Raw genomic sequence first — 227,875 nt, 5'->3', positions numbered from 1 at the left:
GTCAATTCAATACCCAATGAAAAAATCTATCTCAATGATAAAACTTGCAAAGATAAAAACCTGAACCTCTTAATATCCTATGATGCAGGGGCTTTCGACTGGGGGGAAACAGACAGCCAGTCAAAGCATCATATTGATATAAATGTTGAGATATAACAACAACCAACAACATAGCCTATGGCTATTGTTACCTTGGCTTGATGTAGGGCCCCATCCAGTTTGTGGGTATCCCGTTGTGTTATCAAAGGACAATCATATCACTGTTGTCTGTATCGGTGGAGAATGCAATAAAGTTACCTTGTGTGGCCATGGGACACTGAATTAAATCTCCGGTGCGCAAAGTGAGTTTCGCTTGTCAGAATTGAGGCGCGTTGATAACTTAATTTATCCGTCTTCAGCTAGTCAATCTTGGCTATCAATTTGAGCGGCCATGTCATATACAGTATAAACATTTCCCGTCGTGCAACAATCTCTCAAAGTGAGGCGAAGTGAGTGACTGTTCAGTGTTGTCGGAACGAACAGGACTCCCTCTCCCCGATGGATGCAAAGAAAGGAGAAAGTAAGAATGAAGAATCAGAAGGAGAGAGAGGGGGAGAGAGAGAGAGCTGTGTGTGAGAGAGCTGTGTGTGAGAATGTGTGTGTGCAACGTTTAATAAATAGGTCAATTGGAATTTATATAATGATTAATTTGTGCTTCAAAATACAATAACCACAGTGCATAACTGCATTGGCTCTTTTGCTTTTATCAGTAAAACAAGTTCTCCTTTTGGTTATTTATAATAGGCGAATTGTAAAATCTGGCTCTTATAATAAACGATTTGATAAGGAAATCAAACTACCGCTACTTTAGCAATGCCAATGCAACCAGACTTGCGTTGGTTGTTAAATGTCAATGTTATTCATGGCACACATTTGACAAAGTGGCCATCTAAAACAAATATTGTTTTGGCGACTTGTTTAATTCATTCGTTTGTATAAACACTTTTGGATACATTTCACTAAGAAGAATATCATGATATGTTGACATTTTTGCATGAAATATTTGTCCAATAATTCTATTTTAATATAATGACAGCGCTAATACGTAGCGAAATGATGTTTGGCTACTTTCTAAATTTGGCTAGATAAATAGCCTACTCCAATATAATAGGCACGTTTCACAAAGTTTTTTAAGTCAGCCCATAGCCTATGAGCAATTCAAGAATTTTAATGCATTTGTTATTCATCGACATTTTTTACATGAATTGTAGTTTATTAAAACGGAAATGAATGCTATTTGGTTGTCAACCCGTTGAATCAGCTGTTAAAATACGAGACGCTCCTGGAAAAGGTAAATCACGACAAATTGGTGTGTTACACCCCACTGGTTGAAACAGCGTTGTTTCAATGTCATTTCAATAAAATTACATTGAACCAACGTGGAATAGACGTTAAATTGGTGTCTGTGCCCAGTGGGACTGTTCTGCAATTTCGACCCAATCACGGACGTTTTCGTTGATAGGCCTACTACTAAACTTTTACAAAAGTTACTGTTATCACCTTCTCTAACTGATAGTCTATAGGTGGATCCATATGCATTGATAAAAATGTATTGAAAGAATAAAAATACAAAATTGGTTAGTCAAGACATGCCATTGTTTTCTAATGACTTCAAATTATGGTTATTACTAGTAGAGGTTCTTTATTTTCTTAAAAAATTATGGATTACTAGACTATTATAGCGCATATGGAGTTGAACCTTGAAATATGAGTTACGTTTGAAGATATGCCTGGTAAAATTGTGGAACAATTCAGTTACTCTTACGCCACCCTGTGGTACAATTAGACATCTCAACTCAAATTTAATAGGGTGTCTGAAATTAGGGCACCGCGTTTTGGTTAATCATGTCACATGACCTGGATTTTAACCTTTATTTAAAGCTTTTTCATCAGCCTGTCCGCTTTTCCTTTTATGTCAGATGGTCCAGCAACATCCTCAGGCAATTGCTTGCATTTTTGACCTAATTGTAATTTGGCTTAAAATAGGCCTAAAATGATGGTTCAAATCCAGGTCATGTGACATGATTAGCCAAAACACAGGGCCCTATGACCACTGCCCAGTAGCAAGCAAACTTTTGGCCGATGTATCAAAATGAGAATATGTAGTATGGACAGCATTTTCCTTGGGCTGTAGGATGGTAGGCCTATAGGCATGGCCTCAATGGGTCAAATTCAAACAGTCCCATTACAAGTCAGAATGTTGAATAAACTTCATTCGAACTTACTCTACCTGGGCTGTAATCATTAGTTCAAACAGTACACAAGAGTTTCTATTGAACACATTCAGGTAGGTCCCTCAATTTCACTCCGCTTAAGAAAATGTTTTTCCACTGAATCTATGTAAAAAATATGACCCTGTTGTCCACTGATTGTCCTTATGTCATTGGACATTTTCGAAGAAAAAAAACATATCCACAGGAAAGTATTATTAAACCGACTTCAAATCGCAAGTCTGTGTGTGGCTCTCATAATTTGTTTCTTCATCACCTGAGGCACGCGCACAAGACGTAACTACATGATGCATGCATACTAACCGAAGTCTTGAAGGTGTTTACATGATTTTGTGCATGTGCCAGGTGATGACAATCTCAACAGCAGTAGCAGAGTTTTGAAATCGGCTTTAATAGTACTTACCTGTGGATGAAGACTGTATAAACTAGTATCAACATGAAGACTGTATAAACTAGTATCAACATGAAGACTGTATAAACTAGTATCAACATGAAGACTGTATAAACTAGTATCAACATGAAGACTGTATAAACTAGTATCAACATGAAGACTGTATAAACTAGTATCAACATGAAGACTGTATAAACTAGTATCAACATGAAGACTGTATAAACTAGTATCAACATGAAGACTGTATAAACTAGTATCTACATGAAGACTGTATAAACTAGTATCAACATGAAGACTGTATAAACTAGTATCTACATAAACTAGTATCAACATGAAGACTGTATAAACTAGTATCTATATAAACTAGTATCAACATGAAGACTGTATAAACTAGTATCTACATGAAGACTGTATAAACTAGTATCAACATGAAGACTGTATAAACTAGTATCAACATGAAGACTGTATAAACTAGTATCAACATGAAGACTGTATAAACTAGTATCTACATGAAGACTGTATAAACTAGTATCAACATGAAGACTGTATAAACTAGTATCTACATAAACTAGTATCAACATGAAGACTGTATAAACTAGTATCATATCAACATGAAGACTGTATAAACTAGTATCTACATGAAGACTGTATAAACTAGTATCCTGAGCGTATAAACTAGTATCAACATGAAGACTGTATAAACTAGTATCAACATGAAGACTGTATAAACTAGTATCAACATGAAGACTGTATAAACTAGTATCAACATGAAGACTGTATAAACTAGTATCTACATAAACTAGTATCAACATGAAGACTGTATAAACTAGTATCTATATAAACTAGTATCTACATGAAGACTGTATAAACTAGTATCAACATGAAGACTGTATAAACTAGTATCAACATGAAGACTGTATAAACTAGTATCAACATGAAGACTGTATAAACTAGTATCAACATGAAGACTGTATAAACTAGTATCAACATGAAGACTGTATAAACTAGTATCAACATGAAGACTGTATAAACTAGTATCAACATGAAGACTGTATAAACTAGTATCTACATGAAGACTGTATAAACTAGTATCAACATGAAGACTGTATAAACTAGTATCAACATGAAGACTGTATAAACTAGTATCAACATGAAGACTGTATAAACTAGTATCTATATAAACTAGTATCAACATGAAGACTGTATAAACTAGTATCAACATGAAGACTGTATAAACTAGTATCAACATGAAGACTGTATAAACTAGTATCAACATGAAGACTGTATAAACTAGTATCAACATGAAGACTGTATAAACTAGTATCAACATGAAGACTGTATAAACTAGTATCAACATGAAGACTGTATAAACTAGTATCAACATGAAGACTGTATAAACTAGTATCAACATGAAGACTGTATAAACTAGTATCAACATGAAGACTGTATAAACTAGTATCAACATGAAGACTGTATAAACTAGTATCAACATGAAGACTGTATAAACTAGTATCAACATGAAGACTGTATAAACTAGTATCAACATGAAGACTGTATAAACTAGTATCAACATGATGACTGTATAAACTAGTATCAACATGAAGACTGTATAAACTAGTATCAACATGAAGACTGTATAAACTAGTATCTACATAAACTAGTATCAACATGAAGACTGTATAAACTAGTATCTACATAAACTAGTATCAACATGAAGACTGTATAAACTAGTATCAACATGAAGACTGTATAAACTAGTATCAACATGAAGACTGTATAAACTAGTATCAACATGAAGACTGTATAAACTAGTATCAACATGAAGACTGTATAAACTAGTATCTATATAAACTAGTATCAACATGAAGACTGTATAAACTAGTATCTACATGAAGACTGTATAAACTAGTATCAACATGAAGACTGTATAAACTAGTATCAACATGAAGACTGTATAAACTAGTATCAACATGAAGACTGTATAAACTAGTATCAACATGAAGACTGTATAAACTAGTATCAACATGAAGACTGTATAAACTAGTATCAACATGAAGACTGTATAAACTAGTATCAACATGAAGACTGTATAAACTAGTATCAACATGAAGACTGTATAAACTAGTATCAACATGAAGACTGTATAAACTAGTATCAACATGAAGACTGTATAAACTAGTATCAACATGAAGACTGTATAAACTAGTATCTACATGAAGACTGTATAAACTAGTATCAACATGAAGACTGTATAAACTAGTATCAACATGAAGACTGTATAAACTAGTATCTACATAAACTGTATAAACTAGTATACTAGACTGTATAAACTAGTATCAACATGAAGACTGTATAAACTAGTATCAACATGAAGACTGTATAAACTAGTATCAACATGAAGACTGTATAAACTAGTATCAACATGAAGACTGTATAAACTAGTATCAACATGAAGACTGTATAAACTAGTATCTATATAAACTAGTATCAACATGAAGACTGTATAAACTAGTATCAACATGAAGACTGTATAAACTAGTATCAACATGAAGACTGTATAAACTAGTATCAACATGAAGACTGTATAAACTAGTATCAACATGAAGACTGTATAAACTAGTATCAACATGAAGACTGTATAAACTAGTATCAACATGAAGACTGTATAAACTAGTATCAACATGAAGACTGTATAAACTAGTATCTACATGAAGACTGTATAAACTAGTATCAACATGAAGACTGTATAAACTAGTATCAACATGAAGACTGTATAAACTAGTATCAACATGAAGACTGTATAAACTAGTATCTATATAAACTAGTATCAACATGAAGACTGTATAAACTAGTATCTACTGTATAAACTAGTATCAACATGAAGACTGTATAAACTAGTATCAACATGAAGACTGTATAAACTAGTATCAACATGAAGACTGTATAAACTAGTATCAACATGAAGACTGTATAAACTAGTATCAACATGAAGACTGTATAAACTAGTATCAACATGAAGACTGTATAAACTAGTATCAACATGAAGACTGTATAAACTAGTATCAACATGAAGACTGTATAAACTAGTATCAACATGAAGACTGTATAAACTAGTATCTATATAAACTAGTATCAACATGAAGACTGTATAAACTAGTATCTACATGAAGACTGTATAAACTAGTATCAACATGAAGACTGTATAAACTAGTATCAACATGAAGACTGTATAAACTAGTATCAACATGAAGACTGTATAAACTAGTATCAACATGAAGACTGTATAAACTAGTATCAACATGAAGACTGTATAAACTAGTATCAACATGAAGACTGTATAAACTAGTATCTACATAAACTAGTATCAACATGAAGACTGTATAAACTAGTATCAACATGAAGACTGTATAAACTAGTATCTACATGAAGACTGTATGAACTAGTATCAACATGAAGACTGTATAAACTAGTATCAACATGAAGACCGTATAAACTAGTATCAACATGAAGACTGTATAAACTAGTATCAACATGAAGACTGTATAAACTAGTATCAACATGAAGACTGTATAAACTAGTATCAACATGAAGACTGTATAAACTAGTATCAACATGAAGACTGTATAAACTAGTATCAACATGAAGACTGTATAAACTAGTATCAACATGAAGACTGTATAAACTAGTATCAACATGAAGACTGTATAAACTAGTATCAACATGAAGACTGTATAAACTAGTATCAACATGAAGACTGTATAAACTAGTATCAACATGAAGACTGTATAAACTAGTATCAACATGAAGACTGTATAAAGTATGAATGAGATTACCTCAAATCAAACAAGGTTATTGAAGGAAATGGCAAACCATCATAAACAAAGGATAAATAATTGAGTTTTACAACTTAAGTACAGCTGGGAAAGCATATGGAATGAACAAACACAGGAACATATATTGATAAACAAAAGGAAATCTTCAACACCAAATGCATAAGTATAAACGAAAGAACGGACTTAAATCAATAACTTCAAGGTCATAGGTCTATACTACACATTTAAACACATTCTTCAAAAATTACAAATTAATTCGTAAAAGCTTGCAGTCAATTAGGTAACCACCTTGATTAGGAGCAGGTGAGGCTACTTAAGGCTGTTGGAGAAGGAAGTCCCACCCCTGCAGGAAACTGGTAGGGGTGACTGGTGATTGGTGGAAATCAGTATGTGAAGGGGAAATGCAGTTTTTTCCTGTGTTTTGTATCATATTGTACAACAGCTGATTAAACTAACACTGTAAAAAACAGAAACATTTAATCAGTGTTATTTCCTGATAGTTGCTGGATGAAAATACAATCTACACAGGACCTTCTAATCAGCAGGTTTCGCATTGGTGGAGTTTAGTGTGCCTGGTGACATCACCAGGCGGTATAAGTTAATACAGATCAATGAGGGAGTTCTATTAACCTGAGCTGCAGTGCACCGGTCAACATCATCCAGAAAATACATCTATTTTCCATAAAATATGTTTGAATTTTCAAACTAGTTTTATTGGGAAGGCAAATAAAGCATTTTATAAGAGCAATCACTTTTGCATGTGAAAACAGACTCCTACTCATTACTCCACATGCTTAATCTAGCCTAGGCTACATCACTTTAGTTTTGAGTCGACTTCGCCGTGGGCGTAGAATGGGGCACCTGTCTCACGCCCGGGAGGCAGCCTGGTTCCAAAACGAATGCAATCACTTTTAACCTGGTGCAATCTCCTCACACCGGGGTAACCAAGGCCAGATAATCGATTCCCCTCACTTACAAAGAGAGTTCCAAACTTCTCTGCCAATAACAGCTCGTTTTGAGATGACATATCCCTCCCACTCAGACCACTCCCAGAGAGTCCTAGCAAAGAAACGGCTGCATACGGCCTTTAAGAGCTAGAGCGTCAAAGAATAATAAAAAACATGGGTTAGTGCAGTAGTGTTCATGCTGAAGCAAGCACATTAATTAACAGAACAAAAGTAATTATCACAACAGAGAAACACATTTCACATGTTACTAAAGAAACATTTCACTCAATGGGTCGTTCCATGCACAACTAGAGTGCCTTTTATGTCCCTCAGACATATGTGTACACTTTGATAAAGCATTCAACTTAACAGTTGGATCACATACATTTGAAGTCGGAGGTTTACATACACCTTAGCCAAATTCATTTAAACTCAGTTTTTCACAATCCCTGACATTTAATCCTAGTAAAAATTCCCTGTCTTAGGTCAGTTAGGATCACCACTTTATTTTAAGAATGTGAAATGTCAGAATAATAGTAGAGAGAATGATTTATTTCAGCTTTTATTTCTTCCATCACATTCTCAGTGGGTCAGAAGTTTACTACACTCAATTAGTATTTGGTAGCATTGCCTTTAAATTATTTAACTTGGGTCAAATGTTTCGGGTAGCCTTCCACAAGCTTCCCACAATAAATTGGGTGAAATTTGGCCCATTCCTCCTGACAGAGCTGGTGTAACTGAGTCAGGTCAGTAGGCCTCCTTGTCGCACACACCTTTTCAGTTCTGCCCACAAATTCTCAATAGGATTGGGGTCAGGGTTTTGTGATGGTCACTCCGATACCTTGACTTTGTTGTCCTTAAGCCATTTTGCCACAACTTTGGAAGTATGCTTGGGGTCATTGTCCATTTGGAAGACCCATTTGCGACCAAGCTTTAACTTCCTGACTGATGTCTTGAGATGTTGCTTCAATATAGCCACATAATTTTCCGTCCTCATGATGCCATCTATTTGTGCACCAGTCCCTCCTGCAGCAAAGCACCCCCACAACATGATGCTGCCACCCCCGTGCTTCACGTTGGGATGGTGTTATTCGGCTTGCAAGCCTCCCCCTTTTTCCTCCAAACATAACGATGATCATTATGGCCAAACAGTTCTATTTGTGTTCATCAGACCAGAGGACATTTCTCCAAAAAGTACAATCTTTGTCCCCTATGTGCAGTTGCAAACCGTAGTCTGGCTTTTATTTATGGCGGTTTTGGAACAGTGGCTTCTTCCTTGCTGAACAGCCTTTCAGGTTATGTCGATATTGGACTTGTTTTACTGTGGATATAGATACTTTTGTAACTGTTTCCTCCAGCATCTTCACAAGGTCCTTTGCTGTTGTTCTGTGATTGATTTGCACTTTTCACCCCAAAGTACGTTCATCTCTAGGATGGTGTTTATGGTGTTTATACTTGCGTACTATTGTTTGTACAGATGAACGTGGTACCGTCAGGTGTTTGGAAATTGCTCCCAAGGATGAACCAGACTTGTGGAGGTCTACAATTTTTTTTCTGAGGTCTTGGCTGATTTCTTTTTGATTTTCCCATGATGTCAAGCAAAGAGGCACTGAGTTTGAAGGTAGGCCTTGAAATATATCCACAGGTACACCTCCAATTGATTCAGTGATGTCAATTAGCTTATCAGAAGCTTCTAAAGCTATGACATCATTTTCTAGAATTTTCCAAGCTGTTTAAAGAAACAGTCAACTTAGTGTATGTAAACTTCTGACCCACTGGAATTGTGATACAGTGAATTATAATATGTGAAATAATGTGTTTGTAAACAATTGTTGGAAAAATTACTTGTGTCATGCACAAAGTAGATGTCCTAACCAACTTGCCAAAGCTATAGTTTGTTAACAAGAAATTTGTGGAGTGGTTGAAAAACAAGTTTTAATGACTCCAACCTAAGTGTATGTAAACTTCCGACTTCAACTGTACATATAACCTCAATTACCTGCACATTGACTCTGTACCGGTACCCCCCTGTATATAGTCTCGCTATTGTTATTTTACTGCTGCTCTTCAATTACTTGTTACTTTTATTTCTATTATTTATTTTTTTTAACTGCATTGTTGGTTAGGGGCTCGTAGGTAAGCATTTCACTGTAAGGTCTACAGCTGTTGTATTCGGCGCATGCGACTAATACAACTTTATTTGATTCGTTTTTTTTGGATTTAGTAGTGTCGAGGTTAGACAGTATATGAATGGCAGCAGCTGTAGTAGAAACATGCAGAGGTAAAAGGCTACAGTGCTACCGGCATGGCAGATGTTACCTTGGCTTACCACAGCAGCCCTGCGTGCTTTCTACTACATGCGTCCATAACAGGAGCGGATGATGATGACTGAAAGAGTCAAGATGAGGCTGGGAGGGCCGAAGAACAGTACATTTTGCTCTGGAATAAAACAAATAGACCCTTCCACAATTCGAGGTTCAAGAATAGTCCTGCAGTGGCTTTGTTAACAGAACCTTGTCCCAGGTTGATCACTACCAACACTGACACTGAAAACCCAGCTTAGCCTCAAGGCAAGCTGCAGATGCCTGGAAATTATTATGCTCAGGTAGTAGATGCTGTGGCAAATAAACATATCTTTCTAGTGCCATGAGGCCCAGAGTCATCTGAGAGCTCAGGAAGACAGCTGTCACACCACTGAAATGTGCTGTGCACCAACCCCCCAAAACTCACTGTGAGGGGGAACAGAAAATAGTATGACACAGGGAATAAAGCTCTAATAAAGCTATGCAAAATATTACAGATCAATAAATGACTTAACAAGGCATAGGACGGCTGTCAGAAGCGTTCTCTAAGTCTCAACAGTCCAATGGGTAGTGTGAAAGGGCTAAGTGAACTTAACAGGTAGTCTAATGCAGCCTTTGTTCCTGGGGGTAGGAATGAACTTTTCATGATGACACTACAAAGAGCTGTTCATTGCCAGAGAAAATAGAAAAAGAATGACAAGAGTCCAAAAAATGTACGTTTCCCGGGCAACGATGTGCCAGAAAAAAAACAGGCAGACGGATCAAACATGCCTTGCTCCTCTTCGACCATTTTCATGTTGAGAAGGAGTGAGACGGAGAGAGAACATGCGGTTCTGTTGAGTTTTGTGGAAACCATGATGTAGACTGACTGAACAGTAATACTATTAGCAGTATTAGCATCAGTCGGTCCTTGGATCTTAGAGGGATAGTTCAGAGGGTCTGCTCTTTTCCACGGACTCATCAGATCTCATACATTGCTTCTACTCAATATGCAGCGATGTGTCTCAATCTTAAACTCAATGTATCATGTGAGGAAACTCATCAACGGCTGAACTAAAACACAGTAAACAATTAACAAAATTCTTAGCATCCTCAGAGGAATGTTGGAAACCCCAGTGAATGGGAATTCTGAAAAAGGGTAGAGGGCTGCGCTCTCAGGAAGACATTTGAAAATGCTAAAGCTTTTACTGGAATTAACATTCTGGGCCGCCACAACTTTGAGGCCAAAGATGTGTGGAACATGGATGAGACCAGCACCACAACAGTCCAAGTGCCGGACAAAATCATTGCCAACAGAGGGAGGAAGCAGGTCGGACCAACAACATCTGTAGAGAGAGGAACAATGGTTACTATGGCACTATCGGTCAATGCTCAAGGAAACAGCATTCCACCTCACTTCATCTTTGCCCACAATAAGTACCTTGATCACTTCCTACGTGATGGGCCTACAGGTTGCATGGGCACTGCTAGTGGTTCTGGTTGGATGATGGAGAATGACTTCCTGGCCTTCTTGCAACATTTTGTGAAGTACACCAGGGTGTCCCCACAGCTGCTGCTTCTGGATAATCAAGCCTCTCACCTCTCACTCCAGGGCATGGACTACTGCAAAGCCAATGGCGTCGTGCTGCTCTCCTTCCCTCCTCACTGCTCCCACAAGCTGCAGCCCCTGGATAGAAGTGTGTACGGCCCCCTGAGGAGATACATCAACAGTGCCATTGATTGCTGGATAAAGACGTACCCTGGCAAAACGGTCTCCATATATGACATACCAGGAATTGTGGCAACAGCCCTACCATCTGCTGTGACACCAGCCAACGTCATGGCTGGATTTCACTGTACCGGCATATGGCCATTAAACCCTAATGTCTTTACAGAAGCCGAATTCTCACCTGCTTTTGTAACAGGTCGTCCTGCCCCCACCACCACAGATGAGGTAGCTGCAGCCCCAGGGGGCCGTGGTGGATCTCCACAGGCCCAGCCTAGGTTTGAGGTCAACGCAAGTCCTGTGGGGCGGTCTGTCTCTCCTGGGCAGGGGGAGGTCCAAGCCCATTCCACCTCTGGGGATCACCTCCACACTGTCTCAGATCCATCTACACCTGAAGAACTATTCTGTGATTCTGCACTGAGTCAATCCATCCCCACAGATGACGTCAGCCTTGTCTAAACATCAGACTGTTACTATGGTTACGCCATGGATCTCAGTTTGAAAGAAGTCACTGTAAAAAAGACGCAATAGTCTTAAAAGACAGAATGTTGAATACATTGATATTTAAACGTACTTTACCGGTTTTCCGTGCTGTTGGTCCTTTTGGTGGTAGGAAGTGGAGATGGGGTATCCACAGGAAAGTGTTGTTTACCTGACTTATTACGGCGCCGGTAGGTTCTGTTGCTTGTATTATCCATCTCCTGATGCATTCCACGTGATGCACAATTTGTTAATAATAGCCAAATGTAACCGAATGTTGTCGACCAAAACCCGTTCCCTTGCAGTCACGGTGCTTGGGAAATGTCCCGTCTGGGACAACGTTGGGTCTGTTCTTCGGTTGTTTACATATTGTGCATGTCGCGTGCGAATTGCGTCAGCATTGAAAATACAAACCGTCATACAGACCAGCGTACTGAAAGTCGGGTTACTAACACTACACTGAATATTTTTTTATCAGATGACCTCCTATATAAGGACAAAAATCAGCAGACAACGGGTGAAGTACGTTCAAATTAAGTTATTTCAACAGTCTGACTTGTGATGCGACTGTTCGCAAAAAAATGTGCCTACATGTTGGAGACGAGAGAGGAGTCTTCCACTCTCAGATTCGGAGAGGCTAACTTCAGCCCTGTAGCTGTCCGACCTTTTCCCATGACGAAGGAGAAGAACGACCACCATTCTAACCGATACCCCTGTCAAGGTGCCCTGGAGGATGAGAAAACAGGTGATACCAAAAGCCAAGCGCAGCTTGCAGAAACAGTGTGGCAAGAGTGCTCAGAAGAGAGCAACTAATTAGGATGAACAGGAAGTTGTGCGGAAGATTTTGGCTCATCCATGCCAGGGCAGATCTGGGTGCAGTGCTTGTTCAGTCAAGGGTGGGCACACAAGGCCTACACTGAAGGAGAGGAGATCTACATCTGTCACTGATAGACAGAGTAAACAAATTACAGGTTTATGCACTTTTGTTTTGCACTATTTCATTTTAATTTCCTCAAACAATTGACTAGTTTATAACAAGTGTTTGTTCCACACTTGTGTTAACATTTTGTCTTTGTCTGAAGGTGTTACTTTTTGCACTCTTAGTTCAGAACAACTGTTCTATATTTCTAATTGTGTAATTTTATACCTCTTCTATTGCCTGATTTATTTGTTTTACTTTAGGGGGGGAAAAAGTGTAATTTAGAAGATGTTCTTATCCTGAGCGACTTACAGGAGCAGTTAGGGTTAAGGGCATGTCGATAGATGTTTCACCAAGTCGACTCGGATTCGAACCAGCAACCTTTCTGCTCTTAACCGCTAGGCTACCGGGTGCTGTTTTAGACGACATTGTCTTTAGTGGATCTATTTCATTCTCTTCATTTAAGTCTTAAAGCTGCAATATGTAAGTTTTTGGGCAACCCAACAAAATTCACATAGAAATGTTAGTTATAGATCTGTCATTCTCGATGAAAGCAAGTATAAGTGGTAGAGCTTTTCTAAGTGCGCTAGTTCTATGCTTCCCATTCTTAAGTTTTGTTTTTGTGTCTTGTTTTCAGTTTTCTACACCAACTTCAAACTGCTGAAAATACAATATTTTTGGTAATTGAAAATATATACTGAACAATAATATAAACGCAACAGGGATAGGCCCACCCTCTTGGGAGCCAGGCCCACCCACTAGGGAGCAAGGGCCAGCCAATTAGAATGAATTTTTCACCATAAAAGGGCTTTATTACAGACAGAAATACTCCTTAGTTTCATCAGTTGTCCGAGTGGCTGGTCTCAATCGATCCCGCAGGTGAAGAAGCCGGATATGGATGTCCTGGGCTGGTGTGGTTACACGTGGTCTGTGGTTGTGAGGCCGGTTGGGGTTACTGCCAAATTCTCTAAAACTACATTATGGTAGAGAAATGAATGTTCAATTATTTGGCAACAGCACTGGTGGACATTCCTACAGTCAGCATGCCAATTGCACGCTCCCTCAACACTTGAGACATCTGTGGCATTGTGTTGTGTAACAAAACCGCCTGTTTTAGTGGCCTTTTACTGTCCCCAGCACAAGGTGCACTTGTGTAATGATCATGCTGTTTAATCAGCTTCTTGATATGCCATACCTGTCAGGTGCATGTATTATTTTGGCAAAGGAGAAATGCTCACTAACAGGTATCTAAACAAATTCGTGCCCAAAATTTGAAAGATATAAACTTTTTGTGCATATGGAACATTTATGTGATCTTTTATATCAGCTCATGAAACATGGGACAAACACTTTACATGCTGCGTTTATATTTTTGTTCATTATATTTCACAGTGGTTTAGATGGTACAGTGATTCTCTACACTATACTTGCTTGTTTTTTCACAAACTGAAATCAGGCGAACGATTAGAATTTTAGCAACCAGGAAATGGCTAAGCTATTTCTGCATAGTGCATCTTTAACTGATGACCTGGAATAAAATTAAAAACATTTATGCACAGCCCATTGTGTCCTCTAGTTCATATTCCTTTAATCAACAAGTGACTGAATGTTTGAAAAATACATTAGAATTATGCATTAATCAATTGACTTGATTGATTAGCTTTGAGTCCTCACAATAGGCTTTATTTTTTGCATAAAACTGTATACTGAATGTACTTTCAAACTGCTGGAAGAAGTTCTGTAGAACATTTAAAGTAACTGTCCAATGAAAATCTCCCTTTTAAAAGTTCATATTCTTTTAACTCATACCCAAATAATGTTGTTGACTCATCCTATACAAAGCATAAATTAGAGAAAAATCACTTCAAAACCCCACCTCAATCAGTGGAGGCTGTTGAGGGGAGGACGGCTCATAATAATGTCTGGAATGGAGTGATTGGAACGGCAATGATGTATTTGATACCATTCCAGCTATTCTGCTCCATTCATTACCATGAGCCCGTTCTCCTCAATTAACATCCATAATTACCATATTTTGAAAGGAAAACTATTTCAATGATATTGTAAATAATTATACAGTGCCTTTCGAAAGTATTCACATCACTTGACTTTTTCCACATTTTGTTGTGATACAAAGTGGGATTAAAATGGATTTAATTGTCAGTTTTGGTCAACAATCTATACAAAATACTTGTGTCTTTGGCATCATTAAAAGTGAAGACTGTTATTTTATCAAATAAATTCTCTGTAATATTTATTACGTGATTAAACTAGTAAAAAAAAAAATCAATTTACAACTTCTACCTCCCTCCTATACCCAAACACTCTGTTCTCTACAGGTGTACAGGGTAACACAAGGTAGTCACTGACTATATTCAGTTATCAGGGTGAATCATCCCTTTTATTCAGGTGGTCCTTGTGAGATTTTTTGAAAAGTACAATAAATAAAATCTGTGCAAATACCTTTTAACTTCGTGCTATAAGGTTCCATCTGCAATCCAATCACACAATGCTGGGTTGTCAATCAAAAATAACTGTATGTAAGGTGATACAGTGCATTCGGAAAGTATTCAGACCCTTTGACTTTTTCCACATTTTGTTATGTTACAGCCTTATTCTAAAATGTATTAAATCGTTTTTTCCCCCCTCATTAATCTACACACAATACCCCATAATGACAAAGCAAAAACAGGTTTTTAAAACTGTAATATCACATTTACATAAGTATTCAGACCCTTTACTCAGTACTTTGTTGAAGCACCTTTGGCAGCGATTACAGCTTCGAGTCTTCTTGGGTATGACGCTACAAGCTTGGCACACCTGTATTTGGGGAGTTTCTCCCACTCTTCTCTGCAGATCCTCTCAAGCACTGTCAGATTGGATGGGGAGCATCGCTGCACAGCTATTTTCAGGTCTTTCCAGGAATGTTCGATTGGGTTAAAGTTCGGTCTCTGGCTGGGCCACTCAAGGACAATAAGAGACTTGTCCCGAAGCCACTCCTGTGCTGTCCTGTTGGAAGGTGAACCTTCGCCCCAGTCTGAGGTCCGGAGCACTCTGGAGCAGATTTTCATCAAGGATCTCTTGATGTACTTTGCTCCGTTCATCTTCCCTTGATCCTGACTTGTCAACCAGTCCCTGCTGCTGAAAAACATCCTCACTGCATGATGCTGCCACCACCGTGCTTCACCGTAGGGATGGTGCCAGGTTTCCTCCAGACGTGACACTTGGCATTCAGGCCAAAGAGTTCAATATTGGTTTCTTTAGAAAAGAGAATCTTGTTTCTCATGGTCAGAGTCCTTTAGGTGCCTTTTGGCAAACTCCAAGCGGACTGTCGTGCTTTTTTACTGAGAAGTGGCTTCCGTCTGGCCACTCTACCTTAAAGGCCTGATTGGTGGAGTGCTGCAGAGAGGGTTGTCCTTCTGGAAGATTCTCCCATCTCCACAGACGAACTCTGGAGCTCTGTCAGAGAAACAATCGGGTTCTCGGTCACTTCCCTGACCAAGGCCCTTCTCCCCCGATTGCTCAGTTTGGCCGGACGGGCAGCTCTAGGAAGAGTCTTGGTGGTTCCAAATGTCTTCCATTTAAGAATGATGGAGGCTACTGTGTTCTTGGGGACCTTCAATGCTGCAGAAATGTTTTGCTACCATTCCCCAGATCTGTGCCTTGACACAATCCCGTCTCTGCACTCTACGGACAATTCCTTCGACTTCATGGCTTGGTTTTTGCTCTGACATGCACTGTCAACTGTGGGACCTTATATAGACAGGTGTATGCCTTTCAAAAACATGTCAAATAAATGTAATTTACAGGTGGACTCCAATCAAGCTGTAGAAATATCTCAAGGGTGATCAATGGAAACAGGACAGACCTGAGCTCAATTTCCATTTTCATAGCAAAGGGTCTGAATACTTATGTAAATAAGGTATCTGTTTTTTATTTTTTTATAAACCTGATTTTGCTTTGTCATTATGGGTTATTGCATGTAGACTGATGCTGAAAATGTTTCATTTAATCCATTTTAGAATAAGGCTAACGTAACAAAATGTGGAAAAAGTCAAGATGTCTGAATACTTTCCGAATGCACTGTATACGTAACAGTATAGCTTCCGTCCCTTTCCTCGCCCCTACCTGGGCTCGAACCAGGGACCCTCTGCACAGACAGACAACAGCCATCCTCGAAGCATAGTTACCCATCGCTCCACAAAAGCCGTGTCCCTTGCAGAGCAGAACTACTTCAAGGTCTCAGAGCGAGTGACGTCACCGATTGAAACGCTATTAGCGCGCACCCCGCTAACTAGCTAGCCATTTCACATCGGTTACATAAAGCATACATGACATTCTAGACGATTCTGTACTTCCAACTTTATTGCAACAGTTTGGGGAAGGCTCTTTCCTGTTTCTTCATGACAATGCCCCTGTGCACAAAGCGACGTCCATACAGAAATCGAGATCGTTGTCTAAGAACTTGATTGGCCTGCACAGAGCCCTGACCTCAACCCTATCGAACACCTTTGGGATAAATTGGAACACTGACTGCAGCCAGGACTAATCACTCAACAACAGTGCCCGACCTCACTAATGCTCTTGTGGCTGAATGGAAGGTCCCCACAGCAATGTTCCAACATCTAGTGGAAAGTCTTCCCAGAAGAGTGGAGGCTGTTATAGCAGCAAAGGGGGACCAACTCCATATTAATACCCATGATGTTGGAATGAGATGTTCGACGAGCAGGTGTTCATATACTTTTGGACATGTAGTATATCTATCCCATATCAGAACTCTATCCAGCTAGCGGCGCTGTTGTCCGTTTCAGGCTAGCTAACCGCTGACAAACAATAAAGAACAAGACAACAAGGAAGTAGAATTGGAGGAAGGTTTGTTTTTAATTTGCAACAGGCACATTCCTTACATGGATTTTAGACGCAGTTAACGGAATACCTAAGTCTCCGTCCACTGAAAATGGCAAAATTACAGTCTTTGAGTGTGTTTGTTAATACGCGTTTAACAGTGGCTACCGTAGAGATTATGGGGGCAGTAGAGAAAGTGGTAGCGGAGTACCAGGAGGAGATTTCCCGATCTAAAGTGGAGAATGACCGGCTACGGAGATTGCTGCGGATCAAACCGGAGATGAAACGATGTAGAACAGACTCCCTCCAGTTCTCGCTTACCGTCTCTGAGGAGGAGGTTAACCCTGTGCAGCAGCACTGTGACCAGGAGGAATGGAACTCCAGTCTGGGGACGGATAACCCAGAACCCATGCAGATTAAAGAGGAAGATGAGGAAGTCGGGACCACTCAGGTGGCAGGGCAGCTTCAAGGGCTGGAGCCTGACATTGTAGAGTTCATGTTCACTCCTTCCTGTGTGAAAAGTGATTATGAACAGGACGACCTACTTCAGTCCTTGACTCTTTCCCAAACCAAGACTGTGGTGAACAGAGAGAGTGACTCTAAAGAATTGGATCTCAAACCTTTTGGCACAGTGACCCACCTCGACAATCCTTATGACCCTCGAGATAATCAAGACAATGTCTCCAGCCACAGCTCAGCTGCAAGCAGTGATCTAGTAGGATTTGACATAAGCCCACCATTGGATTCCAGCCCACCATTGAGGAAACCCAGCACCACGTCTAAAAAACATGACTGCGGGAAAATATTAAATTGCACGGGGACCCTGAACAGGCATATACAGACCTCCACGGGAGAAAAATCATTTAGCTGTGATAACTGCAGGAAAAGGTTCAGTCGCAAGGATACCCTTAACATGCATATACGGACTCACACAGGAGAGAAACCATTTGTCTGTGGTGACTGCGGGAAAAGCTTCAGACAGAAGGCTACCCTTAACAGGCATATACGGACTCACACAGGAGAAAAACCATTTAGCTGTGGTGCCTGCGGGAAAAGCTTCAACCATAAGGGAAACCTAACTGTTCATTTACTGACTCACACAGGAGAGACACCTTTTACCTGTGGGGACTGCGGGAAAAGCTTCAGACAGAAATATAGCCTTAAAAAGCATATATTGACTCACATAGGAGAGACATTTAACTGTGCTGACTGCGGGATAAGCTTCAGACACAAAGTGAACCTGGATAGTCATATACTTGCCGTCCACAAATAAACAAAACAGAATGAAAACAAAAAGAAGAAAATGTAACAAACATCTTCTGTCAGGGGTTGGTAATAAAAATGCAGGATTTGGACAACACTGTTAGGAAAGCAAATACATTCTAGATCACTCATGTTGTAGGTTTAAGGTATTTACTTTTGTAAAAATGTTCTATGTAAATAAAATGTTATTTGAATTACGATATTATGATCAAACAGTTAAAAAGGGCAATGGAAACAGTTTAGGAAGTAAATCTAAGCAAAGAGATGTAATCAATCAACTAATACCCTACAATACTTGAACATAAAAACGTCTCTGTATTTAGTATTTTGATCGTCGACAAGGTTCATTTGAGCTCTGGTCGGCGCCATTTTGAATTGCCATAGTAACGACTGACGCCAGTGCGTCACTGGCAGGAATCAGCCTGGTGTTGAATTTTCGCGCGGAGAGTGAATCGAAGTACAAGGACATGATGACAACAACAATTTAGTGATTCAGACATGAACTGTATAGCGCCAGGCTGTACGAAAAAAAAAAAATTCTATCGGGTAGGTACATCGGCAGTCCAAGGACCAACAACTTTTGAAGAAGTGTCTCCATGTCCTAAAGAAAGGAAGAAACGTGCCAGCTCAGCAAGCAAGATCTGCAGGCAGTACTTCGCGGAGAAAGACTTTGCGATGAAGGGCACGTTCGATGCGGCAACCGGGAGTTTCAGAATGTAAAGGAGTCCTTAAACCTACGCTGAAGCCCTCTGCTTGCCCCTCCATCTTCAATTTGGAGGGGTATGGTGTACAGTAGGGGTTACCGACCGACCATCATCAACATCGCTGACTTCGGAGTCAAGCCAAACGTCGGAAAGAGGCGACGCGAGTCAATTGAGCCTGGTAACGTTAACCGACCATGAGTCATGATTGTTGTTGACTCGTCTACCGTTAGACCCTGGATAACTTTGTTTTAACTCTGAGTGGCGCAGCGGTCTAAGAATCGTCAGACCCTGGTTCGATTCCAGGCAGTATCACAACCGGCCGTAATTGGGAGTCACATAGGGCGGCGCACATTTGGCCCAGCGTCGTTAGGGTTTGGCCGGGGTAGGCCGTCATTGTAAATAAGAATTTGTTCTTAAGTGACTTGCCTAGTTAAATAAAGGTTAAATTAAAAATTAAAAACTCTACAACCCCAGCAACTAAAACAGTTTCTCCGTGTAGCTCTGTTATTAGGTAGTTACTGTAGCTAGCTTCCACCTCAGAAAGTCAAGTAATACATTTTGTTGACAGATTTGTTTTTGGAATGCTTTGTTAGCTCCACCTTATTTAGCTAGACTGAAGTTGACATAGCTAATGTTTGCTGAAAAATACATTTTCCTGTATTTGCTTTGCTGTGTGTGTTGACAGCATACATGACTGGTAGCTTGTTAACGCCAACTGATATATTTGGGTTCAGTTGTCTTAATCTTAACAAAACATTTGTTTGTTTTCAGGATGATATTGTCATCCCTGAAAAGGTTTTCATCCTGGAGATTGTGCAAGAGGAGGTACATGTAAATCCATGTTATTTCTAAGGCTATTGTTTGTTTATTTCAAGACACAATCTGTCATCACTGATGCCATTTTCAATATATAAAATTGACAATATGCAGTGACTCTTGAATATAACTAAAGCTTAATAGATGCCTTAATATTTTTACACCAACAGGAAAGAACGGTTAGTACAGCATGCCAAACAAACCCCTGGTTGCCAGATTGTTCCTGTGCTGCGGTGGAAAAGAGCTCCACCGGGACCATAACTAAAGCGCTCGAGGCCCAGCTAGATTGCTCTCACCACCATCAGTATACAACCGAGTCCTGCCTCTATTGGCCACAGAGCTGACAGGGAGTGAGATGAGTGAAGACCAGGAGTCGCTGTATGAACCTGAGAGCTCAGACACACAATCATCACAGTGCGAGCCAAGAGATACAATCGAAGAGTGTGTGCAAGATCAGAAATGCATAGTCTTTGATAGCAAGCTGAAGGAGTTGTTCAATGTCTGCCATGAGCCAGGATTCGAGCTGGTGTCATCAGTTCATCCCTGAAAATAAATGGTTTTGCCATCACCATGGAGACAGTGTTGTGGGCCACAGGAGGAAGTGGGAGTCCCAGACCAGAGTGGGAAAGTTGTTTGCAGGTAGTGCCATCAGTGGTCTGTCTTCCTTACTGGTGGCTCCCACTCCACATTTGTGGAAACATGTCACCTCCCAGCCTGGTGCCCATGTCGCTGCGTCAGTTTCCAAACCAACAGCGCATCTACAGTTTCCAAACCAACCACTGCTGGTTGGAGTGTTCAGGTGCTAAAAGAAAAGTGGATCACCGCAGTTCACCTCATCACCAATGAACACCAGTGGGTCACTGGAGGCACACTGAACTGCTGTGAGCACCCCCCCCCACACACCTGAAGAAGGAACACGATGAACACATTGTCAGCAGCTTTTGAGGCAGTGAGGAAAAAGTCCTCAAATCAAATGTTATTGGTCATATACACATTTAACAGATGTTATTGCGGGTGTGGAGAAATGCTTGTGTTCCTAGCTCCAACAGTGCTGTAATATCTAACAATTCACAACAATACACACATCTAAAAGTAAAATAATGGAATTAAGAAATATATAACTACTTGGACAAGCAATGTAGGTGTGGCATTGACTAGAATACAGTAGAATACTAAATTATTTATATATCACAGCTCTGGAAAAAATGAAGAGACCACTGCAAAATGATCCGTTTCTCTGGTTTTACTATTTATAGGTATGTGTTTGGGTAAATTACATTTTTTGTTTCATTCTATAAACTACTGACATTTCTCGCAAATTCCAAATAGAAATATTGTCATTTAGAGCATTTATTTGCAGAAAATGACAACTGGTTAAAATAACAAAAAAGATGCAGTGTTGTCAGACCTCGAATAATGCAAAGAAAATAAGTTCATATTAATTTTTAAACAACACAATACTAATGTTGTAACTTAGGAAGAGTTCAGAAATCAATATTTGGTGGAATAACCCTGATTGTTCAATCACAACTTTCATGCGTCTTGGCATGTTCTCCGCCAGTCTTTCACATTGATGTTGGGTGACTTTATGCCACTCCTGGCGCAAAAATTCAAGCAGCTCGGCTTTGTTTGATGGCTTGTGACCATCCAGAGGTTTCAATGGGGTTTAGGTCTGGAGATTGGACTGGCCATGACAGGCTCTTGATCAGGCTGTGTGGCATGGAGCATTGTCCTGATGGAAAAAACAATCCTCAGAGTTGGAGAACATTGTCAGAGCAGAAGGAAGCAAGTTTTCTTCCAGAACAACCGTGTACGTGGCTTGATTCATGTGTCCTTCACAAAGACAAATCTGCCCGATTCCAGCCTTGCTGAAGCCCCCCCAGAACATCACCGATCCTCCACCAGATTTCACAGTGGGTGGAGACCTGGAGAGGCCTACAAGCCACAGTGTCTCGCACCCACTGAAATTTGGTGGAGGACTGGTGATGATCTGGGGGTGCTTCAGCAAGGCTGGACTCGGGCAGATTTATCTTTGTGAAGGACACATGAATCAAGCCACGTACAAGGTTGTCTATGTACACAGGGCATCAGCCTAAGGTGCAGGGTAGAGTAACCTGGTGGTAGCCGTCTAGTGACAGTGACTAAAGTTCAGGACAGGGTAGAGTAACCTGGTGGTAGCCGTCTAGTGACAGTGACTAAAGTTCAGGACAGGGTAGAGTAACCAGGTGGTAGCCGTCTAGTGACAGTGACTAAAGTTCAGGACAGGGTAGAGTAACCAGGTGGTAGCCGTCTAGTGACAGTGACTAAAGTTCAGGACAGGGTAGAGTAACCTGGTGGTAGCTGTCTAGTGACAGTGACTAAAGTTCAGGACAGGGTAGAGTAACCAGGTGGTAGCCGTCTAGTGACAGTGACTAAAGTTCAGGACAGGGTAGAGTAACCTGGTGGTAGCCGTCTAGTGACAGTGACTAAAGTTCAGGACAGGGTAGAGTAACCAGGTGGTAGCCGTCTAGTGACAGTGACTAAAGTTCAGGACAGGGTAGAGTAACCAGGTGGTAGCTGTCTAGTGACAGTGACTAAAGTCAGGACAGGGTAGAGTAACCTGGTGGTAGCCGTCTAGTGACAGTGACTAAAGTTCAGGGCAGGGTACTGGGTGGAGGCTGGCTAGTGATGGCTATTTAACAGTCTGATGGCCTTGAGATAGAATCTGTTTTTCAGTCTCTCTGTCCCAGCTTTGATGCACCTGTACTAACCTCGCCTTCTGGATGATAGCAGGGTGAACAGGCCGTAGCTCAGCTGGTTGATGTCCTTGATATTTTTGGCCTTCCTGTGACAACGGGTGCTGTAGGTGTCCTGGAGGTTGTTGAAGGATCTCAAGACGGTTTTTAAAAAAGTATCAACAATTTCTGTACATATGCTGCAACATTTTGAGTAAATTAATGAGCACATTTTAACCCCTTTTTTTGCCTTCCTATGTGAATAACTACAACCAATTGATTTAAAAAAATCAGTAATATAATAATTCTAGTAGCCTATTTATTAACCTCTAGTTAAATGAATTAGATATTTTATTTTCTAGGTGATGAAGTGTGACTGGTGAACTCAAGTGTACATGCCCTGTACATTAAAATACATGCCCAAGAGGAACATGTTCGGCCAGCAGGGAATGGTCGCAAAACTCCCAAGTGCCTGCCTTGGACCGCAATTATTCAGTGGACAGACAGCAGGTTACAACAAAGGAGGGAGTGCTCCGTTTAAAGCAAGAGTTCTCCAAGGCTGCCAGGGCGTTAGTGGTGAAACCCATCAAGGAGGAGAAGACACGGTGTTTCTGTTCTGAGCTCCTACACGGTATCATTGACTGCTGTGCCAATGGTAAGTCTACTATATTATGTCAGATGTAGACAGAGAGAAATTACCATCAATTATTTGTGTAACTTATATCTGACTCTAGGACCATCCCAGCGGACTCCTGAGTGCCCAAAGAGAGAGAGTGGCGGTCACTTTGGGGGAGCGGACTGGTGTTCCGAAAATGGAGAAGGAGCAGGCCATTCGACAGCAAATTCAAAGATTTAGAAAAACAATTCCACTTCGAGGGAATCGAAGGGGAATTGTTTTTCCAGATATTTTTATTTTTTTACCAGTTTCAACAGACATGCTACCTTGTCCCGGACTTGCGGTTTCGACTCTGTTTTTCAGTCTCTCGGTCCCAGCTTTGATGCAACTGTACTGACCTCGCCTTCTGGATGGTAGTGGGGTGAACAGGCAGTGGCTGTGTCAAGTATGTGTCGACGGAAGGAGTATTATGTGCCAGCTGAGCCTAAATGCTGCAATTGTGGTGGAGAACATGCACCCGAATTTCTGAAGTGTCCTGTTAGGGTGATGAAGGTAGTAAGAATAAGGGCTGTCCAGAATGTCACCTATCTGAAGTTGTTGAGCAGTGAAAGAAAAGTGAAGTTTTTAAATTTTTTATTTCACCTTTATTTAACCAGGTAGGCAAGTTGAGAACAAGTTCTCATTTACAATTGCGACCTGGCCAAGATACACATACAACACATACAACAACAGAGTTACACATGGAGTAAAATATTGAATAAATGAATAAATATTGAAATTTACATGGTTTTTAGAGTGAAGTACATCGGAAAAAAGCAAAAGAAAACTGCAAGACTGAATAGGAGAAAAAACAAGCAACAAACAAAGAAGATAGGCTTTTGAAAAATAACTATTTTTTAACTATTTTTCATAAAATTGTAGTTATCTTAGCTAGCTGAATTGTTTACCAGTTGCTAAGCAGTTGCTAGGGACTCTTTTGGAAGAAGCTAGCTAGCTAACGAAGAACAACAAAGAATATCTAGTTAACAGAAGAAAAGAAAGAGAAAATCAGGACAGAAGAAAAAGGATATCAAAGTGAAACAGTTCTCTAAAGACACAGGAGACAATAATACAAGAAACAACACTTCTGTAGCTTGTCAACTATGTGTCTGTCTATCCCTGTTCTCTCCCCTCTGCACAGGCCATACAAACGCTTCACACCGTGTGGCCGCTGCCACTCTAACCTGGTGGTCCCAGCGCACACGACCCACGTGGAGTTCCAAGTCTCCGGCAGCCTCTGGAACTGCCGGTCTGCGGCCAACAAGGCTGAGTTCATCTCAGCCTATGCTACCCTCCAGTCCCTAGACTTCCTGGCGCTGACGGAAACATGGATTACCACAGATAACACTGCTACTCCTACTGCTCTCTCCTCGTCTGCCCACGTGTTCTCGCATACCCCTAGAGCATCGAGCCAGTGGACATTCTCTCTTTCTCCCCTGACCCATCTGTCTATCTCCTCATTTGAATTCCATGCTGTCACAGTTACCAGCCCTTTCAAGCTTAACATCCTTATCATTTATCGCCCTCCAGGTTCCCTTGGAGAGTTCATCAATGAGCTTGACGCCTTGATAAGTTCCTTTCCTGAGGATGGCTCACCTCTCACAGTTCTGGGTGACTTTAACCTCCCCACGTCTACCTTTATCTCATTCCTCTCTGCCTCCTTCTTTCCACTCCTCTCCTCTTTTGACCTCACCCTCTCACCTTCCCCCCCTACTCACAAGGCAGGCAATACGCTTGACCTCATCTTTACTAGATGCTGTTCTTCCACTAATCTCATTGCAACTCCCCTCCAAATCTCCGACCACTACCTTGTATCCTTTTCCCTCTCGCTCTCATCCAACACTTCTCACTCTGCCCCTACTCGGATGGTATTGCGCCGTCCCAACCTTCGCTCTCTCTCTCCCGCTACTCTCTCCTCTTCCATCCTATCATCTCTTCCCTCTACTCAAACCTTCTCCAATCTATCTCCTGATTCTGCCTCCTCAACCCTCCTCTCCTCCCTTTCTGCATCCTTTGATTTTCTCTGTCCCCTATCCTCCAGGCCGGCTCGGTCCTCCCCTCCTGCTCCGTGGCTCGACGACTCACTGCGAGCTCACAGAACAGGGCACCGGGCAGCCGAGCGGAAATGGAGGAAAACTCGCCTCCCTGCGGACCTGGCATCCTTTCACTCCCTCCTCTCTACATTCTCCTCTTCTGTCTCTGCTGCTAAAGCCACTTTCTACCACTCTAAATTCCAAGCATCTGCCTCTAACCCTAGGAAGCTCTTTGCTACCTTCTCCTCCCTCCTGAATCCCCCCCCCCCCCCCCCCCCTCCCTCTCTGCGGATGACTTCGTCAACCATTTTGAAAAGAAGGTTGACGATATCCGATCCTCGTTTGCTAAGTCAAACGACACCGCTGGTCCTGCTCACACTGCCCTACCCTGTGCTTTGACCTCTTCCTCCCCTCTCTCTCCAGATGAAATCTCGCGTCTTGTGACGACCGGCCGCCCAACAACCTGCCCACTTGACCCTATCCCCTCCTCTCTTCTCCAGACCATTTCCGGAGACCTTCTCCCCTACCTCACCTCGCTCATCAACTCATCCTTGACCGCTGGCTACGTCCCTTCCGTCTTCAAGAGAGCGAGAGTTGCACCCCTTCTGAAAAAACCTACACTCGATCCCTCCGATGTCAACAACTACAGACCAGTATCCCTTCTTTCTTTTCTCTCCAAAACTCTTGAACGTGCCGTCCTTGGCCAGCTCTCCTGCTATCTCTCTCAGAATGACCTTCTTGATCCTAATCAGTCAGGTTTCAAGACTGGGCATTCAACTGAGACTGCTCTTCTCTGTGTCACGGAGGCTCTCCGCACTGCTAAAGCTAACTCTCTCTCCTCTGCTCTCATCCTTCTAGACCTATCTGCTGCCTTTGATACTGTGAACCATCAGATCCTCCTCTCCACCCTCTCCGAGTTGGGCATCTCCGGCGCGGCCCACGCTTGGATTGCGTCCTACCTGACAGGTCGCTCCTACCAGGTGGCGTGGCGAGAATCTGTCTCCGCACCACGTGCTCTCACCACTGGTGTCCCCCAGGGCTCTGTTCTAGGCCCTCTCCTATTCTCGCTATACACCAAGTCACTTGGCTCTGTCATATCCTCACATGGTCTCTCCTATCATTGCTATGCAGACGACACACAATTAATCTTCTCCTTTCCCCCTTCTGATAACCAGGCGGCGAATCGCATCTCTGCATGTCTGTCAGACATATCAGTGTGGATGACGGATCACCACCTCAAGCTGAACCTCGGCAAGACAGAGCTGCTCTTCCTCCCGGGGAAGGACTGCCCGTTCCATGATCTCGCCATCACGGTTGACAACTCCCTTGTGTCCTCCTCCCAGAGTGCTAAGAACCTTGGCGTGATCCTGGACAACACCCTGTCATTCTCCACTAACATCAAGGCGGTGACCCGATCCTGTAGGTTCATGCTCTACAACATTCGCAGAGTACGACCCTGCCTCACACAGGAAGCGGCGCAGGTCCTAATCCAGGCACTTGTCATCTCCCGTCTGGATTACTGCAACTCGCTGTTGGCTGGGCTCCCTGCCTGTGCCATTAAACCCCTACAACTCATCCAGAACGCCGCAGCCCGTCTGGTGTTCAACCTTCCCAAGTTCTCTCACGTCACCCCGCTCCTCCGCTCTCTCCACTGGCTTCCAGTTGAAGCTCGCATCCGCTATAAGACCATGGTGCTTGCCTACGGAGCTGTGAGGGGAACGGCACCTCCATACCTTCAGGCTCTGATCAGGCCCTACACCCAAACATGGGCACTGCGTTCATCCACCTCTGGCCTGCTGGCCCCCCTACCTCTGAGGAAGCACAGTTCCCGCTCAGCCCAGTCAAAACTGTTCGCTGCTCTGGCACCCCAATGGTGGAACAAGCTCCCTCACGCCGCCAGGACAGCGGAGTCAATCACCACCTTCCGGAGACACCTGAAACCCCACCTCTTTAAGGAATACCTGGGATAGGATAAAGTAATCCTTCTAACCCCCCCCCCCTTAAAAGATTTAGATGCATTATTGTAAAGTGGTTGTTCCACTGGATATCATAAGGTGAATGCACCAATTTGTAAGTCGCTCTGGATAAGAGCGTCTGCTAAATTACTTAAATGTAAATGTAATGTAAATGAGTAAAACAAACATACAGTCAATAATACAGTAGAAAAATAAGTCTATATACAATGTGAGCAAATGAGGTGAGATAAGGGAGGTAAAGGCAAAAAAAGGCCATGGTGGCAAAGTAAATACAATATAGCAAGTAAAACACTGGAATGGTAGATTTGTAGTGGAAGAAAGTGAAAAGTAGAAATAGAAATAATGGGGTGCAAAGGAGCTAAATAAATAAATACAGTAGGGGAAGAGGTAGTTGTTTGGGCTAAATTATAGATGGGCTATGTACAGGTGCAGTGATCTGTGAGCTGCTCTGACAGCTGGTGATTAAAGCTAGTGAGGGAGATAAGTGTTTCCAGTTTCAGAGATTTTTGTAGTTCGTTCCAGTCATTGGCAGCGGAGAACTGGAAGGAGAGACGGCCAAAGGAGGAATTGGCTTTGGGGGTGACCAGAGAGATATCTGCTGGAGCGCGTGCAACGAGTGGGTGCTGCTATGGTGACCAGTGAGCTGAGATAAGGGGGGACTTTACCTAGCAGGGTCTTGTAGATTACCTGGAGCCAGTAGGTTTGGCAACGAGTATGAAGCGAGGGCCAGCCAATGAGATCGTACAGGTCACAGTGGTGGGTAGTATATGGGGCTTTGGTGACAAAACAGATGGCACTGTGATAGACTGCATCCAGTTTGAGTAGGGTATTTTGTAAATGACATCGCCGAAGTTGAGGATCGGTAGGATGGTCAGTTTTACGAGGGTATGTTTGGCAGCATGAGTGAAGGATGCTTTGTTGCGAAATAGGAAGCCAATTGTAGATTTAACTTTAGATTGGAGATGTTTGATGTGAGTCTGGAAGGAGAGCTTACAGTCTAACCAGACACCTAGGTACAGTGGGGGAAAAAAGTATTTAGTCAGCCACCAATTGTGCAAGTTCTCCCACTTAAAAAGATGAGGCCTGTAATTTTCATCATAGGTACACGTCAACTATGACAGACAAAATGAGAAAAATAAATCCAGAAAATCACATTGTAGGATTTTTTATGAATTTATTTGCAAATTATGGTGGAAAACAAGTATTTGGTCACCTACAAACAACCAAGATTTCTGGCTCTCACAGACCTGTAACTTCTTCTTTAAGAGGCTCCTCTGTCCTCCACTCGTTACCTGTATTAATGGCACCTGTTTGAACTTGTTATCAGTATAAAAGACACCTGTCTACCTGGTAGGTTCATTGATAATTTGTGTGAGATTGAGAGCATCAAGTTTAGATTGTAGGATGGCTGGGGTGTTAAGCATGTTCCAGTTTAGGTCACCTAGCAGCACGAGCTCTGAAGATAGATGGGGGGCAATCAGTTCACATATGGTGTCCAGAGCACAGCTGGGGGCAGAGGGTGGTCTATAGCAGGCGGCAACGGTGAGAGACTTGTTTTTAGAGAGATAGATTTTTTTTAAAGTAGAAGTTCAAATTGTTTGGGTACAGACCTGGATAGTAGGACAGAACTCTGCAGGCTATCTCTGCAGTAGATTGCAACACCGCCCCCTTTGGTCGTTCTATCTTGTCTGAAAATGTAGTTAGGGATAAAGATTTCAGAGTTTTTGGTGGCCTTCCTAAGCCAGGATTCAGACACGGCTAGGACATCCGGGTTGGCAGAGTGTGCTAAAGCAGTGAATAAAACAAACTTAGGGAGAAGGCTTCTAATGTTAACATGCATGAAACCAAGGCTATTACGGTTACAGAAGTCATCAAAAGAGAGCGCCTGGGGAATCGGAGTGGAGCTAGGCACTGCAGGGCCTGGATTCACCTCTACATCACCAGAGGAACAGAGGAGGAGCAGGATAAGGGTACGGCTAAAAGCTATAAGAATTGGTCATCTATGACGTCCAGAATAGAGCGTAAAAGGAGCAGGTTTCTGGGGGCGATAAAATAGCTTCAAGGTACAATGTACAGACAAAGGTATGGTAGGATGTGAATACAGTGGAGGTAAACCTAGGCATTGAGTGATGATGAGAGAGATATTGTCTCTAGAAACATCATTGAAACCAGAAGATGTCATAGCATGTGTAGGTGGTAGAACTGAAAGATTGGATAAGGTATAATGAACAGGGCTAGAGGCTCTACAGTGAAATAAGCCAATAAACACTAACCAGAACAGCAATGGATAAGGCATATTGACATTAAGGAGAGGCATGTTTAGCCGAGTGATCATAAGGGTCCAGTGAGATTCAGACAGCTAGCCGGATCATAGGTAGCAAGCTGGCAGAAGATGGTCTGTTTTTAGCCACCTCGTGCGTTTCCGTCTGTAGATTAGTGGGGTTCCGTGTGCTAGGGGGGACCAGTCCAATTGGCAAAATAGTTAGTGGCCCAAGAAAATTGTCCGATAGACCTAATCAGATATCAGCCGATAAGACAGCTAACGATTAGCAGGCCGCAGATGGGCGTTCAGGTTAAGTTGAAGATATAATGGTAGTAGGAGTAGAGACACAAGATGATGAATGTAACTGAAGGAGTGAGTGGAATGGTTGTTCGATTTCTTTTTTTATTATCCCCCTTCCTGCATTTGAATATATTATTTTTGTTTCAAGACCCCGTACAGTAGGTGGCGGCAATATACCAATCGGTGTAGTCTGCCATAAAATTTTAAAGAAGAAGAAAACATCGCAACCGGAAGTTGGAATAGCTAGTTTCCGTTTGGGTTCACAACTGCAACTGTTTGTTGATGGTGGCATAGCTAGCCAGTCTACTGCTATGTCAATATTTTTGATTTAGCTAGCTAAAGCAAACATTTTTTACGACGAAAATGACTTCTGAAGGGAATCGACACGGGACGAAAAGACCTGGTTCTCCGAATGAAGTAGGTGAACTATAGCTAAATGCATTGAACGGGACAGGCCTTGCAGTTCAGCTAACCTTAGTTAGCTAACTGGCTAGCAAGGCCCGTATCTGTTTTGCTTTAGCAAAGAAGTATGCAGTCAATTTGCATCCTAACTAGCTATGCAGCCTGTAACATAATGCGTCCTAGCTCAACAAAGCCATAGAGTAAAACAGTTAACTATTTAGTTAACGTTGGTCAACAAATCATTTAAGTGTTATTTTTAGCTAACTTATTCACCTTAAGATGGCCAGTTTGACACATCATGATGAAGCTTGCCAGCAAGATAGTCAGCCAGTCAATTTAATAAACCAACTCAAGGCTGTTACTACTAGGCGTATGACGTGGCTAGTTAGCGTTATATTAAGATGTGACTTTAGCTAATCCAATTGGGAAGTTGTTTGATCTTCGAGCCGATGTTGTAATAATAGGCCTAGGCTACGTTCTGGTGGGATCCAATTCCTTGTGTACTGTAAGCAATTCTGTGTTGTTGCAGGATGGACCTACTCCATGGGCAGCTGCAGATCTTGGGGACAACGAGAGGAAGCAGAAGTTTTTGAGGTTGATGGGCGCAGGGAAGGTTGGTTTGGTCATATTCTATGTAGACTATTTTTCCCAACCCTCATCAGGGACCACTAGACGTTTCACATATTTATTGTGGCCCTTACTGGAACACCTGATTTCAAATGTAGCTGAGTCAACTAATCACCAAGCCCTTGACTAGTTGAATCAAGTGTGCCAGTCTGGTAATGGACTATTATTACTGTAACTCAGTTATTATTTAGTTATTGCAGTTAACTGTTAATTCAACTTGACTGTTACCTCTATTCCAGTATTAGATTGAGCCACCATTTTATCGTAGACTACAATTTATAATCCATATATTATCGTGAAAGGAGGAACAGAACTGTGGTATTACAGAATGTCTACTGTATTTGGTCCTGCAGAAGGAACACACTGGACGTCTAGTCATTGGAGATCACAAATCAACATCCCATGTCCGCAGCGGTGAGTAACACTCTTTTGAATTATAGAAAAAGGGTTGTCAAGGTACTGCTATTTTGACAACCCTATTCTACACTCCTTTCAAATGCTTTACTCACAGATGTATCTATCTCATCTAATCTAACCTTTTCCCATATCAATACAGTACTATCTGGGACCAGATAGCACTGTATTTGGTATGATTGGTGTTTCACTAGTTTGTCCTCTGCAGGGGCGGAGGACCAGAGGATGAACTCTGAGCTGGAGTTGCAGTACCAGCAGGGGCTGGACGGGAAGCTGTCAGGCAGGAACAGGAGACACGTCGGACTGGGCTTTAGCGAGGTGAGAGATCATGGACGGACAGAAGTTGTTATTATTATTATTATTATTATAGTAATTTTTTTTCACCTTTATTTAACCAGGTAAGCTAGTTGAGAACAAGTTCTCATTTACAACTGCGACCTGGCCAAGATGAAGCAAAGCAGCGAGACAAACAACAACAGAGTTACACATGCAATAAACAAGCGTACAGTCAATAACACAATAGAGAAAAAAAATCTATATACAGTGTTGGCAAATGGCGTGAGGTAGGCAATAGTAGCGAAGTAATTACAATTTAGCAGATTAACGAGTGATAAATGAGCAAGTAGAAATACTGGTGAGCAGAAAAGTAAATAAAAACAATATGGGGATGAGGTAGGTAGATTGGGTGGGCTAAGTTGAACATCGATCCTAGCAAAGATGGCTGACACATTGGCTGATGTTATAGAACAATCTGCTGTTCTATTATCTACGGTGTTGAATGGCTGAAGCAAGTTTGGGTACGCTTTCATTCTATTTAGCTGGGTTGTGTTCATTAGGAACCAAACAGGACCTTCCAGGCATTGGAGATTTTTCTTCTATCTGAATTTGTCTAATAAAAAAGTGTTTATTGTTGCAATGAACACAACCCTGGCCTGTTACATGACGTGATGTAATACTGACGTGATGGTGCTTCTCATTAGACCTGTATGTTTGCATGGCTATGGAGGAATAAATCTGTTATCATGGATTAATGACAGCACAACACATGGAAACGCCACAACGTGTCGCTCTTTACTAAGACTGTTTGTGATTGGCTCAAGTCAAAGGCCTAATTTATACAGCCAAAATGTCATGTACGTACCCGCATGTTGCCCCAGTCTCCAGATCTTCATTTTGTGACTCTTCTGTTCGCTCCACAGCCTGACTCAGCCCCACCACCACCACCCGTAGAGGGCCAAAGCAAGGCAGAGCAACCAGCCAGTCCCAATGCCCCAGACAGCCCCTCAGAACCCCAGGGCTCACCAGACAAACCCCCCTCACCAAGCCCAGAGGACAGCACGAAAGAGGACAAGAAACACACCTTCAAAATGGCCTTTGTGAAGTCATCCTAAGACTGGGAGAAAAAGTCACTTTTTTCTAAAGTCAAACCACAGATTTGTACATAAGTTGTTCTTTTGTGTCTCTGCAGTTCTCCCAAGCTGATACATGGAACTTCGTGGTTTCAGATGTCTTTTATGTTTCAATGCTGAGCAGCAAACCAGTAGTGCACTACTGAAGGAGGTAACAATCATTGAGACAGATTTCCCCCGTTGTTTCCTTAAACTTTGTTAGGAATTCCTAACTGAAAGAGGGACTGTACCGACGTGTTGTAATGGTTCTGAGACGAAGCAAAAGCTTTAATTAAATTGTGTTGAATGGGACTATAGGTCTTTAACAGTCCAGTTGAATGTCTCATCATGAGTTATAAAATGTACTTAAACTACAAATTGAATATCAATAAACTGAAGTACCACACAGTAGGGATGAATATTTCCTCTAATCTACCAAGGTGGCCATTTTAAAGCGTTTAAAAATATGATCACTAAACCAGGGTTCTCCCAGCGCTACATTGCCGGCTTGTCTTGGCCACTATGTGAAACTGATATTTAGTAATACTAGAGTAACTTTGATCAGGAATTGCGAAACAGGCCGTTCATAAATTCCGAGCTTTATCATGTTCCTCAATTAGTTCAATGCGTTTCAGCAGTAGGATATCTCAACTCCGAGTAGGCTGTAGCATCATACAAACTGCAACGACAGTCAAATGACCAAAGATACTAAGCTTGCTAGAAATACCTCCAACGAATGACAAAATATCCTTTTTGGCAATATCGAGTTGATGATTAGCCTATACAGATCAGTGCATGAATAACGGAGAGATGAGAGGATAGTTAAAATAAAAAATCTACTCTCATAGAATTTGTTGATCACATATTCTCCACTGAAGCTCTCAGATGGGCAGCAATACGGGACAGCGCAGAGAAACATTAGTGGTATTTAGACATGCATAATGTAGAAGAGCTTTTAAAGACAGGACTGTCCAGCCAGCAATCCCAGTTAATTTGGGTTTATTCTGATGATAGACAAGGAAGCACAGATGTGCAGGACAACAGTATGTTGATGGCTGTAGATTTGTGATTCGTCTGTTAGCCCCTGCTAACTTATTTCCATGCTAATGCGACCATTACAATTAAATGGGGAGTCAGGATGTTGGGTTTCAGTGGGATTGGGATGATAGGAAAGTAGCCTAGGCTCTATATAAGGCTACTACGTGAGTCAATAGATAAATAATACACTTGATTTAGGCTACATTGCATGCTAGATGTTTCTGATCAGTGATAGATGAGCTTCCACATGTCTGGCCAGAGATCAATTAACCAAATATAAAGATGGAGATTCAGTGAAAAATCACATTATCAGACAAGTCACAGGCTTTTGTTCAGGAGTAGGACAGACTACTCACGCGTGTGAAGATCAAAATCCACTTATATACATGCTAGACACATTTTCTGATCAGCTAATATATGAGAAAACTAGAATAAAGATGATCAATTTACGTAATAGTTACCAAATATCCAAACTGATCCTGTGAAAACAAAAATCTGACATTGATTGATATATCTAGACGAGTCCCCCATGCATGTCTCAAAGCAGCGCAAAGGCTCTGTCCCAATCAAAAAGGTGCTGAAATGATAATGTAGGTGACCACACAGGACTATTGCTTTACATTTGTATAACGGTTGCATATGATTTAGGGATATACAGTATAAGCAAGAATTTGATATATGCCTTCAGTTGCATTAGCCTATATTTTCATCATTCAGTTGATCATAACGAAGGTGAGTTTTTCTCTGCGCTTTTTCTAGGCCCAATGGCTATTTCCTGGTCTCCTCACTGTGCTGCCACCCACCCCCGCCTCGTTCTCAAAACCAATTTAAATCATACTTATTTTTCTAGAAATCTGGCTCTTTTTTTCGGGTTTGGGCTCATTTAATTTCTGTGACGTCGGACCAGGCCTGGGCTCGGGCTTCAAGCTTTACGGGCTTGGGTCGGACCGGGATCTCATTTTCAGTTCTGATGAGAACTCAAACTGCATTCGGGTCTGGTGTGCAGTCGAGCAGTGTCAGTTATGTGCGTTTTGAATTGATGGCCACTGTGTGAAGTAAATATGCTAGGCTAAAAGGATTCCATGCAACAACCTGTATGGATAATGTGCTTTTTTGTTGTTGCCAAATCTGCGGCTGCGCATGTTGTGTATTTTGTGGAAATGCATTTGTGAGACAATGTTGTAAGTTTCTATGTCTTGTCATTACATTTTTGGGGGGGAAATGTTAAAAAGAGTGATCCTTTAATTGTCAATCGCGCTATAAAGCCGATTTTCAGCACTATGGCTGGAATTGAGGCCAAAATAAACATGCTCGTGATTGAATCGTCTTGCATTTACTGTTTCAAGTGAATTGATTTATGACACATTGACCGTATAAGAGTGTTCATGATTAAATATTGAGGGAGAACTGGACATGAGGCAACATGTTTTGTTAAAACCTTTATTTCCATAAAACATAATTATGGTTTATTTCCCTTTTAAAATACACATAATACAATACAGTTGATTGGCAAAAGCGTTACATGGCAGTGCTGAGCTACAAAGAGTGCAAGATTGTCTTTCATTAGTCAAAATAAAATAAATATATGATTCATGTCATAATTACGTTTCCATCTCAACCACCTATAAAACATTGCCGAGAACTTATTTATTTAGAAATATAGACCACAGCTAATGATTCTCTGTTGCAAAAACTAGTAGTGTTAACAATTACACACAACATTAAAGTGCAAAACACAACTCCAATTCAAACTTAACATTAGGTACACGTTGAGTTTCAAATAATTCCTTTTGGTTCTTTAAAAGAAAACATTATTATTGCGTTTTAACTCCAATAAAAAGTATTATAAAACATCACTCCGGCATTAATTGCTGAAAATGTTTAGTATTAGATCCTTTGCCCATCAACTATTTTCATCCACGGATGTCCTGTCGGTGCCTTGGCGTCTGTGTCAATGGTCAGTCAGCACTCAGCTGAGCTTTGGCTAAAAGTGGGGGAAAAACATGCTCATGACATTGAAAATACAGACTGTGATGTCTTCAATCTATAGTTGCACCCTCTTTCCAAAAAGCCTAAGTAAGCAGTGCTTGTTTGTGTGGAAACAATAAGCCACAACCTTTTTACATTCTAATCATGACCCATCACCATATCCTGACCCAAAACCATCACCTGACCCAACAACATCACCACTACCTGACCCATCACCTGACCCAACATCACCATCACCTGACCCAACACCATCACCTGACCCATCACAACACCTGACCCAACACCATCACCTGACCCATCACAACACCTGACCCAACACCATCACCTGACCCCACACCATAACCTGACCCAACACCATCACCTGACCCACTCACCTGACCCAACACATCACCAGACCCAACACCATCACCTGACCCAACACCCCACCTGACCCAACACCATCACCTGACCCAACACCATCACCTGACCCAACACCCCACCTGACCCATCACCATCACCTGACCCAACACCATCACCTGACCCAACACCATCACCTGACCCATCACCTGACCCATCACCTGACCCAACACATCACCAGACCCAACACCATCACCTGACCCAACACCCCACCTGACCCAACACCATCACCTGACCCAACACCATCACCTGACCCATCACCATCACCTGACCCATCACCATCACCTGACCCATCACCTGACCCAACACCATCACCTGACCCAACACCATCACCTGACCCATCACCATCACCTGACCCATCACCACACCTGACCCATCACCACACCCTGACCCAACACCATCACCTGACCCAACACCATCACCTGACCCAACACTATCACCTGACCCAACACCATCACCTGACCCAACACCAACACCATCACCTGACCCAACACCATCACCTGACCCAACACCATCACCATCACCTGACCCAACACCATCACCTGACCCAACACCATCACCTGACCCAACACCATCACCTGACCCAACACCATCACCTGACCCATCACCATCACCTGACCCATCACCATCACCTGACCCAACACCATCACCTGACCCAACACCATCACCTGACACAACACCATCACCATCACCTGACCCAACACCATCACCTGACCCAACACCATCACCTGACCCATCACCATCACCTGACCCATCACTATCACCTGACCCATCACCTGACCCAACACCATTACCTGACCCATCACCATCACCTGACCCATCACCATCACCTGACCCACCACCTGACCCAACACCATCACCTGACCCAACACCATCACCATCACCTGACCCAACACCATCACCTGACCCAACACCATCACCTGACCCATCACCATCACCTGACCCAACACCATCACCTGACCCATCACCATCACCTGACCCATCACCATCACCCACACCATCACCTCACTCATCACCACACCTGACCCAACACATCACCTGACCCAACACATCACCTGACCCAACACATCACCTGACCCAACACATCACCTGACCCAACACATCACCTGACCCAACACCACACCTGACCCAACACCATCACCTGACCCAACACCATCACCTGACCCAACACCATCACCTGACCCAACACCATCACCTGACCCAACATTTGGACACCAAAAGCTACCATGCTTCAGAAAAGAAACCACCAAAGCACTCCAAGTTGTGAGAGCAGAAATGACACCTAAAGACTACAACTATCCCACTGGGCACAGACGTCAGTTCAACGTCTAGTATTGATTTACATTTGGTTGAGTTGTCGTCTAACGTGAATTCAACAAAACATTGCACCATGTCATTGGATTTAGGTTAAAAGTTGGTAGGGGAAAAAAATGAAATCTTAAGTTGTTTCAATGTCATCACATCGATTTTTTTGGGGGGTTGAAATGAGGTGAAAACAAGGCTGATTCAACCTTGTGCCCCAGTGGGATGCCAACACAAACATCACAGAGGCACCTTGAGGCCACGACACCCAAGAGAATATGCAGTGTACCTTCACTAGATCTGTTTATCAGAATCTCGCTGTCTGCACAACCAGGGGCAATGAGAGAGGGTCACATTACTGTGTTGTACAGTGAAGATGCCCCTACACGCTGATCTTGGGTCAGTTTTGGGCCAATTTTCTACACTAATGGTTAAGGTTATGATGAGGGAGAGGGAAAACTGATCCTAGATCTGTAGCTTCACCCCAGAGTGTGCTGCATTTGTCACCCTTTTTCTGTTCTGATTCTCTTCTTCCAGGAGTGTGCACTTGCATACTCCCCATCATAGATTTGATTCAAGCATTGGCTGGAGGAAGTTTCCACCATTGATAAATCCATACTTCTCACTTTGGGAGAAGGGTTGAGAATCAGGATACTAAATGGGTTGGCTTCTCTAAAGGGAGCACAGTGAAAGACTCAATGTCCTACTAGATACTCCATCTATAGCTATATTAAAGGAGTGTTTTATGAAGGAATGAATTAATGGTTATAGAGGGATCAAAGATACTGTAGGCAGTTCAGTGGGAAAAGGGTGTGTTTGTGTGTGTACAGCATGCATAGAGTAGCCTGTGTGTATAGACTGTGTGTACACTGTGTAGTATATACACTCAGTGTATTAGGTACACCAGTCTAGTACTGGGTCGGACAACCCTTTGCCTCCAGAACAGCCTGAATTATTTGGGGTATGTAAACGTTGCTCAATTGGTATCAAGGGACCTAACGTGTGCCAGGAAATCATTCCCCACACCAATACACCACCGCCACCAGCCTGTACCGTTGACACAAGGCAGGATGGGGCCACGGACTCATGCTGCTTATGCCAAATCCTGACTCTGCCATCAGCATGATGCAACAGAAACCGGAATTTGTCGGACCGTGCAATGTTTTACCACTCCTCATTTGTCCAGTGTTGGTGATCGCGCGCCCACTAGAGACGTTTCTTCTTGCTTTTAGCTGATAGCAGTGGAACCCGGTATGGTCGCCTGCTGCAATAGCCCATCCGTGACAAGGATCAATGAGTTGTGCGTTCCAAGATGCCATTCTGCACACCACTGTTGTACTGTGACGTTATTTGCCTCAAAGTCGCTTAGGTCACTCGTTTTGCCCATTCTAACGTTCCATCGAACAGTAACTGAATGCCTTGATGCCTGTCTGCCTGCTTTATAAAGGAAGCCACGGCCACATCTGTATGAGCGAACCATTTTCGTGAACGGGGTGGTGTACATATTAAACTGGCCACTGAGTGTATATGTAGTGTGCATGTTTACGCGTGTTTTTACATGTGTCCATGTGTGTGTATGAGCTGACCTGTGAACTGCTTGCTCTTGATGGAGGCTTCAGAAGCCAAGGCGTGAGACACATTCATAATCCTCTTCTGCTGCTGCATGGCTAGGTCCAGATCAGTAAAGTCCAGTGGGACAGCCACACCAGACGACAGATGTGTGTTCTGAACACTGACACACAGGTGGGAAGGGAATACAAACATGAGGAAAGAGAGAGGCCGAAACCCAAAGGAAATACAGTCTGTGTCCCAAATGGAACCTTTTTCCCTGCCAATTCGGCCCTGGTCAAAAGTAATGCACTGCGTAGGGAATAGGCTCTGGTCAAAAGTAGTGCACTATGTAGGGAATAGGCTCTGGTCAAAAGTAGTGCACTTTGTAGAGAATAGGCTCTGGTCAAAAGTAGTGCACTATGTAGAGAATAGGCTCTGGTCAAAAGAAGTGCACTATGTAGGGAATAGGCTCTGGTCAAGAATAGTGCACTATGTAGGGAATAGGCTCTGGTCAAGAATAGTGCACTATGTTGGGAATAGGCTCTGGTCAAGAATAGTGCACTATGTTGGGAATAGGCTCTGGTCAAGAATAGTGCACTATGTAGGGAATAGGGTGCCATTTGGGACATACACAATGTTTGCGATCACTTTTTTGTGTTATGATGTAAAGTTTTTGTAGTTAGCTTAAGTTTTAAGCTAGGACCCAGTTTTAAATCACAACTGGGATTGAATCAGCCACAACCCAACAGTGGATCCAGAGACCCAGGATTAGGGACATTACGATGCTTGTGATGTTTTCTTCTCCCAATAACAAGTACCCAGATTTCTCACAAACAACAACTACTATTTCTTATCAAGAATCTGCCAGATCACTCAAAATTTGCCTTAGTTTTTTTTTTAAACGACTTTGAATTTATTTTTGTAATAAAAAGTTCTATATAAAATAAATAGATTTTTATGAAACTAAGTCAGGAGTACTTGGATTTGGCCAGGATGTTTATGATGCGTTCTGCTCTGTGTTGACGCTCCTCCATCTGCTCCTGGCTCAGAGGCTCCCCGGGGTCTGACTCCACATAGCGCTCTGAGATAGGCACCTTCTGGGGCTTGGACAGCTACATACACCAATCAAAGTGAAGACATCCAGTCAACCAACAAATCCATATTAAAGTGCAAATCCAACACTTATCAACCTCATTTTCATAATCTCCAGCACAATACCAGTGTATACATACGTGAAAACGGCGCATTTCTACGTTTTTAGAAGAAAAAAAATTGAGTAAAAGAATTCTACCTGATGACATCATCAAAAGTTTAAACATTTTAAGAAACGTGATTTTCAAAACACAGATTCGTGATGAAGTGGGGAGCAAGACAATACACTGCCTCTCAATAGAAACCTTCAAACCTACCATGTGATGTCACAAAGAAGCATTTTTTAGGGCTTTTCTTCTTCTCTTATTAACCACAGATCATAGAAACGTACTTCTTTCAGTTAAGTAGACACTGGTTTGGTGCTGTAGATAATGAATATGAGGTTGAAAAGTGGAAGAATTGCAATTTAAGGCTTAGAACAATATTCAGAAATCATCTGTTTACAGTGCCTTCAGAAAGTATTCATACCCCTTGACTTATTCCACATTTTGTTGTTACAGACTGAATTCAAAATGGATTACATAAATTTTTTTCCTCACCCATGTACACATAATACCCCATAATGACAAAGTGAAAACATATTTTTTGAAATGCTGGCAAATGTATAAAGGAAATCCCTATGTTAGAATCACCTTTGGCTGCGATTACAGCTGTGAGTCTTTCTGGGTAAGTCTCCCTGTACCTGTTGGAAAGCAGACTGAACCAGGATTTCCTCTAGGATATTGCCTGTGCTTAGCTCTATTCCATTTCTTTTTATCCTAAAAAACTCCTTAGTCCTTGCCGATGACAAGCATACCCATAATATGATGCAGCCACCATTATGCTTGGAAATATAAAGAATGGTACACAGTGATCTGTTGTGTTGTATTGTATTTGCCTAGGACATAAAGCTAATTTCTTTGCCACATATTTCTTCTTTTTATCCTGTCATTTAGGTTCGTATTGTAAAGTAACTACAATGTTATTGATCCATCCTCAGCTCTCTCCTGTAACATCCATTAAACTATGTAACTGTTTTAAAGTCACCATTGGCCTCATGGTGAAATCCCTGAGCAGTTTCCTTCCTCTCCAGCAACTGAGTTAGGAAGGATGCCTTTATCTTTGTAGTGACTGGGTGTATTGACACACCATCCAAAGTGTAATTAATAACTTCACCATGCTCAAAGGGATATTCAATGTCAGTTTTTTTCTTCTTCGACCAATAGTTGCCTTTCTTTGTGAGGCATTGGAAAACCTCCCTTGTCTTTGTGGTTGAATTTGTGTTCGAAAATCATTTGCTCGACTGAGGGACCTTACAGATAATAGCATGTGTGAGGTACAGTGATGAGGTAATCATTCAACAATCATGTTAAAGACTATTATTGCACACAGAGTGAGTCCATGCAACTTATTAACTCAAGACATTTCAGCTTTTCATTTTTAATCAATTTGTAAAGATTAATAAAAACATAATTCCACTTTGACATTATGGGGGTATTGAATGTAGGCCAGTGACACAACATCTACATTTGATACAATTTTTATTCAAGCTGTAACACAACAAAATGTGGAAAAAGTCAAGGGGTGTGAAAACTTTCAGAAGGCACTGTAAATGGTCATACTGTTGGGGTCAGATAAATTCATACTTTGCGGTTCAGCATAGTTTTAGGTTCTACAAAAACAAGGTTATGTGATTGTAGTTGAAAGCATCAGTTCACTTTGCATTTTGTATGCTAATTTTGTATGTTAATTGTGTATGTGGTGAATGGTAAGTAGTATGAGCTACAGGCTAGCCTCTAATTCAAAACCATCCACAACTGCATAGTAGTAAAGGGGATGTTAGGGTATTATACAGTTTGTAGTGGCTGTTTAAAGAAGGATGGATTACAGTTTCTCCAGGCCCATAGACTACTTTCAAGGTGAGGTAAAATACTGAACTTCCCCTTTTTAACCACTTATGTGTACAGGCATAATATTCATCAATAGGAGTGTTGATAGGATAAAATTGATTGGCCATTCATGAATGTACCTCACGACTGAGGTCCAGGTCGTAGTCGAGGGGCTCCATGTCAGTCCCCCTCATGGGCGTGGCCATCACCGTGAGCCACTCATCTGATTGGATCCTCTCCCTTTCCTTCAGCTCTCTACGCCCCTCGTCGCTCTGGCCCTCGGCACCCTGTCGCTCCACCACCTGAGCTTTCTGCTCCTGCTGCAAATCAAAGTCCTGCTGCTCTCGCCTCCACTGGGGGGGGGACAAACAACAGTTACTTTATCTGACCACTAGAGAAGGGGTTCTGAAACGGTTTGGGGCCAGGGACCCCTTTTGTGATAGCAAATTCATCAGGGACCCCCCTTCATAACACACAACTCAAGTGAGATAAAAACAAAAAACAATAGCATACAAGGAGTTTTACTATGACTTCCACAGTGCATGGCCAGAAAAATCAAGTTTCGGGGCCCTAGAAAGGAACATTTTAAAGGCCCATTGTATCTGACCACAAAACCAGGGCAAAAAAATTCCATGAATACCATTATTTTTGGGATTTTCACAAACTTTAATCCTTAGAATGGTCCTTTGGAGGAAGGACTGTTGACATATACACTACTGTTCAAAAGTTTGGGGTCACTTAGAAATGTCCTTGTTTTGAAAGAAAACCACTTTTTTAGTCCATTTAAAATGACATCAAATTGATCAGAAATACAGTGTAGACGTTGTTAATGTTGTAAACGACTATTGTAGCTGGAAAAAGCTGATCTTTAATGGAATATCTGCATAGGCGTACAGAGGCCCATTATCAGCAACCATCACTCCTGTGTTCCAATGGCACGTTGTGTAAGCTAATCCAAGTTTATAATTTTAAAAGGCTAATTGATCATTAGAAAACCCTTTTGCAATTATGTTAGCACAGCTGAAAACTGTTGTCCTGATTAAAGAAGCAATAAAACTGGCCTTATTTGGACTTGTTGAGTATCTGGAGAATCAGCATTTGTGGGTTTGATTACAGGCTCAAAATGGTCAGAAACAAAGACCTTCTTTTGAACGGTAGTGTATATCTAAAAGAAAAAATGGCTTTCCTGAAAATAAAAACTATCATTGTATTTTTTTGTTGTCCTGGTTTCATGAGGAAATTAGATGAATTACAGCATCATCAGAACCAACCACCAAACGATACTGATTAACCTGTGATCACAAACCCACACACTCTCCTTTGCTTTTCCAAACCCATAAACACGTGTTTCGAGTAAATATCTGTTTGTAAGACAGTGTGTGTACTGTATGAGTGTATTTGTTTGTGTGTCCAAGCTCTTAAACCCACGCGTGCATAATTCCCACTGCAGTGTGTGTAGGTCTCATCAGCATGTATTCCCATGCTGTGAGGAGAAAGTGCATCACGTGCGTTATTGTGCTCGGTGGACGGAGGAAAATCACATCACAGGGAAAATGCATGCATACATATTCATCAAACCCCCGCCAAATGGAAAAACACAGCCAGAAGAGATTTTTTAGAAGCAACGTTACTTTATTCTCGAGTGCAGATCTCTACATTAGAAAATAACAGGCGTGAAAGAGTTGTGATTCTTCGTTTTACAGAGTCATTTAACATTAGCTGTCCACTATTTCCCTTACTCTGTGCTATTTTCTCATCCTTGCTGATTTAAAACAAATTGGGATGGGTGAAAGAAATATGGTGGAATTTACACCTGCCTTGATGGTAGGCTTTCGGCAACCATTTTGCTTATCCCTCTCCTGTCCTTTCATCTGCAGTGAATAAGATAAAATAGACCAATTAAAAGGTACTCAGACTGGAGTACTGTCACTATGACCTTGATCGTGGAAGTGGACCGTTGTAGCGGTCAACCACGGCCAAGTAGAAACGTCTTTGTTGTGGTCTTAAAAAGGCTGTGCTAATGTTGATGTAGCACCAACTAAATGGGGTGAATAAGCGACTGTTTAGTGTGGCATGGTGTGGTATAAGGTCAGCAGATTCAAATGACCTAAAAGAGAGTCTAAAATGAGAAGTAGTGTAAGCTCTGGCTATTATGGTGAAGAACTACAAAATGAAACTCTTAACCAGCAGAAGCTGATGAAGTAAGTATTGCCAACTGTAAGTAGGAGCTGGGAACACAAAGGCTGATCAGTAATGCAGTTAGGAGTTTGAAGCTATTATTGATGAGCTCACAGCAGTCTGGTTAAGATGATGTGTTAGATAATATATTAGACTTTGTAATGTGATGTCCCTCGTCTTTGACAATCATAGGCTCAATTAATCTGATTCTGTGGTAGCCATAGCATGCCATAAGACAACCAGGGTGGGAAAAGTGAGGTTGATGGGCAATTTTGTGAGAAGACAATTATGATTCATCAGCAAAAAAAGGCACTTTCATTAGATTCATTCGTGTAATGCTAAAGATTGAGGGAGCAGGGATGTTTGGTAATGATTGAGGGAGCAGGGATGTTTGGTAATGATTGAGGGAGCAGGGATGTTTGGTAATGATTGAGGAAGCAGAGATGTTTGGTAATGATTTGTACCACTTCCTCGTTGATTTGTTCAAACATGGTACACATTTCCCCATCACCATTTCAACAAATCTCTATAAAATATAATTTTACAAATGTATAGGCTACTGAAAATATCCTTCAGTAAATTAATAAAAATGTATATGTACAGAAATGTAAATGTACATAGAATGGGCTTTTCTTCTCTTGTGATAGTGAGGGAGGGAAGGCAGAGATGCCCACCTCTTCTCCTTGATATACATTCAGTGTGTCAGTGAGGTACCACATGGGGGCACTAGTGATTGGGTAAACTCAACCCCTACACCTTAATATGGGGAACAGCTCTGTCTTACAGTCCATCTCTGACAGATATCCCCTCCCCTACTCCCCAAAGCAGCCTCCACCACACACAGTCTGACTGCTCTGCAGCCCAGCCCAGCCTAGCTGGCCCCGGCTTAGCACCAGCCCTTAGCGTGATGCAACTTTACTAATGTTACTGCCATTGGTTACACATAGGGGAGAGCGTGGGAGAATGGTGTTAGCGTAAGCCGTTTAGCATGTTAGTGCTTGTGGCGGTGGATCCTATGTGAGGGGTTCGGCAGGGGCGTGACAGTGGGCCCTGCTTCTGCTGCGGGGTTGGGGAGGGGGGGAACGTACTGAGCACAGGTCAGTGGAGGAGAGAGGCCTGGTGGAGGAGGAGGAACGATGGGTGGTGGAGTGACGTTCTCCCTGGCTGAGGTTCCTCTTGCGCTCGCGGACCAGGGCCCTCTGGTGTCTCTTCATACGCTCCAGCTGCTCCTCAGCACTCATGCGGCCCCGGGGGGCCTGGGCCAGAGACTGCGGCTGCTGGTCGGAAGAGTACAGCTGCTCCAAGGCACTCTTAGGTCTCTCCTGGGACAGATCGTGAGAGAGAGAGAGGATGGGAGGAGAGATATGAGATGGGTAGTGCCATAGAAATGTGATATGAAGAGGGGGAAAGGAAAGGAGAGGAGGAAGACAGGTAAGGAGAGGAGGAAGACAGGTAAGGAGAGGAGGAAGACAGGTAAGGAGAGGAGGAAGACAGGAAAAACAAAGGAAAAAACAGACACATCTTCAACACTAATTCAGTATTTAGTTTTAGGACAAGATAGCCGAGTTTCTCAACTCCACAATGTACAAGTACAATGAAGTTGACTGGCGACTAGTGTGGGCAGACTGCATCTTTAACTATATTGAGTCACTGTCAATCGATACTTGTAAAAATGTCCTTGTACTTACACTAAATATAGAAAAGTATGTGGACACCACTTCAAATGAGTGGATTCTGCAATTCTTGCCACACCCGTTGCTGACAGATTTATAAAATTGAGCACACAGCCATGCAATCTCCATAGACAAACATTGGAAGTAGAATGGCCTTACTGAACAGCTCAGTGACTTAATGTGGCACCGTCACAGGATGGCACCTTTCCAACAAGTCAGTTCGTCAAATGTCTGCCCTGCTAGAGCTGCCCCGGTCAACTGTAAGTGCTGTTATTGTGAAGTGGAAACATCTAGGAGCATCAGCGTCTCAGCCGAGAAGTGGAAGGCCACACAAGCTCACAGAACGAGACCGCCGAGTGCTGAAGCACACAGAAATTGTCTGTCCTCGCTTGCACCCACACTCACTACAACACTCACTACAACACTCACTACAACACTCACTACAACACTCACTACAACACTCACACACAACACTCACAACAACACTCACAACAACACTCACAACACTCACTACTTCATTGGCAAAGTAGACAAACTTAAGCAGGAAATGCCAACAACGAACAGTGAGCAATTGTATTCATGCATAAAAAAACTAATAATGAAAGAAAAGCATTGCAAGTTAGAATTTTGTAAAGTTAGTGTGGGAGAGGTGGAAAAATGATTATCAATCAATAATGACAAATCTCCTGGCATTGACAACTTAGATGGAAAGCTACTGAGGATGGTAGCTGACTCTATAGCCACTCCTATCTGTCATATCTTTAATCTGAGCCTAGAGGAAAGTTTGCAACAGCTAATGGAGATCCTAATAAAATACCAAAATACCAAATACCAAACTGCCACTGGAAGCAACGTCAGCATAAGAACGGTTCGCTGGGAGCTTCATGAAATGGGTTTCCATGGCCGAGCAGTCCACGTGCACAAAGTGAGGTCCATACATAAATGGTTTGTCGAGATCGGTGTAGAAGAACTTGACTGGCCTGCACAGAGCCCTGACCTCAACCCCATCGGACACCTTCTACATCTGCATTGCTTTCTGTTTGGGAATTTAGGCTGGGTTTCTGGGTTTTATAAATACATTTGATTGATTGGAACACAGAGCGAGCCAGGCCTAATCGCCCAACATCAGTGCCCGACCTCACTAATGCTCTTGTGGCTGAATGGAAGCAACTGCCAGCAGCAATGTTCCAACATCTAGTGGAAAGCCTCCCTGAAGAGTGGAGGCTGTTATATCAGCAAAGGGGGGACTAACTAGATATTAATGCCCATGATTTTTGAATGAGATGTTCGACGAACAGGTGTCCACATACTTTTGGTCATGTAGTGTATATTTGTCCTGTGTAAATGTGAGCTTTTTTTTGGTGCTGAAATCTGTAGTTTTTGATGCTGAAATCTGTAGTTTTTGATAAAAGAAGCATTTTATGTAACGTCTGTCTAACTGTGCCCTGTAATCCACTGTTTTCCAATGGAGTAGGAAGTTAGGACTTCAAGCGTGCAATACCACTCACTACTTTTATAAATATCCATTCTTAAATGCTTACTGTGTACTTGTGCTTGTCCTGATTGTTAGAGATATCAGTTGGATTTGGAATCCATAGCCGTGCAATAACTGTCTGCTCCTTCCCCATTAATAAACAACGGCTCCCTTGGCAGAGGTCACGTAAAATGCTACATTTATCAAGAACTACAGATTTCAGCACCAAAAGCTTGCATTTAAAAGCTTGCATTTACACAGGATAAATATGGTTACAAGGAAACATTAAAGCAGGGGTGTCAAACTCATTCCATTTTTTCCTTTCAATTTAGACCTACAGAACCAGGTGAGGGGAGTTCGTTACTAATTAGCGACCTTAATTCATCAATCAAGTACAAGAGTGGAGTGAAAACCTGCAGACACTCGGCCCTCCGTGGAATGATTTTGACACGTGCATTAAATAATGGACATTTGGACCACAGAAAGTTGTGCACTATATAGAGAATATGTTGCCATTTGGGATGTAACTCATATCTCGTTCCATCCCCTGTGTGGTGACTGGTAATTCACCCTCCCTATTCCCTACATAGTGCACTACTTTTGACCAGAGCCTATTCCCTACTTTTGACCAGAGCCCTATTCCCTACACAGTGCACTACTTTTGACCAGAGCCTATTCCCTAAATAGTGCACTACTTTTGGAACGCAGCCTATGTGTGGTGACTCACCCTCCCTGCTGAGCCGGCCACTCCTCTCCTTAGGGTCACGTAGGAGGAGATATTACTGGACTGGTTCAGCCGCGACGATGAGCCTGACAGACCTGGGACGGACAGGAAACAGGAAACACTGTCACAGTATGCTTGGGAGGAAACCCATTCTGACACAGCACCACTGCCCAGAAAAGACACAAAGTGCCAAGGAGTGGAATGTAAGCCTTAACCAGGTCTGGATTCCAGGCTAGCTGATGATACCTTTGTTTGGGAGGGTCTGGTAGCCCCCCTCAGACCCTGTGCTGCTCCAGCCCATCCCTGGCAGCTCTGGTTCACTGAGGTATGACCGCAGCTCCACCTGAAACGACCGCAACAGAGGTTAAAGCAACAATCACACTCCAGACATCACACTAGATCAGTGAGGTTTGAGTCAACTTAATACTCAAAACAATACATATTGCTCTTAATTAGGGCTGTGGTGGTCAAGACATTTTGTCAGCTGGTAACTGTCATTCAAATAACTGCTGGTCTCACTGTAATTTACCGTTAATGAACATAAACACATTTAGCATCTCTGGGCTTCCACACATAACCTACAAGCCTGACCTTTGGAACATCTACATTTTAATAAGTCTAATAAATCCATTTAATATAGCCTACACCAGGGGTTCCCAAACCTTTTCCCTCTGGGCCCCGTTTCCAGCATTGGGGAACATCCCGCGGAACATCGCGCGGCCCCCATGTGCGTGGCACACACCCCACATCTATTTCTATGGGCACAAGCAGTGTTCGTGACACAAACTGTTCACGCCCCTCTTGTTGGTGGAGAGAATATGTTGCAGGTTTAAAGTTTGCTCCCCGCAAATCTACACATTTTGCCATGTCTAATGTGTATTCATGTGATATTTGCGTTACAACATTTTCAACAATATCTATGGGCTAATAAACTAAAAAAACGTTAGCTGACATGTGCAAGTTGATGTGGACATTTCTGACCAGTTGTAAATATCTCTCTAAAGTATGTAATGACTGACATGACAAGAGGAACTGATGATGCACTACCCACCTACTGTATTCTACTATTACAACTCTCAAGAGTAAGTTTAAACCCTTAAATAACAAAAAAACTTGCACCCCCACAGTTTGGAAATGGAAACCCCTGGCCTATGATAATTTTTTTAACCAGGTCAAAAGAAATATTGTGATATGAAGAAAATGTAGTCAATTTCAGAAGAACATAATATCATATTATGTCGTCCTTATGTTAGGCCCTGATGTGGCTATGCCAAATGGCTGTGGGCTACACTAGTTCATTTAGCAGACAAGATTTGCTTATAATTCCTGTGGCATTATTTTATATTAATTTATAGTAAGAAGAATCCAATGAACATAGCTGAATGTAGAAAGGATATTTTTTGTGACACAAACCTTAGGCTATATGTTGTGATTTCTAATACATTGTAAGGCTGCATGATGCAACTAACGATGTCCTATGAAAGGCACGCGTTCGGCTCTGTTTCTTGTGCATCCTACACACGTCATCCGTCTCTCATTCACACGTCATCCGTCTCTCATTCACACGTCATCCGTCTCTCATTCCCAGTTTGACAAGCACTTGATAATATTCTCACCCATCAGACTATTCTCAATTGTATCTGGTCTTTTGATTTATAATGGCCCACCCCCCAAAAAATTTAACAGGTTTTTAATATGCCAGGTAGGCTACACCGGTTGTAAAGCGGATTAATGTGCTTACTGTTAAGAATGAATATAGCAGCATGAGAAAACTGGGATCCTCTTTTAAATAGTGGCCAGTCAAAACTCTGTTTTCACAGGCGATTGAGCAATGACTAGATTTATAAGAACATATGTTTCACTAGGCTCTGTAGGCTATGGGCTCTCCAACCCTGTTCCAGGGGTCTTGTTACACTAGGCTCTGTAGGCTATGGGCTCTCCAACCCTGTTCCAGGAGACTGTTTCACTAGGCTCTGTAGGCTATGGGCTCTCCAACCCTGTTCCAGGAGACTGTTTCACTAGACTCTGTAGGCTATGGGCTCTCCAACCCTGTTCCAGGAGACTTGTTACACTAGGCTCTGTAGGCTATGGGCTCTCCAACCCTATTCCAGGGGTCTTGTTACACTAGGCTCTGTAGGCTATGGGCTCTCCAACCCTGTTCCAGGGGTCTTGTTACACTAGGCTCTGTAGGCTATGGGCTCTCCAACCCTGTTCCAGGGGTCTTGTTACACTAGGCTCTGTAGGCTATGGGCTCTCCAACCCTGTTCCAGGGGTCTTGTTACACTAGGCTCTGTAGGCTATGGGCTCTCCAACCCTGTTCCAGGGGTCTTGTTACACTAGGCTCTGTAGGATATGGGCTCTCCAACCCTGTTCCAGGAGACTGTTTCACTAGGCTCTGTAGGCTATGGGCTCTCCAACCCTGTTCCAGGGGTCTTGTTACACTAGGCTCTGTAGGCTATGGGCTCTCCAACCCTGTTCCAGGAGACTGTTTCACTAGGCTCTGTAGGCTATGGGCTCTCCAACCCTGTTCCAGGGGTCTTGTTACACTAGGCTCTGTAGGCTATGGGCTCTCCAACCCTATTCCAGGGGTCTTGGGCCTATAGGCTAGGCTTAGAGTTATTTGGCCACTTTAGTTGTGATACAAACCTTATCAAAACATATAGGCCCATGGGCTAGGCTACTTGATGCTGGCGACTATGATATGAAAGTCACACAAATGCATGCTCTCTATCTTGCCTTACGCCTCGATCACACAGATAGTGTGTTGTGCAAAAGTAGTACGCAGTATCATTTGGATATGTGTGCAACAAAAGTTCAACATTCACCTTCTGCTACCGTTTCTGTCAAGCCGTCTACACATACAGTTTTATGCATACGTTCGATAAATCCAACGTATACACCACACAGAACGCGCTGCAAGGAAAACGCAGGGTTTCATTGGAAACGAATATACTTCTGGTGTACCACAATGCAATGACACTATCTGTGTGATCGAGACAGACTGCACACGCTGGGCATCATTCACAAGTCATAATATTCTCACCCATCAGACTATTATCAATTTAATGTTGTCTTTACATATACTAAATAATATATTTGTGACATTAGTTTGGATTTAGAATAGGACATTATCATGCAGCTGTTGGAACAGGGGCAGGGGAAAAAGTATGGCATCCATATGCACTTGCATAGCGACTGGAGGACGTTTTTCCCGCGGTTCATTTTAATGCCAGCCAGGTAGGCTTCTCCGGTTGCGAAGCAATGTGCTTAATATTAGGAAAGTTGAGAAATAAATATAGTAGGCCCAGCCTATAGAAAGCTAATGGGATCCTCCTCTTTTTAATAGAGGCCATCAAAACTCTGTTTTCTCACGCAATTGCATAGCATATAGAAATGTTGTGCAACATGGACATATAAGAACACTTATTTCATTCCATGCATCAACCAGCTACGAGGAGCTGGCTCTCGGTGGGCAACAGGTGATCCTATTCCGCTCGAATTCAATGCCAGGGCTCTCATGAAGTGTTTGATTTGATTTTTCGAATACATTTTTGGAGAAGGCTAGTTACCATGACTCAACGGTCACGTGGTTTTTAACTGTGGTCATGCCTTGTGACTGCTGGTGTAGCAGTAATATGGTCACCATAACAGACATACTCTAATTTTTACATTTTAGGCATTTAGCAGATGCTCTTATCCAGAGTGACATACAGGAGTAATTATGATTAAGTGCCTTGCTCAAGGGCACATAAACAGATTTTTCACCTAGTCTGCTCAGGGATTCGAACCGGCAAACCTTCGGTTACTGGCCCATCCCTCTTAATCGCTACCTCTCAGTGAGGTAAAGGATGCATTTCATTTCAAAACATTGTCACCTTTTCCTCAACCCTCATTCCCTCTCCTTCAGGAAAGGTGTGTTGACAACTCATTTCCACCATATTGCCTATTCAGTTCTCTCAGATGCATAGAGATTAGTGCATGATAGAAGAGGAAAGAGGACAGCTGTTTGGAATAGAATGGCTGTGTGACAGTATGATAGTCACTTAGCCATGACAATATTATTGTCCCGTGAAACTGGCTTCGATGGTGACAGCTGAAAACAGCAGTGATTTGATACAGTGCCGCAATTGACTGTTCCACTTCAGAAACGGCACCCGCTGAAGAACTGTTTTTACGTGCAGCATACACCTTAGAAGTACAAAAAGTCTAGTCTTAAAAATAAATGACTTAAAAATAAATGACTTAATTAAATACATTTAAATAATGGCTTGTCCTGACCTTACAGTCTCCGTTGACACACCCTCCGACCTCACGGTCTCTCTTCCTCTCGTCTGACTGGCGTTTGAGCCCTCGAACCGACGTGTGTCTTACGACCGCTGCTGCCTCTTTGGGGAGGGGCGGGATGGTGGGGGGCGGGTCTTCATAGTCGTAGAGGTGGGGCAGGGGCGGCCTGGGAGGAGCCTCATCTTCTGCCTGTACCAGAGTCACACCCATACAGGAAGTCAGTCACAATTAGTACTTAGCGAGAATTTCAATTGCATTTTCTTGATTCCTCGCATCCTTTCTCCTCATCTCCTCAAAACCGTTAGATGAGATGGTCAGAGGGGAGGGACCTCTGACTTTCTCATCCAATGGGTTTTGAGAAGGAGGCGCGAGGATGTGAGAAAGCAAGGAAATACAATTGAGATTCTACCTTATTGGAAAGTACCACAAAGTTCATTGGAGGTAGAGGCCTGCGGGCAGGAACCTTGGAGCCTCTGCTCCAATGAGCATTGAGAGGGAGGGGAGAAACTGAAGAATCAAGGAAGGGAGGAATCAAAGATTTGTCAGCTAGTAATGCTTTCAGACACCACCACTGATTAGGAGGGAGTCATTCTACTAACTCAGGTCTATCTAGTTTCATATTCAGATTCACTGTTTTATGTATTTTACTAACTCAGGTCTATCTAGTTTCATATTCAGATTCAGTGTTTTATGTATTTTACTAACTCAGGTCTATCTAGTTTCATATTCAGATTCACTGTTTTATGTATTTTACTAACTCAGGTCTATCTAGTTTCATATTCAGATTCAGTGTTTTATGTATTTTACTAACTCAGGTCTATCTAGTTTCATATTCAGATTCACTGTTTTATGTATTTTACTAACTCAGGTCTATCTAGTTTCATATTCAGATTCACTGTTTTATGTATTTTACTAACTCAGGTCTATCTAGTTTCATATTCAGATTCACTGTTTCATGTATTTTACTAACTCAGGTCTATCTAGTTTCATATTCAGATTCACTGTTTCATGTATTTTACTAACTCAGGTCTATCTAGTTTCATATTCAGATTCACTGTTTCATGTATTTTACTAACTCAGGTCTATCTAGTTTCATATTCAGATTACTGTTTCATGTATTTTACTAACTCAGGTCTATCTAGTTTCATATTCAGATTCACTGTTTTATGTATTTTACTAACTCAGGTCTATCTAGTTTCATATTCAGATTACTGTTTCATGTATTTTACTAACTCAGGTCTATCTAGTTTCATATTCAGATTCACTGTTTCATGTATTTTACTAACTCAGGTCTATCTAGTTTCATATTCAGATTACTGTTTCATATACAGTGCCTTCAGAAAGAATTCACACCCCTTGACCTTCCCACAATTTGTTGTGTTACAGCCTGAATAGAAAATGGGTTAAATTGAGATTTTGTCGTCACTGGCCTACACACAATACCCCATAATGGGGAGTTATGTTTTACAAACTAATAAAAAATGTAAAAGCTGAAATGTCTTGAGTCAATATGTATTCAACCCCTTTGTTATGGCGAGCCTAAATAAGTTAATGAGTAAACATTTGCTTAACAAGTAACATAATAAGTTGCATGGACTAACTGCGTGCAATAATATTGTTTAACATACTTTATTAATGACTAACTTATCTCTGTACGCCACACATACAATTATCTGTAATGTCCCTCAGTCGAGCTGTGAATTTCAAACACAGATTCAACCAATAAGGCAAGGGAGGTTTTCCAATGCCTCGCTAAGGGCACCTAAAAAAAAACAGACATTGTATATTCCTTTGAGGATGGTGAAGTTATTAATTACACTTTGGATCAATACACCCAGTCACTACAAACATACAGGCGTCCTTCTTAACTCAGTTGCTTGAGAGGAAAGAAACCCATGGTGACTTTAAAAATACAGAGTTTAATGGCTGTGATAGGAGGAAACATAACATGATGCAGCCACCACTATGCTTGAAAATATGGAGTGTGGTACTCAGTAATGTGCTGTATCGGATTTACGCCAAACATAATACTTTATACTCAGAACAAAAAGTGAATTGCTTTGCCACATTTTTTGCAGTATTTCTTTAGTGTCTTGTTGCATGTTTTAGAATATTTGTATTCTTTACAGGCTTCCTTATTTCTACTTTATTAATGAGGTTAGTATTGTGGAGTAGCTACAATGCTGTTGATCAACAATACTAACATAATGTACAAGTACACCCCTTGGACAGGACGCTAGTCTATCGCAGGGTCTTACCCCTAATCCATCTCCTTAATGCTGAGTGCCAAGCAGAGACGCATCAGGTCCCATTGTTACAGTCTCGGCCAGGGATTGAACTGAAAACCTTCCAATCTCAGGGCGGATACTCTAACCACAAGGCCACTGAGTTGGTCATTGTACAGAGTTTGGTCCATGTACAGGTTCTAATCCCCCAGTAAACCCAGATTTACAAACTGAACTTCCACTCACCCACTTTGGCACAGGGTTGTGAGGCAGTATGTAGGAGCTGTGAGGAGGGGGCCTAACTTCCCCTAGTGGGGGTGTAGGGCACTGGGAAGGCACTGCAGGGTCCAACACCGAAGGCACTAGTTTCCTCTCTGGAAAAAAGAATGCACAAGCAAATGAATAAGCGTGCATCCGTATCCACATTCATATCCACACACAGGCCAAGATTGAACTTATGACTGACCTCTGTGCTTTTCTGTCTGTCATGGTAAGTGTTAGAATATGAAGGAATCGCTGTTTTTGTAACAGAAGCACATGGTATATGGAGACTAGATTTGGCTATTTGGTATGGAAACCTACTATGGTTGTTTGTCTCCCATGTAGTGTATTGTTGTTAGGAATTCCCCAAGGGGACGAATAAAGTTGTTATATTTGAATTCAATTGAGTAAAATATGGTAAAACATAGTTGGCGGAAGTCTCTGGGCAGTTGATAATTCTCCCACCTGGGTTCTGCACTGAGTCGATGGTGATCTTGTAGTTGGCTTTGCTGGCGCTCAGCCCTGCCATCACGTCCTCCATTCTCCACAGCTCCCGCTTTATCTCCGATTTCTCCCGCTAGAATTTCGAACACACGCTTTAGCTGGTTTCTACTGTGCTATAAAACGCAATAGTATTTTCACAGTAGATACACCCATCTACCGAACACTCTTGAAGACAGTGAATAACAATACCGTGTTCTGTGAATGTCTACCCCTACAGCGCACTGAGCTGTGATGTTGAGGTGCAGTACCCATTCAGACCTGAGAGGTCGTGCTGTAGTTCATGGTGGTCTGTAGCGCAGTCCTCAGCTGTTCCACTGAGCTCTCCAGCCTGCTGTACTCCTCCCAGGCCCGGAACATCTCCTACACAAAACATAAGGCAGCAAGGTAAGAGTTTTCATGAACACATAACGCGGAATGTGTCAGACAGAAAACCATACACTAGGATCTGCATGTACCTAACACACACACACACACACACACACACACACACACACACACACACACACACCACACCACACACACACACCACACACACGCACCCCCCCGGGCCCGATTCACCATGTAGGGCTGATTCGAACCGTACGGTGCTGGCTCGGATAGTTTCTTATCATATTGTCATTTCCAGCACAGTGCCAGTAACTATGGTGGATACGTAAACAGGCCAGTACTTATAGTGTGAATCAGGGTACACACCCACGCACACAAGAGGAGGCTGGTGGGAGGAGCTATAGAAGGACGGCTCATTGTAATGGCTGAAAGGGAATCAAACACAAACACAAGAAACCCCGTTTGACTCTGTTCTATTAACTCCATTCCAGCCATTACAATGAGTCGGACCTCCTATAGCTCCTCCCACCAGCCTCCTCTGAGTGTCCCACACACACACACACACACACACTCACAGGTGTTTGATAATCTTACCGTGGACACTCTGGAGATCTGGGCCCTGATGTGCACCACGTCCTCCTGTAGGAGTCTCTGCTGGTAGGCTATCTTCTCCAGGTGGGCCGGCCGGTCTCTGTACTGCTCCATCTGTTGGCGGGACAGGTCCAGAACCGACTCCAGCTTGTCCTGATGGGTCAGGGGTTAGAGGTCAATATCAGAGACAGCAGGGTCGAGGTAAATTCCATTTCAACTCAGTACGGGAAACTCACACAATGCTGGTATTTCTGTCAAAGTGGAAAAAAAACCATACAAAAGAATATCCTTTAACCTCAAATACTTTCCAAGAGGATATTTTTTAACAACTCATACATTTAATGGACATTGACTTCCTATAATGGCTGATTACAAATTAAAATGGACCCCAATGCTGTGAGACTTACTGTTTGTGAGTATAGAGATGAAGTGTCAGTACCTTATCGTCCTTCAGAGAGCTGATCCGGACCTCCAGTTCCTTCAGGTTCTTGTCCTGCTCACATAACCCACTGAGTTTCACCTGTAGGCCAGGGAGAGACAGGGCCGTTACTGTCCACAGTGGCTCTCAATCTTTCCTACAACCCCCATCACATCACCCAGGTAAAGAGTGTGTCATTATCCTCTGTGTACTCATCTCACCCCCACTCTCACATTTAACCTGCTTGCATATGAATGTGTGTGTGCGTGCGTGCGTGCGTGCGTGCGCGTACATACATCCCTCTCTCCTGTCTCATTAGCTGATAATTATGCAGAGTGAATCCATTACGCAAATACGCCACATCCCACGTGGCCCTTGTGTCAACATTTCTAAGAACCTCTGAGCCCTCTTAATTAATCCCTGATTAAGACTGTGGCCCCAAATCGCACCCTAATCCTTATATAGTGCGCTACCATAGGGCCATGGTCAAAAGTAGTGCACTATATAGGGAATAGAGTACCATATGGGATTCACACTAAGAAACCCAAACGTCACGACAAAGGTTCAACTCATCTTCCTCTCTCAATGTACCAAACGACTGTCATCTCACGAGGGCAGTAAGATCACCAACACAGCGCTCCATCTGAACTACTCGTATTCAATCTTATTAAAGTCCTTGCATAAAGATGTGGCATAATAATTATTTGTAGTTTGAAAATGAGAGAAAATTGCTATATTAGGATGCATGGTTTCTTTCGCAGACCCAAACATATGTTATAGTGTTTAATCTTAATTTGCCATTCTGTTGAATACATCATTTATTTGTTGTTGTGTTTCGGTTCGCAGTAAAGATTGCTGTATTGATGCCATGGAATATTCATTGTGGACAGAAAAATTCTTATAAATGGTTAAAGTGCAACCATGACAAGCTACAAAACCACAACTCTAACTCCTTTTGTGGTAGTTACACTCTGATAGGAGATTTTTTTTTTTTTTTACTTTATTAGGGTAGGGGGCACTATTTTCACCTCCGGATGAAAAGCGTGCCCAAAGTAAACTGCCTGCTACTCAGGCCCAGAAGCTAGGATATGGATGTAATTGGTAGAGTTAGATAGAAAACACTCTAAAGTTTCTAAAACTGTTAACATAATGTCTGTGAGTATAACAGAACTTAAATGGCAGGCGAAAACCTGAAGAAAATCCATCCAGGAAGTGCTATTACTTTGAAATGGCTGTTTTTCCAATGAAAGCCTATCCACCATTTAAAGGTATAGAACCCAGATTCAGTTCCCTATGGCTTCCACTAGTTGTGAACAGTCTTTAGACATTGTTTCAGGCTTTTACTCTGAAAAATTAGGGAGAATGACAACATTGAGTGAGTGGACCCTGGGATGTCCTCAGAGTTGGTTACTGCGCCCGACCGAGTGCACGCCTTTCTTGTTTTCCTTTTATATTAACGAAGCTTTTGTCCGGTTGAAATATTATCAATTATTTAGGCTAAAAACAACCTGAGGATTGATTATAAACATCGTTTGACATGTTTCTACGAACTTTACGGATACTATTTGGAATTTTCAGGTGCTTCTACACCTGCATTGCTTGCCGTTTGGGGTTTTAGGCTGGGTTTCTGTACAGCACTTTGAGATATCAGCTGATGTAAGAAGGGCTATATAAATACATTTGATTTGAAGTTGAGGTAAATATCCCCCAAAAAATAGGACACATCTTAGTCGACTCTTATTAGACTGCTCTCTCTAAGGGTCTATGGTAGTCCCTCCTCATCTAGACTGCTCTCTCTACGGGTCTATGGTAGTCCCTCCTCATCTAGACTGCTCTCTCTAAGGGTCTATGGTAGTCCCTGCTCATCTAGACTGCTCTCTCTAAGGGTCTATGGTAGTCCTTCCTCATCTAGACTGCTCTCTCTAAGGGTCTATGGTAGTCCCTGCTCATCTAGACTGCTCTCTCTACGGGTCTATGGTAGTCCCTCCTCATCTAGACTGCTCTCTCTAAGGGTCCCTTGTAGTCCCCTATCTCATCTAGACTGCTCTCTCTAAGGGTCTATGGTAGTCCCTCCTCATCTACTGTAGACTGCTCTCTCTCTAAGGGTCTATGGTAGTCCCTCCTCATCTCCTGTAGATCGCTCTCTCTAAGGGTCTATGTTAGTCCCTCATCTCATCTAGACTGCTATCTCTAAGGGTCCATTGTAGTCCCTCCTCATCTAGACTGCTCTCTCTAAGGGTCTATGGTAGTCCCTCCTCATCTCATCTACAGTAGACCGCTCTCTCTAAGGGTCTATGGTAGTCCCTCCTCATCTCATCTAGACTGTTCTCTAAGGGTCTATGGTAGTCCCTCATCTCATCTACTGTAGACTGCTCCATCTCTAAGGGTCTATGGTAGTCACTCCTCATCTCATCCAGACTGTTCTCTAAGGGTCTATGGTAGTCCCTTCTCATCTACTGTAGACTGCTCTCTCTAAGGGTCTATGGTAGTCCCTCCTCATCTCATCCAGACTGTTCTCTAAGGGTCTATGGTAGTCCCTTCTCATCTACTGTAGACTGCTCTCTCTAAGGGTCTATGGTAGTCCCTCCTCATCTAGACTGTTCTCTCTAAGGGTCTATGGTAGTCCCTCATCTAATCTACTGTAGACTGCTCTAAGGGTCTATGGTAGTCCCTCCTCATCTCATCTAGACTGTTCTCTCTAAGGGTCTATGGTAGTCCCTCATCTCATCTAGACTGTTCTCTCTCTAAGGGTCTATGGTAGTCCCTTCTCATCTCATCTAGACTGCTCTCTCTAAGGGTCTATGGTAGTCCCTCATCTCATCTAGACTGTTCTCTCTAAGGGTCTATGGTAGTCCCTTCTCATCTCATCTAGACTGCTCTCTCTAAGGGTCTATGGTAGTCCCTCCTCATCTAGACTGTTCTCTCTAAGGGTCTATGGTAGTCCCTCCTCTAGACTGTTCTCTCTAAGGGTCTGGTAGTCCCTCATCTCATCTCTGTAGACTGCTCTAAGGGTCTATGGTAGTCCCTCCTCATCTCATCTAGACTGCTCTCTCTAAGTGTCTATGGTAGTCCCTTCTCATCTACTGTAGACTTCTCTCTCTAAGGGTCTATGGTAGTCAGTGTCTCCTCATCTCAGCTAAAACAAACTATGTCCCTAAAGCTAAAACTCAATGTCCTTTTGCGAGAACAGTGGAAAATGTTATTGAGGGTTGCGAGAGGGAGAGAGAGAGAGAGAGAGAGAGAGAGAGAGAGAGAGAGAGAGAGAGTGTGTGAGTGTAACGTGGAAAACTGCTCATACTTACATCGACGTCACTCTCAGCTATTTTGACAGGTTTCGTCGCTTCTTTCAACGTCTGACTTCCAACCACCTTGGAACCAGAAAACAAATACATTTTCAAATAGTGTTGCTCTGTGTTTATTGGCTGTTGAGGACACTGAACGGTTCCCCTGAAAGCACAACGAGGAGACCGTCAGAGTGAATGTACCATGACTTAGAGTAGGAAAAGAGCCACTGACAGGTGTACAATGTGACACAGAGAGATAAAGAAGCTTTTTCCATGAACACTAATCGTGATGACCATATCATCATAGCTTTTCATGGCCCTGTATAGCAATAAGATGGACAACAAAACAATAATTGAAAAAAAGAATGAGACACAGCTTATTCCTTAGAAAACTCTGAGCACTGGAAATATATGGATTTGTACAACCATTTTATTGAATTCCTAGAGTATATTCTGACCCAACTGGGATGTTGGTAACCATGCTGTGTTTTGCTGTAGTGGGAATACATGAAGGAGACCAACACGATGGTGCAAGCAGCTAGCTTTTCAACCACCGAACCAACCACAGCAACCACAGCACATGCACTGCAGAGCCATCCCAGAACCACCAATCACGTTGCTGAGGAGTCACGGGTCAGGGGTTACAGAGGGGTCAATGCCAAGCCAGTGCCCACACACAGCCATGGACATAGACACACATTGTTAAGCGATGGGATGGTCTCTCTCATAAAAATGTATACACACACGCTCATACACTCAATCACACAATCTTGCGCTCGAGCGCACACACATTTACACATTGCTATACACACAGACGCCACACACAAACACAGATGCGCACGCACACACACACACACACACACACACACACACACACACACACACACACACACACACACACACACACACACACACACACGTGTGTCCACAGTGCTTACGTTCCATAGTGGCCCGAGAGGCCCGGCAGTGCAGTGCAGTAGCACACTGTGAGCCATGAGGATCAACGGCTCTAAACTTTTGATCTGCATCAAATAGGAGATAGAGAGCCACTGTTACAAAATGGCTGCCGTTCGCTATGAGCAAGATATCAATTTGACCATTCAATTGAATACATCAGTTTATATACCAACTGTTACGTCATATTTACAACAGTATGGAGTCAGCATTATGGTCGTCTAGTGGTTGTGAAACCCACCCGTAGCATGTTGGTTGGACTACATCAGTGACTTTCACCTTCTCTGTGATTTAAAGCCAACTGTAGTTCACAGATTGACAGACTCTATTGGTTAAGATGGTTGTATTTGAATGGTGGGTTGTTGTGCAGAAATTGGTGCCCTGGGCAGGGAAGAATATAATGTACTCTCTGGTACAATGGTGCTGTGACCCGGGTCACATAGTAAGGCTTGGTTGGTAATAGAGGTCGACCAATTAATCGGAATGGCCGATTAATTAGGGCCAATTTCAAGTTTTCATAACAAACGGTAATCAGTATTTTTGGCCACCGATTTTCCGATATATATATTTTTTTATACACCTTTATTTAACTAGGCAAGTCAGTTAAGAACACATTCTTATTTTCAATGACGGCCTAGGAACGGCGGTTAACTGCCTTGTTCAGGGGGGATTCGGGGATTATTTTTTGCAACCTCTGGTTACTAGTCTAACGCTCTAACCACCTGCCTTACATTGCACTCCACAAGGAGCCTGCATGGCAGGCTGACTACCTGTTACGCGAGGGCAGCAAGAAGCCAAGGTAAGTTGCTAGCTAGCATTAAACTTATCTTATAAAAAACTATCAATCTTAACATAATCACTAATTAACATGGTTGATGATATTACTAGTTTATCTAACGTGTCCTGCGTTGCATATAATCGATGCGGTGCCTGTTAATTTCTCATCGAATCACAGCCTACTTCGACAAACGGGTGATGATTTAACAAGCGCATTTGTGAAAAAAGCACTGTCCTTGCACCAATGTACCTAACCATAAACATCAATGCCTTTCTTTAAAATCAATACACAAGTATATATTTTGAAACCTGTATATTTAGTTAATATTGCCTGCTAACATGAAATTGTGTCACTGCTCTTGCGTTCATTGCCTGGCTCGTTGCGAACTAATTTGCCAGAATTGTATGTAATTATGACATACCATTGAAGGTTGTGCAATGTAACAGGAATATTTAGACTTAGGGATGCCACCCGTTAGATAAAATACGGACCGGTTCCGTATTTCACCGAAAGAAAAAACGTTTTGTTTTCGAGATGATAGTTTCTGGATTCGACCATATTAATGACCTAAGGCTCGTATTTTGTGTGTTTATATTATAATTAAGTCTATGATTTGATAGAGCAGTCTGACTGAGCGGTGGTAGGCTCGTAAGCATTCATTCAAACAGCACTTTCATGCGTTTTGCCAGCAGCTCTTCGTAATGCATTGATTGCTGGTGTAACTGATGTGAGAGATTTTGCTGGTGTAACTGATGTGAAATGGCTAGCTAGTTAGCAGGTGCGCGCTAATAGCGTTTCAAACGTCACTCGCTCTGAGACTTAGTGTAGTTGTTCCCCTTTCTCTACATGGTAACGCTGCTTCGAGGGTGGCTGTTGTCGATGTGTTCCTGGTTCGAGCCCAGGTAGATGCGAGGAGAGGGACGGAAGCTATACTGTTACACTGGCAATACTAAAGTGCCTATAAGAACATCCAATAGTCAAAGGTATATGAAATACAAATCGTATAGAGAGAAATAGTCCTATAATTCCTATCATAACTACAACCTAAAACTTCTTACCTGGGAATATTGAAGACTCATGTTAAAAGGAACCACCAGCTTTCATATGTTCCCATGTTCTGAGCAAGGCACTTAAACGTTAGCTTTCTTACATGGCACATATTGCACTTTTACTTTCTTCTCCAACACTTTGTTTTTGCATTATTTAAACCAAATTGAACATGTTTCATTATTTATTTGAGGCTAAATTGATTTTATTGATGTATTATATTAAGTTAAAATAAGTGTTCATTCAGTATTGTTGTAATTGTCATTATTACAAATAAAAAAAATGTAATGTTAAAAAAAATTGTCTGATTAATCGGCATCGGCTTTTTTTGGGTCCTCCAATAATCGGTATTGGCGCTGAAAAATCATAATCGGTCGACCTCTAGTTGGTAACACCACATCGTTTTTCATAAAAAAATGTTTTTTACATTTGACATTTTAGTCATTTTAGCAGACGCTCTTATCCAGAGCGACTTACAGTAGTGAATACATACATTTCATACATTTTTTCCCCCGTACTGGTCCCCCGTGGGAATCGAACACACAACCCTGGCGTTGCAAACACCATGCTCTACTAACTGAGCCACACGGGACCACACTGAGCCACACGGGACCACATCCAGCAACTCAACCATTTGTCCTTTGGTTTGATAGAAAGGTTGTATTATCGACACCCAAGACACCAGGGCCGTGTTCATTAGGCTCTAAACTGAAGAAAACTTACTGAAAGAGGGACATTATTGTTTTGTGTTGCAATTATTAAAAAGGAGTAGAAGGAGAAGTAGTATTAGTAGTAGCAGTAACAGTATTAGTAGTAGTAGTAGTAGTAGTAGTAGTAGTAGTAGTAGTAGTAGTAGTGGTAGTAACAACAGTAGTGATAGTAGGGTATTAGCAGTAACAGTCTTAATACAAGCAGCAGTATTATTATTATTATAGCAGTAATAACATTAGTAACAGTAGTAGTAGTAGTAGTAGTAACAGTAATAACAGTAGTAGTAACAGTGTAGTAACAGTAACAGTAGTACTAAAAGTATTAGTAGTAACAGTAGTAAAAGTAGTAACAGTAGTAGTAGTAACAGTACTAGTAGTAGCAACAGTAGTAGTAACAGTAGTAGTAGTAGTAGTAGTAACAGTAGTAGTAGTAGTACTACTAGTATTAAAAGTATTAGTAGTACTAGTAAAATTATTAGTAGTCGTAGCAGCAGCAGTAGTAGTAGTACTATTAGTAGTAGTAGTAACAGTAGTAGTAACAGTATTAGTAGTAGTAGTAAAATTATTAGTAGTAGTAGCAGCAGCAGCACTATTAGTTGTAGTAACACTAGTGATAGTAGCAGTAACAGTCTTAATATTAGCAGCAGTATTATTATTATAGTAGTAATAACATTATTAACAGTACTAGTAGTAACAGTACTAGTAGTAGTAGCAACAGTAGCAGTAACAGTCTTAATATTATTATTATTATTATTATAATAGCAGTAATAACATTAGTAACAGTAGTAGTAGTAGTAGTAGTAATAACAGTAGTAGTAGTAGTAACAGTAATAACAGTAGTAGTAACAGTGTAGTAACAGTAACAGTAGTAGTAGTACTAAAAGTATTAGTAGTAACAGTAGTAAAAGTAGTAACAGTACTAGTAGTAGTAGCAACAGTAGTAGTAGTAGTAGTAGTAGTAGTAACAGTAGTAGTAGTAGTAGTAACAGTAGTACTAGTACTAAAAGTATTAGTAGTACTAGTAAAATTATTATTAGTAGTAGCAGCAGTAGTAGTAGTACTATTAGTAGTAGTACTATTAGTAGTAGTAGTAACAGTAGTAGTAACAGTATTAGTAGTAGTAGTAAAAATAGTAGTAGTAGCAGCAGCAGTAGCACTATTAGTTGTAGTAACAGTAGTGATAGTAGCATAGTAGCAGTAACAGTCTTAATATTAGCAGCAGTATTATTATTATTATAGTAGTAATAACATTAGTAACAGTAGTAGTAGTAGTACCAGTAACAGTACTAGTAGTACTAGTAACAGTACTAGTAGTAGTAACAGTACTAGTAGTAGTAGCAAAAGTACTAGTAGTAGTAGCAAAAGTACTAGTAGTAACAGCAACAGTAGCAGTAGTAACAGTAATAACAGTAGTAGTAGTAACAGTAACAGTAGTAGTAGTACTAAAAGTATTAGTAGTAACAGTAGTAAAAGTAGTAACAGTAGTAGTAGTAGTAACAGTAGTAGTAACAGTAGTAACAGTAGTAGTAACAGTAGTACTAGTACTAAAAGTATTAGTAGTACTAGTAAAATTATTATTAGTAGTAGCAGCAGTAGTAGTAGTACTATTAGTAGTAGTACTATTAGTAGTAGTAGCAGTAACAGTAGTAGTAACAGTATTAGTAGTAAAAATATCAGTAGTAGTAGCAGCAGCAGTAGCACTATTAGTTGTAGTAACTGTAGTGATAGTAGCAAAGTAGCAGTAACAGTCTTAATATTAGCAGCAGTATTATTATTATAGTAGTGATAACATTAGTAACAGTACTAGTACTAGTAGGAGTAGTAGTAACAGTACTAGTAGTAGTAGTAGTAACAGTACTAGTAGTAGTAACAGTACTAGTAGTAGTAGTAGTAACAGTACTAGTAGTAGTAGCAGTATTATTATTATAGTAGTAATAACATTAGTAACAGTATTAGTAGTAGTAGTAACAGTAGTAACAGTAGTAGTAGTAACAGTAGTAGTAGTAGTAGTAACAGTAGTAGTAGCAACAGTAACAGTAGTAAAAGTAGTAGAAGTAACAGTAGTAGTAGTAACAGTAGTAACAGTAGTAGTAGTAACAGTAGTAGTAGTAACAGTAGTAGTAGTAGTAGTAGTAGTAACAGTAGTAGTAGCAACAGTAACAGTAGTAAAAGTAGTAGAAGTAACAGTAGTAGTAGCAACAGTAACAGTAGTAGTAGTAACAGTAGTAACAGTAGTAACAGTAGTAGTAGTAACAGTAGTAGTAGTAACAGTAGTAGTAGTAACAGTAGTAGTAGTAGTAGTAGTAACAGTAGTAGTAGCAACAGTAACAGTAGTAAAAGTAGTAGAAGTAACAGTAGTAGTAGCAACAGTAACAGTAGTAGTAGTAACAGTAGTAACAGTAGTAACAGTAGTAGTAGTAACAGTAGTAGTAGTAACAGTAGTAGTAACAGTAGTAGTAGCAACAGTAACAGTAGTAACAGTAGTAGAAGCAACAGTAACAGTAGTAAAAGTAGTAGAAGTAACAGTAGTAGTAGCAACAGTAACAGTAGTAGTAGTAACAGTAACAGTAGTAGTAGTAGTAGTAGTAGTAACAGTAGTAGTATTAACAGTAGTATTAACAGTACTAGTATTAACAGTACTAGTAGTAGTAGCAAAAGTACTAGTAGTAGTAGCAAAAGTACTAGTAGTAACAGCAACAGTAGCAGTAGTAACAGTAATAACAGTAGTAGTAGTAACAGTAACAGTAGTAGTAGTACTAAAAGTATTAGTAGTAACAGTAGTAAAAGTAGTAACAGTAGTAGTAGTAGTAACAGTAGTAACAGTAGTAGTAACAGTAGTACTAGTACTAAAAGTATTAGTAGTACTAGTAAAATTATTATTAGTAGTAGCAGCAGTAGTAGTAGTACTATTAGTAGTAGTACTATTAGTAGTAGTAGCAGTAACAGTAGTAGTAACAGTATTAGTAGTAGTAGTAAAAATATTATTAGTAGTAGCAGCAGCAGTAGCACTATTAGTTGTAGTAACTGTAGTGATAGTAGCATAGTAGCAGTAACAGTCTTAATATTAGCAGCAGTATTATTATTATAGTAGTAATAACATTAGTAACAGTAGTAGTAGTAGTACTAGTAACAGTACTAGTAGTAGTAGTAGTAGTAACAGTAGTAGTAGTAACAGTACTAGTAGTAACAGTACTAGTAGTACTAGTAGTAACAGTACTAGTAGTAGTAGCAGTATTATTATTATAGTAGTAATAACATTAGTAACAATATTAGTAGTAGTAGTAACAGTAGTAACAGTAGTAGTAGTAACAGTAGTAGTAGTAGTAGTAACAGTAGTAGTAGCAACAGTAACAGTAGTAAAAGTAGTAGAAGTAACAGTAGTAGTAGTAACAGTAGTAACAGTAGTAGTAGTAACAGTAGTAGTAGTAACAGTAGTAGTAGTAGTAGTAACAGTAGTAGTAGCAACAGTAACAGTAGTAAAAGTAGTAGAAGTAACAGTAGTAGTAGCAACAGTAACAGTAGTAGTAGTAACAGTAGTAACAGTAGTAGTAGTAACAGTAGTAACAGTAGTAGTAACAGTATTAGTAGTAAAAATATTAGTAGTAGTAGCAGCAGCAGTAGCACTATTAGTTGTAGTAACTGTAGTGATAGTAGCAAAGTAGCAGTAACAGTCTTAATATTAGCAGCAGTATTATTATTATAGTAGTGATAACATTAGTAACAGTACTAGTACTAGTAGTAGTAGGAGTAGTAGTAACAGTACTAGTAGTAGTAGTAGTAACAGTACTAGTAGTAGTAGCAGTATTATTATTATAGTAGTAATAACATTAGTAACAGTATTAGTAGTAGTAGTAACAGTAGTAACAGTAGTAGTAGTAACAGTAGTAGTAGTAGTAGTAACAGTAGTAGTAGCAACAGTAACAGTAGTAAAAGTAGTAGAAGTAACAGTAGTAACAGTAGTAGTAGTAACAGTAGTAGTAGTAACAGTAGTAGTAGTAACAGTAGTAGTAGTAGTAGTAGTAACAGTAGTAGTAGCAACAGTAACAGTAGTAAAAGTAGTAGAAGTAACAGTAGTAGTAGCAACAGTAACAGTAGTAGTAGTAACAGTAGTAACAGTAGTAGTAGTAACAGTAGTAGTAGTAACAGTAGTAGTAGTAACAGTAGTAGTAGTAGTAACAGTAGTAGTAACAGTAGTAGTAGCAACAGTAACAGTAGTAAAAGTAGTAGAAGCAACAGTAACAGTAGTAAAAGTAGTAGAAGTAACAGTAGTAGTAGCAACAGTAACAGTAGTAGTAGTAACAGTAACAGTAGTAGTAGTAGTAGTAGTAGTAACAGTAGTAGTATTAACAGTAGTATTAACAGTACTAGTATTAACAGTACTAGTAGTAGTAGCAAAAGTACTAGTAGTAGTAGCAAAAGTACTAGTAGTAACAGCAACAGTAGCAGTAGTAACAGTAATAACAGTAGTAGTAGTAACAGTAACAGTAGTAGTAGTACTAAAAGTATTAGTAGTAACAGTAGTAAAAGTAGTAACAGTAGTAGTAGTAGTAACAGTAGTAACAGTAGTAGTAACAGTAGTACTAGTACTAAAAGTATTAGTAGTACTAGTAAAACTATTATTAGTAGTAGCAGCAGTAGTAGTAGTACTATTAGTAGTAGTACTATTAGTAGTAGTAGCAGTAACAGTAGTAGTAACAGTATTAGTAGTAGTAGTAAAAATATTATTAGTAGTAGCAGCAGCAGTAGCACTATTAGTTGTAGTAACTGTAGTGATAGTAGCATAGTAGCAGTAACAGTCTTAATATTAGCAGCAGTATTATTATTATAGTAGTAATAACATTAGTAACAGTAGTAGTAGTAGTACTAGTAACAGTACTAGTAGTAGTAGTAACAGTACTAGTAGTACTAGTAGTAACAGTACTAGTAGTAGTAGCAGTATTATTATTATAGTAGTAATAACATTAGTAACAGTATTAGTAGTAACAGTAGTAACAGTAGTAGTAGTAACAGTAGTAGTAGTAACAGTAGTAGTAACAGTAGTAGTAGCAACAGTAACAGTAGTAAAAGTAGTAGAAGTAACAGTAGTAGTAGCAACAGTAACAGTAGTAGTAGTAACAGTAGTAGTAGTAACAGTAGTAAAAGTAGTAACAGTAGTAACAGTAGTAGTAACAGTAGTACTAGTACTAAAAGTATTAGTAGTACTAGTAAAACTATTATTAGTAGTAGCAGCAGTAGTAGTAGTACTATTAGTAGTAGTACTATTAGTAGTAGTAGCAGTAACAGTAGTAGTAACAGTATTAGTAGTAGTAGTAAAAATATTATTAGTAGTAGCAGCAGCAGTAGCACTATTAGTTGTAGTAACTGTAGTGATAGTAGCATAGTAGCAGTAACAGTCTTAATATTAGCAGCAGTATTATTATTATAGTAGTAATAACATTAGTAACAGTAGTAGTAGTAGTACTAGTAACAGTACTAGTAGTAGTAGTAACAGTACTAGTAGTACTAGTAGTAACAGTACTAGTAGTAGTAGCAGTATTATTATTATAGTAGTAATAACATTAGTAACAGTATTAGTAGTAACAGTAGTAACAGTAGTAGTAGTAACAGTAGTAGTAGTAACAGTAGTAGTAGTAACAGTAGTAGTAGCAACAGTAACAGTAGTAAAAGTAGTAGAAGTAACAGTAGTAACAGCAGTAACAGTAGCAGTAGTAACAGTAGTAGTAGTAACAGTAGTAGTAGTAACAGTAGTAGTAACAGTAGTAGTCAGTAACAGTAGTAGTAGTAACAGTAGTAGTAGTAACAGTAGTAGTAACAGTAGTAGTAGTAGTAACAGTAACAGTAGTAAAAGTAGTAGAAGTAACAGTAGTAGTAGCAACAGTAACAGTAGTAGTAGTAACAGTAACAGTAGTAGTAGTAACAGTAGTAGTAGTAACAGTAACAGTAGTAGTAGTACTAACAGTAGTAGTAGTAACAGTAGTAGTAGTAACAGTAGTAGTAGTAACAGTAGTAGTAACAGTAGTAGTAGCAACAGTAACAGTAGTAAAAGTAGTAGAAGTAACAGTAGTAGTAGCAACAGTAACAGTAGTAGTAGTAACAGTAGTAGTAGTAACAGTAACAGTAGTAGTAGTAGTAGTAACAGTAGTAGTAACAGTAGTAGTAGTAGTAATAGTAGTAGTAGTAACAGTAGTAGTAGTAACAGTAGTAGTAGTAACAGTAGTAGTAGTAGTAGTAGTAACAGTAGTAGTAGTAGTAGTAACAGTAGTAGTATTAACAGTAGTAGTAGTAGTAGTAGTAGTAACAGTAGTAGTATTAACAGTAGTAGTAGGCCTAATAGTAATGCCAGTTATTGTTGGGTTCTTCATAAAATTTGACAAATGGGAAATTACATTATAGACCTTGGTGGAGCGGTCATCTTGGAACGCCATGACTATTCCTTCAGAAACTGTATGCAGAGGTTGTTTTCTGAAATCTGTCTTCACCTACTGATTACTAAAACAACATACTGTGTACTAATCATACTACATACGATTTTCAACATACTATTTAGTATAGATGTGCTAGGTTCGGTGCTAGGACCCATAATTGAAGCTGCATCGGATCTGAGGTCCTAGCACAAGACCAGAGCCCACAATGTTCTGTTTAGTCATCAAATACTTGAATGTTCTGAGAGATATGAGGAAACAAAGGTTTTATAACGAAGATGTAGATTCCCACAACAGTATCTGCTAGGCTGCATTCCATGTGGTTGAAACCGGAGTAGGAACTGGCAAGCCAGAGCAGTTTGTCGAGCTTGTGACGAAGTCACACTCCTTAATTTGTGAAGACTCGGCCACCGACAACAATGTTAACAATGCATCCCATGACATGTTCCTATGCAGTTAAAACTTGATTTACATAATACATCTATAGTTCTTAGGTAATGACTTAGTGGCGGCCAGCATGCAGGCTCTTTCAACATGATGGCAAATTCAGCACTCTGATTGGTGTGTGCCCACACCCATACAAGATGCTTCTTCCCATCAGAGGCATGTGCGCAGAGAAATGAAACACAAAAAAATGGAAAGGGTTAAAAATGTTTATATTCTGAGAGATGAGGAAACAAAGGTTTAATAAAAAGACAGAGCTAGATTACTAAAATATAAAGCAGCTGTATCTTCTGATTGCTGATTTGTAAAACAGAGAAGTAGACTACGACTTCATACGCTCTAAGATTGTCTAATTTAAGTGGTCAACCTTTCAGAGTTGAGAGAAAATGTTGGAAGTCTGAGAGTTTTAATAAATGGCACATTTGTTGAAGATATCCCATTAAAGTGGACAAGGTTTTTCAAGAGGACAAAAAGCTTAAAATAGTTATCAAAATGTTGTAAATAAGCACACTACACGTTTTAAAGTTTGAATGGCGTTTCTAGCTTAATCGGTGTATGAAAAATAGCATTGCAAAGAACAAGAAAAAGTCTGAAATAATTGATACAATATTTAAGATGGGACTTCTTTTTCATATATTTTTTTTCTTTCTGTAGTGTTCCCTAATGAACACGACCCGGTTCATCCACATTTATGCCGTGTCATTCCCAGCTTCAGGGTGTTCGTCATCCACTCCGGGATGACGTTTCCCCTAGGTAAAGATCTAGGATCAGCATCCCCTACCCCAATCCTAAAATTTGCCATTTAATGGAGAAAATGCTAAACTGACCCAAGATTAGGGTCTCGGGGCAACTTCATCCTACACCGTGAGAAAGCAAGGTGAGTGTGTTAGAGAACTTTGGCCAGGTGTTAGGCCTACAGGTAAGGGGGAACACACAGAAGAGGAGAAAGAGAGGGAAGAAGAGGAGAAAGAGAGGGAAGAAGAGGAGAAAGAGGGAAGAAGAGGAGAAAGAGAGGGAAGAAGAGGAGAAAGAGAGGGAAGAAGAGGAGAAAGAGAGGGAAGAAGAGGAGAAAGAGAGGGAAGAAGAGGAGAAAGAGAGGGAAGAAGAGGAGAAAGAGAGGGAAGAAGAGGAGAAAGAGAGGGAAGAAGAGGAGAAAGAGAGGGAAGAAGAGGAGAAAGAGAGGGAAGAAGAGGAGAAAGAGAGGGAAGAAGAGGAGAAAGAGAGGGAAGAAGAGGAGAAAGAGAGGGAAGAAGAGGAGAAAGAGAGGGAAGAAGAGGAGAAAGAGAGGGAAGAAGAGGAGAAAGAGAGGGAAGAAGAGGAGAAAGAGAGGGAAGAAGAGGAGAAAGAGAGGGAAGAAGAGGAGAAAGAGAGGGAAGAAGAGGAGAAAGAGAGGGAAAAGGTTGAGAAAGAGGGAAGAGGAGGAGAAAGAGAGGGAAGAAGAGGAGAAAGAGAGGGAAAAGGTTGAGAAAGAGGGAAGAGGAGGAGAGAGGGAAGAGGAGGAGAAAAAAGGGAACAACAGGAGGAGAGCGACTCTCCATCGCCAGTTCCCACCTTCAAGTCTAGATACTCCAGGTCCTTCTTCAGTTGCATGTAAGTATCGTCAACCTTCAGGGTGGAGTGGAGAGAAAGAAGTGTCAAGCAAAGCTTTATGGCATTCCAGTATAGAAGTGTACAGAATGATGACAGCTATACACTTCCATATTAGAGATCTAACTGTATAGTCCATAATAGTTGCTCTAATGAATCATTGATAATAATACATTGGATTTACACTGAGTGTACAAAACATTAGGAACACTTGCTCTTTCCTTGACAGACTGACCAGGTGAATCGAGGTGAACGATATGATCCCTTATTGATGTCACTTGTTAAATCCACTTCAATCAGTGTAGATGAAGACATGGATAATGTCTTTCCTGTGGCTCAGTTGGTAGAGCATGGTGTGTGCAACGCCAGGGTTGTGGGTTCGATTCCCACGGGGGGCCAGTACAAAAAATATATATATATAATTAAAAATAATTTAAAAAAATGCATGAAATGTATGCATTCACTACTGTAAGTCGCTCTGGATAAGAGCGTCTGCCAAATGACTAAAATGTAAATGTAAATAATGTGTGTGTGCCATTCAGTGGGTGAGTTGGCAAGACAAAAGATTTAAGCGCATTTGAACATGGTACGGTAGTAGGTGTCTAAAGAACCGCAACACTGCTGGGTTTTTCACGCTCAACAGTTTCCCGTGTGTATCAAGAATGGTCCACCACCAAAAGGACATCCAGCCAACGTGACACAACTGTAGGAAGCATTGGAGTCAACAGGGGCAGCATCCCTGTGAAATGCTTGAGACACCTTGTAGAGCCCATGCCCCATCGAACTGAGTCTGTTCTGAGGACAAAACGGGAAGATGTTCCTAATGTTTTGTACACTCAGTGTATATAGCGCTACTCATTAACATCAAATCTACCATAATGGGTTATAGAATGCATAATAATGATTTGTACGTTCTTCTATAATCATTCATAATGGATTATGAATTAAGGGTGAGATGATTGTAAGCTTATTTTCAAGAATAGGCTATTGGATAATCGTCAACTGTGAGGCTTGTTATAAGATGAGTAAAACATTCAATTGCGAAAAAGTCAAACAAAACCCTTATGTCATCCAAAGCACGCACGCGCGCACGCACGCACACAATTCATCCATGAGCTCCTCTATGTTATGCCACCTGAGACTAAGACGTGCAAATAAGAAATGGAAGTATGCTACAAGCAGCAGCTCCAACATCACAAGCCCAAATGCGGCTCCTAGCAACATCTCAGCCACACACTTCAAAAACACAACAGAAATTGCGAAAGACATCAAAGCCCAGGCAGATAAAAATGTTTTAACTGCACCTAAAGCCAACCAGACCGGGATGACAGTATGAAAGCTAACTAGCACAACATGCTAACACACAGTACACAGCTACATGACAGCCTAGCTGGGAGTACAAAAACCACAACATGTTGCCATTGCCTTATAGAAAGACACTATGGGTGGCTAGGGGGTGGCAGCCAGCCAGGCCACACAAACAGCCATGCGCCCAGGTTGAGCTCACATCAGTGGGGTAAAGAAGGCCAGGTGTACTGGGGGCCCCCACCTGGCTGCTGCTGCCGCAGCCCATGGGGCCTAGTAACGACCCCAGAGAAGAAGGGCCGGAGGAGAAGAGGGGGTTGTTGTTGGTGGTGCGGAGGTGAGGGCCAGAGGGGCTGTAGTTGAAGTGCTGCATCTGGGTTACTGTGTGGTGGCGCGCGGAGGCCATCTTTGCCTGATGCCTCCGGAGCTGAATGAGCAGGAGGGTGAGTTCCTCCGGCTGCGTGTGTAATAGTAGTGTGTTCCACGGGGGTCAGAGGGAGGGAATGGGGGAGTTAATATCCCAACGCAGATAGACTGCCCAACAGTTAGCCAAGATACTCAGAGCTGTATAGAATACAGGTAGGTTCAGCTGCTCGGTCCTGTTAGCACCAAACGTTCTATGATAATTACATTTAGGGTTGGCACAATCTCCGAATAATAGTGTAATCGACAATTATCGACAGTAACCGTGAACCCCCCCAAAAAAGAATAGCTTTCATACATTCAGTGTAGGAGGGGTGGGAATTCAACTTCCCTTTCAAGTAGATCTAGTTTACCCAATAGCAGTTTCACATTTTTACATGAAGAGGGTAACGCTGTGTTGCATTCATTAGGTATTTTGTATGCATTATAATAAATTATAAGCTCAAATAATTGTTGGCAAAAATGACAATAACTGTGGTCACTTGCATGGCAATTAATTACTACCCCAAATTCCATAATCGCCACAACCCTAATTACATTCCAACTTTGCAATCTTACTGGAGACCTCACAAAAGTAAAGAAAATTGTAGTGGAGACACCTTACCAGTTTTGCAGGCAGTGTTATGTTTGCTAGCAAAGAGATATAGCTAACTAACTAGCTAAGTTGTTTCACCCCACAGTTAGCCAAGTTAGCTAGCTAAAGTTATTAACAGTAAGTTAGCCACCGCTCCTACACTCTTTTGCTAGCTACAGTAACAATTTTGTGTCAATAACACGTCTTAAAAAATAACAAAGTGTCTCCGGCTGTGTTTAAATTTTTCCGATAAGGACGCAGTCCACTTTCCAAGTGTATTGCCTTGGAACTATTGATACCGACACAGCAGCCATTGAAATATCTGTATCTACATCTGAAATCTGTATGAAGTAGAATGTTGCTGGTTCACGTCCCATAGCTGTCCTAGTAAAGAAGTACTGTAAGTAAGTTAACCCGATGGCAAGGTGTCCACGTTATTCAAGAAACACTCGATCCCTGACTTCATGTTATTATCTAACAACATGTTTGGGTTGTGACTGGGTGTGTGAGGCCGTACCGTCTTCCCGTGAAGGCTGGGCGCGCTGACCGTGTGTGTGATGTAACCGGAAGGAGGGATGGACCGTCTGTCGATGGTGGCAGCCTGGTGAACACACACACACACACACACACACACACCCAGTTAAACAGTCTATTACACCTGCATAATACTGTCAGAAAAATGACAAAACTGTCATTACACAAACTCTTACGTTGAGCAGCTGAGACTTGGCTCTCCGGGGGGACCCAGCCACAGGCACATCCAGCGCGGGCCTCTCTCCCAGGGGCATTACCACCACCCGGTCAGCAGGCGTATGCGGCCTCCGCGGGGGGGACAGGGCCCTGGAGCCCCGTGGGGGTCCCAGTGGAGGGATGTCAGAGGGATCAGGGGGCACTGACACACAGCGGGGCACCTCAGAGCAGGGCCGTGGGGCTGAGGGGGGGACCGTGTAGGGCGGCCGGTGCCCGATGGGGTAGTCCGGGGCAGGTGTGTAAAGGGGGGCGGTGGGGCTGCCGTGGCGGAACTGGTGGCGCTGCTGCCACTCATACAGCTGCCACACGGTGCCAGGCCCACCGATGCCACCCCCGTCCCTGGCACCGGTACCCTGGGAGTTCAGGGGTCCGAGGCGGAAGTGGCTAAGGCGGTCCTGGGCGTATTTGTACTCCCCGTGGCGTGCAGCCGTGGGGGGGCTGTGGCGTGGGGTCTTTGGTAGTGTCTGGTAGGCCTCCAGGCCGATGAACGTGGGCTGAGTCGGAGGGGTGTGGCGGGGCAGGGTGCTCCCTCTAGAGGGTGGACTATAGGAGGGAGAACAGGTCAGAGGTCAGACAAAGGCAAGATGGTGAACTTTGTGTCATCATGTTGCTGATCTACATTTTAGTACTGTAGTGAAAATAAGTGTTATGAAGCTTTGACTGACACATGCTTGCATTACTCCCAGAGCCCCACTAGAGGGAGATGTTGGTTCTGGCAGTATAAACCCCATAACCTTTATGTCCATGACGTACATAAATCAACCAAACCTAAACACTGAACACTTATCTAGTAGTATGATTTTGCGTGCATGCTCGTGGTGTATGTGTGTGTGTGTGTGTGCGTGCGTGTATGTATGAAAGTATTTGCTTGAATGCACCACAACATTTGTGAGTGTGCTGTGTAGGGTAGGCCAGTGATAAACACTCATACGAGTGGTGGTGTGACGTGACCTTTACCCTTTGTGCTCGACCCTCTGCACCTTGACCCAGTGTTCCACCTGCTCCAGGGCACTCCTCCTCTGCACCTGCCTGTGAGTATCCATCACCTGGGGGGGCAGGGTGGCCCTCTGGTACGTCCCCGTCCCCATCCCATTGGGCTCCAGGGTGGGTGTCCCGTTCCTCAAACAGGCCCCGGGGGGTAGGGTTGAGGCAGTGCACGACGGGGCGCACATTGGCGCCCTGGAGGGGGGCGCAGATGTAGTTGAGGAGGCTGAGTACGGCGGAACGGGAGAGAGACTGCTAGGAGGGACGGCATCCATTTCAATTTCCACGTTCCCACCACCAAGGACAATTTCTGAAGCAATGGGATTGGGGGTGTCGTTCCAGAAGTTACAGTGCTGCTCGGTTTCTCGGTGGATGTCAGCCGGTTGGAGGACCACCCCATCGTTATGGAGATCAACTGGGGGAAGGGGGACGGTCTCGGTGTAGTTGTTGACGTGGTTGGTTTGGGGTACTGCCTGGCGCTCCGACACGCTGGGCATTTCCGATATCTCCGATGTTTCCGAAGGTCTAGGAAGAGAACAAGAGAACAAAGTTTTGGTTTGGCTCTCGACTCATAGCAACAACACAATTATTAGACATTGCCATTGTATCAGGACAGTGTAACTAGGGTTGCACAATTCCAGTAACTTTCCCAAAACTCTTGTTTGGAGGAGAATTGTGCAACCCTAGTAAGAACAATGATTCTATCTCCACATGTTTCATACCTCTAACCTCTCACAGGAGTTCTGTTTAGAACCAGACTGATATATCGGTTCACCAATATTGGCCTTTCACTAGAGGTCGACCAATTAATCGGAATGGCCGATTAATTAGGGCCGATTTCAAGTTTTCATAACAATCGGTAATCGGTATTTTTGGACACCGATTTGCCATTTTTTTTTTACACCTTTACTTAACTAGGCAAGTCAGTTAAGAACACAATCTTATTTTCAATGACGGCCTAGGTAAGGTGGGTTAACTGCCATGTGCTGGGGCAAAACGAGAGATTTTTACCATGTAAGCTCAGGGATTAAATCTTACAACCTTACAGTTAACTAGTCCAACGCTCTAACCACCTGCTTTACATTGCACTCCACGAGGAGCCTGCCTGTTACACGAATGCAGTAAGAAGTCAAGGTAAGTTGCTAGCTAGCATTAAACTTATCTTATAAAAAAACAATCAATCAATCATAATCACTAGTTAAACTAGTAATATCATCAACCATGTGTAGTTATCTAGCCTGTCCTGCGTTGCATATAATCGATGCGGTGTGCATTTGCGAAAAAGGACTGTCATTGCTCCAATGTGTACCTAACCATAAACATCAATGTCTTTCTTAAAATCAATACACAAGTATATATTTTTAAACCTGCATATTTAGTTAATATTGCATGCTAACATGAATTTCTTTTAACTAGGGAAAATGTGTCACTTCTCTTGCAACAGAGTCAGGGTATATGCAGCAGTTTGGGCCGCCTGGCTCGTTGTGAACTGTGAAGACTATTTCTTCCTAACAAAGACGGCCAACTTCGCCAAACGGGGGATGATTTAACAAAAGCGCATTTGCGAAAAAAGCACAATCGTTGCACAACTGTACCTAACCATAAACATCAATGCCTTTCTTAAAATCAACACACAGAAGTATATATTTTTAAACCTGCATATTTAGCTAAAAGAAATCCAGGTTAGCAGGCAATATTAACCAGGTGAAATTGTGTCACTTCTCTTGCGTTCATTGCACGCAGAGTCAGGGTATATGCAACAGTTTGGGCCGCCTGGCTCGTTGCGAACTAATTTGCCAGAATTACGTAATTATGACATAACATTGAAGGTTGTGCAATGTAACAGGAATATTTAGACTTAGGGTTGCCACCCGTTAGATAAAATACGGAACGGTTCCGTATTTCACTGAAAGAATAAACGTTTTGTTTTCGAGATGATAGTTTCTGGATTTGACCATATTAATGACCTAAGGCTCGTATTTCTGTGTGTTTATTAAATTATAATTAAGTCTATGATTTGATACTTGATAGAGCAGTCTGAGCGGTGGTAGGCAGCAGCAGGCTCGTAAGCATTCATTCAAACCGCACTTTCGTGCGTTTTGCCAGCAGCTCTTCGCAATGCTTCAAGCATTGCGCTGTTTATGACTTCAATCCTATCAACTCCCAAGATTAGGCTGGGAGTTGATGTGAGAGATTAGGCTGGTGTAACTGATGTGAAATGGCTAGCTAGTTAGCGGGTGCGCGCTAATAGTGTTTCAAACGTCACTCGCTCTGAGACTTAGTGTAGTTGTTCCCCTTTCTCTACATGGTAACGCTGCTTCGAGGGTGGCTGTTGTCGATGTGTTCCTGGTTCGAGCCCAGGTAGATGCGAGGAGAGGGACGGAAGCTATACTGTTACACTGGCAATACTAAAGTGCCTATAAGAACATCCAATAGTCAAAAGTATATGAAATACAAATCGTATAGAGAGAAATAGTCCTATAATTCCTATAATAACTACAACCCAAAACGTCTTACCTGGGAATATTGAAGACTCATGTTAAAAGGAACCACCAGCTTTCATATGTTCTCATGTTCTGTGCAAGGAACTTAAACGTTAGCTTTCTTACATGGCACATATTGCACTTTTACTTTCTTCTCCAACACTTTGTTTTGCATTATTTAAACCAAATTGAACATGTTTCATTATTTATTTGAGGCTAAATTGATTTTATTGATGTATTACATTAAGTTAAAATAAGTGTTAATTCAGTATTGTTGTAATTGTCATTATTACAAATAAAAAAGTGTAAAAAAAACCCGGCCGATTAATCGGTATCGGCTTTTTTTTTGGGTCCTCCAATAATCGGTATCAGCGTTGAAAAATCATAATCCGTCGACCTCTACCTTTTACTGCAGACGATAATTCCACCAATAACCGATATTCAATAAATAAGATGAAAAAAGGCAATCTCATGCTGATCTGAACACTTGCTGCCATTCTCATGATGTGTCATTATAGTCACAATGTATGAAATCAACAACTGAAGCATAGTTATTGGACAATTGCTCTTTTGGATTGCAAATCATGATTACACTTTTTCATTTCCCCGCCGTAAAACAGTATATCGGCAGATATATCGATATTGGTACGTTTTGTCCCCCAAAAAACTAATTCAGTAGTTTACTAGAGAATCATTATTTGATTACTTCATATCTCCAATGACAACCAAGTGCAGTGTTAACATTAGCATAGCATTTAGCCCTGATTGACATGAATGAAGGGCCCATCAAAGTAGGATTTGGGCCCTAGCCTCCCAGCTACAGGGAAAACCAGGCAAATCCCCCCCATCTAGAGCGGGAAAAAAACTGGGCTACTTAGCATTAGCATATTAGTGTGGCCTAGCCTGGGTCTCTCACGCTAGTTAAACTGACAGCCACTTGTGTTAAAGCAAACAGCTCAGCGTGGCTAAAGGACTGGCGGGGAATGAGCAGTCATATTTGCGCTGATAGACACAATCATTTCCCTCCACTGACACATGAATAATAGATATGAGCTTCTCATGAATCAAATACAGCGCTCCGGGATGGCTCATCAAATACAGCGCTCCGGGATGGCTCATCAAATACAGCGCTCCGGGATGGCTCATCAAATACAGCGCTCCGGGATGGCTCATCAAATACACCGCTCCGGGATGGCTCATCAAATACAGCGCTCCGGGATGGCTCATCAAATACAGCGCTCCGGGATGGCTCATCAAATACAGCGCTCCGGGATGGCTCATCAAAAATATTTGTGTGGACACTGGACCGTTTCACTGGACCGTTTCACCACTATAAATCAGGTTAAATACAAAATATAATAAAATACAACGACAGCCTGATGTTAACAATATACACAATGTTCATTACAAATACTATAGTATATATCTACTTCACACGCTTACAAACATACCATCAGTATGTACAGTACTGCAAAATGTAATATAATGTATTTGCATTAATTCTGTGTGAGCCCACATCCAGTTAACATGATACCCTAGACTAGACCGAGATACCCTAGCCTAGACTAGACTAGACCGAGATACCCTAGACTAGACTAGACCGAGATACCCTAGACTAGACTAGACCGAGATACCCTAGACTAGACTAGACCGAGATACCCTAGACTAGACTAGACCGAGATACCCTAGACTAGACTAGACCGAGATACCCTAGACTAGACTAGACCGAGATACCCTAGACTAGACTAGACCGAGATACCCTAGACTAGACTAGACCGAGATACCCTAGACTAGACTAGACCGAGATACCCTAGACTAGACTAGACCGAGATACCCTAGACTAGACTAGACCGAGATACCCTAGACTAGACTAGACCGAGATACCCTAGACTAGACTAGACCGAGATACCCTAGACTAGACTAGACCGAGATACCCTAGACTAGACTAGACCGAGATACCCTAGACTAGACTAGACCGAGATACCCTAGACTAGACTAGACCGAGATACCCTAGCTAGACTAGACCGAGATACCCTAGACTAGACTAGACCGAGATACCCTAGACTAGACTAGACCGAGATACCCTAGACTAGACTAGACCAGACCGAGATACCCTAGACTAGACTAGACCAGACCGAGATACCCTAGACCAGACCGAGATACCCTAGACTAGACCGAGATACCCTAGACTAGACCGAGATACCCTAGACTAGACTAGACCGAGATACCCTAGACTAGACTAGACCGAGATACACTAGACTAGACCGAGATACCCTAGACTAGACTAGACCGAGATACCCTAGACTAGACTAGACCGAGATACCCTAGACTAGACTAGACCGAGATACCCTAGACTAGACTAGACCGAGATACCCTAGACTAGACTAGACCGAGATACCCTAGACTAGACTAGACCGAGATACCCTAGACTAGACTAGACCGAGATACCCTAGACTAGACTAGACCGAGATACCCTAGACTAGACTAGACCGAGATACCCTAGCTAGACTAGACCGAGATACCCTAGCTAGACTAGACCGAGATACACTAGACTAGACCGAGATACCCTAGACTAGACTAGACCGAGATACCCTAGACTAGACTAGACCGAGATACCCTAGACTAGACCAGACCGAGATACCCTAGACTAGACTAGACCAGACCGAGATACCCTAGACCAGACCGAGATACCCTAGACTAGACCGAGATACCCTAGACTAGACCGAGATACCCTAGACTAGACCGAGATACCCTAGACTAGACTAGACCGAGATACCCTAGACTAGACTAGACCGAGATACCCTAGACTAGACTAGACCGAGATACCCTAGACTAGACTAGACCGAGATACCCTAGACTAGACTAGACCGAGATACCCTAGACTAGACTAGACCGAGATACCCTAGACTAGACTAGACCGAGATACCCTAGACTAGACTAGACCAGACCGAGATACCCTAGACTAGACTAGACCGAGATACCCTAGACTAGACTAGACCGAGATACCCTAGACTAGACTAGACCAGACCGAGATACCCTAGACTAGACTAGACCGAGATACCCTAGACTAGACTAGACCGAGATACCCTAGACTAGACGAGATACCTAGACTAGACTAGACCGAGATACCCTAGACTAGACTAGACCGAGATACCCTAGCTAGACTAGACCGAGATACCCTAGACTAGAATTCTTTCCAATGTGTCAAGTAATTATATTTTTGTTTTCTCATGATTTGGTTGGGTCTAATTACTGTCCTGGGGCTCTGTTTGTGGACCAGCTTGCTTAGGGGACTCTTCTCCAGGTGCATCTCTTTGTAGGTGATGGCTTTGTTATGGAAGGTTTGGAAATTGCTTCCTTTTAGGTGGTTGTAGAATTTAACGTCTCTTTTCTGGATTTTGAAAATTAGCAGGTATCGGCCTAATTCTGCTCTGAATGCATTATTTGGTGTTTTACGTTGTACACAGAGGATATTTTTGCAGAATTCAACATGCAAGAGTCTCAATTTGCAGGCTGTCTGTCTGTCTGGCTCTCTCTCTCTCTCTCTCCCAGCAGAGAGACAGAGCTGCAATCTCTTGGGCTCTGTGTGGGTGTTTGTTTGTGTACCAATGCAATCTGTGAGCATGGTGAATGCACTCTCTGCTGCAAAGGCATACACACACATTGACACTCACAATCAATGAGACTGACAGACTGGCAAACAAATGTGTCTCTCTTTCCCCAGACAGACATATTCAGAGACACACGGAGTTCAGAATTGCCACGCACGCACCCGTCACTCACTCACTCACTCACTCACTCACTCACTCACTCACTCACTCACTCACTCACTCACTCACTCACTCACTCACTCACTCACTCACTCACTCACTCACTCACTCACAAAAGTGCAAATTCCCAGGCAGCGTACCTCTTGGCTCCATGGTGAACTTTCCCCTAGGTACATTTTACATTTTAGTCATTTAGCAGACGCTCTTATCCAGAGCGACTTACAGTAGTGAATGCATACATTTCATACATTTTTTTTCCTGTGCTGGCCCCCCGTGGGAATCGAACCCACAACCCTGGCGTTGCAAACACCATGCTCTACCAACTGAGCTACAGGGAACAGATCAGCTTCCCCTCCCCAGATCTTAACCTTAACCATTGGTGGGGAAAATGCTAAACTGACCCAGGATCTAGGCCAGAGCAACTTTACACTACAACTACCTCTTGAGGCTGGCGGTGTGGTTCTGCATCAGCGCCGCCTGGTTCATGGCCTTCACCCAGCCGTTCACGTCTTCTTGTGTGTCGGCGCTGAAGAAGTAGGTCCGCATGCCGCTGTGCTCCGCCTGCGAGCCAATCACAGAGCTCCGGTTGTAAATGTAGGAGCGCATGCCCGTGTGGCTGGCCTATGGGAGAGGAGAGAGGGAGGGTCAGAGTAAGGAAGAGTGATGGACGTGGGATCAGGCCAAAGGGGTAGATAGCAGGGTTGGGGTCAGTTGAGTTTTGCCTACTATTTTTTCAATTCATGAACTGAATTGAGAACTGAAATGACCCCAACCCTGGTAGAGATGGATAAAGAAGTGTTGAACAATTAAAAGAGACAGGGACATTAACCAATGTCTGCCCATGGAGACACAAACACGTTCAAGTCAGCCAATAGAGAGAAAGAGAGACGTCAGCATCAGCCAATACAAACACAGACATATCCGTGTTGGCCAATAAAGAAACTGAGATACTGTAAGGACCAGCCAATAGACACAGAGACAAAAGAGGCCAGACAACTGAGAATGGAGAGAGAGAGAGACATCCAGACTGACCAATGGACACAGAGCAGCATGAGTGACATAACAAAATAATGTCAAGGTCCAATCCAACCCACAACAAAGGACAATGTAAGCCAATCAACAAGAAGTAAGCCTAGACAGAGCCATTGTGACATGGCCATTCCAAAATTCTGCTGAATTGTTTGTACTTCTGTTTATACATACATGTCTTATGCTGGTCTTTATGGCTTGTTCTGATTCTCCACACATTTCAGAAATTGTGCACTTGAAGACATCCCATCATGGATTTAACAATGGTGGAAACCCCCTACAGTCAACGTTTCCACCAATCCAATGTGTTTAAAATCCATGACAGGGAGTGTGTGCAAGTAGGATGGCGAATCAGGACTCCAATCAGTCCAAATCCCTATGGCTGAGTTCCAATTCTCTAAGCCTTCACCCAGAAGTGTGCACTTGTTCACTCCCCCTCATGTATTTACTAGCATTGGATTGGCGCAAGCATGGTTGGAAGGGAGTTTCTACCATATTACTTACACCAGTCTGTTCCTTTTAAATACATGAGGGGAAGTAGACCAGTCTTAGTGAGGGGGGAGTAGACCCGTGTAGTGAGGGGGGATTAGACCAGTCTTAGTGAGGGGGGATGTAGACCAGTCTTAGTGAGGGGGGATGTAGACCAGTCTTAGTGAGGGGGGATGTAGACCAGTCTTAGTGAGGGGGGATGTAGACCAGTCTTAGTGAGGGGGGATGTAGACCAGTCTTAGTGAGGGGGGATGTAGACCAGTCTTAGTGAGGGGGGATGTAGACCAGTCTTAGTGAGGGGGGATGTAGACCAGTCTTAGTGAGGGGGGATGTAGACCAGTCTTAGTGAGGGGGGATGTAGACCAGTCTTAGTGAGGGGGGGATGTAGACCAGTCTTAGTGAGGGGGGATGTAGACCAGTCTTAGTGAGGGGGGATGTAGACCAGTCTTAGTGAGGGGGGATGTAGACCAGTCTTAGTGAGGGGGGGATGTAGACCAGTCTTAGTGAGGGGGGATGTAGACCAGTCTTAGTGAGGAGGGGGATGTAGACCAGTGTTAGTGAGGGGGGATGTAGACCAGTGTTAGTGAGGGGGGATGTAGACCAGTGTTAGTGAGGGGGGATGTAGACCAGTGTTAGTGAGGGGGGATGTAGACCAGTGTTAGTGAGGGGGGATGTAGACCAGTGTTAGTGAGGGGGGATGTAGACCAGTCTTAGTGAGGGGGGGATGTAGACCAGTCTTAGTGAGGGGGGGATGTAGACCAGTCTTAGTGAGGGGGGATGTAGACCAGTCTTAGTGAGGGGGGATGTAGACCAGTCTTAGTGAGGGGGGATGTAGACCAGTCTTAGTGAGGGGGGATGTAGACCAGTATTAGTGAGGGGCGATGTAGACCAGTCTTAGTGAGGGGGGATGTAGACCAGTCTTAGTGAGGGGGGATGTAGACCAGTCTTAGTGAGGGGGGATGTAGACCAGTCTTAGTGAGGGGGGAAGTAGACCAGTCTTAGTGAGGGGGGATGTGGACCAGTCTTAGTGAGGGGGGAAGTAGACCAGTCTTAGTGAGGGGGGAAGTAGACCAGTCTTAGTGAGGGGGAAGTAGACCAGTCTTAGTGAGGGGGAAGTAGACCAGTCTTAGTGAGGGGGAAGTAGACCAGTCTTAGTGAGGGGGAAGTAGACCAGTCTTAGTGAGGGGGAAGTAGACCAGTCTTAGTGAGGGGGAAGTAGACCAGTCTTAGTGAGGGGGAAGTAGACCAGTCTTAGTGAGGGGGGATTAGACCAGTCTTAGTGTGGGGGGAGTAGACACGTCTAGTGTGGGGGGAGTAGACCCGTCTAGTGTGGGGGGGATTAGACCAGTCTTAGTGAGGGGGAAGTAGACCAGTCTGGTGAGGGGGGATGAGACCAGTCTTAGTGAGACTCCCCCCTCACTGGACGGGTCTACTCCTCCCACACTAGACGGGTCTACTCCCCCCACACTAAGACGGGTCTACTCCCCCCACACTAGACCGGTCTACTCCCCCCACACTAGACCGGTCTACTCCCCCCACACTAGACCGGTCTACTCCCCCCACACTAGACCGGTCTACTCCCCCCACACTAGACCGGTCTACTCCCCCCACACTAGACCGGTCTACTCCCCCCACACTAGACCGGTCTACTCCCCCCACACTAGACCGGTCTACTCCCCCCACACTAGACCGGTCTACTCCCCCCACACTAGACCGGTCTACTCCCCCCACACTAGACTGGTCTACTCCCCCCACACTAGACTGGTCTACTCCCCCCACACTAGACTGGTCTACTCCCCCCACACTAGACTGGTCTACTCCCCCCACACTAGATTGGTCTACTCCTACTCCTCCCTCACTGTTCTACCTGATAATTCATTGAACACACCTGGTGTCCCAGGTCTAAGTCAGCTTCTGATTAGAGGGGAACAATGAAACTGTCTTGGAGGTCCAGAGTTGAGTTTGAGGGTCTATACAAGGTCTTAAATGGCACCCTATTCCCAATTACTGCACTTCTTTTGATAAGGGCCCTGGTGTGATTTGGAACTAGACAAAGCAAGGAAAACGATGGCCAGACGGCAGCCCATACAAATGCTTTGTAATGAACAGTAATTGAACACAAATTTCTTTCCCTCTTTGTTTCATTCATTCAAAATGTATGCTGTTTAATTAACTTTGTGGAGAGGAAGTGGGAAGTGTCTCTGTAAAAGGAGGCAGAGGTGGAATGGAATTTGGGTGCCATTTCTTCATTTGAGTGTTAGTATCTTATTAACGTGGATTTTGTCTTACTCGATGTTTGATACAAACAGGGCTTTTCGAGTTGAGGGTGTTGTTAGTGGTGTGACAACACTTACAACAGCATACACACATATATTCACACTCACTCCTGCAGGTTGACAGTGTAATACTAAGGCTCTTGGCCCCAGGCAGTGGTTCTGGAAGGTCAAGCCAGAAGGCTGCCTCTACCACCTTGGGAGGTCTTAAATCTGCTCCCTGGCTTGGCCCGGCCTAGTCTGGGTGCGGCCTATAGTGTACATTTCCCCTCTCCTAACCATTTGTGGGGGAAATGCAAAACTGACCTGAGATCAGCGTCTAGAGGCAACTTGCCCCTACTCCGTACAGTATAGCAGCAGAAGAGCTAACGTAGCTACTGGTCAGGCCACACAGTGTTAACCAGCTGTCTAATCCCCCCTCACTCACCATCCGCATATTGCTAGCTTAAAGTAGCCTCTTCAGTTCTCTGGACAAGCTGCTAGCTGTTACTTAACTAGTTCAATAGCTGGACAAGCTGCTAGCTGTTACTTAACTAGTTCAATAGCTGCCCTGTTGTTCATAGGTGGATGTACAGCACATGCTCGCTCACACCCTCACACACACTGTCTTGTACAGCTAACCTTCTGGGGACACACAATTCAGTCCTATTCAAAATCGTATTTTCCCTAAACCTAACTCATACTCTTACTTTAACCCTAAAACTAACACTAGCTCCTAACCCTAACCCTTAACGTAATTCTAAACCTAACACTAAATCTAACCTTAACCATAAACCCCGTAGAAATAGCATTTGACCTCATGGGGACCAACAAAATGTCCCCAGTTGATCAAATTGTTGTTTGTTTACTATTCTTGTGGGGACTTCTGGTCTCCACAAGAATATTTAAAACACTGACACACAATCTTTCTATACCATCTGCTACCCTGTAACTTTCCAATAACTGCTCTGTCTTTTCAGACCAATATAAGAATGTGCAGACACGGAACTACACAGAGCCTGGTCTCCAATAACAGCCCTAACCACAGCCTCTTCACTGTAACAAGAATGCTGAGTGGGACATTCAGTGCACCGTGTGACCGTCACACCTCCACTGCTCACCCTGGGCAAGTCTCTCTCCCTCTCTCCCTCCTCCTCCTCCTCAAAAATAGCCTGTAGTCCCAGACAGGAAGGCTAACAATAGCAGCAGTCCTCTTCTTCCTCTCCCCAGCCTCTCAGACAAGCTGGCCTTTTTTTGTCCCTTCTATTTAAATCCATTATATTCCAGATCAGCCTGGGGGCACGTCCCAAATGGGACCCTATTCCCTACATAGTGCACTACTTTTGACCAGAGCCCTATCAAAAGTAGTGGACTATGTAGGGACTAAGGTGCCATTGGTACGTAGCCCTGGTCTCTAAACTGAGAACAAAAATGCAAACTCTCACATAGAAATACATTTACCTCCAATAAACACTTAGAATGAATACATGACTCGTTCAAATATGTTCCGGAATCCACCATGTTGAATAGTTTCTACTCGTCTGCATAATGGAAATGAAGATTGGAACTGTATAGGATGTGAATATTGAGTTTAAAAAATGTTGCCTGGTCCCAATTCAGTTTGTGTTGCCTTGACAACTACTATTGCTTGACTAGGGCCATAGGAGTCAGCTAGACAACACAAACATGTCATTCCAGAACAGCAGGCATTTGAGGAGAACAAAAAGCTTATTCCACTGAAATAAAAATCTATCAAATAGTCAGTCAATCCTCCTCCATGAGTGGCATGTTGGATATGAGAGCAAACAGAGGAAATACGAAGGTTTAGCCAACACACATAACGAGGTATGAGCAATGAGATCATATAAGAAGGAGAGAACAGACTAAATGGAGTGACCAAGACACATCAGTCTCCAAACAAGCATGCTCCAAACAATAACAACCATATACACACTGTGGTGGTATATATTTCCTATTGTCTGGCAAATGACATGGCAAAAGCAGTAACTGTAGGCCAGTACCTATTTATGAGTGGACGGTGCACTTGTGTTTCATTGGATGATCTCGCACACTCACAGGGGTCCCAGCGAGGCAGCCCACCAATAGGAACAAGAGAGGGAACAGAGTTCAGCGAATAGGGGACAGGGGGTCACCAGCCTCCTAGCTAGGTTGGTTGGCTCCACAGTGGAGGGGAGGGGTGGGAAAGGGAGGTTCTAACCATGAAATATTTTGGGGATGAAATAGTAGTACTAACTCACTGTAGTGTTGAATGGTTGCAGCACAAACAAACGGACAAGAGAACAGACACACAGGCCTGTTCTACCTCTAGGGGGGTTTCTAGCAGGGTAACTAGGGTTACAGGTATTGACCGGGGGAGGGGGCACTACTCCTGACATTCTCACAACTCTTCTATGGCACCAACAGAATCTTGGAACAGAGAGTAGAAAACACAAGCAAGCCATTCTCTATGGGACTCCGGCTATCTCCCTCACACACACACACACACACACACACACACACACACACACACACACACACACACACACACACACACACACACACACACACACACACACACACACACACACACACACACACACACACACACACACACACACACACACACACACACACAGCAGTGTGACAGAATACATGAGTTCAGCAGCTCAATATAACCTGTCTTTGATAAGGGCTTGGAGCAGATTACCGAGCCATTCCAGGGTCAATTCCAACCTGGCCAGCCCAGAGTTAACAGTAAACAACAACCATAAACAGTAAACAACAACACCGCCAGATGATGAACCAACAGAACAACCGGATAGCAGCGCTCCTAGGGTCCCAAAATTCCCAGGTTCTCTCGAAATCCTGGTGGGAAGATTCCCAGAATCAGGAGGGAATAAGCAGTAAAATCAGGAAAGTTAGCAGAATTTTCCAACCCTACTGACAGCAGTGTTCCTCAACTCTGGACTGTCCTTGGGTAACACCAAGACTGCACAATTTTGTTCCAGCCCAGCACAAGCACACCTCGTTCAAATAATGAAGGGTTACATGATTAGGAATAAAATAGAATTAGGTGTGATGGGCTAGAGTTGAGGATCACTGCCTTGGGGACTCAACAGGTTTGACCTGCGGGGGTCTGGGTTGGGAGGAAACATTGAATCAATGCCAACAGCCAGAGGGGCAGGAGAGACTGGCATATATTATACCTGCCGTCTGGCATACAGTCAAGAGACTGAAACCTAAACCCTCATTGACTCAGCATGACAAAAGAGGCAAGGCTGTATGTAGTGTGGAAAGAAAACGTCACAGAACCACACTGGCTTCCTGTGGGAATGAAACCACTAGCAGAGAATATTAGAGAAAGATGTGCTTAATCTAGAACCAGATATACAGCTAGAAGCTCAGCCTCTGTCACCGATATAACTCTGTCATAGCAGGTAGGATGTCCTAAAATGTACACCGTGTTCTAGGTCTGTAGAGAAAACCGATGGTTGGAGACAAGGCATTGTGGAGAAAATAGCTTTCTTTGGTGGGAGTATTTTTTAAAGAAATGTAGTGTCTTCATTTAATAGACAAGCATATTACAAAGTGATCAATACAGAAAATCATCAATAGCCAATGGGTTGGGAGGATGGATGCAGTTAAATATCTGATTGGATTATTATCCAGGATACAGGATATTAGCAATCCTTGATTGAGAGAATTCTTCTTGTGGGCATAGTGACCTCACGGTGATGCACTGCCTGTAGCCAGCAGTTGGTCAAATAGCAGTCAATATGAAGCAGAGAACCAATCATATTCAGTCCATTTGTGTCAGTCCACAAAATGCTAGTGTTAAGTAAATGCAAAACAAATGGCTGTATTTTTAACAGTAGGCATAAATATTAACCTGTGAAACATACAACATAAAGCCATAGAACATTTAATTAGATATAAAATAAAGGGAAAAAAGCCTATAAAGATTGCCTAAAAGTGTTGAGGTAAACTCTGGGTCGTACCTTGAAGGCGTACTTGCGGATGATGTGGTCTTCAGGCTCCACGGCTGAGATGACATAGCTGGGCAGAGGAATACTACCCAGGACTGACTCTTCCCTACTGTCTGTTAGCAGAGAGAGAGAGGGAGAGATAGAAAGAGGTGGGAGATAGAGAGAGATGAAGGGCAGAGAAATGTCACTTACGGCCCACTAATAACATTTCCCTCCTCCACCACTATAATCCCCCCCCCCCCCCCCCCCCCCCCACATGGCAGAAAAACCTGTCAATCACCCCTGTCCCTTTCATAGCACTCCTCCATACCGCCAAAACACTAAATTTCTCTCTGCCCATCCAGTTGGCATGGCCCGTTCATACCACTAAATATCTCTCTGCCCATCCAGTTGGCATGGCCCGTTCATACCACTAAATCTCTCTCTGCCCATCCAGTTGGCATGGCCCGTTCATACCACTAAATCTCTCTGCCCATCCAGTTGGCATGGCCCGTTCATACCACTAAATATCTCTCTGCCCATCCAGTTGGCATGGCCCGTTCATACCACTAAATATCTCTCTGCCCATCCAGTTGGCATGGCCCGTTCATACCACTAAATCTCTCTGCCCATCCAGTTGGCATGGCCCGTTCATACCACTAAATCTCTCTCTGCCCATCCAGATGGCATGGCCCGTTCATACCACTAAATCTCTCTCTGCCCATCCAGTTGGCATGGCCCGTTCATACCACTAAATCTCTCTCTGCCCATCCAGTTGGCATGGCCCATTCATACCACTAAATATCTCTCTGCCCATCCAGTTGGCATGGCCCGTTCATACCACTAAATATCTCTCTGCCCATCCAGTTGGCATGGCCCGTTCATACCACTAAATATCTCTCTGCCCATCCAGTTGGCATGGCCCGTTCATACCACTAAATCTCTCTCTGCCCATCCAGTTGGCATGGCCCGTTCATACCACTAAATCTCTCTCTGCCCATCCAGTTGGCATGGCCCGTTCATACCACTAAATATCTCTCTGCCCATCCAGTTGGCATGGCCGGTTCCCGTCCGGCATCAGTTATTGTCATGCCACTATGTGACCATTCTGAATCCAGCCTGGTCATATCTTAATTAACTCACAACTCTCATGGGGGAGTGTTTCCACCGCTGTACACTAGAATTTGTGTGTGTGTGTGTGGACGTTGCTGGATTAAAGAGTAATTGGTTAAAAATACATTCAAGGAGCTTTGGAGGAGACATTCCCCATATGGGGCCTCCGGCCAGCTCTTTTATCTGCCCCTTACACAAACACACTGCAGAGGCTTTGCAGACCAGACCTGTCTGGGACAATGAGGATAGATTACATCCTAGCAGGACACTGGGGGAGTGACACAACATCCTCACGTTTAACCCACCACACGTGAGAAAGAGAGAGCGAGAGCGAGAGAGAGAGAGAGAGAGAGAGAGAGAGAGAGAGAGAGAGAGAGAGAGAGCGAGAGAGCGAGAGAGAGCGAGAGAGAGCGAGAGAGAGCGAGAGAGAGCGAGAGAGAGCGAGAGAGAGCGAGAGAGAGCGAGAGAGAGAGAGAGAGAGAGAGAGAGAGAGAGAGAGAGCGAGAGAGAGAGAGAGAGAGAGAGAGAGAGAGAGAGAGAGAGAGAGAGAGAGAGAGACTCCGAATTTGCAGCCCAAATAAATGCTTCAGAGTTCAAGTAACAGACACATCTCAACATCAACTGTTCGGAGGACACTGCTTGAAATCAGGCCTTCATAGTCGAATTGCTACAAAGAAACCACAACTAAAGGACACCAATAAGAATAAGAGACTTGCTTGGGCCAAGAAACCCGAGCAATGGACATTAGACCGGTAGAAATTTGTCCAAATTTGAGATTTTTGGTCCCAATCACTGTCTTTGTGAGACGCGGTGTGGGTTAAAGGATGATGTCCGAATGTGTATTTCCCACCATAAAGCATGGTGTGATGGTGCTTTGCTGGTGACACTGTCTGTGATTTATTTAGAATTCAAGGCACACTTAACCAGCATGGCTACCACAGCATTCTGCAGCAATACCATCTGGTTTGGGCTTAGTGGGACAATCATTTGTTTTTCAACAGGACAATGACGCAACACACCTCCAGGCTGTGTAAGGGCTATTTTACCAAGAATTAGAGTGATGTCGTGCTGCATCAGATGACCTGGCCTCCACGATCCCCCGACCTCAACCAAATTGAGATGGTTTGGGATGAGTTGGACTGCAGAGTGAAAGAAAAGCAGCCACAAGTGCTCAGGATATGTGGGAACTCCTTCAAGACTGCTCCGTTAATCTTTCCCTGAATCCTGACTGGTCTCCCAGTCCCTGCCGCTGAAAAACACCCAAACAGCATGATGCTGCCACCACCATGCTTCACCAAAGGGATGGTGCCAGGTTTTCTCCAGACGTGACGCTTGGGATTCAGGCCAAAGAGTTCAATCTTGGTTTCATCAGACCATCAGTTCATCAGTCTGGGAGTCCTTTAGGTGCATTTTGGCAAACTCTGAGTAGACTATCATGTGCCTGTTACTGAAGAGTGGCTTCCGTCTGGCCACTACCATATAGGCCTGATTGGTGGAGTGCTGCAGAGATGGGAGAACCTTCCGGAAGGACAACCATCTCCACAGAGGAACTCTGGGGCTCTTTCAGAGTGACCATCGGGTTCTTGGTCACCTCCTTGACCAAGGCCCTTCTCCCCCGATTGCTCAGTTTGGCCGGGTGGCCAGCACTAGGAAGAGTCTTTGTGGTTCCAAACTTCTTCCATTTAAGAATGATGGAGGTAACTTTTTTCTTGGGGACCTTCAATGCCGCAGACATGTTTTGGTACCCTTCCCCAGATCTGGGCCTCGAAACAATCCTGTCTCGGAGCTCTACGGACAATTCCTTCAACCTCATGGCTTGGCTTTAGCTCTGACATGCACTGTCAACTGTGGGACTTATATAGACAGGTGTGTGCCTTTCCAAATCATGTCCAATCAATTGAATTTACCACAGGTGGACTCCAATCAAGTTGTAAAAACAGCTTAAGGATGATCAATGGAAACAGGACACCCCTGAGTCTCATAGCAAAGGATCTGAATACTTATGTAAATAAGGTTTTTCTGTTTTTCATTTTAATAAATTAGCAAAAATGTCTAAAAACCTGTTTTCGCTTTGTCATTATGAGGTATTGTGTGTAGATTGATGACACAAATATTCAGTTAATCCATTTTCGAATAAGGCTGTAACGTAACAAAATGAGGAAAAAGTTGAGGTGTCTGAATACTTTCCGAATGCACTGTAAAGCCATAGCAAGTGAATTTCTTCAATAACAAATTATGATCAATAACATCAAAGTCTGCAGTGAAATCTAACAATAGAGCTCCAACTATCTTATTATTTATTTTAGCCAATCATCAGTCATCTGGGTCATTGCAGTACAAGTTGAGAACCTTTCCCTATATGCATGGTGAAAGTAAGTAGTTAACTTGTTCTCTGAAAAATGTCATTTTATTTGTTCAAACACAATTCTCTCCAGTTTGCTAAGAACAGGGAGCAAATGGATTTGGCGGGAAAAAGGGTCCTTCCACACCTGTGTACACACACACTCCTTTAGGCTTAGGTTAAAACTTCTTAAGGCTTGGGGGCAGTATTCGGAAGTTCGGATGACTGACGAGCCCAAAGTAAACTGCCTGTTACTCAGGCCCAGAAGCTAGGATATGCATATATTTATATATATATTGGTAGCATTGGATAGAAAACACTGAAGTTTCTAAAACTGTTAAAATAATGTCTGTGAGTATAACAGAATTGATATGGCAGGCGTAAACCCGAGGAGAATCCATCCAGATTTTTTTATTTTTTGGGGTCAAAGTCCATTCAAATGCTTGTTTATGGGATATTGCAGATCCTATGGCTTCCACTAGAGGTCAACAGTCTTTAGATAGGGTTTCAGGCTTGTTTTTTGAAGAATGAGTTAGTAGTGGATGAGGGCGCGCAATTTGTTCTTTATCTCCGGTATTGAACATACTACATTTCGTCTTAAATTTGATCATTTATTTACATATTAGGGTACCTGAGGATTGATTAGAAACGTTGTTTGACTTGTTTGGGCGAAGTTTACTGGTAACTTTTGGGATTCCTTTGTCTGCATGTTGAACGAGTGGAACGGGTGGATTACTGAATCAAATGCGCCAACTAAACTGACTTTTTTGTGATATAAAGAAGGATTTTATCGAACAAAACCATTTGTTGTGTAGCTGGGACCCTTGGGATTGCAAACAGAGGAAGATCTTCAAAGTTAAGAGATTTATTTTATCGCTATTTTTGATTTTTGTGACGCCTCTGCTGGTTTGGAAAATGTTTTTAATGCTGGTGTATGCGGGGCCCTGTCCTCAGATAATCGCATGGTATGCTTTCGCCGTAAAGCCTTTCTGAAATCTGACAAAGGGGTTGGATTAACAAGAAGTTAAGCTTTTAAACTATGTAAGACACTTGTATTTTCATGAATGTTTAATATTACGATTTTTGTATTTTGAATTTCGCGCTCTGCAATTTCACCGGATGATGTCTAGCTCAAATTAAAGACTGAGCAACTATGGGTGGCAATACAGTCTGCTACCATTCTCAATAGTTTCCCCATCTAGGTAGTCTATACCTGGAGGCTTATCATTATTGCTGGATAACAACTTCAATGAACGATGCAGTTTTCTGCCCATTATATCATTTAAGGTACTCCATCGTCACAGTTTAGCTCTGTACTGAAAGTGCTCCATCTTGAAAACTGGACTGCTGGCATGCACAATTTTCTGGAAATGTATTACCAGTGCACTATTCAACAAAAGACTAAAGGATAGTTTTTTTTACTGTAAATACATAGCCTGAGTGTCTGTTTTTGCTCTTCTGCCAACTTCCTTGTCACTCATTTGGTATTACAATGAGTGACAAGGAGTTGGCGATAGATCACAAGCAGACTGGCACACAGGCTAGTATGTACCTGATTAATTCAGGAACGTACAACCCATTCTGTGCTCACACCTTGGTGCCAAGTCAGTGCCACAGAAACAGAGCTATAAAGTCATCAAGTCTACACTTAAATACCAGGTCAAATTCCCTCCTAGAGCACGCACACAATCGTCTCACCTTTGTAGTAGAACAGGCAGTAGTCAGCCAACACAAACCACTTCCTCTTCCAAAGCCTCATCCCAGAGCTGTCCTGAAAAAGAAAGAGAGTTTATTGGCCTGCTACGTCTGCCATTGCTTTAAAAAAAAAAAAAAAAAAAAAAACTCACAGCCAGGGGAATGAGGGAAGCAGATGGAAGAGAAAACCCACTTCAAAACAGCTCATATCAAAAGTAGTGCACAACATAGGGAATAGGGCGCTATTTGGGAGGAAGACAAAGTGAGAACAGTCTACAAATAGACTTGTACAATACGATCCATACACCCAGCACGATATGGGCAAAAAAATCTAATTGCAATTTTATGACCAAATATTGCGATATTAATCAATACACTTGGGTGACTGGAATCATAGAAATATAATGATTTATATGAAGAAGCGAAGTTGAAAGTAGTTCTTGTTTGTAGCAATCTGTTGACTGCATTTTACCTAACAGAACAGCATGCAAACGTATAACCTTAGTGGCTAACAGAGAAGGAGGAGGAACTGTACTGCTTGAGTGACAGGGGGCAGAGCTTGCTGTGTGTGGGAAGAAGCCATAAGAGGAGAGAGGGAGAATCTCTTGCGATATGGATATTGTCAGTATTGCAATTTCAATGTGAATTCAATTAATTGTGCAGCCCTACACCCAGATATCAGTTTATCCAATCTCTGTTGTCTTACAAACACCCATCAACTAACGAGCTCTATCTTATATTTCCCACTATCAGCCAATCAGTGTTGTCCTACAAACACCTATCAACCAATGAGCTCTATCCTATACGTCCCACTACCAACCAATCAGTATTGTCCTTCAGACACCTATCAACCAATGAGCTCTATTCTGCTTGTGTCAAGCAACCCAACGCATGCCCATGTGATGTGTCCATGACCCCTGTTGCCATGGCAGCCTATGATAGACAGCAACAAGTAAGTGTGTGTGTGTGTGTGTATGTATGTGTATACAAGGGTGTATGTGTACGTGTGTGTTTCTCACCTGTTTGTAGAGCCATCCTCTCACCACCACTGGGACGTTGGGGTTCCTCTTGATGGACTGCTCTCGCTTCCCAAAATGTAGCACCCTCCCACTGGACCTGGAGCCCTATAGGACACACACATCCATAGTGGTTGGTTATCTCACCCTCCCACTGGACCTGGAGCCCTATAGGACACACACGTCTATAGTGGTTGGTTATCTCACCCTCCCACTGGACCTGGAGCCCTATAGGACACACACATCCATTGTGGTTGGTTATCTCACCCTCCCACTGGACCTGGAGCCCTATAGGACACACACATCCATAGTGGTTGGTTATCTCACCCTCCCACTGGACCTGGAGCCCTATAGGACACACAGTCTATAGTGGTTGGTTATCTCACCCTCCCACTGGACCTGGAGCCCTATAGGACACACACATCCATTGTGGTTGGTTATCTCACCCTCCCATTGGACCTGGGGCCCTATAGGACACACACATCCATTGTGGTTGGTTATCTCACCCTCCCATTGGACCTGGAGCCCTATAGGACACACACATCCATAGTGGTTGGTTATCTCACCCTCCCACTGGACCTGGAGCCCTATAGGACACACACATCCATAGTGGTTGGTTATCTCACCCTCCCACTGGACCTGGAGCCCTATAGGACACACACATCCATAGTGGTTGGATATCTCACCCTCCCACTGGACCTGGAGCCCTATAGGACACACACATCCATAGTGGTTGGATATCTCACCCTCCCATTGGACCTGGAGCCCTATAGGACACACAGTCTATAGTGGTAGTGATAATTAGCTGTATGACAGTCTGTAGGGGTAGTTGTATAACAGTCTATAGTGGTAGTGATAATTAGCTGTATAACTGTCTATAGTGGTAGTGATAATTAGCTGTATAACAGTCTATAGTGGTAGTGATAATTAGCTGTATAACAGTCTATAGTGGTAGTGATAATTAGCTGTATAACAGTCTATAGTGGTAGTGATAATTAGCTGTATAACAGTCTATAGTGGTAGTGATAATTAGCTGTATAACAGTCTATAGGGGTTGTGATAATTAGCTGTATAACAGTCTATAGGGGTTGTGATAATTAGCTGTATAACAGTCTATAGTGGTAGTGATAATTAGCTGTATAACAGTCTATAGTGGTAGTGATAATTAGCTGTATAACAGTCTATAGTGGTAGTGATAATTAGCTGTATAACAGTCTATAGTGGTAGTGATAATTAGCTGTATAACAGTCTATAGGGGTAGTGATAATTAGCTCTATAACAGTCTATAGTGGTAGCTGTATAACAGTCTATAGTGGTAGTAATAATTAGCTGTATAACAGTCTATAGTGGTAGTGATAATTAGCTGTATAACAGTCTATAGTGGTAGTGATAATTAGCTGTATAACAGTCTATAGTGGTAGTGATAATTAGCTGTATAACAGTCTATAGTGGTAGTGATAATTAGCTGTATAACAGTCTATAGTGGTAGTGATAATTAGCTGTATAACAGTCTATAGGGGTAGTGATAATTAGCTCTATAACAGTCTATAGTGGTAGCTGTATAACAGTCTATAGTGGTAGTAATAATTAGCTGTATAACAGTCTATAGTGGTAGTGATAATTAGCTGTATAACAGTCTATAGTGGTAGTGATAATTAGCTGTATAACAGTCTATAGTGGTAGTGATAATTAGCTGTATAACAGTCTATAGTGGTAGTGATAATTAGCTGTATGACAGTCTGTAGGGGTAGTGATAATTAGCTGTATAACAGTCTATACGGGTAGTGATAATTAGCTGTATAACAGTCTATAGTGGTAGTGATAATTAGCTCTATAACAGTCTATAGTGGTAGTGATAATTAGCTGTATAACAGTCTATAGTGGTAGTGATAATTAGCTGTGTAACAGTCTATAGGGGTGGTTGTATAACAGTCTATAGGGGTAGTGATAATTAGCTGTATAAAAGTCAATAGTGGTAGTGATAATTAGCTGTATAACAGTCTATAGTGGTAGTGATAATTAGCTGTATAACAGTCTATAGTGGTAGTGATAATTAGCTGTATAACAGTCTATAGTGGTAGTGATAATTAGCTGTATAACAGTCTATAGTGGTAGTGATAATTAGCTGTATTACAGTCTATAGGGGTAGTGATAATTAGCTCTATAAATCTGTTCCCAAGTATTCCCATGCATAATAGAGACATGATTGAATACAAATGTAAGCAAGTTTTGAAATTATGTTTTAGTAAAATATTAGATATGTTTGGGCTTCTTGCGGTCAATTTGAGGTACAAAATGTATTTGTAATTATGTTCCCGCCCCCCGACCATCCGCTAAAGAAAAAAATAATCCTGTGGCTGAATCTAGTTGATGACCCCTGGTCTACAGCAATAATGAACATAGTTACAGCTGAACATGTTAGATGTAGCTGTCAATAGGATGGCTGACTGGAGGCCCTCTCGGTGTGTGTGTGTGCGAACCTGTCCACAGGTGAGGATCGATCTAACAGCCATTAGTGAGACACAGCTGCGGGGTAAGGGCCATGAACCAATCACACGCACGCACAGACACACACCGCATCGCCTGGGCACGGTAGACACTACCAACCAACAGACCCAACGTATTCATGGAGACAATACCTGCACGCAGGCCTGTATACACTCACATTCTCCTACATACAAGCACCAGCCGTAAGTCACACATACAGTGAGGGAAAAAAGTATTTGATCCCCTGCTGATTTTGTACATTTGCCCACTGACAAAGAAATTATCAGTCTATAATTTTAATGGTAGGTTTATTTGAACAGTGAGAGACAGCCAGGGCATTGGAAATGGGTCGTGGATGGCTATTCCAGCAAGACAATGACCCAAAACACACAGCCAAGGCAACAAAGGAGTAGCTGGTTCGAGTTGCCAAATGTCAGCCTCGAAACCTTAATGACTTGGAGAAGATCTGCAAAGAGGAGTGGGACAAAATCCCTCCTGAGATGTGTGCAAACCTGGTGGCCAACTACAAGAAACGTCTGACCACTGTGATTGCCAACAAGGGTTTTTTCACCAAGTACTAAGTCATGTTTTGCAGAGGGGTCAAATACTTATTTCCCTCATTAAAATGCAAATCATTTTATAACATTTTTGACATGCGTTTTTCTGGATTGTCTCTCACTGTTCAAATAAACCTACCATTAAAATTATAGACTGATAATTTCTTTGTCAGTGGGCAAATGTACAAAATCAGCAGGGGATCAAATACTTTTTTCCCCTCACTGTACAGTACATACCAACACAGACAGACAAGGCACACAGTTAAAGTTCCTACAATTAAATCTGATACCCTCCAAAACATTACTATGATGCGCTATTATCTCTTTCTGGGCCCACCTGTATCATCTCTTTCTGGGCCCACCTGTATCATCTCTTTCTGGGCCCACCTGTATCATCTCTTTCTGGGCCCACCTGTATCATCTCTTTCTGGGCCCACCTGTATCATCTCTTTCTGGGCCCACCTGTATCATCTCTTTCTGGGCCCACCTGTATCATCTCTTTCTGGGCCCACCTGTATCATCTCTTTCTGGGCCCACCTGTATCATCTCTAGGGGTTTATGGGGTAGACATGATTTACCTCTGTGGAGCCTACTGCCCAGTGCTGTAATGAAAGGCAACTAAAGGACTGTCAGACGATGAGAAACAAGATTCTCTGGTCTGATGAAACCAAGATTGAACTCTTTGGCCTGAATGACAAGCATCACGTCTGGAGAAAACCTGGCACCATCCCTATGATGAAGCATGGTGGTGGCAGCATCATGCTGTGGGGATGTTTTTCAGTGGCAGGGACTGGGAGACTAGTCAGGATCGAGGGAAAGATGAACGGAGAAAAGTACAGAGAGATCATTGATGAAAACCTGCTCCAGAGCGCTCAGGACCTCAGACTGGGGTCAAGGTTCACCTTCCAACAGGACAACGACCCTAAGCACACAGACAATACAATGCAGGAGTGGCTTCAAGACAAGTCTCTGAATGTCCGTCCAGCCAAACCGTCCCCTAACCCGGACGACGCTGGGCCAATTGTGCGCCACCTCATGGGTCTCCTGGTCACGGCCGGCTGTGACACAGCCTGGGATCAAACCCGGGTCTGTAGTGACGCCTCGATGCAGTGCCTTAGACCGCTGCGCCACTCGGGAGGCCGTAAGCAATTAAATGTAACGAGTAATATGTAATGTGTGGCTGAGGTCCCTGAGGATCTTCTTGGCCTTCCTGTGACACTGGGTGCTATAGATGTTCTGGAGGGCAGGCAGTGTGCCACCGCCTTCTTCACCACACTGTCTGTGTGGATGGACCATTTCAGATTGTCAGTGATGTGTACGCTGAGGAACTTGAAGCTTTTCACCGTCACTGCAGCCCCGTCAATGTGGATGGGTGCATGCTCCCTCTGTCTCCTGAAGTCCACATTGAGGGAGAGGTTATTTTCCTGGCACCACTCCGGCAGGGCCCTCAACTCCTCCCTGCAGGCTGTCTCGTCGTTGTTGGTAATCAGGCCTAAAACTGTTGTGTCGTCTACAAACAGGATGATTGTGTTGGGAGGCGTGCATGGCCATGCAGTCATGGGTGAACAGGGAGTACAGGAGGGGGCTGAATACGTACCCATGTTGGCTCCCGTGTTGAGGATGTGTTGTTGCCTACCTTAAAGTAACTAATCCCAACACTGCCTCTCACACACACCATCACTCCCATCATCTCTGTTCCAAACCGGAGTGGGCTGTTACAGCAAAGGGGTTTGGTTTAACTGGCGGGGTGTGGCGGCTACATGTGCTTTAGTGGCGTTGTCAGTAGCTCAGGGACGCTGGCACTACAGCTCTACAGCTGGTGGGAAGGAAAACAGTGGCTAATTATAAAATGTAAATAACTGTGGCTGACCAAGCATGTTAGGTAGACACTACATGCAGAAGCGCTGTCAGAACAGAATCCCTTGTCTACGTGGTTTGTTGTAGTTTGTTTTCAGGATGAGTAAAATATGGATTGCTATTAGTGTCATCAAAAATGTTATTTGAATTTGTTGGCACTAACATCACTCAATACAACAGGGTCTGTGATGTAAGATTCTGCTTTTGTCAGTGAAAAGCTATACAGTACCCAAGCTACATGCTCTACAGTACCCAGGCTACATGCTATACAGTACACAAGCTACATGCTCTACAGTACCCAAGCTACATGCTCCACAGTACCCAGGCTACATGCTCTACAGTACCCAAGCTACATGCTCTACAGTACCCAAGCTACATGCTCTACAGTACCCAGGCTACATGCTCTACAGTACACAAGCTACATGCTCTACAATACCCAAGCTACATGCTCCACAGTACCCAGGCTACATGCTATACAGTACACAAGCTACATGCTCCACAGTACCCAGGCTACATGCTATACAGTACACAAGCTACATGCTCTACAGTACCCAGGCTACATGCTATACAGTACACAAGCTACATGCTCTACAATACCCAAGCTACATGCTCCACAGTACCCAGGCTACATGCTATACAGTACACAAGCTACATGCTCTACAGTACCCAGGCTACATGCTATACAGTACACAAGCTACATGCTCTACAGTACCCAGGCTACATGCTCTACAGTACCCAGGCTACATGCTATACAGTAAACAAGCTACATGCTATACAATACACATGCTATACAGTACACAACCTACATGCTATACAGTACACAAGCTACATGCTATACAGTACACAAGCTACATGCTATACAGTACACAAGCTACATGCTATACAGTCTACAAGCTACATGCTATACAGTACACAAGCTACATGCTATACAGTCTACAAGCTACATGCTATACAGTACACAAGCTACATGCTATACAGTCTACAAGCTACATGCTATACAGTACACAAGCTACATGCTATACAGTCTACATGCTATACAGTACACAAGCTACATGCTATACAGTCTACAAGCTCTTGATTCTATCATCCTGTTTCAGCATTTGTCTGCTATTTACTATGTGGTGGCAGCAGGGAGGGGAGGGAGGGAATGGCGCCGCATCCCCAAATGGCACTATATTCAGTTCACAATGGGCTCTGGTCAAAAGTAGAGCCCTATAAAGGGAATAGGGTGCCATTTAGAACACAACCCTGGGTTTACAGTGGTGAAATGCTGTGGTGTCCCATGGTTACTGATCAGTTACAGTGAGATGGATTCCCTGTCGTCATTGTCGGGCCACCTGTTGATGGGGCGGACGTGATTTACCTCTTTGGAGCTGTGCATGTCTGTGTGAGAGTGAGTGAGTGAGTGAGTGAGTGAGTGAGTGAGTGAGTGAGTGAGTGAGTGTGCTCTCCTGTTCTCTGCTAAAGAGAGGGAGATATGGAGAGAAGGAAAGAGAGAGTGAGGAATGGAAGAGAGCTCATATCATGCTGATGATACTGCCGTTTCAAAGGTACCTGGCTTTAAACAATAGCCTGTTCACTAGCACCTGGCTTTAAACAATAGCCTGTTCACTAGCACCTGCTTTAAACAATACCCTGTTCTCTAGCACCTGGCTTTGAGCAGTAGCCTGTTCACTAGCACCTGGCTTTAAACAATAGCCTGTTCACTAGCACCTGGCTTTAAACAATACCCTGTTCACTAGCACCTGGCTTTGAGCAGTAGCCTGTTCACCATCACCTGGCTTTGACCAGTAGCCTGTTCACCATCACCTGGCTTTGACCAGTAGCCTGTTCACCATCACCTGGCTTTGACCAGTAGCCTGTTCACCATCACCTGGCTTTGAGCAGTAGCCTATTCACCATCACCTGGCTTTGAGCAGTAGCCTATTCACCATCACCTGGCTTTGAGCAGTAGCCTGTTCACCATCACCTGGCTTTGACCAGTAGCCTGTTCACCATCACCTGGCTTTGAGCAGTAGCCTATTCACCATCACCTGGCTTTGAGCAGTAGCCTGTTCACCATCACCTGGCTTTGACCAGTAGCCTGTTCACCATCACCTGGCTTTGAGCAGTAGCCTGTTCACCATCACCTGGCTTTGAGCAGTAGCCTATTCACCATCACCTGGCTTTGAGCAGTAGCCTTAAAGGGATATGGAGAAGTCAGAGCAGCCACTTAGAGTAGGGGGGAGGGGGTGTTCTGTCGTTGTCACAGTAGAGCCTGGAGAGAAGACCCTGAGCTTGTTATGTTGAGATACGGACGCAAGCACACGCACACACCATGCACTTGGCACACATACACACACCTTGCCTGTCACACTCAGCTGGTGCACCATTCCATTAGACATGTGCAGTCCAAGTGTAACTATGTTAGATCCACACATCTGACTTTCCCCCTCCAGAGTCTGCAGCTTTAATTAAATAAGCCCCCTACAGGCAGACAGAAGCCCCCCCCCCTGCTCTCCACTCCCACCCCCTGTCCTCACCACTGTCTGGTAGCTTTTAATGGGGGTTTGGTGGGTGTGAGAGATCAGCCCCCCCTAACCATTCATCATCACCTAATGTCAGTCAGTGAAAATTACTTTTCCCTCTCTTTTGATCAGAGCTGCTCAAAAGTAGTGCCTCACATGCGGGAATCATCTGTTCACCTACTCTGCGTCTCACAAAGACATGGCGTTTTAAACCAAATATCTCAAATTTGGACTCATCAGACCAAAAAGGACAGATTTCTACCGGTCTAATGTCCATTGCTTGTGTTTCTTGGCCCAAGCAAGTCTCTTCTTCTTATTGGTATCCTTTAGTAGTGGTTTCTTTGCAGCAATTCGACCATGAAGGCCTGATTCATGCAGTCTCCTCTGAACATTTGGTGTTGAGATGTGTCTGTTACTTGAACTCTGAAGCATTTATTTGGGCTGCAATTTCTGAGGCTGGTAACTCTAATGAACTTATCCTCTGCAACAGAGGTAACTCTGGGTATTCCTTTCCTGTGGCGGTCCTCATGAGAGCAAGTTTCATCATAGTGCTTGATGGTTGTTGCGACTGCACTATGATGAAACGTTCAAAGTTTTTTTACATTTTCCGTATTGACTGACCTTCATGTCTTAAGTAATAATGGACTGTCATTTCTCTTTATTATCTATGCATAATCACTTTAACTCTACCTACATGTACATATTACCTCAATTACCTCGACTAACCGGTTCCCCCGCACATTGAGTCTGTACCAGTACCCCCTGTATATAGCCTAGCTATTGTTATTTTACTGCTGCTGTTGAATTATTTGTTACTTTTATTTTACATTTTTTACTTAACACTTTTTCTTAAAACTTCTAAAAGCATTGTTGGTTAAGGGCTTGTAAGTAAGCATTTCACTGTAAGGTCTACACCTTTTGAGCTGTTCTTTCCATAATATGGACTTGGTCTTTTACCAAATAGGGCTATCTTCTGTATACTACCCCTACCTTGTCACAACACAACTGATTGGCTCAAACTTTTAACAAGGCACACCTGTTAATTGAAATGCATTCCAGGTGACTACCTCATGAAGCTGGTTGAGAGAATGACAAGTGTGCAACGCTTTCATCAAAGCAAAGGGTGGCTACTTTGAAGAATCTCAAATATAAAATATATTTTGAGATTTTTTCTTTAACACTTTTTTGGTGACTAAATGATGTCCAAACTTTTGACTGGTACTGTATAGAAGCCTGTTTCAGGTTTTCTACCCCACCTGTACACTGAACTAAACACTTTACTAACAGGTTTGTAACTTGAGGGGTATATTCCATTTACACTGAACAAAAATATAACGTATCATGATTTTAAAAAATATATTTTACTGAGTTACAGTTCATATAAGGAAATCAGTCAATATAAATAAATTCATTAGGCCCCAATCTATGGATTTCATGACCGGAAATACAGATATGGATCTTTTGGTCACAGATACCTTAAAAAAAAAGAAGGTAGGGCCGTGGATCAGAAAACCAGTCAGTATCCGGTTTGACCACCATTTGCCTTGTGCAGCGCGACATCTCCTTCACATGGAGTTGATCGGGATGTTGATTGTGGCCTGTGGAATGTTGTCCAACTCCATTGCTGTGCAAAGTTGATGGATATTGTTGGGAACTGGAAAACACTGCCGTACACGTTGATCCTGGTGAGTATGCAGGCTATGGAAGAACTGGGACATTTTCAGCTTCCAGGAATTATGTACAGATCCTTGCGACATGGGGCTGTGAATTATCATGCTGAAACATGAGGTGATGGAGGCGGATGAATGGCACGACAATGATCCTCAGGATCTCGTCACGGTATTTCTGTGCATTCAAATTGCCATTGATAAAATGCAATTGTGTTCATTGTCCGTAGTTGATGCTTGCCCATACCATAACACCACCGCCACCATGGGGCAGTCTGTTCACAACGTTGACATCAGCAAACCACTCACCCACATGACGATTTACATGCTGTCTGCCATCTGCCTGGTACAGTTGAAACCAGGATGTATCTGTGAAGAGTACACTTCTCCAGGGTGCCAGTGGCCATCAAAGGTGAGAATTTGCCCATTGAAGTCGGTTACGACGCCGAACTGCAGTCAAGTCAAGACCCTGGTGAGGATGACGAGCACGCAGATGAGTTTCCCTGAGACGGTTTCTGACAGTTTGTGCAGAAATTAGGTTGTGCCAATCCACAGTTTCATTAGCTGTCTGGGTGGCTGGTCTCAGATGATCCCGCAGGTTAAGAAGCCAAATGTGGAGTCCTGGGCTGGCCGGTTGGACGAACTGCCAAATTCTATAAAACGACATTGGAGTGTGTATCTTCTCTTACAGAAGAGAAATTATCATTACATTCTCTGACAACAGATCTGGTGGACATTCCTGCAGTCAGCATGCCAACTGCATGCTCCCTCAAAACTTGAGACATCAGTAGCATTGTGTTGTGTGACAACTGCACATTTTAGAGTGGCCTTTTATTGTCCCTAGCCCAAGGTACACCTCTATAATAATCATGCTGTTTAATCAGCTTCTTGATATGCCACACCTGTCAGGTGGCTGGATTATTTTAGCAAAGGAGAAATTCTCACTGACAGGGATGTAAACAAATTTGTGCACAACATTTCAGAGAAATTAGCTTTTTGTGCGTATGGAACATTTCTGGGATCTTCTTTTTTTTAGCTCATGAAACATGGGACCAACACTTTACTTTATTTTTGTTCAATGTAGTTTTCACCCAGCACAGAAACTGAAACAGATATGAGGGCAGGTAGCCTTATGGTTAAGAATGTTGGGCCAACCTTAATAGCTCTGGATAAGATGTCAAATGTTGTTCAAAAAGATAATGCAATTCACAACGTGTCAAATTGCAGAGGGCTGGGAGAAAATAAATGGCTAATGTTTTGGGACTGACCTTTGACCCCGAAGCGGTGACCACAGTCGAAGCCTCGCTGATGGTGCTGGAAAGCCGCAAGTCGGCCTGCTGGGGGTTGGACATACGGCCACCTGGCCTGGTGAGAAAGAGACAGAAAGCAGCACAGGGTCAAACAGAGCAGACATGACCGTATGTGTACACAGAGCGTCATTGAGAGGATGCAACTCTACACACGGCTCTGTAGACCACACCCTGGAGGGCAAGGACAGACTGCTGTTGTTTGGAGATCAGCCCCTTTGTCTGGACTTCCAAAGGAACTTCTCTCTTTCGAGCCTCAGGGACGTATTAATGCTCTGGGATCATCACACGTACTCTGAGACCCTTTGTGAATAGAGGCCCAGGTTAGCAGTGGATAATATGACCCATAACAAGCATGTGTATGGCACAATCCTTGCATTCAATATCATAACACATACAGGCATGCCTTGTATCATTATTGCTATGGTGTTAAATGTTCCATATTGGTTTCATAATACTTGAGTGCAAGGATTGGGGCATACATACATAGATATATACAGTGCCTTCTGAAAGTATTTACACCCCTTGACTTTTTGTTGTGTTACAAAGTGGGATTAAAATGGATTTAATTGTCATTTTTTGTCAACGATCTACACAAAATACTCTGTAATGACAAAGTGAACGAAAAATTAGATGTGCATACAAAAAAATATAACAAATAAAACACTAACATATTAGATAAGTGCTCAACCCCTTGAGTCAATACGTTAGAATCACCTTTGGCAGCGATTACAGCTGTGAGTCTCTAAGAGCTTTCCACACCTAGATTGTGCAACATTTGCCCATTATTCTTCAAGCTCTGTCAAATTGGATGTTGATCATTGCTAGACAACGATTTTCAGGTCTTGCCATAGATTTTCAAGCACATTTAAGTCAAAACTGTAACTTGAACATTCACTGACTTCTTTGTAAGCAACTCCATTGTAGATTTGGTCTTGTGTTTTAGGTTATCGTCCTGCTGAAAAATGAATTCATCTTCCAGTGTATGTTGGAAAGCAGACTGAAGCAGGTTTTCCTCTGGGATTTTACCTGTGCTTAGCTCTTCAGTAAATTTTTTATCCTGAAAAACTTCTGAGTCCTTAATGATTACAAGCATACCCATAACATAATGCAACCACTACTATCCTTGAAAATATGAAGAGTGGTACTCAGTGATGCGTTTTATTGGATTGGCCCCAAACATAACACTTTGTTAATGTATTTTTTTTCAGTATTGCTTTAGTGCCTTGTTGCAAACAGGATGCATGTTTTGGAATATTTTTATTCTGTACAGGCTTCCTTCTTTTCACTCTGTCAATTAGGTTAGTAATGTAGAGTAACTACAATGTTGTTGATCCATCCTCCGTTTTCTCTTATCACAGCAATTAAAAACTCTGTAAAAAAAGTCACCTCATTGTGAAATCCCTGAGAGGTTTACTTCCTCTCCGGTAACTGAGTTAGGAAAGACACCTGTATCTTTGTAGTGACTGGGTTTATTGATACACCATCAAAAGTGCAATTAATAACTTCACCATCCTCAAAGGGATATTCAATGTCTACCAATAGGTGCCCTTCTTTGCGAGGGATTGGAAAACCTCCCTAGTCTTTGTGGTTGAATCTGTGTTTGAAATTCACTGCTCGACTGAGGGACCATAAAGATAATTGTATGTGTCGGGTAGAGGGATAAGGTAGGTAGTCATTCAAAAAATCATGATAAACACTCTTATTGCACACAGAGTCCATGAAACTTATTAATTGACTTGTTAAGCAAATCTTTACTACTGAACTTATTTAGGCTTGCCATAACAGGGTTGAATACTTATTGACTCAAGACAATTCAGCTTTTTATTTGCAATTAAATTTGTAAAAAATTCTAAAAACATGATATGACATCGACATTGTAGGGTATTGTGTGTAGGCCAGTGATGCAACATCTCTATTTAAAATGTAGGCTGTAATACAACAAAATGTGGAAAAGTCAAGGGGTGTGAATACTTTCTGAAGGCACTGTACATACATTTATTTTTATAATTGTTTTTTCCCCTCATCAGTCTACACACAATAACCCAAAATGACAATGTGAAAACAGCTTTTTTGATTTTTTTGCAAATGTATCAAAAATGAAAAACAAAAATACATTAATTACATAAGTATTCAGACCCTTTGCTATGAGACTCGAAATTGAGCCCAGGTGCATACTGTTTCCATTGATCATCCTTGAGATGTTTCTACTAGAGATCGACCGATTATGATTTTTCAACGCCGATACCGATTATTGGAGGACCCCAAAAAAAAGCCGCTACCGATTAAACCGACCGATTTTTTTTGTTTATTTGTTATAATGACAGTTACAACAATACTGAATGAACACTTTTTTAAAAACTTAATATAATACATCAATAAAATCAATTTATCCTCAAATAAATAATGAAACATGTTCAATTTGGTTTAAATAATGCAAAAACAAAGTGTTAGAGAAGAAAGTAAAAGTAAAATATGTGCCATGTAAGAAAGCTAACGTTCAAGTTCCTTGCTCAGAACATGAGAACATATGAAAGCTGGTGGTTCCTTTTAACATGAGTCTTCAATATTCCCAGGTAAGACGTTTTAGGTTGTAGTTATTATAGGAATTCTAGGACTATTTCTCTCTATACGATTTGTATTTCATATACCTTTGACTATTGGATGTTCTTATAGGCACTTTAGTATTGCCAGTGTAACAGTATAGCTTCCGTCCCTCTCCTCGCATCTACCTGGGCTCGAACCAGGAACACATCGACAACAGCCACCCTCGAAGCAGCGTTACCCATGCAGAGCAAGGGGAACAACTACTCCAAGTCTCAGAGCGAGTGACGTTTGAAATGCTATTAGCACGCACCCCGCTAACTAGCTAGCCATTTCACATCGGTTACACCTGCCTAATCTTGGGAGTTGATAGGCTTGAAGTCATAAACAGCGCAATGCTTGAAGCACAGCGAAGAGCTGCTGGCAAAACGCACGAAAGTGCTGTTTGAATGAATGCTTACAAGCCTGCTGGTGCCTACCACCGCTCAGTCAGACTGCTCTATCAAATCATAGACTTAATTATAATATAATAAACACACAGAAATACGAGCCTTAGGTCATTAATATGGTCGAATCCGGAAACTATCATCTCGAAAACAAAACGTTTATTCTTTCAGTGAAATACGGAACCGTTCCGTATTTTATCTAACAGGTGGCATCCCTAAGTCTAAATATTCCTGTTACATTGCACAAACTTCAATGTTATGTCATAATTACGTAAAATTCTGGCAAATTAGTTCGCAACGAGCCAGGCGGCCCAAACTGTTGCATATACCCTGACTCTGCGTGCAATGAACGCAAGAGAAGTGACAATTTCACCTGGTTAATATTGCCTGCTAACCTTGATTTCTTTTAGCTAAATATGCAGGTTTAAAAATATATACCTCTGTGTATTGATTTTAGAAAGGCATTGATGTTTATGGTTAGGTACAGTCGTGCAACGATTGTGCTTTTTTCGCAAATGCGCTTTTGTTAAATCATCCCCCGTTTGGCGAAGTCGGCTGTCTTTGTTCGGAAGAAATAGTCTTCACAGTTCGCAACGAGCCAGGCGGCCCAAACTGCTGCATATACCCTGATTCTGTTGCAAGAGAAGTGACACATTTTCCCTAGTTAAAAGAAATTCATGTTAGCAAGCAATATTAACTAAATATGCAGATTTAAAAATATATACTTGTGTATTGATTTTAAGAAAGGCATTGATGTTTATGGTTAGGTACACGTTGGAGAAACATGTACCTAAGCGATTATATGCAACGCAGGACAGGCTAGATAAACTAGTAATATCATCAACCATGTGTAGTTAACTAGTGATTATGATTGATTGATTGTTTTTTATAAGATAAGTTTAATGCTAGCTAGCAACTTACCTTGGCTTCTTACGGCATTCGCGTAACAGGCAGGCTCCTCGTGGAGTGCAATGTAAAGCAGGTGGTTAGAGCGTTGGACTAGTTTACCGTAAGGTTGCAAGATTGAATCCCCGAGCTGACAAGGTAAAATTCTGTCGTTCTGCCCCTGAACAAGGCAGTTAACCCACCGTTCCTAGGCCGTCATTGAAAATAAGAATGTGTTCTTAACTGACTTGCCTAGTTAAATAAAAGGTGTGTAAAAATATATATATATTTTTTAAATCTGCTGAGTCGGCGTCCAAAAATACCGATTTCCGATTGTTATGAAAACTTGAAATCGGCCCCAATTAATCGGCCAGTCCGATTAATCGGTCGACCTCTAGTTTCTACAACTTGGAGTCCACGTGTGGTAAATTCTATTGATTGGACATGATTTGGAAAGGCACTCACCTGTCTATATAAAAGATCCCACAGCTGACAGTCCACATCAGAGCAAAAACTAAGCCATAAGGTTGAAGGAATTGTCCGTAGAGCTCCGAGACAGGATTGTTTCGAGGCACAGATCTGGGGAATGGTACCAAAAAATGTCTGCAGCTTTGAAGGTACCCAAGAACACAGTGGCCTCCATCATTCTTAAATGGAAGAAGTTTGGAACCACAAAGACTCTTCCTAGAGCTGGCCGCCCGGCCAAACTGAGCAATCGGGGGAGAAGGGCCTTGGTCAGGGAGGTGACCAAGAACCCGATGGTCACTCTGACAAAGCTCCAGAGTTCCTCTGTGGAGATGGGAGAACCTTCCAGAAGGACAACCATCTCTGCAGCACTCCACCAATCAGGCCTTTATGGTTAAGTGGCGAGACGGAAGTTACTCCTCAGTAAAAGGCACATGACAGCCCGCTTGGATTTTGCCAAAAGGCACCTAAAGGACTCTCAGACCATGAGAAACAAGATTCTCTAGTCTGATGAAACCAAGATTGAACTCTTTGGCCTCAATGCCAAGTGTCACGTCTGGAGGAAACCTGGCACCATCCCTAAGGGGCGGCAGGTAGCCTAGTGGTTACTACTATTATAGCTTAGCCTTAGATGAACTAGAAGTGAAACCTTTGAAGCTACTAAACTAGAGAACAAACATGAAAAACTAGAGGCTCAAACAATATAAATAGACAAATGGGGGAAAACTGAAATCTAATAGAATGACAATACGACTACATTTTCCGATGCATAACAGAAATTCATGAAGCACTGAAACTAAACCTATGAATGTACAAGGAGATCCACATAACCTTTGTTTTTTATAAGCACTAGGAACAAACAGTGAAAACTTTACATCTGCACACACGCATAATTCCTCAGCGCTTCGCTGTACAGAACTCTGGCAATGCAGATCTCGCCTCTCCATCTCCGACTCGGACAATTACTCCGTCATTGTGAGAGAGGAAGAAAACACTCAAGGACTGGCACTTGTGAAGGGCACACTGCCAGGCAATTAAGGCTGTGACAGCCAGAAGTCAGGCTTTTCAGCACATTGGACATTATTATCGCTCTGGGTCTCCTGAGAGTTGCCACTCTGGAATAAAGGCCTTAAAGGGATAGTTCACTTTTCTACTTAGTTCCACCCCACAAGTTCTAGCTTATTTTCAACTTCCCTAAGTTGTCTTCATTTCCTCCAAAACTTTTTTTGAATTCCTTAGCTTTTTATTCAGCATCGCCCAGAATCTCCTGGCTAACATTTTTGGAGAATGTAGCAATTGTTGTATGGTGTAGTGTAGAATAGTATTTGGGGACATGACGTTAGGCCTAGATACTGTACAGAGTAGTCTAGAAGGTTAGGCCTAGATACTGTACATAGTGTAGTCTAGAAGGTTAGGCCTAGATACTGTACATAGTGTAGTCTAGAAGGTTAGGCCTAGATACTGTACATAGTGTAGTCTAGAAGGTTAGGCCTAGATACTGTACATAGTGTAGTCTAGAAGGTTAGGCCTAGATACTGTACATAGTGTAGTCTAGAAGGTTAGGCCTAGATACTGTACATAGTGTAGTCTAGAAGGTTAGGCCTAGATACTGTACATAGTGTAGTCTAGAAGGTTAGGCCTAGATACTGTACATAGTGTAGTCTAGAAGGTTAGGCCTAGATACTGCACATAGAGCAGTTTATTAAAAGGTATAGAAGGAACACTGACAATGCTTCAGAATGCAGCTTTGGTTCTAGAATATTACAATAACACAACATAAATGTCACTCATGACGCCATTCCTGATCTTTTCAGAGAGTAAGTGCATGTATAAATACTCAGGAGGAGGCCTCGTGGAGGTGGAAACATGCTCTTTGCACTCCCACCCCATTCCACGCTCTGCCTGTGTTCACCAGATACCACAGCAATGAGGAGACCGCTGCCGAAACAAAGACGGTTCTGCCAAGTTGTTCTGAGGAGTTATTCCAGGAAAGAAAGAGAGGAGAGCTCCACTCAATCACTTGAGTCCCTAGTTATTTACAGATTATCTAATTTTGCAGCTTTGTCAACTGTGTGTTTTCTATACCTGTTCACATCTCTCACTGTATGCTTTACAGACGCTCCCCACCCAATGAGGAGGGGGACAGACAGACAGACAGACAGAGACAGACAGAGACAGACAGAGACAGACAGAGACAGCGACACTAGACGTAATTCCAGCCTGCTATAAAAATAAGAGGCGGTAACGTGCAGCCTCGATGAGGTGTAGAGCCCGGACACTATAGGCACTCCTGCGACTGAGAGGCCAAGCCATGCAGGCCAGTAGGCCCCAGTCTCCCCAGGGGGCTCCCGTAGGCGCCAGTCTCCCCAGGGGGACCCAGTAGGCCCCAGTCTCCCCAGGGGGCCCCAGTAGGCGCCAGTCTCCCCAGAGGCCCCCCGTAGGCGCCAGTCTCCCCAGGGGCCCCCAGTAGGCGCCAGTCTCCCCAGGGGCCCCCCGTAGGCGCCAGTCTCCCCAGGGGCCCCCCGTAGGCGCCAGTCTCCCCAGGGGCCCCCCGTAGGCGCCAGTCTCCCCAGGGGCCCCCCGTAGGCGCCAGTCTCCCCAGGGGCCCCCCGTAGGCGCCAGTCTCCACAGGGGCCCCCCGTAGGCGCCAGTCTCCCCAGGGGCCCCCCGTCGGCGCCAGTCTCCCCGGGGGGCCCGTCGGCGCCAGTCTCCCCAGTACAATAATAAAGTATTTAGATGAGGTTTCAACTCGGCTTTAATGGTTATCTGCTAGGTGATGATGCTTTTATCAAAAGCTGTGGTGGAACTAGGATATGTGACCTATTGAATATGCCAGGAGTATCCCAATCAGAGCCTGGAGGTCCAGATCACTTACTGGTTTGCTGTACCTGTTCATTTTATTGAATATTTAACTAGGAAAGTCAGTTAAGAACACATACTTATTTACAATGACAGCCTAGGAACAGTGGGTTAACTGCCTTGTTCAGGGGCAGAAAGACAGATTTTTACCTTGTCAGTTCGGGGATTCGATCTGGAAACATTTTGGCTACAGGTCCAACGCTCTAACCACTCGGCTACCTGCCGCCCCTAATTAATAGGACCCACCAGGTGTCCCAGGTCTAGATCAGTCCCTGATTAGAGGGGAACAATGAAAATCAGCAGTGGAACTGGCTTCAAGGTCCAGATTTGAATTTGTCTTATGTAATGATGTAATTTACAGTTCATCAGGAGTCTTCTCATATTTAAATAAGCCTAGAAAGTTGTGGGTCTGTGCCATCTTATAGGTCGTCATGACAACACATTTCAACATGACTAGCCCTAGTATAGATCTTGCCTGCTCACAGAGCAACACGTGTGATCTATGTGGGTGTTTTACCTCCTTTAGTTGACTGCACTGATTGTAAATGGCTCTGAATAACAATAACTTGGAGCAACACCAAACCACAGTACTGTTAGGTTACATTGTATCCCCAATTGCCTTCTGAGGCACCAAAGCACAGTTTCCAATACTAGCCAGCAGCATACCACACTGCATCCCACTGCTGGCTTGGCTCCGAAGCTACGTGGTGCTGCTGGAAGTGGTGTTTGAGGGCCAGTAGGAGACACTCTTTCCTTTGGTCTAAAACAATATCCCAATGCCCCAAGGCAGTGACTGGGGACATTTCCCTGTGTAGGGTGCTGTCTTTCAGATGGGATGTTAAACGGGTGTCCTGACTCTCTGTGGTCACTAAAGATCCCATGGCACTTATAGTAAGAGTGTTAACCCTGGTGTCCTGGCTAAATTCCCAACCTGACCATAATGACCACCTAATCATCCCCAGCTTCTAGTTGGCTCATTCATCTCCCCTGGAAATATTCCCCAGGTTGTTGCTGTAAATGAGAATGTGTTCTCCATCAACTTACCTGGTAAAATAAAGTGAAAAATACAAAATCCCCAAAACATTTTGAAAGCTGCAGCTGCATTGAGACATTACATCATTATTGTGGTCAAAACAACTTGCTGCACCAGCTGTTTGAGAGATGTTATTTAAAAGAAACTCCACGTTAGGCATACCACACACCCCCTCTCTGGCCTGTTCCTCTGTATGCGGTAGTAGAGGTTGTGCAGGTTGAGCAGGCTGAGCGGCGTTGACACATTATCTGCGTGGCTCATATAGCCCTCCACGCCCAAAAAGCTGTTAATGAGACAGATGCAACATAAGATAGCATGGGAATGTGCCCTACTGTTCTCTGCCAGACACAGGAAGAGAACGAGAGGGGGATGGAGAGAGTATCAGAGAGAAAGAGAGAGATTGAGAGCTGAGCGCTAAATTGGTGAGTCTGGTATCTCTTTTAAAACTGTATGCTGCTGTTGTCAGCTCCACGGCCATTTAGCTTTTTGTTTTTGGAAGGAAGTGCACATGCAATGAGATATTTAATAGATAAGAAAGATCTGTATGAACTCATACTTGTCACAGTAGTTTTGTGGTGAGGTGGAATGACCCTTTGAGCTCAACCTTTAATATCTGTCATCTATCTGTCATTTTTTTTTCACCTTTATTTAACCAGGTAGGCTAGTTGAGAACAAGTTCTCATTTACAACTGCGACCTGGCCAAGATAAAGCACACCAGTTCGACACATACAACAACACAGAGTTACACATGGAATAAACAATCATACAGTCAATAATACAGTAGAACAAAATAAAACAAAAAGTCTATATACAGTGAGTGCAAATGAGGTAAGTTAAGGCAATAAATAGGCCATTGTGGCGAAGTAATTACAATATAGCAATTAAACACTGGAATGGTAGATGTGCAGAAGATGAAAGTGCAAGTAGAGATACTGGGGTGCAAAGGAGTAAGATAAATAAATAAAGTATGGGGATGAGGTAGGTAGATAGATGGGCTATGTACAGGTGCAGTGATCTGTGAGCTGCTCTGACAGCTGGTGCTTAAAGCTAGCGAGGGAGATATGAGTCTCCAGCTTCAGAGATTTTTGCAGTTCGTTCCAGTCATTGGCAGCAGGGAACTGGAAGGAAAGACGACCAAAGGAGGAATTGGCTTTGGGGGTGACCAGTGAGATATACCTGCTGGAGCGCGTGCTACGAGTGGGTGCTGCTATGGTGATCAGTGAGCTGAGATAAGGCGGGGCTTTACCTAGCAGAGAATTGTAGATGACCTGTAGCCAGTGGGTTTGGCGACGAGTATGAAGTGAGGGCCAACCAACGAGAGCGTATAGGTCGCAATGGTGGGTAGTGTATGGGGCATTGGTGACAAAACGGATGGCACTGTGATAGACTGCATCCAGTTTGTTGAGTAGAGTGTTGGAGGCTATTTTATAGATGACATGACCGAAGTCGAGGATCGCTAGGATGGTCAGTTTTACGAGGGTATGTTTGGCAGCATGAGTGAAGGATGCTTTGTTGCGATATAGGAAGCCGATTCTAGATTTAATTTTGGATTGGAGATGCTTAATGTGAGTCTGGAAGGAGAGTTTACAGGCTAACCAGAGACCTAGGTATTTGTAGTTGTCCACGTTTTCTAAGTCAGAGCCGTCCAGAGAAGTGATGCTGGACGGGCGAGCAGGTGCGGGCAGTGATCGATTGAATAGCATGTATTTAGTTTTACTTGCGTTTAAGAGCAGTTGGAGGCCACGGAAGGAGAGTTGTAGGCATTGAAGCTCGTCTGGAGGTTAGTTAACACAGTGTCCAAAGAGGGGCCAGAAGTATACAGAATGGTGTCGTCTGCGTAGAAGTGGATCAGAGAATCACCAGCAACAAGAGCAACATCATTGATGTATACAGAGAAGAGAGTCAGCCCAAGAATTGAACCCTGTGGCACACCCATAGAGACTGCCAGAGGTCCGGACAACAGGCCCTCCGATTTGACACACTGAACTCTATCAGAGAAGTAGTTGGTAAACCAGGCGTGGCAATCATTTGAGAAACCAAGGCTGTCGAGTCTGCGGTTATGATGTCGTTCAGGACCTTGAGCATGGCTGAGGTGCACCCATGACCAGCTCTGAAACCAGATTGCATAGCGGAGAAGGTATGGTGGGATTCGAAATGGTCGGTAATCTGTTTGTTAACTTGGCTTTCAAAGACCTTAGAAAGACAGGGTAGGATAGATATAGGTCTGTAGCAATTTGGGTCTAGAGTGTCACCCCCTTTGAAGAGGGGCATGACCGCGGCAGCTTTCCAATCTTTGAGACGTTCCTAGCTGACATAGAGGACGCGTTGGGTGGCTACCCGAATGCTACGGGTTCTGACAGGGTTTACCTGTTGAAGCGAACGTTGAATAGACACGTGACGAGGTTCATTCGCCTACAACAGCAACACGTGCTAAATGACTACGCTAAACTTGCCACAGCTTTGAAATTAGAATTCAGTGGTTCTGTGACTCGCAAACACGATAGCTCACTGGCTAACACGGTCAAACAAGCTCGGAACGAACACCCACAAGCTTTCTATCATAGGCTTCGTTCAGCTTACTTTGGCCTACTCACGGAAACAGGAATGGAAGAGCTGTTACCATTCAAACAAATGTTTCTGTCGAACATGTATCCCACCTTCATTACCTACTTGGGCCCTGCAGCCCACGTTGGCTTGCCTATCTTACAACTCAGAGAGCTTGCAAGCACAGCTTTTGAGGCATCAAAAGCTCGCAACGCTAAGAGCCCTGACCACTCGGTTTTGAAGTTTGACCAGGAGCACTCACTCCAGTTAGAGGGTGCATTATCAGGTATTGGAGCGTCGAGAGATGACGCACAACAACAGTTTCTACCACGAAACCATGATTCCAATAACCGCCGCGGTCGAAATAACTGTAAAGTACGTCGCCTTCAAAACGACTACCGCTACAATCAACCTGTTCGCTACGTTCCTGCACCCAACCCACACAAAGTGTCAGAACACAAGGATAACAAAGGGTTGAAGGACGATCAAAACGTAGACCAATGTTCTCCAGAAGTTCCACTACGTGAAGAACTAAAGTGAGAACAATTTGAGAAAAGGGTAAAAGATAAGTCACAAGGACTAGACGGGGAATTACCGGACACCAGGTCCGCAGAAATTAACACCCATAGCAAGGGCGTTAAAGTTCAAATTTCTCCCGCTCTAATTCAAGACCCTATCCAGGGCCCGCTTGATCAAGAAACAAGCCCCCGGGTTTTGTCTGTAGACTCTGATACAAAAGTTGCGAAGAAAAAGGTCAAACGCTTCGTTAAAGCCAAGCCCACTCAAAATCGGAAAAGTCAATCTGCTTCCATCTTGAACAGAAAGGGCACATCACGTCGTTGCGAACGACCACTCCACTTTGTGAGGAATATGTCCACTAACCACGAATCTAAACGGCCAAACCTGGAAACAGTCCTGGAGGATTGCTTAACTTGTCATGCGCTAATTGATTCGGGTGGGACAATATCACTCATCTCTCAAACATTCTTTGATGATCTCAAAAGGGCTTTGAAGCCAACTAAACGTTGGTTAAAAGTGGAGCGATGCGAAACTACACTTCGAGGGGTCACTCAGACTACCTCGCCTCTCACGTTGAGAGTCATGCTGAAACTACACTTCAAGGACGTATCGCTCGTTTACCCTGTGTATGTTACCAGCCTCGAAACTGTACCCCTGCTACTTGGAGCAGACTTGATGGATCGGTTACTCCCATTGATGGATTGGAAAACCAACCAGGTATGGTCACAGGCCACAGTGCCTTCTCCACTGACCACACTGTCTTCCCCTAACGCTAGCTGCAACGCAGTCCTTCACGAGGGGTATCTGTCGAAAGCACCCCTTGAGAAAAAGACGTTTAGAAACCTCTTGGTGCAGAATCCGATCCAAGGAGATATTACGATATCTCGACACATTCCATCAGCCAATCTGATTGACCATTCTTTTCATGATTTCGAGCCAGCTGTCTCTGTGAATGAGCAACATCCCTCCTCCTTGCAGTCGTGCAATACGGTAGTTGAGATGAACTTCTCTTGCTCTTCGGACACTTCTGCAAGCACTGCGGCCGTCTCAGCAAGAAAAACATTGATGCGCAGAGTACACTCTGCTTCCGATGATACACCTTCTGCTTTGTTGGGGACTGTCACCCCTTACAATGACACTAATGCCGTCAGTCCAGCAACTGACCTGATGACTCCCACTGGTGAAACACTTTGCGATATCACAGACCGATATCCTCGTCTCAGTTTGCAGGTACTGAAGAGGTTGCCACACGCGGACGCGGTGGTGACTGACAGACCTCGACAGCCACTGAGGGTGTTGAAGCACAAACACCAGGAGATTTGGTTGAAAGGTTACAGCCATTCTCATAATAACGCGGCCACTGACAACTCGTACATAGGGTCCGACCTTTTCGTTTGCGCCTCGGACACCAACACCACCCGCTGGTGGGGGGGTCCCGAGACACAAAGGGGGGGAATAGTAGCCCAGACCCATGATGAGCCTCATCGAGGCCGGTGGGGGGGGGGGGGGGGTCGAGACTACGGACAACACCGTACGAGGCCGCCAGAGCATAAATCAAATCTAGTTGTAAACTCCCCTTTGAGAACAGTGAGGAGCAGACAGGCCCCTAGACGGAGATTATCTTAGAACACATCTAAGATAGTACTGAGGTGTACCACACTGGTCGTAAAGGAAGTCCAATGGACTTGTCCACCTCCAAAACAAATGGCAACAATAATAATTCCTTGCCATGTGTAGGTTCAACTACAATACAACTAGTAATATGCTCCAATCATGTGTTCCGGTAGATAATATTTCAGAATAAATCGGTAGGACAACTGGACCCCTTGAATACCAGTACCAATACCACAGTCAGTCCAGCAACGCTCAGTAAGAGGATTAGTAACCTCACAAGTTAAATTTCTATTGATAATAGCGACATAGGAGTCACTCAGAGTGCAACACGGGGAAGGGAATCTCCATTGCACTCTTCCAATGGTTAACACATGCCACTAATAAATAGAACCCTCCGTTCAGGAGAAAAGTTATTAGAAGTCATGAACCATGATCACACCACGTACGACTGGTCTAATACTTAGAGTACTTCCGTCGTGAGGTTAGCTCCTCCGTGGATAACATAGCTATGAAATAGACTTCATACCTACCGCCACTACAATAGTGGAAGACACCGTGACTTGTAGAAAACTACTACAGACTCGCTTGACACCAATTCTGACTGATCTCCAGGCATTGACCTGAAAATTACCTGACTACGTCAGACTCATTCTGAACAAGTTGTAATCTGCCAGGATACTTGGTTTTCTTCCCTTGACATGCGCGATTGTGTAAGCATAAACGCACATGCACAACGGAACATCCAATTAGGATTTATGCTAGGACCACTTAAGGGCCCAAGCAAAATACCAGCCTTAGTAAAGTTGAACATTTACTTCTAGGCCTTTGACTCTACAGCACTCACCAGTTTTCTAACCAGAAGTCCATAGGTCATCCCTGTAGACTGCCCAAAACTAGTGCCTTACAGCTGTAGACTTATCATATAGTTGTCAACTTAGGATGGTACCCTAAGCGCCACCCCGCAAATTAGGAAAGCCCTAAATATGACATTAGACAATGCCATGATAGGGTCATTTTGCCAAGACCATGGACGTAGATAGAATACAGTCCAATTAGATGATTAAGGTGGCATAACTATATTTTGTTTTGTTTATGCTTTCATTCATTTTGTTTCATTTTCTTCGGCACATAGAAAGTGATAGAGCCATAAACTACTCCCCCATACAACCATCAGTTAGTGCCACAACGCCGCTCATTTGGGAGGAAATGTAATGATATATTTCATGAGTGTGTGTGCATTGTTAACATCTGCCTAAGTTACTGCCCAGATATTCCAGTCTAGACGACCAGACGACGGGTCCGGAACGGCGATCCCAATCCGGACATCCGCTGTCGAGCCATGGAACGGACTTCTTCATTTGCAGAGACCCTACCCGGGTCGACCACCAGAGGGGGGACTGCAATAGCAACCACCAACTGGACATCTGCTGCCCAGCCTTGGAGCGGACTTCTTCATTTGCAGACACCCTACCCGGGTCGACCGCCAGATGGGGACCACAACGATGATCCACAACCAGGACAACCCACGTTCATTTTTATGTTGGTTTACAACATGCAGGTTAATCGCAAGATTGAACCCAACATGGGGGGACTGTCATGACGTTGGCCTGTGGGTAAGGTTTATGACCCCCCCTTAAATACCTTTCTCCCTTCCCCTCTCTTTCTGACCCTACTGAAGGACTTGAATAGCCTGTGTTAAATATAGAGAGTCTGGGAACATCAAACAAATGGGGAAAAGGAACCATATTTTGGTAATAAAACCAGTTGGAAATATGCTTGGGAACGTAATGAGTATGTATGTCAGTTCGGTTGTCATCTGAGACATTATGACTGATGACAGGACGACATAAACTGTACCTGAGAAAGTATACACCCTCTAGTTATCAGAGTAACATGGAATTGTTATGCAATTGAAATGTTTGATATTGAAATTGTTTGTTAGGAGATTAAATGTAATTTTAGCTTCCAAATGAGAGAATTGGGTTTTCATAAGGAAAGTGCCCTGCTTGATCAGTGGCCCACCCCTGTGAAGAGACAGGGGTTATAAACGATGAAACACATCCTTCCCCCTCTCCACTATATAAGCCTTTGACGAAAAGATAACCATGGTTCCAGTACGTGAGGTCTGCAGCCTCTACGTTAGAAGGACACACATGTCAAGTACAGAACTAAGCCAACCTCGGCGTGAGCTTTGGTGGCGAATGGTATGAACTTTGAGCTTATTCACTACAGAAGTGATACTTCCTAGCCGTTGAGTTAGCAGCGGCCGCTGTAGACGGGGGCTAGGAAAGGACGGATGACGGATCCAGTCTAACAGACAGACAAAGATACCACCACGTATCCAATTTACCACCAGAGACATTCTTCCGAGGACAGGAAGATTTGTTGGCCAACCCGGCGAGCATCTACGACCAATCTACCGAAGCGCAGCTCAGAGTAAATATTTATTGCATTTTCCTTTTCCAAATGGGCGGTAATTTAGAATGCATAAGATAATGTATTTACGATAGCATAGCTGCTGTTTCTTTGTTCCTAAGTCTTCCCGCTCTTTCATTCAAGCCCAACCCCCTTTCCTTTGTGTAACCAGCCATCATGTATGACATCATTTGTATTCGGTGTATTTGTAATTCTGTGTGATTAGTTTAGGTATTTAGTAAATAAATAATTAAACCCAATTTTGTATTGCTGATTCAACTTGTTAGCCAGGGTTCGTGAAGATAGCCGAAAATGTACAACTTTCATTATGAGACTGAAAATAAGATAAGGGTTACTATTGACTGCTATCGATGTAAAATATTACAAAGTATTTTAAGAGTTTATTCGGAAGATAACGGCTCTATAAACGTTCTTCCGTGGTGCCCCGACTTTCTAGTTAATTACATTTACATGATTAGCTTAATCAGGTAATATTAATTACAGAGAAAGGATTTTATAGGTTAGCATGTCATATCACTTAATCCGGCATAGCCAAAGACACAACAGCATAAAGGACAGATAAGAGGAGATGAGTCACTCACTGTTCTTGGAGGATAAAATCCACGTTCTCCCGAGACACCTGTCCCGTCACGGGGTGCCGGAACGACGTGGTCCTCTGGTTATGGCTGTGAGAGGACCAGAGGATAAGAGAGGGAGGAGAAGTGGGGGATGGAGGGTGGAGGAGAGGTGGGGGATGAAACAGAGTGGAACAAAATTAGCATCTCTGGCTGTCGAATCAGTCTGTGGTCATCGCGCTGGATTTTCACCCCCTTCCAACTCACATGTAAACACAAGCTGATAATTCTCTAGGGGCGTAGCAGGTTTCAAACGCCTCCTAACCCTACCCTCCTACCCCACCCCCAGACTTTCCCAGGCGTGTGTAGAATGTGAAGGGTGGCAGTGGCCCCCACCCTGGACAGCTCCTATGATCTCCTCCTAAAGTGTCAGGCTCAGCACGAAACACCGGACACAGGGAGAGAGAGGGCAGTCAGGCCAGGCAGGGCCTCCATCGATTTCCCCCTCAGCCAGTGACACAGGGAGAGAGAGGGCAGTCAGGCCAGGCAGGGCCTCCATCGATTTCCCCCTCAGCCAGTGACACAGGGAGAGAGAGGGCAGTCAGGCAGGGCCTCCATCGATTCCCCCCTCAGCCAGTGACACAGGGAGAGAGAGGGCAGTCAGGCCAGGCAGTACCTCCATCGATTCCCCCCTCAGCCAGTGACACAGGGAGAGAGAGGGCAGTCAGGCAGGGCCTCCATCGATTCCCCCCTCAGCCAGTGACACAGGGAGAGAGAGGGCAGTCAGGCAGGGCCTCCATCGATTCCCCCCTCAGCCAGTGACACAGGGAGAGAGAGGGCAGTCAGGCCAGGCAGGGCCTCCATCGATTCCCCCCCTCAGCCAGTGACACAAGGAGAGAGAGGGCAGTCAGGCAGGGCCTCCATCGATTTCCTCCTCAGCCAGTGACACAGGGAGAGAGAGGGCAGTCAGGCAGGGCCTCCATCGATTCCCCCCTCAGCCAGTGACACAGGGAGAGAGAGGGCAGTCAGGCAGGGCCTCCATCGATTCCCCCCCTCAGCCAGTGACACAGGGAAAGAGAGGGCAGTCAGGCAGGGCCTCCATCGATTCCCCCCCTCAGCCAGTGACACAGGGAGAGAGAGGGCAGTCAGGCAGGGCCTCCATCGATTCCCCCCCTCAGCCAGTGACACAGGGAGAGGGCCGTCAGGTATGGTAGCATCCCAAATGGGACCCTAATCCCTACATAGTGTACTACTTTTGACAAGCCCTGGTCAATGGTTGTGCACTATGTAGGGAATAGGGTGCTATTTGGCACGCAGCCAAGTGACAGGGGCACACTTGGCAACACAGCACCCTCCCAACAGATTCCATCCATCAGATCGCTGTACAGGAGCTGCTGCTGTCCTTGTTCCTGTCAGTTTCTGTTCCTGTAGGAGCTGATGTGGAGTGACAGCTGAGAGCTCACTTCCTGGTTTTAAGGAAGGAAAAAAGCCCTCTGGTCCAGTACACACAGTGATGTGTGAAGCGGCTGCAGTGACACTATTTATCTTTATAGAGGTAGTATCCTATGTAGTGCACTACTTTCCACCAGAGCCCTATGTAGTGCACTACTTTCCACCAGAACCCTATGGACCATTGTCAAAAGTAGAGCACTCAATAGCGAACAGGGTTCTATTTGGGACGCAGCACAGGCAAATACGCACAATGCTCTAGATAGGAATATGTCTCAGAGGACATATCAAACTGTATCAAAGAAAATGATCTTAGAAAAGGTTGTACTGCTGTCTAGGTGGATAGAGGCTTGAGTATTAGCGATACAGGCTGAACCGAAATGAAAGCGCTGTCCAGGGGATGGCAGTGCCACTCACCTAAGATGGTGACGTGCTCACATATCCCCATCAAATTCAACAGCAACATGTAGTATTACACTGAGGTCATCCAACATCATTGCTTGTGAACAACCAGTTTCAGGTCCTAAAGGCATTACACAATAGAGAAAAGCACTGGGGTTTTGCCTGCTCCTAACTTTATTTTTAAACATGGATTTTTTTAATTTAACTAGGCAAGTCAGTTAAGAACAAATTCTTATTTACAATGACGACCTACACTGGCCAAACCTCAGACGACGCTGAGCCAATTATGTGCCGCCCTATGCGATTCCCAATCACGGCCGGTTGTGATACAGCCTGGAATCGAACCAGGGTATCTGTAGTGACACCTCAAGCACTGAGATGCAGTGCCTTAGACCGCTTTGCCACTAGGGAGCCAACCAAATCAGTCATGAAAAAGCCCATTGACAAATGGCTATTGGGAATGATATTATAGATAGAGTCTTCAGGATCACCAGCTGTCCCAGCCACCAACTAACATACAGAACCAGCTGTCCCAGCCACCGACTAACATACAGAACCAGCTGTCCCAGCCACCGACTAACATACAGAACCAGCTGTCCCAGCCACCGACTAACATACAGAACCAGCTGTCCCAGCCACCGACTAACATACAGAACCAGCTGTCCCAGCCACCGACTAACATACAGAACCAGCTGTCCCAGCCACCGACTAACATACAGAACCAGCTGTCCCAGCCACCGACTAACATACAGAACCAGCTGTCCCAGCCACCGACTAACATACAGAACCAGCTGTCCCAGCCACCGACTAACATACAGAACCAGCTGTCCCAGCCACCGACTAACATACAGAACCAGCTGTCCCAGCCACCGACTAACATACAGAACCAGCTGTCCCAGCCACCGACTAACATACAGAACCAGCTGTCCCAGCCACCGACTAACATACAGAAACAAATCAATGCTCATTTATTTCGTAATCTGATATTTGATGCACCACTGTGGTTGAACCACTGTGATAAATCTGTGTCTGATTGCTCTGACTGACACCAAGTATGAATGGAATAGTATTGGTTTGATTGGAAGCCATTGGAAGCCATGCATGGCAGCAATGTCACGCCAGTCAGAGGGTCGGAAATAGCCAGCGATATTGAGTTTTGTGGTGTCGTAAAAGGCCTGGTTTGAGGACTGAGGAACATTAATGGAGTTTTATTTGGAGGTAGTTCCTGGTAGTTTCTTGGGGTAGATGTTTTGGGTATTTTCTGGTATTTGGGGTTGTTTCTGGTAGTTTGGTATTTTGGTATTTTGGGGTTGTTTGGGGGTATAGGACCCCGTAAATGTTAGCTCTCTATCTAGCTAGTTTTGAGAATGCTGTGGAAGTACCTGGATAAAGACAGAGGTGGAGCGGACAACCACAGAAAACCCTAACAAGGAGAGGGTAGAGCTCAGCAGTAATGCCAGTGGGTTATTTAGAGGGTAGAGCTCAGCAGTAATGCCAGTGGGTTATTTAGAGGCTAGAGCTCAGCAGTAATGCCAGTGGGTTATTTAGAGGGTAGAGCTCAGCAGTAATGCCAGTGGGTTATTTAGAGGGTAGAGCTCAGCAGTAATGCCAGTGGGTTATTTAGAGGGTAGAGCTCAGCAGTAATGCCAGTGGGTTATTTAGAGGCTAGAGCTCAGCAGTAATGCCAGTGGGTTATTTAGAGGGTAGAGCTCAGCAGTAATGCCAGTGGGTTATTTAGAGGGTAGAGCTCAGCAGTAATGCCAGTGGGTTATTTAGAGGCTAGAGCTCAGCAGTAATGCCAGTGGGTTATTTAGAGGGTAGAGCTCAGCAGTAATGCCAGTGGGTTATTTAGAGGCTAGAGCTCAGCAGTAATGCCAGTGGGTTATTTAGAGGGTAGAGCTCAGCAGTAATGCCAGTGGGTTATTTAGAGGGTAGAGCTCAGCAGTAATGCCAGTGGGTTATTTAGAGGGTAGAGCTCAGCAGTAATGCCAGTGGGTTATTTAGAGGCTAGAGCTCAGCAGTAATGCCAGTGGGTTATTTAGAGGGTAGAGCTCAGCAGTAATGCCAGTGGGTTATTTAGAGGGTAGAGCTCAGCAGTAATGCCAGTGGGTTATTTAGAGGCTAGAGCTCAGCAGTAATGCCAGTGGGTTATTTAGAGGGTAGAGCTCAGCAGTAATGCCAGTGGGTTATTTAGAGGCTAGAGCTCAGCAGTAATGCCAGTGGGTTATTTAGAGGGTAGAGCTCAGCAGTAATACCAGTGGGTTATTTCGATCAGTCTGCATGGTGTTTTTTAAGAGAAAGCAGACATTTCTTCTCAGAGGGCTGTGATGAAGGAGGTATTTACCTAAAATTTGTTGTATTTTTTTTGTCATTTAGCAGACTTACAAGAGCAATTGGGGCAATTAAGTGCCTTGCTCAAGGGCACATCGACAGAGCCTTGTCGACCCCCGGGTTTGGAACAAGTAACCTTTCAGTTACTGGCCCAATGCTCTAACCACTAGGCTATCTGCTGCCCTAGAACGCCTGATGGGGTATGTGAGGAGACTCCAGTCTGGATTAGTACAGCATTTCATCTACATTTGCTTAATCTGCTCCCATTTCAGACTCAATTTAAGTTTCCAGTGGGTGTGAAACGTGTGTGTGTGTGTGTGTGTGTGTGTGTGTGTGTGTGTGTGTGTGTGTGTGTGTGTGTGTGTGTGTGGACTAAAAGCAGGCTGCATTTAGCAGGGCGATTGAAGTGCAGTGTTCCGTCAGAGGCTCTGTATCGAGGTGCTGTGTTCTGTCAGAGGCTCTGTATCGAGGTGCTGTGTTCTGTCAGAGGCTCTGTATCGAGGTGCGGTGTTCTGTCAGAGGCTCTGTATCGAGGTGCTGTGTTCTGTCAGAGGCTCTGTATCGAGGTGCTGTGTTCTGTCAGAGGCTCTGTATCGAGGTGCTGTGTTCTGTCAGAGGCTCTGTATCGAGGTGCTGTGTTCTGTCAGAGGCTCTGTATCGAGGTGCTGTGTTCTGTCAGAGGCTCTGTATCGAGGTGCTGTGGTCTGTCAGAGGCTCTGCATCGAGGTGCTGTGTTCTGTCAGAGGCTCTGTATCGAGGTGCTGTGTTCTGTCAGAGGCTCTGTATCGAGGTGCTGTGTTCTGTCAGAGGCTCTGTATCGAGGTGCGGTGTTCTGTCAGAGGCTCTGTATCGAGGTGCTGTGGTCTGTCAGAGGCTCTGCATCGAGGTGCTGTGTTCTGTCAGAGGCTCTGTATCGAGGTGCTGTGTTCCGTCAGAGGCTCTGTATCGAGGTGCTGTGTTCCGTCAGAGGATCTGTATCGAGGTGCTGTGTTCCATCAGAGGATCTGTATCGAGGTGCTGTGTTCCATCAGAGGATCTGTATCGAGGTGCTGTGTTCCATCAGAGGATCTGTATCGAGGTGCTGTGTTCCATCAGAGGATCTGTATCGAGGTGCTGTGTTCCATCAGAGGATCTGTATCGAGGTGCTGTGTTCCATCAGAGGATCTGTATCGAGGTGCTGTGTTCCATCAGAGGATCTGTATCGAGGTGCTGTGTTCCATCAGAGGATCTGTATCGAGGTGCTGTGTTCCATCAGAGGATCTGTATCGAGGTGCTGTGTTCCATCAGAGGATCTGTATCGAGGTGCTGTGTTCCATCAGAGGATCTGTATCGAGGTGCTGTGTTCCATCAGAGGATCTGTATCGAGGTGCTGTGTTCCATCAGAGGATCTGTATCGAGGTGCTGTGTTCCATCAGAGGATCTGTATCGAGGTGCTGTGTTCCATCAGAGGATCTGTATCGAGGTGCTGTGTTCCATCAGAGGATCTGTATCGAGGTGCTGTGTTCCATCAGAGGATCTGTATCGAGGTGCTGTGTTCCATCAGAGGATCTGTAATGAGGCCTGTCAGGACACCGTCAGCAGCTAAGCGCTGTTTTTGATGCGCGCACACACAAAGCTGTTAATGCACTGCCTCTCTGATCTCAACAGCAAACACACAACATTTCCCTTCAACAAAACCAGCCAGAGTTTGTACCACAAAGACATTGTCTGATTCACTGTCAGGAGCGTCAGCAAAAACAAACAGAGTGTTCCTATAATAGGCCTACGCCTGTCAGTCAAACTTGGCTGGAAACTCTTTTCTCCTCACCCAGTACTGTCTGTATCTCCCTATCAGAAAGCAGACCACTATCACAGTGTGAGAGGCTGGAAGGTCATAAGTGCTCTAGTGCATTTCTGTGTCTCTAATGGCACCCTATTCCCTATATAGTGCACTACTTTTGACTCTATGGGTTCTGGTCAAAAGCAGTGCACTACATAGGGAATGGGGTATCATTTGGGGCGTAGCCCATGCTACAGACTGCTCTCTGCTTCAAGTTCCTACTGGTGCCATGTGACCCTCCATCTGACCTCGTCATAACGTCGGCGGTATCCAGATGACATGTATGAGTGACGACCGGCAGTCACCGGGTTACACAAACACACCGGGTTACACAAACACACCGGGTTACACAAACACACCGGGTTACACAAACACACTGGGTTACACAAACACACCGGGTTACACAAACACACCGGGTTACACAAACACACTGGGTTACACAAACACACCGGGTTACATAAACACACTGGGTTACATAAACACACTGGGTTACATAAACACACTGGGTTACACAAACACACCGGGTTACACAAACACACTGGGTTACACAAACACACTGGGTTACATAAACACACTGGGTTACACAAACACACTATTCACCATGACAGGAGTGACACGGCCAAACAAAGACTCTTTCTACAAAGAGAAAGCGAGAGAGAGACGGACGTCTGTCCATCTGTCCCCCCACACAAACAAACACACTAAAGTCCCCCCCCCCCCTTGCTGCGTCAAGTCAACCTCTTTTTGACACCCCTTTCTCTACTCCTGTCCGTACTTGATAGGTCAAAACTTAGGGAACTCTCTGGCTACACTCTTTCAAGGACCTTCTTCTAAATATGCTCAGGCCTTGATAATTTAGTCATTACCGTGTTTAATTAAAATTGCCTCTATCCAAAGCCTATAGTCCGATCCAATCAGTCAAGAGTGGGCTTCAGAAGTTGTCTCTCCATTAGCTTAATGGCTATTAGCCTCTGATAAGATTGACTAGACAACAGTGTGTAAATGCCTCTGATAAAGGCTTGATCTTTGTGCATTCTCACTGTTTTCTCCTGATGAAACCATACAAAAAAGAACAAAGGCCCGTATTTACAAAGCTTCTCAGTGTAGGAATGCTGATTTAGGATCAGGTCCCCCCTGTCCGTATAAACTCTGAATATGGGCCCAGAATAAATTAAATCGCTGCCCATTTAGCTGTTGGCGCCACTTGTTTTATGGCACCTGTTTAACTAACGTTATTGGTGTTTCTCCTATGCATTTCTCACCTCAAACATTGAGACACACCCTCCCAAGTCATTGATATATCAAAGGCTGAATACATTGGCTTTGAACAGCGCCTCTCTCTGGTTATGTCCCAAACTGCACCTTATTCCCTATACAGTGCACTACTTTTGACCAGGACCCATATGGACCCTGGTTAAAATGAGTGCACTAAATAGGGAATAGGGTGCGATTTGGGAAGCAGCCTCCGCTCTCTCTGACATCTCACCCTATCCTAAGTAGAGGCATTTGTCTCCATATCTACTGACACGAGACCGCTGACATGTTTGCGAGAGCCCCGCCCTGCGAAAGATGGATTGCTTTGAAACCTCTATTTGATGAGGGGGTGTGTGTTCAGTCAAAGTTCAGGTCAATTTAAAGGTGTCCAGATGAAATTTGTTTGAAATGCAAGGCAGAGGACAGACGGACATGTGGAGGACAAAACGGAGGGAGGACAGAGGGGTGTGTGTGTGTGTGTGTCTGTGTGTACATGTATAAGTATATGTGTGTGTATGTACGTGTATACGTTTGTGGGTACGTGTGCGGTGGCATAGACAGACATTTTAAGTAGCCCTTTGTATGGTATGTAGGCCGTCCATCATACAGCTAATAATTAGCCTTCCATCCCACACGCTGGCTTTTGTTAAATGGTTTATTTCAACTTTATTTATTTCAGTTGTGCTCAGTAAAGCCTCTCCCTCTCAATCTAAATGAGAGCTCTAAATCTTGATCTCTTTAAATCTCAATCTAATCCCAGCTAAAGCTGGTACGTGCACCGGACTGTACCATCATAACTGATGAATGGTTAGCTTTTGTAGCTGCACAACACTCTGAAGATACACTGTACATAATACTGCATAAGACTAGACTGTATATAATATCCAAGCCTCTCGCTCGTTCTTTCCCTCGGCGCTCGCACTAAATTCTAGCAATCATCAAAATAGAGGTTTTTAAATGGTTAAATTAAAGGTTAAAGCTGCAATATGTAACTTTTTGGGCAACCTGATCAAATTAACAGAAATGTGAGTTATAGATCTGTCATTCTCATTGAAAGCCAGTCTAAGGAGCGGTTGATCTGTTCTACTGTGTGTGTGTGTGTGTGTGTGTGTGTGTGTACTTCTATGCTTCCCGTTCTGAAAACACAATATTTTTGGTTATTGAAAATATATTTTACAGCGGTCGAGATGGTCCAATGATTCTCTAAACTGTACTTGCTTGTTTTGTCAAAAACTGAAATAGGTGAACTATTAGAATTTTAGCAACCAGGAAATGGCAGAGCGATTTCTGCACAGTGCATCTTTAAGGGTTCAAATCAAGCTGGCCTATTTTACCTGCTTCCACATGGTTCCAGTTCTGTCTTTCACCCCGCTGCTCTGTAGTGGTGGTGGTGTGTCCCTGTCATAGGGAGGAATACTACCTGACCCGTACCTCACTCTCTCATGTCCTCTCTCCAGCCAATTGGCTTCCCAGTAGGACTGCACTGCAGCCTGGGATTTCATTCACAGTACAGTGAGAGGCAGTGGCACAATGTAGCTTGGCTCCAGATGACCACTGAGGACGACCACTGTCTTATGTCTCCCGACACACACACACACACACACACACACACACACACACACACACACACACACACACACACACACACACGGAATGCCATAAAAGGAATCAGATCTATGAGGTAAACTAAAGTCTACTGACGCTTACCAGAACGGGGATGTCAGAAAAAGCTATAGCATTGGCCCAGAGAAAGTAGGCTCATTTATCAGTGTGGGCTGGCTGTGTGTAGAATCCTATTGGTGTGTCTGGCGGCACAAATCACTTTAACGAAGGTTATTAACCACACAGGATGACCACGGGACATTAAACTGATACACAGGCGCCATTAAAAACACCCGTTTGACCATTGCCTCTCCTGTATCAGAGCATAACATGTCCCTTCTACTTTTTGGATGTTTGTTTTGCAGAAAACTCCAAGTCCTCTCAGCCCCCGGAGAGGCACTCAGTGTTCACCTCAAATAAATCAAATCTAATTTTGTTACATGCGCCGAATACAACAGGTGTAGACTTTACCGTGAAATGCTTACTTACGAACCCTTTCCCAACAATAGAGTAAAAAAAAAATATCCAAAAAATCAAGGAAATAGTAACACAAAATAACGAGGCTATATACAAGGTGTACCAGTACTGAGTCAATGTACTGAGGTAACAGGTAGTTGAGGTAGTTGAGGTAACATGTAGGTAGGGGGTAAAAGTGTCTAGGCAATCAGGATAGATAATAAATAAGAGTAGCAGCAGCGTATGTGAGGAGTGTGAAAGTCTGTGTCTGTCTGTCTGTGTGTGTGTGTGTGTGTGTGTGTGTGTGTGTGTGTGTGTGTGTGTGTGTGTGTGTGTGTGTGTGTGTGTGTGTGTGTGTGTGTGTGAGCGTATGTGTGTGGGTAGAGTCTAGGTAGTGTGTGGGTAGAGTCTAGGTAGTGTGTGGGTAGAGTCTAGGTAGTGTGTGGGTAGAGTCTAGGTAGTGTGTGGGTAGAGTCTAGGTAGTGTGTGGGTAGAGTCTAGGTAGTGTGTGGGTAGAGTCTAGGTAGTGTGTGGGTAGAGTCTAGGTAGTGTGCATAGAGCCAGTACAAGAATGTCAGAGCAACAAAACAAAAGAAAGTGTCAATGCAAATAGTCCGAGTGGCCATTTGATGAACTGTTCAGCAGTCTAATGGATTGGGGGTAGAAGCTGGTCCCAGACTTTTGATCACAGACTTGGCGCTGTGATACTGTTTGCCGTGTGGTAGCAGAGGGAACAGTCTATTACTTAGGTGGCTGGAGTCTTTTACCATTTTTAGGGCCTTCCTCTGACACCGCCTGGTATAGAGGTCTTGGATGGCAGGGAGCTTTGCCCCAGTGATGTACTGGGCCGTATGCACTATCTTCTGTTGCACCTTGCTGTCGGATACCAAGCAGTTGCCATGCCAAGCGGTGATGCAGCCAGTAAAGATGCTCTCTCAATGGTGCAGCTGTAGAACTTTTTGAGGATCTGAGGGCCCATGCCAAATCCTTTCAGCCTCCTGATGGGGAAGAGGTGTTGTCGTACCCTCTTCACGACTGTGTTGGTGTGTTTGGACCATGATAGGTCCTTAGTGATGTAGACACAGAGGAACTTGAAGCTCTCGACCCGTTCCACTACAGCCCCGTCGATGTGATGGGGGCGTGCTCGACCCTTCGTTTCCTGTAGTCCACGATCAGCTCCTTGATCTTGCTGACGTTGTGGGAGAGGTCTCTGACCTCCTCTCTATCTCATCGTCGTCGGTGATCAGGCCTACTACCGTTGTATCGTCGGCAAACTTAATGATGATGTTGGAGTGGCCACGCACTGTCGTGCAGCAGGTAGCCTAGCAGTTAAGAGCGTTGGGCCAGTAAACGAAAGTCACTGGTTCAAATCCCAGAGCCAACTAGGTGAAAAATCTGTTGACGTGTCCTTGAGCAAGGCACTTAACCCTAACTGCTCATGTAAGTCGCTCTGGAAAATGACTAAAATGTCAAAAAATTCAAATAATCTTTGAACAGGGAGTACAGGGGGGCATGCACCCCCTGTGGGGTCCCTGTGTTGAGGGTCAGCATGGTAGATGTGTTGTTTGCCGACTCTTACCACCTCGGGGAGGAAGGAAGTGTGGCGGTGGTCTTGGCAGTTCAGAAAGCCTTTGTTACAGAGAACAGGAAAAGCTACAGCAAACGAACGGTCAGTGTGCTCCTTTCATACGAATCAACAGAGCAATCTTCAATACAACTTAGTTTGTCCATCTGTTATAACGGAAACTCATCTTCTGCTCCGCTCTCCGTATGCCTTCATTCCCTCCCCCTTCTCTCTCCCATCTCCATTGTCCTTTCTCCTTTTGATAACTTCAGACAAGTGTGGGATTGCGTTCAGCCGAGGGCTTGACATCACACCCTAACCCAGCAGCAGGATGCAATGAAGTGGGGTTTGATATTGTGGCACACAGGGAAACTTTTGTTTGGCCAGATCGTAACCGGTGCCAGCTCCCCCCCTCTCTCTCCAGTGTCACCCTGGCAGTGGCCCTGAACAACAAGGGCACCTCCAGCATGAGAGGGGTAAGGGGACATGGATGGCACTCAAAGCTGCTGACAGCCTGTCATCGACGCCAAACCAGTAATAACGGGCAAAGTCTCGGGCAGGGCCGTGCACAGACCTTTCAGGAGGCTAGTGGAAAAAGGGCACCTCCCCGTTTGGAAATATGGCTATTCATAACATACCAAATGCCTCTGTAGTGGAAATGTTCACTTTTTGGAGCATAGGCCTTGTACTTATTTCTGCAACAACACTCACTCATCGCCCGTCTAGCATCACTACTCTGGACGGTTCTGACTTAGAATATGTGGACAACTACAAATACCTAGGTGTCTGGTTAGACTGTAAACTCTCCTTCCAGACTCACATTAAGCATCTCCAATCCAAAATTAAATCTAGAATCGGCTTCCTATTTCGCAACAAAGCATCCATCACCCATGCTGCCAAACATACCCTCGTAAAACTGACTATCCTACCGATCCTGGACTTCGGCGATGTCATTTACAAAATAGCCTACGACACTCTATTCAACAAACTGGATGCAGTCTATCACAGTGCCATCCGTTTTGTCACCAAAGCCCCATATACTACCCACCACTGCGACCTGTATGCTCTCGTTGGCTGGCCATCACTTCATATTCGTCGCCAAACCCACTGGCTCCAGGTCATCTACAGTTGAAGTCGGAAGTTTACATACACTTAGATTGGTGTCATTAAAACTTGTTTTTCAACCACTCCACAAATTTCTTGTTAAGTCGGTTAGGACATCTACTTTGTGCATGACACAAGTAATTTTTCCAACAATTGTTTACAGACAAATTATGTCACTTATAATTCACTGTATCACAATTCCAGTGGGTCAGAAGTTTACATACACTAAGTTGACTGTGCCTTTAAATAGCTTGGAAAATTCCAGAAAATTATGTCATGGCTTTAGAAGCTTCTGATAGGCTAATTGACATCCTTTGAGTCAATTGGAGGTGTACCTGTGGATGTATTTCAAGGCCTACCTTCAAACTCAGTGCCTCTTTGCTTGACATCATGGGAAAATCAACAGAAATCAGCCAAGACTTCAGAAAAGAAATTGTAGACCTCGACAAGTGTGGTTCATCCTTGGGAGCAATTTCCAAATGCCTGAAGGTACCACATTCATCTGTACAAACAATAGTACGCAAGTATAAACATCATTGGACCACGCAGCCGTCATACTGCTCTGTCTCCTAGAGATGAACATGAAAAGTGCAAATCAATCCCAGAACAACAGCAAAGAACCTTGTGAAGATGCTGGATGAAACAGGTACAAAAGTATCTATATCCACAGTAAAACGAGTCCTATATCGACATAACCTGAAAGGCCACTCAGCAAGGAAGAAGCCAATGCTCCAAAACTACCCAAAAAAAGCCAAACTACGGTTTGCAACTGCACATGGGGACAAAGATTGTACTTTTTGGAGAAATGTCCTCTGGTCTGATGAAACAAAAATAGAACTGTTTGGCCATAATAACCATCGTTATGTTTGGAGGAAAAAGGAGGAGGCTTGCAAGCCGAAGAACACCATCCCAACCGTGAAGCACGGGGGTGGCAGAATCATGTTGTGGGGGTGTTTTGCTGCAGGAGGGACTGGTGCACTTCACAAAATAGATGGCATCATGAGGAAAGAAAATTATGTGGATATATTGAAGCAACATCAAGACATCAGTCAGGAAGTTGAAGCTTGCTTGCAAATGGGTCTTCCAAATGGACAATGATCCCATGCATAGTTCCAAAGTTGTGGCAAAATGGCTTAAGGACAACAAAGTCAAGGTATTGGAGTGGCCATCACAAAGCCCTGACCTCAATCCTATAGAAAACTTGTGGGCAGAACTGAAAAAGCGTGTGCAAGCAAGGAGGCCTACTGACCTGACTCAGTTACACCAGCTCTGTCAGGAGGAATGGGCCAAAAATCACCCAAAGTATTGTGGGAAGCTTGTGGAAAGGCTACCCAAAACGTTTGACCCAAGTTAAACAATTTAAAGGCAATGCTACCAAATACTAACTGAGTGTATGTAAACTTCTGACCCACTGGGAATGTCATGAAATAAATAAAAGCTGAAATAAATCACTCTGAACTATTATTCTGACATTTCACATTCTTAAAATAAAGTGGTGATCCTAACTGACCTAAGATGTCAGGAATTGTGAAAAACTGAGTTTAAATGCATTTGGCTAAGGTGTATGTAAACTTCCAACTTCAACTGTATAAGTCTTTGCTAGGTAAAGCCCCACCTTATCTCAGCTTAGTGGTCACCATAGCAGCACCCACCTGTAGTACGCACTCCAGCAGATATATTTCACTGGTCACCCCCAAAGCAAACTCATCCTTTGACCGCCTTTCCTTTAAGTTCTCTGCTGCCAATAACTGGAACGAATTGCAACATTCATCTTCTGCACATCTATCGCTCCAGTGTTTAATTGCTAAATTGGAATTATTTCGCCACTATGGCTTATTTATTGCCTTATCTCCCTAATCTTACTACATTTGCACACACTGTATATAGATTTCTTTCTGTTTCTATTGTGTTATTGACTGTTCGTCTGTTTATCCCATGTGTAACTCCGTGTTGTTTGTGTTGCACTGCTTTGCTCTGTCTTGGCCAGGTTGCAGTTGTAAATGAGAACTTGTTCTCAACTGGCCTACCTGGTTAAATAAAAGGTGAAATATATATATATTTATTTTTTTAATCACAAATTGTAAGCAAGCTAGTTAGAATTCCTCCTAAAGACATGACTGACATAAGGAACAGACGGTGGGCTATCAGCTGATCATTGATGTTGATGATTGATGTTAATCTGCTAAAAACGTCCCTTTTTCAAGACCCCGTCTTTCAAAGATAATTCGTAGAAATCCAAATAACTTCACAGATCTTCATTGTAAAAGGTTGAAATTAAACACTGTTTTCCATGCTTGTTCAATGAACCATAAACAATTAATGAACATGCACCTGTGGAACAGTCGTTAAGACACTAACAGCTTATAGACGGTAGGCAATTAAGGTCAGTTATGAAAACTTAGGACACTAAAAGAGGCCTTTCTACTGACTCTGAAAAACTCCAAAAGAAAGATGCCCTGGGTCCCTGCTCATCTGCGTGAACGTGCCTTAGACATGCTGCAAGGAGGCATGAGGACTGCAGATGTGGCCAGGGTAATAAATTGCCATGTCCGTACCTTGAGATGCCTAAGACAGCGCTACAGGAAGACAGGACAGACAGCTGATCGTCCTCGCAGTGACAGACCACATGTAACAACACCTGCACAGGATCGGTACATCCGAACACCTGTAGGACCGGTACAGGATGGCAACAACAACTGCCCGGGTTACACCAGGAACGCACAATCCCTCCATCAGTGCTCAGACGGTCCGCAATAGGCTGAGAGAGGCTGGACTGAGGACTTGTAGGCCTGTTGTAAGGCAGGTCCTCACCGGACATCACAGGCAACGACATCGCCTATGGGCACAAACCCACCGTCGCTGGACCAGACAGGACTGGCAAAAAGTGCTCTTCACTGACGAGTCGCGGTTTTGTCTCACAAAGGGTGATGGTCAGATTTGTGTTTATCGTCGAAGGAAGGAGCGTTACACCGAGGCCTGTACTCTGGAGCGGGATCGATTTGGAGGTGGAGGGTCCATCATGGTCTGGGGCGGTGTGTCACAGCATCATCGGACTGAGCTTGTTGTCATTGCAGGCAATCTCAACGCTGTGCGTTACAGGGAAGGCATCCTCCTTCCTCAGGTGGTACCCTTCCTGCAGGCTCATCCTGACATGACCCTCCAGCATGACAATGCCACCAGCCATACTGCACGTTCTGTGCGTGATTTCCTGCAAGAGAGGAATGTCAGTGTTCTGCCATGGCCAGAGAAGAGCCCGGATCTCAATCCCGGATCTCAATCCCATTAAGCACATCTGGGACCTTTTGGATCGGAGGGTGAGGGCTAGGGCCATTCCCCCCAGAAATGTCCAGGAACTTACAGGTGCCTTGGTGGAAGAGTGGGGTAACATCTCACAGCAAGAACTGGCAAATCTGGTGCAGTCCATGAGGACGAGATGGTTTGCCATTCTTAATGCAGCTGGTGGCCACACCAGATACTGACTGTTACTTTTGATTTTGACTCCCCTTTTGTTCAGGGACACATTATTCCATTTCTGTTAGTCACATGTCTGTGGAACTGAAGTTTATGTCTCAGTTGTTGAATGTTATGTTCATACAAATATTTACACATGTTAAGTTTGCTGAAAATAAACGCAGTTAACAGTGAGAGGATGTTTCTTTTTTTGCTGAGTTTAGTTTGCTAGCTCCATTTCTTTTACAGAATGTGATTCATCTCTATATGTCTTTCTGCCTCTCTTTGCTGCGCGTGTCAGGCAAACAGACCCAACATTGATGATGTAAACTAAATGAAGAAAACATTTTTTGGGGGAAAATTATACCACCACCCAAAAGGGCACTTTGGAGACTGGAAGGGCAAAGATACATATGCTTTGTACAGGTAAAGCCCCATCTGTGCATGTGCCTGGTCGCAGACATGGGCATCCCTGACACACCCAACATAGTGTGCCCACTGGCTATGCTGCAACAACTTGGTGCAACATTCTGTTGATGGCAGAACATGCCGGCACTGAGGCGGCCATTTTGCATTGAGAGGTTACCCCCATTGTCCAGCTGCTGTCATATGTCTGGCAACTGTCTGTTGATGCCACCAAAACAAACAAGAGATCTGAAGTCCAGGTGTCTTGTGACCCCAAAATGTTGTGGGTTACACACAGACTAACAGACCATATAAGTAGCCAGTCTGCAGGTCTAATGGCAGGTTGTCAATCAGTATACACCTTCGTGAAATAGATGAAGCAAGAGATCACAGACTAACATTAGGAATATGAAGCTAACTGAAGCCAGCCATCTTTAGAAAATCCCAAATATGTCTAACTAGCTGCGTGACATACCCCTCAGGTGTCTCGTCTCCAAAACATTGTGGACTCCGAGATGAAAGAAGCGGGAAGAAACTTTGCAAACCGACTAGAGTAGAGCAGACTGTGCACACGCTCTGGATTGAGACGTTTCAAGGACCTACAGCCCCTGGTCTGTCTCCAGGCTTGTCAGGAGCTCGACAGAAATAGACAACGATAATCTCCTCCAATGAACAGGTTGGTCTGACCCTCCATTGAGCTTCGGCATCGTCTCAGAACACATGCACATTCCAAATGCATCAATGGGACATGTTGACATCACACATAAAGGTACTGTATCCTGTAGAAAAGGACCATAATGGCCTTCTGTATGTGTCAGAGTCTGACGTAGGGGGAAACCGGTGGTTTTACGGCCCCAGTGCTAACATTAGAGGCATGCTAACATAGAATGATTTATAGTTTACACTATACCACTACTCCCTTCTAGTTGTCCTTTCAGTGAAGCCTTATTTTAACGCTAGTTTACTTTCACACACAGTGTTGTTAGACATGGTCAAGGTCACTTAGAGTTGAGTGTCAGGGTGGGTCAAGGTAAAACAACAGTTTTGACAGTCATGGTGTGTTGATCTTGTTCACGCAATTGAGTTCACTTAACAAGAGAATTTCCCTTTGCCAAATGTTGGCAAGGTCTCCAAGTCAAGCTTACGTGCTTGAACATGAGATTTTTCATGGGATGAAACTAACTAAAACCCTCAGTGAAGCGAACTTAAAATCTATCACTTAAACCAGCGTTTATCAATCAACCAAGTTAACTTCAACACTGGTAAGTTTACTTTAACAGGAGTTTCCCCTCACACACTAAAACTTCCGTTAGATGGCCTCCCGAGTGGCGCAGTGGTCTAAGGCACTGCATCACAGTGCTAGCTGTGCCACTAGAGGTCCTGGTTTGAGTCCAGGCTTTGTCACAGCCGTCCGCGACCGGGAGACCCATGGGGCGGCGCACAATTGGCCCAGCGTCGTCCGGGTTAGGGGAGGGTTTGGCCGGCAGGGATGTCCTTGTCCCATCGCGCACTAGCGACTCGCACTAGCGAAAAACTAGAGAGCTGGTTGTTTGATCCTTGTCCACGCACCAATCAGTGCTGCCGTCAGCCTCTGTGCCTGATTAGCTTTCATTAAACGCACTCAGAGATAAAAGCCCGGGAACAGATTGCCTATTAAACATATATCATCGTCGAGATAATTAAAATATTTACATTAGCATAAACACTGATGGCAGAGAGACAGTGTTGTGGTGTTGTGTGATTAGGATGAGTGTGGTGCGCGCCAAGCTTTATTTACATTCATTAGAGAAGGGCCTAAGCTGACTCAAAAACCCGGTCTAGCCTACAAGCGGCAAGTCATGCTTTCACTGCAAATGAGCCTTTTTCCTCCCCCAACTGAAAGGCTAGTGATGGAGAGGATTAGGGAAAGCTATTTGAGGAGTACAGTGAGTATGTGCGAGAGGATGAAAGTTTACATCAGGGCTGCCCAACTCTCTTCCTAGAGATATACCGTCCTGTGGGTTTTCAGTCCAATCCTCTTCCTGGAGATCTACCGTCCTGTGGGTTTTCAGTCCAACCCTCTTCCTGGAGATCTACCGTCCTGTGGGTTTTCAGTCCAACCCTCTTCCTGGAGATCTACCGTCCTGTGGGTTTTCAGTCCAACCCTCTTCCTGGAGATCTACCGTCCTGTGGGTTTTCAGTCCAACCCTCTTCCTGGAGATCTACCGTCCTGTGGGTTTTCAGTCCAACCCTCTTCCTGGAGATCTACTGACCTGTGGGTTTTCAGTCCAACCCTTATTTAACACACCTGATTCTACTAATTAGCTGCTCAACAAGACCTTAAACTAGCTGAATCAGATATGCTAAATTAGGGTTGGACTGAAAACCTACAGGACAGTAGATCTCCAGGAAGAGGGTTGGGCAGCCCTGGTTTACATGAAGGACTAGGGTTCTGTTAATCTTCCTCCTGCATAGCTTGATTCTGTTCTACGTCTTTTCATAGTTTCATGGTCCAGGGAAGTGACAGGGAGAAACGGTGGGTTTGAGAAGGGAGAGAAAGGGATAGAGTGTGAGGGGAAGATGGAGAGAGGAGGTAGAGGGAGAGGAAGAAAGATAAATAAAAGAGATGGACTGCATGGAAGATGGGAGAGAGGGAAAAATATAATTAGAGACTAAGAAACTGAAAAACAAAATAAATGGATTGTGGAATATCCTTAGAATCTCTGGTACTGTAGCGGCCATTGCTTCTCTTGTGCGGTAACGAGGTGTGTTATCAGGAAGGGGTCAACAGCCAAAGATCAGAGGTCAGGTGGACTGAAAAGGGCCATCAGGGCTGTATCTGAAGCAACACGAGGCCCTCCAGCCTCAAAACAGCCATGTATCTAACCACACTGGGCCCTTCTGTTGACACGGAAATCCACTTCACTTCAGTCCTCCACTGCTATACCGGACTGACACAACAACATACTGACATTGCGACTAACTGCCTCCTTCAAATGGGTCCTCAGCAGTAGAGGAATTCATTGCTTCGGATTGGTCTGATCTACGAGTGTGAAAATGATTTTCTTGACTGAAAAGAATCCCCTGGTGAATGCAAGGCATGGAGTTGAATAGATGACTAGTTTATTTCTATGTGGATTTTATTTTGAGTGGCATTTCAGAGAGAGATCGAGATCATTTGACTGGTCTCTACTAGCATGCCTTATCACCAGTCATTTGACTGGCCTCAATGTCATGACGTAGCGCTCTTTGGGTATAGCGTGCCTTCCGCCTCTCTCTCTCTCTCGCCTACACCCAGGCTGCTGTTATCTCAGGTCGTAAATTCCTGGAGGACACTCTCTTCCTTATGGCCAGACAGTATAGAGAGGTTTCACAGGAGAACAAAGGAACCTCTTCTCCAGCATAGAACCTGAGAACTGAACAATGTATACACAGTCGGGGAAGAATCCAGCTACGACCGGTCCACTTCGTTTAATGTTTGTGAAACTCATGAGAGACAATACAGCCACATTACCATAACTCTGTTTATACAAGAGTCTCAGTTATGAGGCTTGCATCTAATTGTTGTACGAAATGAATGAGTAAAGATGAAACTATTTGTGTAATTATGTAATGTGATTTTAAACTGTTTAATGAAAAGGAACCCAATTCCCTTTACATTTAACTAAGTCATTGGCCCGCCCCATGAGCACAGACATTGATCTGGCGTCATGAGACAGCCTTTTTCTGCTCTTCCGAATATAATCCCCACCTGGAGAATCATCTCCAGACCAGCTTACCCCGATAACCGAGAGGGCTAAGGTTTGAGTAGAGACCAGCTTACCCCGATAACTGAGAGGGCTAAGGTTTGAGTAGAGACCAGCTTACCCCGATAACCGAGAGGGCTAAGGTTTGAGTAGAGACCAGCTTACCCCGATAACCGAGAGGGCTAAGGTTTGAGTAGAGACCAGCTTACCTCAATAACCGAGAGGGCTAAGGTTTGAGTAGAGACCAGCTTACCTCAATAACCGAGAGGGCTAAGGTTTGAGTAGAGACCAGCTTACCTCAATAACCGAGAGGGCTAAGGTTTGAGTAGATTGCTGAATTCTTAACCATACCACGTGGTTAAACTCTGAGACTATCGATACCGACAGAATAAGAACAAATCTTTGATACTAATTACTAGTCTGCAGCTACAATTCTGTACCATTGAACGCGAAGACCGACAACCACAAAAACATCTATTCTACAAGCACATTTCTGAAATGGGACTCTGAAGTATCCATTCTAACCAGAGAGACGATCAGACGAACTCTCCAACAGAAAGACGGACGACTCAACAGAGATCACGACACACTGAGCGTAAATATATAGTTTGCTGATATTCCCGAATGAGTGAGCGTTCATGTGCAAAAGATTAGCATTTCAATGAATATAATTATCAAGTGTGTAGTGACTCATTTGCGTAATTCCCGCTTCTCTCAGTCGACCCCCACTTCCCTTTTGTCCACCAAGCCGCGATACCGGTTTATGCCACTAGGGAAACTCCGCTATTACATTTACATTTACATCATTTAGCAGACGCTCTTATCCAGAGCGAGTTAATTTCCTTGTAACCATATCTACTGTTTGTTTGTTTGTTTATGCATTTCTGTGATTATTTAGTTAGTAAATAAATGATTTAAGACAATTGATGTATGGATGATTCATAGTGAAGACTGGGTTTGTGCAGATAACTAACAATTTACGACGTTTGGAAAGAGACTAACGTGAGGTAAAGAATAATTAATTAATTAGAAGACTAATTGATCAGATATTAAAATGCCTGAAAGTTATATTAGGAAAATTATAACTTTGTAATCTGAACATTTTCCTTGGTGCACGACTTCCTAGTTAATTACATTTACATGATTAACTTAGTTTAATCACGTAATAATAATTACAGAGAATTGATTTGATAAAAAAAAGTCTTCAGTTTAATGATGCCAAAGACACGACATCTACTAGGGCCAACACGAAAACTCACAACTACTATTTGAAGGCTACTGTCACAATGCCAAAACAGGATGACATCTTAACTTCAGACACTGTCCCTTATAATAGAACAGGACATCATAGAAATACTAAACTAATATAATAATACTAAGACTAAAAGTGACCTGGGCTCCACACATCGTCATTGAGGGAAGGTAAAAACATTAACAGCATCACCTAGTTTTTCTCCACACATCAATCTCTCTCCGCTCCACTGGTACAGCTCACCTCTATCAACAAACACCCTCTATTTAACAGACTTACAGTATAAGGACGTGACCCTAACAGTAGACATTGATTTACATGGCTGTCAGACAGACACCGCGTCTGTGTTCCAAATGGCACCCTATTCCCTACATAGTGCACTACCATAGGGCCCTGGTCAAAAGTAGTGCACTATATAGGGAATAGGGTGCGATTTGGGACACAGTCACCATTTCTGTTTCCTCCTCAGGCAACAGTCGTGTTGCTTTCAGTCAGCGCTATCTTCCTTGTCATCTCTTATCTGATCTGCCCCGCCGAGGTGACATTTCCCATGGGTACAGATCTAGGATCAGCTTCCCTTCCCCTAATCCTAACCTTAACTATTAGTGGTGAAAATGCTAAACTGACCCCAGATCAGCATCTGTCCCTGCAGGGGTGGTCATGGGAAATGCCTAGTCAAAACACCAGGTTGTAAGTGAAAACAGAATAGAGCTGAGGACACCGTATTATAATAAAGTGCAAACACCACAATAACGTGAGAAAATGTAACTGGTTAACTGACTCAGGTCACAGTTCAGTGGGGAAAGGTTCAGTGTGACAATCCGATCATAGTGTTTACTCTGTTTGAAAAGCTCACAAGTTAGCTGACCTATCTTCAACATGTCAGTGATGACCATCAGGTTAAGACTTTCTGTTGTGAAGAAATGCTTTCGGCTACTCCTGCAGATGACAAACGATTACCCATCAAAGAGATTAATCAAAACATGGTATACAACAAGCAGTCTGCTCCTCCAGATAGACAGGGTAAACAACAAGCAGTCTGCTCCTCCAGATAGACAGGGTAAACAACAAGCAGTCTGCTCCTCCAGATAGACAGGGTAAACAACAAGCAGTCTGCTCCTCCAGATAGACAGGGTAAACAACAAGCAGTCTGCTCCTCCAGATAGACAGGGTAAACAACAAGCAGTCTGCTCCTCCAGATAGACAGGGTAAACAACAAGGAGTCTGCTCCTCCAGATAGACAGGGTAAACAACACACAGTCTGTTCCTCCAGATGGAGACAAGCTGTCAGACCACCCTTCTCAGACTCTCTCCCCCTACCTCGTATCCCTTGCGTTCCCTTCCCCCTTGATCTCCTCATCCCTCTATCCATTTGACTATCACTTGCTTTCCCTCTCCAACCCCTCCCTCCCTCTCTCTCCCTTCCTCTCCAACCCCTCCATCCATCTCGCTTCCTCTCAAATCAAATCAAATGTATTTGTCACATACACATGGTTAGCAGGTGTTAAAACCTCTTGAGGATACCCTAGGATAGGGGGCGCCACAGCGCATTTTGAAAAAAAATCGTTCCCATTTTCAACGGCCTACTAATCAAACTCAGAAGATAGGGCATGCATATACTTATTATATATGGATAGAAAACACTCTAAAGTTTCTAAAACTGTTTGAATGGTGTCTGTGAGTATAACAGAACTCAAATGGCAGTCAAAACCCCGAGACCGATTGAAACAAGAAGTGGAATTCTGAATTGTGGACTTGACTTCTCATCTTTCCTTATTAATCACACCGTTAACCATGGTTCAGTGAGCACTTCCTATTGCTTCCACTAGATGTCGCCAGTCCTTTCACAGTGGTTTGAGCCTTATAGAGTCAAAACTCAGTGAATGACACGAGTTTGAAATTGGTCACAGGGGATGGGCCATCACCATTATGACGCCGGCGGCCATGTCTGCCCCCACCTTTGGAAACGGTTTTAAAGGCCATGACATCATCCCCCTCGAATCTTATTGGCTCTCTTGGTGTTAGAGGCCCTGAAGATTTATTTTATACAACGTTTGACATGTTTGAACGAACCTACATGCGCGAGGATTGCTTTCATTATGAACTTCAGAGCTGCGCTTGGAGAGAGCCATAGGACGCGCTACCAACATCAGGCTAATGGAACGTGAAGTATGGACTTTTTGACCGAAAATACATCTGTTGTGGACCTGGGATGCTTTCTGATGAAGACAACTAAAGGTAGGCGATTATTGACAATATTATAGAAGATGAGATGGTTCATGCTGTTGCGTCCAAGATGGCGCCGAGCTCTGAATATTAGCTCATTTTCTGAGTATCGCATCTCCTTTTATCGCAAAGTGTGATTACCCAGTAAAGTTAATTTAAAATCTGGTATGACGGGTGTTCTCAAGAGATATTCATCTATAAATGTTAGATTGACAATATACATTTAAAAAATCGTTATAGTATAGCAATTTATTGAAACGTAGCATTGTTTACCGGGACGCTTTTGAGGGGAAATTAGGTAGTCAACGTCAGACAGAGATGTAAAATGCTGTTTTTATATATAAATATGACCTTTATTGAACAAAAGAATGCATGCATTGTATAACATGATGTCCTAGGGGTGCCATCTGATGAAGTTTGTAAAAGGTTACTGCTACATTTAGCTGTTTATTGATTATATGTGATGCAAGTGGTTGGTCGGAAAATGGCTATGAAGCTGCTTTTTACGATGGACTCATCTAATATAATCTAATGATTTGCTTTTCCTGTAAAACCTTTTTGAAATCGGACGACGTGGGTCGATTCAGGAGAGGTGTATCTATAAAAAAATAAAAAATAGATATATTTTTTTTAAAAAAAATTATGATATTTTTTTAATGCTAATTGGCGATATGATTTTTCGCTGGATTTTGATCCCGCTAACGGGATCAGATGCTCAATTAATGCAAGTGTAGCGAAATGCTTGTGCTTCTAGTTCCGACCATGCAGTAATATCTAACAAGTAATATAACCTAACAATTCCACGACAACTACCTTATACACACAAGTGTAAAGGAATGAATACGAATATGTACATAAAAATATATAAATGAGTGATGGCCGAACGGCATAGGCAAGATGCAGTAGATGGTATAGAGTACAGTATATACACATATGAGATGAGTAATGCAGGGTATGAAAACATTATATGAAGTGACATTGTTTAACCCGTTGGGGCTAGGGGGCAGTATTTGCACAGCCGGATAAAAAATGTACCCGATTTAAACTGGTTACTACTCTTGCCCAGAAACAAGAATATGCATATCTACTATTAGTAGATTTGGATAGAAAACACTCTAAAGTTTCTAAAACTGCTTGAATGGTGTCTGTGAGTATAACAGAACTCATATGGCAGGCCAAAACCTGAGAAGATTCCATACAGGAAGTGCCCTGTCTGACAATTTGTTCTCCTTCATTGGCATCTCTATCAAAAATACAGCATCTCTGCTGTAACGTGACATTTTCTAAGGCTTCCATTGGCTCTCAGAAGGCGCCAGAAAGTGGAATGACGTTTCTCCAGTCTCTGGGCTAAGTACAGCAGCTCTGTTTGTTACTGGTCAGGCTGAGAACAGTGACACTGAAGATGCTCGTTCATGTGAATTCTCCATGTTTTTCTTTCTCTCTTTGAACGAATACAACGTCGCCCGGTTGGAATATTATCGCTATTTTACGAGAAAAATCGCATAAAAATTGATTTTAAACAGCGTTTGACATGCTTCGAAGTACGGTAATGGAATATTTGGATATCTTTTGTCACGAAATGCGCTCGCGCGTCACCCTTCGGATAGTTACCTGAACGCACGAACAAAACGGAGCTATTTCAATATAACGATGGATTATTTCGAACCAAAACAACATTTGTTGTTGAAGTAGAAGTCCTGGGAGTGCATTCTGACGAAGAACAGCAAAGATCCAATTTTTCTTATAGTAAATCTGAGTTTGTTGAGGGCCAAACTTGGTGGGTGTCAAATTAGCTAGCCGTGATGGCCGGGCTATCTACTCAGAATATTGCAAAATGTGCTTTTGCTGAAAAGCTATTTTAAAATCTGACACCGTGATTGCATAAAGGAGTTCTGTATCTATAATTCTTAAAATAATTGTTATGTATTTTGTGAACTTTAATCGTGAGTAATTAAGTAAATTCACCGGAAGTTTGCGGTGGGTATGCTAGTTCTGAACATCACATGCTAATGTAAAAAGCTGTTTTTTGATATAAATATGAACTTGATTGAACAAAACATGCATGTATTGTATAACATAACGTCCTAGGAGTGTCATCTGATGAAGATCATCAAAGGTTAGTGCTGCATTTAGCTGTGGTTTTGGTTTTTGTGACATATAGGCTTGCTTTGAAAATGGCTGTGTGATTATTTTTGGCAGGGTACTGTCCTGACATAATCTAATGTTTTGCTTTCGCTGTAAAGCCTTTTTGAAATCGGACAGTGTGGTTAGATTAACGAGAGTCTTGTCTTTAAAATGGTGTAAAATAGTCATATGTTTGAGAAATTGAAGTTATAGCATTTATGAGGTATTTGTCTTTCGCGCCACACGATTCCACTGGCTGTTGAATAGGCAAGCGTCCCACCTTGCCCAGGGAGGTTAAAGTGGCTAGTGATACAGTGAGGGAAAAAAAGTATTTGATCCCTTGCTGATTTTGTATGTTTTCCCACTGACAAAGAAATGATCAGTCTATAATTTTAATGGTAGGTTTATTTGAACAGTGAAAGACAGAATAACAACAACAAAAATCCAGAAAATTGCATATCAAAAATGTTATAAATTGATTTGCATTTTAATGAGGGAAATAAGTATTTGACCCCTCTGCAAAACATGACTTAGTATTTGGTGGCAAAACCCTCGTTGGCAATCACAGAGGTCAGTCGTTTCTTGTAGTTGGCCACCAGGATTGCACACATTTCAAGAGGGATTTTGTCCCACTCCTCTTTGCAGATCTTCTCCAAGTCATTAAGGTTTCGAGGCTGCCGTTTGGCAACTCGAACCGTCAGCTCCCGCCACAGATTTTCTATGGGATTAAGATCTGGAGACTGGCGAGGCCACTCCAGGACCTTAATGTGCTTCTTCTTGAGCCACTCCTTTGTTGCCTTGGCGGTGTGTTTTGGGTCATTGTCATGCTGGAATACCCATTCACGACTCATTTTCAATGCCCTGGCTGAGGGAAGGAGGTTCTCACCCAAGATTTGACGGTACATGGCCCCGTCCATCGTCCCTTTGATGCGGTGAAGTTGTCATGTCCCCTTAGCAGAAAAACACCCCCTTAGCATAATGTTTCCACATCCATGTTTGACGGTGGGGATGGTGCTCTTGGGGTCATAGGCAGCATTCCTCCTCCTCCAAACACGGCGAGTTGAGTTGATGCCAAAGAGCTCCATTTTGGTCTCATCTGACCACAACACTTTCACCAGTTGTCCTCTGAATAATTTAGATGTTCATTGGCAAACTTCAGACAGGCATGTATATGTGCTTTCTTGAGCAGGGGGACCTTGCGTGCGCTGCAGGATTTCAGTCCTTCACGGCGTAGTGTGTTACCAATTGTTTTCTTGGTGACTATGGTCCCAGCTGCCTTGAGATCATTGACAAGATCCTCCCGTGTAGTTCTGGGCTGATTCCTCACCATTCTCATGATCATTGTAACTCCACGAGGTGAGATCTTGCATGGAGCCCCAGGCCGAGGGAGATTGACAGTTCTTTTGTGTTTCTTCCATTTGCGAATAATCGCACCAACTGTTGTCACCTTCTCACCAAGCTGCTTGGCGATGGTCTTGTAGACCATTCCAGCCTGGTATAGGTCTACAATCTTGTCCCTGACATCCTTGGAGAGCTCTTTGGTCTTGGCCATGGTGGAGAGTTTGGAATCTGATTGATTGCTTCTGTGGACAGGTGACTTTTATACAGCTAACAAACTGAGATTAGGAGCACTCCCTTTAAGAGTGTGCTCCTAATCTCAGCTCGTTATCTGTATAAAAGACACATGGGAGCCAGAAATCTTTCTGATTGAGAGGGGGTCAAATACTTATTTCCCTCATTAATATGCAAATCAATGTATAATATTTTTGACATGCGTTTTTCTGGATTTTTGTTGTTGTTATTCTGTCTCTAACTGTTCAAATAAACCTACCATTAAAATTATAGACTGATCATTTCTTTATCAGTGGGCAAACGTACAAAATCGGCAGGGGATCAAATACTTTTTTCCCTCACTGTACATTACATCAAGATGGCAAGATGCAGTAGATGGTATAGCGTACAGTATATACATATGTGATGAGCAATGTAGGGTATGAGAACATTATATAAAGTGGCATTGTTTAAAGTGGCTAGTGATACATTTAATTACATCAGATGGCAAGATGCAGTAGATGGTATAGCGTACAGTATATACATAAGAGATGAGTAAAGTAGGGTAAGTAAACATTATATAAAGTGGCTAGTGATAAATTGATTACATCAATTTTTCCATTATTAAAGGGGGGTGGAGTTGAGTCAGTATGTTGGCAGCAGCCGCTCAATGTTAGCGATGGCTGTTTAACAGTCTGATGGCCTTGTGATTGAAAAACAGCTTCTGTCTCTCAGTCCCCGCTTTGATGCACCTGTACTGACCTCGCCTTCTGGATGATAGCGGGGTGAACAGGCAGTGGCTCGGGTGGTTGATGTCCTTGATGATTTTTTTGGCCTTCCTGTGACATCGGGTGGTTTAGGTGTCCTGGAGGGCAAGTAGTTTGCACCCGGTGATGCGCTGTGCAGACCTCACTACCCTCTGGAGAGCCTTCCGGTTATGGGCGGAGCAGCTGCCGTACCAGGCGGTGATACAGCCCGACAGGATGCTCTCGATTGTGCATCTGTAAAAGTTTGTGAGTGTTTTTGGTGACAAGCCAAATTTCTTTAGCCTCCTGAGGTTGAAAAGGCGCCGCTGCGCATTCTTCACCACGCTGTCTGTGTGGGTGGACCATTTCAGTTTGTCCGTGATGTGTACGCCGAGGAACTAAAAACTCTCCACCCTCTCCACTACTGTCCCGTCAATGTAGATAGGAGGCTGCTCCCTCTGCTGTTTCCTGAAGTCCACGATCATCTCCTTTGTTTTGTTGACATTGAGTGTGAGGTTATTTTCCTGACACCACACTCAGAGGGCCCTCACCACCTCCCTGTAGGCCGTCTCGTCGTTGTTGGTAATCAAGCCTACCACCGTAGTGTCATCTGCAAACTTGATGATTGAGCTGGAGGCGTAAATGGCCACGCAGTCATGGGTGAACAGGGAGTACAGTAGAGGGCTGAGAACGCACCATTGTGGGGACCCAGTGTTGAGGATCAGCGGAGTGGAGATGTTGTTACCTACCCTCACCACCTGGGGGCGGCCCGTCAGAAGTCCAGGACCCAGTTGTACAGGGCGGGGTCGCTTAATGACGAGTTTGGAGGGTACTATGGTGTTAAATGCTGAGCTGTAATCAATGAACAGCATTCTTACATAGGTATTCCTCTTGTCCAGATGGGTTAGGGCAGTGTGCAGTGTGATGGCGATTGCGTCGTCTGTGGACCTATTGTGGCGGTCAGCAAATTGGAGTGGGTCTAGGGTGTCGGGTAGGGTGGAGGTGATATGGTCCTTGACTAGTCTCTCAAAGCACTTCATGATGACGGAAGTGAGTGCTACAGGGCGGTAGTCATTTAGCTCAGTTACCTTAGCTTTCTTGGGAACAAGAACAATGGTGGCCCTCTTGAAGCATGTGGGGACAGCAGACTGGGATAAGGATTGATTGAATATGTCTGTAAACACACCAGCCAGCAAGTCTGCGCATGCTCTGAGGACGCGGCCGGGGATGCCGTCTGGGCCTGCAGCCTTGCGAGGGTTAACACGTTTAAATGTTTTACTCACGTTGGCTACAGTGAAGGAGAGCCCGCAGGTTTTGGTAGCGGTCCGTGTCAGTGGCACTGTATTGTCCTCAAAGCGAGCAAAAAACATGTTTAGTCTGTCTGGGAGCAAGGCATCGTGATCCGCGACGGGGCTGGTTTTTCTTTTGTAGTCCGTCATTGACTGTAGACCCTGCCACGTACCTCTCGTGTCTGAGCCGTTGAATTGCGACTCCACTTTGTCTCTGTACTGACGCTTAGCTTGTTTGATTGCCTTGCGGAGGGAACAGCTATACTGTATGCGGTCATGTTTCCGGTCACCTCGCCCTGATTAAAAGCAGTGGTTCGCACGTTCAGTTTTGCGCGAATGCTGCCATCAATCCACGGTTTCTGTCTGGGGAATGTTTTAATAGACGCTGTGGGTACAACACCACCGATGCACTTGTTGATGAACTCGCACACCGAATCAGCATATTCGTCAATGTTGTTGTTCGCCGCAATGCGGAACATATCCCAGTCCACGTGATCGAAGCAATCTTGAAGCGTGGAATCCGATTGGTCAGACCAGCGTTGAACAGACCTGAGGGCGGGAGCTTCCTGTTTTAGTTTCTGTCTATAGGCTGGGAGCAACAAAATGGAGTCGTGGTCAGCTTTTCCGAAGGGATGACGGGGGAGGGCCTTATATGCGTCGCAGAAGTTAGAATAACAGTGGTCTAGGGTGTTGCTACCCCTGGTAGCACAATCGATATGCTGTGGCTCAGTTGGTAAAGCATGGTATTTGCAACGCCAGCATGGTGTGTGCAACGCCAGGGTTGTGGGTTCGATTCCCACGGGGGGGCCAGTACAATTTTTTTTATTTTTTATTAAAATAATGCATGAAATGAAAATGTATGAAATGTATGCATTCACTACTGTAAGTCGCTCTGGATAAGAGCGTCTGCTAAATTACTCAAATGTAAATAGAATCTGGGGAGCCTTGTTTTCAGATTAGCCTTGTTAAAATCCCCGGCTACAATAAATGCAGCCTCAGGATATGTGGTTTCCAGTTTACATAGAGTCCAATGAAGTTCTTTCAGGGCTGTCGGGGTTTCTGCTTGGGGGCGATATACACGACTGTGATTATGATCGAAGAGAATTCTCTTGGTAGATAATGCGGTCGGCATTTGATAGTGAGGAATTCTAAGTCAGGTGAACAAAAGGACTTGAGTTCCTGTATATTGATATGATCACACCACGTCTTGTTAATCATAAGGCATACACCCCCGTTCTTCTTCTTACCAGAGAAATGTTTGTTTCTTTTGGCGCGATGCGTGAAGAAACTGGGTGGCTGTACCGACTCAGATAGCGTGTCTCGAGTGAGCCATGTTTCCGTGAAACAAAGAACGTTACAGTCTCTGATGTCTCTCTGGAATGCTACCCTTGCTCGGATTTCATCTACCTTGTTGTCAAGAGACTGGACATTGGCGAGTAGTATGCTCTGGAGCGGTGCGTGATGTGCCCCGCCTACGGAGCCTGACTAGAACCCCGCACCATCTGCCCCTACGGCGTCGTTGTTTTGGGTTGCCGGCTGGGATCCGTTCCATTGTCCTGGGTGGTAGTCCGAACAGAGGATCCGCTTCGGGAAAGTCGTATTTCTGGTCGTAATGTTGGTGAGTTGACGTTGCTCTTATATCCAATAGTTCCTCCCGACTGTATGTAATAAAACCTAAGATTACCTGGGGTAACAATGTAAGAAATAACACATAAAAAAAACAAATACTGCATAGTTTCCTAGGAACGCGAAGCGAGACGGCCATCTCTGTCGGAAGTACTCTCCAACTCCTCTCTCCCTCTTCCTCTCCAACCCCTCCATCCATCTCTCTTCCTCTATCCAACCCCTCCCTCCCTCTCTCTCTCTCTCTTCCTCTCCAACCCCTCCATCCCTCTCTCTCTTCCTCTCCAACCCGTCCCTCCCTCTCTCTTCCTCTCCAACCCTCTCTCTCTCTCTTCCTCTCCAACCCCTCCCTCCCTCTCTTCCTTCCTCTCCAACCCCTCCATCCCTCTCTCTCTTCCTCTCCAACCCCTCCATCCCTCTCTTCCTTCCTCTCCAACCCCTCCATCAGACAGGGTTATGAGGCAGTGTTCAGAATTCATTGCTGCTGTGCAGAGAGGCTGCAAAGAGGCTGGTGGATTGTGATACTCAAGCCCTGATGAGATGCTCAACCTGCGTCTCAAATAGCATCCTATTACCTATATAATGTAGTACTTTTGACCAGGGACCATAGGGCTCTGGTTAAAAGAAGTGCACTATATAGGGAAAATGATGCCATTTGGGATGCAATCTCTGTCTTTACTGGGACTCGTTAAGGTGACATCAGGAAAAATATGCTTTTTTAATCAATCCCCCTATATACAACAACTGAACTGCATCTTACGTCTCAGTTGCCAATCAGCGACGCCACTGGGCCAGCTGTGGCTTTTTGTTTTCCTCCTCTCCAAAAGGTGCTCTGGGACATTTGTTGCCATGGCGATCGTCGATGTGGCCGTACATACGGATGGATGGTCCACTTTTTTACGTGACATAATTGATGTCTTCAATTACAATAAACAAGAGCCTTGGGGAGCAGTGATATTGAAAAGTGCCATTTTAGTGAAAGAGGGGGTAGAAGTGTTAACTACTACATATACTCTGCTTCCTCCAAACAGGTCTAAGTCACAGTATAAACACGGTATAAACAGCCGACCGGCTGGGCCCGGCCTCCCGCTGACTGGAGAGCAGGGTTTCAGTCTGGAGAGACAGAGCATGTTAAATCACTGACAACTTTACCATCCCTTCCACATTCTCATAAGCTCTTCAGGTCCCCTGTTGGGCCCTAGAGTGTACGTGTACCACTCGAGTCATGTGTGCCTGTGAGAATCTGACTAGCGGAGGCCGCCAGTGTCCGGTCTGGAGCGAAGTGACAAACTCTGTCAAATCAAAGTTTATTTGTCACGTGCACTGAATACAACAGGTGTAGACCTTACAGTGAAATGCTTACTTACAGGCCCTAACCAACAGTGCAACAAAGGTATTAGGTGAACAATAGGTAGGTAAAGAAATAAAACAACAGTAAAAAGAGAGGCTATAAAAGTAGCGAGGCTATAAAAGTAGCGAGGCTACATACAGACACCGGTTAGTCAGGCTGATTGAGGTAGTATGTACATGTAGATATGGTTAAAGTGACTATGCATATATGATGAACAGAGAGTAGCAATAGTGTAAAAAGAGGGGTTGGTGGGTGGTGGGACACAATGCAGATAGCCCGGTTAGCCAATGTGCGGGAGCACTGGTTGGTCGGGACAATTGAGGTAGTATGTACATGAATGTATAGTTAAAGTGACTTTGCATATGAGATAAACAGAGAGTAGCAGCAGTGTAAAAAAAAAAGGAAAAAAAAGAGGTGTTGGGGGGGGGGGGCACACAATGCAAATAGTCCAGGTAGCCATTTGATTACCTGTTCAGGAGTCTTATGGCTTCGGGGTAAAAACTGTTGAGAAGCCTTTTTGTCCTTGACTTGGCACTCCAGTACCGCTTGACATGCGGTAGTAGAGAGAATAGTCTATGACTGGGGTGCCCTGGTGTAGAGGTCCTGAATGGCAGGCAGCTTAGCCCCAGTGATGTACTGGGCCGTACACACTACCCTCTGTAGTGCCTTGCGGTCAGAGGCCGAGCAATTGCCGTACCAGGCAGTGATGCAACCAGTCAGGATGCTCTCGATGTTGCAGCTGTAGAACCTTTTGAGGATCTCAGGACCCATGCCAAATCTTTTCAGTTTCCTGAGGGGGAATAGGCTTTGTCGTGCCCTCTTCACGACTGTATTGGTGTGTTTGGACCATGATAGTTTGTTGTTGATGTGGACACCAAGGAACTTGAAGCTCTCAACCCGCTCCACTATAGCCCCATCAATGAGAATGGGGGCGTGCTCGGTCCTCCTTTTCCTGTAGTTCACAATCATCTCCTTAGTATTGATTACGTTGAGGGATAGGTTGTTATTCTGGAACCACCCGGCCAGGTCTCTGACCACCTCCCTATAGGCTCTCTCGTCGTTGTCGGTGATCAGGCCTACCACTGTTGTGTCGTCAGCAAACGTAATGATGGTGTTGGAGTCGTGCCTGGCCATGCAGTCGTGGGTGAACAGGGAGTAGAGGAGGGGACTGAGCACGCACCCTTGAGGAGCTCCAGTGTTGAGGATCAGCGTGGCAGATTTGTTGCTACCTATCCTCACCACCTGGGGACAGCCCGTCAGGAAGTCCAGGATCCAGTTGCAGAGGGAGGTGTTTAGTCCCAGGATCCTTCGCTTAGTGATGAGCTTTGAGGGTACTATGGTGTTGAACGCTGAGCTGTAGTCAATGAATAGCATTCTCACATAAGTGTTAGTGGTGCATAAGCCCTAGCGGTGCCAAAAGCCCTTGTCTGCCCTAGAATGTCTATGTAAATTACAAATCACCAGAATGGCCAAACATGTTTATTTTTTTACGGACATTTTGGCCTCTAAAATGTGTTTATTATGAACAGGTTCGATCCCCACGGTGAATTATTTTAAAGTTAACTTGAAATCATCATATTTCATAAAACAGTGATCCATTCTGACTACTACATTTGTCATCATACAGGACCACGTGCCGACACAGACCAATCACGGGCCGGCAGGCTACTATGCACGCATCTCTCAGACAGGATGAAAACGACTACGTCGACCACGATCATTTGGTAGTTACGTCCACTTTCACCATGAACCGTAGCTATTTTTTGGTGCAATTCAGCAATATAGTGCGCTTCAAATTGTTCTGGCTTAATGCCGGTAGTTTTCCAAAGGAATATGTGGATGACGTCAGCGCTATCCCCATCCATTGGTTTTAATGGCCAACAACGTCTCTTCCCTTCGCTAGCAGTGGAAGCAAACTCAAACATTGAAAAACAACCTAACTTGTGAACAAAACAATGTAAATATCCAAGAAACACAAGGATAAAGTCTCACTTTAGTAGTTAGACCAACTTTTGCCTGTGTGGATTGCTTCTAAAAACAAATCTTTCAACCCTTCATTCACAGTGCACACAGCCACCCAGCCAGGCAGTGCACACAGCTCCCCAGCCAGGCAGTGCACACAGCTCCCCAGCCAGGCAGTGCACACAGCTCCCCAGCCAGGCAGTGCACACAGCTCCCCAGCCAGGCAGTGCACACAGCCACCCAGCCAGGCAGTGCACACAGCCACCCAGCCAGGCAGTGTTGACGTGCGAGTTGGGATAGCTATAATGTTAGGATACTTACTTACTTTATTTAACCGTTATTTAACTAGGCAAGACAGTTAAGAACAAATTCTTATTTACAATGACGGCTTACCCCAGCCAAACCCTTAAAATATACTTAAGTATCAAAATTAAAAGTATAAATCCTTTCACATTCCTTATATTAAGCAAACCAGACCGCACAATTTTTTATTTATTTTTATTTACTGATTGCCAGGAGCACACTCCAACACTCAGACATAATTTACAAACAAAGCATGTGTTTAGTGAGTTCGCCAGATCAGAGGCAGTAGAGATGACCAGGGATGTTCTCTGTTTAGTGAGTCCTCCAGATCAGAGGCAGTAGGGACGACCAGGGATGTTCTCTGTTTAGTGTGTCCTCCAGATCAGAGGCAGTAGGGATGACCAGGGATGTTCTCTGTTTAGTGAGTCCGCCAGATCAGAAGCAGTAGGGATGACCAGGGATGTTCTCTGTTTAGTGAGTCCTCCAGATCAGAGGCAGTAGGGAAGACCAGGGATGTTCTCTGTTTAGTGAGTCCTCCAGATCAGAGGCAGTAGGGATGACCAGGGATGTTCTCTGTTTAGTGAGTCCTCCAGATCAGAGGCAGTAGGGATGACCAGGGATGTGCTCTGTTTAGTGAGTCCGCCAGATCAGAGGCAGTAGAGATGACCAGGGATGTTCTCTGTTTAGTGAGTCCGCCAGATCAGAGGCAGTAGAGATGACCAGGGATGTTCTCTGTTTAGTGAGTCCGCCAGATCAGAGGCAGTAGTGATGACCAGGGATGTTCTCTGTTTAGTGAGTCCTCCAGATCAGAGGCAGTAGGGATGACCAGGGATGTTCTCTGTTTAGTGAGTCCGCCAGATCAGAGGCAGTAGTGATGACCAGGGATGTTCTCTGTTTAGTGAGTCCTCCAGATCAGAGGCAGTAGGGATGACCAGGGATGTTCTCTGTTTAGTGAGTCCTCCAGATCAGAGGCAGTAGGGACGACCAGGGATGTTCTCTGTTTAGTGTGTCCTCCAGATCAGAGGCAGTACGGATGACCAGGGATGTTCTCTGTTTAGTGAGTCCTCCAGATCAGAGGCAGTAGGGATGACCAGGGATGTTCTCTGTTTAGTGAGTCCTCCAGATCAGAGGCAGTAGGGATGACCAGGGATGTTCTCTGTTTAGTGAGTCCTCCAGATCAGAGGCAGTAGGGACGACCAGGGATGTTCTCTGTTTAGTGAGTCCGCCAGATCAGAAGCAGTAGGGATGACCAGGGATGTTCTCTGTTTAGTGAGTCCTCCAGATCAGAGGCAGTAGGGAAGACCAGGGATGTTCTCTGTTTAGTGAGTCCTCCAGATCAGAGGCAGTAGGGATGACCAGGGATGTTCTCTGTTTAGTGAGTCCACCAGATCAGAGGCAGTAGGGACGACCAGGGATGTTCTCTGTTTAGTGAGTCCGCCAGATCAGAGGCAGTAGGGATGTGTGAGAATTTGACTATTTTATTGTCCTTCTAAGCATTCAAAATGTAAGTACTTTTGGGTGTCAGGGAAAATGTATGGAGTAAAAAGTACATTATTTTCTTTAGGAATGTAGTGAAGTAAAAGTAAACAAAAACATTAAAGTACAGATACCCCAAAAACCTACTTTAGTAGTACTTTACATCACTGCATTCATCCGTACACACAAAGAGCCTTTCAGTCCTTAGTGGTTGTTTAACTAACTTACTTAGTTGAACCCTTAGGTGAAGCTGGGGGAGACGTCAGGTGGCAAGGCATCTAAACTGACCCAGGACCAGCCAGTGGAGATTGAACTGCCCTGAGCCAAGTGGAAAAGCATTAGTGATCAGCCTAGCAGAAGAGCACTTAGACTGACCTAGGATCTGTTATCGTGAACGGCCTAGTGGAACATTGACTGTCCCAGGCCAGTACAAGTTGGAGTGAAAGTGTATAGCAAGATTTATAGCTACCTCTCCACTAGAGACTGAGGAAACAGAAGTAGGAAATAAAATGCTGCATTGTGTTACACGTGTCCAGCAGGGTCATGTACCATATTGCTCACCCCTTGATAAGAACAACACACCATATGCCATTGGCTATTAAAAAGAGAGCTATACTCAGCAATAACAGGCAGAGAGAATCTGGAGGCAGAGAAAGAGAGGGAGGGAGGGGTGTGTGTGTGCGCATGTGAGTGAGATAAAGAAATAAAACCATCTGAAAGAGAGAGACCCAAACTGCCCCCGTGAGACTAAAACTGAGCTATTGTCAGGGTTGTGGACGTGGCAGAGGTGGGGATCCGTGGCAGGGAGTGGATGTGCACTGGGGGACGGACGACAGACAGACAGACAGACAGACAGACAGACAGACAGACAGACAGACAGACAGACAGACAGACAGACAGACAGACAGACAGACAGACAGACAGACAGACAGACAGACAGACAGACAGACAGACGCGACAGACAGACAGACAGACAGACAGACAGACAGACAGACAGACAGACAGACAGACAGACAGACAGACAGACAGACAGACAGACAGACAGACAGCTTGGACTTATACTATGGGTCAGCAACAGGCGGGCTGCGGGCCAAAACCAGGCTCCCCAATGTTTTTAGTTAAAAAAATATATATATAAAAAAATACTGTAAAATGACCAGGAATTCAACAACAAATATGTTTAAATTATGAAATCTGTTCAGAAGTATTACAACAAATAAAAGAGACGTGAACGTGTGTCAATGTAATGAAGGTATGAAATTATTGTTCTTTTCCAATACAATCTCTTTTTGGGCTTAGTTGTGGTCAATTTGCAGTATACAAATTGCTATATTTATATTCCGGCCCCCTGACCATTCACCCAGACAAACATCGGCCCCCGGGTGAATCTATATACTTGCTTACCCCTGGCTTATAATGAGAAACAGCAGTCTCCTAAGGAGATGTGTGTGTGATCTACCTGTTAAGATCTACCTGTTAAGATCTACGCAGGTCACAAACACTGGTCACGTCACCTGGCAACACGACTGAGCTTATGACTTCATCTCCAAAAAGGACATGCACACACACACACACACACACACCACACACACACACACACTAGAGAGCGACTGATAACGGCGCAGCCAATCACACACCAGGTGTCCATTAATCACAATCTTGCTATTCTTTTCATGTAAAAAGCCATTTAAATGTCACCCTGTTAATAATCAAACCATGATCTACCTTGTAGTCATTGAGCAGATGCTCTTATCCAGAACAACTTACAGGAGCAATAAGTGCCTTGCTCAAGGGCACATCAACAGATGTTTCACCTAGCCGGCTCAGGGATTGGAACCAGCGAACTTTCGGGCTACTGGCCCAACACTCTTAACCGCTAGGCTACCTGCCACCGATCTGATATACCATTACCCTGCAACATTTCTCCTCCCACTCTAACTGCAATACAAAATCACCAGATCAGGCTTTTAATGTAGGCAATATCAAAGTAATATCCATGCTAATCTTGAATAAGATTACAACAGCGTTCACCCCATCTTTGAATTTAACCAATCAGATCAGGGTGTGCTTATCGCTTCGCTGTAATGACTTTGCTGGTTTGCTCCATAACTCCAATTCATCTGTATTAATAAAGAAAAGTAATTAGGACAAATCGCTAGTCGGACTGTGGAATATGTGAACAGAGACGAGCTGTTGTCATTGCAGCACAACCCATGGAGTATCAGAATGTGTGCATACAAAGACGCATTATGCCCAAAAATGCAAGAGGGGGAGCACTGGAGTCCAGGCTACCCACAGAGGCCGTGAGGACAATTGGTTTAGTTGCTGTTCCGGCCTACTCCTGATTCACTGTCTCTGCTGGGTTGGGATAGAGAGAGTTTGTCTCGTCTCTGCTGGGTTGGGATAGAGAGAGTTTGTCTGGTCTATACTGGGTTGGGATGGAGAGAGTTTGTCTGGTCTCTACTGGGTTGGGATAGAGAGAGTTTGTCTCGTCTCTGCTGGGTTGGGATGGAGAGAGTTTGTCTCGTCTCTGCTGGGTTGGGATAGAGAGAGTTTGTCTGGTCTCTACTGGGTTGGGATGGAGAGAGTTTGTCTGGTCTCTACTGGGTTGGGATGGAGAGAGTTTGTCTGGTCTCTGCTGGGTTGGGATAGAGAGAGTTTGTCTGGTCTCTACTGGGTTGGGATGGAGAGAGTTTGTCTGGTCTCTACTGGGTTGGGATAGAGAGAGTTTGTCTCGTCTCTGCTGGGTTGGGATAGAGAGAGTTTGTCTCGTCTCTGCTGGGTTGGGATAGAGAGAGTTTGTCTCGTCTCTACTGGGTTGGGATAGAGAGAGTTTGTCTCGTCTCTGCTGGGTTGGGATAGAGAGAGTTTGTCTGGTCTCTGCTGGGTTGGGATAGAGAGAGTTTGGTGTAAGAAGCATTGAAGGGATTTGTTTAGGCTATCTTGTTTGGAAAAACAAGTTAGGACGGCGGTGTCGAACAGCACCATAGCCTGGGTGCCAGTGTTTCTGTTGCATTCAACAACTCTCACACACACACACGTGCATGCAGTCATGTTGAAGCGGTCTCGCTCCCTCCCATCAGATCACATTGGTTTGTCCCACTCCTATTGACAAATACCAGTGTGCCCGGTCTATTTCCCAGTAGAGGGATTGGCTTGAGTGGCGTTGGCTTTCACCTCTTAGAGATCCTATTGTGGATTCTTTGATTGCACACAAAGCCGTTACAGATTAGGCTGAGATTACAGAGGCGGTGCCCACGCGGTCCACGGACAGTGTCTGAAGTAATGTGAGACCTACAGCATTCCCTTACACAGAACTGAAAAGTGTTCACACACAGACACACACACACAGACACACACAGACACACACACACACACACACACACACACACACACACACACACACACACACACACACACACACACACACACACACACACACACACACACACACACACACAGAGATACAATGCCTGCAGAACTGCCTCAAAGACCCAGGCAACTTCCAAAAGTCGCAGGAAAGCTCAGGTCAGAATTACTCCGTAGAGGGAAGCAACCCTTTCTGCTTTAGACATAGTGAGTGTGCTGCTATCCCACATGCAATAGATTGACAGCTTGCTCAGGTGTGAAAAGACCACACACACAAGTCTTCTACACACTTTCATGACTCAGCTCACCATCGCGAGACTTGATTTCCGGGAACGCGCAAGCAGACCAGGGCGCGGTTTGGGATTTGAAAAGTAAACAATTCTTCCTTCGTTATTAATGTTCTAAAAATCTAAAAAAAGGCACATCCTACAGTAGTTGAGCCAATGTCTTAAGTATTTGAACATGTTATCACGCCAACCTTGTGAAGGGAACACGTTTTCATTTGTCAAAAACAACTTTATATATACTGAACAAAAATATGAACGCAACATGCAAAGTGTTAGTCCCATGTTTCATGCGTTGAAATAAAAGATCCCAGAAATGTTCTATATGCACAAAAATCATATTTCTCTCAAATTCTGTGCACAAATTTGGTTATATCCTTGTTGGTGAGCATTCCTCCTTTGCCAAGATAATCCATCCACCTGACAATTGTGGCATATCAAGAAGCTGATTAAACAGCATGATCATTATTACACAGGTGCACCTTGTGCTGGGGGTGTAAGGTCACTCTAAAATTTGCAGTTGTCACACAACAAAATGCCACAGATGTCTCACGTTTTGAGGGAGTGTGCAATTGGCATGCTGAATGCAGGAATGTCCAACAGAGCTGTTGCCAGAGAATGTAATGTTAATTTCTCTACCATAAGCCGCCTCCAACGTCATTTTAGAGAATTTGGTAGTACGTCCAACTGGCCTCACAACCGCAGACCACATGTAACCATGCCAGCCCAGAACCTCCCCATCCGGCTTCTTCACCTGCGGGATTGTCTGAAACCAGCCACCCGGACAGCTGATGAAACTGAGTTTGAACAACCAAAGAAGGTCTGCACAAAACGTCTCAGGGAAGCTCATCTGTGTGCTCGTCGTCCTCACCTGGTCTTGACCTGACTGCAGTTTGGCTCGTAGTGGTTGTGGGGTTATGGTACGGGCAGGCATAAGCTTTTCACCTTGTTGGCTCAGGTATTCAAACCAACAACCTTTCGGTTATGGGCCCAACGCTCTAACTGCTAGGCTGCCTACCGCCCTGGAAGCCTTGAGAAAGCTCACAACAAATCTCTCGCTGACAGTGCAACTAGCCACACCTCACAACACAGCAACTGGTATTTGACTCAAACAACCACTATGAAAAGCTACATGGGCCATTCTCTAGTAGTTCCTACCTGCTGAGACCTACCATGGAGCACATACTCTGCACACAGTTGGTTAGCATCTTAAATCCTCTCCTTTCGTAGCTACTGGAACAGATAACAACGGACTTCGGTCCTTTTTATACCAACGTTGTTCCTTCAACAGGCTTGCTGGTGCAGTAAAGTCCAAGCGAGAAGATACGGAGAAAGAAGATCCAGCAACTTGGGGATGATGTGGGCATCCAAGAACATAATGTCTAGAGAACATTGAGTCGAAGGAAGAGGAACATTTCAAACAGACTGAGATGGGAAGGAAAAGAGGGGATGGGGGAGGAGAGAAGAGTTCACAGCTGGGTTAATGTAGTAGATCCTCTCTGATCATCGCTGATCCTCTCAATCCCAATGTAGCCTGGCACAGACGTAATGAAACTGAAGTCTGGTACCAAAGATTACATTCATAGTCAGTCACAACAGCTTTCGGGACTTTTTTTTTGGCCTCCCACGTGTTGTGAACTCGGGAGTCTCAGAGTTTCTTGTTCCTCTGCAAATTGAGGAGAGGAGAGAACAACGTGGTTTTTAAATCTGTATTACACATCTTCAATTATTTTAATATTGAGTCACACTTAAATACATTTTCCTAACTAACGGTCAGAGTCAGGAAGATATTCAGGCAATGGCAACATGTCAAGTCAAAATAGTTAAGGCTATCACTGTTCAGGAGGAGCAACGAGGCGAGATTAGCAGGCTATCACAGTTCAGGAGGAGCGACGAGGCGAGATTAGCAGGCTATCACAGTTCAGGAGGAGCGACGAGGCGAGATTAGCAGGCTATCACAGTTCAGGAGGAGCGACGAGGCGAGATTAGCAGGCTATCACAGTTCAGGAGGAGTGACGAGGCGAGATTAGCAGGCTATCACAGTTCAGGAGAAGCGACGAGGCGAGATTAGCAGGCTATCACAGTTCAGGAGGAGCGACGAGGCGAGATTAGCAGGCTATCACAGTTCAGGAGGAGCGACGAGGCGAGATTAGCAGGCTATCACAGTTCAGGAGGAGCGACGAGGTGAGATTAGCAGGCTATCACAGTTCAGGAGGAGCGACGAGGCGAGATTAGCAGGCTATCACAGTTCAGGAGGAGCGACGAGGCGAGATTAGCAGGCTATCACAGTTCAGGAGGAGCGACGAGGCGAGATTAGCAGGCTATCACAGTTCAGGAGGAGCGACGAGGCGAGATTAGCAGGCTATCACAGTTCAGGAGGAGCGACGAGGCGAGATTAGCAGGCTATCACAGTTCAGGAGGAGCGACGAGGTGAGATTAGCAGGCTATCACAGTTCAGGAGGAGCGACGAGGCGAGATTAGCAGGCTATCACAGTTCAGGAGGAGCAACGAGGCGAGATTAGCAGGCTATCACAGTTCAGGAGGAGCGACGAGGCGAGATTAGCAGGCTATCACAGTTCAGGAGGAGCGACGAGGCGAGATTAGCAGGCTATCACAGTTCAGGAGGAGCAACGAGGCGAGATTAGCAGGCTATCACAGTGACTTTGTGGTTTAGACATGAGATAGTGAATGGATAGGGTGATCCCCTGGCTTTCTGGTTAATCGTGTTTTGCATCATATTGGCTAGCAGGTCAGGGATATGCCATTGTTATTAAGGTGTGTGTGTGTGTGTGTGTGTGTGTGTGTGTGTGTGTGTGTGTGTCAGAAGGATGAGCAGAGGCTCCCAGACAATCTGCTCCCTCCACATTCCTGCTGTGCTGTGACACCTAGCCCAATCCATTTACAGTGCTGAGACCATGGGCTGCTGACAGAGCGCGCACACACACACACACACACACACACACACACACACACACACACACACACACCCACACACACACACACACACACACACACACACACACACACACACACACACACACACACACACACACACACACACACACACACACACACACACACACACACACACACACACACACACACACACCTAAAGAATACAAAACAAACACACACCAGCATTGAAACCAAATACTAAATTCTATACTATGCCACTGTATCTTAGGCCAATGCCACTCTGACATATATGCATGTATATTCTCAATCCATTCCTTACTAAGATTTACATGTATTTTGGGTACATGTTGTGAAACTGTTAGATATTACTTGTTAGATATTACTGCACTGTCAGAGCTAGAAGCACAAGCATTTCGCTACACCAGCAATATCATCTGCTAAACACATGTATGTGACCAATAAATTTGATTTGATTTTCAACACACAACCAACATACAGATAAATGTGTACATAAGATACACTCACCTCATGTCTCCATGCGACTGGATTACCCGCCCAAACAACTGAGACTTTTCCTCAAACAGCGAGTGACACTCTGTCATTTGAATGTAAACAGAGAGAGTGAGAAGGGGTGGAGTCTATCGGTGTCACCGTCCGCTTTATTGACAGGTGAGGAAATGATTAACCCGAGTCAGCCAGGTCCCAGCTCACATTACTTTCACTGAATACACAAAAGTGAACCAGAGATTTCTTCCGCCTGCATATCCCCATGAGATTATCTATAGTATAGTGTTCAAGATGTGAGTCAGATTTCTACCAATGGGATCGTAACCATAGGCTGTGTCCCAAATGGCACCCTATTCCCTATATAGGACACTACTTGACAAAGCTAGGTGGTTGGATGGTGCTGTACTATTCATCCCAGAAATGACCTGGTAGTCTGAGCTCTGACAATAAAGTTCTACAAACAGTATATCCACTACACTTAAAGATACAGCGGCTACTGGGCAGGTTTTAGGGCTAATCCCACAAATGAAGATTGAATTGAAACACAAATTGTCTCATTACATTTCTCTCAGAGCCAGACGGAATCTGGGAGGACAAAAACTCCTTAAACTTCCAGACATTATTTGAGATTATTAATGCCTGTGGCATTAATTAAAATACAATTAAATACTGTTATTAGCTAGTTGTATTAAATATGGGAACAACAGCTGCGATTGTAAGGTATTAAAATAAAAGTCCCTGCTATTACATAAATATAACGGTGGTGATATGAAATTCTCATGTCTACAGAGAATAAAGATTGACATCTGACAGAAGAGGTGTGTGTTTCAAGTTTCAATGTCACGTGCACAAGTACAGTGAAATGCCTTTCTTGCAAACTCAAATCCCAACAATGCAGTAATCAATATCAATGTAGTACTAAAAATAACTTAAGGTAGAACAAAAACACAAATAAAATTAGAAGAAATAAGAAGCACACAAGTAGTAAGTAAGTAAGTCAGTTTTAATACCATATTTACAATGTGCAGGGATACTGGACTGATAGAGGTAGACACAGTGGCTTGCAAAAGTATTCACCACCCCTTGGCATTTTTCCTATTTTGTTGCTTTATAACCTGGAATTTAAATGTATTTTTAGGGGGATGTGTAATTTGCTTTACACAACATGCCTAACACTGAACATGCAAAATATGTTTTATTGTGAAACAAACAAGAAATAAGACAAAAAAAGTTCTAATTTACAACTGCGACCTGGCCAAGATAAAGCATTGAGTGTGCATAACTATTCACACCCCCAAAGTCAATACTTTGTAGAGCCACCTTTGCAGCAATTACAGCTGCAAGTCTCTTGGGGTATGTCTCTATAAGCTTGGCACATCTAGCCACTGGGATTTTTGCCCATGCTTCAAGGCAAAACTGCTCCAGCTCCTTCAAGTTGGATAGGTTCCGCTGGTGTATAGCAATCTTTAAATCATACCACAGATTCTCAGTTGGATTGAGGTCTGGGCTTTGACTAGGCCATTCCAAGACATTTAAATGTTTCCCCTTAAACCACTCGAGTGTTGCTTTAGCAGTATGCTTAGGGTCATTGTCCTGCTGGAAGGTGAACCTCCGTCCCAGTCTCAAATCTCTGGAAGACTGAAACAGGTTTCCCTCAAGAATTTCTCTGTATTTAGTGCCATCCATCATTCCTTCTATTCTAACCAGTTTCCCAGTCCCTGCCAATGGAAAAACATCCTCACAGCATGATGCTGCCACCCATGCTTCACTGTGGGGATGTTGTTCTCGGGGTGATGTGAGGTGTTGGGTTTGTGCCAGACATAGCGTTTTCATTGATGGCCAAAAAGCTAAATTTTAGTCTCATCTGACCAGAGTACCTTCTTCCATATGTTTGGGGAGTCTCCCCACATGCCTTTTGGCGAACACCAAACGTGTTTGCTTATTTTTTCCTTTATTAAGCAATGGCTTTTTTCTGGCCACTCTTCTGTAAAGCCCAGCTCTGTGGAGAGTACGGCTTAAAGTGGTCCTATGGACAGATACTCCAATCTCCGCTGTGGAGCTTTGCAGCTCCTTCAGGATTATCTTTGCTCTCTTTGTTGCCTCTCTGATTAATGTCCTCCTTGATGGGTCTGTGAGTATTGGTGGGCAGCCCACTCTTGGCAGGTTTGTTGTGGTGCAATATTCTTTACATTTTTTAATAATGGATTTAATGGTGCTCCGTGAGATGTTCAAAGATTCGGATATTTTTTTTTAATAACCTAACCCTGATATGTACTTCTCCACAACTTTGTCCCTGACCTGTTTGGAGAGCTCCTTGGTCTTCATGGTGCCGCTTGCTTGGTGGTGCCCCTTGCTAAGTGGTGTTGCAGACTCTGGGGCCTTTCAGAACAGGTGTATATATACACTGAGATCATGTGACAGATCATGTGACACTTAAATAAAGTCCACCTGTGTGCAATCTAACTAATTATGTGACTTCTGAAGGTAATTGGTTGCATCAGATCTTATTTAGGGCTTCATAGCAAAGGGAGTGAATACATATGAACGCACCCGTTTGTATTTTTATATATAAAAAAATAAAAGTCATTTTTTTCATTTCACTTCACCAATTTGGACTATTTTGTGTATGACCATTACATGAAATCCAAATAAAAATGTATTTCAATTACAGGTTGTAATGCAACAAAATAGGAAAAATGCCAAGGGGGATGAATACTTTTGCAAGGCACTGTATAGGAGTAAGGTGACAGGGATACTGGAGTGATGGAGGTAGACATGTAGAGTTGAAGTCAGAAGTTTACATACACCTTAGTCAAAAACATTTACTCAGTTTTCACAATTCCTGACATTTAATTCCTAGTAAACATTCACTGTCTTAGGTCCGTTAGGATCACCACTTTATTTTAAGAATGTGAAATGTCAGAATAATATTAGAGAGAATGATTTATTTCAGCTTTTATTTCTTTCATCACATTCCCAGTGGATCAGAAGTTTACATACACTCAATTAGTATTTGGTAGCATTGCCTTTAAATTGCTTAACTTGGGTCAAACGTTTCGGGTAGCCTTCCACAAGAATCCCACAATAAGTTGGGTGAAATTTGGCCCATTCCTCCTGACAGAGCTGGTGTAACAGAGTCAGGTTTGTAGGCCTCCTTGCTCGCACACGCTTTTTCAGTTCTGCCCACAAATTTCCTATAGGTTTGAGGTCAGGGCTTTGTGATGGCCACTCCAATAACTTGACTTTTTGTCCTTAAGCCATTTTGCCACAACTTTGGAAGTATGCTTGGGGTCATTGTCCATTTGGAAGACCCATTTGCGACCAAGCTTTAACTTCCTGACTGATGTCTTGAGATGTTGCTTCAATATATCCACAAAATCTTCCACCCTCATGATTCCATCTATTTTGTGAAGTGCACCAGTCACTCCTGCAGCAAAGCACCCCCACAACATGATGCTGCCACCCCTGTGCTTCACGGTTGGGATGGTGTTCTTCGGCTTGCAAGCCTCCCCATTTTTCCTCCAAATATAACGATGGTCATTATGGCCAAACAGGTCTATTTTTGTTTCATCAGACCAGAGGACATTTCTCCAAAAATATGATCTTTGTCCCCATGTGAAGTTGCAAACCGTAGTTTGGCTTTTTTAAGGTGGTTTTGGAGCAGTGGCTTCTTCCATGCTGAGCGGCCTTTCAGGCTTTGACGATATAGGACTCGTTTTACTGTGGATATAGATACTTTTGTACCGGTTTCCTCCAGCATCTTCACAAGGTCCTTTGCTATTGTTCTGGGATTGATTTGCACTTTTCGCACCAAAGTACATTCATCTCCTGAGCGGTATGACGTCTGCATGGTCCCATGGTGTTTATACTTGCGTACTATTGTTTGTTCAGATGAACGTGGTACCTTCAGGTGTTTGGAAATTGCTCCCAAGGATGAATCAGACTTGTGGAGGTCTACAATTTTTTTCTGAGGTCTTGGCTGATTTCTTTGCTTTTCCCATGATGTCAAGCAGAGAGGCACTGAGTTTGAAGGTAGGCCTTGAAATACATCCACAGGTACACCTCCAATTCACTCAAACAATGTCAATTAGCCTATCAGAAGCTTCTAAAGCCATGTCATAATTTTCTGGAATTTTCCAAGCTGTTTAAAGGCACAGTTAACTTAGTGTATGTAAACTTCTGACCCACTGGAATTTAGATACAGTGAATTATAAGTGAAATAATCTGTCTGTAAACTATTGTTGGGAAAATGACTTGTGTCATGCACAAAGTAGATGTCCTAACCGACTTGCCAAAACTATAGTTTAACAAGAAATTTGTGGAGTGGTTGAAAAACGAGTCTTAACCTGTTGGGGCTAGGGGGCAGTATTTGCACGGCCGAATAAAAAACGTACCCGATTTAATCTGGTTACTACTCCTGCCCAGTAACTAGAATATGCATATAATTATTGGCTTTGGATAGAAAACACCCTAAAGTTTCTAAAACTGTTTGAATGGTGTCTGAGTATAACAGAACTCATTTGGCAGGCCAAAACCTGAGAAGATTCCTTACAGGAAGTGGCCTGTCTGACCATTTCTTGCCCTCCTTGATCATCTCTAACAAATACAGGGGATCTCTGGCATGACGTGACACTTCCTACAGCTCCCATGGGCTCTCAGAAGGCGGGAAAAAGCTGAACGATGTAATTCCATCCCCAGACTAAAACACATTAGCGCGTTTGGCAAGTGCTCTATCAGAGGGCCATTAGACTGAGGCTCGTGCATGAGGGGATAGCATGCTTTTACTTTCACTCTCTTTGTAATAAAAACTATTTCCCGGTCGGAATATTATCGCTTTTTTACGAGAAAAATGGCATAAAAATTGATTTTAAACAGCGGTTGACATGCTTCGAAGTACGGTAATGGAATATTTCGATTTTTTTTGTCACGAAATGCGCCATGCTCGTCACCCTTATTTACCCTTTCGGATAGTGTCTAGAACGCACGAACAAAACGCCGCTGTTTGGATATAACAATGGATTATTTGGGACCAAACCAACATTTGTTATTGAAGTAGAAGTCCTGGGAGTGCATTCTGACGAAGAACAGCAAAGGTAATAACATTTTTCTTATAGTAAATCTGACTTTGGTGAGTGCTAAACTTGCTGGGTGTCTAAATAGCTAGCCCTGTGATGCCGGGCTATCTACTGAGAATATTGCAAAATGTGCTTTCACCGAAAAGCTATTTTAAAATCGGACATAGCGAGTGCATAGAGGAGTTCTGTATCTATAATTCTTAAAATAATTGTTATGTTTTTTGTGAACGTTTATCGTGAGTAATTTAGTAAATTCACCGGCAGTGTTCGGTGGGAATGCTAGTCACATGCTAGTCACATGCTAATGTAAAAAGCTGGTTTTTGATATAAATATGAACTTGATTGAACAAAACATGCATGTATTGTATAACATAATGTCCTAGGGTTGTCATCTGATGAAGATCATCAAAGGTTAGTGCTGCATTTAGCTGTGGTTTGGGTTTATGTGACATTATATGCTAGCTTGAAAAATGGGTGTCTGATTATTTCTGGCTGGGTACTCTGCTGACATAATCTAATGTTTTGCTTTCGTTGTAAAGCCTTTTTGAAATCGGACAATGTGGTTAGATCAACGAGAGTCTTGTCTTTAAAATGGTGTAAAATAGTCATATGTTTGAAAAATTGAAGTTTTTGCATTTTTGAGGTATTTGAATATCGCGCCACGGGATTACACTGGCTGTTGAGTAGGTGGGACGCAAGCGTCCCACGCAAGCGTCCCACGCAAGCGTCCCACCTAGCCCATAGAGGTTAATGACTCCAACCTAAGTGTATGTAAACTTCCGACTTCAACTGTATAGGAGTAAGGTGACTAGGCATCAGGATATATGATAAATGGAGTCGTAGCAGCAGTATATGATTATTGCATTTGAGTGTGTGTGTGTGTGTGTGTGCGCGTGTATAGATTCAGTATAAATGTGTATGCATTTTGTGTGTGTCAGCAAATTAAGTGTGTGTGTGAGCGTGTAGAGTCCTGTGAGTGTGCAAAATCTAAAATCAAATACAAAGGTCAACTCAGATAGTCCGTGTAGCCATTTTATTAGCTATTTAGTTAGCTAGCCATTTTGTTAGCCATTGTGAGCCTAAGTTGAAAAATGTAGTCACACAAAGACATTTAGGAGCACAATTAAAAATATTTAAGGTAATAAAGTTATAATCCTTAATTTTTCTAGGCACACTGGTGCTTCTAAATTCAAATTCCAGGTCGCACCGCAAAATATTTAGGCACATATGCAAGCAAAATGGTCGCACTGTCGAGACCCGATCCACTGGTACCGCTTGCCGTGTGGAAGCAGGGAGAACATTCTATGGCTTGGGTGGCTGGAGTCTAACAATTGTCTGGGCCTTCCATTCACACCGCATGACAGAGGTCCTGGATGGCAGGGAGCTTGGCCCCAGTGATGTACTAGGCTGTCCGCACCACCCTCTGTAGCGCCATGCGATCAAGCAGTGATGCAGCCAGTCAAGATGCTCTCTGCTGTATAACTTTGTGAGGATTTGAGGGCCGATGCCAAGCATTTTCAACCTTCTGAGGGGAGGTTGTGTGTATGTGTGTGTGTGTTTGTGTCGGTCTTTTGATGGTGTTCATTGGAGAGCAGGGCACATCTACAACAGTGTGATAAATGTAATAATGTCATTACTGCTGGAGGGGGATGGAGCCCCAGTGACGACATCTCAGCCTCTTTCACTGATACTTCTATTGGAAGAATAGAATATTTCACTAATACGAGGAGGAGACGCTCTCATTACCTAAAAAAGATCCCAATCTCTCCATCAAACCTGGGAATGAGATTGTGCAATTATTCAGATCCTCTGCGGAGTGAAACTGTGCTAAAATGAGGAGGCAACAGTGACGCTATGAGAAAGCATTACATGTAATTTAGAGTACTAGCCATTCTGAACCACCAGCCTTAAGCCAAAGAGCAAGCCTCTGTAACACTACCGTCAACCAGGATTCATTAACACATCATGGAATTTCCATGGGAATTCCAAATCAATGTGGGTGACAAATATAAACCGCCATAAGTGTTACAAATATTAACACATTACTATAAACACTTACAAATTGTCCCAGCCCACTATTTTAAAGACATCCCAGAGTCAACATGTAATTTGAGCCCTTCCTAAACCAGTCCTTCCAGCCATTCAATAACTAATTTCACAGCATTGAGACATTGACCAAACTAACCAGCCTGTTCACCTTGGGTGTATTCATTATGCAGATTCTGTTGGAAAACGTTTTACAACAGAAACCATTTACTCCAAATGCTCTTTAACATGACGTAGAAGCTGTTGGGTTCTTAAACGGAAGTTGTAGTTCATTTGAATTCTATGCTTCCGCGCATTGCCACTCCGATCTGAAAAGTCTGCAGTGTTTGGCACAAGCTGCACATCTAAATGATAAATTCTTCAGTGCTCTAAAGTCGAGTGAAAAGTTTTGCAACAGAAACCGTTTACTCCAAATGCTGAAACCGTTTACTTCAAATGACGTTGAGTTCTGTTTTGTTCTGAAACGTTCAGTCGCATCTCTTCAAAACAAATAACCGACTGGAAGAGTTGGAAGGAACCCCGGGGACTTCACTCAACTTTAGAGCATGGAAGAATTTATCAGTGTCTCCTGACCCCTGTCTCAGCCTCCAGTATTTATGCTGCAGTAGTTTATGTGTCGGGGGGCTAGGGTCAGTCTTATATCTGGAGTATTTCTCCTGTCTTATCCGGTGTCCTGTGTGAATTTAAGTATGCTCTCTCTTTCTCTCTCTCGGAGGACCAGAGCCCTAGGACCATGCCTCAGGACTAACTGGCATGATGACTCCTTGCTGTCCCCAGTCCACTTGGCCGTGCTGCTGCTCCAGTTTCAACTGTTCTGCCTGCTGCTGTGGAACCCTGACCTGTTCACCGGACGTGCTACCGGTCCCAGACCTGCTGTTTTCAACTCTCTAGAGACAGCAGGAGCGGTAGAGATGCTCTCAATGATCGGCTATGAAAAGCCAACTGATGTTTACTCTTGAGGTGCTGACTTGTTGCAACCTCGACAACTACTGATTATTATTATTTGACCATGCTGGTCATTTATGAACATTTGAACATCTTAGCCATGTTCTGTTATAATCTCCACCCGGTACAGCCAGAAGAGGACTGGCCACCCCATATAGCCTGGTTCCTTTCTAGGTTTCTTCCTAGGTTTTGGCCTTTCTAGGGAGTTTTTCCTAGACACCGTGCTTCTACACCTGCATTGCTTGCTGTTTGGGGTTTTAGGCTGGGTTTCTGTACAGCACTTTGAGATATCAGCTGATGTAAGAAGGGCTATATAAATACATTTGATTAGATCATTTAGATGTGCAGCTGAATACATCCTTGGTTCTATTCCACGACATACGCAAAACCTCCTAAACTTCAGTTAGCCAGGAACCCAATGTGCAGGGATACACCCAATCTCAACCAGAGTGTTGTACTAGCATCATTGTTTCTTCCAAATGTGTTTAACCCTTAGGGGGAAAAAAGCATATTCAGAAAACCTCTGCAAAAGCTAAACCACTCTGGTAAACTACAATTGCATTGAGATTGCTTGGCGACCATGTCAGATCCCATAATGTAGCAGCGACAGTTCCGTGACTTTTTCCACAAAAAAATTGCATTACAGGCTGAATTTAAAAAGGGTTACATTTAGATGTTGTGTCACTGGCCTACACACAATACCCCATAATGTACATTTTGACAAATTAATTACAAATGAAAAGCTGAAATGTCTTGAGTCAATATGTATTCAACCCCTTTGTTACGGCGAGCCTAAATAAGTTCAGGAGTAAACATTTGCTTAACAAGTAACATAATAAGTTGCATGGACTCAATATGTGCAATAATAGTTTAACATGATTTTTGAATGACTAACTTCTCTGTACCCCACACATACAATTATCTGTAATGTCAAGCAGTGAATTTCAAACACAGATTCAACCACAAAGACCAGGGAGGTTTTCCAATGCCTCGCAAAGAAGGGCACCTATTGGTAGATGGGTAAAAAAAAAAGCAGAAATATAAAATGTCTTTGAGCATGGTGAAGTTATTAATTACACTTTGGATGGTGTATCAATACACCCAGTCACTACAAACATACAGGCGTCCTTCCTAACTCAGTTGCTGGAGAAGAAGGAAACCGCTCAGGGATTTCATCACAAGGCCAATGTTGACTTTAAAACAGTTACAGAGTTTAATGGCTGTGATAGAATGGATCAACAACATTGTAGTTACTCGACAATGCTAACCTAAATGACGAGTGAAAAAAAGGAAGCCTGTACAGAATAAAGATATTTCAAAACATGCATCCTGTTTGCAGTAAGGCACTAAAGCAAAACTGCAAAGAAAGTGGCAAAGAACTTTTTGTCCTGAATACAAAGTGTTATGTTTGGGGCAAATCCAACATAATACATCACCGAGTACCACTATTCATATTTTCAAACATGGTGGTGGCTGCATCATGTTATGGGTATGTTCGTCATCGGCAAGGACTAAGGAGTTTTGTGGGATGAAAATAAACTGAATAGAGCTAAGCTCAGGCTAAATCCTAGAGGGAAACCTTGTTCAGTCTGCTTTTCAACAGACACTGGGAGACAAATTCACCATTCAGCAGGACAATAACCTAAAACACAAGGCCAAATACATTGCTTACCAAGACGATATTGAATGTTCCTGAGTGGCCTAGTTACAGTTTTGACTTAAACCACCTTGAAAATCTATGGCAAGACTTGAAAATGGCTATCTAGCAATGATCAACAAACAACTTGACAGAGCTTGAATAATTTTTAAGAATAATGTGCAAATATTGTACAATCCAGGTGTGCAAAGCTCTCGGAGACTTACAGCTGTAATCGCTGCCAAAGGTAATTCTAACATGTATTGACTCAGGGGGTTGAATACTTACCTAATCAAGATATATTTGTATTTTATTGTTCATACATTTTTAACAAATGTTAGAATTTTTCTTCCACTTTGACAGAGTATTTTGTGTAGCTCATTGACAATTTCTAAAAATTAAATCCATTTTAAATCGCAACTTGTAAGAACAAAATGTGGAAAAAGTCAAGGGGTGTGAATACTTATTGAAGGCACAGTAGTAGTACACACCTGCAGGAGGACGCATGGTAGAAGGGATGTCCGGGGAAGTGATGGCAGTATCCTGACTGGGTCCACATGATGCGTCTCGTAATCCACTCAGTTTCTAAGCTTACTGGCTGTTGCTTCAGGTTCTATAGCTGCAGCAGTCCTACAGTCAGACTAATCGTGGTGGATTTACCTTAAAACGGTGCTTCTGCTTTCATTCTCTTTATTAACTTTCCCATGGGGGGGGAAGAGAAAAAAAGAGAGAAAAGGAGAGCTAAAAAGACAGAGGGAGAGACAGACACAAGGGGAGCGACAGAGACGGAGTAGATAAGCTGGAGCGAGAGGAAAGCACTGGTGTGGTTAACACAATTGTGCTGTCATCCAGACACCCCAAAATCCTAGCCCCTTCCTCAGACCCACAACACTTTTTAGCAGGGAAGGACAGGGGTGTGTCTGACCCCACCTGACATCACTGGGGTGACGCCTTTATATCCAAGCGTCTAACCCAAATATTCTGTATAGTCCGAGTCTCTAATTAACATCCCCATGCAGTGTCTCCAACTGGTCTCCCCAACAAGCTGATTATGTCTGAGGTCTTCAGCTTGTATCTCCAAATCTCTTCAACGCGTATCTCAGCGCAAGCAATATCCCCACGGTCTCTGAAAGGAATTGCCAAAGTCCCCCAGTCTCTACCCTGTCTCTCTACAGCGGATCGCCAAAGTCCCCCAGTCTCTACCCTGTCTCTCTACAGCGGATCGCCAAAGTCCCCCCAGTCTCTACCCTGTCTCTCTACAGCGGATCGCCAAAGACCCCCAGTCTCTCCTCAGCGGATCTCCAACTGTATCGCTTCCGTCTTCAATGCGTTTCTCCTCAGGCTGTGGTGGGTACCGGTAGTCCACTCTCTCTCTATCCTGTATCTCCACTGTCCCTTATGTGTAGGTCCGAAGGGTTTTGGCAAATCTCTCTGGTGCTGTCTCTAATGCATCTCTGAGGTAGTCACTACCCCCTAGCACACCAGCACTCCATGGGTTCCCAAGCCTCATGACTAAATAGCGCTGCGCGGCATGGAACGACTGAGCACACACACAGACCAGGAGAGGTGAGAGAGGGAGAGAGAGAGAACAAAAGGGAGAATGAGAGAGAGAAAGAGCGGTAGACAGAGCGAAGCTGCTCTCCTTTTCCCGCCTCATGCTCATTGGCAGGAGAGAGAGAGAGAGAAAGAGAAAGAGAGAGAATGAATGAGAAAAACAGTGAGAGAGCGCAAAACAAGGTGGGGGACCGATAGTATCAGTCTGTATCTATCCCCAACAGAAACACAACACTTCCTTGTCTTGGCAGCAATGTTGGTGGTATGTCAGTAGCCTTCAGCAAATGAAGTCTGCAGGTGAGAGGTCACCTCGGTGTGCCTAAACAAAGATCTGCTGTCCCCAGGGAGAGAGACAGAGAGAGCAGTCTACTCTGGTGTCCTACTGAACAGAGATATTTTACTGCAAGAGGCAAGAGACTCTACTTTACCTGAAGTGTTACTACTGCAATGACAACTACACTTCACCTAGGGCCACCACAGCCCAAATCTGCTAACTGTCGCAGTAAAAGTCAAAGTCCCAACTTTAACATCTAAAATCTAGATTTGTTATCACTTAGAGGACTTATATATTTCGTGGTAAGTGGAACACATCATTTTATTTATACAATAGTAATTTATGTCCAAGAGTTTAAGCCCAACTATGGAGACATTGCAAGTCATTCTGCTAGTCCAATTGTGACATTTTGAGCACCATCGTTCAGTAAGTCAAATGCTTTAGATGAGTAATGAACTTCAACTGGGTGGAACAGTGGACCTCTGAGTCCACGTTCTAATGACTGTTGTTTTGTCTGTACAAAATGGCAGGGAAGGGGCCTGTTCAATAGGATGCAGCGTTACAGAACAGATCAGATAGAAATGTATTGTGTGTCAGATATAATAGGGACTTGTGTCAGCTCTATTCATTCTATTTCTAATCGACAACATTCAGTGCCAAGAGCAAGCGAGGACATGAGCAAGTTATGTCCAGTAAAAGGACTTCCCATGATCTAACAGGGTAGTTATGGTGAACGTCCACTGGGGGCAGTAGGACCTCAAACTGAACAGAAACATGAATCCAAGGGTGTATTCATTAGTAGGTAAAATGAATGAAAGGGGGAATGACTAACCTTACTGTAACTTGTCCAATAAGAAATGTATAAGAAATGTTTTCTTTTTCTCCATTGCGAAACGTTTTACTTGGGGTTTCCTACGGGGTGCACTAATGAATACATGCCAGGGGTCTCGTTGGGTTAATTTAGCAATACTACATCGTTCCTTGAATGACCCAACAACCATCTTTGTCTTAGTCATTGTGTTAGACCTACATTGTCATGTATGACACAAGGACTGGGTTTTGGAAACACTATGGCAGACAGACAGATTGATATATACAGGTTATTTGTGGAGCAGAGAGCAGCACTCTCCCACGGCGGCAGTGTGATCCCTGGTGTAATTGTGTGGTTACGTCACACTCCGGAGCTGTCGAGACTAGGGGGAGACAGGGAGGGAGGGAAGAGAGGAGATAGGAGGGAGGTGGGTTTTGCGGTTTCCTGCTGTTTGTTTTTAGGAAACTAAATTCCAGCACAATTTCATCAGGGAGAGGAAACAGTGCCAACTCACTCCCTCCTCTTTTCCTCTACCTCTCTCCCCCCCTCGCTCTTTCCCTCTTTCCGTGTTAGAAGCAGATGGACAGTCTTCACCTGTGCTCTTGCTCTGCCCACGCACAGAAATAAGAGAAAAATACATGCAGGCACATGCACGGTTTCTCTCACACACAAAAATAAAATGTCCACACACACACACACACACACACACACACACACACGGGGCTGGATTGAATCATCATGTCAGTGGGTGTGATGGGCCAGTGTGACGAGGCCTCTGACTCTGCTTATCAGTCTCCCACAGCTGCCCTTCTCCCCTCCGCTTCTCCCCTACTCTTCTCCCCTCACTTTATCCCCTCCCCTATTCTCCCCTACACTACCCTATTCTCCCCTTATCCCTCCACCAGGATTATTGGTGTAGCTGACACCTTTTGGTAACATGACATCCTCTCCGGTCCCATTCCTACTCACAAGGGTGCGATACTATCTGGTTTTATTTTTATTTTCTGAAACCAAGAAAGAGTCGCCTTCCCTTGCTAGTAGTAGCTAGCTGGCAGCCTGGCTAGCTTGCTTAGCCTGGCTAAAAACATAGCAAGCTAGCTAGCCTTCTAGCTTCCCACATCGCCATGTGAAATAATAAGATTTATAAAAAATTAAAAAATATGCCCTGGCAAATATTATTCTACTTGCTGGTGAAACCTCAAACATTATCCCAGTTCGATATGCTGCTTGTGTATTCATTCCCATATCAGCTAAAAATAGAATGTCATCGACATGTTTTGGTCATAACGAGGAAAAGCACCTGGCTAACTAGTTGGCTACAGCAGGTTCTACCATTTCACAATAGCCTGTAATAACTAGTTATTACTTCTAAAGAGTGTGTGTGTGTGTGTGTGTGTGTGTGTGTGTGTGTGTGTGTGTGTGTGTGTGTGTGTGTGTGTGTGTGTGTGTGTGTGTGTGTGTGTGTGTGTGTGTGTGTGTGTGTGTGCGCGTACACAGTAATGTCGTCACATTGCCAGTATCGTGATACTACGATACCAGATTTTCCTTGGCAAAAAGGAAAACACAAAGCAGACTAAACTTTCGTCCTAAAACGTACTTGTGTTAAAGATTATGTGCTATAGCTTGAAAAATAAACACGTGGCTCTGGGTGACAACATAAGATAGTTTTTTTCCAACATTAGGACTGTTTTCCTCAAGACATTTTACATTTTAGTCATTTAGCAGACGCTCTTATCCAGAGCGACTTACAGTAGTGAATGCATACATTTCATACATTTTTTTTTTTTTTTTCCTGTGCTGGCCCCCCGTGGGAACCGAACCCACAACCCTGGCGTTGCAAACACCATGCTCTACCAACTGAGCTACAGGGACATGTAGTCCGCTTCATGTTTTGTTTCATTTGCTTCCTTACTTGGTCCGTGTAGCTCAGTTGGTAGAGCATGGTGTTTGCAACACCAGGGTTGTGGGTTCGATTCCCACGGGGGACCAGTACGGAGGAGAAAAAAATGTATGAAATGTATGCATTCACTACTGTAAGTCGCTCTGGATAAGAGCGTCTGCTAAATGACTAATAAAAAAATATATAAATAAAAACTTCCTGGTATCGTGATACTGGTATTGTGACAACACTAGTGCACAGACCTACTCTCTTCTCCCCAAGGGTCTACTGATCCAGATACTTATTCAGACCACACACACACACACACACACACACACACACAGCTCTACTATTAATACACCTTAGCTGCATCTTCTCTTTCTGCAGCGGTGCCCTGAGTCCCAGCACCCATCCATCTCACATGTTCGTTGCAACTTGAGTACAGCAGAATGACATGACAAGAAAAAAAATCCTCCAAAACTCTCTGGCGGTAAGTTTCCACTAGTAGATAGACATCTAAGATCAGCTCCCCATGCCCCAATCTCAACCTTAACCAGAATGGGGGAAATGTAAAACAGACTTGGCACAAAACTACACCCATAAATTGTCCTTCTCATAATCAGAATGCTTCAAAGTGTCAAGCCAGAATGCAATGTTGACATTACAATGTAGGGATTCTCAGCGCACTTGCTGTGGGAGCGTTTGAAATGACAGTTTCCTTCCATTGTCTCTATTGGAGGACTGCTGGGCAAATTGCCTTTGGTTGTGGTTCAGCCATTGAATGATGAAACTGAGATTGAATTCTAGATTGGTTGACTGAATTCTGTCAACCAATCTGAATTATGCAGACTCAAATCAGTTCTTGACAAAGTTCTCAATTGGCCTCTTACCAAAGCAACAGTGTTCAATTAATTCAGTAGTCACGGTGCTACTATTATTAAACCAAGCCGTTATACAGGTCTGGCTAACTAGCTAGCAGGCTAATGCTACCTAGCTAAATTATAACGCGGTCCTTGGCTAACAATAACCTGTTATTGCTAGCGAGCTAACTAGTTAGCTAAGCTAGCTAGCTGTATTTTAGAACTGGATTGCTACCTATTCATCCAGGCCAAGGTGTGGAGTCAAATCCAGCGTCAGGCAATTGCAAGGAAGTCAAAAGTTCCTACAGCGTATTCTGAACTGAACCAATCAGCCGAGGAGCAGCATTGGATCAGAAAGGAAACGGACACATGAAAGCTGCCTACTTCCTAGATCTCCATAATTAAGAGAAGACTATTGCTCTCTCTAGACTTCCAGGTCTTCATTGGATGTGTCCAAAATGGCCCTATATTCTTTATATAGTGCACTACCAGAGCCCTATTGGCGCTGGCCATAAATAGTGCACTATGAAGGGAATATGGTGCCATTTGGGACTCAGCCATTGAAACCTAGACAATGGAAATATTTGCATATCACCACCATTGATTCCTCCCTCAATACACTTGTTGGATGGTTATCATTTGAAGTTAATGAATGTCAATCATCAGGGAGAGTATCATAATGTCGGATGAAGGACAGAAATAAATCTAATCCAAAAGCATTCTTCATGTAATATTCTTATAATTCTGTACATTTTTGTGAAACAGTACAGTTCAAAATATACAGCAAATATAAATAAATACAAAATATCTGGGGGATTGGAAAAGATCCAGACAACTACATTGATGGAAGCTACAATCTATCTGCAATATTAAAGATGATCTACCTCCGTGAAAAAATAAGTAAATAAATAAATAACCTGTCTGCATCCCAAATGGCACCCTATCCACTATATTGAGCAATACTTCTGACCAGGGCCTATTATCCACCTTATAGAGCAATACTTCTGACCAGGGCCTATTATCCACTATATAGAGCAATACTTCTGACCAGGGCCTATTATCCACTATATAGAGCATGACCTGGACCCATAGACTGGTATATTGCATTACATTGTCTTCTCTACTCCTCTAGGGAGCATGGGTTATCCTGGATTCTATTTTAGTCCCGGAATTGGATTCAAAGTAATGGCCTAACTGTTTGAATCAAATTTATATGGGGCCGAATTCCGGGGCCTTTTTATGATTGAATATTAAAATAACCATAATCTCTGCTAAGCTACTGAGCAGTTGGCTAACCCTAACCCATGAGCTGTCTATACAGTCCTCCTAGTGCTGGGATAAGAGTGAATGATGGCTACCAGAAAAAGTAACCCATTGATGGTGGTGATGATTATTATTATAATACACATGAGGGAATTGAGTCATTCCAAGTCAGGGTCATTCCATGTGAAATGGCAATAAGATTCACCATCTCAAAAGTAATTTAAGTCACAAATGCCAAACATAACATAACAATCCTTGTGTGCTAAATATGAAGAAATAACTTACTGATATTACCTGTTAGCTGTTAACATACTGAAGTATGTTACAATGTACGACTGCTGGGACGTAAATTATACAAAAATATTGTAACCCTTAATTCTTGTTGTAGATACTTAACACTACCTTCACCGGAGGACTTGTGGGTTCAGCAGTAATAACAAAACAGAAAACTATTACTTGTAGTTGAATGTCTCTGGACCAAGAGATCCAGCCAAGCAGTCACCAACATCTTTTTCTCCACATTCTCCTGACATGCGTAGGTGCCTCTGAGAATACTATAGTTTTCAAAATAAAAGTCCCCTGGGTACAAACAATAACAGTGCCTCAATACATTACGCCAAAATAAAAGTAATAACAAACGTAAGGCTACAATATGTTTCTGAATAAGCTTACGTAAAATGTCCCAAAAAGATGGATGTTTTGATCAAAGGTTCAAGTGAAGTGATCAAATCATTGCCACCTCCAATCAAGTCAGGAGTTTGAACCTATTGATGAGTCAAAGGAGGTCTCTGAACTCAACAATGAATGACATTCTCATGCATGTCAATGGTGCATGTCAATTAGAGATCTTTGTTGAACAGAAAAAAAAAGAGCACCCACTTGGTTACATGAGTAAATGAGAGAAAAGTATTATCCTCCCATGAAAGAGAGAAAGATAGCAAGATGGAGGGAGAGAAATATAAATTCTAATGTTCAGTCATGTTCCATCATTTCCCCTATTGCAGAAACTGAACCACACTAACAGCAATCAAATACTCATAAATAACAGTACAAGTATAAGCATTTGGGGCAGCAGGTAGTCTAGTGGTTAGAGCTAAGGTTGCTGGATCAAATCCCCGAGCTGACAAGGTAAAAATCAGTCGTTCAGCCCCTGAACAAGGCAGTTAAACCCACTGTTCCCCGGTAGGCCGTCGTTGTAAATAAGAATTTGTTCTTAACTGACTTGCCTAGTTAAATAAAGGTTAAATATATACTGCTCAAAAAAATAAAGGGAACACTTAAACAACACATCCTAGATCTGAATGAAAGAAATAATCTTAAATACTTTTTCCTTTACATAGTTGAATGTGCTGACAACAAAATCACACAAAAATAATTTATCAACCCATGGAGGTCTGGATTTGGAGTCAAACTCAAAATTAAAGTGGAAAACCACACTACAGGCTGATCCAACTTTGATGTAATGTCCTTAAAACAAGTCAAAATGAGGCTCAGTAGTGTGTGTGGCCTCCACGTGCCTGTATGACCTCCCTACAATGCCTGGGCATGCTCCTGATGAGGTGGCGGATGGTCTCCTGAGGGATCTCTTCCCAGACCTGGACTAAAGCATCCACCAACTCCTGGACAGTCTGTGGTGCAACGTGGCGTTGGTGGATGGAGCAAGACATGATGTCCCAGATGTGCTCAATTGGATTCAGGTCTGGGGAACGGGCGGGCCAGTCCATAGCATCAATGCCTTCCTCTTGCAGGAACTGCTGACACACTCCAGCCACATGAGGTCTAGCATTGTCTTGCATTAAGAGGAACCCAGGGCCAACCGCACCAGCATATGGTCTCACAAGGGGTCTGAGGATCTCATCTCGGTACCTAATGGCAGTCAGGCTACCTCTGGCGAGCACATGGAAGGCTGTGCGGCCCCCCAAAGAAATGCCACCCCACACCATGACTGACCCACCGCCAAACCGGTCATGCTGGAGGATGTTGCAGGCAGCAGAACGTTCTCCACGGTGTTTCCAGACTCTGTCACATGTGCTCAGTGTGAACCTGCTTTCATCTATGAAGAGCACAGGGCGCCAGTGGCGAATTTGCCAATCTTGATCTTCTCTGGCAAATGCCAAACGTCCTGCACGGTGTTGGGCTGTAAGCACAACCCCCACCTGTGGACGTCGGGCCCTCATACCACCCTCATGGAGTCTGTTTCTGACCGTTTGAGCAGACACATGCACATTTGTGGCCTGCTGGAGGTCATTTTTGCAGGGCTCTGGCAGTGCGCCTCCTGCTCCTCCTTGCACAAAGGCGGAGGTAGCGGTCCTGCTGCTGGGTTGTTGCCCTCCTACGGCCTCCTCCACATCTCCTGATGTACTGGCCTGTCTCCTGGTAGCGCCTCCATGCTCTGGACACTACGCTGACAGACACAGCAAACCTTCTTGCCACAGCTCGCATTGATGTGCCATCCTGGATGAGCTGCACTACCTGAGCCACTTGTGTGGGTTGTAGACTCCGTCTCATGCTACCACTAGAGTGAAAGCACCGCCAGCATTCAAAAGTGACCAAAACATCAGCCAGGAAGCATAGGAACTGAGAAGTGGTCTGTGGTCCCCACCTGCAGAGCCACTCCTTTATTGGGGGTGTCTTGCTAATTGCCTATAATTTCCACCTGTTGTCTATTCCATTTGCACAACAGCATGTGAAATGTATTGTCAATCAGTGTTGCTTCCTAAGTGGACAGTTTGATTTCACAGAAGTGTGATTGACTTGGAGTTACATTGTGTTGTTTAAGTGTTCCCTTTATTTTTTTGAGCAGTGTATATTTTTTTAATTAAATACATATATTTTTTAAATCGCTGCACCTGCGATAACGTCTGCAAATATGTGTACACGACCAATAAAATTCTACTTGATTTTATTTGACAAGCCCTCTGCGACGCCCAGATGAAGATATAATTTCCCTTCTCAACAGTCAAGCTGTGCTACAGTGCAATTAGCCTATTTTGGGTTGCTATTGTAACATGGCTTTCAAAACCACAGTATCCAAAATCCAAGAGCATCAACTTGAGAATTTGGAGAGGGATTTGGACTAAACTTTCATTTGCATTGCTGTGGTTTCACAAATTCTCTACATCCTGATCTTTTTTTGTCAGAGCCTCCCTTTGTTCTAAATGTCACCACATTTACAGTGAAAGGGCAATAGTTGCCTTTTAATCAGGTAATTTGGGTGAGCAGAACTGCTGAGTGAAGAAGTCTCGGTTGGCTGCTTCAAATTTCTCCTCGTACAGCCAAATTACCCACTTGGTAGGATCAAAGTCACATGTGATCTCCTCTAAAAGGACATAGAAAGGATACATTCATAAATAGCCTACTTTACATGTTCACAACTGTGACATATGAGAGGTCTGCACACTATTCTTCTGCATTGCATCTATAGACAAACCTTACTACAAAATAAATGCAGTAGCCGTTATTCCGTTTTTGTTTACAACACTAAAATATCCCCTTGCCTGGCCTCATGACTAAGAGCAACAACAGACAACAACAATGGATGAATGGGCAAAATGCACTGGGAATAGTTTTACCTCACACGACTGCTCTCTCTGTCTAACAATACACCCTGAGGATGAGGACAAACGTGGGCCCTTTGCTAATGGACTGATTTTTTCTTTCCCTCTAACCTGATTTTGCCCAACACACAGAGCTTAGCTGTTACTGCACAGTCCCACTGTATGCCGGACTGACAGACTGGCCAACAGACAGAGGGTCATACACACTGGCCGACAGACAGAGGGACAGACAGGCTAGCCGACAGACAGACGGAGGGACAGACAGACTGGCCGACAGACAGACAGACACTGGCCAATAGACAGAGACAGACAGGCTGATATAGCAGTAGCTAACTACAGTAGCTAACTAGCCAGCTATCCTCTGTAGTTAGCCGGCAAGCTAGCAAGCAATGCTAAAGGGATTGCAAACGGGTTAGATTAACTCTAGCTAAACAAAAACACTTTTTCTAAATATTAGCTAGCATTTATGGAGGCCAGCCAACACGCTAGGAACTTATTTCATCCAACCTTAGAATGAAAAGGTGCCTCTCGGTCCTAAAACACATGTTTTCTGGAGACTTGTGGGAGGACTGCTTATGACGTTACCCACTGTATGCTATTTCGGTCGCCTGATCGCATCCAGACTGAGGAGAATGCTGCACACAATGCAGCCCTGACCACCTCCTGAAGTGGTCAACCAGATCTGAACACAATCACACCATAAAACCCGTCTTTTCAATGTGACCTTCGAATTCTGATAGCAGAAGTCAAATGTAAGTGTCAAGTGTAGACACAACCAAAGGGACAGACAGACTGGCCAACAGTCTAACATCACAATAACTCCCAGGCACCAAGTCACTGGCTCTGTCCGAATATCCATAGTAGCGTACAACATACTTAAACTGCATCCTAATTTCAGCGTTTTATCTTGTAGAATTCACTCGTCTTTTCCGACTCGTGTTTGACAACAGCTGATAAGAGAAATTGACGCACTGTACCAAAATGAACGAATGGCGGGAGTCAACGCAATCACGCACTAGATGATGGTTTTGGTGTACTATTTTCAAAAAGTTTACATACTATAAAGCGTTATTTTTTTTGCATACTATTTAGTAAGCTAGTATGGGTATTCAAACACGGCCACTCTCGATGACTTAACTCCTCTCTATACCATAACTCCCAGGCACAAAGTCACTCTGTTTTGTGCCAGATGCCAGTGGCCTTGAAGAACATTGAAAAACAGCCAATCAGATCCCACACATGAGACTACAGCGGATTACAGTGAGAGATTCATATTGAGATGCAAAGGAAACTAACGAACTAATGTGACATGTAACCAGTTTAAAGCCTGTCTGGGAATAAACTGAAAAACATTTCCTGTGACAAACTCAATGTTACATCTGGCAATCCAGACAGACATGTGGGGGTCATGAATGAATTACAAGTCTTTCATGGTTACACTTCACAGACATCTTTACAGTATAGTGTGAGCTAGGGGACCACTAACGCAATCCCCTCCTCTGAATTATTCACTGTTTCCAAATATATAAACTCTCCCATAGCCGATAGAGATCTAAAGTGACAGAGAGAGGTGCCTCAAGAAAACCTGCCACGGGAGAAACACGTGGCGAGACTAAAGTGTTTCTACATTAAACAATAAGAAAAAGAACAAGGTTATTCAAGTGTTCGGTGTTAAGATTCAATCCAATGCTGTAGTACTCAGTGAGTGTAGTGTTAAGATAAGACATTCAACCCAATGCTGTGGTACTTTTTATTTGTATTATTTATTACCAGGTAAGTTGACTGAGAACACATTCTCATTTATATCAACGACCTCAGGAATAGTAACAGGGGAGAGGAGGGAGATGAATCAGCCAATTACAAGTTGGGGATGATTAGGCGGCCATGATGGTATAAGGGTCAGATTGGGAATTTAGCCAGGCCCTCAGGGTTAACACCCCTACTCTTATGATAAGTGACATGGGATCTTTAGTGACCACAGAGAGTCAGTACACCCGTTTAACGTCCCATCTGAAAGACAGCACCCTACACAGGGCAAAGTCCCCAATCACTGCTCTGGGGCATTGGGATATATTTTTTTTACCAGACGAAAGAGCGCCTCCTACTGGCCCTCCAACACCACTTCCATCAGCATCTGGTTTCCCATTCTGGTACCGACCAAGGACCAACCACACTTAGCTTCAGAGGCAAGCCAGCAGTGGGATGCAGAGTGGTATGCTGCTGGAAGTGGTGTGGGAGGGCCAGTAGGAGGCACTGTTTCCTCAGTGTAGTGTTAAGACATTCAACCCAATGCTGTAGTACTCAGTGTAGTGTTTCTCATAGAGAAGGCCCAGATTGATCTTACAAATGTTAAAAAAATATATATATTTAACCTTCATTTAACTAGGCAAGTCAGTTAAGAACAAATTCTTATTTACAATAACGGCCTACCCAATTGTACTCCACCCTATGGGACTCCCAATTCGAACCAGGGACTGCAGTGCCTTAGACGCCTGCACCACTCGGGTGCCCGAAGACTAATGTTTCTCCTACATGTTGCTGTAAAGCAGCAATGTCAACAGCAGCTCCAGGTGGTGTGTCTGTGTGCAGCAGAGCACAACAGATACAGGGACGCAAACTGGTGGGGGCCCAAAAAGGTGACGCTTTTTTTTGCACTGAAATATGAAAAAAAATCCCTGATGGGGGAAAATGCAGGTTTTAACTAATTACACAGCAAAGAATATGATCTACATTAGAGGTCGACCGATTATGATTTTTCAACGCCGATGCCGATTATTGGAGGACCAAAAAAAGCTGATACCGATTAATCGGACAATTTTAATTTTTTATTTATTTGTAATAATGACAATTACAACAATACTGAATGAACACTTATTTTTATTTTAACTTAATATATCAATCAAAACAATTTAGCCTCAAATAAATAATGAAACATGTTCAATTTGGTATAAATAATGCAAAAACAACTTGTTGGAGAAGAAAGTAAAAGTGCAATATGTGCCATGTAAAAAAGCTCACGTTTAAGTTCCTTGCTCAGAACATATGAAAGCTGGTGGTTCCTTTTAACACGAGTCTTCAATATTCCCAGGTAAGAAGTTTTAGGTTGAGGTTATTGTAGGAATTATAGGACTACTTCTCTCTGTACCATTTGTATTTCATATACCTTCGACTATTGGATGTTCTTATAAGCACTTTAGTATTGCCAGTGTAACAGTATAGCTTCCGTCCCTCTCCTCGCCCCTACCTGGGCTCGAAACAGGAACACGTCGACAACAGCCACCCTCGTAGCATCAGTACCCATTGCTCCACAAAAGCCGCGGCCCTTGCAGAGCAAGGGGAACAACTACTCCAAGTCTCAGAGCGAGTGACGTTTGAAACGCTATTAGCGCGCACCCCGCTAACTAGCTAGCCATTTCACATCGGTTACACCAGCTTAATCTCGGGAGTTGATAGGCTTGAAGTCATAAACCGCACAATGCTTGAAGCATTGCGAAGAGCTGCTGGCAAACGCACGAAAGTGCTGTTTGAATGAATGCTTACGAGCCTGCTGCTGCCTACCACCGCTCAGTCAGACTGCTCTATCAAATATCAAATCAAACTTAATTATAACATAATAACACACGGAAATACGAGCCTTAGATCATTAATATGGTCAAATCGAGAAACTATAATTTAAAAAAGATTAACTAAATATGCAGGTTTAAAAATATATACTTGTGTATTGATTTTAAGAAAGGCGTTGATGTTTATGGTTAGGTACACATTGGTGCGACAACAGTGCTTTTTTCGCAAATCTCCCATTTGGCAAAGTAGGCTATGATTCAATGATAAATTAACAGGCACCGCATCGATTATATGCAACGCAGGACAAGCTAGATAAACTAGAAATATCATCAATCATGTGTAGTTAACTAGTGATTATGTTAAGATTGATTGTTTTTTATAAGATGCGTTTAATGCTCGCTAGCACCTTACCTTGGCTCCTTGCTGCACTCGCGTAACAGGTAGTCAGCCTGCCACGCAGTCTCCTCGTGGAGTGCAATGTAATCGGCCATGATCGGTGTCCAAAAATGCTGAAGTACCGATTGTTATGAAAACTTGAAATCGGCCCCAATTAATCGGCCATTCCGATCAATCGGTCAACCTCTAATCGACATGATCAGTCTCTGTGTGAAAACTAAAAAGTGGTTAATCTGAACCTAACTCGCAGCAAAAAAAATTAAGAAAGCAACCCAATGGTATTTGTTGCCTAGACTTTACTGAAAATGACAATCACGTCTTGAGAAAAAACAATACACTAATATTGCAGTTAGCCATGCCTTTATAATAGAACGCTTGTGACCACACACACAACTAAATATTGCACTTGTGAAAAAACATCTTAAAGTACAAATTGAATTTAACAGGCATTCTATATTTGCTCTATTATAGTGGCCATTATAGTAGACATCGATCAAGTGCACAAGGCTACATGTGTGCAAAAATAACATTAACTGAGTAAAAAATGTACAATCCCCCTCACTAACACACGTGTTACTGTCAAGTTCAACACAACAAAAACAATATATTTTGGCTACACTGCACATTATTACATTGTACACTTTCTGCCTGTGGACATCAGTTCTACAATGTGCCAGCAGAGCATGATACCCTTTGTTGGCATAATTGATCTCTTTCAGGCAGAGAGTACACCTGGCATACCCCTTTTTATCCACTGTATTGAGAAAGAGAGAAAGAGGGAAAATGTGTGGTGTTCCTTTCAACTCCACAGTGGCATCCAGCTTAAGCCAGGCCCAGCTCCAGCTACACTTGATCCATGAATCCACTTGTTTAACAAGCAACTCCTCATTTTCACCTAATTATCTCATTCTAAAAATTAACCACATACTGTAGAGGGAAAACATTAGTTCACAGATAGTAGTTAGTTCGTTAGATAGCATTTCACAGATTACCAGGGTCCAGTAAGCAGCTACCGCGTTATAACTTGAGGAACGACAAGGAGTCGTATACCAGTTAACACTATAGCGAATTAGTTAGGTTACTAACGTTAGCTCATCTGATGTTGTAACGTTAGCTATCTAACGTTATTTGTCTGACTTTATTAGGAAGCAAATTTTCACACCATAAACTCAATTATTTGATCAGTTAGGTGGGCTAATGTGGCTCAACATTTCTCTGGCTAGCTAACGAAGAATTCAATCCAGCTAGCAAGATACTTTATGATAACAATACTTGTTTCACCACCTCATACTTTCCAAATGCCAGTTGTTTTCGGTTACAGCTCATGAAGTATGCTTCATCACCTTCTCACCCCGTCACCGTGGTCATGCTTCTCACCTACTTGACCTCTTCATTATTGTTCAGAGGACACACTGCTGTAAATTAACTGGCAAACTGCCATTCCACTCTCCGCTCTCTCCAGAGCGCGCGCTGATGCTGTAACTAGCAAATTGGTTGTCTCTTCTCTCTTCAGTCGTGTGCTGCATCCTGTTGTTATGTGAACGATCAGCAGAGCCTTGGATACAGCCAGTATTGCTCCAAATGCGCTCGCCCAAACTTTTCTCATCGGATCTACATGAATCACGTAGGTCATTTATTTTGGATTCAAAACAGTGAATATCGCCAAAAGGTGACTAGTTTGCATCCCTGCAGATAACATTGGGTTATGGTTCCTTAGTTATTGCATTAAGGACGTACAGTAGGTATGTGACTTGGCACACTAAGACATAGCCATTCCACATCTGATAGGCTACATCTCAGAGTTTCTCTGGTGCTGGAGACATCTCAGGCACCAGGGATGTTGCTGGCCAGTCCCTCAGATAGTTGTCTATCTGGCACCTATTTAGTCCATTCTCAAGGTTTTTTTTTGTAAGCGAAGCTGTCCTCCAAGGAGAACCATAGATTGGTCTGGTAGAAATAAGGTTTGTAAACACCATTTTTTTCAGACAGCATTACACACAGACAGCAGTCATAGCACGTGATGCATGTCCAGAGTAAACCTGAGGGAAAACAGCCAGGTACATCCTGTTCTTACATGGCTAACCCCACCACTTCATTGATCTGTGCCATCCACAAGAAACACGGTAGACAACTTCAATGACACAGTCCTGTCCTAATGACCTAAGTTCTGTGCTCCCTCACTACACAAGTATTAAAAGGAAAGGATTAGCAGGAAAGTATTCAACCTCAGATACCTCGGACAATCTTCCTATTAAAACAGCCATAACACCTTGGACAATCTTCCTATTAAAACAGCCATAACACCTTGGACAATCTTCCTATTAAAAACAGCCATAACACCTTGGACAATCTTCCTATTAAAAACAGCCATAACACCTTGGACAATCTTCCTATTAAAAACAGCCATAACACCTTGGACAATCTTCCTATTAAAACAGCCATAACACCTTGGACAATCTTCCTATTAAAAACAGCCATAGCACCTTGGACAATCTTCCTATTAAAACAGCCATAACACCTTGGACAATCTTCCTATTAAAACAGCCATAACACCTTGGACAAACTTCCTATTAAAACAGCCATAGCACCTTGGACAATCTTCCTATTAAAACAGCCATAACACCTTGGACAATCTTCCTATTAAAACAGCCATAACACCTTGGACAATCTTCCTATTAAAACAGCCATAACACCTTGGACAATCTTCCTATTAAAACAGCCATAACACCTTGGACAATCTTCCTATTAAAACAGCCATAACACCTTGGACAATCTTCCTATTAAAACAGCCATAACACCTTGGTCAATCTTCCTATTAAAACAGCCATAACACCTTGGTCAATCTTCCTATTAAAACAGCCATAACACCTTGGTCAATCTTCCTATTAAAACAGCCATAGCACCTTGGACAATCTTCCTATTAAAACAGCCATAACACGCAGGAAAGTATTCAACCTCAGATACCTTGGACAATCTTCCTCTTGTTGAATAGCCACTTCGATTCCCATCTCTTATATCCAAATTAAAATGCATAAAAGGCAACATTCCCTCCTCCTGTTTGATGGTGAATAAATAACAGTACGTGGAAGCGAAGTTTAAAAATTAGCGCAAACATCAGAATTCAGCTTGGTCGCCACTAGGGGCTGGCCGATCTACAGTGACGTTTTCTGTCACTAGCTTGGCAGTGATGTGTTGTCTGTTCAGTAACAGCATTTTGGTTTGTTTGTGAATATCAAAGTTTTGAATTTAAAATGCTTTCTGATATTTAACACGAATCTGGTCCTTGTCGTCATCACTGATTTACATGTTAAAGTTTTTGGTCAACACAAATATATGTCTATGGCCTGTCAGACTCCTACGGTGAGAGGCTATCCACCTGTAGCATGGGCTGGCTTGGGTAAGGGGGACTGGGTAATTGCTGAGCGTGCTAGTAATGCTGTCATATGCATCCAGTCAATCCAAATTAATCCAATGCTTGCTTTCTGCGGGTGCCGTTAGGGTGTGTATAAGTATATGTGCGCGGTTGACTGTATGTATGCGTGTGTGTGTGTGGTTGACTGTATGTATGCGTGCGTGTGTGTGTGGTTGACTGCGTGCGTGTGTGTGTGTGGTTGACTGCGTGCGTGTGTGTTCATGTTCGTATGCGCATGTGTATACGAGCAGTTAAAACAGTGTGATGCAGATGCCACACGCACTGCTGTCCTGTAGAGGGTGATGTACGACACGGCACACGTCTTCACCAAAAAACAAATGTAACAAGCTGTAATGCAGCAGTTTATACGCCTCGCTGCTGCTGCGGAACAATACCACAACAATGAAATGTATCTAACACAACTCCTGGGTTGTGTTCATTAGGGCATGCAACGGAAAATGTGTAAGAACGTTTTTCAAACCGAAAAAAAAAACAAGCGTTTCTCTCCCTGTTTCAGTCCATTTTCTTCCATTTGATAATGAAAAAAAAGTGTTTTCTGGATTTGGCAAGACTGAATTAGGTGCCAACATAAGGAACATATAAAAAAGGTTAAGTAGGTATTAAGTATTCAGTGTTTACCTGGGGTTGTAGGTCAGATCCCATGTTGTGGAGATGTAACTTCCTATGCTAGCGACAGCCTTGGTTCGTCTGGGCCATGTGGCGAGAAGCTTGATGGGAACCAGTTGGTGACCTGAGTCTCTAGCGGGGTCAGAGCTAAAGCAGGTCCCCATCCTCAGAGGACTAACTGTAGCTTGTCTGTATATTTCTCCCTCTATCTCAGGTAGTGTTTTGGCTTGTCACTATGTCCCATCTCTTTTTCCCCCTCCTCCTCTCTTAGTCCCATGCAGTGTTAGTCTTCCCTCCGTTTGTTTCGCTCTCTCCTTCTGTCCTCTATTTCCGTATTCTGTCTCTTCCTCTCGGTCTCCTTCCTCTCCAGTGTTGCGCACATGGACACCCTTTCTCTCTCTCCACTCCAACTCAGAATGCTAATGTTTTTGCAACCGAGCACTATTGACAGAATGCCTACTGTCTCCCACGGCGCAATGTGGACACTGGACAGACGTTTGGGCCACAACACTATGTATCTACCAGCTCTCGCCATCTCTTCCTCAATTCCTCCTTTGTGTGTGTCCTCCTCCACTCCCCATCTGAGTTCTGTATGGTCGGGCCCCCACACTGCAAAGACGAGCCCCTCTTGTTTGTCTATTAGAATCAATCATGTTGAGCAGACGTCATATGCCTATGGGCCCTGGTAAAAAGTAGTGCACTAAATAGGGAATAGGGTGCCATTGGAGAAATAGTCATTGAAATAGGCCCTCTATTATTATTATTTGTTTTAATTATACACATTTTCGGGATGGTAAAACATTTTCAGTGTAAACTTAAACTACTAAAACCAGATATAAAGTATGTAGAAAAGATAAAGGAACTATATATTTTTTTATATACACTACCGTTCAAAAAGTTTGGAGTTACTTAGAAAATCCTTGTTTTTGAAAGAAAAGCACATTTGTCCATTAAAATAACAAATTGATCAAAATACAGTGTAGACATTGTTAATGTTGTAAATGACTATTGTAGCTGGAAACGGCAGACGAAAAGGCCAGCATCCCAGAGTCGCCTCTTCACTGTTGACATTTAGACTAGTGTTTTGCCGGTACTATTTAATGAAGCTGCCAGTTGAGGACTTGTGAGGCGTCTGTTTCTCAAACTTGACACTCTAATGTACTTGTCCTCTTGCTCAGTTGTGCACTGGGGCCTCCAAATCCTCTTTCTATTCTGGTTAGAGCCAGTTTGCGCTGTTCTGTGAAGGGAGTAGTACACAGCGTTGTATGAGATCTTCAGCTTCTTGCCGTGGAATAGCCTTCATTTCTCAGAACAAGAATAGACTGACGAGTTACAGAAGAAAGTTCTTTGTTTCTGACCATTTTGAGCCTGTAATCGAACCCACAAATGCTGATGCTCCAGATACTCAACAAGTCTAAAGAGACCAGTTTTATTGCTTCTTTAATCAGAACATTTTCACCTGTGCTAACATAATTGCAAAAGGGTTTTCTAATGATCAATTAGCCTTTTAAAATGATAAACTTGGATTAGGTAACACAATGTGCCATTGGAACACAGGAGTGATGGTTGCTGATAATGGGCCTCTGTATGTGTTAAAGGAATTTTATATCTTGATGATAATAATCAATAATCAATTCGCCTTGACTAATGCCCAAGGTTTGTAAGACAATGGGTTATAATAATTAGGCAAGGACTCAGCTTTCTGCAAAAGGTATCTGTAGCTTTATTCAGAGAACGTTCTGAGGTCAGGATAACAAAACAGTCATTATATAGTTCTTGCTTACTTACGCACATGCATTTACACACAATCCGTTGGTGACCTGCATCCCCCATAGACTTCTTACACTGTTTATCACTATCCAGCCCTCAGCCAGTTCTTTTCCCTCAAGGTTCAAGAACTCTTTGAAGCTTTCACTCCCTTGACCATCTGCCCCTCTATCTCTCTATACTAATTGCATACACACATTTCTTTCCCTCTCCAGTGGTTCCTGGACTTTCCGGAACTAATCAGACTAATCGATCCCTACATTGATCATTACATTGATTATTCATTAAACCTGCTGTATGACTAATAATTCATCATGTTTTATTGATTCATTTACATTTATTAGATAATTCTCTTATCAGTATGCCTATGTAGATATTCCATAAAAAATGCAGTTTCCAGCTACAATAGTCATTTACAACATTAACAAATGTCTACACTGTATTTCTGATGAATTCAATGTTATTTTAAAAGGACACAAAAAAAGTGTTTTTCTTTAAAAAATAAGGACATTTCTAAGTGACCCCAAACTTTTGAACGGTAGTATAGGTCCATTAGTCAGGGATAATTGAAAATTCCAAAAATAATGAATTTAGCGTGATAGATTTTGTTATTATGGTTGAGCACAATAATACAGAATTAGTAATGCTCATTATGCCTAGAATTGCAATATTTTTTCTCAGCACCATGGCAGAATATGTAGAATTACAGCCCCTTTTTGAATTACTAGAATAGGTATTTCCATTCAAGTGGTGTGAGTGAGGGGCTTTGTCCGCTCTAGTAATTCTATTTCTATGCTTTCTCCCGTCGGTCAGGCTTGTGGCCAACACAACAATCCCACACTGCCCAACAGAGATCCAAGCTGGTAGAAACTAGATTACCACTCCGAGAGCCCAAAACAGTGGGTGGGTATTATTCTTTTTTTTCAAGTGATGTCTTCATTTAATATATCCGTCAAGGTTTGTTTGCGTACATCTTTCTCTACTAGAGAGAAAGAATGAGAGAGAGATTCCATCCTCGGAGGCCTGGACCTCACCTATAGCCCTCGTTTGACGTCCATCAACCTGTTCTGTCAGTATTCGTCCTTGGGAGTTTGTGCTCTTTGTATCCCTTTTGTCTGGCTGTACGAGTGGGAACCTTGTGTAGAAATAACAAGCTGAAGTAATAACATCCTCACAGTCCAATATCCTATTCTAATGGGGAGGACTACTTCCAAAGGTTGTGTTTCTAGAACATCTCTAGAGATATGTCTGCTCTGGCCAGCACTGCTACTGACTGACTGAGCACGTTTTCATATTTTTTACAATAGCAAAGAGCGCTCTCCAGTATAATGTGTTTTTCATTGTCTTTGGATGCTCTCTCAGTTGTCTAAATGATGATCTTCTCCCCCTGTGGTCTGACTGTCCACTTGAAGTTATGCCCTTAGAACAGTGCAGTCTGTTTTTATTGTATGTGTGTGTATGCCTTAACCCCCACATGTCTTGTATAACTCCATAACAAGACAATCCCGCCCCTCCACCTTACTATTATCTACTTCTGGCATTCTCTTAACTTAAGCCTAGGTGTCCAGCTAGCGTGACAACTTCCAGTGAAACTGGAGGGCGCGCAATTCAAATAAATAATCCTAAAAAGTATGGTTATTAAACATTTAGGTACATATGTGTCTTATAATAGGTTAAAAGCTTAAATTCTTGTTAATCTAACGGCACTGTCCGAATTACAGTAGCTATTACAGCGAAAACATGCCATGCGATTGTTTGAGGATGGCTCCCCACATCAAAATATTTTTCCACCAGCACAGGTTTCATGAATTCACAAATAGCGATTAAATATTCACTGACTTTTTGAAAATCTTCCTCTGATTTGTCATCCAAAGAGTCCCAGCTATAACATGTAGTGTCATTTTGTTCGATAAAATCCTTCTTTATATCCCAAAAAAGTCTGTTTAGTTGGCGCCATCGATTTGAGTAATCCACTCGTTCAACACGCAGAGAAAGGAATCCAAAAATCTACCCCTAAACTTTGTTTCAACAAGTCAAAATACGTTTCTATTTACTCCTCAGATACCCGAAAATGTAATCAAACTATAATACACTGCTCAAAAAAATAAAGGGAACACTTAAACAACACAATGTAACTCCAAGTCAATCACACTTCTGTGAAATCAAACTGTCCACTTCGGAAGCAACACTGATTGACAAATTTCACATGCTGTTGTGCAAATGGAATAGACAACAGGTGGAAATTATAGGCAATTAGCAAGACACCCCCAATAAATGAGTGGTTCTGCAGGTGGGGACCACAGACCACTTCTCAGTTCCTATGCTTCCTGGCTGATGTTTTGGTCACTTTTGAATGCTGGCGGTGCTTTCACTCTAGTGGTAGCATGAGACGGAGTCTACAACCCACACAAGTGGCTCAGGTAGTGCAGCTCATCCAGGATGGCACATCAATGCGAGCTGTGGCAAGAAGGTTTGCTGTGTCTGTCAGCGTAGTGTCCAGAGCATGGAGGCGTTACCAGGAGACAGGCCAGTACATCAGGAGACGTGGAGGAGGCCGTAGGAGGGCAACAACCCAGCAGCAGGACCCCTGCCTCCGCCTTTGTGCAAGGAGGAGCAGGAGGAGCACTGCCAGAGCCCTGCAAAAATGACCTTCAGCAGGCCACAAATGTGTATGTGTCTGCTCAAACGGTTAGAAACAGACTCCATGAGGGTGGTATGAGGGCCCGACGTCCACAGGTGGGGGTTGTGCTTACAGCCCAACACCGTGCAGGACATTTGGCATTTGCCAGAGAACACCAAGATTGGCAAATTCTCCACTGGCGCCCTGTGCTCTTCATAGATGAAAGCAGGTTCACACTGAGCACATGTGACAGACGTGACAGAGTCTGGAGACGCCGTGGAGAACGTTCTGCTGCCTGCAACATCCTCCAGCATGACCGGTTTGGCGGTGGGTCAGTCATGGTGTGGGGTGGCATTTCTTTGGGGGGGGCCGCACAGCCTCCATGTGCTCGCCAGAGGTAGCCTGACTGCCATTAGGTACCGAGATGAGATCCTCAGACCCCTTGTGAGACCATATGCTGGTGCGGTTGGCCCTGGGTTCCTCCTAATGCAAGACAATGCTAGACCTCATGTGGCTGGAGTGTGTCAGCAGTTCCTGCAAGAGGAAGGCATTGATGCTATGGACTGGCCCGCCCGTTCCCCAGACCTGAATCCAATTGAGCACATCTGGGACATCATGTCTCGCTCCATCCACCAACGCCACATTGCACCACAGACTGTCCAGGAGTTGGCGGATGCTTTAGTCCAGGTCTGGGAGGAGATCCCTCAGGAGACTATCCGCCACCTCATCAGGAGCATGCCCAGGCGTTGTAGGGAGGTCATACAGGCACGTGGAGGCCACACACACACTACTGAGCCTCATTTTGACTTGTTTTAAGGACATTACATCAAAGTTGGATCAGCCTGTAGTGTGGTTTTCCACTTTAGTTTTGAGTGTGAGTCCAAATCCAGACCTCCATGGGTTGATAAATTGGATTTCCATTGATTTATTTTTGTGTGATTTTGTTGTCAGCACATTCAACAATGTAAAGAAAAAAGTATTTAATAAGATTATTTAATTCATTCAGATCTAGGATGTGTTAATTTTAGTGCTCCCTTTATTTTTTTGAGCAGTGTATTTCTTACAGAAAGTAGTATGTTCAATAGGAATCTGATTTTACAACAGGTGCGTCCTGTCTTCATGGCGCGCCCAAACACGAATTTCCAAGACTGTGTCCCTGTTCTAAAACTGATATTTCTTTTTCGTTTTGGAAGTTACAAGCCTGAAACCTCGAACATAGACTGCTAACACCCCGTGGAAGCCATAGCAGCCTGGGCACTAATTTTCAGTATGCTCTATACTTGCCATTGTAAGAGCTTCATCTCAACAAAGAAAATATAAAAAAAATAATTCCAGTTGGTTTTTCTTTGGATTTTCTCCTACCATATCTATTGTGTTATATTCTCCTACATTATTTAAACATTTCTACAAACTTCTACATTTTTTCTTTCCAATGGTACCAATTATATGCTTATCCTGGCTTCAGGGCCTGAGCAACAGGCAGTTTACTTTGGACACGTCAGTCAGGCGGAAATTGAGGGGGAAAAAAAGGGGCCTAGTCCTAATTAAGAGACATGAATACCACAGACAACGTGGGAGAGTTCTGGTGAAATGCCCTCACAATGTTTCTCTCCAGTAGTGTGGTCTTGCCTGGTCCCAGATCTGTTTGTGCCGTCTTACCAACTCCTACGATCATTGTCACGCCATTTGGAGAAAAAAACTGAGCTGGTGGAAACTACATTCCACTCAGAGAGCCCAAAACAGTGGGTGGGTATTATCCTTTATTTTCAAGTGATGTTTTCATTTAATATACCTGTCAAGGTTTGTTTGCGTACATCTTTCTTTACTAGAGAGAAAGAATGAGATATACAGAAACAGAAGGGTAGAGTAGCCGAGAGGGTGATAGTCTACTGACAGTGTGTTAGACTCAGGGCATTTATACTACACTAAACACAAATATAAAAGATTTTACTGAGTTACAGTTCATATAAGGAAATCAGTCTATTGAAATAAATTCATTAGGCCCTAATCTATGGAGTTCACATGACTGGGAATACAGATACACATCTCTTGGTCACAGATACCTTAAAAAAGTAGCGCCGTGGATCAGAAAACCAGTCTGTTTTGAACACCATTTACCTCATGCAGCGCAACACATCTCCTTTGCTGATTAGGCTGTTGAATGTTGTCCCACTCCTCTTCAATGGCTGTGCGAAGTTTCTGGATATTGGCGAGAATTGTAACACACTGTCGTAACAATCGATCCAGAGCATCCCAAACATGCTCAATTGGTAACATGTCTGGTGAGTATGTAGGCCATGGAAGGACTGGGACATTTTCAGCTTCCAGGAATTGTGTACAGATCCTTGCGACACGGGGCTGTACATTATCATGCTGAAACATGAATGGCACAACAATGGGCCTCAGGATCTTGTCACGGTATTTCTGTGCATTCAAATTGCCATCGATAAAATGCAATTGTGTTTGTTGTCCGTAGCCTATGCCTGTCCATACCATTACCCAGTGGTGGAAAAAGTACCCAATTGTCATACTTGAGTAAAAGTAAAGCTACCTTAATAGAAAATGAGTCTGACTCAAGTAAAAGTCACCCAGTAAAATACTACTTGAGTAAAAGTCTAAAAGTATTAGGTTTTAAATATACTGAAGTATCAAAAGTAAATGTAATTTTTAAAATATACTTAACTATCAAAAGTAAAAGTATGAATAATAAATTCCTTATATTAGCAAAACGGCACAATTTTATTGTTTTATTTATTTATTTATGGAAAGCCAGGGGCAGGCTCCAACACTCAAGACATAATTTACAAATTAAGCATTTGTGTTTAGTGAGTCAGATGAGAGGCAGTAGGAATGACTAGGGTTGTTCTCTTTAAGTGTGTGAATTGAACAATTTTCTGTCCTGCTAAGCATTCAAAATGTAACGAGTACTTTTGGGTGTCAGGGAACATGTATGGAGTACATATACATGATTTTCTTTAGGAATGTAGTGAAGTAAAAATATAAATAGTAAAGTACAGATACTTTAAAGTAGTTTTTTGGGGTATTTTTATTTAAGTACTTTACACCACTGCCATTTCCCCACCGCCACTATGGGGCACTCTGTTCACAACATTGACATCAGGAAAACGTTCGCCCAAGGGACGCCATACGGTCTGCGGTTGTGAGGCCGGTTGGACGTACTGGCAAATTCTCTAAAATGACATTGGAGGTGGCTTCTGGTAGAGAAATGAACATTCAATTCTCTGGCAACATCTCTGGTGGACATTCCTTCAGTCAGCATGCCAATTCCATGCTCCCTCAAAATTTGAGACATCTGTGGCATTGTGTTGTGTGACAAAACTGCACATTTTAGAGTGGCCTTTTATTGTCCTCAGCACATGGTGCACCTGTGTAATGATCATGCTGTTTAATCAGCTTCTTGATATGCCTTAACCGTCAGGTGGATAGATTATCTTGGCAAAGGAGAAATGCTCACTAACAGGGATATAAACAAATTTGAGAGATAAGCTTTTTGTGCTTATGGAAAATTCCTGGGATCTGTTATTTCAGCTCATGAAACATGGGGCCAACACTTTACATGTTGCGTTGACATTTTTGTTCAGTATATAAACAAGTGTTACTGATCAGAACACTAACTTCACAGCAGAAATAAACACAGCCCTGGTATGATGTTAGAGCAACAGCACAACAGATATAGAATGTATATTCTGGTAACCCTGGTTTCCAGTTAGGCCTCCATTCTCAGCACTACACCAGGGGTCTACAACCTCTAATTCTCAGCACTCTATAGACTACTACACCAGGGGTCTACAACCTCCATTCTCAGCACTCTATAGACTACTACACCAGGGGTCTACAACCTCCATTCTCAGCACTCTATAGACTACTACACCAGGGGTCTACAACCTCCATTCTCAGCACTCTATAGACTACTACACCAGGGGTCTACAACCTCCATTCTCAGCACTCTATAGACTACTACACCAGGGGTCTACAACCTCCATTCTCAGCACTCTATAGACTACTACACCAGGGGTCTACAACCTTTTCTTGCCCAGGGACCCCCTCCCAGGCAAACGGGCGAGCCAGGAAACCCATCATACATTAAAAAAAAGATTGTCACGTCTTTGTCTTATCAGGTGAATGATAATGGCAAGGGGAAGTAATCAACATTTTAAAATGAATAGATTTGGTAGATCATTATTTCAACCTCCCCACATTATAACTGAAAGAGGAAGTGTAAACTTTAACATAGCCTATTAGCTAGAAAGGTAACTCCAAACACATTTTCACTAAGAACAGCTGTTTAGCTGGTTAAACAAAGGTTAGCCGTGTGTTGGCAGAAATGTATGTCCAATTCAAGAAAGCTCACCAGCAGCTAGCAGTACTCGCCTCATGGTAGGCCATTTCCTTTTTCACCGCTTGTCAGATTCTCCACTGAGTCTAATTGTCTGCAATGAGTGTAGTTCTCAATTTTAGTAGTGGAGAAATCATTTGAAAGAAGATATTCTCCTATTTTCTACTGTAGGTATGTAATTCAAAATCTGTTTATTCTGTTGTTGCGAGCAAACATATACATACATACATACATACATACATACATATATATATACACACACACACACACACATATATACACACACATACACATATATACACACACACACACACACACACACACACACACACACACACACACTACATACATACATACATACATACACACACACACGCACGAGGACCCCCGGGTTGAATACCACTGCACTACACAGTATATGCTATTGTAACAGAGTGCATAGGTTTATCTTCTCATGACCCTCAAGTTCTACACACATAAAAACACGCAAATAATGTGAAAGCACATTTCAATTCACACTACAAATAGCAGCTCTGCTGATTATTAAAATATATATATATATATATATATATATATATATATATATATATATACATATACACACATCTGTGGATATGAGTTGAGATATAGGCTACAATCTACTAATAGATAAGAAATCTAAGAGAGCACCGGCTGGGGGTAGTTAGAGAAAGGGTTTCAATCCCAGTCTTAACTCTGGTACAGCTGGACACACACACGGCAATAGTCTATTATTCATTACCTTATCATCTTTATCAGAGGCACACACACATGCGCACCAGTGGCAAACTTATGCTTTAACTGAACTGGGAGACCAGGGGCCAGATTCACAAATCACTACTTACGAAAAAACGTGAGAAGTTTTTTCAATTTTCACCGAAAATAACATACCCAAATCTAACTGCCTGCAGCTCAGGACCTGAAGCAAGGATATGCATATTATTGATACCATTTGAAAGGAAACACTTGGTAGTTTGTGAAATTAATGTTGGAGAATATGACACATTAGATCTGGTAAAAGATAATACAAACAAAAAAACTTGCATTTTCTATTATTAATTTTTTTCCCCATCAAAAAAGACAAAGCCCATCATATAATATTGCCGTTTAGGCACAATTTAGATTTTGGCCACTAGATGGAAGCAGTGTGTGTGCAAAGTTTCAGATTGATCCAGTGAAGCATTACAATACTGGACAATATTTTGTATCAAGTCTGCCCAAATGTGCCGAATTGGTCAATTGAAACATTTAAGTACATAACTATATGAGAACATACAAAAATAATATGGTAATACAAAATGTAAGTTTACAAACTCCCAGGAATGTCATACATGATGGATCATTAGCTTACACACTAACTTTCATACATCTAGATGGCCGGGCGGGGTGGGTGTGAGCAAGTTGAGCAAGTTGATCAGTTTAATGATTGACTAAATTCAACACCTGGTCTTCCAGGTGGGTTAAAGCAAAATCCTGCATACAGTTCAGGGCCCTATAAAATATTTTTAAATGTTTTGATTTATCCCATTTAGTTTTTTCCCCCAAATTACGTTTTCTCCTTTTGTTTTCCAGGTTTCCGTTTCCACTATTTTGTTTTTATTGAAAAATATCTAAATTGGATGTTCTAAGTCTTCAACAATGCTTAAACCACATCAGGTGACCACTTTTAAGGTCTAGGAAAATGTTGGGCTGCAGCTACCCTTTAAATCCAGTGCACCCCTAGCAAGAGGCTGTTGTTTGGTGATGTTTTTGTAGCACGCATGTGTTGGTAGAGCTTGATAAACACTGGATTGATGCAAATAATCATGATATCATTGCCTACTTTGTAGTTAACATTTAATTGAGAAGGTTTTTGGGAAAGCCTTTCCATCTACCAGAAGATTTTTAATTAGCATCGTCGCTAACGGCTACACAAAGTGCTAGCTGTGCACACCCCGCAGATACACAGAAGGGGAATACACTTTGCCTCTTCAGGAAATACAAATCACTGATGCATTCTGTTCATGTCTTATGATAAACCTGGGCAAATTAATTAATTTAATACATTTTAGTTGATTCCCTACTAATAAGTTCAATACATTTTTGAATATTGTTGAATTGTGTTTTGTCTGGATTCCGTATTGCAGATTTTATAGTGCACCACATACCCTGTGTCTCTCCAGGAACAGATTTTATAGTGCGCTACATACCCTGCGGCTCTCCAGGAACAGATTTTATAGTGCACTACATACCCTGCGGCTCTCCAGGAACAGGGTTTATAGTGCACTACATACCCTGCGGCTCTCCAGGAACAGATTTTATAGTGCGCCACATACCCTGCGGCTCTCCAGGAACAGGGTTTATAGTGCACCACATACCCTGCGGCTCTCCAGGAACAGATTTTATAGTGCACTACATACCCTGCGGCTCTCCAGGAACAGATTTTATAGTGCACCACATACCCTGCGGCTCTCCAGGAACAGATTTTATAGTGCACTACATACCCTGCGGCTCTCCAGGAACAGATTTTATAGTGCACTACATACCCTGCGGCTCTCCAGGAACAGATTTTATAGTGCACTACATACCCTGTGTCTCTCCAGGAACAGGGTTTATAGTGCGCTACATACCCTGCGGCTCTCCAGGAACAGGGTTTATAGTGCCCTACATACCCGGCGGCTCTCCAGGAACAGATTTTATAGTGCACTACATACCCTGCGGCTCTCCAGGAACAGATTTTATAGTGCACTACATACCCTGCGGCTCTCCAGGAACAGGGTTGCCGACCCCTGGTCTCAATTGTTAGTTCTCAAATATGATCTTATTAAAAAATGTATAGTTGTATAGTTCCTACAAATGTATAGTTCCTACAAAAATGTATAGTTATCTACATATTTTATATATGGTTTTAGTTGTTTAAGTTTACGCTGAAAACGTTTTACCATTCTGAAAATTATAGCAGTGGGCCGTCGCTGCTAAATCGTTACCGACACTCCCGAAAATATGATAACAATTATAAAAAAATGTTTTAATCATTTTCGGAATGGTAAAACATTTTGACAACACACACACAGTGGTGGGATCAGTGACTATGCAGGGCCTCATAACTGGCCATGCCCCCAACATGGCAAACATCAAAAGTACCCAGCATGGAAACAATGTGCAAAGATCCCACACTAAGATCATGAGACAGGTGTAACCATGGAGATCTGATATGCAGCGTAACAAGCACAGGCAGGAGGGTGAACTGGAGAAATAAAGCTAATTCTACTCTGACATCTGGGTTTTGTTTAGTGTGAGTCACATACACTTACAAAAACACATACGCACACACGTTTGCTTACAGACACACAAACAGGATTTCTGTATTCCCCTATCGAGCTCTGAAAGGCCTTAATACATACACACACACACACGCAAAATGCACAAGGAAGGCTTATCTTTAGATGCCATTCTCCAACTCAATGTGGACAGGAACAAAGAAAGTGGTTTTAATGTTACATTTACATTTGAGCCTTTCAGTCTTTTCTCTCTGCCCACCCAAGACATTGTCAGTCAGTCAGAGAACTGGAATAACACAGTCATTATAATGTGACTCCCAAAAGGCACCCTTATTCCCTACATAGTGCATTACATTTGACCAGAGCCCTATGGGTCCGGGTCAAAAGTAGTGCACAATATAGGGAATAGGGGTGCCATTTGAGACGCAGATTAAAATATTCCCATCCTAACATGAAGCCTACAATGCTGACAAGATACAAGGTACAGTACTAAAAACAGTCTTTACCATAGCAAATATAATGTTATACAGAGTAGGCCTGAAGTGAAGAAAAACACACACAATAACTATGGAGTGCTTATGAATTATTAGGAGATAAAAATCATAGGTTGTGGGAAGCAAAACCTGGCAGGTTTGTATTGTTATATACAACAGACAAATGGGGATTTTCATTTCAGTATAGACTTAATTGCATATTCACCAAAAAACTCAAAAGCCACTAGTCTGGTCTCTCAACAATAAATTGTCTATTAGCAAACAGATGTGAATAAACAATGACTCTTTCGAATCTAATACATTCTTAATGTGCCATTTAAAACAATGCATCCATCACCCTCCCCAAGTAATAATGAGTCATTCAAGATATTTTACAAGATTAAAATGCTGTCTTTGCAACGGGACAAAGTTAAAGACGGAAGCTGAGTTTATGAAGTACTCTATGGGCGCCAGTCAAACATATTACACTGTTTGAGTCAGGTTGGATCCTTACTTTTCAGCATCAGGAATCATATCTCATGAAGAAGCCTCAGGAATCATATGTCATGAAAAAGCATCAGGAATCATATCTCATGAAGAAGCATCAGGAATCATATCTCATGAAGATCTTTAGTATGAACCTTACTCATTAGTCAACACACACTCCTCCACACTCTGCACACGCACACCCAAACACCTGACACCCAAACACCTGACATAAATGTAGAAATCAGGCATTCTTATGGCTCTCACCACCGGAACTACCACAGACCCCAGCTTCAACACGAATATGTCCACCACCACCAGAACTACCACAGACCCCAGCTTCAACACGAACGTGTCCAGCACCACCAGAACTACCACAGACCCCAGCTTCAACACGAATATGTCCACCACCACCAGAACTACCACAGACCCCAGCTTCAACACGAACGTGTCCAGCACCACCAGAACTACCACAGACCCCAGCTTCAACACGAATGTGTCCACCACCACCAGAACTACCACAGACCCCAGCTTCAACACGAATGTGTCCACCACCACCAGAACTACCACAGACCCCAGCTTCAACACGAATGTGTCCAGCACCACCAGAACTACCACAGACCCCAGCTTCAACACGAACGTGTCCAGCACCACCAGAACTACCACAGACCCCAGCTTCAACACGAATGTGTCCAGCACCACCAGAACTACCACAGACCCCAGCTTCAACACGAATGTGTCCAGCACCACCAGAACTACCACAGACCCCAGCCTCAACACGAATGTGTCCACCACCACCAGAACTACCACAGACCCCAGCTTCAACACGAATGTGTCTACCACCACCGGAGCTACCACAGACCCCAGCCTCAACATGAACCCCAGCAGACAACAAGCTGGCCTCTCGCCACAACAGAGACACCAGGGATCCAGGGCAGTTGTCACGACAGCACACCTGGCTAGGTATATACAGAAAGCAGTACAAACACACACATACAGTGTCACTTATGCACACACTCACACACACACACACACTCACACTGAGAGAAACAGCTTGAACACACACACTCACACTGAGAGAAACAGCTTGAACACACACACACACACTGAGAGAAACAGCTTGAACACACACACTCACACTGAGAGAAACAGCTTGAACACACACACACACACACACACACACACACACACACTGAGAGAAACAGCTTGAACACACACACTCACACCCCCCCCCCTGAGAGAAACAGCTTGAACACACACACACACACACACACACACACACACACACACACACACACACACACACACACACACTGAGAGAAACAGCTTGCACACACACACACACCCACACCCACACACTCACACTGAGAGAAACAGCTTGAACACACACACACACACACACACACACACACACACCCACTGAGAGAAACAGCTTGAACACACACACTCACACTGAGAGACACACAGCTTGAGAGACACACAGCTTGACACACACACACACACACACACACACACTGAGAGAAACAGCTTGAACACACACACACACACACACACACACACACACACACACACACACACACTGAGAGAAACAGCTTGAACACCACACACACACACACACACACACACACACACTGAGAGAAACAGCTTGAACACACACACACACACACACACACACACACACACACACACACACACACACACACACACACACGTTAATGCTCATATAGGAAAGAACTGTCAACCATAGCTATTCTAGAATTCACGGTCACTGTAGTGTGTGTGTGTGTGTGTGTGTGTGTGTGTGTGTGTGTGTGCGCGCGTGTGTGTGTGTGTGTGTGTGTGTGTGCACACGTAGAAACCTTGACCCATGCCTACGCACTGATTCAAACATGACGAACTTACACAAAATGACAGTCCAGCTCTCTTCATCTGAAACGAGAGAAAATCCCTCAGCAGATCAACAAGTGTTAATATTAGTGAATGCTAGGATATAGACATCATTATCCATGACATACTGGAGTCAAGTTTTGGCCCCGTTCCCTGTATAGTGCATAGGGTCCCTTTAGGGATATAACCCATCATACAACTATTGGGACATTAGAAGTATAGGCTTCTATGACAACATGAGAGGAGCATGTTTCAATTGGCTCATTGGTATGAATGGAATCACAGCTTCAAATACATTGAACAAACTAACTGCGAGGCAGCAAGGCTTTCTGTAAATATTTCAGTACATATTAAGGTAGTCTACTTGAAACACACAACACTCTTTTGAATGACAGAAGCAGTATTTGGCTTTACATGCTCCACATGCCTTTAGGGTCGGCCACAGCCCTGACCCAACACACACACAAACAGTTGATCAATAATTAGCCAGCAGCTGAATAACTCCCTGAGCTCAGCACTAGAGTGCAAATCCGGTGAGTCAGGCAGCACAAACAGTGAGTCATTCCCCCCTTCCTCTCTCCTCTCTTTTCATCTATCCTCTCCTCTTTTCTCACTACCTCCCCAGGTCCTCATGCAACCCTCCTCCTCAACTTACCTATCCTCTCATCTACGATCCTCCACAATGTCTCCTCTCCTTCACTTTTCAAATATCCTCTCGATTCTCTCCCAAGACAATATGGGACCAGTGATGCTCCATCAATGTCTCAACCTCTGGTAGAATACTAGTAACAATCCCAAAACTTTTTGGGTTCAAGAAACGTTAAGGAATGGACAGCACTCATGTCGTGTTCTAGCTAAATGCACTGGGCTGAATGAATCATCTCCGCAAATACTTACTTCTGTCCCAAATGGCACCCTATTCCCTATGGAGTGCACTACTTTTGACCAGAACCCTGGTTTAAAGTAGTGCACTGCAAAGGGAATTGGGTGCCATTTGGAGCAGAACCTTTGTAATGGCTTGAATATTAGAAACAGATACTCCACTGGTTATTGTCCCTCTACTAATACCCTCTAATATAAAGATCAACCATGAAGTATTTTTATTTCTCAGAGAGCAGAGGCGGTGTAGAGGGTATGACCAAGACTCCTCTCCACACGGTTGCTATTAGCTCTGCTGTCCCTCTCTCTCCTCTCCTCCTGACTCTGGAAACACCTGGCTAAACCCCAGCAGAAACTCCCTGCATCTGTTATTTACTGACAGAAAAATGGAGGGAGAGAGAGAGACAGGATGGAGGAAGGAGAGAGTGGTGTGCACGCGTGTGTATGACTGTATAGGAATGTGTGTGAGACAGTGTTTTGGGGAGAGAGCAAGCAGCATCAACAGAACTAGCCAACTGGGAAGCTCTGATTCAGAGACATCCAAGGACATCCAACCCCTCCCTCCCTCCCCCTGCCCCTCCCTTAATGCGTTCTCTCCTTCTGAACAGAACATCAAATATTCAAGTTGGCTCTAGTCTGTTCCAATCCAGACAGTCCTGTGGTGCGTGCCGATTCTCTTTGCTGAATGCACTGCAGACAGCAACTGAATACAAAATCATTCCTTCCAAAAATACAGCACATCACACTGAACAATGAGTCTTTTACAGGCTCCAAGGTCATGTTTCATTTACAGAACAACGTAGAGCTGTTAGTGTGGGGAGAGGGGGGAATGATTTACCTGTAACTCCTCTATGGGTTAATCATTCTCACACCAGCAGAGATGTACATCCTCTCTCTGAGCTAACAGACAGGCAGATAGATGGTATACCACAGATAATATACAAAATGGCTGGTGCATAGGTTGCAGCCAAAAGTTGATCATCAAAAGAAAGATCCACTTAAACAATTCAACATTCCACAAACGTGCATGGAGATCATCCTTGCATGTACATTTCCAAAGAACAAATAATGGTGCCGCGACCAAACACAAACTCTGTTGGGCTGTTTTGAGCTGCCAGAAAACTGTTGCTCTTTGAAATAGCCATGGTATTATTCATCCCAAATGGTACCTATCCCTATAGAGTAAACTACTTTTGACCAGAGCCCTATGGGCCTTGGTCCAATGTAATGCACTCCATAGGGAACAGGGTGCCATTTGGGACGCCGCCTATGGTCTTCGAGACTCCTTTGTATCCTTGTCGTGACAAAGAGCCAGAGCAAGCTGACCCTATACTCTTTGACTTTCCACAGGCCTACTAAATTAATCTTAGTTAGCACTGACTGGAGATGAACCCTCCATCACCAGACCCACATATACACCATAATAATGATATAACATGTGACAGGCCTACATTGTAAGCCCATATGGGCTGGGCACCTAAAAAAAAGGTATACAACACTGAAATAAAACAGGACAATCAATTACACTCAAATTAGGCTACGTCTGTCATCACAACAGCGTCAAATCTCAATGAAGTGTTCCAACATGGTTTTAGCCTGTTTTATATCACAAGGCTTCTACAATAGTTGACTTGTCCTAGTCGTAAAAAGCCACAGCACCGATACAAAGGTCAAACTCAGGGGGCAGTCAGGTGTCATACTAATGCACTGTGGCTTTCTCCCTAGTCAAGGCCAGAGTGCCATAAAAAAGGAAGCTTTGTCTTTAGTAGGATTAATGTAAAGAGGAAGTCCAAGATATGCAACTACTTACGCGAAGACAATACTGCAAATAACAATGTTTCATGTAGACTTTATCTGTCAACGGCAGCCATCCAAGTGTGATGTTTTTCAAGCTAGGGTTGTTTCAAGCCATGGAGGCTGATGAGAGGAGCTATAGGAGGATGGGCTCTGTAAGGGCTGGCAAGGAATATTTGGAACGGAGTTAAACGTGGTTTCCATATGTTTGATACTGTTCCATTGATTCCATTCCAGCCGTTACAATGAGCCTGTCCTCCTATAGCTCCTCCCACCAGCCTCCACTGGCTTCAAGCTAGGGTTGTTTCTTTGGAATAAAGACAGGCAGTAACTGACTGAAAAATACCCTGCTGAGCTTTCATTAACGTCGTGTGGTCTGATTTAATGTCATTTATTTAAGTCCATTACCAACAGATTCGGTTTTACAAAGATGACCCAGTTGTGTAGAGCATGATGCCCACTATCAGGAACATTGTGGATTAATACCTGCAAGAGCCATATTACTGACTGTGTTTTTGTTCCTTGTAAGCAGCTTTAGGCTAAGCCCATCTGTGACATGGCCATGATATTATTACCATTATGCTTCCATTGGCAAGCACACATACTATATGTATTACTACAGTAGGGACCCATGGCCTCTAGCCCAAAAGCAACAATTGGGTATGTGTTACAGCCTCTGCTGTAGAAAAGATAATGGAGCTGTATATTCATAAGATAATCTTTGATAACCAACCACCAATACAAAAACTAGACAGTACCCACATTTCCAGCCAACCATTTCAGGCGGATGAATTACCTGACGAATGAAAAAAAGTCACAACCAGGCTGATGGAAACACTACATTTGATACAATTTTATAAATGCTTACAGACAATTTGTTAGTTCGACGGTGGGATCTTTTTGTGTCTGTAAAATTATGCGCAAATGTAGATATAGTAAACTTGTAGTCACCATATGTTGTGTGGTTTATTAGGCTACAGATGAAATAATTATGAACTTCACAAGGTGATGAGCTTGATGCTCCTTTCCAATAAATATCGAAGGTCCTATTCTGGTGACATTATGATCAATGCTTGGCTGCCGTTTGACAAATACAAATAATATTGCCCTTATCCATAATAATCTCATAATGTAGGTAGCCTACCTGCACTGTGTCTGCTAGCTGTTGGCTAGAGCGCATGTGCCAAGACAAGAGTGGGCACATTTGCAATACATCGCAACAGTTACGACAAAACCATCAGTAGAGTTCAAAATGCGATTAAAAACCCATTGAACTTGTATTTTTCATTCAGTACACAGGAATTTAACAGTAAAATAAATGTTTGTGTGTGCTACGTTATCACTCACAGCCTTTAATTCGCAAAAAGTCTGTTTGATGGAAATATCTCTGGTGGGAAAATGTGTATACTGTTTTATGCAGATTTTTGAATATTTACTGCTGTTACCGATATTTGTTATGCAAAAGGTTGTAGTTATAGTAGGAAAGGAACAGTTGTACAAAGTTCTAAAGCAAAAAAAGTTATATAAGAATCTTGCCTGCACAATAACATCATTTAACCTTCCTTGAGACATTGAGACCAGGGTCATGTTCAATAGGCATGAAACTGAAGAAAGTGGTGCAAAACAGATGGTTCTATCTGAACTGGTCAAATAAAACGCTCACCTTATTTTTCGTTGCAAAACATTCTGGTACAGTATGACCTAACGAATACGACCCTGAAGTTGCTTCTGAACAGTAGAAGCTGAGCAGTGCTGCAGGTGGGAGCAGCACACTATTGAATCCAAGTGCAGATGCTACATGAGGTCATTTGTATAACATCTGCATATTGCATCCTGAGTGGCCATATGCTAAAGAGGGCTCTGGGTCAAGTGGGTTAGATCAGGAGAGCATCAGTCTCTCGTATGCTGCTTGTAATGTGAAGCCACACAACGTTAGCAATAAATACATCTAATTTAAAAGTTACACCATTCTTAGTTATTGAACTAATATAGGCAAACATACACTGAACAAAAATATAAACGCAACATGTAAAGTGTTGGTCCCATGTTTCATGAGCTGAAATAACACATCCTAGAAATGTTCCATACGCACAAAAATATTATTTCTCTAAATTTTGGGCAGAAATTTGTTTACATCCCTGTTATTGAGCATTTCTCCTTTGCCAAGATAATCCATCCACCTGACAGGTGTGGCATAACAAGAAGCTGATTAAACAGCATGATCATTATAGAGGTGAACCTTGGGCTAGGGACACTAAAAGGCCACATTAAAATGTGCAGTTTTTCACACAACACAATGCTACAGATGTCTCAAGTTTGGCATGTTGACAGCAGGAATGTCCGCCAGAGCTGTTGCCAGAGAATTGAATGTTAATTTCTCTACCATAAGCCACTTCCCAACATTGTTTTTAAATCATTTGTCAGTACCTCCAATCGGGCTCACAACCGCAGACCACGTGTATGGCGTCATGTGGGCGAGCGATCTGCTCATGTCAACATTGTGAACAGTGCCACATGGTGGCAGTGGGGTTATGGTATGGGTAGGCATAAGCTACTGACAATGAACACAATTGCATTTTATTGATGGCAATTTGAATGATGAGATCCTGAGGAGCATTGTTGTGCCATTCATCCTTCGTTATCACTGATGTTTCAGCATGATAATGCACGGAACCATGTCAAGGAACTGTACACAATTCCTGGAAACTGAAAAGGCCCCACTTCTTCTGTGGCCTGCATTCTCAGCAGACATGTCACCAATAAGCATGTTTGGGATGCTCTACAATAGATCTACGTGTACGACAGCGTCTTCCAGTTCCCGCCAACATCCAGCAACTTCGTACAGCCATTGAAGAGGAGTGGGACAACATTCCAAAGGCCACAACCAACAGCCTGATCAACTCTATGAGAAGGAGATGTGTCGCATGCATGAGGCAAATGGTGTTCACACCAGATACTGACTGGTTTTCTGATCCACGCCCCTACCTTTTAAGGTACCTGTGACCAACCGATGCATATCTGTATTCCCAGTCATTTGAAATCCATAAATTAGAGCCTAATGAATTTATTTCAATTGACCGATTTCCTTATATGAACTGTAACTCAGTAACATTTTAGGAATTGTCAGATGTTGCGTTTATATTTTTGTTCAGTATAGATCACATGACACACAGCTGAAGCTCTCCAATGCCCCTTGGAGGTCTAAGCCAAGCCATTACCATTCAGCTCTTCTTCCATGTACCCAGTCCCTTCAGCTCTTCTTCCATGTACCCAGTCCCTTCAGCTCTTCTTCCATGTACCCAGTCCCTTCAGCTCTTCTTCCATGTACCCAGTCCCTTCAGCTCTTCTTCCCTGTACCCAGTCCCTTCAGCTCTTCTTCCCTGTACCCAGTCCCTTCAGCTCTTCTTCCATGTACCCAGTCCCTTCAGCTCTTCTTCCATGTACCCAGTCCCTTCAGCTCTTCTTCCATGTACCCAGTCCCTTCAGCTCTTCTTCCATGTACCCAGTCCCTTCAGCTCTTCTTCCATGTACCCAGTCCCTTCAGCTCTTCTTCCATGTACCCAGTCCCTTCAGCTCTTCTTCCATGTACCCAGTCCCTTCAGCTCTTCTTCCATGTACCCAGTCCCTTCAGCTCTTCTTCCATGTACCCAGTCCCTTCAGCTCTTCTTCCATGTACCCAGTCCCTTCAGCTCTTCTTCCATGTACCCAGTCCCTTCAGCTCTTCTTCCATGTACCCAGTCCCTTCAGCTCTTCTTCCATGTACCCAGTCCCTTCAGCTCTTCTTCCATGTACCCAGTCCCTTCAGCTCTTCTTCCATGTACCCAGTCCCTTCAGCTCGTCTTCCATGTACCCAGACCCTTCAGATCTGCTCCCATGTACCATTGTCCCTTCAGAGCTGCTAACAAGCCAAATGAGGAGGTTAGGAGGAGGGGGCTAGAAGTGTCATCCTACATTAGAGATTGGCCCTGACAGCCGCCAGTCACTCCTGATTGGCCCTGACATCCACCACTCACTCCTGGCTATGCCATCTGCAGCACTCCAGTCCCTCCATACCAACCCTCTCCTCTCCTCACAGCCGTAGTTACAGTGCATTCGGAAAGTATTCAGACCCCTTGACTTTTTCCACATTGTTACCTTACAGCCTTATTCTAAAAAAATGTAATTGTTTTTTCCCCTAATTAATCTACACACAATACCCCATAATGAAAAAGGAAAAACTGTTTTTTTAGAAAGTCATGCAAATTCATAAATAATAAAAAACTGAAATATCAGACCATTTACTCAGTGCTTGCTTTTCTGAAGCACCTTTGGCAGCGATTACAGCCTCGAGTCTTCTTGGGTATGACGCTACAAGCTTGGCACACCTGAATTTCCCCCTGGTGGGATAATAAAGTTGATCTGAATCTGAGTATTTCGGGAGTTTCTCCCATACTTCTCTGGAGATCCTCTCAAGCTCTGTCAGGTTGGATGGGGAGCGTCGCTGCATAGCTAGTTTCAGGTCTCTCCAAAGATGTTCGATCAGGTTCAAGTCATGGCTCTGGCTGGAATGCCCAAGGACATTCAGAGACTTGTCCCGAAGCCACTCCTGCATTGTCTTCGCTGTGTGCTTAGGGTCGTTGTCCTGTTGGAAGGTGAACCTTCGCCCCAGTCTGAGGTCCTGAGTGCTCTGCAGCAGGTTTTCATCAAGGATCTCTCTGTACTTTGCTCTGTTCATCTTTCCCTTGATCAGGACTAGTCTCCCAGTCCCTGGCACTGAAAAACATCCCCACAGCATGATGCTGCCACCACCATGCTTCATCATAGGGATGGTGCCAGGTTTCATCCCAACGTGACACTTGGCATTCAGGCCACAGAGTTCAATCTTGGTTTCATCACATCAGAGAATCTTGGTTCTCATAGTCAGAGTCCTTTAGGTGCCTATTGGCAAACTCCAAGCGGGCGGTCACATGCCTTTTACTGAAGAGTGGCTTTTGTCTGGCCACTCTACCAAGGCCAGATTGGTAAAGTGCTGCAGAGATGATTGTCCTTCTGGAAGGTTCTCCCATCTCCACAGAGGAACTCTAGAGCTCTGTCAGAGTGACCATCGGATTCTTGGTCAACTCCCTGACCAAGGCTCTTCGCCCCAGATTGCTCAGTTTGGCCGGGCTGCCAGCTCTAGGAAGAGTCTTGGTGGTTCCAAACTTTTTCCATTTAAAAATGATGGAGGCCACTGTGTTCTCAGGGACTTTCAATGCTGCATAAATGTTTTGGTACCCTTCCCCAGATCTGTGCTTCAACACAATCATATCTCGGACCTCTATGGACAATTCCTTCGACCTCATGGCTTGGTTTTTGCTCTGATATGCACTGTCAACTGTGGGACCTTATCTAGAGAGGTGTGTGGCTTTCCAAATCATGTCCAATCAATTGAATTTACCACAGGTGGACGCCGATCAAGTTGTAGAAACATCTCAAGAATGACAAATAGAAATAGGATGCACCTGAGCTCAATTTCAATTCACATAGCAACGGGTCTGAATATTTAAGGTATGACTTATTTTTCATATACTTTGGCAAAAATGTCTAAAAATCTGTTTTCACATTGTCATTATGGGGTATTGTGTGAAGATTGATGAGGGAAAATAATAATTGAATCCATTTTAGAACAAGGCTTTAATGTAACAAAATATGGAAAAAGTCAAGGGGTCTGCATACTTTCCGAATGCACTGTATGATTCCTCTGCTACTCCTGCAAGAGATTTGTCCCCTGATTTTCATCCATCCCTGGGATTTGATCTTTTTTATTTTACCTTTATTTAAGTAGGTAAGCTAGTTGAGAACAAGTTCTCATTTACAACTGCGACCTGGTCAAGATAAAGCAAAGCAGTGCGACACAAACAACAGAGTTACACATGGAATAAACAGTACAGTCAATAATGTCTATACACAGTGTGTGCAAATGGAATGAGGTGGTAAGGCAATAAAATAGGCCATAGTAGTAAAGTAATTACAATTGAACAGATTAACACTGGAGTGATAGATAAGCAGATGATGATGAGCAGATGATGGTGTGTAAGTAGTGATACTGGTGTGCAAAAGAGCAGCAAAGTAAATAAAAACAATATGGGGACGAGGTAGGTAGACTATGTTCAACTGCAGCGATCGGTTAGTTGCTCAGATAGCTGATGTTTAAAGTTAGTGAGGGAAATGTAAGTCTCCAGCTTCAGCGATTTTTGCAATTCGTTCCAGTCACTGGCAGCAGAGAACTGGAAGGAAAGGCAGCCAAAGGAGGTGTTGGCTTTGGGGATGACCAGTGAGATACCTGCTGGAGCGCGTGCTATGGGTGGGTGTTGTTATCGTGACCAGTGAGCTGAGATAAATCTATGCTAGGTAAAGCTCCGGCTTATAGATGACCTGGAGCCAGTGGGTCTGGCGACGAATATGTAGCGAGGGCCAGCCGACTAGAGCATACAGGTCGCAGTGGTGGATGGTATAAGGGGCTTTGGTAACAAAACAGATGGCACTGTGATAGACTGCATCCAGTTTGCTGAGTAGAGTATTGTAAGCGATTTTGTAGATAACGTCGCCGAAGTCGAGGATCAGTAGGATAGTCAGTTTTACTAGGGTAAGTTTGGCGGTGTGAGTGAAGGAGACTTTGTTGCGAAATAGAAAGACAATTCTAGATTTAATTTTGGATTGGAGATGTTTGATATGAGTCTGGAAGGAGAGTTTACAGTCTAGCCAGACACCTTGGTATTTGTAGTTGTCCACGTTTTCTAGGTCAGAACCGTCCAGAGTAGTGATGCTAGTCGGGCGGGCGGGTGCGGGTAGCAAATGGTTGAAAAGCATGCATTTGATTTTACTAGCGTTTTTTGAGCAATTGGTGGCCACGGAAGGAGTGTTGTATGGCATTGAAGCTTGTTTGGAGGTTTGTTAACACAATGTCCAAAGAAGGGCCAGAAGTATGCAGAATGGTGTCGTCTGCGTAGAGGTGGATCAGGGAATCACCCGCAGCAAGAGCAACATCATTGATAAATACAGAGAAAAGAGTCGGCCCGAGAATTGAACCCTGTGGTACCCCCATAGAGACTGCCAGAGGTCCGGACAACAGGCCCTCCGATTTGACACACTGAACTCTGTCTGAGAAGTAGTTGGTGACAGGCGAGGCAGTCATTTGAGAAACCAAGGCTATTGAGTCTGCCGATAAGAATACGGTGATTGACAGAGTCGAAAGCCTTGGCCAGGTCGATGAAGATGGCTGCACAGTACGGTCTCTTATCGATGGCGGTTATGATATCGTTTAGTACCTTGAGGGTGGCTGAGGTGCACCCATGTCCAGCTCAGAAACCGGAATGCACAGCGGAGAAGGTAGGGTGGGATTCGAAATGGTCAGTGATCTGTTTATTAACTTGGCTTTCAAAGACTTTAGAAAGACAGGGCAGGATGGATATAGGTCTATAACAGTTTGGGTCTAGAGTGTCACCCCATTTGAAGAGGGGGATGACCGCGGCAGCTTTCCAATCTTTAGGGATCTCGGACGATACGAAAGAGAGGTTGAACAGACTGGTAATAGGGGTTGCAACAATGGCAGCGGATCATTTTAGAAAGAGGGTCCACATTGTCTAGCCCAGCTGATTTGTACAGGTCCAGGTTTTGCAGCTCTTTCAGAACATCTGCGATCTGGATTTGGGTGAAGGAGAAGCTGGGGAGGCTCGGGCAAGTAGCTGCGGGGGGTGTGGAGCTGTTGGCCGGGGTTGGGGTAGCCAGCGCCCGCTTGTGGCCCAGGGGACTCCTGGAGGAGCTACCCACGCATGTAACCCCCTCACTGACGTCCAAAGGGAGGAGGGTGTGGGTGTGTGATGTCATGTACACAAGTGTAAGGGTGTGTGTGTGTGTGTGCCCTCCCCTGGAGCGTAAAGGGGATTATTCGCCACAAGCCCAGGCAAATACGAGTCTGGAGGGAAAAACAGCGAAGACATGAATGTGGTCCAATGCAAACAGCCAAAAGACACAGATAAGACCCAATCTGGCCTTCCCATTCCCGCAATGAGCTCATCCTCAACTATGTGCTCAGTCCATGTTCTGTTGATCTATAAAGTAAGTAAAAGAATGGGGTTTGGGATGGATGTGTTTTGGTGGTCTAAAAGTGGGTACACTTGGTAGCCAGTTCCACTTAAAAGTGGCACCTCAAGCCATTTATACTGAACAAAAATATTTCAACGATTTTAAGTCAGGTTTAATAGAAGGAAATCAGTCAATTGCGATAAATTCATGAGGCCCTAATCTATGGATTTCACATGACTGGGCAGGGGCTCAATCAGAATTCGTTTTTCCCCACAAAAGGGCTTTATTACAGACAGAAATACTGTTCCATTTCATCAGCCGTCCGGCTGGCTGGTGTCAGACAAACCCGCAGGTGAAGAAGCCGGATGTGGAGGTCCTGGGCTGGCGTGGTTACACATGGTCTGCAGTTGTGAGGCCGGTTGGACATACTGCCAAATTCTCTAAAGCTACATTGGAGGCGGCTTATAATGGAGAAATAAACATAACATTATCTGGCAACAGCTCTGGTGGACATTCCTGTAGTCAGCATGCCAATTGCACGCTCCCTCGACACATCTGTGGCATTGTGTTGTGTGACAAAACTGCACATTTTAGAGCGACCTTTTGTCCCCAGCACAAGGTGTACCTGTGTAATGATCATGCTGTCCAATTAGCTTCTTGATATGCCACACGTCAGGTGGAGGGATTATCTTGGCAAAGGAGAAATGCTCGCTAATAGGGATGTAACCAAATTCGTGCACAGAATGAGAGAAATAAGTATTTTGTGCATGTGAAACTTTTCTGGGATCTTTAATTTCAGCTCATGAAACATGGGACCAACACATATTTTTATTCAGTGTAAGTAGTTGATTTACAAACAGGGAGTTGACAGACAAACAGAGTTGGCTTGACAAACTGGAGAGGCCAGACCAGGTACCTGGAGAAGGTACAGTACCTATACTCTGGGCCGTGTTCAATTGGGCATGCAACAGAAACGGTTTTAAAATGAAAATGAGCAAGTCCAAGTAGCCCATCACTGTTTCAGTCCCTTTTCTTCCGGTTGGTGCCTAATGAACACAACCCTGGATTATAAAGGCAAATGTCTATGCCAATCCCACATTTAGAGCTGGTGTGGGCACCCTGAGGGAGATTATGGTGGCATTTAATCAAGCTACCAACATGCTATCAGATTGAGAAAGTTTGTGGCTTATTGGTCTGTAAATTATTAATCTTACACAGGCCACAATTAGCCTGGTCTCAGATTATTTATTTTCTCTCCAAATGGCGTGACAATGATCATAGGAGTTGGTAAAACAGCACAAACAGATCTGGGATCAGGTAAGACCACACTACTCCTGAGAGAGAAACACTGAAGGCATTTCACCAGAACTCTTCCACGTTGTCTGTGGTATTCATGTCTCTTAAGAGAATTCCAGAAATAGACAATAGTAAATTGAAGGTGGGGGGGGAAATTGTCTTGTTACGGGATTATGCAAGACACGTGGGGGTTAAGGCATACACACACATACAATAAAAACAGACTGCACTGTTCTAAGGGCATAACTTCAAGTGGACAGTCAGACCACAGGGGGAGAAGATCATCATTTAGACAACTGAGAGAGCATCCAAAGACAATGAAAAACACATTATACTGGAGAGCGCTCTTTGCTATTGTAAAAAATATGAAAACATGCTCAGTCAGTCAGTCAGTAGCAGTGCTGGCCAGAGCAGACATATCTCTAGAGATGTTCTAGAAACACAACCTTTGGAAGTAGTCCTCCCCATTAGAATAGGATATTGGACTGTGAGGATGTTATTACTTCAGCTTGTTATTTCTACACAAGGTTCCCACTCGTACAGCCAGACAAAAGGGATACAAAGAGCATAAACTCCCAAGGACGAATACTGACAGAACAGGTTGATGGACGTCAAACGAGGGCTATAGGTGAGGTCCAGGCCTCCGAGGATGGAATCTCACTCTCAAAAAGGACAACTATAATGGAGTCACTATCATTAATTTCACCACAGGATCCCCAGAGAGTATTGATCCTGCAGTATCCCTGAGTTGCATAATAACATTATGTCACCCACAGCAGACACTATGTCACGGTAGGGCTATTTGGCATCCTAGCATAACATTATATAATGGTAAGGAGCGGCAGGTGCCTGGTGGATAAGAGCGGAGACCAACATTGGGAAAGGAAGTACAAAGTCACAGTCAAAATAGAACTCAATTGTACACAGACATTAGCAAATAATATGCCTTAGTATGCAATGGCTTATTTGGTACATGGGAATTTAACCTCAAATGTTATTTTCATGTGCACTACATCAACATGCACAGCCTTTAATCTGCAACAAGTCAATTTGATTGGAAACATCTGTTTGAAAATGCACATACTGTTTTTAATGCGGATTTGAGAATAATCACATGAAAATCTGTCGCCAACTGGATGGAAACCTAGCTACGGACAGCACAAGACAAGCTTGCTGGGGTAAATCAATGTGAAATCTCAAATAGGGTGTAGATCTATAATGGACAGTAGCCTAATACACCTGATTGAAACTAATATCATGGAGGTACACAAATCAAGCCTCACATCAAGATTCAAGATCAGAAAGTGTCAGAAAACATTCTGAAACAGATTCTCACACACACACACACACACACACACACACACACACACACACACCACACACACACACATTTGCATCTTTGTGTGATATTGAACAACCGATTTTTTTAAATAGTCAAACAATAGCCTCAACTGGGTTCAATGAACAACCAAGTCAACAAGAGATGCAGACGTTTTACAACATCCCCAACTGGAGACTTTGATCCTATGAACACACCTCTGTCAGCAGTACCACAGAGGCATGGCATGCAATCCAATAAAGACAAAACGTAGTTGGCCTGGTATCCAACAGTAGGCTAAGCTACCAATACAGTCCCTGGTGGGGTCATTAGCTGGTCATGGGGACAGCCCCATACCAGCGTTTTGTGCACGTTTTGGTTTTTGTCCTAGCACTACACAGCTGATTCAAATAATCAAATCTTGATTATGATTTCGTTATTTTAAAATCAGCTGTGTAGTACTAGGTTAAAAAAACAAAACGTGCACCCCTTGGGATCCACTGGACCGAGTTTGGAAACGTTGCCCTATACCTTTAAATTCACACACACCAGTGGAGTTAAGAAGTCTGCTGTGTTGACGAATGAGTAGGCTAGAGGGAGCCATATGTAGGTATCCTAAACCGCAGTACTGCACTCAGGTAATAAGCCACTTACTTTATGAAGTAGCCGGCCCCTTCGTCCGTGAAACCCTCTTCCCATCCTCGAGGTAAATCTGCAATGGGCGAGTAGAAATAAGGTGCGTTACCTTGGAGAGTAGGCGCCTTCCGTGAAAGTTTTCTGCTTCATTGGGCTATATCAACAACGCACAAAAATCAACCCGTTTTATTCTGCAAAGTAAACAGCACCAATAGGCTGCTGGTCAAATGCATTAGAGACGAATACATGCATACCTGACCGTATCATATGTCCGGAATTGACAGGTTCACCCGTTCGCGGATGGAGCCAAGTAGTGGTGCTCGTTTCATCGCTGCCAGAAAGACAAAAACACCTGTTAGAGGCAAGAAACACTAGACAAGCTAACTCTCATTAAAGATACAAAAAGAACGACCACATTTGTATGTCGCCGAAGCACATATCCGACTCACTGAACGAAAAACACCCTGCCATCTCCGCAGACACCGAAAGACCATTGCTCAGGTAAGGTGTCGCGCCCGAACGGCGCCGCCATGATCCCGTTTTTGAAGTCCTATTTCGTTCACTCTCCACTACATAGTCTCCAAGGAGCTGGAGTACAATGTTCACCGCTAGGGCGAAGAGACTATTAAAGGGGAGGCCTTTCGGCCAGTCAGTTGACGGATAAATGAGTGAGTACTTTCCTCCGCCGATATAAAATGGAATGATGCATGAATTAAAATTATTCAATTGGAAACAAAGTTACAGCGGCTTTGCATAATCTAAGGTTTTTGTTGGTATGGCCTACACGTGTAGTGCAAATATTTCAATGATTTAACAGGAATTGCGACTGTAGTATTAGGGTCTATTTCCATATTATCCCATTTAGAAATGGCCTAATCTGCTCGAAGTATTTTTAGAGGTATTTCTTAATTTACGAGTGTCCCCATAATAATCTGAGCATGGGAATCTATGCAATTAGCCATCAAAGCCAGAACCAGTTCCAAACAAAAATTAAATAAATACAACCGGTTAAAATTAGGCTAAAACAAGGATTAAAAGTACAAAAATGTAACTAAAACAAATGCTCTCTGTCCTTGCTTCCAACTAGCAACTAACTACTGCTGCGTCTTCTATTCCTTTTAATGGAGGTTGGCATCCAACAAATGTTGCATTACCGCCACATAGACTGGTGTATAATTTGCTTGAAAATAAAACAAATACCCTACCATCTAACCCTACACACTAAAAACCTGGGGCACAACATTGGTTTTAGAAGTGGAGGAGACAGAACCAGGTGGGTGTCTGAGGGTCCTCCCTCAGAATTTCTTTGGGTATCTAAAGCTAATTTCCTACATTTCTACACAATCTACTATGACCCCTTTGTGGTCACTTTTATTGTAAAAAAGAATATGTTTCTAAACATTTCAACATGAATGTGGATGCTACCATGATTATGGATAATCCTGCCCATATCGTGCAGTCCTATGTCGAAATTATCTCAAATATATGCAGAAATGTAACAGTATAAAACAAACAGAATGGAGAAAGACATATTGAAATCACTTAGAATGTACAGTTGAAGTCGGAAGTTTACATGCACCTTAGCCAAATATGTTTCAACTTTTTCACAATTCCTGACATTTAATCCTAGTAAAAATTCCATCTCAGGTCAGTTAGGATCACCACTTTTTTTTTAAGAGTGTGAAATGTCAGAATAATAGTAGAGGGATTTATTTCAGCTTTTATTTTGTCACATTCCCAGTGGGTCAGAAGTTTACATACACTGTTAGTATTTGGTAGCATTGCCTTTAAATTAGTCAAATGTTTCGGGTAGCCTTCCACAAGCTTCCCACAATAAATTGCGTGAATTTTGGCCCATTCCTCCTGACAGAGCTGGTGTAACTGAGTCAGGTTTGTAGGCCTCCTTGCTCGCACACGCTTTTTCAGTTCTGCCCACAAATGTTCTATAGGATTGAGGTCAGGGCTTTGTGATGGCCACTCCAATACCTTGACTTTGTTGTCCTTAAGCCATTTTGCCACAACTTTGGAAGTATGCTTGGGGCCATTGTCCATTTGGAAGACCCATTTGTGACCAAGCTTTAACTTCCTGACTGATGTCTTGATGTTGCTTCAATATAGCCACTTAATTTTTCATCCTCATGATGCCATATATTTTCTGAAGTGCACCAGTCCCTCCTGCAGCAAAGCACCCCCACAACATGATGCTGCCACCCCCGTGCTTCACGGTTGGGATGGTGTTCTTCGGCTTGCAAGCCTCCCCCTTCTTCCTCCAAACATAACGATGGTCATTATGGCCAAACAGGTCTATTTATGTTTCATCAGACCAGAGGACATTTCTCCAAAAAGTACGATCTTTGTCCCCATGTGCAGTTGCAAACCTTAGGCTGGCTTTTTTATGGCGGTTTTGGAGCAGTGGCTTCTTCCTTGCTGAGCGGCCTTTCAGGTTATGTCAATATAGGACTCGTTTTACTGTGAATATAGATACTTTTGTACCCGTTTTCTCCAGCATCTTCACAATGTCCTTTGCTATTGTTCTCAGATTGATTTGCACTTTTCACACCAAAGTACGTTCATCTCTAGGAGACAGAACACGCCTCCTTTCTGAGCGGTATGACGGCTGCGTGGTCCCATAAACACCCTGCATGGTGTTTATACTTGCATACTATTGTTTGTACAGATGAACGTGGTACCTTCAGGCGTTTGGAAATTTCTCCCAAGGATGAACCAGACTTGTGGAGGAATACAATTTTATATCTGAGGTCTTGGCCATCATGTCACACAAAGAGGCACTGAGTTTGAAGGTAGGCCTTGAAATACATCCACAGGTACACCTCCGATTGACTCAAATTATGTCAATTAGCCTATCAGAAGCTTCTAAAGCCATGACATCATTTTCTGGCATTTTCCAAGCTGTTTTAAGGCACAGTCACCTTAGTGTATGTAAACTTCTGACCCATTGGAATTGTGATACAGTGAAATAATCCGTCTGTAAACAATTGTTGAAAAAATTACTCGTCATGCACAAAGTAGATGTCCTAACTGACTTACCAAAACTATAGTTTGTTAACAAGAAATTTGTGGAGTGGTTGAAAAACGAGTTTTAATGACTCCAACCTAAGTGTATGTTAACTTCCGACTTCAACTGTATGTGTTGTCACGCACTACTCAAAAAGCAAATTCTGATCTTTTATTATTCAAAAAAATACCATCCATAACGTCCTTATTTATATTTTTAAAAAGTAATTAAAAACGTGATATGATATTTTGGCCATATCGCAAAGCAATATGGAAAATATACAGTATTTCACATCGGTTTAGATGGTACAATAATTCTCCACACAATACTTGTTTTGCCACATAAGCTGAAATTAGACCAACTATTAGAATTTTAGCTACCTTTTTTAAATGGTTGCTTATGTTCACATTTAAGTAGTGTCCCTAGCACACTCTCTCACATTTTACACACAATGGGGAATGTTTTAGTGAGAATGTGCCATGCTCCTCAATTTTATTATCATCCAATTAGTTTTCACAAATATCTCAAGCACAATGAAAGGGTACTGAATTAGCCAACTGCATAGCTCGCACTGCAACATGAAGAGCTGCACAAAGATATTTCGGAATCTCTTGAGAGAATCTTTGGAAAAATGGAATGAGGCCTTCTTTTTAAAACCCTGGGTCGTTAGTTACACACTAGACACCCACCAGCTCCTCTGTGCATGAACTTTCAGAGTGGTTGTGTCTGAATAACCATACTTGCATCCTAAAGAGTAGGCCGTTTGAGGATGCAAAAAAGTTTAATAGTACTGTATGTGACGTTTCAAAAATCGAGTATTTAACTAGGGAAGTCCGTTAAGAACAAATTCTTATTTACAATGACGGCCAAACCCTAACCCGGACGACGCTGGGCCAATTGTGCGCCGCCCTATGGGACTCCCAATCACGGCCGGTTGTGACAGCCTGGAATCGAACCAGGGTCTGTAGTGATGCCTCTGGCACTGAGATGTAAGTGCCTTAGACTACTGCAGCACTCAGGAGCCCAGATGTCATACTCATTTCGGCTTCGATCAATTAGAAATGGGGATGCGCTCCAAAAATCAACGAATTCGCGCATGACTCATTCTCAGTATGCTAAAATAGAAAGTGTTATGTGAATTTTCAAAAATAAAGTACGCTTTAAATGCCAGGATGTTATACTCATTTAAGCAAAAAAAAATAAAAAACATGTATAATCCAAGTTTTGGACTGCACTGCCCCTTTTTAAAATAATATTGTGTTCATTTGTTTGATTGAAGTTCTATTTAGAACGTGCTTCGACTGGTAAAAATCTTTTGGATGGTCATCCAACTTGGAATTACAACTCAAACTTGAGAATTATCTTAGAGCTCTGACTTGTCAGTGATCTTCAGGTCAGATATCATGATTTTTCCCAGTCTGAGCTCATTTTGTGTCCGAATTCCCAGTTGTCTTGAACGCACCAAAAATAGTATGTTTTCGACAGAGAGCATACTTTTTACTTAACAGCAGTGGAGACTGGTGGGAGGAGCTATAGGAGGACGGGCTCATTGTAATGGCTGGAATGGAATCAATGGAATGGTATCAAACACATCAACTATATGGAAACCACATTTGACTGTTCCATTTATTCAATTCCAGCCATTACAATGAGCCCTCCTCCTATAGCTCCTCCCACTAGCCTCCACTGATAAACCGTGTGCTAAAATTTTATGATTAGTAAACAGTATGCAGTTTAGTAGGCAAGCCAGATTTCTGAAACGGCCACAAACTTGAATAATGTATAATTATTATAGCCTACCATGTTCCATCTGAAATAAGCAGTGAGTGAGATGATAGATCTGTATCACCAGATAGTTTGAGACATCGCTGCATCCCAAATGGCACCCTATTCCCTACATAGTGCACTACTTTTGACCAGAGCCATATGGGCCCTGGTCAAAAGTCGTGCATTATATATAGGGAATCGGGTGCCATTTTGGACGCACCCATTCTTTGATTCATGGTCGCCGTAGGACCCCTCATGTTAACCCTGTCTGTTGGCCCCCACGTGACAAAATTAATGGATATGTCTGTTTCTTTACAAACAGATAACAGTAGGCTACATGTCCCCCAGACATGCCATAAGCATTTTATTGCCTTGCTTTCCATACAACCACCTCACAATGATTGTCACCTATGTGAATGTTATATAAGAGTTTAAATAAACTCAGTGGTATTCTTTCCATTTCCCATGCATTAGAATACGCACACGTGGTACATTTATTTTATACCTTCAATTGGCCATATAAAGAACACAGCATAGAAAGACAACCATGTTTTGAGCCTTGTCAGGAAACATGCGGTCATATGACAAGAGTGAGAGATGTGAGGGCCTTTGTCAGCTTGTTCCTGAGGACAAGGTAACTTGTTTTTTTCCATCATACTGTTTGTGACATCACAACCTTATGAAACGTAGTGTTTTGGAATTCCAAGTCTGGAAACAAAGGTCCACCTGCCCTATTTTTGGCTTTGTGAACACATTGTGACTTTGGACCTCTTGAGATAATTGGGACAAAATCATTATCATCCCAAGTAACTTTCTCCTCCGTTGACATTCTCACAGCCGAGGTAATCTCTTAGCAACAGCTCACTGGTGAATCACAGACTCTACTTGACTGAATCAAAGAGTACATAAACTCCTTCAG

At 43.3% G+C, this 227,875-nt stretch overlaps 3 protein-coding genes, 1 long non-coding RNA gene and 1 other non-coding gene across 16 annotated transcripts; 2 read left to right on the top strand and 3 right to left on the bottom strand.

Moving 5' to 3' along the window:
* Nucleotides 1-7,181: 7,181 nt before the first annotated feature.
* On the bottom strand, nucleotides 7,182-12,707 carry LOC106584622 (uncharacterized). The gene is made up of 4 exons (XR_001323788.3): nucleotides 12,102-12,707; nucleotides 11,634-11,960; nucleotides 11,165-11,434; nucleotides 7,182-11,069 (listed from the first exon to the last, which is right to left on the bottom strand). It is a non-coding gene; the product is annotated as an uncharacterized LOC106584622 (long non-coding RNA).
* A 6,469-nt stretch (nucleotides 12,708-19,176) lies between these two features.
* LOC106584623 (uncharacterized) lies at nucleotides 19,177-20,780 on the top strand. The gene is made up of 3 exons (XR_014382356.1): nucleotides 19,177-19,838; nucleotides 20,432-20,485; nucleotides 20,647-20,780. It is a non-coding gene; the product is annotated as an uncharacterized LOC106584623 (transcript).
* A 9,846-nt stretch (nucleotides 20,781-30,626) lies between these two features.
* Nucleotides 30,627-35,608, top strand: cssa23h11orf58 (chromosome ssa23 C11orf58 homolog). The gene is made up of 5 exons (XM_014170111.3): nucleotides 30,627-30,834; nucleotides 31,349-31,432; nucleotides 31,800-31,860; nucleotides 32,069-32,178; nucleotides 33,060-35,608. The coding sequence occupies exons 1-5, from the start codon at nucleotides 30,781-30,783 to the stop codon at nucleotides 33,249-33,251; spliced, it is 501 nt and encodes a 166-aa protein (XP_014025586.3). The 5' UTR covers nucleotides 30,627-30,780; the 3' UTR covers nucleotides 33,252-35,608.
* A 102-nt stretch (nucleotides 35,609-35,710) lies between these two features.
* LOC145863022 (uncharacterized) lies at nucleotides 35,711-39,553 on the bottom strand. Of its 7 annotated transcripts, XM_082968131.1 has the most exons (5): nucleotides 37,514-39,553; nucleotides 37,154-37,483; nucleotides 36,885-37,022; nucleotides 36,755-36,808; nucleotides 35,711-36,530 (listed from the first exon to the last, which is right to left on the bottom strand). In XM_082968131.1, exons 1-5 carry the CDS (start codon nucleotides 37,682-37,684, stop codon nucleotides 36,414-36,416), a joined length of 810 nt encoding a protein of 269 aa, XP_082824257.1. In that variant the 5' UTR covers nucleotides 37,685-39,553; the 3' UTR covers nucleotides 35,711-36,413. The 7 variants fall into 7 exon arrangements, 6 of the variants coding, with proteins under 6 accessions (XP_082824257.1, XP_082824254.1, XP_082824259.1 ...); XM_082968128.1 differs by having other exon boundaries at nucleotides 37,154-39,553; XM_082968133.1 differs by having other exon boundaries at nucleotides 36,791-36,808; nucleotides 37,154-39,553.
* Nucleotides 35,711-222,775, bottom strand: LOC106584624 (pleckstrin homology domain-containing family A member 7). Of its 6 annotated transcripts, XM_045706211.2 has the most exons (28): nucleotides 222,623-222,775; nucleotides 222,428-222,504; nucleotides 222,192-222,249; nucleotides 122,928-123,011; nucleotides 106,962-107,058; nucleotides 96,622-96,726; nucleotides 95,606-95,678; nucleotides 90,487-90,587; nucleotides 83,158-83,339; nucleotides 76,439-76,990; nucleotides 75,442-76,024; nucleotides 75,249-75,332; nucleotides 73,979-74,191; nucleotides 72,394-72,447; nucleotides 60,506-60,571; nucleotides 57,225-57,305; nucleotides 56,789-56,938; nucleotides 56,126-56,227; nucleotides 55,829-55,940; nucleotides 55,349-55,476; nucleotides 52,872-53,066; nucleotides 48,840-48,936; nucleotides 48,597-48,688; nucleotides 45,811-46,044; nucleotides 42,685-42,897; nucleotides 40,503-40,636; nucleotides 39,560-39,705; nucleotides 35,711-36,270 (listed from the first exon to the last, which is right to left on the bottom strand). In XM_045706211.2, exons 1-28 carry the CDS (start codon nucleotides 222,703-222,705, stop codon nucleotides 36,245-36,247), a joined length of 4,122 nt encoding a protein of 1,373 aa, XP_045562167.2. In that variant the 5' UTR covers nucleotides 222,706-222,775; the 3' UTR covers nucleotides 35,711-36,244. The 6 variants fall into 6 exon arrangements, with proteins under 6 accessions (XP_045562167.2, XP_045562171.2, XP_045562168.2 ...); XM_045706215.2 differs by lacking the exon at nucleotides 73,979-74,191; XM_045706212.2 differs by lacking the exons at nucleotides 222,192-222,249; nucleotides 222,428-222,504; nucleotides 222,623-222,775 and adding an exon at nucleotides 193,352-193,840.
* Between the last annotated feature and the right edge of the window lie 5,100 nt (nucleotides 222,776-227,875).

Source organism: Salmo salar, chromosome 23 (assembly GCF_965601325.2).
Source record: "Salmo salar chromosome 23, fSalSal1, whole genome shotgun sequence".
Lineage (NCBI taxonomy): Eukaryota > Metazoa > Chordata > Actinopteri > Salmoniformes > Salmonidae > Salmo > Salmo salar.
This window is presented reverse-complemented; position numbering and strand designations above follow the sequence as displayed.

Excerpts from the sequence above, each read along its gene's own strand:
- LOC145863022 (XM_082968128.1), bottom strand. The coding sequence starts at position 37,684 with ATGAGTGAGGTGATGGTGTGGGTGATGGTGATGGGTCAGGTGATGGTG. Across the intron at positions 37,023-37,153 it reads AGGTGATGGTGTTGGGTCAG|GTGATGGTGATGGGTCAGGT; the intron begins GTGATGGTGTTG and ends GTGATGGGTCAG. Across the intron at positions 36,809-36,884 it reads AGGTGATGGTGTTGGGTCAG|GTGATGGTGTTGGGTCAGGT; the intron begins GTGGGGTGTTGG and ends GTGATGGGTCAG.
- LOC106584624 (XM_045706211.2), bottom strand. The coding sequence starts at position 222,705 with ATGGCGGCGCCGTTCGGGCGCGACACCTTACCTGAGCAATGGTCTTTC. Across the intron at positions 55,941-56,125 it reads ACTACAGCACGACCTCTCAG|CGGGAGAAATCGGAGATAAA; the intron begins GTCTGAATGGGT and ends TCGAAATTCTAG. Across the intron at positions 42,898-45,810 it reads CCTCCACTGACCTGTGCTCA|TGGAGGCGAGAGCAGCAGGA; the intron begins GTACGTTCCCCC and ends TCCCCCCCCCAG.
- cssa23h11orf58 (XM_014170111.3), top strand. The coding sequence starts at position 30,781 with ATGACTTCTGAAGGGAATCGACACGGGACGAAAAGACCTGGTTCTCCG. Across the intron at positions 30,835-31,348 it reads GACCTGGTTCTCCGAATGAA|GATGGACCTACTCCATGGGC; the intron begins GTAGGTGAACTA and ends GTGTTGTTGCAG. Across the intron at positions 31,861-32,068 it reads AACATCCCATGTCCGCAGCG|GGGCGGAGGACCAGAGGATG; the intron begins GTGAGTAACACT and ends TGTCCTCTGCAG.